General features: G+C 42.0%; 3 protein-coding genes across 8 annotated transcripts; all 3 read left to right on the plus strand.

Moving 5' to 3' along the window:
* The first annotated feature begins 7,764 nt into the window (after window positions 1-7,764).
* LOC116371839 (Fc receptor-like protein 5) lies at window positions 7,765-127,803 on the plus strand. The gene is made up of 8 exons (XM_031820906.1): window positions 7,765-7,855; window positions 8,276-8,320; window positions 109,991-110,251; window positions 111,820-112,080; window positions 121,362-121,637; window positions 122,720-122,962; window positions 124,919-125,044; window positions 127,332-127,803. Exons 1-8 carry the CDS (start codon window positions 7,831-7,833, stop codon window positions 127,352-127,354), a joined length of 1,260 nt encoding a protein of 419 aa, XP_031676766.1. The 5' UTR covers window positions 7,765-7,830; the 3' UTR covers window positions 127,355-127,803.
* Window positions 127,804-127,859: 56 nt separating this feature from the next.
* Window positions 127,860-233,274, plus strand: LOC116371838 (eukaryotic translation initiation factor 3 subunit A-like). Of its 6 annotated transcripts, XR_004209038.1 has the most exons (11): window positions 127,860-128,144; window positions 147,099-147,446; window positions 147,608-147,910; window positions 154,937-155,059; window positions 156,544-156,582; window positions 157,031-157,063; window positions 229,813-230,103; window positions 230,373-230,414; window positions 231,180-232,152; window positions 232,300-232,340; window positions 232,513-233,274. XR_004209038.1 is itself a non-coding variant. In XM_031820903.1 (9 exons), the coding sequence occupies exons 1-9, from the start codon at window positions 128,075-128,077 to the stop codon at window positions 231,809-231,811; spliced, it is 1,881 nt and encodes a 626-aa protein (XP_031676763.1). In that variant the 5' UTR covers window positions 127,860-128,074; the 3' UTR covers window positions 231,812-232,519. The 6 variants fall into 6 exon arrangements, 2 of the variants coding, with proteins under 2 accessions (XP_031676763.1, XP_031676764.1); XR_004209035.1 differs by having other exon boundaries at window positions 231,180-232,512; window positions 232,570-233,273; XR_004209037.1 differs by having other exon boundaries at window positions 231,180-232,512; window positions 232,651-233,273.
* Window positions 233,275-279,505: 46,231 nt separating this feature from the next.
* On the plus strand, window positions 279,506-285,505 carry LOC109886893 (RNA demethylase ALKBH5). The gene is made up of 7 exons (XM_020478447.2): window positions 279,506-280,318; window positions 280,603-280,773; window positions 281,393-281,534; window positions 281,825-282,041; window positions 282,117-282,197; window positions 282,293-282,415; window positions 282,659-285,505. The coding sequence occupies exons 1-7, from the start codon at window positions 280,103-280,105 to the stop codon at window positions 282,804-282,806; spliced, it is 1,098 nt and encodes a 365-aa protein (XP_020334036.2). The 5' UTR covers window positions 279,506-280,102; the 3' UTR covers window positions 282,807-285,505.
* The last annotated feature ends 2,853 nt before the right edge of the window (window positions 285,506-288,358 follow it).

Here is a 288,358-nt window from a genome sequence, read left to right on the forward strand (position 1 = left end):
ATATATAGTGTATCTAGAGGTCATGCTATATATAGTGTAGAGGTCATGCTATATATAGTGTAGAGGTCATGCTATATATAGTGCAGAGGTCATGCTATATATAGTGTATCTAGAGGTCATGCTATATATAGTGTAGAGGTCATGCTATATATAGTGTAGAGGTCATGCTATATATAGTGCAGAGGTCATGCTATATATAGTGCAGAGGTCATGCTATATATAGTGTAGAGGTCAAGCTATATATAGTGTATCTAGAGGTCATGCTATATATAGTGTAGAGGTCATGCTATATATAGTGTATCTAGAGGTCATGCTAAATATAGTGTAGAGGTCATGCTATATATAGTGTATCTAGAGGTCATGCTAAATATAGTGTAGAGGTCATGCTATATATAGTGTATCTAGAGGTCATGCTAAATATAGTGTAGAGGTCAAGCTATATATAGTGCAGAGGTCAAGCTATATATAGTCTATCTAGAGGTCATGCTATATATAGTGTAGAGGTCATGCTATATATAGTGCAGAGGTCATGCTATATATAGTGCAGAGGTCATGCTATATATAGTGTAGAGGTCATGCTATATATAGTGTAGAGGTCATGCTATATATAGTGTATCTAGAGGTCATGCTAAATATAGTGTAGAGGTCAAGCTATATATAGTGCAGAGGTCAAGCTATATATAGTCTATCTAGAGGTCATGCTATATATAGTGTAGAGGTCATGCTATATATAGTGCAGAGGTCATGCTATATATAGTGCAGAGGTCATGCTATATATAGTGTAGAGGTCATGCTATATATAGTGCAGAGGTCATGCTATATATAGTGCAGAGGTCATGCTATATATAGTGCAGAGGTCATGCTATATATAGTGCAGAGGTCATGCTATATATAGTGTAGAGGTCATGCTATATATAGTGTAGAGGTCATGCTATATATAGTGTAGAGGTCATGCTATATATAGTGCAGAGGTCATGCTATATATAGTGTAGAGGTCATGCTATATATAGTGTAGAGGTCATGCTATATATAGTGCAGAGGTCATGCTATATATAGTGCAGAGGTCATGCTATATATAGTGTAGAGGTCATGCTATATATAGTGCAGAGGTCATGCTATATATAGTGTAGAGGTCATGCTATATATAGTGTAGAGGTCATGCTATATATAGTGTAGAGGTCATGCTATATATAGTGCAGAGGTCATGCTATATATAGTGTATCTAGAGGTCATGCTATATATAGTGTAGAGGTCATGCTATATATAGTGCAGAGGTCATGCTATATATAGTGTAGAGGTCATGCTAAATATAGTGTAGAGGTCATGCTATATATAGTGTAGAGGTCATGCTATATATAGTGCAGAGGTCATGCTATATATAGTGCAGAGGTCATGCTATATATAGTGCAGAGGTCATGCTATATATAGTGTAGAGGTCATGCTATATATAGTGTAGAGGTCATGCTATATATAGTGCAGAGGTCATGCTATATATAGTGCAGAGGTCATGCTATATATAGTGTATCTAGAGGTCATGCTAAATATAGTGTAGAGGTCATGCTATATATAGTGTATCTAGAGGTCATGCTATATATAGTGCAGAGGTCATGCTATATAGTGCAGAGGTCATGCTATATATAGTTTAGAGGTCATGCTATATATAGTCTATCTAGAGGTCATGCTATATATAGTGCAGAGGTCATGCTATATATAGTGCAGAGGTCATGCTATATATAGTGTAGAGGTCATGCTATATATAGTGTAGAGGTCATGCTATATATAGTGCAGAGGTCATGCTATATATAGTGTAGAGGTCATGCTATATATAGTGTAGAGGTCATGCTATATATAGTGTATCTAGAGGTCATGCTAAATATAGTGTAGAGGTCATGCTATATATAGTGTATCTAGAGGTCATGCTATATATAGTGTAGAGGTCATGCTATATATAGTGTAGAGGTCATGCTATATATAGTGCAGAGGTCATGCTATATATAGTGCAGAGGTCATGCTATATATAGTGTATCTAGAGGTCATTCTATATATAGTGTAGAGGTCATGCTATATATAGTGTAGAGGTCATGCTATATATAGTGCAGAGGTCATGCTATATATAGTGTAGAGGTCATGCTATATATAGTGTAGAGGTCATGCTATATATAGTGTATCTAGAGGTCATGCTATATATAGTGTAGAGGTCATGCTATATATAGTGTATCTAGAGGTCATTCTATATATAGTGTAGAGGTCATGCTATATATAGTGTATCTAGAGGTCATGCTATATATAGTGCAGAGGTCATGCTATATATAGTGTAGAGGTCATGCTATATATAGTGTATCTAGAGGTCATGCTATATATAGTGTAGAGGTCATGCTATATATAGTGTATCTAGAGGTCATTCTATATATAGTGTAGAGGTCATGCTATATATAGTGTAGAGGTCATGCTATATATAGTGCAGAGGTCATGCTATATATAGTGTAGAGGTCATGCTAAATATAGTGTAGAGGTCATGCTATATATAGTGTATCTAGAGGTCATGCTATATATAGTGTAGAGGTCATGCTATATATAGTGTAGAGGTCATGCTAAATATAGTGTAGAGGTCATGCTATATATAGTGTATCTAGAGGTCATGCTATATATAGTGTATCTAGAGGTCATTCTATATATAGTGTAGAGGTCATGCTATATATATTGTAGAGGTCATGCTATATATAGTGTATCTAGAGGTCATGCTATATATAGTGTATCTAGAGGTCATTCTATATATAGTGTAGAGGTCATGCTATATATAGTCTATCTAGAGGTCATGCTATATATAGTGTAGAGGTCGTGCTATATATAGTGTAGAGGTCAAGCTATATATAGTGTAGAGGTCAAGCTATATATAGTGTAGATGTCATGCTATATATAGTGTATCTAGAGGTCATGCTATATATAGTGTAGAGGTCATGCTATATATATTTTAGAGGTCATGCTATATATATTTTAGAGGTCATGCTATATATAGTGTAGAGGTCATGCTATATATAGTGCAGAGGTCATGCTATATATAGTGTAGATGTCATGCTATATATAGTGTAGAGGTCATGCTATATACACTGTATCTAGAGGTCATGCTATATATAGTGTAGAGGTCATGCTATATATATTTTAGAGGTCATGCTATATATATTTTAGAGGTCATGCTATATATAGTGTAGAGGTCATGCTAAATATAGTGTAGAGGTCGTGCTATATATAGTTTAGAGGTCATGCTATATATAGTCTATCTAGAGGTCATGCTATATATAGTGTAGAGGTCATGCTATATATAGTGTAGAGGTCATGCTATATATAGTGTATCTAGAGGTCATGCTATATATAGTGTAGAGGTCAAGCTATATATAGTGTATCTAGAGGTCATGCTATATATAGTGTAGAGGTCATGCTATATATAGTGTAGAGGTCATGCTATATATAGTGTATCTAGAGGTCATGCTATATATAGTGTGTCTAGAGGTCATGCTATATATAGTGCAGAGGTCATGCTATATATAGTGTAGAGGTCATGCTATATATAGTGCAGAGGTCATGCTATATATAGTGTAGAGGTCGTGCTATATATAGTGTAGAGGTCAAGCTATATATAGTGTAGAGGTCAAGCTATATATAGTGTAGATGTCATGCTATATATAGTGTATCTAGAGGTCATGCTATATATAGTGTAGAGGTCATGCTATATATATTTTAGAGGTCATGCTATATATATTTTAGAGGTCATGCTATATATAGTGTAGAGGTCATGCTATATATAGTGCAGAGGTCATGCTATATATAGTGTAGATGTCATGCTATATATAGTGTAGAGGTCATGCTATATACACTGTATCTAGAGGTCATGCTATATATAGTGTAGAGGTCATGCTATATATATTTTAGAGGTCATGCTATATATATTTTAGAGGTCATGCTATATATAGTGTAGAGGTCATGCTAAATATAGTGTAGAGGTCGTGCTATATATAGTTTAGAGGTCATGCTATATATAGTCTATCTAGAGGTCATGCTATATATAGTGTAGAGGTCATGCTATATATAGTGTAGAGGTCATGCTATATATAGTGTATCTAGAGGTCATGCTATATATAGTGTAGAGGTCAAGCTATATATAGTGTATCTAGAGGTCATGCTATATATAGTGTAGAGGTCATGCTATATATAGTGTAGAGGTCATGCTATATATAGTGTATCTAGAGGTCATGCTATATATAGTGTGTCTAGAGGTCATGCTATATATAGTGTAGAGGTCATGCTATACAGTGCCTTGCGAAAGTATTCGGCCCCCTTGAACTTTGCGACCTTTTGCCACATTTCAGGCTTCAAACATAAAGATATAAAACTGTATTTTTTTGTGAAGAATCAACAACAAGTGGGACACAATCATGGAGTGGAACGACATTTATTGGATATTTCAAACTTTTTTAACAAATCAAAAACTGAAAAATTGGGCGTGCAAAATTATTCAGCCCCTTTACTTTCAGTGCAGCAAACTCTCTCCAGAAGTTCAGTGAGGATCTCTGAATGATCCAATGTTGACCTAAATGACTAATGATGATAAATACAATCCACCTGTGTGTAATCAAGTCTCAGTATAAATGCACCTGCACTGTGATAGTCTCAGAGGTCCATTAAAAGCGCAGAGAGCATCATGAAGAACAAGGAGCACACCAGGCAGGTCCGAGATACTGTTGTGAAGAAGTTTAAAGCCGGATTTGGATACAAAAAGATTTCCCAAGCTTTAAACATCCCAAGGAGCACTGTGCAAGCGATAATATTGAAATGGAAGGAGTATCAGACCACTGCAAATCTACCAAGACCTGGCCATCCCTCTAAACTTTCAGCTCATACAAGGAGAAGACTGATCAAAGATGCAGCCAAGAGGCCCATGATCACTCTGGATGAACTGCAGAGATCTACAGCTGAGGTGGGAGACTCTGTCCATAGGACAACAATCAGTCGTATATTGCACAAATCTGGCCTTTATGGAAGAGTGGCAAGAAGAAAGCCATTTCTTAAAGATATCCACAAAAAGTGTAGTTTAAAGTTTGCCACAAGCCACCTGGGAGACACACCAAACATGTGGAAGAAGGTGCTCTGGTCAGATGAAACCGAAATTGAACTTTTTGGCAACAATGCAAAACGTTATGTTTGGCGTAAAAGCAACACAGCTCATCACCCTGAACACACCATCCCCACTGTCAAACATGGTGGTGGCAGCATCATGGTTTGAGCCTGCTTTTCTTCAGTGGGGACAGGGAAGATGGTTAAAATTGATGGGAAGATGGATGGAGCCAAATACAGGACCATTCTGGAAGAAAACCTGATGGAGTCTGCAAAAGACCTGAGACTGGGACGGAGATTTGTCTTCCAACAAGACAATGATCCAAAACATAAAGCAAAATCTACAATGGAATGGTTAAAAAATAAACATATCCAGGTGTTAGAATGGCCAAGTCAAAGTCCAGACCTGAATCCAATCGAGAATCTGTGGAAAGAACTGAAAACTGCTGTTCACAAATGCTCTCCATCCAACCTCACTGAGATCGAGCTGTTTTACAAGGAGGAATGGGAAAACATTTCAGTCTCTCGATGTGCAAAACTGAGAGAAACATACCCCAAGCGACTTACAGCTGTAATCGCAGCAAAAGGTGGCGCTACAAAGTATTAACTTAAGGGGGTTGAATAATTTTGCACGCCCAATTTTTCAGTTTTTGATTTGTTAAAAAAGTTTGAAATATCCAATAAATGTCGTTCCACTTCATGATTGTGTCCCGAATACTTTCGCAAGGCACTGTACCTGCTGGAGCGTGTGCTACAGGTGGGAGATGCTATGGAGATCAGCGAGCTGAGATAAGGGGGGACTTTACCTAGCAGGGTCTTGTAGATGACATGGAGCCAGTGGGTTTGGCGACGAGTATGAAGCGAGGGCCAGCCAACGAGAGCGTACAGGTCGCAATGGTGGGTAGTATATGGGGCTTTGGTGACAAAACGGATTGCACTGAGATAGACTAAATCCAATTTGTTGAGTATGGTATTGGAGGCTATTTTGCAAATGACATCGCCAAAGTCGAGGATTGGTAGGATGGTCAGTTTTACAAGGGTATGTTTGGCAGCATGAATGAAGGATGCTTTGTTGCAAAATAGGAAGCCAATTCTAGATTTAACTTTGGATTGGAGATGTTTGATATGGGTCTGGAAGGAGAGTTTACAGTCTAACCAGACACCTAAGTATTTGTAGTTGTCCACGTATTCTAAGTCAGAGCCGTCCAGAGTAGTGATGTTGGACAGGCGGGCAGGTGCAGGTAGCGATCGGTTGAAGAGCATGCATTTAGTTTTACTTGTATTTAAGAGCAATTGGAGGCCACTGAAGGAGAGTTGTATGGCATTGAAGCTTGCCTGGAGGGTTGTTAACACAGTGTCCAAAGAAGGGCCAGAAGTATACAGAATGGTGTCGTCTGCGTAGAGGTGGATCAGAGACTCACCAGCAGCAAGAGAGACCTCATTGATGTATACAGAGAAGAGAGTCGGTCCAAGAATTGAACCCTGTGGCACCCCCATAGAGACTGCCAGAGGTCCGGACAGCAGACCCTCCGATTTGACACACTGAACTCTATCAAAGAAGTAGTTGGTGAACCAGGCGAGGCAATCATTTGAGAAACCAAGGCTGTCGAGTCTGCCGATGAGGATGTGGTGATTGACAGAGTCGAAAGCCTTGGCCAGATCAATGAATACGGCTGCACAGTAATGTTTCTTATCGATGGCGGTTAAGATATTGTTTAGGACCTTGAGCGTGGCTGAGGTGCACCCATGACCAGCTCTGAAACCAGATTGCATAGCAGAGAAGGTATGGTGAGTTTCGAAATGGTCGGTAATCTGTTTGTTGACTTGGCTTTCGAAGACCTTAGAAAGGCATGGTAGGATAGATATGGGTCTGTAGCAGTTTGGGTCAAGAGTGTCCCCCCTTTGAAGAGGGGGATGACCGCAGCTGCTTTCCAATCTTTGGGAATCTCAGACGACACGAAAGAGAGGTTGAACAGGCTAGTAATAGGGGTGGTAACAATTTCGGTAGATCATTTTAGAAAGAAAGGGTCCAGATTGTCTAGCCCAGCTGATTTGTAGGGGTCCAGATTTTGCAGCTCTTTCAGAACATCAGCTGACTGGATTTGGGAGAAGGAGAAATGGGGAAGGCTTTTGCGAGTTGCTGTGGGGGGTGCAGGGCTGTTGACCGGGGTAGGAGTAGCCAGGTGGAAAGCATGGCCAGCCATAGAAAAATGCTTATTGAAATTCTCAATTATGGTGGATTTATCAGTGGTGACAGTGTTTCCTATCTTCAGTGCAGTGGGCAGCTGGGAGGAGGTGTTCTTATTCTCCATGGACTTTACAGTGTCCCAGAAGCTTTTTGAGTTAGTGTTGCAGGAAGCAAATTTTTGCTTGAAAAAGCTAGGCTTGACTTTTCTAACTGCCTGTGTATAATGGTTTCTAGCTTCCCTGAACAGCTGCATATCACGGGGGCTGTTCGATGCTAATGCAGAACGCCATCAGTTGTGTTGTTACAAGGTAGGTGTTGTATACAGAAGATAGCCGTATAAGTCCATATTATGGCAAGAAAAACTCAAATAAGCATTCTTCTCTCTCTACCCCCCTTACATCACCACACGGTCTTTCACACCTCCCAGCCCTTCTCAGCAGAGAGGAAGTGGGCAGTGTGGAGAGAATAGGCTGGATAGACAGGATATAAGTCATTAAAGAGTTTAGAGAGAGGAAGTCATAGAATACATTGAGATGGAACACACCTGTCTTCTACTCTGTGAGTAACTATATGGTTTAATATCTCTATAGTTTAATATCTATATAGTTTAATATCTCTATAGTCTAATATCTCTATAGTTTAATATCTCTATAGTTTAATATCTCTATAGTTTAATATCTATATAGTTTAATATCTATATAGTTTAATATCTATATAGTTTAATATCTCTATAGTTTAATATCTATATGGTTTAATATCTATATAGTTTAATATCTCTATAGTTTAATATCTATATAGTTTAATATCTATATAGTTTAATATCTATATAGTTTAATATCTATATAGTTTAATATCTATATAGTTTAATATCTCTATAGTTTATTATCTCTATAGTCTAATATCTATATAGTTTAATATCTGTGGAACAGCTCAGTGTTTACATCATGTACCGTAGTGATAGTTTTCTCTGTGTTTCAGTGCTGTTCAGTACACTGGTATACTCCGGCCTCTGTCATAATGGAGGTACGTATCTATTTATTCATCATCTGCTCAATTTTCCTACTCCTCTTATTCTCCTCTTCTCTCTCTCTGTTTACTCCTGCTACTCCTCTCATATCAAGTCTCTCCCTCCTCTTCTCCTCCTCTTCTTCTCCTCTTCTTCTCTCTCTCTACTCCTGTTTCTCTTCTCATATCAAGTCTCTCCCTCCTCTTCTCCTCCTCTTCTTCTCTTCTCTCTCTACTCCTGTTTCTCTTCTCATATCAAGTCTCTCCCTCCTCTTCTCCTCCTCTTCTTCTCCTCTTCTTCTCTTCTTCTCTCTCTACTCCTGTTTCTCTTCTCATATCAAGTCTCTCCCTCCTCTTCTCCTCCTCTTCTTCTCCTCTTCTTATCTTCTCTCTCTCTACTCCTGTTTCTCTTCTCATATCAAGTCTCTCCCTCCTCTTCTTCTCCTCTTCTTCTCTTCTTCTCTCTCTCTACTCCTGTTTCTCTTCTCATATCAAGTCTCTCCCTCCTCTTCTCCTCCTCTTCTTCTCCTCTTCTTCTCTTCTTCTCTCTCTCTACTCCTGTTTCTCTTCTCATATCAAGTCTCTCCCTCCTCTTCTTCTCCTCTTGCTCTCCTCTTCTCTCTCTCTCTACTCCTGCTACTCCTCTCATATCAAGTCTCTCCCTCCTCTTCTTCTCCTCTTCTTCTCCTCTTCTTCTCTTCTCTCTCTCTACTCCTGCTACTCCTCTCATATCAAGTCTCTTCCTCCTCTTCTTCTCCTCTTCTTCTCCTCTTCTCTCTCTCTCTCTCTCTACTCCTGCTACTCCTCTCATATTAAGTCTGTAGTTGTGAGTCTCTGTCTGGTGTAGTGATCTTGTGTGTGTGTGTTGTGTGTGTTGTGTGTGTTGTGTTTCTGCAACCAGTCAGTGAGCAGTACATAGGTTACTGAGTAGCTTACGCGTGAGCAGGGCCAGAAGGAAGGTCTTGTGGTCAAGCAGGTAAAGCGTTTCTCTTCTCAGTTCCCTTCTCAGTTCTCTTCTCGCTAGACAAGACGACAACAAAAAACTGCACAGGAATACAATTGGGAGGTCTGTCTCCAACAACGTAGCAGACACAAGTTATTTGTTTCTCTCTGTGAGGTCGTTTTCCTGACAACCAAAGCTAGTTGTTTCTCTCTGTGAGGTCGTTTTCCTGACAACCAAAGCTAGTTGTTTCTCTCTGTGAGGTCACCTTCCTGACAACCAAAGCTAGTTGTTTCTCTCTGTGAGGTCACCTTCCTGACAACCAAAGCGTGTTGTTTCTCTCTGTGAGGTCACCTTCCTGACAACCAAAGCTAGTTGTTTCTCTCTGTGAGGTCACCTTCCTGACAACCAAAGCTAGTTGTTTCTCTCTGTGAGGTCACCTTCCTGACAACCAAAGCTTGTTGTTTCTCTCTGTGAGGTCACCTTCCTGACAACCAAAGCTAGTTGTTTCTCTCTGTGAGGTCACCTTCCTGACAACCAAAGCTTGTTGTTTCTCTCTGTGAGGTCATCTTCCTGACAACAAAAAGCTAGTTGTTTCTCTCTGTGAGGTCACCTTCCTGACAACCAAAGCTAGTTGTTTCTCTCTGTGAGGTCACCTTCCTGACAACCAAAGCTAGTTGTTTCTCTCTGTGAGGTCACCTTCCTGACAACCAAAGCTTGTTGTTTCTCTCTGTGAGGTCATCTTCCTGGCAACAAAAAGCTAGTTGTTTCTCTCTGTGAGGTCACCTTCCTGACAACCAAAGCGTGTTGTTTCTCTCTGTGAGGTCACCTTCCTGACAACCAAAGCTAGTTGTTTCTCTCTGTGAGGTCACCTTCCTGACAACCAAAGCTTGTTGTTTCTCTCTGTGAGGTCATCTTCCTGACAACAAAAAGCTAGTTGTTTCTCTCTGTGAGGTCACCTTCCTGACAACAAAAAGCTAGTTGTTTCTCTCTGTGAGGTCACCTTCCTGACGTTCTAATTGTTTGGAGCAGATTTAGATTGTGACTTTCTTTCTTTCTTTAATCTTAAATGTGATTTAAGACGGCGCCGGAGTGGATGGCTGCTGTTTTATGGGCTCCGTACTATTTTGTTAGTTTATTTCGCGTTGTTTGTAACTTATTTTATGCATAATGTTGTTGCTACCCGTCTCTTATGACCGAAAAGAGCTTCTGGAAATCAGAACAGCGATTAGTCATCTTGAACTAGACAAATCATTTTTCTTTAAATGTGTCAGACGAGATGGATTTACTCCAGACAAAACCTTTTCCTCTTCAGGTGACTGAAAAGATTTAGCATGGGTCCTCAGAGCCTCAAAAGGTTCTACAGCTGAACCATCGAGAGCATCCTGACGGGTTGCATCACTGACTGGTATGGCAACTGCTCGGCCTCCGACCGCAAGGCACTACAGAGGGGAATGCGTTCAACCAGGGACATCACTGGGGCTGAGCTGCCTGCCATCCAGGACCTCTATACCAGGCGGTGTCAGAGGAAGGCCCTTAAAATTGTCAAAGACTCCAGCCACACTAGTCATAGACTGTTCTCTCTGCTACCGCATGGCAAGCTGTACCAGAGTGCCAAGCATTCAGACTCCTGAACAGCTAATCGAATGGCTACCCAGACTATTCACATTGACTCTGTACCGGTACCCCCTGTATATAGTTTCCACATTGACTCTGTACTGCCACCCCCTGTATATAGCCTCCACATTGACTCTGTACTGGTACCCCCTGTATATAGTCTCCACATAGACTCTGTACTGGTACCCCCTGTATATAGCCTCCACATTGACTCTATACCGGTACCCCCTGTATATAGTCTCCCATAGACTCTGTACCGGTACCCCCTGTATATAGTCTCCACATTGACTCTGTACCGGTACCCCCTGTATATAGTCTACACATTGACTCTGTACCGTAATACCCTGTATATAGCCTCCACATTAACTCTGTACCGTAATACCCTGTATATAGCCTCCACATTGACTCTGTACTGGTACCCCCTGTATATAGTCTCCACATTGACTCTGTACTGGTACCCCCTGTATATAGTCTCCACATTGACTCTGTACCGGTATCCACTGTATATAACCTCCACATTGACTCTGTACCGGTACCCCCTGTATATAACCTCCACATTGACTCTGTACCGGTACCCCCTGTATATAGCCTCCACATTGACTCTGTACCGGTACCCCCTGTATATAGCCTCCACATTGACTCTGTACTGTAATACCCTGTATATAGCCTCCACATTGACTCTGTGCCGGTACCCCCTGTATATAGCCTCCACATTGACTCTGTACCGGTACCCCCTGTATATAGTCTCCACATTGACTCTGTACCGGTATCCACTGTATATAACCTCCACATTGACTCTGTACCGGTACCCCCTGTATATAGCCTCCACATTGACTCTGTACCGGTACCCCCTGTATATAACCTCCACATTGACTCTGTACCGGTACCCCCTGTATATAGCCTCCACATTGACTCTGTACCCGTACCCCCTGTATATAGCCTCCACATTGACTCTGTACCGTAATACCCTGTATAAAGCCTCCACATTGACTCTGTGCCGGTACCCCCTGTATATAGCCTCCACATTGACTCTGTACCGGTACCCCTGTATATAGTCTCCACATTGACTCTGTACCGGTATCCACTGTATATAACCTCCACATTGACTCTGTACCGGTACCCCCTGTATATAGCCTCCACATTGACTCTGTACCGGTACCCCCTGTATATAACCTCCACATTGACTCTGTACCGGTACCCCCTGTATATAGCCTCCACATTGACTCTGTACCGGTACCCCCTGTATATAGCCTCCACATTGACTCTGTACCGTAATACCCTGTATATAGCCTCCACATTGACTCTGTACCGTAATACCCTGTATAAAGCCTCCACATTGACTCTGTACCGGTACCCCCTGTATATAGCCTCCACATTGACTCTGTACCGGTACCCCCTGTATATAGCCTCCACATTGACTCTGTACCGGTACCCCCTGTATATAGCCTCCACATTGACTCTGTACCGTAATACCCTGTATATAGTCTCCACATTAACTCTGTACCGTAATACCCTGTATATAGCCTCCACATTGACTCTGTACCGTAATACCCTGTATATAGCCTCCACATTGACTCTGTACCGTAATACCCTGTATATAGTCTCCACATTGACTCTGTACCGTAATACCCTGTATATAGCCTCCACATTGACTCTGTACCGTAATACCCTGTATATAGTCTCCACATTGACTCTGTACCGTAATACCCTGTATAAAGCCTCCACATTGACTCTGTGCCGGTACCCCCTGTATATAGCCTCCACATTGACTCTGTACCGGTACCCCCTGTATAGTCTCCACATTGACTCTGTACCGGTATCCACTGTATATAACCTCCACATTGACTCTGTACCGGTACCCCCTGTATATAGCCTCCACATTGACTCTGTACCGGTACCCCCTGTATATAGCCTCCACATTGACTCTGTACCGATACCCTGTATATAGCCTCCACATTGACTCTGTACCGATACCCTCTGTATATAGCCTCCACATTGACTCTGTACCGGTACCCCCTGTAAATAGCCTCCACACTGACTCTGTACCGTAATACCCTGTATATAGCCTCCACATTGACTCTGTACCGTAATACCCTGTATATAGCCTCCACATTGACTCTGTACCGTAATACCCTGTATAAAGCCTCCACATTGACTCTGTACTGGTACCCCCTGTATATAGCCTCCACATTGACTCTGTACCGTAATACCCTGTATATAGCCTCCACATTGACTCTGTACCGTAATACCCTGTATATAGCCTCCACATTGACTCTGTACCGTAATACCCTGTATAAAGCCTCCACATTGACTCTGTACTGGTACCCCCTGTATAAAGCCTCCACATTGACTCTGTACCGTAATACCCTGTATATAGCCTCCACATTGACTCTGTACCGTAATACCCTGTATATAGCCTCCACATTGACTCTGTACCGTAATACCCTGTATATAGCCTCCACATTGACTCTGTACCGTAACACCCTGTATAAAGCCTCCACATTGACTCTGTACCGTAATACCCTGTATATAGCCTCCACACTGACTCTGTACCGTAATACCCTGTATATAGCCTCCACATTGACTCTGTACCGTAATACCCTGTATATGGCCTCCACATTGACTCTGTACCGTAACACCCTGTATATAGCCTCCACATTGACTCTGTACCGTAATACCCTGTATATAGCCTCCACATTGACTCTGTACCGTAACACCCTGTATAAAGCCTCCACATTGACTCTGTACCGTAATACCCTGTATATAGCCTCCACATTGACTCTGTACCGTAATACCCTGTATATAGCCTCCACATTGACTCTGTACCGTAACACCCTGTATATAGCCTCCACATTGACTCTGTACCGTAATACCCTGTATATAGCCTCCACATTGACTCTGTACCGTAATACCCTGTATATGGCCTCCACATTGACTCTGTACCGTAACACCCTGTATATAGCCTCCACATTGACTCTGTACCGTAATACCCTGTATATAGCCTCCACATTGACTCTGTACCGTAACACCCTGTATATAGCCTCCACATTGACTCTGTACCGTAACACCCTGTATAAAGCCTAGCTATTTTACTGCTTCTCTTTAATAATTTGTTATGTTTATTTATTATTTTAGGTATTTTCAACCAGTTATGCATTAGGGGGCGCTATTAAAAATGTTGGATGAAAAACGTTCCCGTTTTAAACAAGATATTTTGTCACGAAAAGATGCTCGACTATGCATATAATTGACAGCTTTGGAAAGAAAACACTCTGATGTTTCCAAAACTGCAAAGATATTGTCTGTGAGTGCCACAGAACTGATGTTACAGGCGAAACCCAACCAGGAAGTGTCGCATTTTTTGAAACGCCTCATGCCAATGACTCCTTATATGGCTGTGAATGAGCTACGAATGAGCTTACGTTTTCCACGCATTCTCCAAGGTGTCTACAGCATTGTGACGTCTTTTTAGGCATTTCCATTGAAGAATAGCCGTAAGGGACCATATATAGCAATCCCTCGATGGATATATTATCGAATATATATGTTAAAAACAACGTTTGCCGTGTTGTCGATATTATGGAGCAAATTTTGAAAAAAGTTTGGCTTATAATTGCAGCATTTTCCGGTCGATTTCTCAGCCAAGCATGATGAAGAAACGGGAGCTATTTCGCCTACAGAAATAATATTTTTGGAAAAAAGGAACATTTGCTATCTAGCTGGGAGTCTCCTGAGTGAAAACATCTGAAGTTCTTCAAAGGTAAATTATTTAATTTGGTTGCTTTTCTTATTTACGTGAAAATGTTGCCTGCTGCAAGCAGAGCCTAGCATAGCATTATGCCATGATAAACTTACACAAATGCTTGTCTAGCGTTGGCTGTAACGCATATAATAATAATGTAAATCTGAGACTATTCTCTCTGTGATGACACCTGGATGTGAGTCAGTGCTTTTTACAAGACCATTCTCTCTGTGATGTCACCTGGATGTGAGTCAGTGCTTTTTACAAGACCATTCTCTCTGTGATGTCACCTGGATGTGAGTCAGTGCTTTTTACAAGACCATTCTCTCTGTGATGTCACCTGGATGTGAGTCAGTGCTTTTTACAAGACTATTCTCTCTGTGATGACACCTGGATGTGAGTCAGTGCTTTTTACAAGACCATTCTCTCTGTGATGTCACCTGGATGTGAGTCAGCTAGTGCTTTTTACAAGACTATTCTCTCTGTGATGACACCTGGATGTGAGTCAGCTAGTGCTTTTTACAAGACTATTCTCTCTGTGATGACACCTGGATGTGAGTCAGTGCTTTTTACAAGACTATTCACTCTGTGATGTCACCTGGATATGAGTCAGCTAGTGCTTTTTAATAGACTATTCTCTCTGTGATGACACCTGGATGTGAGTCAGCTTTTAGACTATTCTCTCTGTGATGACACCTGGATGTGAGTCAGTGCTTTTTACAAGACTATTCTCTCTGTGATGACACCTGGATGTGAGTCAGCTAGTGCTTTTTACAAGACTATTCTCTCTGTGATGTCACCGGGATGTGAGTCAGTGCTTTTTACAGGACTATCTCTCTGTGATGACACCTGGATGTGAGTCAGCATTTAGACTATTCTCTCTGTGATGACACCTGGATGTGAGTCAGCTAGTGCTTTTTACAAGACTATTCTCTCTGTGATGTCACCTGGATGTGAGTCAGCTAGTGCTATTTACAAGACTATTCTCTCTGTGATGACACCTGGATGTGAGTCCTTGCTTTTTACAAGACTATTCTCTCTGTGATGACACCTGGATGTGAGTCAGCTAGTGCTATTTACAAGACTATTCTCTCTGTGATGTCACCTGGATGTGAGTCAGCTTTTAGACTATTCTCTCTGTGATGACACCTGGATGTGAGTCAGCTTTTAGACTATTCTCTCTGTGATGTCACCTGGATGTGAGTCAGCTAGTGCTTTTTATAATACTATTCTCTCTGTGATGTCACCTGGATGTGAGTCAGTGCTTTTTTCAAGACTATTCTCTCTGTGATGTCACCTGGATGTGAGTCAGTGCTTTTTACAAGACTATTCTCTCTGTGATGTCACCTGGATGTGAGTCAGTGCTTTTTACAGGACTATTCTCTCTGTGATGACACCTGGATGTGAGTCAGTGCTTTTTACAGGACTATTCTCTCTGTGATGACACCTGGATGTGAGTCAGCATTTAGACTATTCTCTCTGTGATGACACCTGGATGTGAGTCAGCTAGTGCTTTTTACAAGACTATTCTCTCTGTGATGTCACCTGGATGTGAGTCAGTGCTTTTTACAAGACTATTTTCTCTGTGATGACACCTGGATGTGAGTCAGTGCTTTTTACAAGACTATTCTCTCTGCGATGTCACCTGGATGTGAGTCAGTGCTTTTTGCAAGACTATTCTCTCTGTGATGACACCTGGATGTGAGTCAGCTTTTAGACTATTCTCTCTGTGATGACACCTGGATGTGAGTCAGCTAGTGCTTTTTATAATACTATTCTCTCTGTGATGTCACCTGGATGTGAGTCAGCTTTTAGACTATTCTCTCTGTGATGACACCTGGATGTGAGTCAGCTAGTGCTTTTTATAATACTATTCTCTCTGTGATGTCACCTGGATGTGAGTCAGTGCTTTTTTCAAGACTATTCTCTCTGTGATGTCACCTGGATGTGAGACAGCTAGTGCTTTTTACAAGACTATTCTCTCTGTGATGTCACCTGGATGTGAGTCAGCTAGTGCTTTTTACAAGACTATTCTCTCTGTGATGACACCTGGATGTGAGTCAGCTAGTGCTTTTTACAAGACTATTCTCTCTGTGATGTCACCTGGATGTGAGTCAGTGCTTTTTACAGGACTATTCTCTCTGTGATGACACCTGGATGTGAGTCAGCATTTAGACTATTCTCTCTGTGATGACACCTGGATGTGAGTCAGCTAGTGCTTTTTACAAGACTATTCTCTCTGTGATGTCACCTGGATGTGAGTCAGTGCTTTTTACAAGACTATTCTCTCTGTGATGTCACCTGGATGTGAGTCAGTGCTTTTTACAAGACTATTCTCTCTGTGATGTCACCTGGATGTGAGTCAGCTAGTGCTTTTTACAAGACTATTCTCTCTGTGATGTCACCTGGATGTGAGTCAGCTAGTGCTTTTCACGAGACTATTCTCTCTGTGATGACACCTGGATGTGAGTCAGCTAGTGCTTTTTACAGGACTATTCTCTCTGTGATGACACCTGGATGTGAGTCAGCTAGTGCTTTTTACAAGACTATTCTCTCTGTGATGACACCTGGATGTGAGTCAGCTTTTAGACTATTCTCTCTGTGATGTCACCTGGATGTGAGTCAGTGCTTTTTACAGGACTATTCTCTCTGTGATGACACCTGGATGTGAGTCAGCTAGTGCTTTTTACAAGACTATTCTCTCTGTGATGACACCTGGATGTGAGTCAGCATTTAGACTATTCTCTCTGTGATGACACCTGGATGTGAGTCAGCTAGTGCTTTTTACAAGACTATTCTCTCTGTGATGTCACCTGGATGTGAGTCAGTGCTTTTTACAAGACTATTCTCTCTGTGATGTCACCTGGATGTGAGTCAGTGCTTTTTACAAGACTATTCTCTCTGTGATGTCACCTGGATGTGAGTCAGCTAGTGCTTTTTACAAGACTATTCTCTCTGTGATGTCACCTGGATGTGAGTCAGCTAGTGCTTTTTACAAGACTATTCTCTCTGTGATGTCACCTGGATGTGAGTCAGCTAGTGCTTTTTACGAGACTATTCTCTCTGTGATGACACCTGGATGTGAGTCAGCTAGTGCTTTTTACAGGACTATTCCCTCTGTGATGACACCTGGATGTGAGTCAGCTAGTGCTTTTTACAAGACTATTCTCTCTGTGATGACACCTGGATGTGAGTCAGCTAGTGCTTTTTACAAGACTATTCTCTCCGTGATGTCACCGGGATGTGAGTCAGTGCTTTTTACAAGACCATTCTCTCTGTGATGTCACCTGGATGTGAGTCAGTGCTTTTTACAAGACTATTCTCTCTGTGATGACACCTGGATGTGAGTCAGTGCTTTTTACAAGACTATTCTCTCTGTGATGTCACCTGGATGTGAGTCAGCTAGTGCTTTTTACAAGACTATTCTCTCTGTGATGTCAGCTGGATGTGAGTCAGTGCTTTTTGCAAGACTATTCTCTCTGTGAATACACCTGGATGTGAGACAGCTTTTAGACTATTCTCTCTGTGATGTCACCTGGATGTGAGTCAGCTAGTGCTTTTTACAAGACTATTCTCTCTGTGATGACACCTGGATGTGAGTCAGCTTTTAGACTATTCTCTCTGTGATGTCACCTGGATGTGAGTCAGTGCTTTTTACAGGACTATTCTCTCTGTGATGACACCTGGATGTGAGTCAGCATTTAGACTATTCTCTCTGTGATGACACCTGGATGTGAGTCAGCTAGTGCTTTTTACAAGACTATTCTCTCTGTGATGTCACCTGGATGTGAGTCAGTGCTTTTTACAAGACTATTCTCTCTGTGATGTCACCTGGATGTGAGTCAGTGCTTTTTACAAGACTATTCTCTCTGTGATGTCACCTGGATGTGAGTCAGCTAGTGCTTTTTACAAGACTATTCTCTCTGTGATGTCACCTGGATGTGAGTCAGCTAGTGCTTTTTACGAGACTATTCTCTCTGTGATGACACCTGGATGTGAGTCAGCTAGTGCTTTTTACAAGACTATTCTCTCTGTGATGACACCTGGATGTGAGTCAGCTTTTAGACTATTCTCTCTGTGATGTCACCTGGATGTGAGTCAGTGCTTTTTACAGGACTATTCTCTCTGTGATGACACCTGGATGTGAGTCAGCTAGTGCTTTTTACAAGACTATTCTCTCTGTGATGACACCTGGATGTGAGTCAGCTTTTAGACTATTCTCTCTGTGATGTCACCTGGATGTGAGTCAGTGCTTTTTAAATGACTATTCTCTCTGTGATGACACCTGGATGTGAGTCAGCATTTAGACTATTCTCTCTGTGATGACACCTGGATGTGAGTCAGCATTTAGACTATTCTCTCTGTGATGACACCTGGATGTGAGTCAGCTAGTGCTTTTTACAAGACTATTCTCTCTGTGATGTCACCTGGATGTGAGTCAGTGCTTTTTACAAGACTATTCTCTCTGTGATGTCACCTGGATGTGAGTCAGTGCTTTTTACAAGACTATTCTCTCTGTGATGTCACCTGGATGTGAGTCAGCTAGTGCTTTTTACAAGACTATTCTCTCTGTGATGTCACCTGGATGTGAGTCAGCTAGTGCTTTTTACGAGACTATTCTCTCTGTGATGACACCTGGATGTGAGTCAGCTAGTGCTTTTTACAGGACTATTCTCTCTGTGATGACACCTGGATGTGAGTCAGCTAGTGCTTTTTACAAGACTATTCTCTCTGTGATGACACCTGGATGTGAGTCAGCTAGTGCTATTTACAAGACTATTCTCTCTGTGATGACACCTGGATGTGAGTCAGCTAGTGCTTTTTATAATACTATTCTCTCTGTGATGTCACCTGGATGTGAGTCAGCTAGTGCTTTTTATAATACTATTCTCTCTGTGATGTCACCTGGATGTGAGTCAGTGCTTTTTTCAAGACTATTCTCTCTGTGATGTCACCTGGATGTGAGACAGCTAGTGCTTTTTACAAGACTATTCTCTCTGTGATGACACCTGGATGTGAGTCAGTGCTTTTTACAAGACTATTCTCTCTGTGATGTCACCTGGATGTGAGTCAGCTAGTGCTTTTTACAAGACTATTCTCTCTGTGATGTCAGCTGGATGTGAGTCAGTGCTTTTTGCAAGACTATTCTCTCTGTGAATACACCTGGATGTGAGACAGCTTTTAGACTATTCTCTCTGTGATGTCACCTGGATGTGAGTCAGCTAGTGCTTTTTACAAGACTATTCTCTCTGTGATGACACCTGGATGTGAGTCAGCTTTTAGACTATTCTCTCTGTGATGTCACCTGGATGTGAGTCAGTGCTTTTTACAGGACTATTCTCTCTGTGATGACACCTGGATGTGAGTCAGCATTTAGACTATTCTCTCTGTGATGACACCTGGATGTGAGTCAGCTAGTGCTTTTTACAAGACTATTCTCTCTGTGATGTCACCTGGATGTGAGTCAGTGCTTTTTACAAGACTATTCTCTCTGTGATGTCACCTGGATGTGAGTCAGTGCTTTTTACAAGACTATTCTCTCTGTGATGTCACCTGGATGTGAGTCAGCTAGTGCTTTTTACAAGACTATTCTCTCTGTGATGTCACCTGGATGTGAGTCAGCTAGTGCTTTTTACGAGACTATTCTCTCTGTGATGACACCTGGATGTGAGTCAGCTAGTGCTTTTTACAGGACTATTCTCTCTGTGATGACACCTGGATGTGAGTCAGCTAGTGCTTTTTACAAGACTATTCTCTCTGTGATGACACCTGGATGTGAGTCAGCTTTTAGACTATTCTCTCTGTGATGTCACCTGGATGTGAGTCAGTGCTTTTTACAGGACTATTCTCTCTGTGATGACACCTGGATGTGAGTCAGCTAGTGCTTTTTACAAGACTATTCTCTCTGTGATGTCACCTGGATGTGAGTCAGCTAGTGCTATTTACAAGACTATTCTCTCTGTGATGACACCTGGATGTGAGTCCTTGCTTTTTACAAGACTATTCTCTCTGTGATGACACCTGGATGTGAGTCAGCTAGTGCTATTTACAAGACTATTCTCTCTGTGATGTCACCTGGATGTGAGTCAGCTTTTAGACTATTCTCTCTGTGATGACACCTGGATGTGAGTCAGCTTTTAGACTATTCTCTCTGTGATGTCACCTGGATGTGAGTCAGCTAGTGCTTTTTATAATACTATTCTCTCTGTGATGTCACCTGGATGTGAGTCAGTGCTTTTTTCAAGACTATTCTCTCTGTGATGTCACCTGGATGTGAGTCAGTGCTTTTTACAAGACTATTCTCTCTGTGATGTCACCTGGATGTGAGTCAGTGCTTTTTACAGGACTATTCTCTCTGTGATGACACCTGGATGTGAGTCAGTGCTTTTTACAGGACTATTCTCTCTGTGATGACACCTGGATGTGAGTCAGCATTTAGACTATTCTCTCTGTGATGACACCTGGATGTGAGTCAGCTAGTGCTTTTTACAAGACTATTCTCTCTGTGATGTCACCTGGATGTGAGTCAGTGCTTTTTACAAGACTATTTTCTCTGTGATGACACCTGGATGTGAGTCAGTGCTTTTTACAAGACTATTCTCTCTGCGATGTCACCTGGATGTGAGTCAGTGCTTTTTGCAAGACTATTCTCTCTGTGATGACACCTGGATGTGAGTCAGCTTTTAGACTATTCTCTCTGTGATGACACCTGGATGTGAGTCAGCTAGTGCTTTTTATAATACTATTCTCTCTGTGATGTCACCTGGATGTGAGTCAGCTTTTAGACTATTCTCTCTGTGATGACACCTGGATGTGAGTCAGCTAGTGCTTTTTATAATACTATTCTCTCTGTGATGTCACCTGGATGTGAGTCAGTGCTTTTTTCAAGACTATTCTCTCTGTGATGTCACCTGGATGTGAGACAGCTAGTGCTTTTTACAAGACTATTCTCTCTGTGATGTCACCTGGATGTGAGTCAGCTAGTGCTTTTTACAAGACTATTCTCTCTGTGATGACACCTGGATGTGAGTCAGCTAGTGCTTTTTACAAGACTATTCTCTCTGTGATGTCACCTGGATGTGAGTCAGTGCTTTTTACAGGACTATTCTCTCTGTGATGACACCTGGATGTGAGTCAGCATTTAGACTATTCTCTCTGTGATGACACCTGGATGTGAGTCAGCTAGTGCTTTTTACAAGACTATTCTCTCTGTGATGTCACCTGGATGTGAGTCAGTGCTTTTTACAAGACTATTCTCTCTGTGATGTCACCTGGATGTGAGTCAGTGCTTTTTACAAGACTATTCTCTCTGTGATGTCACCTGGATGTGAGTCAGCTAGTGCTTTTTACAAGACTATTCTCTCTGTGATGTCACCTGGATGTGAGTCAGCTAGTGCTTTTCACGAGACTATTCTCTCTGTGATGACACCTGGATGTGAGTCAGCTAGTGCTTTTTACAGGACTATTCTCTCTGTGATGACACCTGGATGTGAGTCAGCTAGTGCTTTTTACAAGACTATTCTCTCTGTGATGACACCTGGATGTGAGTCAGCTTTTAGACTATTCTCTCTGTGATGTCACCTGGATGTGAGTCAGTGCTTTTTACAGGACTATTCTCTCTGTGATGACACCTGGATGTGAGTCAGCTAGTGCTTTTTACAAGACTATTCTCTCTGTGATGACACCTGGATGTGAGTCAGCATTTAGACTATTCTCTCTGTGATGACACCTGGATGTGAGTCAGCTAGTGCTTTTTACAAGACTATTCTCTCTGTGATGTCACCTGGATGTGAGTCAGTGCTTTTTACAAGACTATTCTCTCTGTGATGTCACCTGGATGTGAGTCAGTGCTTTTTACAAGACTATTCTCTCTGTGATGTCACCTGGATGTGAGTCAGCTAGTGCTTTTTACAAGACTATTCTCTCTGTGATGTCACCTGGATGTGAGTCAGCTAGTGCTTTTTACAAGACTATTCTCTCTGTGATGTCACCTGGATGTGAGTCAGCTAGTGCTTTTTACGAGACTATTCTCTCTGTGATGACACCTGGATGTGAGTCAGCTAGTGCTTTTTACAGGACTATTCCCTCTGTGATGACACCTGGATGTGAGTCAGCTAGTGCTTTTTACAAGACTATTCTCTCCGTGATGTCACCGGGATGTGAGTCAGTGCTTTTTACAAGACCATTCTCTCTGTGATGTCACCTGGATGTGAGTCAGTGCTTTTTACAAGACTATTCTCTCTGTGATGACACCTGGATGTGAGTCAGTGCTTTTTACAAGACTATTCTCTCTGTGATGTCACCTGGATGTGAGTCAGCTAGTGCTTTTTACAAGACTATTCTCTCTGTGATGTCAGCTGGATGTGAGTCAGTGCTTTTTGCAAGACTATTCTCTCTGTGAATACACCTGGATGTGAGACAGCTTTTAGACTATTCTCTCTGTGATGTCACCTGGATGTGAGTCAGCTAGTGCTTTTTACAAGACTATTCTCTCTGTGATGACACCTGGATGTGAGTCAGCTTTTAGACTATTCTCTCTGTGATGTCACCTGGATGTGAGTCAGTGCTTTTTACAGGACTATTCTCTCTGTGATGACACCTGGATGTGAGTCAGCATTTAGACTATTCTCTCTGTGATGACACCTGGATGTGAGTCAGCTAGTGCTTTTTACAAGACTATTCTCTCTGTGATGTCACCTGGATGTGAGTCAGTGCTTTTTACAAGACTATTCTCTCTGTGATGTCACCTGGATGTGAGTCAGTGCTTTTTACAAGACTATTCTCTCTGTGATGTCACCTGGATGTGAGTCAGCTAGTGCTTTTTACAAGACTATTCTCTCTGTGATGTCACCTGGATGTGAGTCAGCTAGTGCTTTTTACGAGACTATTCTCTCTGTGATGACACCTGGATGTGAGTCAGCTAGTGCTTTTTACAAGACTATTCTCTCTGTGATGACACCTGGATGTGAGTCAGCTTTTAGACTATTCTCTCTGTGATGTCACCTGGATGTGAGTCAGTGCTTTTTACAGGACTATTCTCTCTGTGATGACACCTGGATGTGAGTCAGCTAGTGCTTTTTACAAGACTATTCTCTCTGTGATGACACCTGGATGTGAGTCAGCTTTTAGACTATTCTCTCTGTGATGTCACCTGGATGTGAGTCAGTGCTTTTTAAATGACTATTCTCTCTGTGATGACACCTGGATGTGAGTCAGCATTTAGACTATTCTCTCTGTGATGACACCTGGATGTGAGTCAGCATTTAGACTATTCTCTCTGTGATGACACCTGGATGTGAGTCAGCTAGTGCTTTTTACAAGACTATTCTCTCTGTGATGTCACCTGGATGTGAGTCAGTGCTTTTTACAAGACTATTCTCTCTGTGATGTCACCTGGATGTGAGTCAGTGCTTTTTACAAGACTATTCTCTCTGTGATGTCACCTGGATGTGAGTCAGCTAGTGCTTTTTACAAGACTATTCTCTCTGTGATGTCACCTGGATGTGAGTCAGCTAGTGCTTTTTACGAGACTATTCTCTCTGTGATGACACCTGGATGTGAGTCAGCTAGTGCTTTTTACAGGACTATTCTCTCTGTGATGACACCTGGATGTGAGTCAGCTAGTGCTTTTTACAAGACTATTCTCTCTGTGATGACACCTGGATGTGAGTCAGCTAGTGCTATTTACAAGACTATTCTCTCTGTGATGACACCTGGATGTGAGTCAGCTAGTGCTTTTTATAATACTATTCTCTCTGTGATGTCACCTGGATGTGAGTCAGCTAGTGCTTTTTATAATACTATTCTCTCTGTGATGTCACCTGGATGTGAGTCAGTGCTTTTTTCAAGACTATTCTCTCTGTGATGTCACCTGGATGTGAGACAGCTAGTGCTTTTTACAAGACTATTCTCTCTGTGATGACACCTGGATGTGAGTCAGTGCTTTTTACAAGACTATTCTCTCTGTGATGTCACCTGGATGTGAGTCAGCTAGTGCTTTTTACAAGACTATTCTCTCTGTGATGTCAGCTGGATGTGAGTCAGTGCTTTTTGCAAGACTATTCTCTCTGTGAATACACCTGGATGTGAGACAGCTTTTAGACTATTCTCTCTGTGATGTCACCTGGATGTGAGTCAGCTAGTGCTTTTTACAAGACTATTCTCTCTGTGATGACACCTGGATGTGAGTCAGCTTTTAGACTATTCTCTCTGTGATGTCACCTGGATGTGAGTCAGTGCTTTTTACAGGACTATTCTCTCTGTGATGACACCTGGATGTGAGTCAGCATTTAGACTATTCTCTCTGTGATGACACCTGGATGTGAGTCAGCTAGTGCTTTTTACAAGACTATTCTCTCTGTGATGTCACCTGGATGTGAGTCAGTGCTTTTTACAAGACTATTCTCTCTGTGATGTCACCTGGATGTGAGTCAGTGCTTTTTACAAGACTATTCTCTCTGTGATGTCACCTGGATGTGAGTCAGCTAGTGCTTTTTACAAGACTATTCTCTCTGTGATGTCACCTGGATGTGAGTCAGCTAGTGCTTTTTACGAGACTATTCTCTCTGTGATGACACCTGGATGTGAGTCAGCTAGTGCTTTTTACAGGACTATTCTCTCTGTGATGACACCTGGATGTGAGTCAGCTAGTGCTTTTTACAAGACTATTCTCTCTGTGATGACACCTGGATGTGAGTCAGCTTTTAGACTATTCTCTCTGTGATGTCACCTGGATGTGAGTCAGTGCTTTTTACAGGACTATTCTCTCTGTGATGACACCTGGATGTGAGTCAGCTAGTGCTTTTTACAAGACTATTCTCTCTGTGATGACACCTGGATGTGAGTCAGCTTTTAGACTATTCTCTCTGTGATGTCACCTGGATGTGAGTCAGTGCTTTTTAAATGACTATTCTCTCTGTGATGACACCTGGATGTGAGTCAGCATTTAGACTATTCTCTCTGTGATGACACCTGGATGTGAGTCAGCATTTAGACTATTCTCTCTGTGATGACACCTGGATGTGAGTCAGCTAGTGCTTTTTACAAGACTATTCTCTCTGTGATGTCACCTGGATGTGAGTCAGTGCTTTTTACAAGACTATTCTCTCTGTGATGTCACCTGGATGTGAGTCAGTGCTTTTTACAAGACTATTCTCTCTGTGATGTCACCTGGATGTGAGTCAGCTAGTGCTTTTTACAAGACTATTCTCTCTGTGATGTCACCTGGATGTGAGTCAGCTAGTGCTTTTTACGAGACTATTCTCTCTGTGATGACACCTGGATGTGAGTCAGCTAGTGCTTTTTACAGGACTATTCTCTCTGTGATGACACCTGGATGTGAGTCAGCTAGTGCTTTTTACAAGACTATTCTCTCTGTGATGACACCTGGATGTGAGTCAGCTTTTAGACTATTCTCTCTGTGATGTCACCTGGATGTGAGTCAGTGCTTTTTACAGGACTATTCTCTCTGTGATGTCACCTGGATGTGAGTCAGCTAGTGCTTTTTACAAGACTATTCTCTCTGTGATGTCACCTGGATTTGAGTCAGCTAGTGCTTTTTACAAGACTATTCTCTCTGTGATGACACCTGGATGTGAGTCAGCTAGTGCTTTTTACAAGACTATTCTCTCTGTGATGACACCTGGATGTGAGTCAGCTAGTGCTATTTACAAGACTATTCTCTCTGTGATGACACCTGGATGTGAGTCAGCTAGTGCTTTTTATAATACTATTCTCTCTGTGATGTCACCTGGATGTGAGTCAGCTAGTGCTTTTTATAATACTATTCTCTCTGTGATGTCACCTGGATGTGAGTCAGTGCTTTTTTCAAGACTATTCTCTCTGTGATGTCACCTGGATGTGAGACAGCTAGTGCTTTTTACAAGACTATTCTCTCTGTGATATCACCTGGATGTGAGTCAGCTAGTGCTTTCTACAAGACTATTCTCTCTGTGATGACACCTGGATGTGAGTCAGCTAGTTCTTTTTACAGGACTATTCTCTCTGTGATGACACCTGGATGTGAGTCAGCTAGTGCTTTTTACAAGACTATTCTCTCCGTGATGTCACCGGGATGTGAGTCAGTGCTTTTTACAAGACCATTCTCTCTGTGATGTCACCTGGATGTGAGTCAGTGCTTTTTACAAGACTATTCTCTCTGTGATGACACCTGGATGTGAGTCAGTGCTTTTTACAAGACTATTCTCTCTGTGATGTCACCTGGATGTGAGTCAGCTAGTGCTTTTTACAAGACTATTCTCTCTGTGATGTCAGCTGGATGTGAGTCAGTGCTTTTTGCAAGACTATTCTCTCTGTGATGACACCTGGATGTGAGACAGCTTTTAGACTATTCTCTCTGTGATGTCACCTGGATGTGAGTCAGCTAGTGCTTTTTACAAGACTATTCTCTCTGTGATGACACCTGGATGTGAGTCAGCTAGTGCTTTTTACAAGACTATTCTCTCTGTGATGACACCTGGATGTGAGTCAGCTTTTAGACTATTCTCTCTGTGATGTCACCTGGATGTGAGTCAGTGCTTTTTACAGGACTATTCTCTCTGTGATGACACCTGGATGTGAGTCAGCATTTAGACTATTCTCTCTGTGATGACACCTGGATGTGAGTCAGCTAGTGCTTTTTACAAGACTATTCTCTCTGTGATGTCACCTGGATGTGAGTCAGTGCTTTTTACAAGACTATTCTCTCTGTGATGTCACCTGGATGTGAGTCAGTGCTTTTTACAAGACTATTCTCTCTGTGATGTCACCTGGATGTGAGTCAGCTAGTGCTTTTTACAAGACTATTCTCTCTGTGATGTCACCTGGATGTGAGTCAGCTAGTGCTTTTTACGAGACTATTCTCTCTGTGATGACACCTGGATGTGAGTCAGCTAGTGCTTTTTACAGGACTATTCTCTCTGTGATGACACCTGGATGTGAGTCAGCTAGTGCTTTTTACAAGACTATTCTCTCTGTGATGACACCTGGATGTGAGTCAGCTTTTAGACTATTCTCTCTGTGATGACACCTGGATGTGAGTCAGCTAGTGCTTTTTACAGGACTATTCCCTCTGTGATGACACCTGGATGTGAGTCAGCTAGTGCTTTTTACAAGACTATTCTCTCCGTGATGTCACCGGGATGTGAGTCAGTGCTTTTTACAAGACCATTCTCTCTGTGATGTCACCTGGATGTGAGTCAGTGCTTTTTACAAGACTATTCTCTCTGTGATGACACCTGGATGTGAGTCAGTGCTTTTTACAAGACTATTCTCTCTGTGATGTCACCTGGATGTGAGTCAGCTAGTGCTTTTTACAAGACTATTCTCTCTGTGATGTCAGCTGGATGTGAGTCAGTGCTTTTTGCAAGACTATTCTCTCTGTGAATACACCTGGATGTGAGACAGCTTTTAGACTATTCTCTCTGTGATGTCACCTGGATGTGAGTCAGCTAGTGCTTTTTACAAGACTATTCTCTCTGTGATGACACCTGGATGTGAGTCAGCTTTTAGACTATTCTCTCTGTGATGTCACCTGGATGTGAGTCAGTGCTTTTTACAGGACTATTCTCTCTGTGATGACACCTGGATGTGAGTCAGCATTTAGACTATTCTCTCTGTGATGACACCTGGATGTGAGTCAGCTAGTGCTTTTTACAAGACTATTCTCTCTGTGATGTCACCTGGATGTGAGTCAGTGCTTTTTACAAGACTATTCTCTCTGTGATGTCACCTGGATGTGAGTCAGTGCTTTTTACAAGACTATTCTCTCTGTGATGTCACCTGGATGTGAGTCAGCTAGTGCTTTTTACAAGACTATTCTCTCTGTGATGTCACCTGGATGTGAGTCAGCTAGTGCTTTTTACGAGACTATTCTCTCTGTGATGACACCTGGATGTGAGTCAGCTAGTGCTTTTTACAAGACTATTCTCTCTGTGATGACACCTGGATGTGAGTCAGCTTTTAGACTATTCTCTCTGTGATGTCACCTGGATGTGAGTCAGTGCTTTTTACAGGACTATTCTCTCTGTGATGACACCTGGATGTGAGTCAGCTAGTGCTTTTTACAAGACTATTCTCTCTGTGATGACACCTGGATGTGAGTCAGCTTTTAGACTATTCTCTCTGTGATGTCACCTGGATGTGAGTCAGTGCTTTTTAAATGACTATTCTCTCTGTGATGACACCTGGATGTGAGTCAGCATTTAGACTATTCTCTCTGTGATGACACCTGGATGTGAGTCAGCATTTAGACTATTCTCTCTGTGATGACACCTGGATGTGAGTCAGCTAGTGCTTTTTACAAGACTATTCTCTCTGTGATGTCACCTGGATGTGAGTCAGTGCTTTTTACAAGACTATTCTCTCTGTGATGTCACCTGGATGTGAGTCAGTGCTTTTTACAAGACTATTCTCTCTGTGATGTCACCTGGATGTGAGTCAGCTAGTGCTTTTTACAAGACTATTCTCTCTGTGATGTCACCTGGATGTGAGTCAGCTAGTGCTTTTTACGAGACTATTCTCTCTGTGATGACACCTGGATGTGAGTCAGCTAGTGCTTTTTACAGGACTATTCTCTCTGTGATGACACCTGGATGTGAGTCAGCTAGTGCTTTTTACAAGACTATTCTCTCTGTGATGACACCTGGATGTGAGTCAGCTAGTGCTATTTACAAGACTATTCTCTCTGTGATGACACCTGGATGTGAGTCAGCTAGTGCTTTTTATAATACTATTCTCTCTGTGATGTCACCTGGATGTGAGTCAGCTAGTGCTTTTTATAATACTATTCTCTCTGTGATGTCACCTGGATGTGAGTCAGTGCTTTTTTCAAGACTATTCTCTCTGTGATGTCACCTGGATGTGAGACAGCTAGTGCTTTTTACAAGACTATTCTCTCTGTGATGACACCTGGATGTGAGTCAGTGCTTTTTACAAGACTATTCTCTCTGTGATGTCACCTGGATGTGAGTCAGCTAGTGCTTTTTACAAGACTATTCTCTCTGTGATGTCAGCTGGATGTGAGTCAGTGCTTTTTGCAAGACTATTCTCTCTGTGAATACACCTGGATGTGAGACAGCTTTTAGACTATTCTCTCTGTGATGTCACCTGGATGTGAGTCAGCTAGTGCTTTTTACAAGACTATTCTCTCTGTGATGACACCTGGATGTGAGTCAGCTTTTAGACTATTCTCTCTGTGATGTCACCTGGATGTGAGTCAGTGCTTTTTACAGGACTATTCTCTCTGTGATGACACCTGGATGTGAGTCAGCATTTAGACTATTCTCTCTGTGATGACACCTGGATGTGAGTCAGCTAGTGCTTTTTACAAGACTATTCTCTCTGTGATGTCACCTGGATGTGAGTCAGTGCTTTTTACAAGACTATTCTCTCTGTGATGTCACCTGGATGTGAGTCAGTGCTTTTTACAAGACTATTCTCTCTGTGATGTCACCTGGATGTGAGTCAGCTAGTGCTTTTTACAAGACTATTCTCTCTGTGATGTCACCTGGATGTGAGTCAGCTAGTGCTTTTTACGAGACTATTCTCTCTGTGATGACACCTGGATGTGAGTCAGCTAGTGCTTTTTACAGGACTATTCTCTCTGTGATGACACCTGGATGTGAGTCAGCTAGTGCTTTTTACAAGACTATTCTCTCTGTGATGACACCTGGATGTGAGTCAGCTTTTAGACTATTCTCTCTGTGATGTCACCTGGATGTGAGTCAGTGCTTTTTACAGGACTATTCTCTCTGTGATGACACCTGGATGTGAGTCAGCTAGTGCTTTTTACAAGACTATTCTCTCTGTGATGACACCTGGATGTGAGTCAGCTTTTAGACTATTCTCTCTGTGATGTCACCTGGATGTGAGTCAGTGCTTTTTAAATGACTATTCTCTCTGTGATGACACCTGGATGTGAGTCAGCATTTAGACTATTCTCTCTGTGATGACACCTGGATGTGAGTCAGCATTTAGACTATTCTCTCTGTGATGACACCTGGATGTGAGTCAGCTAGTGCTTTTTACAAGACTATTCTCTCTGTGATGTCACCTGGATGTGAGTCAGTGCTTTTTACAAGACTATTCTCTCTGTGATGTCACCTGGATGTGAGTCAGTGCTTTTTACAAGACTATTCTCTCTGTGATGTCACCTGGATGTGAGTCAGCTAGTGCTTTTTACAAGACTATTCTCTCTGTGATGTCACCTGGATGTGAGTCAGCTAGTGCTTTTTACGAGACTATTCTCTCTGTGATGACACCTGGATGTGAGTCAGCTAGTGCTTTTTACAGGACTATTCTCTCTGTGATGACACCTGGATGTGAGTCAGCTAGTGCTTTTTACAAGACTATTCTCTCTGTGATGACACCTGGATGTGAGTCAGCTTTTAGACTATTCTCTCTGTGATGTCACCTGGATGTGAGTCAGTGCTTTTTACAGGACTATTCTCTCTGTGATGTCACCTGGATGTGAGTCAGCTAGTGCTTTTTACAAGACTATTCTCTCTGTGATGTCACCTGGATTTGAGTCAGCTAGTGCTTTTTACAAGACTATTCTCTCTGTGATGACACCTGGATGTGAGTCAGCTAGTGCTTTTTACAAGACTATTCTCTCTGTGATGACACCTGGATGTGAGTCAGCTAGTGCTATTTACAAGACTATTCTCTCTGTGATGACACCTGGATGTGAGTCAGCTAGTGCTTTTTATAATACTATTCTCTCTGTGATGTCACCTGGATGTGAGTCAGCTAGTGCTTTTTATAATACTATTCTCTCTGTGATGTCACCTGGATGTGAGTCAGTGCTTTTTTCAAGACTATTCTCTCTGTGATGTCACCTGGATGTGAGACAGCTAGTGCTTTTTACAAGACTATTCTCTCTGTGATATCACCTGGATGTGAGTCAGCTAGTGCTTTCTACAAGACTATTCTCTCTGTGATGACACCTGGATGTGAGTCAGCTAGTTCTTTTTACAGGACTATTCTCTCTGTGATGACACCTGGATGTGAGTCAGCTAGTGCTTTTTACAAGACTATTCTCTCCGTGATGTCACCGGGATGTGAGTCAGTGCTTTTTACAAGACCATTCTCTCTGTGATGTCACCTGGATGTGAGTCAGTGCTTTTTACAAGACTATTCTCTCTGTGATGACACCTGGATGTGAGTCAGTGCTTTTTACAAGACTATTCTCTCTGTGATGTCACCTGGATGTGAGTCAGCTAGTGCTTTTTACAAGACTATTCTCTCTGTGATGTCAGCTGGATGTGAGTCAGTGCTTTTTGCAAGACTATTCTCTCTGTGATGACACCTGGATGTGAGACAGCTTTTAGACTATTCTCTCTGTGATGTCACCTGGATGTGAGTCAGCTAGTGCTTTTTACAAGACTATTCTCTCTGTGATGACACCTGGATGTGAGTCAGCTAGTGCTTTTTACAAGACTATTCTCTCTGTGATGACACCTGGATGTGAGTCAGCTTTTAGACTATTCTCTCTGTGATGTCACCTGGATGTGAGTCAGTGCTTTTTACAGGACTATTCTCTCTGTGATGACACCTGGATGTGAGTCAGCATTTAGACTATTCTCTCTGTGATGACACCTGGATGTGAGTCAGCTAGTGCTTTTTACAAGACTATTCTCTCTGTGATGTCACCTGGATGTGAGTCAGTGCTTTTTACAAGACTATTCTCTCTGTGATGTCACCTGGATGTGAGTCAGTGCTTTTTACAAGACTATTCTCTCTGTGATGTCACCTGGATGTGAGTCAGCTAGTGCTTTTTACAAGACTATTCTCTCTGTGATGTCACCTGGATGTGAGTCAGCTAGTGCTTTTTACGAGACTATTCTCTCTGTGATGACACCTGGATGTGAGTCAGCTAGTGCTTTTTACAGGACTATTCTCTCTGTGATGACACCTGGATGTGAGTCAGCTAGTGCTTTTTACAAGACTATTCTCTCTGTGATGACACCTGGATGTGAGTCAGCTTTTAGACTATTCTCTCTGTGATGTCACCTGGATGTGAGTCAGTGCTTTTTACAGGACTATTCTCTCTGTGATGACACCTGGATGTGAGTCAGCTAGTGCTTTTTACAAGACTATTCTCTCTGTGATGACACCTGGATGTGAGTCAGCTTTTAGACTATTCTCTCTGTGATGTCACCTGGATGTGAGTCAGTGCTTTTTAAATGACTATTCTCTCTGTGATGACACCTGGATGTGAGTCAGCATTTAGACTATTCTCTCTGTGATGACACCTGGATGTGAGTCAGCATTTAGACTATTCTCTCTGTGATGACACCTGGATGTGAGTCAGCTAGTGCTTTTTACAAGACTATTCTCTCTGTGATGTCACCTGGATGTGAGTCAGTGCTTTTTACAAGACTATTCTCTCTGTGATGTCACCTGGATGTGAGTCAGTGCTTTTTACAAGACTATTCTCTCTGTGATGTCACCTGGATGTGAGTCAGCTAGTGCTTTTTACAAGACTATTCTCTCTGTGATGTCACCTGGATGTGAGTCAGCTAGTGCTTTTTACGAGACTATTCTCTCTGTGATGACACCTGGATGTGAGTCAGCTAGTGCTTTTTACAGGACTATTCTCTCTGTGATGACACCTGGATGTGAGTCAGCTAGTGTTTTTTACAAGACTATTCTCTCTGTGATGACACCTGGATGTGAGTCAGCTTTTAGACTATTCTCTCTGTGATGTCACCTGGATGTGAGTCAGTGCTTTTTACAGGACTATTCTCTCTGTGATGTCACCTGGATGTGAGTCAGCTAGTGCTTTTTACAAGACTATTCTCTCTGTGATGTCACCTGGATTTGAGTCAGCTAGTGCTTTTTACAAGACTATTCTCTCTGTGATGACACCTGGATGTGAGTCAGCTAGTGCTTTTTACAAGACTATTCTCTCTGTGATGACACCTGGATGTGAGTCAGCTAGTGCTATTTACAAGACTATTCTCTCTGTGATGACACCTGGATGTGAGTCAGCTAGTGCTTTTTATAATACTATTCTCTCTGTGATGTCACCTGGATGTGAGTCAGCTAGTGCTTTTTATAATACTATTCTCTCTGTGATGTCACCTGGATGTGAGTCAGTGCTTTTTTCAAGACTATTCTCTCTGTGATGTCACCTGGATGTGAGACAGCTAGTGCTTTTTACAAGACTATTCTCTCTGTGATATCACCTGGATGTGAGTCAGCTAGTGCTTTTTACAAGACTATTCTCTCTTTAATGTCACCTGGATGTGAGTCAGTGCTTTTTACAAGACTATTCTCTCTGTGATGTCACCTGGATGTGAGTCAGCTAGTGCTTTTTACAAGACTATTCTCTCTGTGATGTCACCTGGATGTGAGTCAGCTAGTGCTTTTTACGAGACTATTCTCTCTGTGATGACACCTGGATGTGAGTCAGCTAGTGCTTTTTACAGGACTATTCTCTCTGTGATGACACCTGGATGTGAGTCAGCTAGTTCTTTTTACAGGACTATTCTCTCTGTGATGACACCTGGATGTGAGTCAGCTAGTGCTTTTTACAAGACTATTCTCTCCGTGATGTCACCGGGATGTGAGTCAGTGCTTTTTACAAGACCATTCTCTCTGTGATGTCACCTGGATGTGAGTCAGTGCTTTTTACAAGACTATTCTCTCTGTGATGACACCTGGATGTGAGTCAGTGCTTTTTACAAGACTATTCTCTCTGTGATGTCACCTGGATGTGAGTCAGCTAGTGCTTTTTACAAGACTATTCTCTCTGTGATGTCAGCTGGATGTGAGTCAGTGCTTTTTGCAAGACTATTCTCTCTGTGATGACACCTGGATGTGAGACAGCTTTTAGACTATTCTCTCTGTGATGTCACCTGGATGTGAGTCAGCTAGTGCTTTTTACAAGACTATTCTCTCTGTGATGACACCTGGATGTGAGTCAGCTAGTGCTTTTTACAAGACTATTCTCTCTGTGATGACACCTGGATGTGAGTCAGCTTTTAGACTATTCTCTCTGTGATGTCACCTGGATGTGAGTCAGTGCTTTTTACAGGACTATTCTCTCTGTGATGACACCTGGATGTGAGTCAGCTAGTGCTTTTTACAAGACTATTCTCTCTGTGATGACACCTGGATGTGAGTCAGCTTTTAGACTATTCTCTCTGTGATGTCACCTGGATGTGAGTCAGTGCTTTTTACAGGACTATTCTCTCTGTGATGTCACCTGGATGTGAGTCAGCTAGTGCTTTTTACAAGACTATTCTCTCTGTGATGTCACCTGGATTTGAGTCAGCTAGTGCTTTTTACAAGACTATTCTCTCTGTGATGACACCTGGATGTGAGTCAGCTAGTGCTTTTTACAAGACTATTCTCTCTGTGATGACACCTGGATGTGAGTCAGCTAGTGCTATTTACAAGACTATTCTCTCTGTGATGACACCTGGATGTGAGTCAGCTAGTGCTTTTTATAATACTATTCTCTCTGTGATGTCACCTGGATGTGAGTCAGCTAGTGCTTTTTATAATACTATTCTCTCTGTGATGTCACCTGGATGTGAGTCAGTGCTTTTTTCAAGACTATTCTCTCTGTGATGTCACCTGGATGTGAGACAGCTAGTGCTTTTTACAAGACTATTCTCTCTGTGATATCACCTGGATGTGAGTCAGCTAGTGCTTTTTACAAGACTATTCTCTCTTTAATGTCACCTGGATGTGAGTCAGTGCTTTTTACAAGACTATTCTCTCTGTGATGTCACCTGGATGTGAGTCAGCTAGTGCTTTTTACAAGACTATTCTCTCTGTGATGTCACCTGGATGTGAGTCAGCTAGTGCTTTTACGAGACTATTCTCTCTGTGATGACACCTGGATGTGAGTCAGCTAGTGCTTTTTACAGGACTATTCTCTCTGTGATGACACCTGGATGTGAGTCAGCTAGTGCTTTCTACAAGACTATTCTCTCTGTGATGACACCTGGATGTGAGTCAGCTAGTTCTTTTTACAGGACTATTCTCTCTGTGATGACACCTGGATGTGAGTCAGCTAGTGCTTTTTACAAGACTATTCTCTCCGTGATGTCACCGGGATGTGAGTCAGTGCTTTTTACAAGACCATTCTCTCTGTGATGTCACCTGGATGTGAGTCAGTGCTTTTTACAAGACTATTCTCTCTGTGATGACACCTGGATGTGAGTCAGTGCTTTTACAAGACTATTCTCTCTGTGATGTCACTTTTTACAAGACTATTCTCTCTGTGATGTCACCTGGATGTGAGTCAGCTAGTGCTTTTTACAAGACTATTCTCTCTGTGATGTCACCTGGATGTGAGTCAGCTAGTGCTTTTTACAAGACTATTCTCTCTGTGATGACACCTGGATGTGAGTCAGTGCTTTTTACAAGACTATTCTCTCTGTGATGACACCTGGATGTGAGTCAGCTAGTGCTTTTAAGACTATTCTCTCTGTGATGACACCTGGATGTGAGTCAGCTAGTGCTTTTTACAAGACTATTCTCTCTGTGATGACACCTGGATGTGAGTCAGTGCTTTTTACAAGACTATTCTCTCTGTGATGTCACCTGGATGTGAGTCAGCTAGTGCTTTTTACAAGACTATTCTCTCTGTGATGTCACCTGGATGTGAGTCAGCTAGTGCTTTTTACAAGACTATTCTCTCTGTGATGACACCTGGATGTGAGTCAGCTAGTGCTTTTTACAAGACTATTCTCTCTGTGATGTCACCTGGATGTGAGTCAGCTAGTGCTTTTTACAAGACTATTCTCTCTGTGATGTCACCTGGATGTGAGTCAGTGCTTTTTAGACTATTCTCTCTGTGATGTCACCTGGATGTGAGTCAGCTTTTTACAAGACTATTCTCTCTGTGATGACACCTGGATGTGAGTCAGCTAGTGCTTTTTACAAGACTATTCTCTCTGTGATGACACCTGGATGTGAGTCAGCTAGTGCTTTTTACAAGACTATTCTCTCTGTGATGACACCTGGATGTGAGTCAGCTAGTGCTTTTTACAAGACTATTCTCTCTGTGATGTCACCTGGATGTGAGTCAGTGCTTTTTACAAGACTATTCTCTCTGTGATGACACCTGGATGTGAGTCAGTGCTTTTTACAAGACTATTCTCTCTGTGATGGAACCTGGATGTGAGTCAGTTGCTTTTTACAAGACTATTCTCTCGTGATGTCACCTGGATGTGAGTCAGTGCTTCTTTACAAGACTATTCTTCTCTTGTGATGTTCACCTGGCATGTGAGTCAGCTAGTGCTTTTTACAAGACTATTCTCTCTGTGATGTCAGCTGGATGTGAGTCAGTGCTTTTTGCAAGACTATTCTCTCTGTGATGACACCTGGATGTGAGACAGCTTTTAGACTATTCTCTCTGTGATGTCACCTGGATGTGAGTCAGCTAGTGCTTTTTACAAGACTATTCTCTCTGTGATGACACCTGGATGTGAGTCAGCTAGTGCTTTTTACAAGACTATTCTCTCTGTGATGACACCTGGATGTGAGTCAGCTTTTAGACTATTCTCTCTGTGATGTCACCTGGATGTGAGTCAGTGCTTTTTACAGGACTATTCTCTCTGTGATGACACCTGGATGTGAGTTCAGCTAGTGCTTTTTACAAGACTATTCTCTCTGTGATGACACCTGGATGTGAGTCAGCTTTTAGACTATTCTCTCTGTGATGTCACCTGGATGTGAGTCAGTGCTTTTTAAATGACTATTCTCTCTGTGATGACACCTGGATGTGAGTCAGCATTTAGACTATTCTCTCTGTGATGACACCTGGATGTGAGTCAGCATTTAGACTATTCTCTCTGTGATGACACCTGGATGTGAGTCAGCTAGTGCTTTTTACAAGACTATTCTCTCTGTGATGTCACCTGGATGTGAGTCAGTGCTTTTTACAAGACTATTCTCTCTGTGATGTCACCTGGATGTGAGTCAGCTAGTGCTTTTTACGAGACTATTCTCTCTGTGATGACACCTGGATGTGAGTCAGCTAGTGCTTTTTACAGGACTATTCTCTCTGTGATGACACCTGGATGTGAGTCAGCTAGTGCTTTTACAGGACTATTCTCTCTGTGATGTCACCTGGATGTGAGTCAGCTAGTGCTTTTTACAAGACTATTCTCTCTGTGATGTCACCTGGATTTGAGTCAGCTAGTGCTTTTTACAAGACTATTCTCTCTGTGATGACACCTGGATGTGAGTCAGCTAGTGCTTTTTACAAGACTATTCTCTCTGTGATGACACCTGGATGTGAGTCAGCTAGTGCTATTTACAAGACTATTCTCTCTGATGACACCTGGATGTGAGTCAGCTAGTGCTTTTTATAATACTATTCTCTCTGTGATGTCACCTGGATGTGAGTCAGTGCTTTTTTCAAGACTATTCTCTCTGTGATGTCACCTGGATGTGAGACAGCTAGTGCTTTTTACAAGACTATTCTCTCTGTGATATCACCTGGATGTGAGTCAGCTAGTGCTTTTTACAAGACTATTCTCTCTTTAATGTCACCTGGATGTGAGTCAGTGCTTTTTACAAGACTATTCTCTCTGTGATGTCACCTGGATGTGAGTCAGCTAGTGCTTTTTACAAGACTATTCTCTCTGTGATGTCACCTGGATGTGAGTCAGCTAGTGCTTTTTACGAGACTATTCTCTCTGTGATGACACCTGGATGTGAGTCAGCTAGTGCTTTTTACAGGACTATTCTCTCTGTGATGACACCTGGATGTGAGTCAGCTAGTGCTTTCTACAAGACTATTCTCTCTGTGATGACACCTGGATGTGAGTCAGCTAGTGCTTTTTACAAGACTATTCTCTCCGTGATGTCACCGGGATGTGAGTCAGTGCTTTTACAAGACCATTCTCTCTGTGATGTCACCTGGATGTGAGTCAGTGCTTTTTACAAGACTATTCTCTCTGTGATGACACCTGGATGTGAGTCAGTGCTTTTTACAAGACTATTCTCTCTGTGATGTCACCTGGATGTGAGTCAGCTAGTGCTTTTTACAAGACTATTCTCTCTGTGATGTCAGCTGGATGTGAGTCAGTGCTTTTTGCAAGACTATTCTCTCTGTGAATACACCTGGATGTGAGACAGCTTTTAGACTATTCTCTCTGTGATGTCACCTGGATGTGAGTCAGCTAGTGCTTTTTACAAGACTATTCTCTCTGTGATGACACCTGGATGTGAGTCAGCTTTTAGACTATTCTCTCTGTGATGTCACCTGGATGTGAGTCAGTGCTTTTTACAGGACTATTCTCTCTGTGATGACACCTGGATGTGAGTCAGCATTTAGACTATTCTCTCTGTGATGACACCTGGATGTGAGTCAGCTAGTGCTTTTTACAAGACTATTCTCTCTGTGATGTCACCTGGATGTGAGTCAGTGCTTTTTACAAGACTATTCTCTCTGTGATGTCACCTGGATGTGAGTCAGTGCTTTTTACAAGACTATTCTCTCTGTGATGTCACCTGGATGTGAGTCAGCTAGTGCTTTTTACAAGACTATTCTCTCTGTGATGTCACCTGGATGTGAGTCAGCTAGTGCTTTTTACGAGACTATTCTCTCTGTGATGACACCTGGATGTGAGTCAGCTAGTGCTTTTTACAAGACTATTCTCTCTGTGATGACACCTGGATGTGAGTCAGCTTTTAGACTATTCTCTCTGTGATGTCACCTGGATGTGAGTCAGTGCTTTTTACAGGACTATTCTCTCTGTGATGACACCTGGATGTGAGTCAGCTAGTGCTTTTTACAAGACTATTCTCTCTGTGATGACACCTGGATGTGAGTCAGCTTTTAGACTATTCTCTCTGTGATGTCACCTGGATGTGAGTCAGTGCTTTTTAAATGACTATTCTCTCTGTGATGACACCTGGATGTGAGTCAGCATTTAGACTATTCTCTCTGTGATGACACCTGGATGTGAGTCAGCATTTAGACTATTCTCTCTGTGATGACACCTGGATGTGAGTCAGCTAGTGCTTTTTACAAGACTATTCTCTCTGTGATGTCACCTGGATGTGAGTCAGTGCTTTTTACAAGACTATTCTCTCTGTGATGTCACCTGGATGTGAGTCAGTGCTTTTTACAAGACTATTCTCTCTGTGATGTCACCTGGATGTGAGTCAGCTAGTGCTTTTTACAAGACTATTCTCTCTGTGATGTCACCTGGATGTGAGTCAGCTAGTGCTTTTTACGAGACTATTCTCTCTGTGATGACACCTGGATGTGAGTCAGCTAGTGCTTTTTACAGGACTATTCTCTCTGTGATGACACCTGGATGTGAGTCAGCTAGTGCTTTTTACAAGACTATTCTCTCTGTGATGACACCTGGATGTGAGTCAGCTTTTAGACTATTCTCTCTGTGATGTCACCTGGATGTGAGTCAGTGCTTTTTACAGGACTATTCTCTCTGTGATGACACCTGGATGTGAGTCAGCATTTAGGCTATTCTCTCTGTGATGACACCTGGATGTGAGTCAGCATTTCGACTATTCTCTCTGTGATGACACCTGGATGTGAGTCAGCTAGTGCTTTTTACAAGACTATTCTCTCTGTGATGTCACCTGGATGTGAGTCAGTGCTTTTTACAAGACTATTCTCTCTGTGATGTCACCTGGATGTGAGTCAGTGCTTTTTACAAGACTATTCTCTCTGTGATGTCACCTGGATGTGAGTCAGCTAGTGCTTTTTACAAGACTATTCTCTCTGTGATGTCACCTGGATGTGAGTCAGCTAGTGCTTTTTACGAGACTATTCTCTCTGTGATGACACCTGGATGTGAGTCAGCTAGTGCTTTTTACAGGACTATTCTCTCTGTGATGACACCTGGATGTGAGTCAGCTAGTGCTTTTTACAAGACTATTCTCTCTGTGATGACACCTGGATGTGAGTCAGCTTTTAGACTATTCTCTCTGTGATGTCACCTGGATGTGAGTCAGTGCTTTTTACAGGACTATTCTCTCTGTGATGTCACCTGGATGTGAGTCAGCTAGTGCTTTTTACAAGACTATTCTCTCTGTGATGTCACCTGGATTTGAGTCAGCTTAGTGCTTTTTACAAGACTATTCTCTCTGTGATGACACCTGGATGTGAGTCAGCTAGTGCTTTTACAAGACTATTCTCTCTGTGATGACACCTGGATGTGAGTCAGCTAGTGCTTTTTATAATACGATTCTCTCTGTGATGTCACCTGGATGTGAGTCAGCTAGTGCTTTTTATAATACTATTCTCTCTGTGATGTCACCTGGATGTGAGTCAGTGCTTTTTTCAAGACTATTCTCTCTGTGATGTCACCTGGATGTGAGACAGCTAGTGCTTTTTACAAGACTATTCTCTCTGTGATATCACCTGGATGTGAGTCAGCTAGTGCTTTTTACAAGACTATTCTCTCTTTAATGTCACCTGGATGTGAGTCAGTGCTTTTTACAAGACTATTCTCTCTGTGATGTCACCTGGATGTGAGTCAGCTAGTGCTTTTTACAAGACTATTCTCTCTGTGATGTCACCTGGATGTGAGTCAGCTAGTGCTTTTTACGAGACTATTCTCTCTGTGATGACACCTGGATGTGAGTCAGCTAGTGCTTTTTACAGGACTATTCTCTCTGTGATGACACCTGGATGTGAGTCAGCTAGTGCTTTCTACAAGACTATTCTCTCTGTGATGACACCTGGATGTGAGTCAGCTAGTTCTTTTTACAGGACTATTCTCTCTGTGATGACACCTGGATGTGAGTCAGCTAGTGCTTTTTACAAGACTATTCTCTCCGTGATGTCACCGGGATGTGAGTCAGTGCTTTTTACAAGACCATTCTCTCTGTGATGTCACCTGGATGTGAGTCAGTGCTTTTACAAGACTATTCTCTCTGTGATGACACCTGGATGTGAGTCAGTGCTTTTTACAAGACTATTCTCTCTGTGATGTCACCTGGATGTGAGTCAGCTAGTGCTTTTTACAAGACTATTCTCTCTGTGATGTCAGCTGGATGTGAGTCAGTGCTTTTTGCAAGACTATTCTCTCTGTGATGACACCTGGATGTGAGACAGCTTTTAGACTATTCTCTCTGTGATGTCACCTTGGATGTGAGTCAGCTAGTGCTTTTTACAAGACTATTCTCTCTGTGATGACACCTGGATGTGAGTCAGTGCTTTTTACAAGACTATTCTCTCTGTGATGTCACCTGGATGTGAGTCAGCTAGTGCTTTTTACAAGACTATTCTCTCTGTGATGACACCTGGATGTGAGTAAGCTAGTTCTTTTTACAGGACTATTCTCTCTGTGATGACACCTGGATGTGAGTCAGCTAGTGCTTTTTACAAGACTATTCTCTCCGTGATGTCACCGGGATGTGAGTCAGTGCTTTTTACAAGACCATTCTCTCTGTGATGTCACCTGGATGTGAGTCAGTGCTTTTTACAAGACTATTCTCTCTGTGATGACACCTGGATGTGAGTCAGTGCTTTTTACAAGACTATTCTCTCTGTGATGTCACCTGGATGTGAGTCAGCTAGTGCTTTTTACAAGACTATTCTCTCTGTGATGTCAGCTGGATGTGAGTCAGTGCTTTTTGCAAGACTATTCTCTCTGTGAATACACCTGGATGTGAGACAGCTTTTAGACTATTCTCTCTGTGATGTCACCTGGATGTGAGTCAGCTAGTGCTTTTTACAAGACTATTCTCTCTGTGATGACACCTGGATGTGAGTCAGCTTTTAGACTATTCTCTCTGGTGATGTCACCTGGATGTGAGTCAGTGCTTTTTACAGGACTATTCTCTCTGTGATGACACCTGGATGTGAGTCAGCATTTAGACTATTCTCTCTGTGATGACACCTGGATGTGAGTCAGCTAGTGCTTTTACAAGACTATTCTCTCTGTGATGTCACCTGGATGTGAGTCAGTGCTTTTACAAGACTATTCTCTCTGTGATGTCACCTGGATGTGAGTCAGTGCTTTTTACAAGACTATTCTCTCTGTGATGTCACCTGGATGTGAGTCAGCTAGTGCTTTTACAAGACTATTCTCTCTGTGATGTCACCTGGATGTGAGTCAGCTAGTGCTTTTTACGAGACTATTCTCTCTGTGATGACACCTGGATGTGAGTCAGCTAGTGCTTTTTACAAGACTATTCTCTCCTGTGATGACACCTGGATGTGAGTCAGCTTTTAGACTATTCTCTCTGTGATGTCACCTGGATGTGAGTCAGTGCTTTTTACAGGACTATTCTCTCTGTGATGACACCTGGATGTGAGTCAGCTAGTGCTTTTTACAAGACTATTCTCTCTGTGATGACACCTGGATGTGAGTCAGCTTTTAGACTATTCTCTCTGTGATGTCACCTGGATGTGAGTCAGTGCTTTTTAAAGACTATTCTCTCTGTGATGACACCTGGATGTGAGTCAGCTTTTAGACTATTCTCTCTGTGATGACACCTGGATGTGAGTCAGCTTTTAGACTATTCTCTCTGTGATGACACCTGGATGTGAGTCAGCTAGTGCTTTTTACAAGACTATTCTCTCTGTGATGTCACCTGGATGTGAGTCAGTGCTTTTTACAAGACTATTCTCTCTGTGATGTCACCTGGATGTGAGTCAGTGCTTTTTACAAGACTATTCTCTCTGTGATGTCACCTGGATGTGAGTCAGCTAGTGCTTTTTACAAGACTATTCTCTCTGTGATGTCACCTGGATGTGAGTCAGCTAGTGCTTTTTACGAGACTATTCTCTCTGGATGACACCTTGGATGTGAGTCAGCTAGTGCTTTTTACAGGACTATTCTCTCTGTGATGACACCTGGATGTGAGTCAGCTAGTGCTTTTACAAGACTATTCTCTCTGTGATGACACCTGGATGTGAGTCAGCTTTTAGACTATTCTCTCTGTGATGTCACCTGGATGTGAGTCAGTGCTTTTTACAGGACTATTCTCTCTGTGATGACACCTGGATGTGAGTCAGCATTTAGACTATTCTCTCTGTGATGACACCTGGATGTGAGTCAGCATTTAGACTATTCTCTCTGTGATGACACCTGGATGTGAGTCAGCTAGTGCTTTTTACAAGACTATTCTCTCTGTGATGTCACCTGGATGTGATCAGTGCTTTTACAAGACTATTCTCTCTGTGATGTCACCTGGATGTGAGTCAGTGGCTTTTTACAAGACTATTCTCTCTGTGATGTCACCTGGATGTGAGTCAGCTAGTGCTTTTACAAGACTATCTCTCTGTGATGTCACCTGGATGTGAGGTCAGCTAGTGCTTTTTACGAGACTATTCTCTCTGTGATGACACCTGGATGTGAGTCAGCTAGTGCTTTTACAGGACTATTCTCTCTGTGATGACACCTGGATGTGAGTCAGCTAGTGCTTTTTACAAGACTATTCTCTCTGTGATGACACCCTGGATGTGAGTCAGCTTTTAGACTATTCTCTCTGTGATGTCACCTGGATGTGAGTCAGTGCTTTTTACAGGACTATTCTCTATGTGATGTCACCTGAATGTGAGTCAGCTAGTGCTTTTTACAAGACTATTCTCTCTGTGATGTCACCTGATTTGAGTCAGCTAGTGCTTTTTACAAGACTATTCTCTCTGTGATGACACCTGGATGTGAGTCAGCTAGTGCTTTTTACAAGACTATTCTCTCTGTGATGACACCTGGATGTGAGTCAGCTAGTGCTATTTACAAGACTATTCTCTCTGTGATGACACCTGGATGTGAGTCAGCTAGTGCTTTTTACAAGACTATTCTCTCTGTGATGTCACCTGGATGTGAGTCAGCTAGTGCTTTTTACAAGACTATTCTCTCTGTGATGTCACCTGGATGTGAGTCAGTGCTTTTTACAAGACTATTCTCTCTGTGATGTCACCTGGATGTGAGTCAGCTAGTGCTTTTTACAAGACTATTCTCTCTGTGATGTCACCTGGATGTGAGTCAGCTAGTGCTTTTTACAAGACTATTCTCTCTGTGATGTCACCTGGATGTGAGTCAGTGCTTTTTACAAGACTATTCTCTCTGTGATGTCACCTGGATGTGAGTCAGCTAGTGCTTTTTACAAGACTATTCTCTCTGTGATGTCACCTGGATGTGAGTCAGCTAGTGCTTTTTACAAGACTATTCTCTCTGTGATGACACCTGGATGTGAGTCAGCTAGTGCTTTTTACAAGACTATTCTCTCTGTGATGACACCTGGATGTGAGTCAGCTAGTGCTTTTTACAAGACTATTCTCTCTGTGATGACACCTGGATGTGAGTCAGCTAGTTCTTTTACAGGACTATTCTCTCTGTGATGACACCTGGATGTGAGTCAGCTAGTGCTTTTTACAAGACTATTCTCTCTGTGATGTCACCTGGATGTGAGTCAGTGCTTTTTACAAGACTATTCTCTCTGTGATGTCACCTGGATGTGAGTCAGTGCTTTTTACAAGACTATTCTCTCTGTGATGACACCTGGATGTGAGTCAGTGCTTTTTACAAGACTATTCTCTCTGTGATGTCACCTGGATGTGAGTCAGCTAGTGCTTTTTACAAGACTATTCTCTCTGTGATGTCAGCTGGATGTGAGTCAGTGCTTTTTGCAAGACTATTCTCTCTGTGATGACACCTGGATGTGAGACAGCTTTTAGACTATTCTCTCTGTGATGTCACCTGGATGTGAGTCAGCTAGTGCTTTTTACAAGACTATTCTCTCTGTGATGACACCTGGATGTGAGTCAGTGCTTTTTACAAGACTATTCTCTCTGTGATGTCACCTGGATGTGAGTCAGCTAGTGCTTTTTACAAGACTATTCTCTCTGTGATGTCACCTGGATGTGAGTCAGCTAGTGCTTTTTACGAGACTATTCTCTCTGTGATGACACCTGGATGTGAGTCAGCTTTTAGACTATTCTCTCTGTGATGTCACCTGGATGTGAGTCAGTGCTTTTTACAAGACTATTCTCTCTGTGATGTCACCTGGATGTGAGTCAGCTAGTGCTTTTTACAAGACTATTCTCTCTGTGATGTCACCTGGATGTGAGTCAGCTAGTGCTTTTTACAGGACTATTCTCTCTGTGATGACACCTGGATGTGAGTCAGCTAGTGCTTTTTACAAGACTATTCTCTCTGTGATGACACCTGGATGTGAGTCAGCTAGTGCTTTTTACAAGACTATTCTCTCTGTGATGACACCTGGATGTGAGTCAGCTAGTGCTTTTTACAAGACTATTCTCTCTGTGATGACACCTGGATGTGAGTCAGCTAGTGCTTTTTACAAGACTATTCTCTCTGTGATGTCACCTGGATGTGAGTCAGTGCTTTTTACAAGACTATTCTCTCTGTGATGTCACCTGGATGTGAGTCAGCTAGTGCTTTTTACAAGACTATTCTCTCTGTGATGTCACCTGGATGTGAGTCAGCTAGTGCTTTTTACAAGACTATTCTCTCTGTGATGTCACCTGGATGTGAGTCAGTGCTTTTTACAAGACTATTCTCTCTGTGATGTCACCTGGATGTGAGTCAGCTAGTGCTTTTTACAAGACTATTCTCTCTGTGATGTCACCTGGATGTGAGTCAGCTAGTGCTTTTTACAAGACTATTCTCTCTGTGATGACACCTGGATGTGAGTCAGCTAGTGCTTTTTACAGACTATTCTCTCTGTGATGACACCTGGATGTGAGTCAGCTAGTGCTTTTTACAAGACTATTCTCTCTGTGATGACACCTGGATGTGAGTCAGCTAGTGCTTTTTACAAGACTATTCTCTCTGTGATGACACCTGGATGTGAGTCAGCTAGTGCTTTTTACAAGACTATTCTCTCTGTGATGTCACCTGGATGTGAGTCAGTGCTTTTTACAAGACTATTCTCTCTGTGATGTCACCTGGATGTGAGTCAGCAGTGCTTTTTACAAGACTATTCTCTCTGTGATCACCTGGATGTGAGTCAGCTAGTGCTTTTTACAAGACTATTCTCTCTGTGATGACACCTGGATGTGAGTCAGCTAGTGCTTTTTACAAGACTATTCTCTCTGTGATGACACCTGGATGTGAGTCAGCTAGTGAGTGGACCTGGATCAGCTAGTGCTTTTTACAGGACTATTCTCTCTGTGATGACACCTGGATGTGAGTCAGCTAGTGCTTTTTACAAGACTATTCTCTCTGTGATGTCACCTGGATGTGAGTCAGTGCTTTTTACAAGACTATTCTCTCTGTGATGTCACCTGGATGTGAGTCAGTGCTTTTTACAAGACTATTCTCTCTGTGATGACACCTGGATGTGAGTCAGTGCTTTTTACAAGACTATTCTCTCTGTGATGTCACCTGGATGTGAGTCAGCTAGTGCTTTTTACAAGACTATTCTCTCTGTGATGTCACCTGGATGTGAGTCAGTGCTTTTTACAAGACTATTCTCTCTGTGATGACACCTGGATGTGAGTCAGCTTTTAGACTATTCTCTCTGTGATGTCACCTGGATGTGAGTCAGCTAGTGCTTTTTACAAGACTATTCTCTCTGTGATGACACCTGGATGTGAGTCAGCTAGTGCTTTTTACAAGACTATTCTCTCTGTGATGACACCTGGATGTGAGTCAGCTTTTAGACTATTCTCTCTGTGATGTCACCTGGATGTGAGTCAGTGCTTTTTACAAGACTATTCTCTCTGTGATGACACCTGGATGTGAGTCAGCTAGTGCTTTTTACAAGACTATTCTCTCTGTGATGTCACCTGGATGTGAGTCAGTGCTTTTTACAAGACTATTCTCTCTGTGATGTCACCTGGATGTGAGTCAGTGCTTTTTACAAGACTATTCTCTCTGTGATGACACCTGGATGTGAGTCAGTGCTTTTTACAAGACTATTCTCTCTGTGATGTCACCTGGATGTGAGTCAGCTAGTGCTTTTTACAAGACTATTCTCTCTGTGATGTCACCTGGATGTGAGTCAGTGCTTTTTACAAGACTATTCTCTCTGTGATGACACCTGGATGTGAGTCAGCTTTTTAGACTATTCTCTCTGTGATGTCACCTGGATGTGAGTCAGCTAGTGCTTTTTACAAGACTATTCTCTCTGTGATGACACCTGGATGTGAGTCAGCTAGTGCTTTTTACAAGACTATTCTCTCTGTGATGACACCTGGATGTGAGTCAGCTTTTAGACTATTCTCTCTGTGATGTCACCTGGATGTGAGTCAGTGCTTTTTACAGGACTATTCTCTCTGTGATGACACCTGGATGTGAGTCAGCTAGTGCTTTTTACAAGACTATTCTCTCTGTGATGACACCTGGATGTGAGTCAGCTTTTAGACTATTCTCTCTGTGATGTCACCTGGATGTGAGTCAGCTAGTGCTTTTTACAAGACTATTCTCTCTGTGATGTCAGCTGGATGTGAGTCAGTGCTTTTTGCAAGACTATTCTCTCTGTGATGACACCTGGATGTGAGACAGCTTTTAGACTATTCTCTCTGTGATGTCACCTGGATGTGAGTCAGCTAGTGCTTTTTACAAGACTATTCTCTCTGTGATGACACCTGGATGTGAGTCAGCTAGTGCTTTTTACAAGACTATTCTCTCTGTGATGACACCTGGATGTGAGTCAGCTTTTAGACTATTCTCTCTGTGATGTCACCTGGATGTGAGTCAGTGCTTTTTACAAGACTATTCTCTCTGTGATGACACCTGGATGTGAGTCAGCTAGTGCTTTTTACAAGACTATTCTCTCTGTGATGTCACCTGGATGTGAGTCAGTGCTTTTTACAAGACTATTCTCTCTGTGATGTCACCTGGATGTGAGTCAGTGCTTTTTACAAGACTATTCTCTCTGTGATGACACCTGGATGTGAGTCAGTGCTTTTTACAAGACTATTCTCTCTGTGATGTCACCTGGATGTGAGTCAGCTAGTGCTTTTTACAAGACTATTCTCTCTGTGATGTCACCTGGATGTGAGTCAGTGCTTTTTACAAGACTATTCTCTCTGTGATGACACCTGGATGTGAGTCAGCTTTTAGACTATTCTCTCTGTGATGTCACCTGGATGTGAGTCAGCTAGTGCTTTTTACAAGACTATTCTCTCTGTGATGACACCTGGATGTGAGTCAGCTAGTGCTTTTTACAAGACTATTCTCTCTGTGATGACACCTGGATGTGAGTCAGCTTTTAGACTATTCTCTCTGTGATGTCACCTGGATGTGAGTCAGTGCTTTTTACAGGACTATTCTCTCTGTGATGACACCTGGATGTGAGTCAGCTAGTGCTTTTTACAAGACTATTCTCTCTGTGATGACACCTGGATGTGAGTCAGCTTTTAGACTATTCTCTCTGTGATGTCACCTGGATGTGAGTCAGTGCTTTTTAAAGACTATTCTCTCTGTGATGACACCTGGATGTGAGTCAGCTTTTAGACTATTCTCTCTGTGATGACACCTGGATGTGAGTCAGCTTTTAGACTATTCTCTCTGTGATGACACCTGGATGTGAGTCAGCTAGTGCTTTTTACAAGACTATTCTCTCTGTGATGTCACCTGGATGTGAGTCAGTGCTTTTTACAAGACTATTCTCTCTGTGATGTCACCTGGATGTGAGTCAGCTAGTGCTTTTTACGAGACTATTCTCTCTGTGATGACACCTGGATGTGAGTCAGCTAGTGCTTTTTACAGGACTATTCTCTCTGTGATGACACCTGGATGTGAGTCAGCTAGTGCTTTTTACAGGACTATTCTCTCTGTGATGTCACCTGGATGTGAGTCAGCTAGTGCTTTTTACAAGACTATTCTCTCTGTGATGTCACCTGGATTTGAGTCAGCTAGTGCTTTTTACAAGACTATTCTCTCTGTGATGACACCTGGATGTGAGTCAGCTAGTGCTTTTTACAAGACTATTCTCTCTGTGATGACACCTGGATGTGAGTCAGCTAGTGCTTTTTACAAGACTATTCTCTCTGTGATGACACCTGGATGTGAGTCAGCTAGTGCTATTTACAAGACTATTCTCTCTGTGATGACACCTGGATGTGAGTCAGCTAGTGCTTTTTACAATACTATTCTCTCTGTGATGTCACCTGGATGTGAGTCAGTGCTTTTTTCAAGACTATTCTCTCTGTGATGTCACCTGGATGTGAGTCAGCTAGTGCTTTTTACAAGACTATTCTCTCTGTGATGTCACCTGGATGTGAGTCAGCTAGTGCTTTTTACAAGACTATTCTCTCTTTAATGTCACCTGGATGTGAGTCAGTGCTTTTTACAAGACTATTCTCTCTGTGATGTCACCTGGATGTGAGTCAGCTAGTGCTTTTTACAAGACTATTCTCTCTGTGATGTCACCTGGATGTGAGTCAGCTAGTGCTTTTTACGAGACTATTCTCTCTGTGATGACACCTGGATGTGAGTCAGCTAGTGCTTTTTACAGGACTATTCTCTCTGTGATGACACCTGGATGTGAGTCAGCTAGTGCTTTCTACAAGACTATTCTCTCTGTGATGACACCTGGATGTGAGTAAGCTAGTTCTTTTTACAGGACTATTCTCTCTGTGATGACACCTGGATGTGAGTCAGTGCTTTTTACAAGACTATTCTCTCTGTGATGTCACCTGGATGTGAGTCAGCTAGTGCTTTTTACAAGACTATTCTCTCTGTGATGTCACCTGGATGTGAGTCAGCTAGTGCTTTTTACGAGACTATTCTCTCTGTGATGACACCTGGATGTGAGTCAGCTTTTAGACTATTCTCTCTGTGATGTCACCTGGATGTGAGTCAGTGCTTTTTACAGGACTATTCTCTCTGTGATGTCACCTGGATGTGAGTCAGCTAGTGCTTTTTACAAGACTATTCTCTCTGTGATGTCACCTGGATGTGAGTCAGCTAGTGCTTTTTACAAGACTATTCTCTCTGTGATGACACCTGGATGTGAGTCAGCTAGTGCTTTTTACAAGACTATTCTCTCTGTGATGTCACCTGGATGTGAGTCAGCTAGTGCTTTTTACAAGACTATTCTCTCTGTGATGTCACCTGGATGTGAGTCAGTGCTTTTTACAAGACTATTCTCTCTGTGATGTCACCTGGATGTGAGTCAGCTAGTGCTTTTTACAAGACTATTCTCTCTGTGATGTCACCTGGATGTGAGTCAGCTAGTGCTTTTTACAAGACTATTCTCTCTGTGATGTCACCTGGATGTGAGTCAGTGCTTTTTACAAGACTATTCTCTCTGTGATGTCACCTGGATGTGAGTCAGCTAGTGCTTTTTACAAGACTATTCTCTCTGTGATGTCACCTGGATGTGAGTCAGCTAGTGCTTTTTACAAGACTATTCTCTCTGTGATGACACCTGGATGTGAGTCAGCTAGTGCTTTTTACAGGACTATTCTCTCTGTGATGACACCTGGATGTGAGTCAGCTAGTGCTTTTTACAAGACTATTCTCTCTGTGATGACACCTGGATGTGAGTCAGCTAGTGCTTTTTACAAGACTATTCTCTCTGTGATGACACCTGGATGTGAGTCAGTTGCTTTTTACAAGGACAATTCTCTCTGTGATGTCACCTGAGATGTGGTCAGTGCTTTTTTAAGACTATTATCTCTTGTGCTGCTGTGATTGGACGGATGTGAGTCAGCTAGTGCTTTTTACAGAATATTCTCTCTGTGATGTCAACCTGGATGTGAGTCAGTGCTTTTTGCAAGACATTCTCTCTGTGATGACACCTGGATGTGGAGACAGCTTTTAGACTATTCTCTCTGTGATGTCACCTGGATGTGAGTCAGCTAGTGCTTTTTACAAGACTATTCTCTCTGTGATGACACCTGGATGTGAGTCAGCTAGTGCTTTTTACAAGACTATTCTCTCTGTGATGACACCTGGATGTGAGTCAGCTTTTAGACTATTCTCTCTGTGATGTCACCTGGATGTGAGTCAGTGCTTTTTACAGGACTATTCTCTCTGTGATGACACCTGGATGTGAGTCAGCTAGTGCTTTTTACAAGACTATTCTCTCTGTGATGTCACCGGGATGTGAGTCAGTGCTTTTTACAAGACCATTCTCTCTGTGATGTCACCTGGATGTGAGTCAGTGCTTTTTACAAGACTATTCTCTCTGTGATGACACCTGGATATGAGTCAGTGCTTTTTACAAGGACTATTCTCTCTGTGATGTCACCTGGATGTGAGTCAGCTAGTGCTTTTTACAAGACTATTCTCTCTGTGATGTCAGCTGGATGTGAGTCAGTGCTTTTTGCAAGACTATTCTCTCTGTGATGACACCTGGATGTGAGACAGCTTTTAGACTATTCTCTCTGTGATGTCACCTGGATGTGAGTCAGCTAGTGCTTTTTACAAGACTATTCTCTCTGTGATGACACCTGGATGTGAGTCAGCTAGTGCTTTTTACAAGACTATTCTCTCTGTGATGACACCTGGATGTGAGTCAGCTTTTAGACTATTCTCTCTGTGATGTCACCTGGATGTGAGTCAGTGCTTTTTACAGGACTATTCTCTCTGTGATGACACCTGGATGTGAGTCAGCTAGTGCTTTTTACAAGACTATTCTCTCTGTGATGACACCTGGATGTGAGTCAGCTTTTAGACTATTCTCTCTGTGATGTCACCTGGATGTGAGTCAGTGCTTTTTAAATGACTATTCTCTCTGTGATGACACCTGGATGTGAGTCAGCATTTAGACTATTCTCTTGTGATGACACCTGGATGTGAGTCAGCATTTAGACTATTCTCTCTGTGATGACACCTGGATGTGAGTCAGCTAGTGCTTTTTACAAGACTATTCTCTCTGTGATGTCACCTGGACGTGAGTCAGTGCTTTTACAAGACTATTCTCTCTGTGATGTCACCTGGATGTGAGTCAGCTAGTGCTTTTTACGAGACTATTCTCTCTGTGATGACACCTGGATGTGAGTCAGCTAGTGCTTTTTACAGGACTATTCTCTCTGTGATGACACCTGGATGTGAGTCAGCTAGTGCTTTTTACAGGACTATTCTCTCTGTGATGTCACCTGGATGTGAGTCAGCTAGTGCTTTTTACAAGACTATTCTCTCTGTGATGTCACCTGGATTTGAGTCAGCTAGTGCTTTTTACAAGACTATTCTCTCTGTGATGACACCTGGATGTGAGTCAGCTAGTGCTTTTTTACAAGACTATTCTCTCTGTGATGACACCTGGATGTGAGTCAGCTAGTGCTATTTACAAGACTATTCTCTCTGTGATGACACCTGGATGTGAGTCAGCTAGTGCTTTTTACAAGACTATTCTCTCTGTGATGTCACCTGGATGTGAGTCAGCTAGTGCTTTTTACAAGACTATTCTCTCTGTGATGTCACCTGGATGTGAGTCAGTGCTTTTTACAAGACTATTCTCTCTGTGATGTCACCTGGATGTGAGTCAGCTAGTGCTTTTTACAAGACTATTCTCTCTGTGATGTCACCTGGATGTGAGTCAGCTAGTGCTTTTTACAAGACTATTCTCTCTGTGATGTCACCTGGATGTGAGTCAGTGCTTTTTACAAGACTATTCTCTCTGTGATGTCACCTGGATGTGAGTCAGCTAGTGCTTTTTACAAGACTATTCTCTCTGTGATGTCACCTGGATGTGAGTCAGCTAGTGCTTTTTACAAGACTATTCTCTCTGTGATGACACCTGGATGTGAGTCAGCTAGTGCTTTTTACAGACTATTCTCTCTGTGATGACACCTGGATGTGAGTCAGCTAGTGCTTTTTACAAGACTATTCTCTCTGTGATGACACCTGGATGTGAGTCAGCTAGTGCTTTTTACAAGACTATTCTCTCTGTGATGACACCTGGATGTGAGTCAGCTAGTGCTTTTTACAAGACTATTCTCTCTGTGATGTCACCTGGATGTGAGTCAGTGCTTTTTACAAGACTATTCTCTCTGTGATGTCACCTGGATGTGAGTCAGTGCTTTTTACAAGACTATTCTCTCTGTGATGACACCTGGATGTGAGTCAGTGCTTTTTACAAGACTATTCTCTCTGTGATGTCACCTGGATGTGAGTCAGCTAGTGCTTTTTACAAGACTATTCTCTCTGTGATGTCACCTGGATGTGAGTCAGTGCTTTTTACAAGACTATTCTCTCTGTGATGACACCTGGATGTGAGTCAGCTTTTTAGACTATTCTCTCTGTGATGTCACCTGGATGTGAGTCAGCTAGTGCTTTTTACAAGACTATTCTCTCTGTGATGACACCTGGATGTGAGTCAGCTAGTGCTTTTTACAAGACTATTCTCTCTGTGATGACACCTGGATGTGAGTCAGCTTTTTAGACTATTCTCTCTGTGATGTCACCTGGATGTGAGTCAGTGCTTTTTACAAGACTATTCTCTCTGTGATGACACCTGGATGTGAGTCAGCTAGTGCTTTTTACAGGACTATTCTCTCTGTGATGTCACCTGGATGTGAGTCAGCTAGTGCTTTTTACAAGACTATTCTCTCTGTGATGTCACCTGGATGTGAGTCAGCTAGTGCTTTTTACAAGACTATTCTCTCTGTGATGACACCTGGATGTGAGTCAGCTAGTGCTTTTTACAAGACTATTCTCTCTGTGATGACACCTGGATGTGAGTCAGCTAGTGCTTTTTACAAGACTATTCTCTCTGTGATGACACCTGGATGTGAGTCAGCTAGTGCTTTTTACAAGACTATTCTCTCTGTGATGACACCTGGATGTGAGTCAGCTAGTGCTTTTTACAAGACTATCTCTCTGTGATGTCACCTGGATGTGAGTCAGTGCTTTTTACAAGACTATTCTCTCTGTGATGTCACCTGGATGTGAGTCAGCTAGTGCTTTTTACAAGACTATTCTCTCTGTGATGTCACCTGGATGTGAGTCAGCTAGTGCTTTTTACAAGACTATTCTCTCTGTGATGTCACCTGGATGTGAGTCAGTGCTTTTTACAAGACTATTCTCTCTGTGATGTCACCTGGATGTGAGTCAGCTAGTGCTTTTTACAAGACTATTCTCTCTGTGATGTCACCTGGATGTGAGTCAGCTAGTGCTTTTTACAAGACTATTCTCTCTGTGATGACACCTGGATGTGAGTCAGCTAGTGCTTTTTACAGGACTATTCTCTCTGTGATGACACCTGGATGTGAGTCAGCTAGTGCTTTTACAAGACTATTCTCTCTGTGATGACACCTGGATGTGAGTCAGCTAGTGCTTTTTACAAGACTATTCTCTCTGTGATGACACCTGGATGTGAGTCAGTGCTTTTTACAAGACTATTCTCTCTGTGATGTCACCTGGATGTGAGTCAGCTAGTGCTTTTTACAAGACTATTCTCTCTGTGATGTCACCTGGATGTGAGTCAGCTAGTGCTTTTTACAAGACTATTCTCTCTGTGATGACACCTGGATGTGAGTCAGTGCTTTTTACAAGACTATTCTCTCTGTGATGTCACCTGGATGTGAGTCAGTGCTTTTTACAAGACTATTCTCTCTGTGATGTCACCTGGATGTGAGTCAGCTAGTGCTTTTTACAAGACTATTCTCTCTGTGATGACACCTGGATGTGAGTCAGTGCTTTTTACAAGACTATTCTCTCTGTGATGTCACCTGGATGTGAGTCAGCTAGTGCTTTTTACAAGACTATTCTCTCTGTGATGACACCTGGATGTGAGTCAGCTAGTGCTTTTTACAAGACTATTCTCTCTGTGATGACACCTGGATGTGAGTCAGCTAGTGCTTTTAGACTATTCTCTCTGTGATGTCACCTGGATGTGAGTCAGCTAGTGCTTTTTACAAGACTATTCTCTCTGTGATGTCACCTGGATGTGAGTCAGTGCTTTTTCAAGACTATTCTCTCTGTGATGACACCTGGATGTGAGTCAGCTTTTAGACTATTCTCTCTGTGATGTCACCTGGATGTGAGTCAGCTAGTGCTTTTTACAAGACTATTCTCTCTGTGATGTCACCTGGATGTGAGTCAGTGCTTTTTACAAGACTATTCTCTCTGTGATGTCACCTGGATGTGAGTCAGTGCTTTTTACAAGACTATTCTCTCTGTGATGTCACCTGGATGTGAGTCAGCTAGTGCTTTTTACAAGACTATTCTCTCTGTGATGACACCTGGATGTGAGTCAGCTAGTGCTTTTTACAAGACTATTCTCTCTGTGATGACACCTGGATGTGAGTCAGCTAGTGCTTTTTACAGACTATTCTCTCTGTGATGACACCTGGATGTGAGTCAGCTAGTGCTTTTTACAAGACTATTCTCTCTGTGATGTCACCTGGATGTGAGTCAGTGCTTTTTACAAGACTATTCTCTCTGTGATGTCACCTGGATGTGAGTCAGTGCTTTTTACAAGACTATTCTCTCTGTGATGACACCTGGATGTGAGTCAGCTAGTGCTTTTTACAAGACTATTCTCTCTGTGATGTCACCTGGATGTGAGTCAGCTAGTGCTTTTTACAAGACTATTCTCTCTGTGATGTCACCTGGATGTGAGTCAGCTAGTGCTTTTTACAAGACTATTCTCTCTGTGATGTCACCTGGATGTGAGTCAGCTAGTGCTTTTTACAAGACTATTCTCTCTGTGATGACACCTGGATGTGAGTCAGCTAGTGCTTTTTACAAGACTATTCTCTCTGTGATGACACCTGGATGTGAGTCAGTGCTTTTTACAAGACTATTCTCTCTGTGATGTCACCTGGATGTGAGTCAGCTAGTGCTTTTTACAAGACTATTCTCTCTGTGATGTCACCTGGATGTGAGTCAGCTAGTGCTTTTTACAAGACTATTCTCTCTGTGATGACACCTGGATGTGAGTCAGCTAGTGCTTTTTACAAGACTATTCTCTCTGTGATGTCACCTGGATGTGAGTCAGCTAGTGCTTTTTACAAGACTATTCTCTCTGTGATGTCACTGGATGGATGTGAGTGCTTTTTACAAGACTATTCTCTCTGTGATGTCACCTGGATGTGAGTCAGTGCTTTTTACAAGACTATTCTCTCTGTGATGTCACCTGGATGTGAGTCAGCTAGTGCTTTTTACAAGACTATTCTCTCTGTGATGTCACCTGGATGTGAGTCAGTGCTTTTTACAAGACTATTCTCTCTGTGATGACACCTGGATGTGAGTCAGCTAGTGCTTTTTACAAGACTATTCTCTCTGTGATGTCACCTGGATGTGAGTCAGCTAGTGCTTTTTACAAGACTATTCTCTCTGTGATGACACCTGGATGTGAGTCAGCTAGTGCTTTTTACAAGACTATTCTCTCTGTGATGACACCTGGATGTGAGTCAGCTAGTGCTTTTTACAAGACTATTCTCTCTGTGATGACACCTGGATGTGAGTCAGCTTTTAGACTATTCTCTCTGTGATGTCACCTGGATGTGAGTCAGTGCTTTTTACAAGACTATTCTCTCTGTGATGACACCTGGATGTTGAGTCAGCATTTAGACTATTCTCTCTGTGATGACACCTGGATGTGAGTCAGCTAGTGCTTTTTACAAGACTATTCTCTCTGTGATGTCACCTGGATGTGAGTCAGTGCTTTTTAAGAAGACTATTCTCTCTGTGATGTCACCTGGATGTGAGTCAAGTGCTTTTTACAAGACTATTCTCTCTGTGATGTCACCTGGATGTGAGTCAGCTAGTGCTTTTTTACAAGACTATTCTCTCTGTGATGTCACTTGGATGTGAGTCAGCTAGTGCTTTTACGAGACTATTCTCTTGTGATGACACCTGGATGTGAGTCAGCTAGTGCTTTTACAGGACTATTCTCTCTGTGATGACACCTGGATGTGAGTCAGCTAGTGCTTTTTACAAGACTATTCTCTCTGTGATGACACCTGGATGTGAGTCAGTGCTTTTTACAGGACTATTCTCTCTGTGATGACACCTGGATGTGAGTCAGCTAGTGCTTTTTACAAGACTATTCTCTCTGTGATGTCACCTGGATTTGAGTCAGCTAGTGCTTTTTACAAGACTATTCTCTCTGTGATGTCACCTGGATGTGAGTCAGTGCTTTTTACAAGACTATTCTCTCTGTGATGTCACCTGGATGTGAGTCAGTGCTTTTTACAAGACTATTCTCTCTGTGATGTCACCTGGATGTGAGTCAGCTAGTGCTTTTACAAGACTATTCTCTCTGTGATGACACCTGGATGTGAGTCAGCTAGTGCTTTTTACAGGACTATTCTCTCTGTGATGACACCTGGATGTGAGTCAGCTAGTGCTTTTTACAAGACTATTCTCTCTGTGATGACACCTGGATGTGAGTCAGCCTTTAGACTATTCTCTCTGTGATGTCACCTGGATGTGAGTCAGTGCTTTTTACAGGACTATTCTCTCTGTGATGACACCTGGATGTGAGTCAGCTAGTGCTTTTTACAAGACTATTCTCTCTGTGATGACACCTGGATGTGAGTCAGCTTTTAGACTATTCTCTCTGTGATGTCACCTGGATGTGAGTCAGTGCTTTTTAATGACTATTCTCTCTGTGATGACACCTGGATGTGAGTCAGCATTTAGACTATTCTCTCTGTGATGACACCTGGATGTGAGTCAGCATTTAGACTATTCTCTCTGTGATGACACCTGGATGTGAGTCAGCTAGTGCTTTTTACAAGACTATTCTCTCTGTGATGTCACCTGGATGTGAGTCAGTGCTTTTAACAAGACTATTCTCTCTGTGATGTCACCTGGATGTGAGTCAGTGCTTTTTACAAGACTATTCTCTCTGTGATGTCACCTGGATGTGAGTCAGCTAGTGCTTTTTACAAGACTATTCTCTCTGTGATGTCACCTGGATGTGAGTCAGCTAGTGCTTTTTACGAGACTATTCTCTCTGTGATGACACCTGGATGTGAGTCAGCTAGTGCTTTTTACAGGACTATTCTCTCTGTGATGACACCTGGATGTGAGTCAGCTAGTGCTTTTTACAAGACTATTCTCTCTGTGATGACACCTGGATGTGAGTCAGCTTTTAGACTATTCTCTCTGTGATGTCACCTGGATGTGAGTCAGTGCTTTTTACAGGACTATTCTCTCTGTGATGACACCTGGATGTGAGTCAGCTAGTGCTTTTTACAAGACTATTCCTCTCTGTGATGTCACCTGGATGTGAGTCAGTGCTTTTTACAAGAATATTCTCTCTGTGATGTCACCTGGATGTGAGTCAGCTAGTGCTTTTTACAAGACTATTCTCTCTGTGATGTCACCTGGATTTGAGTCAGCTAGTGCTTTTTACGAGACTATTCTCGCTGTGATGACACCTGGATGTGAGTCAGCTAGTGCTTTTTACAAGACTATTCTCTCTGTGATGTCACCTGGATGTGAGTCAGTGCTTTTTACAAGACTATTCTCTCTGTGATGTCACCTGGATGTGAGTCAGTGCTTTTTACAAGACTATTCTCTCTGTGATGTCACCTGGATGTGAGTCAGCTAGTGCTTTTTACAAGACTATTCTCTCTGTGATGTCACCTGGATGTGAGTCAGCTAGTGCTTTTTACAAGACTATTCTCTCTGTGATGACACCTGGATGTGAGTCAGCTTTTAGACTATTCTCTCTGTGATGTCACCTGGATGTGAGTCAGTGCTTTTTACAGGACTATTCTCTCTGTGATGACACCTGGATGTGAGTCAGCATTTAGACTATTCTCTCTGTGATGACACCTGGATGTGAGTCAGCTAGTGCTTTTTACAAGACTATTCTCTCTGTGATGTCACCTGGATGTGAGTCAGTGCTTTTTACAAGACTATTCTCTCTGTGATGTCACCTGGATGTGAGTCAGTGCTTTTTACAAGACTATTCTCTCTGTGATGTCACCTGGATGTGAGTCAGCTAGTGCTTTTTACAAGACTATTCTCTCTGTGATGACACCTGGATGTGAGTCAGCTAGTGCTTTTTACAGGACTATTCTCTCTGTGATGACACCTGGATGTGAGTCAGCTAGTGCTTTTTACAAGACTATTCTCTCTGTGATGACACCTGGATGTGAGTCAGCCTTTAGACTATTCTCTCTGTGATGTCACCTGGATGTGAGTCAGTGCTTTTTACAGGACTATTCTCTCTGTGATGACACCTGGATGTGAGTCAGCTAGTGCTTTTACAAGACTATTCTCTCTGTGATGACACCTGGATGTGAGTCAGCTTTTAGACTATTCTCTCTGTGATGTCACCTGGATGTGAGTCAGTGCTTTTTAAATGACTATTCTCTCTGTGATGACACCTGGATGTGAGTCAGCATTTAGACTATTCTCTCTGTGATGACACCTGGATGTGAGTCAGCATTTAGACTATTCTCTCTGTGATGACACCTGGATGTGAGTCAGCTAGTGCTTTTTACAAGACTATTCTCTCTGTGATGTCACCTGGATGTGAGTCAGTGCTTTTAACAAGACTATTCTCTCTGTGATGTCACCTGGATGTGAGTCAGTGCTTTTTACAAGACTATTCTCTCTGTGATGTCACCTGGATGTGAGTCAGCTAGTGCTTTTTACAAGACTATTCTCTCTGTGATGTCACCTGGATGTGAGTCAGCTAGTGCTTTTTACGAGACTATTCTCTCTGTGATGACACCTGGATGTGAGTCAGCATTTAGACTATTCTCTCTGTGATGACACCTGGATGTGAGTCAGCATTTAGACTATTCTCTCTGTGATGACACCTGGATGTGAGTCAGTGCTTTTTACAAGACTATTCTCTCTGTGATGTCACCTGGATGTGAGTCAGCTAGTGCTTTTTACAAGACTATTCTCTCTGTGATGTCACCTGGATGTGAGTCAGCTAGTGCTTTTTACGAGACTATTCTCTCTGTGATGACACCTGGATGTGAGTCAGCTAGTGCTTTTTACAGGACTATTCTCTCTGTGATGACACCTGGATGTGAGTCAGCTAGTGCTTTTTACAAGACTATTCTCTCTGTGATGACACCTGGATGTGAGTCAGTGCTTTTTACAGGACTATTCTCTCTGTGATGACACCTGGATGTGAGTCAGCTAGTGCTTTTTACAAGACTATTCTCTCTGTGATGTCACCTGGATTTGAGTCAGCTAGTGCTTTTTACGAGACTATTCTCTCTGTGATGACACCTGGATGTGAGTCAGCTAGTGCTTTTTACAGGACTATTCCCTCTGTGATGACACCTGGATGTGAGTCAGCTAGTGCTTTTTACAAGACTATTCTCTCTGTGATGACACCTGGATGTGAGTCAGCTTTTAGACTATTCTCTCTGTGATGTCACCTGGATGTGAGTCAGTGCTTTTTACAGGACTATTCTCTCTGTGATGACACCTGGATGTGAGTCAGCATTTAGACTATTCTCTCTGTGATGACACCTGGATGTGAGTCAGCTAGTGCTTTTTACAAGACTATTCTCTCTGTGATGTCACCTGGATGTGAGTCAGTGCTTTTTACAAGACTATTCTCTCTGTGATGTCACCTGGATGTGAGTCAGTGCTTTTTACAAGACTATTCTCTCTGTGATGTCACCTGGATGTGAGTCAGCTAGTGCTTTTTACAAGACTATTCTCTCTGTGATGACACCTGGATGTGAGTCAGCTAGTGCTTTTTACAGGACTATTCTCTCTGTGATGACACCTGGATGTGAGTCAGCTAGTGCTTTTTACAAGACTATTCTCTCTGTGATGACACCTGGATGTGAGTCAGCCTTTAGACTATTCTCTCTGTGATGTCACCTGGATGTGAGTCAGTGCTTTTTACAGGACTATTCTCTCTGTGATGACACCTGGATGTGAGTCAGCTAGTGCTTTTTACAAGACTATTCTCTCTGTGATGACACCTGGATGTGAGTCAGTGCTTTTTACAAGACTATTCTCTCTGTGATGTCACCTGGATGTGAGTCAGTGCTTTTTACAAGACTATTCTCTCTGTGATGTCACCTGGATGTGAGTCAGCTAGTGCTTTTTACAAGACTATTCTCTCTGTGATGACACCTGGATGTGAGTCAGCTAGTGCTTTTTACAGGACTATTCTCTCTGTGATGACACCTGGATGTGAGTCAGCTAGTGCTTTTTACAAGACTATTCTCTCTGTGATGACACCTGGATGTGAGTCAGCCTTTAGACTATTCTCTCTGTGATGTCACCTGGATGTGAGTCAGTGCTTTTTACAGGACTATTCTCTCTGTGATGACACCTGGATGTGAGTCAGCTAGTGCTTTTTACAAGACTATTCTCTCTGTGATGACACCTGGATGTGAGTCAGCTTTTAGACTATTCTCTCTGTGATGTCACCTGGATGTGAGTCAGTGCTTTTTAAATGACTATTCTCTCTGTGATGACACCTGGATGTGAGTCAGCATTTAGACTATTCTCTCTGTGATGACACCTGGATGTGAGTCAGCATTTAGACTATTCTCTCTGTGATGACACCTGGATGTGAGTCAGCTAGTGCTTTTTACAAGACTATTCTCTCTGTGATGTCACCTGGATGTGAGTCAGTGCTTTTAACAAGACTATTCTCTCTGTGATGTCACCTGGATGTGAGTCAGTGCTTTTTACAAGACTATTCTCTCTGTGATGTCACCTGGATGTGAGTCAGCTAGTGCTTTTTACAAGACTATTCTCTCTGTGATGTCACCTGGATGTGAGTCAGCTAGTGCTTTTTACGAGACTATTCTCTCTGTGATGACACCTGGATGTGAGTCAGCTAGTGCTTTTTACAGGACTATTCTCTCTGTGATGACACCTGGATGTGAGTCAGCTAGTGCTTTTTACAAGACTATTCTCTCTGTGATGACACCTGGATGTGAGTCAGCTTTTAGACTATTCTCTCTGTGATGTCACCTGGATGTGAGTCAGTGCTTTTTACAGGACTATTCTCTCTGTGATGACACCTGGATGTGAGTCAGCTAGTGCTTTTACAAGACTATTCTCTCTGTGATGTCACCTGGATGTGAGTCAGTGCTTTTTACAAGAATATTCTCTCTGTGATGTCACCTGGATGTGAGTCAGCTAGTGCTTTTTACAAGACTATTCTCTCTGTGATGTCACCTGGATTTGAGTCAGCTAGTGCTTTTACGAGACTATTCTCGCTGTGATGACACCTGGATGTGAGTCAGCTAGTGCTTTTTACAAGACTATTCTCTCTGTGATGTCACCTGGATGTGAGTCAGTGCTTTTTACAAGACTATTCTCTCTGTGATGTCACCTGGATGTGAGTCAGTGCTTTTTACAAGACTATTCTCTCTGTGATGTCACCTGGATGTGAGTCAGCTAGTGCTTTTTACAAGACTATTCTCTCTGTGATGTCACCTGGATGTGAGTCAGCTAGTGCTTTTTACGAGACTATTCTCTCTGTGATGACACCTGGATGTGAGTCAGCTAGTGCTTTTCACAGGACTATTCTCTCTGTGATGACACCTGGATGTGAGTCAGCTAGTGCTTTTTACAAGACTATTCTCTCTGTGATGACACCTGGATGTGAGTCAGCTTTTAGACTATTCTCTCTGTGATGTCACCTGGATGTGAGTCAGTGCTTTTTACAGGACTATTCTCTCTGTGATGACACCTGGATGTGAGTCAGCTAGTGCTTTTTACAAGACTATTCTCTCTGTGATGTCACCTGGATGTGAGTCAGTGCTTTTTACAGGACTATTCTCTCTGTGATGACACCTGGATGTGAGTCAGCTAGTGCTTTTTACAAGACTATTCTCTCTGTGATGTCACCTGGATTTGAGTCAGCTAGTGCTTTTTACGAGACTATTCTCTCTGTGATGACACCTGGATGTGAGTCAGCTAGTGCTTTTTACAGGACTATTCCCTCTGTGATGACACCTGGATGTGAGTCAGCTAGTGCTTTTTACAAGACTATTCTCTCTGTGATGACACCTGGATGTGAGTCAGCTAGTGCTTTTTACAAGACTATTCTCTCTGTGATGACACCTGGATGTGAGTCAGCTAGTGCTATTTACAAGACTATTCTCTCTGTGATGACACCTGGATGTGAGTCAGCTAGTGCTTTTTATAATACTATTCTCTCTGTGATGTCACCTGGATGTGAGTCAGCTTTTAGACTATTCTCTCTGTGATGACACCTGGATGTGAGTCAGCTTTTAGACTATTCTCTCTGTGATGTCACCTGGATGTGAGTCAGTGCTTTTTATAATACTATTCTCTCTGTGATGTCACCTGGATGTGAGTCAGTGCTTTTTTCAAGACTATTCTCTCTGTGATGTCACCTGGATGTGAGACAGCTAGTGCTTTTTACAAGACTATTCTCTCTGTGATGTCACCTGGATGTGAGTCAGCTAGTGCTTTTTACAAGACTATTCTCTCTTTAATGTCACCTGGATGTGAGTCAGTGCTTTTTACAAGACTATTCTCTCTGTGATGTCACCTGGATGTGAGTCAGCTAGTGCTTTTTACAAGACTATTCTCTCTGTGATGTCACCTGGATGTGAGTCAGCTAGTGCTTTTTACGAGACTATTCTCTCTGTGATGACACCTGGATGTGAGTCAGCTAGTGCTTTTTACAGGACTATTCTCTCTGTGATGACACCTGGATGTGAGTCAGCTAGTGCTTTCTACAAGACTATTCTCTCTGTGATGACACCTGGATGTGAGTCAGCTAGTTCTTTTTACAGGACTATTCTCTCTGTGATGACACCTGGATGTGAGTCAGCTAGTGCTTTTTACAAGACTATTCTCTCCGTGATGTCACCGGGATGTGAGTCAGTGCTTTTTACAAGACCATTCTCTCTGTGATGTCACCTGGATGTGAGTCAGTGCTTTTTACAAGACTATTCTCTCTGTGATGACACCTGGATGTGAGTCAGCTTTTAGACTATTCTCTCTGTGATGTCACCTGGATGTGAGTCAGTGCTTTTTACAGGACTATTCTCTCTGTGATGACACCTGGATGTGAGTCAGCATTTAGACTATTCTCTCTGTGATGACACCTGGATGTGAGTCAGCTAGTGCTTTTTACAAGACTATTCTCTCTGTGATGTCACCTGGATGTGAGTCAGTGCTTTTTACAAGACTATTCTCTCTGTGATGTCACCTGGATGTGAGTCAGTGCTTTTTACAGGGACTATTCTCTCTGTGATGACACCTGGATGTGAGTCAGCTAGTGCTTTTTACAAGACTATTCTCTCTGTGATGACACCTGGATGTGAGTCAGCTTTTAGACTATTCTCTCTGTGATGTCACCTGGATGTGAGTCAGTGCTTTTTAAATGACTATTCTCTCTGTGATGACACCTGGATGTGAGTCAGCATTTAGACTATTCTCTCTGTGATGACACCTGGATGTGAGTCAGCATTTAGACTATTCTCTCTGTGATGACACCTGGATGTGAGTCAGCTAGTGCTTTTTACAAGACTATTCTCTCTGTGATGTCACCTGGATGTGAGTCAGTGCTTTTTACAAGACTATTCTCTCTGTGATGTCACCTGGATGTGAGTCAGCTAGTGCTTTTTACAAGACTATTCTCCTGTGATGTCACCTGGATGTGAGTCAGCTAGTGCTTTTTACGAGACTATTCTCTCTGTGATGACACCTGGATGTGAGTCAGCTAGTGCTTTTTACAGGACTATTCTCTCTGTGATGACACCTGGATGTGAGTCAGCTAGTGCTTTTTACAAGACAATTCTCTCTGTGATGACACCTGGATGTGAGTCAGCTTTTAGACTATTCTCTCTGTGATGTCACCTGGATGTGAGTCAGTGCTTTTTACAGGACTATTCTCTCTGTGATGACACCTGGATGTGAGTCAGCTAGTGCTTTTTACAAGACTATTCTCTCTGTGATGTCACCTGGATGTGAGTCAGTGCTTTTTACAAGACTATTCTCTCTGTGATGTCACCTGGATGTGAGTCAGTGCTTTTTACAAGACTATTCTCTCTGTGATGTCACCTGGATGTGAGTCAGCTAGTGCTTTTTACAAGACTATTCTCTCTGTGATGTCACCTGGATTTGAGTCAGCTAGTGCTTTTTACGAGACTATTCTCTCTGTGATGACACCTGGATGTGAGTCAGCTAGTGCTTTTTACAGGACTATTCCCTCTGTGATGACACCTGGATGTGAGTCAGCTAGTGCTTTTTACAAGACTATTCTCTCTGTGATGACACCTGGATGTGAGTCAGCTAGTGCTTTTTACAAGACTATTCTCTCTGTGATGACACCTGGATGTGAGTCAGCTAGTGCTATTTACAAGACTATTCTCTCTGTGATGACACCTGGATGTGAGTCAGCTAGTGCTTTTTATAATACTATTCTCTCTGTGATGTCACCTGGATGTGAGTCAGCTTTTAGACTATTCTCTCTGTGATGACACCTGGATGTGAGTCAGCTAGTGCTTTTTATAATACTATTCTCTCTGTGATGTCACCTGGATGTGAGTCAGTGCTTTTTTCAAGACTATTCTCTCTGTGATGTCACCTGGATGTGAGACAGCTAGTGCTTTTTACAAGACTATTCTCTCTGTGATGTCACCTGGATGTGAGTCAGCTAGTGCTTTTTACAAGACTATTCTCTCTGTGATGTCACCTGGATGTGAGTCAGCTAGTGCTTTTTACGAGACTATTCTCTCTGTGATGACACCTGGATGTGAGTCAGCTAGTGCTTTTTACAGGACTATTCTCTCTGTGATGACACCTGGATGTGAGTCAGCTAGTGCTTTCTACAAGACTATTCTCTCTGTGATGACACCTGGATGTGAGTCAGCTAGTTCTTTTTACAGGACTATTCTCTCTGTGATGACACCTGGATGTGAGTCAGCTAGTGCTTTTTACAAGACTATTCTCTCTGTGATGTCACCTGGATGTGAGTCAGCTAGTGCTTTTTACAAGACTATTCTCTCTGTGATGACACCTGGATGTGAGTCAGCTAGTGCTATTTACAAGACTATTCTCTCTGTGATGACACCTGGATGTGAGTCAGCTAGTGCTTTTTATAATACTATTCTCTCTGTGATGTCACCTGGATGTGAGTCAGCTTTTAGACTATTCTCTCTGTGATGACACCTGGATGTGAGTCAGCTAGTGCTTTTTATAATACTATTCTCTCTGTGATGTCACCTGGATGTGAGTCAGTGCTTTTTACAGGACTATTCTCTCTGTGATGACACCTGGATGTGAGTCAGCTAGTGCTTTTTACAAGACTATTCTCTCTGTGATGACACCTGGATGTGAGTCAGCTTTTAGACTATTCTCTCTGTGATGTCACCTGGATGTGAGTCAGTGCTTTTTAAATGACTATTCTCTCTGTGATGACACCTGGATGTGAGTCAGCATTTAGACTATTCTCTCTGTGATGACACCTGGATGTGAGTCAGCATTTAGACTATTCTCTCTGTGATGACACCTGGATGTGAGTCAGCTAGTGCTTTTTACAAGACTATTCTCTCTGTGATGTCACCTGGATGTGAGTCAGTGCTTTTTACAAGACTATTCTCTCTGTGATGTCACCTGGATGTGAGTCAGCTAGTGCTTTTTACAAGACTATTCTCCTGTGATGTCACCTGGATGTGAGTCAGCTAGTGCTTTTTACGAGACTATTCTCTCTGTGATGACACCTGGATGTGAGTCAGCTAGTGCTTTTTACAGGACTATTCTCTCTGTGATGACACCTGGATGTGAGTCAGCTAGTGCTTTTTACAAGACAATTCTCTCTGTGATGACACCTGGATGTGAGTCAGCTTTTAGACTATTCTCTCTGTGATGTCACCTGGATGTGAGTCAGTGCTTTTTACAGGACTATTCTCTCTGTGATGACACCTGGATGTGAGTCAGCTAGTGCTTTTTACAAGACTATTCTCTCTGTGATGTCACCTGGATGTGAGTCAGTGCTTTTTACAAGACTATTCTCTCTGTGATGTCACCTGGATGTGAGTCAGTGCTTTTTACAAGACTATTCTCTCTGTGATGTCACCTGGATGTGAGTCAGCTAGTGCTTTTTACAAGACTATTCTCTCTGTGATGTCACCTGGATTTGAGTCAGCTAGTGCTTTTTACGAGACTATTCTCTCTGTGATGACACCTGGATGTGAGTCAGCTAGTGCTTTTTACAGGACTATTCCCTCTGTGATGACACCTGGATGTGAGTCAGCTAGTGCTTTTTACAAGACTATTCTCTCTGTGATGACACCTGGATGTGAGTCAGCTAGTGCTTTTTACAAGACTATTCTCTCTGTGATGACACCTGGATGTGAGTCAGCTAGTGCTATTTACAAGACTATTCTCTCTGTGATGACACCTGGATGTGAGTCAGCTAGTGCTTTTTATAATACTATTCTCTCTGTGATGTCACCTGGATGTGAGTCAGCTTTTAGACTATTCTCTCTGTGATGACACCTGGATGTGAGTCAGCTAGTGCTTTTTATAATACTATTCTCTCTGTGATGTCACCTGGATGTGAGTCAGTGCTTTTTTCAAGACTATTCTCTCTGTGATGTCACCTGGATGTGAGACAGCTAGTGCTTTTTACAAGACTATTCTCTCTGTGATGTCACCTGGATGTGAGTCAGCTAGTGCTTTTTACAAGACTATTCTCTCTGTGATGTCACCTGGATGTGAGTCAGCTAGTGCTTTTTACGAGACTATTCTCTCTGTGATGACACCTGGATGTGAGTCAGCTAGTGCTTTTTACAGGACTATTCTCTCTGTGATGACACCTGGATGTGAGTCAGCTAGTGCTTTCTACAAGACTATTCTCTCTGTGATGACACCTGGATGTGAGTCAGCTAGTTCTTTTTACAGGACTATTCTCTCTGTGATGACACCTGGATGTGAGTCAGCTAGTGCTTTTTACAAGACTATTCTCTCTGTGATGTCACCTGGATGTGAGTCAGCTAGTGCTTTTTACAAGACTATTCTCTCTGTGATGACACCTGGATGTGAGTCAGCTAGTGCTATTTACAAGACTATTCTCTCTGTGATGACACCTGGATGTGAGTCAGCTAGTGCTTTTTATAATACTATTCTCTCTGTGATGTCACCTGGATGTGAGTCAGCTTTTAGACTATTCTCTCTGTGATGACACCTGGATGTGAGTCAGCTAGTGCTTTTTATAATACTATTCTCTCTGTGATGTCACCTGGATGTGAGTCAGTGCTTTTTTCAAGACTATTCTCTCTGTGATGTCACCTGGATGTGAGACAGCTAGTGCTTTTTACAAGACTATTCTCTCTGTGATGTCACCTGGATGTGAGTCAGCTAGTGCTTTTTACAAGACTATTCTCTCTTTAATGTCACCTGGATGTGAGTCAGTGCTTTTTACAAGACTATTCTCTCTGTGATGTCACCTGGATGTGAGTCAGCTAGTGCTTTTTACGAGACTATTCTCTCTGTGATGACACCTGGATGTGAGTCAGCTAGTGCTTTTTACAGGACTATTCTCTCTGTGATGACACCTGTATGTGAGTCAGCTAGTGCTTTCTACAAGACTATTCTCTCTGTGATGTCACCTGGATGTGAGTCAGTGCTTTTTACAGGACTATTCTCTCTGTGATGACACCTGGATGTGAGTCAGCTAGTGCTTTTTACAAGACTATTCTCTCTGTGATGACACCTGGATGTGAGTCAGCTTTTAGACTATTCTCTCTGTGATGTCACCTCGATGTGAGTCAGTGCTTTTTAAATGACTATTTTCTCTGTGATGACACCTGGATGTGAGTCAGCTAGTGCTTTTACAAGACTATTCTCTCTGTGATGTCACCTGGATGTGAGTCAGTGCTTTTTACAAGACTATTCTCTCTGTGATGTCACCTGGATGTGAGTCAGCTAGTGCTTTTTACAAGACTATTCTCTCTGTGATGTCACCTGGATGTGAGTCAGCTAGTGCTTTTTACGAGACTATTCTCTCTGTGATGACACCTGGATGTGAGTCAGCTAGTGCTTTTTACAGGACTATTCTCTCTGTGATGACACCTGGATGTGAGTCAGCTAGTGCTTTTTACAAGACAATTCTCTCTGTGATGACACCTGGATGTGAGTCAGCTTTTAGACTATTCTCTCTGTGATGTCACCTGGATGTGAGTCAGTGCTTTTTACAGGACTATTCTCTCTGTGATGACACCTGGATGTGAGTCAGCTAGTGCTTTTTACAAGACTATTCTCTCTGTGATGTCACCTGGATGTGAGTCAGTGCTTTTTACAAGACTATTCTCTCTGTGATGTCACCTGGATGTGAGTCAGTGCTTTTTACAAGACTATTCTCTCTGTGATGTCACCTGGATGTGAGTCAGCTAGTGCTTTTTACAAGACTATTCTCTCTGTGATGTCACCTGGATTTGAGTCAGCTAGTGCTTTTTACGAGACTATTCTCTCTGTGATGACACCTGGATGTGAGTCAGCTAGTGCTTTTTACAGGACTATTCCCTCTGTGATGACACCTGGATGTGAGTCAGCTAGTGCTTTTACAAGACTATTCTCTCTGTGATGACACCTGGATGTGAGTCAGCTAGTGCTTTTTACAAGACTATTCTCTCTGTGATGACACCTGGATGTGAGTCAGCTAGTGCTATTTACAAGACTATTCTCTCTGTGATGACACCTGGATGTGAGTCAGTGCTTTTTACAAGACTATTCTCTCTGTGATGTCACCTGGATGTGAGTCAGCTTTTAGACTATTCTCTCTGTGATGACACCTGGATGTGAGTCAGCTAGTGCTTTTTATAATACTATTCTCTCTGTGATGTCACCTGGATGTGAGTCAGCTTTTAGACTATTCTCTCTGTGATGACACCTGGATGTGAGTCAGCTAGTGCTTTTTATAATACTATTCTCTCTGTGATGTCACCTGGATGTGAGTCAGTGCTTTTTTCAAGACTATTCTCTCTGTGATGTCACCTGGATGTGAGACAGCTAGTGCTTTTTACAAGACTATTCTCTCTGTGATGTCACCTGGATGTGAGTCAGCTAGTGCTTTTTACAAGACTATTCTCTCTGTGATGTCACCTGGATGTGAGTCAGCTAGTGCTTTTTACGAGACTATTCTCTCTGTGATGACACCTGGATGTGAGTCAGCTAGTGCTTTTTACAGGACTATTCTCTCTGTGATGACACCTGGATGTGAGTCAGCTAGTGCTTTCTACAAGACTATTCTCTCTGTGATGACACCTGGATGTGAGTCAGCTAGTTCTTTTTACAGGACTATTCTCTCTGTGATGACACCTGGATGTGAGTCAGCTAGTGCTTTTTACAAGACTATTCTCTCTGTGATGTCACCTGGATGTGAGTCAGCTAGTGCTTTTTACAAGACTATTCTCTCTGTGATGACACCTGGATGTGAGTCAGCTAGTGCTATTTACAAGACTATTCTCTCTGTGATGACACCTGGATGTGAGTCAGCTAGTGCTTTTTATAATACTATTCTCTCTGTGATGTCACCTGGATGTGAGTCAGCTTTTAGACTATTCTCTCTGTGATGACACCTGGATGTGAGTCAGCTAGTGCTTTTTATAATACTATTCTCTCTGTGATGTCACCTGGATGTGAGTCAGTGCTTTTTTCAAGACTATTCTCTCTGTGATGTCACCTGGATGTGAGACAGCTAGTGCTTTTTACAAGACTATTCTCTCTGTGATGTCACCTGGATGTGAGTCAGCTAGTGCTTTTTACAAGACTATTCTCTCTTTAATGTCACCTGGATGTGAGTCAGTGCTTTTTACAAGACTATTCTCTCTGTGATGTCACCTGGATGTGAGTCAGCTAGTGCTTTTTACGAGACTATTCTCTCTGTGATGACACCTGGATGTGAGTCAGCTAGTGCTTTTTACAGGACTATTCTCTCTGTGATGACACCTGGATGTGAGTCAGCTAGTGCTTTCTACAAGACTATTCTCTCTGTGATGACACCTGGATGTGAGTCAGCTAGTTCTTTTTACAGGACTATTCTCTCTGTGATGACACCTGGATGTGAGTCAGCTAGTGCTTTTTACAAGACTATTCTCTCCGTGATGTCACCGGGATGTGAGTCAGTGCTTTTTACAAGACCATTCTCTCTGTGATGTCACCTGGATGTGAGTCAGTGCTTTTTACAAGACTATTCTCTCTGTGATGACACCTGGATGTGAGTCAATGCTTTTTACAAGACTATTCTCTCTGTGATGTCACCTGGATGTGAGTCAGCTAGTGCTTTTTACAAGACTATTCTCTCTGTGATGTCAGCTGGATGTGAGTCAGTGCTTTTTGCAAGACTATTCTCTCTGTGATGACACCTGGATGTGAGACAGCTTTTAGACTATTCTCTCTGTGATGTCACCTGGATGTGAGTCAGCTAGTTCTTTTTACAAGACTATTCTCTCTGTGATGACACCTGGATGTGAGTCAGCTAGTGCTTTTTACAAGACTATTCTCTCTGTGATGACACCTGGATGTGAGTCAGCTTTTAGACTATTCTCTCTGTGATGTCACCTGGATGTGAGTCAGTGCTTTTTACAGGACTATTCTCTCTGTGATGACACCTGGATGTGAGTCAGCATTTAGACTATTCTCTCTGTGATGACACCTGGATGTGAGTCAGCTAGTGCTTTTTACAAGACTATTCTCTCTGTGATGTCACCTGGATGTGAGTCAGTGCTTTTTACAAGACTATTCTCTCTGTGATGTCACCTGGATGTGAGTCAGTGCTTTTTACAAGACTATTCTCTCTGTGATGTCACCTGGATGTGAGTCAGCTAGTGCTTTTACAAGACTATTCTCTCTGTGATGTCACCTGGATGTGAGTCAGCTAGTGCTTTTTACGAGACTATTCTCTCTGTGATGACACCTGGATGTGAGTCAGCTAGTGCTTTTTACAGGACTATTCTCTCTGTGATGACACCTGGATGTGAGTCAGCTAGTGCTTTTTACAAGACTTCTCTCTGTGATGACACCTGGATGTGAGTCAGCTTTTAGACTATTCTCTCTGTGATGTCACCTGGATGTGAGTCAGTGCTTTTTACAGGACTATTCTCTCTGTGATGACACCTGGATGTGAGTCAGCTAGTGCTTTTTACAAGACTATTCTCTCTGTGATGACACCTGGATGTGAGTCAGCTTTTAGACTATTCTCTCTGTGATGTCACCTGGATGTGAGTCAGTGCTTTTTAAATGACTATTCTCTCTGTGATGACACCTGGATGTGAGTCAGCATTTAGACTATTCTCTCTGTGATGACACCTGGATGTGAGTCAGCATTTAGACTATTCTCTCTGTGATGACACCTGGATGTGAGTCAGCTAGTGCTTTTTACAAGACTATTCTCTCTGTGATGTCACCTGGATGTGAGTCACTGCTTTTTACAAGACTATTCTCTCTGTGATGTCACCTGGATGTGAGTCAGTGCTTTTTACAAGACTATTCTCTCTGTGATGTCACCTGGATGTGAGTCAGCTAGTGCTTTTTACAAGACTATTCTCTCTGTGATGTCACCTGGATGTGAGTCAGCTAGTGCTTTTTACGAGACTATTCTCTCTGTGATGACACCTGGATGTGAGTCAGCTAGTGCTTTTTACAGGACTATTCTCTCTGTGATGACACCTGGATGTGAGTCAGCTAGTGCTTTTTACAAGACTATTCTCTCTGTGATGACACCTGGATGTGAGTCAGCTTTTAGACTATTCTCTCTGTGATGTCACCTGGATGTGAGTCAGTGCTTTTTACAGGACTATTCTCTCTGTGATGACACCTGGATGTGAGTCAGCTAGTGCTTTTTACAAGACTATTCTCTCTGTGATGTCACCTGGATGTGAGTCAGTGCTTTTTACAAGACTATTCTCTCTGTGATGTCACCTGGATGTGAGTCAGTGCTTTTTACAAGACTATTCTCTCTGTGATGTCACCTGGATGTGAGTCAGCTAGTGCTTTTTACAAGACTATTCTCTCTGTGATGTCACCTGGATTTGAGTCAGCTAGTGCTTTTTACGAGACTATTCTCTCTGTGATGACACCTGGATGTGAGTCAGCTAGTGCTTTTTACAGGACTATTCCCTCTGTGATGACACCTGGATGTGAGTCAGCTAGTGCTTTTTACAAGACTATTCTCTCTGTGATGACACCTGGATGTGAGTCAGCTAGTGCTTTTTACAAGACTATTCTCTCCGTGATGACACCTGGATGTGAGTCAGCTTTTAGACTATTCTCTCTGTGATGACACCTGGATGTGAGTCAGCTAGTGCTTTTTATAATACTATTCTCTCTGTGATGTCACCTGGATGTGAGTCAGTGCTTTTTTCAAGACTATTCTCTCTGTGATGTCACCTGGATGTGAGACAGCTAGTGCTTTTACAAGACTATTCTCTCTGTGATGTCACCTGGATGTGAGTCAGCTAGTGCTTTTTACAAGACTATTCTCTCTTTAATGTCACCTGGATGTGAGTCAGTGCTTTTTACAAGACTATTCTCTCTGTGATGTCACCTGGATGTGAGTCAGCTAGTGCTTTTACAAGACTATTCTCTCTGTGATGTCACCTGGATGTGAGTCAGCTAGTGCTTTTTACGAGACTATTCTCTCTGTGATGACACCTGGATGTGAGTCAGCTAGTGCTTTTTACAGGACTATTCTCTCTGTGATGACACCTGGATGTGAGTCAGCTAGTGCTTTCTACAAGACTATTCTCTCTGTGATGACACCCTGGATGTGAGTCAGCTAGTTCTTTTTACAGGACTATTCTCTCTGTGATGACACCTGGATGTGAGTCAGCTAGTGCTTTTTACAAGACTATTCTCTCTGTGATGTCACCTGGATGTGAGTCAGCTAGTGCTTTTTACAAGACTATTCTCTCTGTGATGACACCTGGATGTGAGTCAGCTAGTGCTTTTTACAAGACTATTCTCTCTGTGATGTCACCGGGATGTGAGTCAGTGCTTTTTACAAGACCATTCTCTCAGTGATGTCACCTGGATGTGAGTCAGCTAGTGCTTTTTACAAGACTATTCTCTCTGTGATGACACCTGGATGTGAGTCAGCTAGTGCTATTTACAAGACTATTCTCTCTGTGATGACACCTGGATGTGAGTCCTTGCTTTTTACAAGACTATTCTCTCTGTGATGACACCTGGATGTGAGTCAGCTAGTGCTATTTACAAGACTATTCTCTCTGTGATGTCACCTGGATGTGATTCAGCTTTTAGACTATTCTCTCTGTGATGACACCTGGATGTGAGTCAGCTAGTGCTTTTTATAATACTATTCTCTCTGTGATGTCACCTGGATGTGAGTCAGCTTTTAGACTATTCTCTCTGTGATGTCACCTGGATGTGAGTCAGCTAGTGCTTTTTATAATACTATTCTCTCTGTGATGTCACCTGGATGTGAGTCAGTGCTTTTTTCAAGACTATTCTCTCTGTGATGACACCTGGATGTGAGTCAGTGCTATTTACAAGACTATTCTCTCTGTGATGACACCTGGATGTGAGTCAGCTTTTAGACTATTCTCTCTGTGATGTCACCTGGATGTGAGTCAGCTAGTGCTTTTTACAAGACTATTCTCTCTGTGATGTCACCTGGATGTGAGTCAGTGCTTTTACAGGACTATTCTCTCTGTGATGACACCTGGATGTGAGTCAGTGCTTTTTACAGGACTATTCTCTCTGTGATGACACCTGGATGTGAGTCAGCATTTAGACTATTCTCTCTGTGATGACACCTGGATGTGAGTCAGCTAGTGCTTTTACAAGACTATTCTCTCTGTGATGTCACCTGGATGTGAGTCAGTGCTTTTTGCAAGACTATTCTCTCTGTGATGACACCTGGATGTGAGTCAGCTTTTAGACTATTCTCTCTGTGATGACACCTGGATGTGAGTCAGCTAGTGCTTTTTATAATACTATTCTCTCTGTGATGTCACCTGGATGTGAGTCAGCTTTTAGACTATTCTCTCTGTGATGACACCTGGATGTGAGTCAGCTAGTGCTTTTTATAATACTATTCTCTCTGTGATGTCACCTGGATGTGAGTCAGTGCTTTTTCAAGACTATTCTCTCTGTGATGTCACCTGGATGTGAGACAGCTAGTGCTTTTTACAAGACTATTCTCTCTGTGATGTCACCTGGATGTGAGTCAGTGCTTTTTACAAGACTATTCTCTCTGTGATGACACCTGGATGTGAGTTAGTGCTTTTTACAAGACTATTCTCTCTGTGATGTCACCTGGATGTGAGTCAGCTAGTGCTTTTTACAAGACTATTCTCTCTGTGATGACACCTGGATGTGAGTCAGCTAGTGCTTTTTACAAGACTATTCTCTCTGTGATGACACCTGGATGTGAGTCAGCTTTTAGACTATTCTCTCTGTGATGTCACCTGGATGTGAGTCAGTGCTTTTTACAGGACTATTCTCTCTGTGATGACACCTGGATGTGAGTCAGCATTTAGACTATTCTCTCTGTGATGACACCTGGATGTGAGTCAGCTAGTGCTTTTTACAATACTATTCTCTCTGTGATGTCACCTGGATGTGAGTCAGTGCTTTTACAAGACTATTCTCTCTGTGATGTCACCTGGATGTGAGTCAGCTAGTGCTTTTTACAAGACTATTCTCTCTGTGATGTCACCTGGATGTGAGTCAGCTAGTGCTTTTTACGAGACTATTCTCTCTGTGATGACACCTGGATGTGAGTCAGCTAGTGCTTTTTACAGGACTATTCTCTCTGTGATGACACCTGGATGTGAGTCAGCTAGTGCTTTTTACAAGACTATTCTCTCTGTGATGACACCTGGATGTGAGTCATCTTTTAGACTATTCTCTCTGTGATGTCACCTGGATGTGAGTCAGTGCTTTTTACAGGACTATTCTCTCTGTGATGACACCTGGATGTGAGTCAGCTAGTGCTTTTTACAAGACTATTCTCTCTGTGATGACACCTGGATGTGAGTCAGCATTTAGACTATTCTCTCTGTGATGACACCTGGATGTGAGTCAGCTAGTGCTTTTACAAGACTATTCTCTCTGTGATGTCACCTGGATGTGAGTCAGTGCTTTTTTCAAGACTATTCTCTCTGTGATGTCACCTGGATGTGAGACAGCTAGTGCTTTTTACAAGACTATTCTCTCTGTGATGTCACCTGGATGTGAGTCAGCTAGTGCTTTTTACAAGACTATTCTCTCTTTAATGTCACCTGGATGTGAGTCAGTGCTTTTTACAAGACTATTCTCTCTGTGATGTCACCTGGATGTGAGTCAGCTAGTGCTTTTTACAAGACTATTCTCTCTGTGATGTCACCTGGATGTGAGTCAGCTAGTGCTTTTTACGAGACTATTCTCTCTGTGATGACACCTGGATGTGAGTCAGCTAGTGCTTTTACAGGACTATTCTCTCTGTGATGACACCTGGATGTGAGTCAGCTAGTGCTTTCTACAAGACTATTCTCTCTGTGATGACACCTGGATGTGAGTCAGCTAGTTCTTTTTACAGGACTATTCTCTCTGTGATGACACCTGGATGTGAGTCAGCTAGTGCTTTTTACAAGACTATTCTCTCTGTGATGTCACCTGGATGTGAGTCAGCTAGTGCTTTTTACAAGACTATTCTCTCTGTGATGTCACCGGGATGTGAGTCAGTGCTTTTTACAAGACCATTCTCTCAGTGATGTCACCTGGATGTGAGTCAGCTAGTGCTTTTTACAAGACTATTCTCTCTGTGATGTCACCTGGATGTGAGTCAGCTAGTGCTTTTTACGAGACTATTCTCTCTGTGATGACACCTGGATGTGAGTCAGCTAGTGCTTTTTACAGGACTATTCTCTCTGTGATGACACCTGGATGTGAGTCAGCTAGTGCTTTCTACAAGACTATTCTCTCTGTGATGACACCTGGATGTGAGTCAGCTAGTTCTTTTTACAGGACTATTCTCTCTGTGATGACACCTGGATGTGAGTCAGCTAGTGCTTTTTACAAGACTATTCTCTCTGTGATGTCACCTGGATGTGAGTCAGCTAGTGCTTTTACAAGACTATTCTCTCTGTGATGACACCTGGATGTGAGTCAGCTAGTGCTTTTACAAGACTATTCTCTCTGTGATGTCACCGGGATGTGAGTCAGTGCTTTTTACAAGACCATTCTCTCAGTGATGTCACCTGGATGTGAGTCAGCTAGTGCTTTTTACAAGACTATTCTCTCTGTGATGACACCTGGATGTGAGTCAGCTAGTGCTATTTACAAGACTATTCTCTCTGTGATGACACCTGGATGTGAGTCCTTGCTTTTACAAGACTATTCTCTCTGTGATGACACCTGGATGTGAGTCAGCTAGTGCTATTTACAAGACTATTCTCTCTGTGATGTCACCTGGATGTGAGTCAGCATTTTAGACTATTCTCTCTGTGATGACACCTGGATGTGAGTCAGCTAGTGCTTTTATAATACTATTCTCTCTGTGATGTCACCTGGATGTGAGTCAGGCTTTTTAAGACTATTCTCTCTGTGATGTCACCTGGATGTGAGCAGCTAGTGCTTTTTATAAGACTATTCTCTCTGTGATGTCACCTGGATGTGAGTCAGTAGTGCTTTTTTACAAGACTATTCTCTCTGTGAATGACACCTGGATGTGAGTCAGTGCTATTTACAAGACTATTCTCTCTGTGATGACACCTGGATGTGAGTCAGCTTTTAGACTATTCTCTCTGTGATGTCACCTGGATGTGAGTCAGCTAGTGCTTTTTACAAGACTATTCTCTCTGTGATGTCACCCTGGATGTGAGTCAGGTGCTTTTTACAGGACTATTCTCTCTGTGATGACACCTGGATGTGAGTCAGGTGCTTTTTACAGGACTATTCTCTCTGTGATGACACCTGGTTTCTTAGTCCTTTTTACAGGACTATTCTCTCTTGTGATGACCTGGATGTGGTCAGCTAGTGCTTTTACAAGACTTTCTCTCTGTGATGTCACCTGGATGTGAGTCAGCTAGTGCCTTTTTACAAGACTATTCTCTCTGTGATGTCACGGGACTGTGAGTCAGTGCTTTTTACAAGACCATTCTCTCAGTGATGTCACCTGGATGTGAGTCAGCTAGTGCTTTTTACAAGACTATTCTCTCTGTGATGTCACCTGGATGTGAGTCAGCTAGTGCTTTTACGAGACTATTCTCTCTGTGATGACACTGGATGTGAGTCAGCTCGTGCTTTGTTACAGGACTATTCTCTCTGTGATGACACCTGATGTGAGTCAGCCTAGTGCTTTCTACAAAGACTATTCTCTCTGTGATGACACTGGATGTGAGTCAGCTAGTTCTTTTTACAGGACTATTCTCTCTGTGATGGACACTGGATGTGAGTCAGCTAGTGCTTTTTACAAGACTATTCTCTCTGTGATGTCACCTGGATGTGAGTCAGCGTAGTGCTTTTTACAAGACTATTCTCTCTGTGATGACACCTGGATGTGGAGTCAGCTAGTGCTTTTACAAGACTATTCTCTCTGTGATGTCACCGGGATGTGAGTCAGTGCTTTTTACAAGACCATTCTCTCAGTGATGTCACCTGGATGTGAGTCAGCTAGTGCTTTTACAAGACTATTCTCTCTGTGATGACACCTGGATGTGAGTCAGCTAGTGCTATTTACAAGACTATTCTCTCTGTGATGACACCTGGATGTGAGTCCTGCTTTTTACAAGACTATTCTCTCTGTGATGACACCTGGATGTGAGTCAGCTAGTGCTATTTACAAGACTATTCTCTCTGTGATGTCACCTGATGTGATTCAGCTTTTAGACTATTCTCTCTGTGATGACACCTGGATGTGAGTCAGCTAGTGCTTTTTATAATACTATTCTCTCTGTGATGTCACCTGGATGTGAGTCAGCTTTTAGACTATTCTCTCTGTGATGTCACCTGGATGTGAGTCAGCTAGTGCTTTTTATAATACTATTCTCTCTGTGATGTCACCTGGATGTGAGTCAGTGCTTTTTTCAAGACTATTCTCTCTGTGATGACACCTGGATGTGAGTCAGTGCTATTTACAAGACTATTCTCTCTGTGATGACACCTGGATGTGAGTCAGCTTTTAGACTATTCTCTCTGTGATGTCACCTGGATGTGAGTCAGCTAGTGCTTTTTACAAGACTATTCTCTCTGTGATGTCACCTGGATGTGAGTCAGTGCTTTTTACAGGACTATTCTCTCTGTGATGACACCTGGATGTGAGTCAGTGCTTTTTACAGGACTATTCTCTCTGTGATGACACCTGGATGTGAGTCAGCATTTAGACTATTCTCTCTGTGATGACACCTGGATGTGAGTCAGCTAGTGCTTTTTACAAGACTATTCTCTCTGTGATGTCACCTGGATGTGAGTCAGTGCTTTTTGCAAGACTATTCTCTCTGTGATGACACCTGGATGTGAGTCAGCTTTTAGACTATTCTCTCTGTGATGACACCTGGATGTGAGTCAGCTAGTGCTTTTTATAATACTATTCTCTCTGTGATGTCACCTGGATGTGAGTCAGCTTTTAGACTATTCTCTCTGTGATGACACCTGGATGTGAGTCAGCTAGTGCTTTTTATAATACTATTCTCTCTGTGATGTCACCTGGATGTGAGTCAGTGCTTTTTTCAAGACTATTCTCTCTGTGATGTCACCTGGATGTGAGACAGCTAGTGCTTTTTACAAGACTATTCTCTCTGTGATGTCACCTGGATGTGAGTCAGTGCTTTTTACAAGACTATTCTCTCTGTGATGACACCTGGATGTGAGTTAGTGCTTTTTACAAGACTATTCTCTCTGTGATGTCACCTGGATGTGAGTCAGCTAGTGCTTTTTACAAGACTATTCTCTCTGTGATGACACCTGGATGTGAGTCAGCTAGTGCTTTTTACAAGACTATTCTCTCTGTGATGACACCTGGATGTGAGTCAGCTTTTAGACTATTCTCTCTGTGATGTCACCTGGATGTGAGTCAGTGCTTTTTACAGGACTATTCTCTCTGTGATGACACCTGGATGTGAGTCAGCATTAGACTATTCTCTCTGTGATGACACCTGGATGTGAGTCAGCTAGTGCTTTTTACAATACTATTCTCTCTGTGATGTCACCTGGATGTGAGTCAGTGCTTTTTACAAGGACTATTCTCTCTGTGATGTCACCTGGATGTGAGTCAGCTAGTGCTTTTTACAAGACTATTCTCTCTGTGATGTCACCTGGATGTGAGTCAGCTAGTGCTTTTTACGAGACTATTCTCTCTGTGATGACACCTGGATGTGAGTCAGCTAGTGCTTTTTACAGGACTATTCTCTCTGTGATGACACCTGGATGTGAGTCAGCTAGTGCTTTTTACAAGACTATTCTCTCTGTGATGACACCTGGATGTGAGTCATCTTTTAGACTATTCTCTCTGTGATGTCACCTGGATGTGAGTCAGTGCTTTTTACAGGACTATTCTCTCTGTGATGACACCTGGATGTGAGTCAGCTAGTGCTTTTTACAAGACTATTCTCTCTGTGATGACACCTGGATGTGAGTCAGCATTTAGACTATTCTCTCTGTGATGACACCTGGATGTGAGTCAGCTAGTGCTTTTTACAAGACTATTCTCTCTGTGATGTCACCTGGATGTGAGTCAGTGCTTTTTTCAAGACTATTCTCTCTGTGATGTCACCTGGATGTGAGACAGCTAGTGCTTTTTACAAGACTATTCTCTCTGTGATGTCACCTGGATGTGAGTCAGCTAGTGCTTTTTACAAGACTATTCTCTCTTTAATGTCACCTGGATGTGAGTCAGTGCTTTTTACAAGACTATTCTCTCTGTGATGTCACCTGGATGTGAGTCAGCTAGTGCTTTTTACAAGACTATTCTCTCTGTGATGTCACCTGGATGTGAGTCAGCTAGTGCTTTTTACGAGACTATTCTCTCTGTGATGACACCTGGATGTGAGTCAGCTAGTGCTTTTTACAGGACTATTCTCTCTGTGATGACACCTGGATGTGAGTCAGCTAGTGCTTTCTACAAGACTATTCTCTCTGTGATGACACCTGGATGTGAGTCAGCTAGTTCTTTTTACAGGACTATTCTCTCTGTGATGACACCTGGATGTGAGTCAGCTAGTGCTTTTTACAAGACTATTCTCTCTGTGATGTCACCTGGATGTGAGTCAGCTAGTGCTTTTTACAAGACTATTCTCTCTGTGATGTCACCGGGATGTGAGTCAGTGCTTTTTACAAGACCATTCTCTCAGTGATGTCACCTGGATGTGAGTCAGCTAGTGCTTTTTACAAGACTATTCTCTCTGTGATGACACCTGGATGTGAGTCAGCTAGTGCTATTTACAAGACTATTCTCTCTGTGATGACACCTGGATGTGAGTCCTTGCTTTTTACAAGACTATTCTCTCTGTGATGACACCTGGATGTGAGTCAGCTAGTGCTATTTACAAGACTATTCTCTCTGTGATGTCACCTGGATGTGATTCAGCTTTTAGACTATTCTCTCTGTGATGACACCTGGATGTGAGTCAGCTAGTGCTTTTTATAATACTATTCTCTCTGTGATGTCACCTGGATGTGAGTCAGCTTTTAGACTATTCTCTCTGTGATGTCACCTGGATGTGAGTCAGCTAGTGCTTTTTATAATACTATTCTCTCTGTGATGTCACCTGGATGTGAGTCAGTGCTTTTTTCAAGACTATTCTCTCTGTGATGACACCTGGATGTGAGTCAGTGCTATTTACAAGACTATTCTCTCTGTGATGACACCTGGATGTGAGTCAGCTTTTAGACTATTCTCTCTGTGATGTCACCTGGATGTGAGTCAGCTAGTGCTTTTTACAAGACTATTCTCTCTGTGATGTCACCTGGATGTGAGTCAGTGCTTTTTACAGGACTATTCTCTCTGTGATGACACCTGGATGTGAGTCAGTGCTTTTTACAGGACTATTCTCTCTGTGATGACACCTGGATGTGAGTCAGCATTTAGACTATTCTCTCTGTGATGACACCTGGATGTGAGTCAGCTAGTGCTTTTTACAAGACTATTCTCTCTGTGATGTCACCTGGATGTGAGTCAGTGCTTTTTGCAAGACTATTCTCTCTGTGATGACACCTGGATGTGAGTCAGCTTTTAGACTATTCTCTCTGTGATGACACCTGGATGTGAGTCAGCTAGTGCTTTTTATAATACTATTCTCTCTGTGATGTCACCTGGATGTGAGTCAGCTTTTAGACTATTCTCTCTGTGATGACACCTGGATGTGAGTCAGCTAGTGCTTTTTATAATACTATTCTCTCTGTGATGTCACCTGGATGTGAGTCAGTGCTTTTTTCAAGACTATTCTCTCTGTGATGTCACCTGGATGTGAGACAGCTAGTGCTTTTTACAAGACTATTCTCTCTGTGATGTCACCTGGATGTGAGTCAGTGCTTTTTACAAGACTATTCTCTCTGTGATGACACCTGGATGTGAGTTAGTGCTTTTTACAAGACTATTCTCTCTGTGATGTCACCTGGATGTGAGTCAGCTAGTGCTTTTTACAAGACTATTCTCTCTGTGATGACACCTGGATGTGAGTCAGCTAGTGCTTTTTACAAGACTATTCTCTCTGTGATGACACCTGGATGTGAGTCAGCTTTTAGACTATTCTCTCTGTGATGTCACCTGGATGTGAGTCAGTGCTTTTTACAGGACTATTCTCTCTGTGATGACACCTGGATGTGAGTCAGCATTTAGACTATTCTCTCTGTGATGACACCTGGATGTGAGTCAGCTAGTGCTTTTTACAATACTATTCTCTCTGTGATGTCACCTGGATGTGAGTCAGTGCTTTTTACAAGACTATTCTCTCTGTGATGTCACCTGGATGTGAGTCAGCTAGTGCTTTTTACAAGACTATTCTCTCTGTGATGTCACCTGGATGTGAGTCAGCTAGTGCTTTTTACGAGACTATTCTCTCTGTGATGACACCTGGATGTGAGTCAGCTAGTGCTTTTTACAGGACTATTCTCTCTGTGATGACACCTGGATGTGAGTCAGCTAGTGCTTTTTACAAGACTATTCTCTCTGTGATGACACCTGGATGTGAGTCATCTTTTAGACTATTCTCTCTGTGATGTCACCTGGATGTGAGTCAGTGCTTTTTACAGGACTATTCTCTCTGTGATGACACCTGGATGTGAGTCAGCTTTTGCTTTTTACAAGACTATTCTCTCTGTGATGTCACCTGGATGTGAGTCAGTGCTTTTTACAAGACTATTCTCTCTGTGATGTCACCTGGATGTGAGTCAGTGCTTTTTACAAGACTATTCTCTCTGTGATGTCACCTGGATGTGAGTCAGCTAGTGCTTTTTACAAGACTATTCTCTCTGTGATGTCACCTGGATGTGAGTCAGCTAGTGCTTTTTACAAGACTATTCTCTCTGTGATGTCACCTGGATGTGAGTCAGTGCTTTTTACAAGACTATTCTCTCTGTGATGTCACCTGGATGTGAGTCAGTGCTTTTTACAAGACTATTCTCTCTGTGATGTCACCTGGATGTGAGTCAGTGCTTTTTACAAGACTATTCTCTCTGTGATGTCACCTGGATGTGAGTCAGCTAGTGCTTTTACAAGACTATTCTCTCTGTGATGTCACCTGGATGTGAGTCAGCTAGTGCTTTTTACAGGACTATTCCCTCTGTGATGACACCTGGATGTGAGTCAGCTAGTGCTTTTTACAAGACTATTCTCTCTGTGATGACACCTGGATGTGAGTCAGCTAGTGCTTTTTACAAGACTATTCTCTCCGTGATGTCACCGGGATGTGAGTCAGTGCTTTTTACAAGACCATTCTCTCTGTGATGTCACCTGGATGTGAGTCAGTGCTTTTTACAAGACTATTATCTCTGTGATGACACCTGGATGTGAGTCAGTGCTTTTTACAAGACTATTCTCTCTGTGATGTCACCTGGATGTGAGTCAGCTAGTGCTTTTTACAAGACTATTCTCTCTGTGATGTCAGCTGGATGTGAGTCAGTGCTTTTTGCAAGACTATTCTCTCTGTGATGACACCTGGATGTGAGACAGCTTTTAGACTATTCTCTCTGTGATGTCACCTGGATGTGAGTCAGCTAGTGCTTTTTACAAGACTATTCTCTCTGTGATGACACCTGGATGTGAGTCAGCTAGTGCTTTTTACAAGACTATTCTCTCTGTGATGACACCTGGATGTGAGTCAGCTTTTAGACTATTCTCTCTGTGATGTCACCTGGATGTGAGTCAGTGCTTTTTACAGGATTATTCTCTCTGTGATGACACCTGGATGTGAGTCAGCATTTAGACTATTCTCTCTGTGATGACACCTGGATGTGAGTCAGCTAGTGCTTTTTACAAGACTATTCTCTCTGTGATGTCACCTGGATGTGAGTCAGTGCTTTTTACAAGACTATTCTCTCTGTGATGTCACCTGGATGTGAGTCAGTGCTTTTTACAAGACTATTCTCTCTGTGATGTCACCTGGATGTGAGTCAGCTAGTGCTTTTTACAAGACTATTCTCTCTGTGATGTCACCTGGATGTGAGTCAGCTAGTGCTTTTTACAAGACTATTCTCTCTGTGATGACACCTGGATGTGAGTCAGCTAGTGCTTTTTACGAGACTATTCTCTCTGTGATGACACCTGGATGTGAGTCAGCTAGTGCTTTTTACAGGACTATTCTCTCTGTGATGACACCTGGATGTGAGTCAGCTAGTGCTTTTTACAAGACTATTCTCTCTGTGATGACACCTGGATGTGAGTCAGCTTTTAGACTATTCTCTCTGTGATGTCACCTGGATGTGAGTCAGTGCTTTTTACAGGACTATTCTCTCTGTGATGACACCTGGATGTGAGTCAGCTAGTGCTTTTTACAAGACTATTCTCTCTGTGATGACACCTGGATGTGAGTCAGCTTTTAGACTATTCTCTCTGTGATGTCACCTGGATGTGAGTCAGTGCTTTTTAAATGACTATTCTCTCTGTGATGACACCTGGATGTGAGTCAGCATTTAGACTATTCTCTCTGTGATGACACCTGGATGTGAGTCAGCTAGTGCTTTTTACAAGACTATTCTCTCTGTGATGTCACCTGGATGTGAGTCAGTGCTTTTTACAAGACTATTCTCTCTGTGATGTCACCTGGATGTGAGTCAGTGCTTTTTACAAGACTATTCTCTCTGTGATGTCACCTGGATGTGAGTCAGCTAGTGCTTTTTACAAGACTATTCTCTCTGTGATGTCACCTGGATGTGAGTCAGCTAGTGCTTTTTACGAGACTATTCTCTCTGTGATGACACCTGGATGTGAGTCAGCTAGTGCTTTTTACAGGACTATTCTCTCTGTGATGACACCTGGATGTGAGTCAGCTAGTGCTTTTTACAAGACTATTCTCTCTGTGATGACACCTGGATGTGAGTCAGCTTTTAGACTATTCTCTCTGTGATGTCACCTGGATGTGAGTCAGTGCTTTTTACAGGACTATTCTCTCTGTGATGACACCTGGATGTGAGTCAGCTAGTGCTTTTTACAAGACTATTCTCTCTGTGATGTCACCTGGATGTGAGTCAGTGCTTTTTACAAGACTATTCTCTCTGTGATGTCACCTGGATGTGAGTCAGTGCTTTTTACAAGACTATTCTCTCTGTGATGTCACCTGGATGTGAGTCAGCTAGTGCTTTTTACAAGACTATTCTCTCTGTGATGTCACCTGGATGTGAGTCAGCTAGTGCTTTTTACGAGACTATTCTCCCTGTGATGACACCTGGATGTGAGTCAGCTAGTGCTTTTTACAGGACTATTCCCTCTGTGATGACACCTGGATGTGAGTCAGCTAGTGCTTTTTACAAGACTATTCTCTCTGTGATGACACCTGGATGTGAGTCAGCTAGTGCTTTTTACAAGACTATTCTCTCTGTGATGACACCTGGATGTGAGTCAGCTAGTGCTATTTACAAGACTATTCTCTCTGTGATGACACCTGGATGTGAGTCAGCTTTTAGACTATTCTCTCCGTGATGTCACCGGGATGTGAGTCAGTGCTTTTTACAAGACCATTCTCTCTGTGATGTCACCTGGATGTGAGTCAGCTAGTGCTATTTACAAGACTATTCTCTCTGTGATGACACCTGGATGTGAGTCAGCTAGTGCTATTTACAAGACTATTCTCTCTGTGATGTCACCTGGATGTGAGTCAGTGCTTTTTTCAAGACTATTCTCTCTGTGATGTCACCTGGATGTGAGACAGCTAGTGCTTTTTACAAGACTATTCTCTCTGTGATGTCACCTGGATGTGAGTCAGTGCTTTTTACAAGACTATTCTCTCTGTGATGACACCTGGATGTGAGTCAGTGCTTTTTACAAGACTATTCTCTCTGTGATGTCACCTGGATGTGAGTCAGCTAGTGCTTTTTACAAGACTATTCTCTCTGTGATGACACCTGGATGTGAGTCAGCTAGTGCTTTTTACAAGACTATTCTCTCTGTGATGACACCTGGATGTGAGTCAGCTTTTAGACTATTCTCTCTGTGATGTCACCTGGATGTGAGTCAGTGCTTTTTACAGGACTATTCTCTCTGTGATGACACCTGGATGTGAGTCAGCATTTAGACTATTCTCTCTGTGATGACACCTGGATGTGAGTCAGCTAGTGCTTTTTACAAGACTATTCTCTCTGTGATGTCACCTGGATGTGAGTCAGTGCTTTTTACAAGACTATTCTCTCTGTGATGTCACCTGGATGTGAGTCAGTGCTTTTTACAAGACTATTCTCTCTGTGATGTCACCTGGATGTGAGTCAGCTAGTGCTTTTTACAAGACTATTCTCTCTGTGATGTCACCTGGATGTGAGTCAGCTAGTGCTTTTTACGAGACTATTCTCTCTGTGATGACACCTGGATGTGAGTCAGCTAGTGCTTTTTACAGGACTATTCTCTCTGTGATGACACCTGGATGTGAGTCAGCTAGTGCTTTTTACAAGACTATTCTCTCTGTGATGACACCTGGATGTGAGTCAGCTTTTAGACTATTCTCTCTGTGATGTCACCTGGATGTGAGTCAGTGCTTTTTACAGGACTATTCTCTCTGTGATGACACCTGGATGTGAGTCAGCTAGTGCTTTTTACAAGACTATTCTCTCTGTGATGACACCTGGATGTGAGTCAGCTAGTGCTTTTTACAAGACTATTCTCTCTGTGATGTCACCTGGATGTGAGTCAGTGCTTTTTACAAGACTATTCTCTCTGTGATGTCACCTGGATGTGAGTCAGTGCTTTTTACAAGACTATTCTCTCTGTGATGCCACCTGGATGTGAGTCAGCTGGTGCTTTTTACAAGACTATTCTCTCTGTGTTGTCACCTGGATGTGAGTCAGCTAGTGCTTTTTACGAGACTATTCTCTCTGTGATGACACCTGGATGTGAGTCAGCTAGTGCTTTTTACAGGACTATTCCCTCTGTGATGACACCTGGATGTGAGTCAGCATTTAGACTATTCTCTCTGTGATGACACCTGGATGTGAGTCAGCTAGTGCTTTTTACAGGACTATTCTCTCTGTGATGACACCTGGATGTGAGTCAGCTAGTGCTTTTTACAAGACTATTCTCTCTGTGATGACACCTGGATGTGAGTCAGCTAGTGCTTTTTACAAGACTATTCTCTCTGTGATGTCACCTGGATGTGAGTCAGTGCTTTTTACAAGACTATTCTCTCTGTGATGTCACCTGGATGTGAGTCAGTGCTTTTTACAAGACTATTCTCTCTGTGATGTCACCTGGATGTGAGTCAGCTAGTGCTTTTTACAAGACTATTCTCTCTGTGATGTCACCTGGATGTGAGTCAGCTAGTGCTTTTTACGAGACTATTCTCTCTGTGATGACACCTGGATGTGAGTCAGCTAGTGCTTTTTACAGGACTATTCTCTCTGTGATGACACCTGGATGTGAGTCAGCTAGTGCTTTTTACAAGACTATTCTCTCTGTGATGACACCTGGATGTGAGTCAGCTTTTAGACTATTCTCTCTGTGATGTCACCTGGATGTGAGTCAGTGCTTTTTACAGGACTATTCTCTCTGTGATGACACCTGGATGTGAGTCAGCTAGTGCTTTTTACAAGACTATTCTCTCTGTGATGACACCTGGATGTGAGTCAGCTTTTAGACTATTCTCTCTGTGATGTCACCTGGATGTGAGTCAGTGCTTTTTAAATGACTATTCTCTCTGTGATGACACCTGGATGTGAGTCAGCATTTAGACTATTCTCTCTGTGATGACACCTGGATGTGAGTCAGCTAGTGCTTTTTACAAGACTATTCTCTCTGTGATGTCACCTGGATGTGAGTCAGTGCTTTTTACAAGACTATTCTCTCTGTGATGTCACCTGGATGTGAGTCAGTGCTTTTTACAAGACTATTCTCTCTGTGATGTCACCTGGATGTGAGTCAGCTAGTGCTTTTTACAAGACTATTCTCTCTGTGATGTCACCTGGATGTGAGTCAGCTAGTGCTTTTTACGAGACTATTCTCTCTGTGATGACACCTGGATGTGAGTCAGCTAGTGCTTTTTACAGGACTATTCTCTCTGTGATGACACCTGGATGTGAGTCAGCTAGTGCTTTTTACAAGACTATTCTCTCTGTGATGACACCTGGATGTGAGTCAGCTTTTAGACTATTCTCTCTGTGATGTCACCTGGATGTGAGTCAGTGCTTTTTACAGGACTATTCTCTCTGTGATGACACCTGGATGTGAGTCAGCTAGTGCTTTTTACAAGACTATTCTCTCTGTGATGTCACCTGGATGTGAGTCAGTGCTTTTTACAAGACTATTCTCTCTGTGATGTCACCTGGATGTGAGTCAGTGCTTTTTACAAGACTATTCTCTCTGTGATGTCACCTGGATGTGAGTCAGCTAGTGCTTTTTACAAGACTATTCTCTCTGTGATGTCACCTGGATGTGAGTCAGCTAGTGCTTTTTACGAGACTATTCTCCCTGTGATGACACCTGGATGTGAGTCAGCTAGTGCTTTTTACAGGACTATTCCCTCTGTGATGACACCTGGATGTGAGTCAGCTAGTGCTTTTTACAAGACTATTCTCTCTGTGATGACACCTGGATGTGAGTCAGCTAGTGCTTTTTACAAGACTATTCTCTCTGTGATGACACCTGGATGTGAGTCAGCTAGTGCTATTTACAAGACTATTCTCTCTGTGATGACACCTGGATGTGAGTCAGCTTTTAGACTATTCTCTCCGTGATGTCACCGGGATGTGAGTCAGTGCTTTTTACAAGACCATTCTCTCTGTGATGTCACCTGGATGTGAGTCAGCTAGTGCTATTTACAAGACTATTCTCTCTGTGATGACACCTGGATGTGAGTCAGCTAGTGCTATTTACAAGACTATTCTCTCTGTGATGTCACCTGGATGTGAGTCAGTGCTTTTTTCAAGACTATTCTCTCTGTGATGTCACCTGGATGTGAGACAGCTAGTGCTTTTTACAAGACTATTCTCTCTGTGATGTCACCTGGATGTGAGTCAGTGCTTTTTACAAGACTATTCTCTCTGTGATGACACCTGGATGTGAGTCAGTGCTTTTTACAAGACTATTCTCTCTGTGATGTCACCTGGATGTGAGTCAGCTAGTGCTTTTTACAAGACTATTCTCTCTGTGATGACACCTGGATGTGAGTCAGCTAGTGCTTTTTACAAGACTATTCTCTCTGTGATGACACCTGGATGTGAGTCAGCTTTTAGACTATTCTCTCTGTGATGTCACCTGGATGTGAGTCAGTGCTTTTTACAAGACTATTCTCTCTGTGATGTCACCTGGATGTGAGTCAGCTAGTGCTTTTTACAAGACTATTCTCTCTGTGATGTCACCTGGATGTGAGTCAGCTAGTGCTTTTTACAGGACTATTCCCTCTGTGATGACACCTGGATGTGAGTCAGCTAGTGCTTTTTACAAGACTATTCTCTCTGTGATGACACCTGGATGTGAGTCAGCTAGTGCTTTTTACAAGACTATTCTCTCCGTGATGTCACCGGGATGTGAGTCAGTGCTTTTTACAAGACCATTCTCTCTGTGATGTCACCTGGATGTGAGTCAGTGCTTTTTACAAGACTATTATCTCTGTGATGACACCTGGATGTGAGTCAGTGCTTTTTACAAGACTATTCTCTCTGTGATGTCACCTGGATGTGAGTCAGCTAGTGCTTTTTACAAGACTATTCTCTCTGTGATGTCAGCTGGATGTGAGTCAGTGCTTTTTGCAAGACTATTCTCTCTGTGATGACACCTGGATGTGAGACAGCTTTTAGACTATTCTCTCTGTGATGTCACCTGGATGTGAGTCAGCTAGTGCTTTTTACAAGACTATTCTCTCTGTGATGACACCTGGATGTGAGTCAGCTAGTGCTTTTTACAAGACTATTCTCTCTGTGATGACACCTGGATGTGAGTCAGCTTTTAGACTATTCTCTCTGTGATGTCACCTGGATGTGAGTCAGTGCTTTTTACAGGATTATTCTCTCTGTGATGACACCTGGATGTGAGTCAGCATTTAGACTATTCTCTCTGTGATGACACCTGGATGTGAGTCAGCTAGTGCTTTTTACAAGACTATTCTCTCTGTGATGTCACCTGGATGTGAGTCAGTGCTTTTTACAAGACTATTCTCTCTGTGATGTCACCTGGATGTGAGTCAGTGCTTTTTACAAGACTATTCTCTCTGTGATGTCACCTGGATGTGAGTCAGCTAGTGCTTTTTACAAGACTATTCTCTCTGTGATGTCACCTGGATGTGAGTCAGCTAGTGCTTTTTACAAGACTATTCTCTCTGTGATGACACCTGGATGTGAGTCAGCTAGTGCTTTTTACGAGACTATTCTCTCTGTGATGACACCTGGATGTGAGTCAGCTAGTGCTTTTTACAGGACTATTCTCTCTGTGATGACACCTGGATGTGAGTCAGCTAGTGCTTTTTACAAGACTATTCTCTCTGTGATGACACCTGGATGTGAGTCAGCTTTTAGACTATTCTCTCTGTGATGTCACCTGGATGTGAGTCAGTGCTTTTTACAGGACTATTCTCTCTGTGATGACACCTGGATGTGAGTCAGCTAGTGCTTTTTACAAGACTATTCTCTCTGTGATGACACCTGGATGTGAGTCAGCTTTTAGACTATTCTCTCTGTGATGTCACCTGGATGTGAGTCAGTGCTTTTTAAATGACTATTCTCTCTGTGATGACACCTGGATGTGAGTCAGCATTTAGACTATTCTCTCTGTGATGACACCTGGATGTGAGTCAGCTAGTGCTTTTTACAAGACTATTCTCTCTGTGATGTCACCTGGATGTGAGTCAGTGCTTTTTACAAGACTATTCTCTCTGTGATGTCACCTGGATGTGAGTCAGTGCTTTTTACAAGACTATTCTCTCTGTGATGTCACCTGGATGTGAGTCAGCTAGTGCTTTTTACAAGACTATTCTCTCTGTGATGTCACCTGGATGTGAGTCAGCTAGTGCTTTTTACGAGACTATTCTCTCTGTGATGACACCTGGATGTGAGTCAGCTAGTGCTTTTTACAGGACTATTCTCTCTGTGATGACACCTGGATGTGAGTCAGCTAGTGCTTTTTACAAGACTATTCTCTCTGTGATGACACCTGGATGTGAGTCAGCTTTTAGACTATTCTCTCTGTGATGTCACCTGGATGTGAGTCAGTGCTTTTTACAGGACTATTCTCTCTGTGATGACACCTGGATGTGAGTCAGCTAGTGCTTTTTACAAGACTATTCTCTCTGTGATGTCACCTGGATGTGAGTCAGTGCTTTTTACAAGACTATTCTCTCTGTGATGTCACCTGGATGTGAGTCAGTGCTTTTTACAAGACTATTCTCTCTGTGATGTCACCTGGATGTGAGTCAGCTAGTGCTTTTTACAAGACTATTCTCTCTGTGATGTCACCTGGATGTGAGTCAGCTAGTGCTTTTTACGAGACTATTCTCCCTGTGATGACACCTGGATGTGAGTCAGCTAGTGCTTTTTACAGGACTATTCCCTCTGTGATGACACCTGGATGTGAGTCAGCTAGTGCTTTTTACAAGACTATTCTCTCTGTGATGACACCTGGATGTGAGTCAGCTAGTGCTTTTTACAAGACTATTCTCTCTGTGATGACACCTGGATGTGAGTCAGCTAGTGCTATTTACAAGACTATTCTCTCTGTGATGACACCTGGATGTGAGTCAGCTTTTAGACTATTCTCTCCGTGATGTCACCGGGATGTGAGTCAGTGCTTTTTACAAGACCATTCTCTCTGTGATGTCACCTGGATGTGAGTCAGCTAGTGCTATTTACAAGACTATTCTCTCTGTGATGACACCTGGATGTGAGTCAGCTAGTGCTATTTACAAGACTATTCTCTCTGTGATGTCACCTGGATGTGAGTCAGTGCTTTTTTCAAGACTATTCTCTCTGTGATGTCACCTGGATGTGAGACAGCTAGTGCTTTTTACAAGACTATTCTCTCTGTGATGTCACCTGGATGTGAGTCAGTGCTTTTTACAAGACTATTCTCTCTGTGATGACACCTGGATGTGAGTCAGTGCTTTTTACAAGACTATTCTCTCTGTGATGTCACCTGGATGTGAGTCAGCTAGTGCTTTTTACAAGACTATTCTCTCTGTGATGACACCTGGATGTGAGTCAGCTAGTGCTTTTTACAAGACTATTCTCTCTGTGATGACACCTGGATGTGAGTCAGCTTTTAGACTATTCTCTCTGTGATGTCACCTGGATGTGAGTCAGTGCTTTTTACAGGACTATTCTCTCTGTGATGACACCTGGATGTGAGTCAGCATTTAGACTATTCTCTCTGTGATGACACCTGGATGTGAGTCAGCTAGTGCTTTTTACAAGACTATTCTCTCTGTGATGTCACCTGGATGTGAGTCAGTGCTTTTTACAAGACTATTCTCTCTGTGATGTCACCTGGATGTGAGTCAGTGCTTTTTACAAGACTATTCTCTCTGTGATGTCACCTGGATGTGAGTCAGCTAGTGCTTTTTACAAGACTATTCTCTCTGTGATGTCACCTGGATGTGAGTCAGCTAGTGCTTTTTACGAGACTATTCTCTCTGTGATGACACCTGGATGTGAGTCAGCTAGTGCTTTTTACAGGACTATTCTCTCTGTGATGACACCTGGATGTGAGTCAGCTAGTGCTTTTTACAAGACTATTCTCTCTGTGATGACACCTGGATGTGAGTCAGCTTTTAGACTATTCTCTCTGTGATGTCACCTGGATGTGAGTCAGTGCTTTTTACAGGACTATTCTCTCTGTGATGACACCTGGATGTGAGTCAGCTAGTGCTTTTTACAAGACTATTCTCTCTGTGATGACACCTGGATGTGAGTCAGCTTTTAGACTATTCTCTCTGTGATGTCACCTGGATGTGAGTCAGTGCTTTTTAAATGACTATTCTCTCTGTGATGACACCTGGATGTGTTTCAGCATTTAGACTATTCTCTCTGTGATGACACCTGGATGTGAGTCAGCTAGTGCTTTTTACAAGACTATTCTCTCTGTGATGTCACCTGGATGTGAGTCAGTGCTTTTTACAAGACTATTCTCTCTGTGATGTCACCTGGATGTGAGTCAGTGCTTTTTACAAGACTATTCTCTCTGTGATGTCACCTGGATGTGAGTCAGCTAGTGCTTTTTACAAGACTATTCTCTCTGTGATGTCACCTGGATGTGAGTCAGTGCTTTTTACAAGACTATTCTCTCTGTGATGTCACCTGGATGTGAGTCAGTGCTTTTTACAAGACTATTCTCTCTGTGATGTCACCTGGATGTGAGTCAGCTAGTGCTTTTTACAAGACTATTCTCTCTGTGATGTCACCTGGATGTGAGTCAGCTAGTGCTTTTTACGAGACTATTCTCTCTGTGATGACACCTGGATGTGAGTCAGCTAGTGCTTTTTACAAGACTATTCTCTCTGTGATGACACCTGGATGTGAGTCAGCTAGTGCTTTTTACAGGACTATTCTCTCTGTGATGACACCTGGATGTGAGTCAGCTAGTGCTTTTTACAAGACTATTCTCTCTGTGATGACACCTGGATGTGAGTCAGCTAGTGCTTTTTACAAGACTATTCTCTCTGTGATGTCACCTGGATGTGAGTCAGTGCTTTTTACAAGACTATTCTCTCTGTGATGTCACCTGGATGTGAGTCAGTGCTTTTTACAAGACTATTCTCTCTGTGATGCCACCTGGATGTGAGTCAGCTGGTGCTTTTTACAAGACTATTCTCTCTGTGTTGTCACCTGGATGTGAGTCAGCTAGTGCTTTTTACGAGACTATTCTCTCTGTGATGACACCTGGATGTGAGTCAGCTAGTGCTTTTTACAGGACTATTCCCTCTGTGATGACACCTGGATGTGAGTCAGCTAGTGCTTTTTACAAGACTATTCTCTCTGTGATGACACCTGGATGTGAGTCATCTTTTAGACTATTCTCTCTGTGATGTCACCTGGATGTGAGTCAGTGCTTTTTACAGGACTATTCTCTCTGTGATGACACCTGGATGTGAGTCAGCTAGTGCTTTTTACAAGACTATTCTCTCTGTGATGACACCTGGATGTGAGTCAGCATTTAGACTATTCTCTCTGTGATGACACCTGGATGTGAGTCAGCTAGTGCTTTTTACAAGACTATTCTCTCTGTGATGTCACCTGGATGTGAGTCAGTGCTTTTTACAAGACTATTCTCTCTGTGATGTCACCTGGATGTGAGTCAGTGCTTTTTACAAGACTATTCTCTCTGTGATGTCACCTGGATGTGAGTCAGCTAGTGCTTTTTACAAGACTATTCTCTCTGTGATGTCACCTGGATGTGAGTCAGCTAGTGCTTTTTACAGGACTATTCCCTCTGTGATGACACCTGGATGTGAGTCAGCTAGTGCTTTTTACAAGACTATTCTCTCTGTGATGACACCTGGATGTGAGTCAGCTAGTGCTTTTTACAAGACTATTCTCTCCGTGATGTCACCGGGATGTGAGTCAGTGCTTTTTACAAGACCATTCTCTCTGTGATGTCACCTGGATGTGAGTCAGTGCTTTTTACAAGACTATTATCTCTGTGATGACACCTGGATGTGAGTCAGTGCTTTTTACAAGACTATTCTCTCTGTGATGTCACCTGGATGTGAGTCAGCTAGTGCTTTTTACAAGACTATTCTCTCTGTGATGTCAGCTGGATGTGAGTCAGTGCTTTTTGCAAGACTATTCTCTCTGTGATGACACCTGGATGTGAGACAGCTTTTAGACTATTCTCTCTGTGATGTCACCTGGATGTGAGTCAGCTAGTGCTTTTTACAAGACTATTCTCTCTGTGATGACACCTGGATGTGAGTCAGCTAGTGCTTTTTACAAGACTATTCTCTCTGTGATGACACCTGGATGTGAGTCAGCTTTTAGACTATTCTCTCTGTGATGTCACCTGGATGTGAGTCAGTGCTTTTTACAGGATTATTCTCTCTGTGATGACACCTGGATGTGAGTCAGCATTTAGACTATTCTCTCTGTGATGACACCTGGATGTGAGTCAGCTAGTGCTTTTTACAAGACTATTCTCTCTGTGATGTCACCTGGATGTGAGTCAGTGCTTTTTACAAGACTATTCTCTCTGTGATGTCACCTGGATGTGAGTCAGTGCTTTTTACAAGACTATTCTCTCTGTGATGTCACCTGGATGTGAGTCAGCTAGTGCTTTTTACAAGACTATTCTCTCTGTGATGTCACCTGGATGTGAGTCAGCTAGTGCTTTTTACGAGACTATTCTCTCTGTGATGACACCTGGATGTGAGTCAGCTAGTGCTTTTTACAGGACTATTCTCTCTGTGATGACACCTGGATGTGAGTCAGCTAGTGCTTTTTACAAGACTATTCTCTCTGTGATGACACCTGGATGTGAGTCAGCTTTTAGACTATTCTCTCTGTGATGTCACCTGGATGTGAGTCAGTGCTTTTTACAGGACTATTCTCTCTGTGATGACACCTGGATGTGAGTCAGCTAGTGCTTTTTACAAGACTATTCTCTCTGTGATGACACCTGGATGTGAGTCAGCTTTTAGACTATTCTCTCTGTGATGTCACCTGGATGTGAGTCAGTGCTTTTTAAATGACTATTCTCTCTGTGATGACACCTGGATGTGTTTCAGCATTTAGACTATTCTCTCTGTGATGACACCTGGATGTGAGTCAGCTAGTGCTTTTTACAAGACTATTCTCTCTGTGATGTCACCTGGATGTGAGTCAGTGCTTTTTACAAGACTATTCTCTCTGTGATGTCACCTGGATGTGAGTCAGTGCTTTTTACAAGACTATTCTCTCTGTGATGTCACCTGGATGTGAGTCAGCTAGTGCTTTTTACAAGACTATTCTCTCTGTGATGTCACCTGGATGTGAGTCAGTGCTTTTTACAAGACTATTCTCTCTGTGATGTCACCTGGATGTGAGTCAGTGCTTTTTACAAGACTATTCTCTCTGTGATGTCACCTGGATGTGAGTCAGCTAGTGCTTTTTACAAGACTATTCTCTCTGTGATGTCACCTGGATGTGAGTCAGCTAGTGCTTTTTACGAGACTATTCTCTCTGTGATGACACCTGGATGTGAGTCAGCTAGTGCTTTTTACAGGACTATTCCCTCTGTGATGACACCTGGATGTGAGTCAGCTAGTGCTTTTTACAAGACTATTCTCTCTGTGATGACACCTGGATGTGAGTCAGCTAGTGCTTTTTACAAGACTATTCTCTCTGTGATGACACCTGGATGTGAGTCAGCTAGTGCTATTTACAAGACTATTCTCTCTGTGATGACACCTGGATGTGAGTCAGCTTTTAGACTATTCTCTCCGTGATGTCACCGGGATGTGAGTCAGTGCTTTTTACAAGACCATTCTCTCTGTGATGTCACCTGGATGTGAGTCAGCTAGTGCTATTTACAAGACTATTCTCTCTGTGATGACACCTGGATGTGAGTCAGCTAGTGCTATTTACAAGACTATTCTCTCTGTGATGTCACCTGGATGTGAGTCAGTGCTTTTTTCAAGACTATTCTCTCTGTGATGTCACCTGGATGTGAGACAGCTAGTGCTTTTTACAAGACTATTCTCTCTGTGATGTCACCTGGATGTGAGTCAGTGCTTTTTACAAGACTATTCTCTCTGTGATGACACCTGGATGTGAGTCAGTGCTTTTTACAAGACTATTCTCTCTGTGATGTCACCTGGATGTGAGTCAGCTAGTGCTTTTTACAAGACTATTCTCTCTGTGATGACACCTGGATGTGAGTCAGCTAGTGCTTTTTACAAGACTATTCTCTCTGTGATGACACCTGGATGTGAGTCAGCTTTTAGACTATTCTCTCTGTGATGTCACCTGGATGTGAGTCAGTGCTTTTTACAGGACTATTCTCTCTGTGATGACACCTGGATGTGAGTCAGCATTTAGACTATTCTCTCTGTGATGACACCTGGATGTGAGTCAGCTAGTGCTTTTTACAAGACTATTCTCTCTGTGATGTCACCTGGATGTGAGTCAGTGCTTTTTACAAGACTATTCTATCTGTGATGTCACCTGGATGTGAGTCAGTGCTTTTTACAAGACTATTCTCTCTGTGATGTCACCTGGATGTGAGTCAGCTAGTGCTTTTTACAAGACTATTCTCTCTGTGATGTCACCTGGATGTGAGTCAGCTAGTGCTTTTTACGAGACTATTCTCTCTGTGATGACACCTGGATGTGAGTCAGCTAGTGCTTTTTACAGGACTATTCTCTCTGTGATGACACCTGGATGTGAGTCAGCTAGTGCTTTTTACAAGACTATTCTCTCTGTGATGACACCTGGATGTGAGTCAGCTTTTAGACTATTCTCTCTGTGATGTCACCTGGATGTGAGTCAGTGCTTTTTACAGGACTATTCTCTCTGTGATGACACCTGGATGTGAGTCAGCTAGTGCTTTTTACAAGACTATTCTCTCTGTGATGACACCTGGATGTGAGTCAGCATTTAGACTATTCTCTCTGTGATGACACCTGGATGTGAGTCAGCTAGTGCTTTTTACAAGACTATTCTCTCTGTGATGTCACCTGGATGTGAGTCAGTGCTTTTTACAAGACTATTCTCTCTGTGATGTCACCTGGATGTGAGTCAGTGCTTTTTACAAGACTATTCTCTCTGTGATGTCACCTGGATGTGAGTCAGCTAGTGCTTTTTACAAGACTATTCTCTCTGTGATGTCACCTGGATGTGAGTCAGCTAGTGCTTTTTACGAGACTATTCTCTCTGTGATGACACCTGGATGTGAGTCAGCTAGTGCTTTTTACAGGACTATTCCCTCTGTGATGACACCTGGATGGGAGTCAGCTAGTGCTTTTTACAAGACTATTCTCTCTGTGATGACACCTGGATGTGAGTCAGCTAGTGCTTTTTACAAGACTATTCTCTCCGTGATGTCACCGGGATGTGAGTCAGTGCTTTTTACAAGACCATTCTCTCTGTGATGTCACCTGGATGTGAGTCAGTGCTTTTTACAAGACTATTCTCTCTGTGATGACACCTGGATGTGAGTCAGTGCTTTTTACAAGACTATTCTCTCTGTGATGTCACCTGGATGTGAGTCAGCTAGTGCTTTTTACAAGACTATTCTCTCTGTGATGTCAGCTGGATGTGAGTCAGTGCTTTTTGCAAGACTATTCTCTCTGTGATGACACCTGGATGTGAGACAGCTTTTAGACTATTCTCTCTGTGATGTCACCTGGATGTGAGTCAGCTAGTGCTTTTTACAAGACTATTCTCTCTGTGATGACACCTGGATGTGAGTCAGCTAGTGCTTTTTACAAGACTATTCTCTCTGTGATGACACCTGGATGTGAGTCAGCTTTTAGACTATTCTCTCTGTGATGTCACCTGGATGTGAGTCAGTGCTTTTTACAGGATTATTCTCTCTGTGATGACACCTGGATGTGAGTCAGCATTTAGACTATTCTCTCTGTGATGACACCTGGATGTGAGTCAGCTAGTGCTTTTTACAAGACTATTCTCTCTGTGATGTCACCTGGATGTGAGTCAGTGCTTTTTACAAGACTATTCTCTCTGTGATGTCACCTGGATGTGAGTCAGTGCTTTTTACAAGACTATTCTCTCTGTGATGTCACCTGGATGTGAGTCAGCTAGTGCTTTTTACAAGACTATTCTCTCTGTGATGTCACCTGGATGTGAGTCAGCTAGTGCTTTTTACGAGACTATTCTCTCTGTGATGACACCTGGATGTGAGTCAGCTAGTGCTTTTTACAGGACTATTCTCTCTGTGATGACACCTGGATGTGAGTCAGCTTTTAGACTATTCTCTCTGTGATGTCACCTGGATGTGAGTCAGTGCTTTTTACAGGACTATTCTCTCTGTGATGACACCTGGATGTGAGTCAGCTAGTGCTTTTTACAAGACTATTCTCTCTGTGATGACACCTGGATGTGAGTCAGCTTTTAGACTATTCTCTCTGTGATGTCACCTGGATGTGAGTCAGTGCTTTTTAAATGACTATTCTCTCTGTGATGACACCTGGATGTGAGTCAGCATTTAGACTATTCTCTCTGTGATGACACCTGGATGTGAGTCAGCTAGTGCTATTTACAAGACTATTCTCTCTGTGATGTCACCTGGATGTGAGTCAGTGCTTTTTACAAGACTATTCTCTCTGTGATGTCACCTGGATGTGAGTCAGCTAGTGCTTTTTACGAGACTATTCTCTCTGTGATGACACCTGGATGTGAGTCAGCTAGTGCTTTTTACAGGACTATTCTCTCTGTGATGACACCTGGATGTGAGTCAGCTAGTGCTTTTTACAAGACTATTCTCTCTGTGATGACACCTGGATGTGAGTCAGCTTTTAGACTATTCTCTCTGTGATGTCACCTGGATGTGAGTCAGTGCTTTTTACAGGACTATTCTCTCTGTGATGACACCTGGATGTGAGTCAGCTAGTGCTTTTTACAAGACTATTCTCTCTGTGATGTCACCTGGATGTGAATCAGTGCTTTTTACAAGACTATTCTCTCTGTGATGTCACCTGGATGTGAGTCAGTGCTTTTTACAAGACTATTCTCTCTGTGATGACACCTGGATGTGAGTCAGCTTTTAGACTATTCTCTCTGTGATGTCACCTGGATGTGAGTCAGTGCTTTTTACAGGACTATTCTCTCTGTGATGACACCTGGATGTGAGTCAGCTAGTGCTTTTTACAAGACTATTCTCTCTGTGATGACACCTGGATGTGAGTCAGCATTTAGACTATTCTCTCTGTGATGACACCTGGATGTGAGTCAGCTAGTGCTTTTTACAAGACTATTCTCTCTGTGATGTCACCTGGATGTGAGTCAGCTAGTGCTTTTTACAAGACTATTCTCTCTGTGATGACACCTGGATGTGAGTCAGCTAGTGCTTTTTACAGGACTATTCCCTCTGTGATGACACCTGGATGTGAGTCAGCTAGTGCTTTTTACAAGACTATTCTCTCTGTGATGACACCTGGATGTGAGTCAGCTATTGCTTTTTACAAGACTATTCTCTCCGTGATGTCACCGGGATGTGAGTCAGTGCTTTTTACAAGACCATTCTCTCTGTGATGTCACCTGGATGTGAATCAGTGCTTTTTACAAGACTATTCTCTCTGTGATGACACCTGGATGTGAGTCAGCTTTTAGACTATTCTCTCTGTGATGACACCTGGATGTGAGTCAGCTAGTGCTTTTTATAATACTATTCTCTCTGTGATGTCACCTGGATGTGAGTCAGCTTTTAGACTATTCTCTCTGTGATGACACCTGGATGTGAGTCAGCTAGTGCTTTTTATAATACTATTCTCTCTGTGATGTCACCTGGATGTGAGTCAGTGCTTTTTTCAAGACTATTCTCTCTGTGATGTCACCTGGATGTGAGACAGCTAGTGCTTTTTACAAGACTATTCTCTCTGTGATGTCACCTGGATGTGAGTCAGTGCTTTTTACAAGAGTATTCTCTCTGTGATGACACCTGGATGTGAGTCAGTGCTTTTTACAAGACTATTCTCTCTGTGATGTCACCTGGATGTGAGTCAGCTAGTGCTTTTTACAAGACTATTCTCTCTGTGATGACACCTGGATGTGAGTCAGCTAGTGCTTTTTAATAGACTATTCTCTCTGTGATGACACCTGGATGTGAGTCAGCTTTTAGACTATTCTCTCTGTGATGTCACCTGGATGTGAGTCAGTGCTTTTTACAGGACTATTCTCTCTGTGATGACACCTGGATGTGAGTCAGCATTTAGACTATTCTCTCTGTGATGACAGCTGGATGTGAGTCAGCTAGTGCTTTTTACAAGACTATTCTCTCTGTGATGTCACCTGGATGTGAGTCAGTGCTTTTTACAAGACTATTCTCTCTGTGATGTCACCTGGATGTGAGTCAGTGCTTTTTACAAGACTATTCTCTCTGTGATGTCACCTGGATGTGAGTCAGCTAGTGCTTTTTACAAGACTATTCTCTCTGTGATGTCACCTGGATGTGAGTCAGCTAGTGCTTTTTACGAGACTATTCTCTCTGTGATGACACCTGGATGTGAGTCAGCTAGTGCTTTTTACGAGACTATTCTCTCTGTGATGACACCTGGATGTGAGTCAGCTAGTGCTTTTTACAGGACTATTCTCTCTGTGATGACACCTGGATGTGAGTCAGCTTTTAGACTATTCTCTCTGTGATGTCACCTGGATGTGAGTCAGTGCTTTTTACAGGACTATTCTCTCTGTGATGACACCTGGATGTGAGTCAGCTAGTGCTTTTTACAAGACTATTCTCTCTGTGATGACACCTGGATGTGAGTCAGCATTTAGACTATTCTCTCTGTGATGACACCTGGATGTGAGTCAGCTAGTGCTTTTTACAAGACTATTCTCTCTGTGATGTCACCTGGATGTGAGTCAGTGCTTTTTACAAGACTATTCTCTCTGTGATGTCACCTGGATGTGAGTCAGTGCTTTTTACAAGACTATTCTCTCTGTGATGTCACCTGGATGTGAGTCAGCTAGTGCTTTTTACAAGACTATTCTCTCTGTGATGTCACCTGGATGTGAGTCAGCTAGTGCTTTTTACGAGACTATTCTCTCTGTGATGACACCTGGATGTGAGTCAGCTAGTGCTTTTTACGAGACTATTCTCTCTGTGATGACACCTGGATGTGAGTCAGCTAGTGCTTTTTACAGGACTATTCTCTCTGTGATGACACCTGGATGTGAGTCAGCTTTTAGACTATTCTCTCTGTGATGTCACCTGGATGTGAGTCAGTGCTTTTTACAGGACTATTCTCTCTGTGATGACACCTGGATGTGAGTCAGCTAGTGCTTTTTACAAGACTATTCTCTCTGTGATGACACCTGGATGTGAGTCAGCATTTAGACTATTCTCTCTGTGATGACACCTGGATGTGAGTCAGCTAGTGCTTTTTACAAGACTATTCTCTCTGTGATGTCACCTGGATGTGAGTCAGCTAGTGCTTTTTACAAGACTATTCTCTCTGTGATGACACCTGGATGTGAGTCAGCTAGTGCTTTTTACAGGACTATTCCCTCTGTGATGACACCTGGATGTGAGTCAGCTAGTGCTTTTTACAAGACTATTCTCTCTGTGATGACACCTGGATGTGAGTCAGCTAGTGCTTTTTACAAGACTATTCTCTCCGTGATGTCACCGGGATGTGAGTCAGTGCTTTTTACAAGACCATTCTCTCTGTGATGTCACCTGGATGTGAATCAGTGCTTTTTACAAGACTATTCTCTCTGTGATGACACCTGGATGTGAGTCAGCTTTTAGACTATTCTCTCTGTGATGACACCTGGATGTGAGTCAGCTAGTGCTTTTTATAATACTATTCTCTCTGTGATGTCACCTGGATGTGAGTCAGCTTTTAGACTATTCTCTCTGTGATGACACCTGGATGTGAGTCAGCTAGTGCTTTTTATAATACTATTCTCTCTGTGATGTCACCTGGATGTGAGTCAGTGCTTTTTTCAAGACTATTCTCTCTGTGATGTCACCTGGATGTGAGACAGCTAGTGCTTTTTACAAGACTATTCTCTCTGTGATGTCACCTGGATGTGAGTCAGTGCTTTTTACAAGACTATTCTCTCTGTGATGACACCTGGATGTGAGTCAGTGCTTTTTACAAGACTATTCTCTCTGTGATGTCACCTGGATGTGAGTCAGCTAGTGCTTTTTACAAGACTATTCTCTCTGTGATGACACCTGGATGTGAGTCAGCTAGTGCTTTTTAATAGACTATTCTCTCTGTGATGACACCTGGATGTGAGTCAGCTTTTAGACTATTCTCTCTGTGATGTCACCTGGATGTGAGTCAGTGCTTTTTACAGGACTATTCTCTCTGTGATGACACCTGGATGTGAGTCAGCATTTAGACTATTCTCTCTGTGATGACACCTGGATGTGAGTCAGCTAGTGCTTTTTACAAGACTATTCTCTCTGTGATGTCACCTGGATGTGAGTCAGTGCTTTTTACAAGACTATTCTCTCTGTGATGTCACCTGGATGTGAGTCAGTGCTTTTTACAAGACTATTCTCTCTGTGATGTCACCTGGATGTGAGTCAGCTAGTGCTTTTTACAAGACTATTCTCTCTGTGATGTCACCTGGATGTGAGTCAGCTAGTGCTTTTTACGAGACTATTCTCTCTGTGATGACACCTGGATGTGAGTCAGCTAGTGCTTTTTACAGGACTATTCTCTCTGTGATGACACCTGGATGTGAGTCAGCTTTTAGACTATTCTCTCTGTGATGTCACCTGGATGTGAGTCAGTGCTTTTTACAGGACTATTCTCTCTGTGATGACACCTGGATGTGAGTCAGCTAGTGCTTTTTACAAGACTATTCTCTCTGTGATGACACCTGGATGTGAGTCAGCATTTAGACTATTCTCTCTGTGATGACACCTGGATGTGAGTCAGCTAGTGCTTTTTACAAGACTATTCTCTCTGTGATGTCACCTGGATGTGAGTCAGTGCTTTTTACAAGACTATTCTCTCTGTGATGTCACCTGGATGTGAGTCAGTGCTTTTTACAAGACTATTCTCTCTGTGATGTCACCTGGATGTGAGTCAGCTAGTGCTTTTTACAAGACTATTCTCTCTGTGATGTCACCTGGATGTGAGTCAGCTAGTGCTTTTTACGAGACTATTCTCTCTGTGATGACACCTGGATGTGAGTCAGCTAGTGCTTTTTACAGGACTATTCCCTCTGTGATGACACCTGGATGTGAGTCAGCTAGTGCTTTTTACAAGACTATTCTCTCTGTGATGACACCTGGATGTGAGTCAGCTAGTGCTTTTTACAAGACTATTCTCTCCGTGATGTCACCGGGATGTGAGTCAGTGCTTTTTACAAGACCATTCTCTCTGTGATGTCACCTGGATGTGAATCAGTGCTTTTTACAAGACTATTCTCTCTGTGATGACACCTGGATGTGAGTCAGTGCTTTTTACAAGACTATTCTCTCTGTGATGTCACCTGGATGTGAGTCAGCTAGTGCTTTTTACAAGACTATTCTCTCTGTGATGACACCTGGATGTGAGTCAGCTAGTGCTTTTTACAAGACTATTCTCTCTGTGATGACACCTGGATGTGAGTCAGCTTTTAGACTATTCTCTCTGTGATGTCACCTGGATGTGAGTCAGTGCTTTTTACAGGACTATTCTCTCTGTGATGACACCTGGATGTGAGTCAGCATTTAGACTATTCTCTCTGTGATGACACCTGGATGTGAGTCAGCTAGTGCTTTTTACAAGACTATTCTCTCTGTGATGTCACCTGGATGTGAGTCAGTGCTTTTTACAAGACTATTCTCTCTGTGATGTCACCTGGATGTGAGTCAGTGCTTTTTACAAGACTATTCTCTCTGTGATGTCACCTGGATGTGAGTCAGCTAGTGCTTTTTACAAGACTATTCTCTCTGTGATGTCACCTGGATGTGAGTCAGCTAGTGCTTTTTACGAGACTATTCTCTCTGTGATGACACCTGGATGTGAGTCAGCTAGTGCTTTTTACAGGACTATTCTCTCTGTGATGACACCTGGATGTGAGTCAGCTAGTGCTTTTTACAAGACTATTCTCTCTGTGATGACACCTGGATGTGAGTCAGCTTTTAGACTATTCTCTCTGTGATGTCACCTGGATGTGAGTCAGTGCTTTTTACAGGACTATTCTCTCTGTGATGACACCTGGATGTGAGTCAGCTAGTGCTTTTTACAAGACTATTCTCTCTGTGATGACACCTGGATGTGAGTCAGCTTTTAGACTATTCTCTCTGTGATGTCACCTGGATGTGAGTCAGCTAGTGCTTTTTACAAGACTATTCTCTCTGTGATGACACCTGGATGTGAGTCAGCTAGTGCTTTTTACAAGACTATTCTCTCTGTGATGACACCTGAATGTGAGTCAGCTTTTAGACTATTCTCTCTGTGATGTCACCTGGATGTGAGTCAGTGCTTTTTACAGGATTATTCTCTCTGTGATGACACCTGGATGTGAGTCAGCATTTAGACTATTCTCTCTGTGATGACACCTGGATGTGAGTCAGCTAGTGCTTTTTACAAGACTATTCTCTCTGTGATGTCACCTGGATGTGAGTCAGTGCTTTTTACAAGACTATTCTCTCTGTGATGTCACCTGGATGTGAGTCAGTGCTTTTTACAAGACTATTCTCTCTGTGATGTCACCTGGATGTGAGTCAGCTAGTGCTTTTTACAAGACTATTCTCTCTGTGATGTCACCTGGATGTGAGTCAGCTAGTGCTTTTTACGAGACTATTCTCTCTGTGATGACACCTGGATGTGAGTCAGCTAGTGCTTTTTACAGGACTATTCTCTCTGTGATGACACCTGGATGTGAGTCAGCTAGTGCTTTTTACAAGACTATTCTCTCTGTGATGACACCTGGATGTGAGTCAGCTTTTAGACTATTCTCTCTGTGATGTCACCTGGATGTGAGTCAGTGCTTTTTACAGGACTATTCTCTCTGTGATGACACCTGGATGTGAGTCAGCTAGTGCTTTTTACAAGACTATTCTCTCTGTGATGTCACCTGGATGTGAGTCAGTGCTTTTTACAAGACTATTCTCTCTGTGATGTCACCTGGATGTGAGTCAGCTAGTGCTTTTTACAAGACTATTCTCTCTGTGATGTCACCTGGATGTGAGTCAGCTAGTGCTTTTTACGAGACTATTCTCTCTGTGATGTCACCTGGATGTGAGTCAGTGCTTTTTACAAGACTATTCTCTCTGTGATGTCACCTGGATGTGAGTCAGCTAGTGCTTTTTACAAGACTATTCTCTCTGTGATGTCACCTGGATGTGAGTCAGCTAGTGCTTTTTACGAGACTATTCTCTCTGTGATGACACCTGGATGTGAGTCAGCTAGTGCTTTTTACAGGACTATTCCCTCTGTGATGACACCTGGATGTGAGTCAGCTAGTGCTTTTTACAAGACTATTCTCTCTGTGATGACACCTGGATGTGAGTCAGCTAGTGCTTTTTACAAGACTATTCTCTCCGTGATGTCACCGGGATGTGAGTCAGTGCTTTTTACAAGACCATTCTCTCTGTGATGTCACCTGGATGTGAATCAGTGCTTTTTACAAGACTATTCTCTCTGTGATGACACCTGGATGTGAGTCAGCTTTTAGACTATTCTCTCTGTGATGTCACCTGGATGTGAGTCAGTGCTTTTTACAGGACTATTCTCTCTGTGATGACACCTGGATGTGAGTCAGCTAGTGCTTTTTACAAGACTATTCTCTCTGTGATGACACCTGGATGTGAGTCAGCTTTTAGACTATTCTCTCTGTGATGTCACCTGGATGTGAGTCAGTGCTTTTTAAATGACTATTCTCTCTGTGATGACACCTGGATGTGAGTCAGCATTTAGACTATTCTCTCTGTGATGACACCTGGATGTGAGTCAGCTAGTGCTTTTTACAAGACTATTCTCTCTGTGATGTCACCTGGATGTGAGTCAGTGCTTTTTACAAGACTATTCTCTCTGTGATGTCACCTGGATGTGAGTCAGTGCTTTTTACAAGACTATTCTCTCTGTGATGTCACCTGGATGTGAGTCAGCTAGTGCTTTTTACAAGACTATTCTCTCTGTGATGTCACCTGGATGTGAGTCAGCTAGTGCTTTTTACGAGACTATTCTCTCTGTGATGACACCTGGATGTGAGTCAGCTAGTGCTTTTTACAGGACTATTCTCTCTGTGATGACACCTGGATGTGAGTCAGCTAGTGCTTTTTACAAGACTATTCTCTCTGTGATGACACCTGGATGTGAGTCAGCTTTTAGACTATTCTCTCTGTGATGTCACCTGGATGTGAGTCAGTGCTTTTTACAGGACTATTCTCTCTGTGATGACACCTGGATGTGAGTCAGCTAGTGCTTTTTACAAGACTATTCTCTCTGTGATGTCACCTGGATGTGAGTCAGTGCTTTTTACAAGACTATTCTCTCTGTGATGTCACCTGGATGTGAGTCAGCTAGTGCTTTTTACAAGACTATTCTCTCTGTGATGTCACCTGGATGTGAGTCAGCTAGTGCTTTTTACGAGACTATTCTCTCTGTGATGACACCTGGATGTGAGTCAGCTAGTGCTTTTTACAGGACTATTCCCTCTGTGATGACACCTGGATGTGAGTCAGCTAGTGCTTTTTACAAGACTATTCTCTCTGTGATGACACCTGGATGTGAGTCAGCTAGTGCTTTTTACAAGACTATTCTCTCTGTGATGACACCTGGATGTGAGTCAGCTAGTGCTATTTACAAGACCATTCTCTCTGTGATGACACCTGGATGTGAGTCAGCTTTTAGACTATTCTCTCCGTGATGTCACCGGGATGTGAGTCAGTGCTTTTTACAAGACCATTCTCTCTGTGATGTCACCTGGATGTGAGTCAGCTAGTGCTATTTACAAGACTATTCTCTCTGTGATGACACCTGGATGTGAGTCAGCTTTTAGACTATTCTCTCTGTGATGACACCTGGATGTGAGTCAGCATTTAGACTATTCTCTCTGTGATGACACCTGGATGTGAGTCAGTGCTTTTTACAAGACTATTTTCTCTGTGATGACACCTGGATGTGAGTCAGCTAGTGCTTTTTATAATACTATTCTCTCTGTGATGTCACCTGGATGTGAGTCAGTGCTTTTTACGGGACTATTCTCTCTGTGATGACACCTGGATGTGAGTCAGTGCTTTTTACAGGACTATTCTCTCTGTGATGTCACCTGGATGTGAGTCAGTGCTTTTTACAAGACTATTCGCTCTGTGATGACACCTGGATGTGAGTCAGCTAGTGCTTTTTACAAGACTATTCTCTCTGTGATGACACCTGGATGTGAGTCAGTGCTTTTTACAAGACTATTCTCTCTGTGATGTCACCTGGATGTGAGTCAGCTAGTGCTTTTTACAAGACTATTCTCTCTGTGATGTCACCTGGATGTGAGTCAGTGCTTTTTACAAGACTATTCTCTCTGTGATGTCACCTGGATGTGAGTCAGCTCGTGCTTTTTACAAGACTCTTCTCTCTGTGATGTCACCTGCCTGCAGTCTCAGTCAGCCTCTTCAACAGCCAACAGTTTGAATGACTGAGTCATTGATTTGGTTTAGTTGGAAAGACTACTGTGTAACAGAAGTGGTTTGTTGAAACACGCCCACGTGATGACAAGTAACCTGGTCTGAGACATGAAGACTTGTATTGGGTACACGAGGCTTAAGCTCAGTGGGCTAAAACAGTCATTTGCGGTGCAGGATATCTGGGTTCAAACCAGGGTCTCATATTGAATCTGGTGTAGACTGGTAGAACTCATCAAAGGATTTCATATTGAATCTGGTGTAGACTGGTAGAACTAATCAAAGGATTTCATATTGAATCTGGTGTAGACTGGTAGAACTAATCAAATGGTCTCATATTGAATCTGGTGTAGACTGGTAGAACTAATCAAATGGTCTCATATTGAATCGGGTGTAGACTGGTAGAATAATCAAAGGATTTCATATTGAATCTGGTGTAGACCGGTATAACTAATCAAATGGTTTCATATTGAATCGGGTGTAGACTGGTAGAATAATCAAAGGATTTCATATTGAATCTGGTGTAGATTGGTAGAATCATCAAATGGTTTCATATTGAATCGGGTGTAGACTTGTAGGACTCATCAAATGGTTTCATATTGAATCTGGTGTAGACTGGTAGAACTAATCAAATGGTCTCATATTGAATCTGGTGTAGACTGGTAGAACTAATCAAAGAGTAACTTAGATGTGAGAGTGATACATCTCTCAGACTGACCCTTTCTCTCTCTTTCTGTCTCCCCTTCCTCTATCTCTCTGTCTCCCTGTCTCTCTGTCTCCCCCTCCTCTGTCTTTCTGTCTCTCTGTGTCCCACTCCTCTCTGTCCCCCCCCCCCTCTCTCTTCCTCCAGTATCTCTGAGCGTCCGTCCCAACAGATCTCAGTTCTTTGAATATGAGTCTTTAATTGTGAGCTGTGAGGTTCAAGGGAGCTCTGCTGGATGGACACTGAAGAGATACACATCGACTGGGAAGCTTTCAGCTTGTGGAACCGACTGGGGAAAACAACAAGTTTTTTCATGCATCGTGTCACTAATACTATCAGACAGTGGGGTGTACTGGTGTGAGTCTGGGTCTGGAGAACACAGCACTACTGTCAACATCACAGTACACGGTATGTCCACAAATCTACTAATATTATAGTGTTTAGTGTTTAATCTGGTTTCAGATAGCTGATGTTATGTTTATATATGATGATTATATATTATATACAGCTGGTGCTGTGATCCTGGAGAGCCCTGTTTATATATTATATACAGCTGGTGCTGTGATCCTGGAGAGACCTGTTTATATATGATGATTATATATTATATACAGCTGGTGCTGTGATCCTGGAGAGCCCTGTTTATATATTATATACAGCTGGTGCTGTGATCCTGGAGAGACCTGTTTATATATGATGATTATATATTATATACACCTGGAGCTGTGATCCTGGAGAGACCTGTTTATATATTATATACAGCTGGGGCTGTGATCCTGGAGAGACCTGTTAATATATGATGATTATATATTATATACAGCTGGGGCTGTGATCCTGGAGAGACCTGTTTATATATTATATACAGCTGGGGCTGTGATCCTGGAGAGGCCTGTTTATATATTATATACAGCTGGAGCTGTGATCCTGGAGAGACCTGTTAATATATGATGATTATATATTATATACAGCTGGGGCTGTGATCCTGGAGAGACCTGTTTATATATTATATACAGCTGGAGCTGTGATCCTGGAGAGACCTGTTTATATATGATGATTATATATTATATACAGCTGGAGCTGTGATCCTGGAGAGACCTGTTAATATATGATGATTATATATTATATACAGCTGGGGCTGTGATCCTGGAGAGACCTGTTTATATATTATATACAGCTGGAGCTGTGATCCTGGAGAGACCTGTTTATATATGATGATTATATATTATATACAGCTGGAGCTGTGATCCTGGAGAGACCTGTTTATATATGATGATTATATATTATATACAGCTGGAGCTGTGATCCTGGAGAGACCTGTTAATATATGATGATTATATATTATATACACCTGGAGCTGTGATCCTGGAGAGACCTGTTTATATATTATATACAGCTGGAGCTGTGATCCTGGAGAGACCTGTTAATATATGATGATTATATATTATATACAGCTGGGGCTGTGATCCTGGAGAGACCTGTTTATATATTATATACAGCTGGAGCTGTGATCCTGGAGAGACCTGTTAATATATGATGATTATATATTATATACACCTGGAGCTGTGATCCTGGAGAGACCTGTTTATATATTATATACAGCTGGAGCTGTGATCCTGGAGAGCCCTGTTTATATATGATGATTATATATTATATACAGCTGGAGCTGTGATCCTGGAGAGACCTGTTTATATATTATATACAGCTGGGGCTGTGATCCTGGAGAGACCTGTTTATATATTATATACAGCTGGGGCTGTGATCCTGGAGAGCCCTGTTTATATATGATGATTATATATTATATACACCTGGAGCTGTGATCCTGGAGAGCCCTGTTTATATATGATGATTATATATTATACACAGCTGGAGCTGTGATCCTGGAGAGCCCTGTTAATATATGATGATTATATATTATACACAGCTGGAGCTGTGATCCTGGAGAGCCCTGTTAATATATGATGATTATATATTATATACAGCTGGGGCTGTGATCCTGGAAAGCCCTGCCCTTCCTGTGACTGAGGGACATTCTGTGACTCTGCGCTGCCGATACAGAAAGGACAAGGAAATTAATGTAACACACTCAAACCACACAGCCGATTTCTACAAAGATGGATCCCTCATCAGGACTGAGACTACAGGAGAGATGACCATCCCTGCAGTATCCAAGTCAGATGAAGGACTCTACAAGTGTTCCAACTCTGAAGGAGAATCACTGGAGAGGCTGATGACTCTGACAGGTGAGGAAATAAAAAGAAATCACATTCCAAATAGTTCTATTTTGTTTTAGGAAATGCACATTTTAAGCCATTCAGAAATTCAGTGCTGTTCTGACACTGTGTACTCTCTGTTTCGGGCCAAATAGCATTCTAGTTTGTTCTGTATTGTTGTTAATTCCAATGTGTCAAGTAATTCTCTTTTTGTTTTCTCATGATTTGATTGGGTCTAATTGTGTTGCTGTCCTGGTGCTCTGTGGGGTGTGTTTGTGTTTGTGAACAGAGCCCCAGGACCAGCTTGCTTAGGGGACTCTTCTCCAGGTTCATCTCTCTGTAGGTGATGGCTTTGTTATGGAAGGTTTGGGAATCGCTTCCTTTTAGGTGGTTGTAGAATTTAACGGCTCTTTTCGGGATTTTGATAATTAGTGGGTATCGGCCTAATTCTGCTCTGCATGAATTATTTGGTGTTCTACGTTGTACACTGAGGATATTTTTGCAGAATTCTGCATGCAGAGTCTCAAATTTGGTGTTTGTCCCATTTTGTGAAGTCTTGGTTGGTGAGCGGACCCCAGACCTCACAACCAGAAAGGGCAATGGTTTCTAGAACTGATTCAAGTATTTTTAGCCAGATCTTAATTGGGATGTCAAATGTTATGTTCCTGTTGATGGCATAGAATGCCCTTCTTGCCTCTCAGATCGTTCACAGCTATGTGGAAGTTACCTGTGGCGCTGATGTTTAGGCCAAGGTATGTATAGTTTTTGTGTGCTCCAGGGCAACGGTGTCTAGATGGAATTTGTATTTGTGGTCTGGCTGACTGGACCTTTTTTTTAAACACAATTATTTTGGTCTTACTGAGATTTACTGTCAGGGCCCAGGTCTGACAGAATCTGTGCAGAATATCTAGGTGCTGCTGTAGGCCCTCCTTGGTTGGTGACAGAAGCACCAGATCATCATCAAACAGTCGACATTTGACTTCAGATTCTAGTAGGGTGAGGCCGGGTGCTGCCGACTTTTCTAGTGCCCGCGCCAATTCGTTGATATATGTCAGAGGGTGGGGCTTAAGCTGCATCCCTGTCTCACCCCACGGCCCTGTGGGAAGAAATGTGTGTGTTTTTTGCCTATTTTAACTGCACACTTGTTGTTTGTGTACATGGATTTTATAATGTCATATGTTTTTCCCCCAACACCACTTTCCATCAATTTGTACAGCAGACCCTCATGCCAAATTCAGTCGAAATATTTTTTTAATTCAACAAAGCATGAGAAGACTTTGCCTTTGTTTTGGTTTGTTTATTTGTCAGTTAGGGTGAGCAGGGTGAATACGTGGTCTGTTGTATGGTATTTTGGTAAAAAGTAAATTTGACATTTGCTCAGTACATTGTTTTCACTGAGGAAATGTACAAATCTGCTGTTAATGTGTCATGCCCTGTCCTTAAAGATCCTTTTTATTTCTCTATTTGGTTAGGTCAGGGTGTGATTTGGGTGGGCATTCTAGTTTTTCTATTTCTTTGTTTGGCCTAGTATGGTTCCCAATCAGAGGCAGCTGTCTATCATTGTCTCTGATTGGGGATCATACTTAGGCAGCCTTTTTCCCACCTTAGTTTGTGGGATCTTGTTTTTGTATAGTTGCCTTGTGCACTGCAATACTGCGCGTTTGTTATATTCTTTGTTGTTTTTGTTGTAAGTTTCACGATTAAATATAATGTGGAACTCTACGCACGCTGCGCCTTGGTCCAATCATTTCAACGAACGTGACAGAAGATCCCACCACCAAAGGACCAAGCAGCATGGCCAGGAGGAGCAGGGATCCTGGACCCGGGAGAAAAGGGAGTGGAGGACATAATGGACAATGGGAAGAGGTAATGGCAGGGGACAAGACCCTGCCATGGAAGTAGGTGGAGGCAGCGAAGGACGGTAAACTACGACTCCGGGGTTCGCAGCCACGACGCAAGCATGAGAGGCAGCCCCAAAAATGTATTGGGGAGGGTGGCACACGAGGGGTCGGTGGAGTCAAGGAGTGAACCAGAGCCAGTCTGGGAGAGGAAGGTGAACTTGGAGGGGAGTGAAGGGACTCAGAGACAGTTAATGAGTTGATGGGGAAATTGAAGGAGAGCGTGTCCTTAGTTTAATGCCACCTGAGTCAGCTCTCCGTACTCGTCCTGAGGAACCGTCTGGTGAAGACTGTGCCTGGCCCCACGGACCGGGTCTCCAGTACGTCTCCCCAGCCCTGCACATTCTGTGCCAGCTCTCCGTACTCGTCCTGAGGAACCGTCTGGTGAAGACTGTGCCTGGCCCCACGGACCGGGTCTCCAGTACGTCTCCCCAGCCCTGCACATTCTGTGCCAGCTCTCCGCACTCGCTTTGAGGAGCGTGTTATCGTTCCGGTACAATGTGTGCCGGTTCTACGCACCGTGTCTCCAGTGCGCCTCCACAGCCCGATACGTCCTGTGCCAGTTACCCACACTTTCCGTGCGAAGGTTGTCATCTGTCCAGGACACGTTGTGCCAGCTCTACACTCCAGGCCTCCTGTGCGTCTCCCCAGCCCGGTACGTCCTATGCCTGCTCCACGCACAAAGCTTCCAGTGATGATCTATGGCCCGAAGCCTCCAGTGATGATCCATGGCCCGGAGCCTCCAGTAATGATCTATGGCCCAGAGCCTCCAGTGATGATCCATGGCCCGTTGCCTCCAGTGATGATCCATGGCCCGGAGCCTCCAGTGATGATCCATGGCCCGAAGCCTCCAGTGATGATCCATGGCCCGTTGCCTCCAGTGATGATCCATGGCCCGTTGCCTCCAGTGATGATCCATGGCCCGGAGCCTCCAGTGATGATCCATGGCCCGGAGCCTCCAGTGATGATCCATGGTCTGGAGCCTCCAGTGATGATCCATGGCCCGAAGCCTCCAGTGATGATCCATGGCCCGTTGCCTCCAGTGATGATCCATGGCCCGGAGCCTCCAGTGATGATCCATGGCCCGAATCCTCCAGTGATGATCCATGGCCCGGAGCCTCCAGTGATGATCCATAGCCATGTAACCTATTAGTGCGTCTTGTTGAGCGTGCATCTGGTGAACGTCTGACGTCATTTCCGGTCACAACTTGCAGGCTTGTTTTCGAGTTGCTGTGCGTTTTGTTGCCAACCTGTTTTGCTACCTGACAACTTTACGGTTTTCACTTTTTAATTACCGTTCATATATTTATTTATTTTTTTCCTCAACTTTTTCACTCCGGACGCTTTATCTGGACACGATTCGTCAGGACCTCCAACAGCCGAAGCTAAGTAGTAACATTAACATGATGCCTTCTAATTGCAGCCGCTGTACTCGCCTTACGGCGAGGATAGCTGTGCTGCAAGCCCAGCTTCAGACGCAATCGTTAGGCAAGGGTAATTTCAGTGTAGGAAAGGATGAAACAGCGTCTGTGGCACCAGTAAGTACAGATAGTACTGTAAATCCCCTGGCACAGTCCCCGCAGCCGGACAACTTTCTCACGGTTTCTGGAAGGAAATGCTGTAGGAACGCTCAACCGGTGTCGCTCATTCAGCCGACAGAAACTTTCAACCGGTTTTCCCCATTAAGCAGCGGGTCGGAGTCAGAGGCCGATTCTTCTCTGGTCTCTACTCCTCCCGTTACGGGGTCTGAGACGCCGAAGCTTCCCACCATTAGCTCTGACAAATTGAAAACTCTAGTCATTGGCGACTCCATTACCCACAGTATTAGACTTAAAGCGAATCATCCAGCGATCATACACTGTTTACCCGGGGGCAGGGCTACCGACGTTAAGGCTAATCTGAAGATGGTGCTGGCTAAAGCTAAAACTGGCGAGTGTAGAGAGTATAGAGATATTGTTATCCACGTCGGCACCAACGATGTTAGGATGAAACAGTCAGAAATCACCAAGCGCAACATAGCTTCTGCGTGCATATCAGCTAGAAAGATGTGTCGGCATCGAGTAATTGTCTCTGGCCCCCTCCCAGTTAGGGGGAGTGATGAGCTCTACAGCAGAGTCTCACAACTCAATCGCTGGTTGAAAACTGTTTTCTGCCCCTCCCAAAAGTTAGAATTTGTAGATAATTGGCCCTCTTTCTGGGACTCACCCACAAACAGGACCAAGCCTGACCTGCTGAGGAGTGACGGACTCCATCCTAGCTGGAGGGGTGCTCTCATCTTATCTACCAACATAGACAGGGCTCTAACTCCTCTAGCTCCACAATGAAATAGGGTGCAGGCCAGGCAGCAGGCTGTTAGCCAGCCTGCCAGCATAGTGGAGTCTGCCATTAGCACAGTCAGTGTAGTCAGCTCAGCTATCACCATTGAGACCGTGTCTGTGCCTCGACCTAGGTTGGGCAAAACTAAACATGGCGGTGTTCGCCTTAGCAATCTCACTAGGATAAAGACCACCTCCATTCCTGTCATTACTGAAAGAGATCATGATACCTCACATCTCAAAATAGGGCTACTTAATGTTAGATCCCTTACTTCAAAGGCAATTATAGTCAATGAACTAATCACTGATCATAATCTTGATGCGATTGGCCTGACTGAAACATGGCTTAAGCCTGATGAATTTACTGTTTTAAATGAGGCCTCACCTCCTGGCTACACTAGTGGCCATATCCCCCGTGCATCCCGCAAAGGCGGAGGTGTTGCTAACATTTACGATAGCAAATTTCAATTTACAAAAAAAAAAATGACATTTTCGTCTTTTGAGCCTCTAGTCATGAAATCTATGCAGCCTACTCAATCACTTTTTATAGCTACTGTTTACAGGCCTCCTGGGCCATATACAGCGTTTCTCACTGAGTTCCCTGAATCCTTATCGGACCTTGTAGTCATAGCAGATAATATTCTAATCTTTGGTGACTTTAATATTCACATGGAAAAGTCCACAGACCCACTCCAAAAGGCTTTCGGAGCCATCATCGACTCAGTGGGTTTTGTCCAACATGTCTCTGGACCCACTCACTGTCACAGTCATACGCTGGACCTAGTTTTGTCCCATGGAATAAATGTTGAGGATCTTAATGTTTTTCCTCATAATCCTGGACTATCGGACCACCATTTTATTACGTTTGCAATTGCAACAAATAATCTGCTTAGACCCCAACCAAGGAACATCAAAAGTCGTGCTATAAATTCACAGACAACACAAAGATTCCTTGATGCCCTTCCAGACTCCCTCTGCCTACCCAAGGACGCCAGAGGACAAAAATCAGTTAACCACCTAACTGAGGATCTCAATCTAACCTTGCGCAATACCCTAGATGCAGTTGCACCCCTAAAAACTAAAAAAATGTCTCATAAGAAACTAGCTCCCTGGTACACAGAAAATACCCGAGCTCTGAAGCAAGCTTCCAGAAAATTGGAACGGAAATGGCGCCACACCAAACTGGAAGTCTTCCGACTAGCTTGGAAGGACGGTACAGTGCAGTACCGTAGAGCCCTTACTGCTGCTCGATCATCCTATTTTTCTAACTTAATTGAGGAAAATAAGAACAATCCGAAATTCCTTTTTAATACTGTCGCAAAGCTAACTAAAAAGCAGCATTCCCCAAGAGAGGATGACTTTCACTTTAGCAGTGATAAATTCATGAACTTCTTTGAGGAAAAGATTATGATTATTAGAAAGCAAATTACGGACTCCTCTTTAAACCTGCGTATTCCTCCAAACCTCAGTTGTCCTGAGTCTGCACAACTCTGCCAGGACCTAGGATCAAGAGAGACGCTCAAGTGTTTTAGTACTATATCTCTTGACACAATGATGAAAATAATCATGGCCTCTAAACCTTCAAGCTGCATACTGGACCCTATTCCAACTAAACTACTGAAAGAGCTGCTTCCTGTGCTTGGCCCTCCTATGTTGAACATAACAAACTCACTAAAAGTGGCAGTAATAAAGCCTCTCTTGAAAAAGCCAAACCTTGACCCAGAAAATATAAAAAACTATCGGCCTATATCGAATCTTCCATTCCTCTCAAAAATGTTAGAGAAGGCTGTTGCGCAGCAACTCACTGCCTTCCTGAAGACAAACAATGTATACGAAATGCTTCAGTCTGGTTTTAGACCCCATCATAGCACTGAGACGGCACTTGTGAAGGTGGTAAATGACATTTTAATGGCATCGGACCGAGGCTCTGCATCTGTCCTCGTGCTCCTAGACCTTAGTGCTGCTTTTGATACCATCGATCACCACATTCTTTTGGAGAGATTGGAAACCCAAATTGGTCTACACGGACATGTTCTGGCCTGGTTTAGATCTTATCTGTCGGAAAGATATCAGTTTGTCTCTGTGAATGGTTTGTCCTCTGACAAATCAACTGTAAAGTTCGGTGTTCCTCAGGTTCCGTTTTAGGACCACTATTGTTTTCACTATATATTTTACCTCTTGGGGATGTTATTCGAAAACATAATGTAAACTTTCACTGCTATGCGGATGACACACAGCTGTACATTTCAATGAAACATGGTGAAGCCCCAAAATTGCCCTCGCTAGAAGCATGTGTTTCAGACATAAGGAAGTGGATGGCTGCAAACTTTCTACTATTAAACTCGGACAAAACAGAGATGCTTGTTCTAGGTCCCAAGAAACAAAGAGATCTTCTGTTGAATCTGACAATTAATCTTAATGGTTGTACAGTCGTCTCAAATAAAACTGTGAAGGACCTCGGCGTTACTCTGGACCCTGATCTCTCTTTTGAAGAACATATCAAGACCATTTCGAGGACAGCTTTTTTCCATCTACGTAACATTGCAAAAATCAGAAACTTTCTGTCCAAAAATGATGCAGAAAAATTAATCCATGCTTTTGTCACTTCTAGGTTAGACTACTGCAATGCTCTATTTTCCGGCTACCCGGATAAAGCACTAAATAAACTTCAGTTAGTGCTAAATACTAGAATCCTGACTAGAACCAAAAAATTTGATCATATTACTCCAGTGCTAGCCTCTCTACACTGGCTGATTTCAAGGTTTTACTGCTAACCTACAAAGCATTACATGGGCTTGCTCCTACCTATCTCTCTGATTTGGTCCTGCCGTACATACCTACACGTACGCTACGGTCACAAGACGCAGGCCTCCTAATTGTCCCTAGAATTTCTAAGCAAACAGCTGGAGGCAGGGCTTTCTCCTATAGAGCTCCATTTTTATGGAACGGTCTGCCTACCCATGTCAGAGACGCAAACTCGGTCTCAACCTTTAAGTCTTTACTGAAGACTCATCTCTTCAGTGGGTCATATGATTGAGTGTAGTCTGGCCCAGGAGTGGGAAGGTGAACGGAAAGGCTCTGGAGCAACGAACCGCCCTTGCTGTCTCTGCCTGGCCGGTTCCCCTCTTTCCACTGGGATTCTCTGCCTCTAACCCTATTACAGGGGCTGAGTCACTGGCTTGCTGGGGCTCTCTCATGCCGTCCCTGGAGGGGGTGCGTCACCTGAGTGGGTTGATTCACTGTTGTGGTCATCCTGTCTGGGTTGGCGCCCCCCCTTGGGTTGTGCCGTGGCGGAGATCTTTGTGGGCTATACTCAGCCTTGTCTCAGGATGGTAAGTTGGTGGTTGAAGATATCCCTCTAGTGGTGTGGGGGCTGTGCTTTGGCAAAGTGGGTGGGGTTATATCCTTCCTGTTTGGCCCTGTCCGGGGGTGTCCTCGGATGGGGCCACAGTGTCTCCTGACCCCTCCTGTCTCAGCCTCCAGTATTTATGCTGCAGTAGTTTATGTGTCGGGGGGCTGGGGTCAGTTTGTTATATCTGGAGTACTTCTCCTGTCCTATTCGGTGTCCTGTGTGAATCTAAGTGTGCGTTCTCTAATTCTCTCCTTCTCTCTTTCTTTCTCTCTCTCGGAGGACCTGAGCCCTAGGACCATGCCCCAGGACTACCTGACATGATGACTCCTTGCTGTCCCCAGTCCACCTGGCCATGCTGCTGTTCCAGTTTCAACTGACCTGAGCCCTAGGACCATGCCCCAGGACTACCTGACATGATGACTCCTTGCTGTCCCCAGTCCACCTGGCCATGCTGCTGCTCCAGTTTCAACTTCCACCTGACTGTGCTGCTGCTCCAGTTTCAACTGTTCTGCCTTATTATTATTCGACCATGCTGGTCATTTATGAACATTTGAACATCTTGGCCATGTTCTGTTATAATCTCCACCCGGCACAGCCAGAAGAGGACTGGCCACCCCACATAGCCTGGTTCCTCTCTAGGTTTCTTCCTAGGTATTGGCCTTTCTAGGGAGTTTTTCCTAGCCACCGTGCTTCTACACCTGCATTGCTTGCTGTTTGGGGTTTTAGGCTGGGTTTCTGTACAGCACTTTGAGATATCAGCTGATGTACGAAGGGCTATATAAATAAATTTGATTTGATTTGATAGCCCGTTGCCTCCAGTGACGGTCGGCAGTCCAGAGCCTCCAGCGACGGTCGGCAGTCCAGAGCCTCCAGTGATGATCGGCAGTCCAGAGCCTCCAGTGACGGTCGGCAGTCCAGAGCCTCCAGTGACGGTCGGCAGTCCGAAGCTTCCGGCGACGATCCCCGCACCAGAGGCGCCACCAAAGTTAGCACAGCCATGTGCGGAGCGGGGTCTGCGTCCCGCACTGGAGCCGCCACTGAGGGTAGATTACCACCCAGACCCTCCCCTAAAGGTTCAGGTTTGCGGCCGGGAGTCTGTACTTTGGGGGGTGGTACTGTCACGCCCTGACCTTAGACATCCTTTTTATTCTCTATTTTGTTAGATCGGGGTGTGACTAGGGTGGGCAATCTATGTTTCGATTTCTTTGTTGGCCTAGTAGGGCAGATCTCAGAACCACAGGGTTCAGTGTAGCCTAGTGGTTAGAGCATTGGACTAGTAACCGAAAGGTTGCAAGTTCAAATCCCCGAGCTGACAAGGTACAAAATCTGTCGTTCTGCCCCTGAACAGGCAGTTAACCCACTGTTCCTAGGCCGTCATTGAAAATAAGAATATGTTCTTAACTGACTTGCTTAGTAAAATAAAAAATAAAATAAAAAATTGTATGGTTCCCAATCAGAGGCAGCTGTTTATCGTTGTCTCTGATTGGGGATCTTATTTAGGCAGCCCTTTTTCCCACCTTAGATTGTGGGAACTTGATTTTGTTAGTTACTGTGTAGCCTTCAGAACTTTCCGTTTGTTTTTGTATATTGTTGAATATTGGTGTTTATTTTTAAATAAACGAAGATGTTCACCTACCACACTGCACCTTGGTCCAATCCTTCTCTAAACGAACGTGACATAATGATAATGCAGAGGATTTTCCCAAGGTTTCCGTTGACACATCTCTGTCTGTCTCTTTCTCTCAGTTCTCTCTCCTCCAGACTCTCTGAGTGTCCGTCCCAACAGATCGCAGTTCTTTGAATATGAGTCTTTAATTGTGAGCTGTGAGGTTCAAGGGAGCTCTGCTGGATGGACACTGAAGAGATACACATCGACTGGGAAGCTTTCAGCTTGTGGAACCGACTGGGGAAAACAACAAGGTTTTTCATGCATCGTGTCACTAATACTATCAGACAGTGGGGTGTACTGGTGTGAGTCTGGGTCTGGAGAACACAGCACTACTCTCAACATCACAGTACACGGTATGTCCACAAATCTACTAATATTATAGTGTTTAGTGTTTATTAATCTTGTTTCAGATAGCTGATGTTATGTTTATATATGATGATTATATATTATATACAGCTGGAGCTGTGATCCTGGAGAGACCTGTTTATATATGATGATTATATATTATATACAGCTGGAGCTGTGATCCTGGAGAGACCTGTTTATATATGATGATTATATATTATATACAGCTGGAGCTGTGATCCTGGAGAGGCCTGTTTATATATTATATACAGCTGGAGCTGTGATCCTGGAGAGACCTGTTTATATATTATATACAGCTGGAGCTGTGATCCTGGAGAGCCCTGTTTATATATTATATACAGCTGGAGCTGTGATCCTGGAGAGACCTGTTTATATATTATATACAGCTGGAGCTGTGATCCTGGAGAGACCTGTTTATATATGATGATTATATATTATATACAGCTGGGGCTGTGATCCTGGAGAGACCTGTTTATATATGATGATTATATATTATATACAGCTGGGGCTGTGATCCTGGAGAGACCTGTTTATATATGATGATTATATATTATATACACCTGGAGCTGTGATCCTGGAGAGACCTGTTTATATATAATGATTATATATTATATACACCTGGAGCTGTGATCCTGGAGAGACCTGTTTATATATTATATACAGCTGGAGCTGTGATCCTGGAGAGCCCTGTTTATATATGATGATTATATATTATATACAGCTGGAGCTGTGATCCTGGAGAGACCTGTTTATATATGATGATTATATATTATATACAGCTGGGGCTGTGATCCTGGAGAGACCTGTTTATATATGATGATTATATATTATATACAGCTGGAGCTGTGATCCTGGAGAGCCCTGTTTATATATGATGATTATATATTATATACAGCTGGAGCTGTGATCCTGGAGAGACCTGTTTATATATGATGATTATATATTATATACAGCTGGGGCTGTGATCCTGGAGAGACCTGTTTATATATGATGATTATATATTATATACAGCTGGGGCTGTGATCCTGGAGAGACCTGTTTATATATGATGATTATATATTATATACAGCTGGAGCTGTGATCCTGGAGAGCCCTGCCCTTCCTGTGACTGTGGGAGATTCTGTGACTCTGCGCTGCAGATATCAGGGAACTCCCTCTGACCTCACAGCCGATTTCTACAAAGATGGATCCCTCGTCAGGACCGAGACTACGGGAGAGATGACCATCCCTGCAGTATCCAGGTCAGACGAAGGACTCTACAAGTGTTCCAACTCCGAAGGAGATTCACCGGAGAGACGGATGACTCTGACAGGTGTGAATTAAATCCCTCTTTGTACCATTAAGTTGAATACATCCATTAAACCTACGGTAAATACATCCATTAAGTTGAAACCTACGGTAAATACATCCATTAAGTTGAAACCTACGGTAAATGCATCCATTAAGTTGAAGCCTACGGTAAATACATCCATTAAGTTGAAACCTACGGTAAATACATCCATTAAACCTACGGTAAATACATCCATTATGTTGAAACCTACGGTAAATACATCCATTAAACCTACGGTAAATAGATCCATTGAGTTGAAACCTACGGTAAATACATCCATTAAACCTACGGTAAATACATCCATTAAGTTGAAGCCTACGGTAAATACATCCATTAAACCTACGGTAAATACATCCATTAAGTTGAAACCTACGGTAAATACATCCATTAAGTTGAAACCTACGGTAAATACAGCCATTAAACCTATGGTAAATAGATCCATTGAGTTGAAACCTACGGTAAATACATCCATTAAACCTACAGTAAATACATCCATTAAGTTGAAGCCTACGGTAAATATATCCATTAAACCTACGGTAAATACATCCATTAAGTTGAAACCTACGGTAAATACATCCATTAAACCTACGGTAAATACATCCATTAAGTTGAAACCTACGGTAAATACATCCATTAAGTTGAAACCTACGGTAAATACATCCATTAAACCTACGGTAAATACATCCATTAAACCTACGGTAAATACATCCATTAAACCTACGGTAAATACATCCATTAAACCTACGGTAAATACATCCATTAAACCTACGGTAAATACATCCATTAAACCTACAGTAAATACATCCATTAAACCTACGGTAAATACATCCATTATGTTGAAACCTACGGTAAATACATCCATTAAACCTATGGTAAATACATCCATTAAACCTACGGTAAAGACATCCATTAAGTTGAAACCTACGGTAAATACATCCATTAAGTTGAAACCTACGGTAAATACATCCATTAAACCTACGGTAAATACATCCATTAAGTTGAAACCTACGGTAAATACATCCATTAAACCTACGGTAAATACATCCATTAAACCTACGGTAAATACATCCATTAAACCTACGGTAAATACATCCATTAAACCTACGGTAAATACATCCATTAAACCTACGGTAAATACATCCATTAAACCTACGGTAAATACATCCATTAAACCTACGGTAAATACATCCATTAAACCTACGGTAAATACATCCATTAAACCTATGGTAAATACATCCATTAAACCTACGGTAAATACATCCATTAAGTTGAAACCTACGGTAAATACATCCATTAAACCTACGGTAAATACATCCATTAAACCTACGGTAAATACATCCATTAAACCTACGGTAAATACATCCATTAAACCTACGGTAAATACATCCATTAAACCTACGGTAAATATATCCATTAAACCTACGGTAAATACATCCATTAAACCTACAGTAAATACATCCATTAAACCTACGGTAAATACATCCATTAAACCTACGGTAAATACATCCATTAAACCTACGGTAAATACATCCATTAAACCTACGGTAAATACATCCATTAAACCTACGGTAAATACATCCATTAAACCTACGGTAAATACATCCATTAAGTTGAAACCTACGGTAAATACATCCATTAAGTTGAAACCTACGGTAAATACATCCATTAAACCTACGGTAAATACATCCATTAAACCTACGGTAAATACATCCATTAAACCTACGGTAAATACATCCATTAAACCTACGGTAAATACATCCATTAAACCTACGGTAAATACATCCATTAAACCTACGGTAAATACATCCATTAATTTGTATTTTGCCATGACAAATATATACATTTCAGGGGGAAAAAACACTTCATTTAAAATGTGTGTATTAGTGTGTATCAAAGACTGTCAACTTTCTCTTTGTCTTTTTTGTCTCCAACCCCAAGACCCCACTACAGTGCCAGTGTTGTCCATGTCTCTGCCCAGGCTGCTGAGTAGTCTACTGGTGGTTTGTCCCTACCTGCTGGTGACCGTCATACTGCTGGTGAAATGCAACAGACGTAGGGCTCAAGGTAAGAACCTGAGTTCATACATTGCACTGGCTCCAACAACCTGTTGTCCAAATACATTATAACAGGGTCACGACGCTGAACCATGTCTTAGTGTTGATTACTGTAGCTCTGATTGAACCATGTCTTAGTGTTGATTACTGTAGCTCTGATTGAACCATGTCTTAGTGTTGATTACTGTAGCTCTGATTGAACCATGTCTTAGTGTTGATTACTGTAGCTCTGATTGAACCATGTCTTAGTGTTGATTACTGTAGCTCTGATTGAACCATGTCTTAGTGTTGATTACTGTAGCTCTGATTGAACCATGTCTTAGTGTTGATTACTGTAGCTCTGATTGAACCATGTCTTAGTGTTGATTACTGTAGCTCTGATTGAACCATGTCTTAGTGTTGATTACTGTAGCTCTGATTGAACCATGTCTTAGTGTTGATTACTGTAGCTCTGATTGAACCATGTCTTAGTGTTGATTACTGTAGCTCTGATTGAACCATGTCTTAGTGTTGATTACTGTAGCTCTGATTGAACCATGAATTAAAGAGTTGACAACTAGCTCTGATTGAACCATGATTTAAAGAGTTGACAACTAGCTCTGATTGAACCATGATTTAAAGAGTTGATAAATGTATCTCTGATTGAACCATGTCTTAGTGTTGATTACTGTAGCTCTGATTGAACCATGTCTTAGTGTTGATAACTGTAGCTCTGATTGAACCATGTTGTAATGTGTTGATAACTGTAGCTCTGATTGAACCATGTCTTAGTGTTGATAACTGTAGCTCTGATTGAACCATGTTGTAATGTGTTGATAACTGTAGCTCTGATTGAACCATGAATTAAAGAGTTGACAACTAGCTCTGATTGAACCATGATTTAAAGAGTTGACAACTAGCTCTGATTGAACCATGATTTAAAGAGTTGATAAATGTATCTCTGATTGAACCATGTCTTAGTGTTGATAAATGTATCTCTGATTGAACCATGTCTTAGTGTTGATTACTGTAGCTCTGATTGAACCATGTCTTAGTGTTGATTACTGTAGCTCTGATTGAACCATGTCTTAGTGTTGATTACTGTAGCTCTGATTGAACCATGTCTTAGTGTTGATTACTGTAGCTCTGATTGAACCATGTCTTAGTGTTGATTACTGTAGCTCTGATTGAACCATGATTTAAAGAGTTGATAAATGTATCTCTGATTGAACCATGTCTTAGTGTTGATTACTGTAGCTCTGATTGAACCATGTCTTAGTGTTGATTACTGTAGCTCTGATTGAACCATGTCTTAGTGTTGATTACTGTAGCTCTGATTGAACCATGTCTTAGTGTTGATTACTGTAGCTCTGATTGAACCATGTCTTAGTGTTGATTACTGTAGCTCTGATTGAACCATGTCTTAGTGTTGATTACTGTAGCTCTGATTGAACCATGTCTTAGTGTTGATAACTGTATCTCTGATTGAACCATGTTGTAAAGTGTTGATAACTGTATCTCTGATTGAACCATGTCTTAGTGTTGATTACTGTAGCTCTGATTGAACCATGTTGTAAAGTGTTGATAACTGTAGCTCTGATTGAACCATGTCTTAGTGTTGATAACTGTATCTCTGATTGAACCATGTTGTAATGTGTTGATAACTGTAGCTCTGATTGAACCATGTTGTTAAGTGTTGATAACTGTAGCTCTGATTGAACCATGTTGTAAAGTGTTGATAACTGTATCTCTGATTGAACCATGTTGTAAAGTGTTGATAACTGTATCTCTGATTGAACCATGTTGTAAAGTGTTGATAACTGTATCTCTGATTGAACCATGTTGTAAAGTGTTGATAACTGTAGCTCTGATTGAACCATGTTGTAAAGTGTTGATAACTGTAGCTCTGATTGAACCATGTCTTAGTGTTGATTACTGTAGCTCTGATTGAACCATGTCTTAGTGTTGATTACTGTAGCTCTGATTGAACCATGTCTTAGTGTTGATAACTGTAGCTCTGATTGAACCATTGAACCAGTGTTGATTACTGTAGCTCTGATTGAACCATGTTGTAAAGTGTTGATTACTGTAGCTCTGATTGAACCATGTTGTAAAGTGTTGATTACTGTAGCTCTGATTGAACCATGTTGATTGACAGGTGACTAACCCTACTGATTCTATGTAAATACTGTATATCTCTAAGTAACTAAACACAGTAATTCTGTGTGATTAACAGGGGTTTAACCCTACTGATTCTATGTAATGTAATACTGTATATCTCTAAGTAACTAAACACAGTATTTCCGTGTGATTGACAGGTGAGCGTTTTGAAGAACAGTGAGGCTGAGAAACACCTGATCACCATGACAACAGAATGGAACACACAACATTCTAATTCTGGACCTGTTGTTTACACCCAAAACATTTCTTCTTCTCCTGGCCCATAATAGTGGCATTTAAAAAAAAATATATATATGATTTTTCTTATTTTAAGGTGTTTCAATATATGTTGTGTTGTATAATTCATTCAGCAGCAGTCCTTTTAAATGGGTAATCTGCAGATCAAAAATACAAACACCCAGCCACTGTTTTGGTAAACAGCTGTGTAACCTATACAACCGACGTGTGTTTTTGTTCCTGACATTGATATGACTACGACTATCTGAGAATTTGAATTTACAAGTAATATATTGCCTCGTGTTTTTTTATTTTTCAATTTAACATCTAGATACTATCTGACATTTTGTAACATAAATGAATTTCCTCATTCCTGTATGAATAAACATCAAAACCACTAGCTGGCTCTCTTTCTCCGTACTTCCACAACCAACTAAACTCACTGTGAAACAAAGTGAAAGGAACTTTTTGTTTCACTCTTCTACTTGCCGTTCTTGCTTGAACACGTTTGTGTCGCATTTAATTGTTATGTTTGTCCGAGATTATGTTCCTATGAGGCTTTTGGGCTTTTTTTCCCGGGTTTACTGACCGGAACTCAGTTTTATTTTCCTATTACAAACAGCTTTTAGCAACAATATATAAAAAACTATAAAAAACATGTGAAATGAAGACGTCAGCAGCTTGTTGTTTCGGGGGAATTATTCTGTGCATCGGGCTTTCATTGAGAGCAACAGGTAGGTTTAAACTTTAATTATAGTTTTTAATTCCGATACCATAGAAATTGTATTAAAACCAGCACTTGTTTTTATTAAACACTCCCGTTGATTTTCGGCCCCATCGTCAAAAAGACAGAACGACATGTTTTTGATTTCCTTACGCTCACAACGTAAGTAAATACTCTGTCCAGCGTCATGTCTGGAGACCATTCAAATGCGACAGGTGTCGTTGACAACAAACCTTGGTTACTTTCCAAACACTTAACAGACACACCCTCACTTCTGATGACGAGTTTACACTTGCAAGGGGAGGGAGGAAGGAGGAAGGAGAAGGCCTATTCTGTTTACAAATTTACGAAGAAGACTGAAAAGTAGTATTTTTTATGTATACAGTAACTAAGATGCTGTGTTACAGGTCTGCTCTGACTGTACACGTTTATTGCTCTATTTAGGTATTAACATATTTCCAAGTGAGAAAAGGTCTTAGGAACGTGTATTTGTAAAACATTTTTTTGGGTGATCAGTTTTCATATGCACTTAAAATATTAGGTACCCTTAAATCAAACACTCCCGTTGATTTTCGGCCCCATCGTCAAAAAGACAGAACGACATGTTTTTGATTTCCTTACGCTCACAACGTAAGTAAATACTCTGTCCAGCGTCATGTCTGGAGACCATTCAAATGCGATGTCGATGTCGTTGACAACAAACCTTGGTTACTTTCCAAACACTTAACAGACACACCCTCACTTCTGATGACGAGTTTACACTTGCAAGGGGAGGGAGGAAGGAGAAGGCCTATTCTGTTTACAAATTTACGAAGAAGACTGAAAAGTAGTATTTTTTATGTATACAGTAACTAAGATGCTGTGTTACAGGTCTGCTCTGACTGTACACGTTTATTGCTCTATTTAGGTATTAACATATTTCCAAGTGAGAAAAGGTCTTAGGAACGTGTATTTGTAAAACATTTTTTTGGGTGATCAGTTTTCATATGCACTTAAAATATTAGGTACCCTTAAATTTAAATTATTATTTTGTATTTTATTTCTCAGAATAGTTCCTGATTACACTAAAGAGCGTTTTTGGTCTCTCTTACGACAGAGAACCCTTGGTTTGGTCTTGAACATAATTTTCTGTTCAGTTGAATTTCAAAAGCCGGATAACGTCTAGCTCAGAGTTGATGGAATGAGCTATTTTCACTTTAAATTGACTTAAATGGTACAGATCTCGTTTCCTTACATTCACTGCTCCTACAGCTATTCCTTTTATATAATCTTTGTTGTTTTGTCTTTGTCTATAGTTTCTCTTAATGCTTGGGGGGGATACGAAACTATGTCACAAGCACAAGGCCTTATTTTTATTTGCTAAACAATTTCGAACAGATGTTTGCTTTTCTTTTTCAAGTCTCACTCAATTTCGTCTGAGGCCAACTTCTGGAGGTCACAGTGGGGCAACGATAGTTGTCTTTCCCATGGATCTGAACGCTCTGCTGGTGTTGAATGAAAAATACCTCTGGTGGTAATATTCTACACTCTGTGACCCCTCTGGTGGTAATATTCTACACTCTGTGACCCCTTTGGTGGTAATATTCTACACTCTGTGACCCCTTTGAACTGGGAGCTCTTTAAATTTGAGATCTTGCTAAAACCAGAAGAGCTGAGGAGGAACAGGTGACCATTAAGGTAACGCCCCGTTCTCAGAGGTCCCCAGCCAGCCTCTCGGGGGAGGAGAAGATGGAACTGATGGAGTTACAAAATCAACTGGATAATAGAGATGGATTCAAATCAACTGGATAATAGAGATGGATTATAATCAACTGGATAATAGAGATGGATTCAAATCAACTGGATAATAGAGATGGATTAAATCAACTGGATAATAGAGATGGATTAAATCAACTGGATAATAGAGGGAGATTAAAATCAACTGGATAATAGAGATGGATTAAATCAACTGGATAATAGAGATGGATTAAATCAACTGTATAATAGAGATGGATTAAATCAACTGGATAATAGAGGGAGATTAAATCAACTGGATAATAGAGGAAGATTATAATCTACTGGATAATAGAGATGGATTATAATCAACTGGATAATAGAGGTGGATTATAATCAACTGGATAATAGAGGGAGATTATAATCAACTGGATAATAGAGGGAGATTATAATCAACTGGATAATAGAGATGGATTAAATCAACTGGATAATAGAGGGAGATTAAAATCAACTGGATAATAGAGGGAGATTAAAATCAACTGGATAATAGAGATGGATTAAATCAACTGGATAATAGAGGGAGATTATAATCAACTGGATAATAGAGGGAGATTAAAATCAACTGGATAATAGAGATGGATTAAAATCAACTGGATAATAGAGGGAGATTATAATCAACTGGATAATAGAGATGGATTAAATCAACTGGATAATAGAGATGGATTAAAATCAACTGGATAATAGAGATGGATTAAATCAACTGGATAATAGAGATGGATTAAATCAACTGGATAATAGAGATGGATTATAATCAACTGGATAATAGAGATGGATTCAAATCAACTGGATAATAGAGATGGATTAAATCAACTGGATAATAGAGATGGATTATAATCAACTGGATAATAGAGATGGATTCAAATCAACTGGATAATAGAGATGGATTAAATCAACTGGATAATAGAGATGGATTAAATCAACTGGATAATAGAGGGAGATTAAAATCAACTGGATAATAGAGATGGATTAAATCAACTGGATAATAGAGGGAGAATAAATCAACTGGATAATAGAGGAAGATTATAATCAACTGGATAATAGAGATGGATTATAATCAACTGGATAATAGAGGTGGATTATAATCAACTGGATAAAAGAGGGAGATTATAATCAACTGGATAATAGAGATGGATTAAATCAACTGGATAATAGAGATGGATTAAATCAACTGGATAATAGAGGGAGATTAAAATCAACTGGACAATAGAGATGGATTAAATCAACTGGATAATAGAGATGGATTAAATCAACTGGATAATAGAGGGAGATTATAATCAACTGGATAATAGAGATGGGTTAAATCAACTGGATAATAGAGGGAGATTATAATCAACTGGATAATAGAGGGAGATTAAATCAACTGGATAATAGAGATGGATTAAAATCAACTGGATAATAGAGGGAGATTAAAATCGACTGGATAATAGAGATGGATTAAATCAACTGGATAATAGAGGGAGATTAAAATCAACTGGATCATAGAGGGAGATTATAATCAACTGGATAATAGAGATGGATTAAATCAACTGGATAATAGAGGGAGTTTAAAATCAACTGGATAATAGAGGGAGATTAAAATCAACTGGATAATAGAGATGGATTAAATCAACTTGATAATAGAGATGGATTAAATCAACTGGATAATAGAGATGGATTAAATCAACTGGATAATAGAGGGAGATAAAAATCAACTGGATAATAGAGATGGATTAAATCAACTGGATAATAGAGATGGATTAAATCAACTGGATAATAGAGATGGATTAAATCAACTGGATAATAGAGGGAGATTAAATCAACTGGATAATAGAGGAAGATTATAATCAACTGGATAATAGAGATGGGTTAAATCAACTGGATAATAGAGGGAGATTATAATCAACTGGATAATAGAGGGAGATTAAATCAACTGGATAATAGAGATGAATTAAATCAACTGGATAATAGAGGGAGATTATAATCAACTGGATAATAGAGATGGATTAAATCAACTGGATAATAGAGATGGATTAAAATCAACTGGATAATAGAGATGGATTAAATCAACTGGATAATAGAGATGGATTAAATCAACTGGATAATAGAGATGGATTAAATCAACTGGATAATAGAGGGAGATTAAAATCAACTGGATAATAGAGATGGATTAAATCAACTGGATAATAGAGATGGATTAAATCAACTGTATAATAGAGATGGATTAAATCAACTGGATAATAGAGGGAGATTAAATCAACTGGATAATAGAGGAAGATTATAATCTACTGGATAATAGAGATGGATTATAATCAACTGGATAATAGAGGTGGATTATAATCAACTGGATAATAGAGGGAGATTATAATCAACTGGATAATAGAGGGAGATTATAATCAACTGGATAATAGAGATGGATTAAATCAACTGGATAATAGAGGGAGATTAAAATCAACTGGATAATAGAGGGAGATTAAAATCAACTGGATAATAGAGATGGATTAAATCAACTGGATAATAGAGGGAGATTATAATCAACTGGATAATAGAGGGAGATTAAAATCAACTGGATAATAGAGATGGATTAAAATCAACTGGATAATAGAGGGAGATTATAATCAACTGGATAATAGAGATGGATTAAATCAACTGGATAATAGAGATGGATTAAAATCAACTGGATAATAGAGATGGATTAAATCAACTGGATAATAGAGATGGATTAAATCAACTGGATAATAGAGATGGATTATAATCAACTGGATAATAGAGATGGATTCAAATCAACTGGATAATAGAGATGGATTAAATCAACTGGATAATAGAGATGGATTATAATCAACTGGATAATAGAGATGGATTCAAATCAACTGGATAATAGAGATGGATTAAATCAACTGGATAATAGAGATGGATTAAATCAACTGGATAATAGAGGGAGATTAAAATCAACTGGATAATAGAGATGGATTAAATCAACTGGATAATAGAGGGAGAATAAATCAACTGGATAATAGAGGAAGATTATAATCAACTGGATAATAGAGATGGATTATAATCAACTGGATAATAGAGGTGGATTATAATCAACTGGATAAAAGACGGAGATTATAATCAACTGGATAATAGAGATGGATTAAATCAACTGGATAATAGAGATGGATTAAATCAACTGGATAATAGAGGGAGATTAAAATCAACTGGACAATAGAGATGGATTAAATCAACTGGATAATAGAGATGGATTAAATCAACTGGATAATAGAGGGAGATTATAATCAACTGGATAATAGAGATGGGTTAAATCAACTGGATAATAGAGGGAGATTATAATCAACTGGATAATAGAGGGAGATTAAATCAACTGGATAATAGAGATGGATTAAAATCAACTGGATAATAGAGGGAGATTAAAATCGACTGGATAATAGAGATGGATTAAATCAACTGGATAATAGAGGGAGATTAAAATCAACTGGATCATAGAGGGAGATTATAATCAACTGGATAATAGAGATGGATTAAATCAACTGGATAATAGAGGGAGTTTAAAATCAACTGGATAATAGAGGGAGATTAAAATCAACTGGATAATAGAGATGGATTAAATCAACTTGATAATAGAGATGGATTAAATCAACTGGATAATAGAGATGGATTAAATCAACTGGATAATAGAGGGAGATAAAAATCAACTGGATAATAGAGATGGATTAAATCAACTGGATAATAGAGATGGATTAAATCAACTGGATAATAGAGATGGATTAAATCAACTGGATAATAGAGGGAGATTAAATCAACTGGATAATAGAGGAAGATTATAATCAACTGGATAATAGAGATGGGTTAAATCAACTGGATAATAGAGGGAGATTATAATCAACTGGATAATAGAGGGAGATTAAATCAACTGGATAATAGAGATGAATTAAATCAACTGGATAATAGAGGGAGATTATAATCAACTGGATAATAGAGATGGATTAAATCAACTGGATAATAGAGATGGATTAAAATCAACTGGATAATAGAGATGGATTAAATCAACTGGATAATAGAGATGGATTCAAATCAACTGGATAATAGAGATGGATTAAATCAACTGGATAATAGAGATGGATTAAATCAACTGGATAATAGAGGGAGATTAAAATCAACTGGATAATAGAGGGAGATTATAATCAACTGGATAATAGAGATGGATTAAATCAACTGGATAATAGAGGGAGATTAAAATCAACTGGACAATAGAGATGGATTAAATCAACTGGATAATAGAGATGGATTAAATCAACTGGATAATAGAGGGAGATTAAAATCAACTGGATAATAGAGGGAGATTATAATCAACTGGATAATAGAGATGGGTTAAATCAACTGGATAATAGAGGGAGATTATAATCAACTGGATAATAGAGATGGATTAAATCAACTGGATAATAGAGATGGATTAAATCAACTGGATAATAGAGGGAGATTAAATCAACTGGATAATAGAGGAAGATTATAATCAACTGGATAATAGAGATGGATTATAATCAACTGGATAATAGAGGTGGATTATAATCAACTGGATAATAGAGGGAGATTATAATCAACTGGATAATAGAGATGGATTAAATCAACTGGATAATAGAGATGGATTAAATCAACTGGATAATAGAGGGAGATTAAAATCAACTGGATAATAGAGATGGATTAAATCAACTGGATAATAGAGATGGATTAAATCAACTGGATAATAGAGGGAGATTAAAATCAACTGGATAATAGAGGGAGATTATAATCAACTGGATAATAGAGATGGGTTAAATCAACTGGATAATAGAGGGAGATTATAATCAACTGGATAATAGAGGGAGATTAAATCAACTGGATAAAGAGATGGATTAAAATCAACTGGATAATAGAGGGAGATTAAAATCAACTGGATAATAGAGATGGATTAAATCAACTGGATAATAGAGGGAGATTAAAATCAACTGGATAATAGAGGGAGATTATAATCAACTGGATAATAGAGATGGATTAAATCAACTGGATAATAGAGGGAGATTAAAATCAACTGGATAATAGAGGGAGATTAAAATCAACTGGATAATAGAGATGGATTAAATCAACTTGATTATAGAGGGAGATTATAATCAACTGGATAATAGAGATGGATTAAATCAACTGGATAATAGAGATGGATTAAAATCAACTGGATAATAGAGATGGATTAAAATCAACTGGATAATAGAGATGGATTAAATCAACTGGATAATAGAGATGGATTAAATCAACTGGATAATAGAGATGGATTAAATCAACTGGATAATAGAGGGAGATTATAATCAACTGGATAATAGAGGGAGATTAAAATCAACTGGATAATAGAGGGAGATTATAATCAACTGGATAATAGAGATAGATTAAATCAACTGGATAATAGAGGGAGATTAAAATCAACTGGATAATAGAGATGGATTAAATCAACTGGATAATAGAGGGAGATTATAATCAACTGGATAATAGAGGGAGATTAAAATCAACTGGATAATAGAGATGGATTAAAATCAACTGGATAATAGAGATGGATTAAATCAACTGGATAATAGAGGGAGATTAAAATCAACTGGATAATAGAGATGGATTAGAACTTACATATTTATGCATAACCATTACCAAGGATCAGAAGTCTAGATGCTTAATACATTTTAACCCTCTTATTAAAAAAAACAGAAGAAGCTAAATCAATGGGGCTACAGAGGGACTTATCTTTAAAAGGTAGAGTCCTAATAACCAAGGCTATCTCTAGACTAACATATGCCCCTCTATCTTTATATCTTGATGGTAAAATAAGCAAGGAGATAGATCAGATGCTTTTCAACTGTCTGTGGAGAAACCCGTTCCATTATAGGAAAACTGTTGTAATGAACACTTATGGTGGGCTGAATACATTATAGGAAAACTGTTGTAATGAACACTTATGGTGGGCTGAATACATTATAGGAAAACTGTTGTAATGAACACTTATGGTGGGCTGAATACATTATAGGAAAACTGTTGTAATGAACACTTATGGTGGGCTGAATACATTATAGGAAAACTGTTGTAATGAACACTTATGGTGGGCTGAATACATTATAGGAAAACTGTTGTAATGAACACTTATGGTGGGCTGAATACATTATAGGAAAACTGTTGTAATGAACACTTATGGTGGGCTGAATACATTATAGGAAAACTGTTGTAATGAACACTTATGGTGGGCTGAATACATTATAGGAAAACTGTTGTAATGAACACTTATGGTGGGCTGAATACATTATAGGAAAACTGTTGTAATGAACACTTATGGTGGGCTGAATACATTATAGGAAAACTGTTGTAATGAACACTTATGGTGGGCTGAATACATTATAGGAAAACTGTTGTAATGAACACTTATGGTGGGCTGCATTGTAAATAATACTTTTAAGATCAAGTGGATAAAACAATTCCTCAGAAGACTTCTATGTGGAATTGTATTCCTCATCATGTCTTCTCTACTTTTGGGGGCCTTTCTTACATTATAATATTGACAAAGTCCCTGCTTTCCATCTGCAGGTTTTCTTGTCGTGGTCCTTAATTTATAAACACAGATTTCTCCACACAGATATTTTATATGAAGTAATCGGGACATATTGTATTAAAATACTTCTTTGTTTTCAGAATATTGGTTGTGAAATAATATCCTATTGGAGCCAACTGGTAAATGCAGCGGGTCTTTTACTCAGTTATAAGGAATTCTGATCACTTTACAAGGTCCCTGTAACACCTAAAGATGTTTTGTTTTAGATTCCTCCGGTGTTGCTGTATTATTCAGGAACCTGTCAAGACCCTCAGAGCTTCAGAGCTCCATTGACCCCTCAGAGCTTCCATTGACCCTGTTGACTCATCGGTAGGGTCATTGCCTCATGGGTCTCCCGGTCGCGGCCGGCCCAGGTACCCAGCATCTGTAGCAACGCAGTTTGCACTGCGATGCAGTGTCTTAGACCGCTGCGCCACCCGGGAGCCCCCATACACAAAGTTTTTAATGCTTATCAATTGCCTTGCACAAAGTATCAAAATACAAAATTACTACTTAAACCTGTTTTGTCTGAGATCCCGCTAACAGGATCGATATGACAACAGCCAGTGAAAGTGCAGGGCGCCAAATTCAAACAACAGAAATCTCATTAAATCTCATTCAAATTCCTCAAACATACAAGTATTTTACACCATTTTAAAGATTTTAAAGATACACTTCTTGTTAATCCCACCACAGTGTCTGATTTCAAAAAGGCTTTACGACGAAAGCAAACCATGCAATTATGTTAGGTGAGTGCCTAGTCACAGAAAAACACAGCCATTTTTCCAGCCAAAGTGAGGAGTCACAAAAAGCAGAAATAGAGATAAATGAATCACTAACCTTTGATGATCTTCATCAGATGACACTCATGGGACTTCATGTTACACAATACATGTATGTTTTGTTCGATAAAGTTCATATTTATATAAAAAAAATCTCTGTATTATGCGTTATGTTCAGTATTTCCAAAACATCCAGTGATTTTGCAGAACCACATCAATTTACAGAAATACTCATAACAAACATTGTTAAAAGATACAACTGTTATGCTGTAACAGCTTTCTTCCTGGGAAGGAAGAGTGGGAAGAGTGTTAAACATCTTTAATAAAGACGAATACCGAGAACACTACAAATATACAAAACAATAAATGTGAAAACTGAAACAGTCCTGTGTGGTGAAACAAACACAGACACGGAAATTATCACCCACAAACCCCAACACAAAACAAGCTACCTAAATATGGTTCCCAATCAGAGACAATGTCTAACACCTGCCTCTGATTGAGAACTATATCAGGCCCAAACACAGAAACAGACAAACTAGACACACAACATAGAATGCCCATCCAGCTCCCGTCCTGACCAACACTAAAACGAGGAAAACACACAAGAACTATGGTCAAAACGTGACATATGCATGAAACTTCAGATAAACTTCTACTTAATGCAACCGCTGTGTCAGATTTCAAAAAAGCTTTACCGAAAAACCTTACCAGGCAATATTCTGAGTACAGCACTCAGAGACCAAAACAGCCAAACAGATATCTGCCATGTTGTGTAGTCAACAGAAGTCAGTAATAGCATTATAAATATTCACTTACCTTTGATCTTCATCAGAATGCACTCCCAGGAATCCCAGTTCCACATAAATGTTTGATTTGTTCGATAAAGTCCATCATTTATGTCCAAACACCTCTTTTTTGTTCATTCATTGTATTTTAGCCCAGTAATCCAAATTCATGACGTGCGAGCAGACGAGCAGACGAAAAGTAAAAAAAGTTACATTACAGTCCGTAGAAACATGTCAAATGAAGTATAGAATCAATCTTTTGGATGTTTTTATCATAAATCTTCAATAATGTTCCAATTGGATAATTCCTTTGTCTGTAGAAATGCAATGGAAAGCAAGCTAACTTTCAAATGAACACGTGTGGTCAGCTAATGGCTGCCAGATCTCTGATTCAATCCCCTCTCATTCGCCCCCACTTCACAGTAGAAGCATCAAACAAGGTTCTAAAGACTGTTGACATATAGTGGAAGCCTTAGGAAGTGCAATATGACCCCATAGACACTATATTGGATAGGCAATGAGTTGAAAAACTACAAACCTCAGATTTCCCACAGGTTTTCGCCTGCCATATGAGTTCTGTTATACTCACAGACATCATTCAATCAGTTTTAGAAACGTCAGTGTGTTTTCTATCCAAATGTACTAATACTATGCATATCTTAGCTTCTGGGACTGAGTAGCAGGCAGTTTACTCTGGACACATCTGGGCACCTTATTCATCCAAGCTACTCAACACTGCCATCTGGGACAGAGTAGCAGGCAGTTTACTCTGGGCACCTTATTCATCCAAGCTACTCAATTCTGCCTCAGTCATAAGATGTTAAACAGTACTCTAAAATATTTTTATTTAAATGGTAATTTAATGTTTTGAGCACAGAAACAATGAGAAAATATGGATAAATAAATAATGAAATGTTAATTATGGAAAGCAGTCCATGCTTTCATCTGCCAGAGAGTCAATGCCCCAATTGGCCCGAGCACCAAGTAATACATTTAGGCCAGACCGGAATCGGTGCAATAAAATGCAAATGAATTACTGCAAATTTAAAAAATTTATTAAAAATCCTACAATATGATTTTCTGGATTTTTGTTTTAGATTCCGTCTCTCACAGTTGAAGTGTACAGACCTCTATATGCCTTGTAAGTAGGAAAACTTGCAAAATCGGCAGTGTATCAAATACTTGTTCTCCCCACTGTATGTGTATTTTAGCAAGCTAGCTTCATACTTTTCTCTTAGATGCTGAAAATACAGCCTTTTTGGTTACATTTGACACATCGCGGAGAGTTTAACACGTGACTACAGTTTGCATTGAATTGTGGGTCAAAGTTGTTCACTCGCTCCCTCGAGCTAAATCGAGGGTCAAGAGGGGTCCAACGTTTGTGAATTGGACCTCCACTTAAGATGGAAATCGAACTACATCCGGTTTCGACCAGACACAGACACACACAGACAGATACACACAGACACACACAGACACAGACACAGACACAGACACACACAGACACAGACACACACAGACACACACAGACACAGACACACACACAGACAGACACACACAGACACACACAGACATACACAGACACACCCTAAAAGGAAACATCAATCAGAGCCACCAGCGCAACTCAGACATATTTATCCTTTTCCAACTCAGACATATTTATCCTTTTCCAACTCAGACATATTTATCCTTTTCCAACTCAGACATATTTATCCTTTTCCAACTCAGACATATTTCTCCTTTCCTAAAAACATAGTCAACATTATTATTATCAAATGAATTGACCAGGAACGTTTGAATAGGGGGGAGAGAGACAGCTATACTATCACTAGAGACGTATGCCTTATTCCACAGGATGTGTCTTTCCAAACAGTTTTTTCTTTTAACTAAGGAAGCCTGGAGGTTTTTACTTCAACGTCTAGACGATAAAAGGCCACAATGATCATTTGTGCTTGGTTGCCAGATCCTTAAGATAGTATTCATACCCTTTGACTCATTCCACATCTTGTGTTACAGTTTGAATTTAGAATGGTGCCTGAAGGAAACGAGGGCTGTTTTATGGGCTCCTGACCAATCGTGACCCAGCACCGCTTTTCAGTCATATGTAGCAACATTTTAAATGGTGTTTTTACATTAGTTAAAATGAAAAGCAGAGACTCAGAGCTACAAAATTGTATTTCATACACTGCAGTTAAGGAACAATGGGGAAAGTCATTCTGCTTTGAATGTTGATAAACTTGTAACTCTACTTCTGAGAAAATGGCGCTTGAATGTTTTGGAGCACCTACTGGGGAGCTCTTCTTTGTCTACACTCATTCAGCAACGTTCACACCCTCTTAAGCCTTAGCCCCACCCATTCAGCAATGTTCACACCCTCTTAAGCCTTAGCCCCACCCATTCAGCTACGTTCACACCCTCTTAAGCCATTAGCCCCACCCATCTCTTTAAGGATTCACATGTGAGGCCATGTGCTAAACAGAGGGAGTAGTGTAGTAAACAACCAAAGATTAAGACTAAAAGTGGTGAAAGTAGTAGACTACAATAAGGAAAAACTCCAGGTTAAAACACACTTTATCTAGTCCTTGGTCAATATCCTGACTTTGGTGCAGGTCATGTTGTTCTTCACATTACCATCTCTGGTAAACACACACTATATCAAATCAAATACACGTTTATTTGTCACATGTGCAGGATACAGGAGGTGTAAACTGTACAGTGAAATGGTTACTGGCATAGTAGTAACAAAAAACAGAACGTGTCCATATATTAAAACAAGAACAACAATGCCAGTAGAGAAAGAGGAATACAAGAACAATATAAATAACCATATCAGTGATACTGGTGATAGATGAGGTAGTTACAGTTGAAGTCGGAAGTTTACATACACCTTAGCCAAATATTTTTAAATTCAGTTTTTGACACTGTGTGCTCGCGTTATAAGGGGACATCGGCAGACTTGATCCTCTGTCAATTAGTAGACGACGTGAGAAACATTTTCACAGAAATACTGAAAGTAACAAAAATGCAGTTTTCATGTTCTAGTATCAAAACAGACATACAGTCATTAAACCAAGTGGAAACCAGCCTGTTGCTGAAGCGGTTTGTGTTTTTCTTTTGGGCTCCTAATCCCCGACAAATCTTTTATTTCTGGGTGCCACATCCACGAGTGCATAAATTCTCGTGGACATTTTTTCGACTTCACAAATTTTCTCACGCCGAAACCAGATGAGATACATAGATAGTTAAATCGGAGCTTAAAAGCCTAAAATACATTATCAACGTCAGAGTAGACTGTTTTTTTTGTGACTTTACCCTTTTTTTGTGACTTTACCCTTTGCCAAAGTTTTAAAAAATTGATAAGGAGTGCAACGGCGAATTGAGTTAATGCGCACACGCACACGAAAATATGCAAATAAATGCTAGAACGAGCCAATAGGATCTCACTAGCACGATTTTTGGCTCTGCCTACCTCCTTGCTTGTTCTGCCCACAATTATAAATTTTCTCCCATTGGAAACAACAGGCTGTGGTCTATCTTCGTCAGGCTGTGGGTAACTGGCGCATGGAATCAGGCAGCAGGAGAGCAGAGATCAGTATAGTCAGGTCATTTATTCCACGAACATCACCAGGATAAAACAAATACTAAAGGTGCGTGAAATAACCGGTCACTCATAAATAACGGGCGTAGCAACAAACCCGGCAAACAATACCAGCCAACAACGACCTGAACGATATATACAAACAATACCAGCCAACAACGACCTGAACATTATAAACAAACAATACCAGCCAACAACGACCTGAACAATATATACAAACAATACCAGCCAACCAGTAACGACCTGGACATTATATACAAACAATACCAGCCAACCAGTAACGACCTGAACATTATATACAAACAATACCAGCCAACAAGTAACGACCTGAACGATATATACAAACAATACCAGCCAACAACGACCTGAACATTATAAACAAACAATACCAGCCAACAACGACCTGAACAATATATACAAACAATACCAGCCAACCAGTAACGACCTGAACATTATATACAAACAATACCAGCCAACAACGACCTGAACATTATATACAAACAATACCAGCCAACAAGTAACGACCTGAACATTATATACAAACAATACCAGCCAACAACGACCTGAACATTATATACAAACAATACCAGCCAACAAGTAACGACCTGAACATTATATACAAACAATACCAGCCAACAAGTAACGACCTGAACATTATATACAAACAATACCAGCCAACAACGACCTGAACATTATATACAAACAATACCAGCCAACAACGACCTGAACATTATATACAAACAATACCAGCCAACAACGACCTGAACATTATATACAAACAATACCAGCCAACCAGTAACGACCTGAACATTATATACAAACAATACCAGCCAACAAGTAACGACCTGAACATTATATACAAACAATACCAGCCAACAACGACCTGAACGATATATACAAACAATACCAGCCAACAAGTAACGACCTGAACATTATATACAAACAATACCAGCCAACAACGACCTGAACATTATATACAAACAATACCAGCCAACAAGTAACGACCTGAACATTATATACAAACAATACCAGCCAACCAGCAACGACCTGAACATTATATACAAACAATACCAGACAACAAGTAACGACCTGAACATTATATACAAACAATAACAGCCAACAACGACCTGAACAATATATACAAACAATACCAGCCAACCAGTAACGACCTGAACATTATATACAAACAATACCAGCCAACAACGACCTGAACGATATATACAAACAATACCAGCCAACCAACAACGACCTGAACATTATATACAAACAATACCAGCCAACAAGTAACGACCTGAACATTATATACAAACAATACCAGCCAACAACGACCTGAACATTATATACAAACAATACCAGGCAACAACGACCTGAACATTATATACAAACAATACCAGCCAAACAGTAACGACCTGAACATTATATACAAACAATACCAGCCAACAAGTAACGACCTGAACATTATATACAAACAATACCAGCCAACAACGACCTGAACATTATATACAAACAATACCAGCCAACAACGACCTGAACATTATATACAAACAATACCAGCCAACAAGTAACGACCTGAACATTATATACAAACAATACCAGCCAACCAGTAACGACCTGAACATTATATACAAACAATACCAGCCAACAAGTAACGACCTGAACAATATATACAAACAATACCAGCCAACAAGTAACGACCTGAACATTATATACAAACAATACCAGCCAACAAGTAACGACCTGAACATTATATACAAACAATACCAGCCAACAAGTAACGACCTGAACATTATATACAAACAATACCAGCCAACAAGTAACGACCTGAACATTATATACAAACAATACCAGCCAACAACGACCTGAACATTATATACAAACAATACCAGCCAACAACGACCTGAACAATATATACAAACAATACCAGCCAACAACGACCTGAACAATATATACAAACAATACCAGCCAACAACGACCTGAACATTATATACAAACAATACCAGCCAACAACGACCTGAACATTATATACAAACAATACCAGCCAACAAGTAACGACCTGAACAATATATACAAACAATACCAGCCAACAAGTAACGACCTGAACAATATATACAAACAATACCAGCCAACCAGTAACGACCTGGACATTATATACAAACAATACCAGCCAACAACGACCTGAACATTATATACAAACAATACCAGGCAACAACGACCTGAACATTATATACAAACAATACCAGCCAACAAGTAACGACCTGAACATTATATACAAACAATACCAGCCAACAACGACCTGAACATTATATACAAACAATACCAGCCAACAAGTAACGACCTGAACATTATATACAAACAATACCAGCCAACAAGTAACGACCTGAACATTATATACAAACAATACCAGCCAACAACGACCTGAACATTATATACAAACAATACCAGCCAACAACGACCTGAACAATATATACAAACAATACCAGCCAACAAGTAACGACCTGAACATTATATACAAACAATACCAGCCAACCAGTAACGACCTGAACATTATATACAAACAATACCAGCCAACAAGTAACGACCTGAACATTATATACAAACAATACCAGCCAACAACGACCTGAACGATATATACAAACAATACCAGCCAACAAGTAACGACCTGAACATTATATACAAACAATACCAGCCAACAACGACCTGAACATTATATACAAACAATACCAGCCAACAAGTAACGACCTGAACATTATATACAAACAATACCAGCCAACCAGCAACGACCTGAACATTATATACAAACAATACCAGACAACAAGTAACGACCTGAACATTATATACAAACAATAACAGCCAACAACGACCTGAACAATATATACAAACAATACCAGCCAACCAGTAACGACCTGAACATTATATACAAACAATACCAGCCAACAACGACCTGAACGATATATACAAACAATACCAGCCAACCAACAACGACCTGAACATTATATACAAACAATACCAGCCAACAAGTAACGACCTGAACATTATATACAAACAATACCAGCCAACAACGACCTGAACATTATATACAAACAATACCAGGCAACAACGACCTGAACATTATATACAAACAATACCAGCCAAACAGTAACGACCTGAACATTATATACAAACAATACCAGCCAACAAGTAACGACCTGAACATTATATACAAACAATACCAGCCAACAACGACCTGAACATTATATACAAACAATACCAGCCAACAACGACCTGAACATTATATACAAACAATACCAGCCAACAAGTAACGACCTGAACATTATATACAAACAATACCAGCCAACCAGTAACGACCTGAACATTATATACAAACAATACCAGCCAACAAGTAACGACCTGAACAATATATACAAACAATACCAGCCAACAAGTAACGACCTGAACATTATATACAAACAATACCAGCCAACAAGTAACGACCTGAACATTATATACAAACAATACCAGCCAACAAGTAACGACCTGAACATTATATACAAACAATACCAGCCAACAAGTAACGACCTGAACATTATATACAAACAATACCAGCCAACAACGACCTGAACATTATATACAAACAATACCAGCCAACAACGACCTGAACAATATATACAAACAATACCAGCCAACAACGACCTGAACAATATATACAAACAATACCAGCCAACAACGACCTGAACATTATATACAAACAATACCAGCCAACAAGTAACGACCTGAACAATATATACAAACAATACCAGCCAACAAGTAACGACCTGAACAATATATACAAACAATACCAGCCAACCAGTAACGACCTGGACATTATATACAAACAATACCAGCCAACAACGACCTGAACATTATATACAAACAATACCAGGCAACAACGACCTGAACATTATATACAAACAATACCAGCCAACAAGTAACGACCTGAACATTATATACAAACAATACCAGCCAACAACGACCTGAACATTATATACAAACAATACCAGCCAACAAGTAACGACCTGAACATTATATACAAACAATACCAGCCAACAAGTAACGACCTGAACATTATATACAAACAATACCAGCCAACAACGACCTGAACATTATATACAAACAATACCAGCCAACAACGACCTGAACAATATATACAAACAATACCAGCCAACAAGTAACGACCTGAACATTATATACAAACAATACCAGCCAACAACGACCTGAACATTATATACAAACAATAACCGCCAACAACGACCTGAACATTATATACAAACAATACCAGCCAACAATTAACGACCTGGACATTATATACAAACAATACCAGCCAACCAGTAACGACCTGGACTTATATACAAACAATACCAGCCAACAAGTAACGACCTGAACATTATATACAAACAATACCAGCCAACAACGACCTGAACATTATATACAAACAATACCAGCCAACAAGTAACGACCTGGACATTATATACAAACAATACCAGCCAACAAGTAACGACCTGAACATTATATACAAACAATACCAGCCAACAAGTAACGACCTGAACATTATATACAAACAATACCAGCCAACCAGTAACGACCTGAACAATATATACAAACAATACCAGCCAACAAGTAACGACCTGAACATTATATACAAACAATACCAGCCAACCACGACCTGAACATTATATACAAACAATACCAGCCAACAACGACCTGAACATTATATACAAACAATACCAGCCAACCAGTAACGACCTGAACATTATATACAAACAATACCAGCCAACAACGACCTGAACATTATATACAAACAATACCAGCCAACCAGTAACGACCTGGACATTATATACAAACAATAACCGCCAACAACGACCTGAACATTATATACAAACAATACCAGCCAACAACGACCTGGACATTATATACAAACAATACCAGCCAACAACGACCTGAACATTATATACAAACAATACCAGCCAACAACGACCTGAACATTATATACAAACAATACCAGCCAACAACGACCTGAACATTATATACAAACAATAACCGCCAACAACGACCTGAACATTATATACAAACAATACCAGCCAACCAGTAACGACCTGAACATTATATACAAACACGCACACCAACATGGGGGAAACAGAGGGTTAAATAATGAACATGTAATTGGGGAATAGAAACCAGGTGTGTAGAAAACAAAAGACAAAACAAATGGAAAATGAAAAGTGGATCGGCGATAAGCTAGAAAGCTGGTGACGTCGAACGCCGCCCGAACAAGGAGAGGGACTTCGGCGGAAGTCGTGACACTCTCGGGTTAGTTATAAAAACATTAGCTAACGTTAGCATGCTAGCGGTAGCTAAGACTCTTGTCAGTAGAGGGCGCACATAAGGAGAAAATTCAAGTATTTCATTCACCGTGTCATTTTGTTTTTTTCTCCAGGGTCGTCTCAGATTCAACTTGTCGGTTCAGCTGATCCAGTCGTTGCCTTGGCTGGTGACGACGTCATACTACCATGTTACCTGGAACCCAACGTCAGTGCTGTGGACATGATGGTGGAGTGGACAAGATCTGACCTGAAAACTCAAAGGGTCCATCTTTACCGTGAAGGTCGAGACTCCAACGGTGAACAGCTTCCGTCCTACAGGGGAAGAACAACACTGTTTAAAGAAGAACTGAAGAACAGCAATGTCTCCTTAAAACTGACCGGAGTTACTCTCTCTGATGCTGGAGACTACAAGTGCTTCATTCCAATACTGACTAGGGAAACAACCATTCCACTCATAGTTGGTAAATCATAAATACTGGAGTAGACAAGTGTTCAGAGGTTTCTGAGTACAATCATAGCTCTATAAGCTGAAAGGGGAAATGATTGTGTCTGTTTTTATCTTGTATCTGTGTAGGTGCTGTATCTCAGCCAGTGATCTCTGTTTTATCTTGTATCTGTGTAGGTGCTGTATCTCAGCCAGTGATCTCTATTAATGGAACCAAAGACTGGGGGGTGGTCCTGAAGTGTGACACCGGAGGCTGGTACCCACAGCCTGAGCTTGAGTGGTTGGACAGTCATGGAAACGTCCTCTCTGCTACTGAACCCACTGAGACAAGCAACTCAACAGAGACCGAGATTAACCCTGAGGGTCGCTACACCGTGAGACGATATGTCACCATCCGGAACACTGACAACAACAGGTTCACCTGTAGAGTTGTACAGCCGCAGATCAACCAGACAAGGGAGACACAGATTCATGTCCCAGGTGAGGTTTTCATTGGTTAATCCACGTACCTGAGACCTTTTCTTTAGATAGACTAGTGGAAAAGATCGGGTTTCCAATTGGATGACCTTGATGGTCTAAGCTGTTTTGAGTTGTATTATGTTATACATTATAATTTACTCCCTGTCATACAGTAGATTTATAGGTGTTATAATGTGTTATAATGGTTCTACCTGTCATACAGTAGATATATAGGTGTTATAATGGTTCTACCTGTCATACAGTAGATATATAGGTGTTATAATGTGTCATAATGGTTCTACCTGTCATACAGTAGATATATAGGTGTTATAATGTGTTATAATGGTTCTACCTGTCATACAGTAGATATATAGGTGTTATAATGGTTCTACCTGTCATACAGTAGATATATAGGTGTTATAATGTGTTATAATGGTTCTACCTGTCATACAGTAGATATACAGGTGTTATAATGGTTCCACCTGTCATACAGTAGATATATAGGTGTTATAATGGTTCTACCTGTCATACAGTAGATTTATAGGTGTTATAATGTGTTATAATGGTTCTACCTGTCATACAGTAGATATATAGGTGTTATAATGGTTCTACCTGTCATACAGTAGATATATAGGTGTTATAATGGTTCTACCTGTCATACAGTAGATATATACGTGTTATAATGTGTTATAATGGTTCTACCTGTCATACAGTAGATATATAGGTCTTATAATGGTTCTACCTGTCATACAGTAGATATATAGGTGTTATAATGGTTCTACCTGTCATACAGTAGATATATAGGAGTTATAATGGTTCTCCCTGTCATACAGTAGATATATAGGTATTGTAATGGTTCTACCTGTCATACAGTAGATATATAGGTGTTATAAATCAAATCAAATCAAATGTATTTATATAGCCCTTCGTACATCAGCTGATATCTCAAAGTGCTGTACAGAAACCCAGCCTAAAACCCCAAACAGCAAGCAATGCAGGTGTAGAAGCACGGTGGCTAGGAAAAACTCCCTAGAAAGGCCAATACCTAGGAAGAAACCTAGAGAGGAACCAGGCTATGTGGGGTGGCCAGTCCTCTTCTGGCTGTGCCGGCTGGAGATTATAACAGAACATGGCCAAGATGTTCAAATGTTCATAAATGACCAGCATGGTCGAATAATAATAAGGCAGAACAGTTGAAACTGGAGCAGCAGCACAGTCAGGTGGAAGTTGAAACTGGAGCAGCAGCATGGCCAGGTGGACTGGGGACAGCAAGGAGTCATCATGTCAGGTAGTCCTGGGGCATGGTCCTAGGGCTCAGGTCCTCCGAGAGAGAGAAAGAAAGAGAGAAGGAGAGAATTAGAGAACGCACACTTAGATTCACACAGGACACCGAATAGGACAGGAGAAGTACTCCAGATATAACAAACTGACCCCAGCCCCCCGACACATAAACTACTGCAGCATAAATACTGGAGGCTGAGACAGGAGGGGTCAGGAGACACTGTGGCCCCATCCGAGGACACCCCCGGACAGGGCCAAACAGGAAGGATATAACCCCACCCACTTTGCCAAAGCACAGCCCCCACACCACTAGAGGGATATCTTCAACCACCAACTTACCATCCTGAGACAAGGCTGAGTATAGCCCACAAAGATCTCCGCCACGGCACAACCCAAGGGGGGGGCGCCAACCCAGACAGGATGACCACAACAGTGAATCAACCCACTCAGGTGACGCACCCCCTCCAGGGACGGCATGAGAGAGCCCCAGCAAGCCAGTGACTCAGCCCCTGTAATAGGGTTAGAGGCAGAGAATCCCAGTGGAAAGAGGGGAACCGGCCAGGCAGAGACAGCAAGGGCGGTTCGTTGCTCCAGAGCCTTTCCGTTCACCTTCCCACTCCTGGGCCAGACTACACTCAATCATATGACCCACTGAAGAGATGAGTCTTCAGTAAAGACTTAAAGGTTGAGACCGAGTTTGCGTCTCTGACATGGGTAGGCAGACCGTTCCATAAAAATGGTGCTCTATAGGAGAAAGCCCTGCCTCCAGCTGTTTGCTTAGAAATTCTAGGGACAATTAGGAGGCCTGCGTCTTGTGACCGTAGCGTACGTGTAGGTATGTACGGCAGGACCAAATCAGAGAGATAGGTAGGAGCAAGCCCATGTAATGCTTTGTAGGTTAGCAGTAAAACCTTGAAATCTGCCCTTGCTTTGACAGGAAGCCAGTGTAGAGAGGCTAGCACTGGAGTAATATGATCAAATTTTTTGGTTCTAGTCAGGATTCTAGCAGCCGTATTTAGCACTAACTGAAGTTTATTTAGTGCTTTATCCGGGTAGCCGGAAAATAGAGCATTGCAGTAGTCTAACCTAGAAGTGACAAAAGCATGGATAAATTTTTCTGCATCATTTTTGGACAGAAAGTTATAATGGTTCTACCTGTCATACAGTAGATATATAGGTGTTATAATGGTTCTACCTGTCATACAGTAGATATATAGGTGTTATAATGGTTCTTCCTGTCATACAGTAGATATATAGGTGTTATAATGTGTTATAATGGTTCTACCTGTCATACAGTAGATATATAGGTGTTATAATGTGTTATATTGGTTCTACCTGTCATACAGTAGATATATAGGTGTTATAATGGTTCTACCTGTCATACAGTAGATATATAGGTGTTATAATGGTTCTACCTGTCATACAGTAGATATATAGGTGTTATAATGTGTTATAAGGGTTCTATCTGTCATACAGTAGATATATAGGTGTTATAATGGTTCTACCTGTCATACAGTAGATATATAGGTGTTATAATGGTTCTACCTGTCATACAGAAGATATATAGGTGTTATAATGGTTCTACCTGTCATACAGTAGATATATAGGTGTTATAATGTGTTATAATGGTTCTACCTGTCATACAGTAGATATATAGGTGTTATAATGTGTTATATTGGTTCTACCTGTCATACAGTAGATATATAGGTGTTATAATGGTTCTACCTGTCATACAGTAGATATATAGGTGTTATAATGGTTCTACCTGTCATACAGTAGATATATAGGTGTTATAATGTGTTATAAGGGTTCTATCTGTCATACAGTAGATATACAGGTGTTATAATGGTTCTACCTGTCATACAGTAGATATATAGGTGTTATAATGTGTTATAATGGTTCTACCTGTCATACAGTAGATATATAGGTGTTATAATGTGTTATAAGGGTTCTATCTGTCATACAGTAGATATATAGGTGTTATAATGGTTCTACCTGTCATACAGTAGATATATAGGTGTTATAATGTGTTATAATGGTTCTACCTGTCATACAGTAGATATATAGGTGTTATAATGGTTCTACCTGTCATACAGTAGATATATAGGTGTTATAATGTGTTATAATGGTTCTACCTGTCATACAGTAGATATATAGGTGTTATAATGTGTTATATTGGTTCTACCTGTCATACAGTAGATATATAGGTGTTATAATGGTTCTACCTGTCATCAGTAGATATATAGGTGTTATGGTTCTACCTGTCATACAGTAGATATATAGGTGTTATAATGTGTTATAAGGGTTCTATCTGTCATACAGTAGATATACAGGTGTTATAATGGTTCTACCTGTCATACAGTAGATATATAGGTGTTATAATGTGTTATAATGGTTCTACCGGTCATACAGTAGATATATAGGTGTTATAATGTGTTATAAGGGTTCTATCTGTCATACAGTAGATATACAGGTGTTATAATGGTTCTACCTGTCATACAGTAGATATATAGGTGTTATAATGTGTTATAAGGGTTCTATCTGTCATACAGTAGATATACAGGTGTTATAATGGTTCTACCTGTCATACAGTAGATATATAGGTGTTATAATGTGTTATAATGGTTCTACCTGTCATACAGTAGATATATAGGTGTTATAATGTGTTATATTGGTTCTACCTGTCATACAGTAGATATATAGGTGTTATAATGGTTCTACCTGTCATCAGTAGATATATAGGTGTTATGGTTCTACCTGTCATACAGTAGATATATAGGTGTTATAATGTGTTATAAGGGTTCTATCTGTCATACAGTAGATATACAGGTGTTATAATGGTTCTACCTGTCATACAGTAGATATATAGGTGTTATAATGTGTTATAATGGTTCTACCGGTCATACAGTAGATATATAGGTGTTATAATGTGTTATAAGGGTTCTATCTGTCATACAGTAGATATACAGGTGTTATAATGGTTCTACCTGTCATACAGTAGATATATAGGTGTTATAATGTGTTATAAGGGTTCTATCTGTCATACAGTAGATATACAGGTGTTATAATGGTTCTACCTGTCATACAGTAGATATATAGGTGTTATAATGTGTTATAATGGTTCTACCTGTCATACAGTAGATATATAGGTGTTATAATGTGTTATAAGGGTTCTATCTGTCATACAGTAGATATATAGGTGTTATAATGGTTCTACCTGTCATACAGTAGATATATAGGTGTTATAATGTGTTATAATGGTTCTACCTGTCATACAGTAGATATATAGGTGTTATAATGGTTCTACCTGTCATACAGTAGATATATAGGTGTTATAATGTGTTATAATGGATCTACCTGTCATACAGTAGATATATAGGTGTTATAATGGTTCTACCTGTCATACAGAAGATATATAGGTGTTGTAATGGTTCTACCTGTCATACAGTAGATATATAGGTGTTATAATGGTTCTACCTGTCATACAGTAGATATATAGGTGTTATAATGGTTCTACCTGTCATACAGGAGATATATAGGTGTTATAATGGTTCTACCTGTCATACAGTAGATATACAGGTGTTATAATGGTTCTACCTGTCATACAGGAGATATATAGGTGTTATAATGGTTCTACCTGTCATACAGTAGATATATAGGTGTTATAATGTGTTATAATGGTTCTACCTGTCATACAGTAGATATATAGGTGTTATAATGGATCTACCTGTCATACAGTAGATATATAGGTGTTATGTGTTATAACGGTTCTACCTGTCATACAGTAGATATATAGGTGTTATAATGGTTCTACCTTTCATACAGTAGATATATAGGTGTTATAATGTGTTATAATGGTTCTACCTGTCATACAGTAGATATATAGGTTTTGTAATGGTTCTACCTGTCATACAGTAGATATATAGGTGTTATAATGGTTCTACCTGTCATACAGTAGATATATAGGTGTTATAATGGTTCTACCTGTCATACAGTAGATATATAGGTGTTATAATGGTTCTACCTGTCATACAGTAGATATACAGGTGTTATAATGGTTCTACCTGTCATACAGGAGATATATAGGTGTTACAATGTGTTATAATGGTTCTACCTGTCATACAGTAGATATATAGGTGTTATAATGTGTTATAAGGGTTCTATCTGTCATACAGTAGATATACAGGTGTTATAATGGTTCTACCTGTCATACAGTAGATATATAGGTGTTATAATGTGTTATAATGGTTCTACCTGTCATACAGTAGATATACAGGTGTTATAATGGATCTACCTGTCATACAGTAGATATATAGGTGTTGTAATGGTTCTACCTGTCATACAGTAGATATACAGGTGTTATAATGGTTCTACCTGTCATACAGGAGATATATAGGTGTTATAATGGTTCTACCTGTCATACAGTAGATATACAGGTGTTATAATGGTTCTACCTGTCATACAGTAGATATACAGGTGTTATAATGGTTCTACCTGTCATACAGGAGATATGCATGTGTTATAATGGTTCTACCTGTCATACAGGAGATATGCATGTGTTATAATGGTTCTACCTGTCATACAGGAGATATGCATGTGTTATAATGGTTCTACCTGTCATACAGTAGATATATAGGTGTTATAATGTGTTATAAGGGTTCTATCTGTCATACAGTAGATATATAGGTGTTATAATGTGTTATAATGGTTCTACCTGTCATACAGTAGATATATAGGTGTTATAATGGTTCTATCTGTCATACAGTAGATATACAGGTGTTATAATGGTTCTACCTGTCATACAGGAGATATGCATGTGTTATAATGGTTCTACCTGTCATACAGTAGATATACAGGTGTTATAATGGTTCTACCTGTCATACAGTAGATATACAGGTGTTATAATGGTTCTACCTGTCATACAGGAGATATATAGGTGTTATAATGGTTCTACCTGTCATACAGTAGATATACAGGTGTTATAATGGTTCTACCTGTCATACAGGAAATATGCATGTGTTATAATGGTTCTACCTGTCATACAGGAGATATGCATGTGTTATAATGGTTCTACCTGTCATACAGTAGATATACAGGTGTTATAATGGTTCTACCTGTCATACAGTAGATATACAGGTGTTATAATGGTTCTACCTGTCATACAGGAGATATGCATGTGTTATAATGGTTCTACCTGTCATACAGGAGATATGCATGTGTTATAATGGTTCTACCTGTCATACAGGAGATATGCATGTGTTATAATGGTTCTACCTGTCATACAGTAGATATATAGGTGTTATAATGTGTTATAATGGTTCTACCTGTCATACAGTAGATATACAGGTGTTATAATGGTTCTACCTGTCATACATGAGATATGCATGTGTTATAATGGTTCTACCTGTCATACAGGAGATATGCATGTGTTATAATGGTTCTACCTGTCATACAGGAGATATGCATGTGTTATAATGGTTCTACCTGTCATACAGTAGATATATAGGTGTTATAATGTGTTATAATGGTTCTACCTGTCATACAGTAGATATACAGGTGTTATAATGGTTCTACCTGTCATACAGTAGATATACAGGTGTTATAATGGTTCTACCTGTCATACAGTAGATATATAGGTGTTATAATGGTTCTACCTGTCATACAGTAGATATACAGGTGTTATAATGGTTCTACCTGTCATACAGGGGATATGTGTTTTTATGTTGTGTAAAGTTTTAATGTTATAATGGTTCTTCTCTGTTTCAGACGATATGTTTCCTAGCGTGTGGTGGATTGTTGGTATAATAATACCAGCTGTAGCAGCCATTGTAGCTGTTGTTGTGCTGTTCTACTTTCGCAGAAAACAACGTCATAAACTCAAGAAAGAAGGTAGTTGTTTGTCTTGAACTCTGTGATTGTTACGATCAACTTCTTGGTTTTGTACCATTTTACTTGCTTGTTTCATTTGTCCTGCCATTTTAATTACTGATTTGTTACTATTTATCTGTCATTTTAAGTGTTAAGGTAAAAGGTACTAGGTACTAGTACTAGGTACTAGGTACTAGGTTAAGGTAAAAGGTACTAAGGTACTAAGGTTAAGGTACTGTTAAGGTACTGTTTCAAATAACATTTTATTTGTCACATGCTTCGTAAACAACAGGTGTAGACTAACACTGAAATGGTCCTTTTCCAACAATGCAGAGTTAAAGATAACATTTATTTTTGGCTTTGTTCTAGGTGCATTAAAAATAAAAGCAGATTTGCTCGTGGAGCTGCCCTTTAATAAATAATAACATCACCATAATCAACAACAGATCAAAAGGTCAAGGCCTACCTTCAAACTCAGTGCCTCTTTGCTTGACATTGTGGGAAAATCAAAAGAAATCAGCCAAGACCTCAGAAAAAAAATTGTAGACCTTCACAAATCTGGTTCATCCTTGGGAGCAATTTCCAAACGCCTAAAGGTACCACGTTCATCTGTACAAACAATAGTACGCAAGTATAAACACCATGGGATCACGCAGCCGTCATACCGCTCAGGAAGGAGACGCATTCTGTCTCATAGATTAACATATTTTTGTGCAAAAAGTGAAAATCAATCCCAGAACAGCAGCAAAGGGCCTTGTGAAGATGCTGGAGGAAACAGGTACAAAAGTATCTATATCCACAGTAAAACAAGTTCTATATCGACATAACCTGAAAGTCCGCTCAGCAAGGATGAAGCCATTGCTCCAAAACCGCCATAAAAAAAGCCAGACTACGGTTTGCAACTGTACATGGGGACAAAGATCGTACTTTTTGGAGAAATGTCCTATGGTCTGATGAAACAAAAACAGAACCGTTTGGCCATAATGACCATTGTTATGTTTGGAGGAAAAAGGGGGAGGCTTGCAAGCTGAGGAACACCATCCCAACCGTGAAGCACGGGGGTGGCAGCATCATGTTGTGGGGGTGCTTTGCTGCAGGAGGGGCTGGTGCACTTCACATAATTGATGGCATCATGAGGTTGGAAAATTATGTGGATACATTGAAGCAACATCTCAAGACATTAGTCAGGAAGTTGAAGCTTGGTCACAAATGGGTCATCCAAATGGACAATGACCCCAAGCATACTTCCAAAGTTGTGGCAAAATTGCTTAAGGACAACAAAGTCAAGGTATTGGAGTGGCCATCACAAAGCCTTGACGTCTGGCCCCATGACTTTGCGAATGTTAACCTGTTTAAAGGTCTTACTCACATCAGTTACAGAGAGCGTGATCGCACAGTCATCCGGAACAGCTGGTGCTCTCATGCTTGGTTCAGTGTTTTTATGAGTGTCGATACAGCATCTTATTTATTTGGTTTATTCATTTCTGTTTTCTTTGTATTTACAGTGAAAAAAAATCTAGATCTTCAGACTAAGCTGGATACAGGTAGGTGGGCAATGTGTGTGTCAGACCTGGATTTAAATACTATTTTAAATGTAGTCTACATTTACTTCATACTATTGAGGACATACTGTGTACTCATCATACTACATACTATTGAGGACATACTGTGTACTAATTATACTACATACTATTTAGGGCAGGGATGGGCAACTTTAATTAAGGTGGGGCCCCCCCAAAAAAGGAACTCAACATGATGGGCAGCAGTGACTCAAGGGTCTGCTTATCCAAATCCCTGATTTATAACAAACTGTTTCGTTAAAATGTAAGTTAGCAATAAATCACCTACTAGGCTCATCCACACTGAGACTGCGTCAAGTCATCTAATGCACAACATTCATTCATTTTGGACATCTCTGTGTGTGTGTGTGTGTGTGTGTGTGGAGTTCATGATGCTAACTCTTATATTAATTTGTTGTCTCTCAATCTACAGAGGAGCGCATTAGACAGCATGTAGAGGAGAAGGGTAAGTGTCTGGGGGGGTCTTAAAGGGATATGTGTTTTTTTTAAAGGGATATTTGGGGGGGTTTTAAAGGGATATCTGGGGGGGGTCTTAAAGGGATATCTGGGGGAGTCTTAAAGGGATATCTGGGGGGGGGGTCTTAAAGGGATATCTGGGGGATTCTTAAAGGGATATCTGGGGGAGTCTTAAAGGGATATCTGGGGGGGTCTTAAAGGGATATCTGGGGGGGTCTTAAAGGGATATCTGGGGATATCTGGGGGGGGGTCTTAAAGGGATATCTGGGGGAGTCTTAAAGGGACATCTGGGGGGGTCTTAAAGGGATATCTGGGGGGGTCTTAAAGGGATATCTGGGGGAGTCTTGAAGGGGTATCTGGGGGGGCCTTAAAGGGATATCTGGGGGGGTCTTAAAGGGATACTTTGGGTTAAATAAATAAAGAGAAACCAGAACAGTAGTCTAATGTTATAGAAGAGAGGACCAGAACAGTAGTCTAATGTTATAGAAGAGAGGACCAGAACAGTAGTCTAATGTTATAGAAGAGAGGACCAGAACAGTAGTCTAATGTTATAGAAGAGAGGACCAGAACAGTAGTCTAATGTTATAGAAGAGAGGACCAGAACAGTAGTCTAATGTTATAGAAGAGAGGACCAGAACAGTAGTCTAATGTTATAGAAGAGAGGACCAGAACAGTAGTCTAATGGTATAGAAGGGCCAGAACAATAGTCTAATGTTATAGAAGAGAGGACCAGAACAGTAGTCTAATGTTATAGAAGAGAGGACCAGAACAGTAGTCTAATGTTATAGAAGAGAGGACCAGAACAGTAGTCTAATGGTATAGAAGAGAGGACCAGAACAGTAGTCTAATGTTATAGAAGAGAGGCCCAGAACAGTAGTCTAATGTTATAGAAGGGCCAGAACAGTAGTCTAATGTTATAGAAGAGAGGGCCAGAACAGTAGTCTAATGTTATAGAAGAGAGGACCAGAACAGTAGTCTAATGTTATAGAAGGGCCAGAACAGTAGTCTAATGTTATAGAAGAGAGGACCAGAACAGTAGTCTAATGTTATAGAAGAGAGGACCAGAACAGTAGTCTAATGTTATAGAAGAGAGGATCAGAACAGTAGTCTAATGTTATAGAAGAGAGGACCAGAACAGTAGTCTAATATTATAGAAGAGAGGACCAGAACAGTAGTGTAATGTTATAGAAGAGAGGACCAGAACAGTAGTCTAATGTTATAGAAGAGAGGACCAGAACAGTAGTCTAATGGTATAGAAGAGAGGACCAGAACAGTAGTCTAATGTTATAGAAGAGAGGACCAGAACAGTAGTCTAATGTTATAGAAGGGCCAGAACAGTAGTCTAATGTTATAGAAGAGAGGGCCAGAACAGTAGTCTAATGTTATAGAAGAGAGGACCAGAACAGTAGTCTAATGTTATAGAAGGGCCAGAACAGTAGTCTAATGTTATAGAAGAGAGGACCAGAACAGTAGTCTAATGTTATAGAAGAGAGGACCAGAACAGTAGTCTAATGTTACAGAAGAGAGGATCAGAACAGTAGTCTAATGTTATAGAAGAGAGGACCAGAACAGTAGTCTAATATTATAGAAGAGAGGACCAGAACAGTAGTGTAATGTTATAGAAGAGAGGACCAGAACAGTAGTCTAATGGTATAGAAGAGAGGACCAGAACAGTAGTCTAATGTTATAGAAGAGAGGGCCAGAACAGTAGTCTAATGTTATAGAAGGGCCAGAACAGTAGTCTAATGTTATAGAAGGGCCAGACCAGTAGTCTAATGTTATAGAATAGAGGGCCAGAACAGTAGTCTAATGTTATAGAAGAGAGGACCAGAACAGTAGTCTAATGTTATAGAAGAGAGGACCAGAACAGTAGTCTAATGTTATAGAAGAGAGGACCAGAACAGTAGTCTAATGTTATAGAAGAGAGGGCCAGAACAGTAGTCTAATGTTATAGAATAGAGGGCCAGAACAGTAGTCTAATGTTATAGAAGGGCCAGAACAGTAGTCTAATGTTATAGAAGGGCCAGAACAGTAGTCTAATGTTATAGAAGAGAGGACCAGAACAGTAGTCTAATGTTATAGAAGAGAGGACCAGAACAGTAGTCTAATGTTATAGAAGAGAGGACCAGAACAGTAGTCTAATGTTATAGAAGAGAGGACCAGAACAGTAGTCTAATGTTATAGAAGAGAGGACCAGAACAGTAGTCTAATGTTATAGAAGAGAGGACCAGAACAGTAGTCTAATGTTATAGAAGAGAGGACCAGAACAGTAGTCTAATGGTATAGAAGGGCCAGAACAATAGTCTAATGTTATAGAAGAGAGGACCAGAACAGTAGTCTAATGTTATAGAAGAGAGGACCAGAACAGTAGTCTAATGTTATAGAAGAGAGGACCAGAACAGTAGTCTAATGTTATAGAAGAGAGGACCAGAACAGTAGTCTAATGTTATAGAAGAGAGGACCAGAACAGTAGTCTGGTAGAGAATAGAGGACCAGAACAGTAGTCTAATGTTATAGAAGAGAGGACCAGAACAGTATTCTAATGTTATAGAAGAGAGGACCAGAACAGTAGTCTAATGTTATAGAAGAGAGGACCAGAACAGTAGTCTAATGTTATAGAAGAGAGGACCAGAACAGTAGTCTAATGTTATAGAAGGGCCAGAACAGTAGTCTAATGTTATAGAAGAGAGGACCAGAACATTAGTCTAATGTTATAGAAGAGAGGACCAGAACAGTAGTCTAATGTTATAGAAGAGAGGACCAGAACAGTAGTCTAATGTTAAGGGCCAGAACAGTAGTCTGGTAGAGAATAGAGGACCATATAGCCTCATATAATATGACCTGTAGGTCTATAACCTCTCATATAATATGACCTGTAGGTCTATAACCTCTCATATAGCCTCATATAATATGACCTGTAGGTCTATAACCTCTCATATAATATGATCTGTAGGTCTATAACCTCTCATATAATATGACCTGTAGGTCTATAACCTCTCATATAATATGATCTGTAGGTCTATAACCTCTCATATAATATGATCTGTAGGTCTATAACCTCTCATATAATATGATCTGTAGGTCTATAACCTCTCATATAATATGATCTGTAGGTCTATAACCTCTCATATAGCCTCATATAATATGACCTGTAGGTCTATAACCTCTCATATAGCCTCATATAATATGATCTGTAGGTCTATAACCTCTCATATAATATGATCTGTAGGTCTATAACCTCTCATATAGCCTCATATAATATGATCTGTAGGTCTATAACCTCTCATATGGCCTCATATAATATGATCTGTAGGTCTTTAACCTCTCATATAGCCTCATATAATATGATCTGTAGGTCTATAACCTCTCATATAGCCTCATATAATATGACCTGTAGGTCTATAACCTCTCATATAATATGATCTGTAGGTCTATAACCTCTCATATAGCCTCATATAATATGATCTGTAGGTCTATAACCTCTCATATAATATGATCTGTAGGTCTATAACCTCTCATATAGCCTCATATAATATGACCTGTAGGTCTATAACCTCTCATATAGCCTCATATAATATGATCTGTAGGTCTATAACCTCTCATATAATATGATCTGTAGGTCTATAACCTCTCATATAGCCTCATATAATATGATCTGTAGGTCTATAACCTCTCATATAGCCTCATATAATATGACCTGTAGGTCTATAACCTCTCATATAATATGATCTGTAGGTCTATAACCTCTCATATAATATGATCTGTAGGTCTATAACCTCTCATATAATATGATCTGTAGGTCTATAACCTCTCATATAATATGATCTGTAGGTCTATAACCTCTCATATAGCCTCATATAATATGACCTGTAGGTCTATAACCTCTCATATAGCCTCATATAATATGATCTGTAGGTCTATAACCTCTCATATAGCCTCATATAATATGACCTGTAGGTCTATAACCTCTCATATAGCCTCATATAATATGATCTGTAGGTCTATAACCTCTCATATAATATGATCTGTAGGTCTATAACCTCTCATATAGCCTCATATAATATGATCTGTAGGTCTATAACCTCTCATATAGCCTCATATAATATGATCTGTAGGTCTATAACCTCTCATATAGCCTAATTTAATATGACCTGTAGGTCTATAACCTCTCATATAGCCTCATATAATATGACCTGTAGGTCTATAACCTCTCATATAATATGATCTGTAGGTCTATAACCTCTCATATAATATGATCTGTAGGTCTATAACCTCTCATATAGCCTCATTTAATATGATCTGTAGGTCTATAAGCTCTCATATAGCCTCATATAATATGATCTGTAGGTCTATAACCTCTCATATAGCCTCATATAATATGACCTGTAGGTCTATAACCTCTCATATAGCCTCATATATATGACCTGTAGGTCTATAACCTCTCATATAATATGATCTGTAGGTCTATAACCGCTCATATAATATGATCTGTAGGTCTATAACCTCTCATATAGCCTCATATAATATGACCTGTAGGTCTATAACCTCTCATATAGCCTCATATAATATGATCTGTAGGTCTATAACCTCTCATATAATATGATCTGTAGGTCTATAACCTCTCATATAATATGATCTGTAGGTCTATAACCTCTCATATAATATGATCTGTAGGTCTATAACCTCTCATATAATATGACCTGTAGGTCTATAACCTCTCATATAATATGACCTGTAGGTCTATAACCTCTCATATAGCCTCATATAATATGACCTGTAGGTCTATAACCTCTCATATAGCCTCATATAATATGATCTGTAGGTCTATAACCTCTCATATAGCCTCATATAATATGATCTGTAGGTCTATAACCTCTCATATAGCCTCATATAATATGACCTGTAGGTCTATAACCTCTCATATAATATGATCTGTAGGTCTATAACCTCTCATATAATATGATCTGTAGGTCTATAACCTCTCATATAATATGATCTGTAGGTCTATAACCTCTCATATAATATGATCTGTAGGTCTATAACCTCTCATATAGCCTCATATAATATGATCTGTAGGTCTATAACCTCTCATATAGCCTCATATAATATGATCTGTAGGTCTATAACCTCACATATAGCCTAATTTAATATGACCTGTAGGTCTATAACCTCTCATATAGCCTCATATAATATGACCTGTAGGTCTATAACCTCTCATATAGCCTCATATAATATGACCTGTAGGTCTATAACCTCTCATATAGCCTCATATAATATGACCTGTAGGTCTATAATCTCTTATAATATGATCTGTAGGTCTATAACCGCTCATATAATATGATCTGTAGGTCTATAACCTCTCATATAGCCTCATATAATATGACCTGTAGGTCTATAACCTCTCATATAGCCTCATATAATATGATCTGTAGGTCTATAACCTCTCATATAATATGATCTGTAGGTCTATAACCTCTCATATAATATGATCTGTAGGTCTATAACCTCTCATATAATATGATCTGTAGGTCTATAACCTCTCATATAATATGACCTGTAGGTCTATAACCTCTCATATAATATGACCTGTAGGTCTATAACCTCTCATATAGCCTCATATAATATGACCTGTAGGTCTATAACCTCTCATATAGCCTCATATAATATGATCTGTAGGTCTATAACCTCCCATATAGCCTCATATAATATGATCTGTAGGTCTATAACCTCTCATATAGCCTCATATAATATGACCTGTAGGTCTATAACCTCTCATATAATATGATCTGTAGGTCTATAACCTCTCATATAATATGATCTGTAGGTCTATAACCTCTCATATAATATGATCTGTAGGTCTATAACCTCTCATATAATATGATCTGTAGGTCTATAACCTCTCATATAGCCTCATATAATATGATCTGTAGGTCTATAACCTCTCATATAGCCTCATATAATATGACCTGTAGGTCTATAACCTCTCATATAGCCTCATATAATATGATCTGTAGGTCTATAACCTCTCATATAATATGATCTGTAGGTCTATAACCTCTCATATAGCCTCATATAATATGATCTGTAGGTCTATAACCTCTCATATAGCCTCATATAATATGATCTGTAGTTCTATAACCTCTCATATAGCCTCATATAATATGACCTGTAGGTCTATAACCTCTCATATAGCCTCATATAATATGACCTGTAGGTCTATAACCTCTCATAGAATATGATCTGTAGGTCTATAACCTCTCATATAATATGATCTGTAGGTCTATAACCTCTCATATAGCCTCATATAATATGATCTGTAGGTCTATAACCTCTCATATAGCCTCATATAATATGACCTGTAGGTCTATAACCTCTCATATAGCCTCATATAATATGAGCTGTAGGTCTATAACCTCTCATATAATATGATCTGTAGGTCTATAACCTCTCATATAGCCTCATATAATATGATCTGTAGGTCTATAACCTCTCATATAGCCTCATATAATATGATCTGTAGGTCTATAACCTCTCATATAGCCTCATATAATATGACCTGTAGGTCTATAACCTCTCATATAGCCTCATATAATATGACCTGTAGGTCTATAACCTCTCATATAATATGATCTGTAGGTCTATAACCTCTCATATAATATGATCTGTAGGTCTATAACCTCTCATATAGCCTCATTTAATATGATCTGTAGGTCTATAAGCTCTCATATAGCCTCATATAATATGATCTGTAGGTCTATAACCTCTCATATAGCCTCATATAATATGACCTGTAGGTCTATAACCTCTCATATAGCCTCATATAATATGACCTGTAGGTCTATAAACCTCTCATATAATATGATCTGTAGGTCTATAACCTCTCATATAATATGATCTGTAGGTCTATAACCTCTCATATAGCCTCATATAATATGACCTGTAGGTCTATAAACCTCTCATATAGCCTCATATATATGATCTGTAGGTCTATAACCTCTCATATAATATGATCTGTAGGTCTATAACCTCTCATATAATATGATCTGTAGGTCTATAACCTCTCATATAATATGATCTGTAGGTCTATAACCTCTCATATAATATGACCTGTAGGTCTATAACCTCTCATATAATATGACCTGTAGGTCTATAACCTCTCATATAGCCTCATATAATATGACCTGTAGGTCTATAACCTCTCATATAGCCTCATATATATGATCTGTAGGTCTATAACCTCTCATATAGCCTCATATAATATGATCTGTAGGTCTATAACCTCTCATATAGCCTCATATAATATGACCTGTAGGTCTATAACCTCTCATATAATATGATCTGTAGGTCTATAACCTCTCATATAATATGATCTGTAGGTCTATAACCTCTCATATAATATGATCTGTAGGTCTATAACCTCTCATATAATATGATCTGTAGGTCTATAACCTCTCATATAGCCTCATATAATATGATCTGTAGGTCTATAACCTCTCATATAGCCTCATATAATATGACCTGTAGGGTCTATAACCTCTCATATAGCCTCATATAATATGATCTGTAGGTCTATAACCTCTCATATAATATGATCTGTAGGTCTATAACCTCTCATATAGCCTCATATAATATGATCTGTAGGTCTATAACCTCTCATATAGCCTCATATAATATGATCTGTAGGTCTATAACCTCTCATATAGCCTCATATAATATGACCTGTAGGTCTATAACCTCTCATATAGCCTCATATAATATGACCTGTAGGTCTATAACCTCTCATATAGCCTCATAATAATATGATCTGTAGGTCTATAACCTCTCATATAGCCTCATATAATATGATCTGTAGGTCTATAACCTCTCATATAGCCTCATATAATATGACCTGTAGGTCTATAACCTCTCATATAATATGATCTGTAGGTCTATAACTCTCATATAATATGATCTGTAGGTCTATAACCTCTCATATAATATGATCTGTAGGTCTATAACCTCTCATATAATATGATCTGTAGGTCTATAACCTCTCATATAGCCTCATATAATATGATCTGTAGGTCTATAACCTCTCATATAGCCTCATATAATATGACCTGTAGGTCTATAACCTCTCATATAGCCTCATATAATATGATCTGTAGGTCTATAACCTCTCATATAATATGATCTGTAGGTCTATAACCTCTCATATAGCCTCATATAATATGATCTGTAGGTCTATAACCTCTCATATAGCCTCATATAATATGACCCGTAGGTCTATAACCTCTCATATAATATGATCTGTAGGTCTATAACCTCTCATATAATATGATCTGTAGGTCTATAACCTCTCATATAGCCTCATTTAATATGATCTGTAGGTCTATAAGCTCTCATATAGCCTCATATAATATGATCTGTAGGTCTATAACCTCTCATATAGCCTCATATAATATGACCTGTAGGTCTATAACCTCTCATATAGCCTCATATAATATGACCTGTAGGTCTATAACCTCTCATATAATATAGATCTGTAGGTCTATAACCTCTCATATACTATGATCTGTAGGTCTATAACCTCTCATATAGCCTCATATAATATGACCTGTAGGTCTATAACCTCTCATATAGCCTCATATAATATGATCTGTAGGTCTATAACCTCTCATATAATATGATCTGTAGGTCTATAACCTCTCATATAATATGATCTGTAGGTCTATAACCTCTCATATAATATGATCTGTAGGTCTATAACCTCTCATATAATATGACCTGTAGGTCTATAACCTCTCATATAATATGACCTGTAGGTCTATAACCTCTCATATAGCCTCATTAATATGACCTGTAGGTCTATAACCTCTCATATAGCCTCATATAATATGATCTGTAGGTCTATAACCTCTCATATAGCCTCATATAATATGATCTGTAGGTCTATAACCTCTCATATAGCCTCATATAATATGACCTGTAGGTCTATAACCTCTCATATAATATGATCTGTAGGTCTATAACCTCTCATATAATATGATCTGTAGGTCTATAACCTCTCATATAATATGATCTGTAGGTCTATAACCTCTCATATAATATGATCTGTAGGTCTATAACCTCTCATATAGCCTCATATAATATGGTCTGTAGGTCTATAACCTCTCATATAGCCTCATATAATATGACCTGTAGGTCTATAACCTCTATATAGCCTCATATAATATGATCTGTAGGTCTATAACCTCTCATATAATATGATCTGTAGGTCTATAACCTCTCATATAGCCTCATATAATATGATCTGTAGGTCTATAACCTCTCATATAGCCTCATATAATATGATCTGTAGGTCTATAACCTCTCATATAGCCTCATATAATATGACCTGTAGGTCTATAACCTCTCATATAGCCTCATATAATATGACCTGTAGGTCTATAACCTCTCATATAGCCTCATATAATATGATCTGTAGGTCTATAACCTCTCATATAGCCTCATATAATATGATCTGTAGGTCTATAACCTCTCATATAGCCTCATATAATATGACCTGTAGGTCTATAACCTCTCATATAATATGATCTGTAGGTCTATAACCTCTCATATAATATGATCTGTAGGTCTATAACCTCTCATATAATATGATCTGTAGGTCTATAACCTCTCATATAATATGATCTGTAGGTCTATAACCTCTCATATAGCCTCATATAATATGATCTGTAGGTCTATAACCTCTCATATAGCCTCATATAATATGACCTGTAGGTCTATAACCTCTCATATAGCCTCATATAATATGATCTGTAGGTCTATAACCTCTCATATAATATGATCTGTAGGTCTATAACCTCTCATATAGCCTCATATAATATGATCTGTAGGTCTATAACCTCTCATATAGCCTCATATAATATGATCTGTAGGTCTATAACCTCTCATATAGCCTCATATAATATGACCCGTAGGTCTATAACCTCTCATATAATATGATCTGTAGGTCTATAACCTCTCATATAATATGATCTGTAGGTCTATAACCTCTCATATAGCCTCATTTAATATGATCTGTAGGTCTATAAGCTCTCATATAGCCTCATATAATATGATCTGTAGGTCTATAACCTCTCATATAGCCTCATATAATATGACCTGTAGGTCTATAACCTCTCATATAGCCTCATATAATATGACCTGTAGGTCTATAACCTCTCATATAATATGATCTGTAGGTCTATAACCTCTCATATACTATGATCTGTAGGTCTATAACCTCTCATATAGCCTCATATAATATGACCTGTAGGTCTATAACCTCTCATATAGCCTCATATAATATGATCTGTAGGTCTATAACCTCTCATATAATATGATCTGTAGGTCTATAACCTCTCATATAATATGATCTGTAGGTCTATAACCTCTCATATAATATGATCTGTAGGTCTATAACCTCTCATATAATATGACCTGTAGGTCTATAACCTCTCATATAATATGACCTGTAGGTCTATAACCTCTCATATAGCCTCATATAATATGACCTGTAGGTCTATAACCTCTCATATAGCCTCATATAATATGATCTGTAGGTCTATAACCTCTCATATAGCCTCATATAATATGATCTGTAGGTCTATAACCTCTCATATAGCCTCATATAATATGACCTGTAGGTCTATAACCTCTCATATAATATGATCTGTAGGTCTATAACCTCTCATATAATATGATCTGTAGGTCTATAACCTCTCATATAATATGATCTGTAGGTCTATAACCTCTCATATAATATGATCTGTAGGTCTATAACCTCTCATATAGCCTCATATAATATGGTCTGTAGGTCTATAACCTCTCATATAGCCTCATATAATATGACCTGTAGGTCTATAACCTCTCATATAGCCTCATATAATATGATCTGTAGGTCTATAACCTCTCATATAATATGATCTGTAGGTCTATAACCTCTCATATAGCCTCATATAATATGATCTGTAGGTCTATAACCTCTCATATAGCCTCATATAATATGATCTGTAGGTCTATAACCTCTCATATAGCCTCATATAATATGACCTGTAGGTCTATAACCTCTCATATAGCCTCATATAATATGACCTGTAGGTCTATAACCTCTCATATAATATGATCTGTAGGTCTATAACCTCTCATATAATATGATCTGTAGGTCTATAACCTCTCATATAGCCTCATTTAATATGATCTGTAGGTCTATAAGCTCACATATAGCCTCATATAATATGATCTGTAGGTCTAAAACCTCTCATATAGCCTCATATAATATGACCTGTAGGTCTATAACCTCTCATATAGCCTCATATAATATGACCTGTAGGTCTATAACCTCTCATATAATATGATCTGTAGGTCTATAACCTCTCATATAATATGATCTGTAGGTCTATAACCTCTCATATAGCCTCATATAATATGGCCTGTAGGTCTATAACCTCTCATATAGCCTCATATAATATGATCTGTAGGTCTATAACCTCTCATATAATATGATCTGTAGGTCTATAACCTCTCATATAATATGATCTGTAGGTCTATAACCTCTCATATAATATGATCTGTAGGTCTATAACCTCTCATATAATATGACCTGTAGGTCTATAACCTCTCATATAATATGACCTGTAGGTCTATAACCTCTCATATAGCCTCATATAATATGACCTGTAGGTCTATAACCTCTCATATAGCCTCATATAATATGATCTGTAGGTCTATAACCTCTCATATAGCCTCATATAATATGATCTGTAGGTCTATAACCTCTCATATAGCCTCATATAATATGACCTGTAGGTCTATAACCTCTCATATAGCCTCATATAATATGATCTGTAGGTCTATAAACCTCTCATATAGCTCATATAATATGATCTGTAGGTCTATAACCTCTCATATAATATGATCTGTAGGTATATAACCTCTCATATAATATGATCTGTAGGTCTATAACCTCTCATATAGCCTCATATAATATGATCTGTAGGTCTATAACCTCTCATATAATATGATCTGTAGGTCTATAACCTCTCATATAGCCTCATATTTAATATGATCTGTAGGTCTATAACCTCTCATATAATATGATCTGTAGGTCTATAACCTTGCATATAGGCCTCATATAATATGATCTGTAGTCTATAACCTCTCATATAGCCTCATATAATATGATCTGTAGGTCTATAACCTCTCATATAGCCTGATATAATATGATCTGGTAGGTCTATAACCTCTCATCCTATAATGATTGATCTGTAGCGTCTATAAACCCTTCATATAGCCTTCATGAATAATATGACCTGTAGGGTCTATAACCTCTCATAAATAGCCCTCATATAATATGATCTTGTAGCGTCTATAACCTCTCATATAATATGATCTGTAGGTTATAACCTTCATATAATTATGATCTTGTAGGTCTATAAGCCCTCTTCATATGCCATATATGACCGATAGGTCTATAACCTCTGCATATAGCTCATTATAATATGATCTGTGTAGGTCTATAACCTCTCATATAATATGATCTGTAGGTCTTATAACCTTCTCATTATCTGTAGGTCTACCCATATAATATGATCTGTAGGTCTATAAACCTCTTCATATAATATGATCTGTAGGTCTATAACTCTATTAGCCTCATATAATATGATTCGTCTATACCTCTTAATATAGCCTCTCATATATATGACCTGTAGGTCTATAACCTCTCATATAGCCTCATATAATATGATCTGTAGGTCTATGAACCTCTTCATATAATATTTGATCTGTAGGTCTATAACCTCTCATATAGCCTCATATAATATGATCTGTAGGTCTATAACCTCTCATATAGCCTCATATAATATGATCTGTAGGTCTATAAACCTCTCATATAGCCTCATATAATATTGATCTGTAGGTCTATAACCTCTCATATAATATGATCTGTAGGTCTATAACCCTCTCATATAGCCTCATATAATATGACCTGTAGGTCTATAACCTCTCATATAGCCTCATATAATATGATCTGTAGGTCTATAACCTCTCATATAATATGATCTGTAGGTCTATAACCTCTCATATAATATGATCTGTAGGTCTATAACCTCTCATATAGCCTCATATAATATGATCTGTAGGTCTATAACCTTAATAAATATGATCTGTAGGGTCTATAACTCTCTCATAATATGATCTGTAGGTCTATAACCTCTCATATAGCCTCATTATATGATCTGTAGGTCTATAAGCTCTCATATAGCCTCATATAATATGGTCTGTAGGTCTATAACCTCTCATATAGGCCTCATATAATATGGTCCTGTAGGTCTATAACCTCTCATATAGCCTCATATAATATTACCTGTAGTCTATAGACCTCTCATATAGCCTCATATATATGACCTGTAGGTCTATAACCTCTCATATAATATGATTCTGTAGGTCTATAACCTCTCATATAATATGATCTGTAGGTCTATAACCTCTTCATATAGCCTCATATAATATGACCTGTAGGTCTATAAACCTCTCATATAGCCTCATATAATATGATCTGTAGGTCTATAACCTCTCATATAATATGATCTGTAGGTCTATAACCTCTCATATAATATGATCTGTAGGTCTATAACCTCTCATATAATATGATCTGTAGGTCTATAACCTCTCATAGAATATGACCTGTAGGTCTATAACCTCTCATATAATATGACCTGTAGGTCTATAACCTCTCATATAGCCTCATATAATATGACCTGTGGTCTATAACCTCTCATATAGCCTCATATAATATGATCTGTAGGTCTATAACCTCTCATATAGCCTCATATAATATGATCTGTAGGTCTATAACCTCTCATATAGCCTCATATAATATGACCTGTAGGTCTATAACCTCTCATATAATATGATCTGTAGGTCTATAACCTCTCATATAATATGATCTGTAGGTCTATAACCTCTCATATAATATGATCTGTAGGTCTATAACCTCTCATATAATATGATCTGTAGGTCTATAACCTCTCATATAGCCTCATATAATATGATCTGTAGGTCTATAACCTCTCATATAGCCTCATATAATATGACCTGTAGGTCTATAACCTCTCATATAGCCTCATATAATATGATCTGTAGGTCTATAACCTCTCATATAATATGATCTGTAGGTCTATAACCTCTCATATAGCCTCATATAATATGATCTGTAGGTCTATAACCTCTCATATAGCCTCATATAATATGATCTGTAGGTCTATAACCTCTCATATAGCCTCATATAATATGATCTGTAGGTCTATAACCTCTCATATAGCCTCATATAATATGACCTGTAGGTCTATAACCTCTCATATAGCCTCATATAATATGACTGTAGGTCTATAACCTCTCATATAATATGATCTGTAGGTCTATAACCTCTCATATAATATGATCTGTAGGTCTATAACCTCTCATATAGCCTCATTAATATGATCTGTAGGTCTATAAGCTCTCATATAGCCTCATATAATATGATCTGTAGGTCTATAACCTCTCATATAGCCTCATATAATATGACCTGTAGGTCTATAACCTCTCATATAGCCTCATATAATATGACCTGTAGGTCTATAACCTCTCATATAATATGATCTGTAGGTCTATAACCTCTCATATAATATGATCTGTAGGTCTATAACCTCTCATATAGCCTCATATAATATGACCTGTAGGTCTATAACCTCTCATATAGCCTCATATAATATGATCTGTAGGTCTATAACCTCTCATATAATATGATCTGTAGGTCTATAACCTCTCATATAATATGATCTGTAGGTCTATAACCTCTCATATAATATGATCTGTAGGTCTATAACCTCTCATATAATATGACCTGTAGGTCTATAACCTCTCATATAATATGACCTGTAGGTCTATAACCTCTCATATAGCCTCATATAATATGACCTGTAGGTCTATAACCTCTCATATAGCCTCATATAATATGATCTGTAGGTCTATAACCTCTCATATAGCCTCATATAATATGATCTGTAGGTCTATAACCTCTCATATAGCCTCATATAATATGACCTGTAGGTCTATAACCTCTCATATAATATGATCTGTAGGTCTATAACCTCTCATATAATATGATCTGTAGGTCTATAACCTCTCATATAATATGATCTGTAGGTCTATAACCTCTCATATAATATGATCTGTAGGTCTATAACCTCTCATATAGCCTCATATAATATGATCTGTAGGTCTATAACCTCTCATATAGCCTCATATAATATGACCTGTAGGTCTATAACCTCTCATATAGCCTCATATAATATGATCTGTAGGTCTATAACCTCTCATATAATATGATCTGTAGGTCTATAACCTCTCATATAGCCTCATATAATATGATCTGTAGGTCTATAACCTCTCATATAGCCTCATATAATATGATCTGTAGGTCTATAACCTCTCATATAGCCTCATATAATATGACCTGTAGGTCTATAACCTCTCATATAATATGATCTGTAGGTCTATAACCTCTCATATAATATGATCTGTAGGTCTATAACCTCTCATATAGCCTCATTAATATGATCTGTAGGTCTATAACCTCTCATATAGCCTCATATAATATGATCTGTAGGTCTATAACCTCTCATATAGCCTCATATAATATGACCTGTAGGTCTATAACCTCTCATATAGCCTCATATAATATGACCTGTAGGTCTATAACCTCTCATATAATATGATCTGTAGGTCTATAACCTCTCATATAATATGATCTGTAGGTCTATAACCTCTCATATAGCCTCATATAATATGACCTGTAGGTCTATAACCTCTCATATAGCCTCATATAATATGATCTGTAGGTCTATAACCTCTCATATAATATGATCTGTAGGTCTATAACCTCTCATATAATATGATCTGTAGGTCTATAACCTCTCATATAATATGATCTGTAGGTCTATAACCTCTCATATAATATGACCTGTAGGTCTATAACCTCTCATATAATATGACCTGTAGGTCTATAACCTCTCATATAGCCTCATATAATATGACCTGTAGGTCTATAACCTCTCATATAGCCTCATATAATATGATCTGTAGGTCTATAACCTCTCATATAGCCTCATATAATATGATCTGTAGGTCTATAACCTCTCATATAGCCTCATATAATATGACCTGTAGGTCTATAACCTCTCATATAATATGATCTGTAGGTCTATAACCTCTCATATAATATGATCTGTAGGTCTATAACCTCTCATATAATATGATCTGTAGGTCTATAACCTCTCATATAATATGATCTGTAGGTCTATAACCTCTCATATAGCCTCATATAATATGATCTGTAGGTCTATAACCTCTCATATAGCCTCATATAATATGACCTGTAGGTCTATAACCTCTCATATAGCCTCATATAATATGATCTGTAGGTCTATAACCTCTCATATAATATGATCTGTAGGTCTATAACCTCTCATATAGCCTCATATAATATGATCTGTAGGTCTATAACCTCTCATATAGCCTCATATAATATGATCTGTAGGTCTATAACCTCTCATATAGCCTCATATAATATGACCTGTAGGTCTATAACCTCTCATATAGCCTCATATAATATGACCTGTAGGTCTATAACCTCTCATATAATATGATCTGTAGGTCTATAACCTCTCATATAATATGATCTGTAGGTCTATAACCTCTCATATAATATGATCTGTAGGTCTATAACCTCTCATATAGCCTCATATAATATGATCTGTAGGTCTATAACCTCTCATATAGCCTCATATAATATGACCTGTAGGTCTATAACCTCTCATATAGCCTCATATAATATGATCTGTAGGTCTATAACCTCTCATATAATATGATCTGTAGGTCTATAACCTCTCATATAGCCTCATATAATATGATCTGTAGGTCTATAACCTCTCATATAGCCTCATATAATATGATCTGTAGGTCTATAACCTCTCATATAGCCTCATATAATATGACCTGTAGGTCTATAACCTCTCATATAGCCTCATATAATATGACCTGTAGGTCTATAACCTCTCATATAATATGATCTGTAGGTCTATAACCTCTCATATAATATGATCTGTAGGTCTATAACCTCTCATATAGCCTCATTAATATGATCTGTAGGTCTATAACCTCTCATATAGCCTCATATAATATGATCTGTAGGTCTATAACCTCTCATATAGCCTCATATAATATGACCTGTAGGTCTATAACCTCTCATATAGCCTCATATAATATGACCTGTAGGTCTATAACCTCTCATATAATATGATCTGTAGGTCTATAACCTCTCATATAATATGATCTGTAGGTCTATAACCTCTCATATAGCCTCATATAATATGACCTGTAGGTCTATAACCTCTCATATAGCCTCATATAATATGATCTGTAGGTCTATAACCTCTCATATAATATGATCTGTAGGTCTATAACCTCTCATATAATATGATCTGTAGGTCTATAACCTCTCATATAATATGATCTGTAGGTCTATAACCTCTCATATAATATGACCTGTAGGTCTATAACCTCTCATATAATATGACCTGTAGGTCTATAACCTCTCATATAGCCTCATATAATATGACCTGTAGGTCTATAACCTCTCATATAGCCTCATATAATATGATCTGTAGGTCTATAACCTCTCATATAGCCTCATATAATATGATCTGTAGGTCTATAACCTCTCATATAGCCTCATATAATATGACCTGTAGGTCTATAACCTCTCATATAATATGATCTGTAGGTCTATAACCTCTCATATAATATGATCTGTAGGTCTATAACCTCTCATATAATATGATCTGTAGGTCTATAACCTCTCATATAATATGATCTGTAGGTCTATAACCTCTCATATAGCCTCATATAATATGATCTGTAGGTCTATAACCTCTCATATAGCCTCATATAATATGACCTGTAGGTCTATAACCTCTCATATAGCCTCATATAATATGATCTGTAGGTCTATAACCTCTCATATAATATGATCTGTAGGTCTATAACCTCTCATATAGCCTCATATAATATGATCTGTAGGTCTATAACCTCTCATATAGCCTCATATAATATGATCTGTAGGTCTATAACCTCTCATATAGCCTCATATAATATGATCTGTAGGTCTATAACCTCTCATATAATATGATCTGTAGGTCTATAACCTCTCATATAATATGATCTGTAGGTCTATAACCTCTCATATAGCCTCATATAATATGATCTGTAGGTCTATAACCTCTCATATAGCCTCATATAATATGATCTGTAGGTCTATAACCTCTCATATAGCCTCATATAATATGACCTGTAGGTCTATAACCTCTCATATAGCCTCATATAATATGACCTGTAGGTCTATAACCTCTCATATAATATGATCTGTAGGTCTATAACCTCTCATATAATATGATCTGTAGGTCTATAACCTCTCATATAGCCTCATATAATATGACCTGTAGGTCTATAACCTCTCATATAGCCTCATATAATATGATCTGTAGGTCTATAACCTCTCATATAATATGATCTGTAGGTCTATAACCTCTCATATAATATGATCTGTAGGTCTATAACCTCTCATATAATATGATCTGTAGGTCTATAACCTCTCATATAATATGACCTGTAGGTCTATAACCTCTCATATAATATGACCTGTAGGTCTATAACCTCTCATATAGCCTCATATAATATGACCTGTAGGTCTATAACCTCTCATATAGCCTCATATAATATGATCTGTAGGTCTATAACCTCTCATATAGCCTCATATAATATGATCTGTAGGTCTATAACCTCTCATATAGCCTCATATAATATGACCTGTAGGTCTATAACCTCTCATATAATATGATCTGTAGGTCTATAACCTCTCATATAATATGATCTGTAGGTCTATAACCTCTCATATAATATGATCTGTAGGTCTATAACCTCTCATATAATATGATCTGTAGGTCTATAACCTCTCATATAGCCTCATATAATATGATCTGTAGGTCTATAACCTCTCATATAGCCTCATATAATATGACCTGTAGGTCTATAACCTCTCATATAGCCTCATATAATATGATCTGTAGGTCTATAACCTCTCATATAATATGATCTGTAGGTCTATAACCTCTCATATAGCCTCATATAATATGATCTGTAGGTCTATAACCTCTCATATAGCCTCATATAATATGATCTGTAGGTCTATAACCTCTCATATAGCCTCATATAATATGACCTGTAGGTCTATAACCTCTCATATAGCCTCATATAATATGACCTGTAGGTCTATAACCTCTCATATAATATGATCTGTAGGTCTATAACCTCTCATATAATATGATCTGTAGGTCTATAACCTCTCATATAGCCTCATTTAATATGATCTGTAGGTCTATAAGCTCTCATATAGCCTCATATAATATGATCTGTAGGTCTATAACCTCTCATATAATATGACCTGTAGGTCTATAACCTCTCATATAGCCTCATATAATATGACCTGTAGGTCTATAACCTCTCATATAATATGATCTGTAGGTCTATAACCTCTCATATAATATGATCTGTAGGTCTATAACCTCTCATATAGCCTCATATAATATGACCTGTAGGTCTATAACCTCTCATATAGCCTCATATAATATGATCTGTAGGTCTATAACCTCTCATATAATATGATCTGTAGGTCTATAACCTCTCATATAATATGATCTGTAGGTCTATAACCTCTCATATAATATGATCTGTAGGTCTATAACCTCTCATATAATATGACCTGTAGGTCTATAACCTCTCATATAATATGACCTGTAGGTCTATAACCTCTCATATAGCCTCATATAATATGACCTGTAGGTCTATAACCTCTCATATAGCCTCATATAATATGATCTGTAGGTCTATAACCTCTCATATAGCCTCATATAATATGATCTGTAGGTCTATAACCTCTCATATAGCCTCATATAATATGACCTGTAGGTCTATAACCTCTCATATAATATGATCTGTAGGTCTATAACCTCTCATATAATATGATCTGTAGGTCTATAACCTCTCATATAATATGATCTGTAGGTCTATAACCTCTCATATAATATGATCTGTAGGTCTATAACCTCTCATATAGCCTCATATAATATGATCTGTAGGTCTATAACCTCTCATATAGCCTCATATAATATGACCTGTAGGTCTATAACCTCTCATATAGCCTCATATAATATGATCTGTAGGTCTATAACCTCTCATATAATATGATCTGTAGGTCTATAACCTCTCATATAGCCTCATATAATATGATCTGTAGGTCTATAACCTCTCATATAGCCTCATATAATATGATCTGTAGGTCTATAACCTCTCATATAGCCTCATATAATATGACCTGTAGGTCTATAACCTCTCATATAGCCTCATATAATATGACCTGTAGGTCTATAACCTCTCATATAATATGATCTGTAGGTCTATAACCTCTCATATAATATGATCTGTAGGTCTATAACCTCTCATATAGCCTCATTTAATATGATCTGTAGGTCTATAAGCTCTCATATAGCCTCATATAATATGATCTGTAGGTCTATAACCTCTCATATAGCCTCATATAATATGACCTGTAGGTCTATAACCTCTCATATAGCCTCATATAATATGACCTGTAGGTCTATAACCTCTCATATAATATGATCTGTAGGTCTATAACCTCTCATATAATATGATCTGTAGGTCTATAACCTCTCATATAGCCTCATATAATATGACCTGTAGGTCTATAACCTCTCATATAGCCTCATATAATATGATCTGTAGGTCTATAACCTCTCATATAATATGATCTGTAGGTCTATAACCTCTCATATAATATGATCTGTAGGTCTATAACCTCTCATATAATATGATCTGTAGGTCTATAACCTCTCATATAATATGACCTGTAGGTCTATAACCTCTCATATAATATGACCTGTAGGTCTATAACCTCTCATATAGCCTCATATAATATGACCTGTAGGTCTATAACCTCTCATATAGCCTCATATAATATGATCTGTAGGTCTATAACCTCTCATATAGCCTCATATAATATGATCTGTAGGTCTATAACCTCTCATATAGCCTCATATAATATGACCTGTAGGTCTATAACCTCTCATATAGCCTCATATAATATGATCTGTAGGTCTATAACCTCTCATATAGCCTCATATAATATGATCTGTAGGTCTATAACCTCTCATATAATATGATCTGTAGGTCTATAACCTCTCATATAATATGATCTGTAGGTCTATAACCTCTCATATAGCCTCATATAATATGATCTGTAGGTCTATAACCTCTCATATAATATGATCTGTAGGTCTATAACCTCTCATATAGCCTCATATAATATGATCTGTAGGTCTATAACCTCTCATATAATATGATCTGTAGGTCTATAACCTCTCATATAGCCTCATATAATATGATCTGTAGGTCTATAACCTCTCATATAATATGATCTGTAGGTCTATAACCTCTCATATAGCCTCATATAATATGATCTGTAGGTCTATAACCTCTCATATAGCCTCATATAATATGATCTGTAGGTCTATAACCTCTCATATAGCCTCATATAATATGATCTGTAGGTCTATAACCTCTCATATAATATGATCTGTAGGTCTATAACCTCTCATATAGCCTCATATAATATGACCTGTAGGTCTATAACCTCTCATATAGCCTCATATAATATGATCTGTAGGTCTATAACCTCTCATATAATATGATCTGTAGGTCTATAACCTCTCATATAATATGATCTGTAGGTCTATAACCTCTCATATAATATGACCTGTAGGTCTATAACCTCTCATATAGCCTCATATAATATGATCTGTAGGTCTATAACCTCTCATATAATATGATCTGTAGGTCTATAACCTCTCATATAGCCTCATATAATATGATCTGTAGGTCTATAACCTCTCATATAATATGATCTGTAGGTCTATAACCTCTCATATAGCCTCATATAATATGATCTGTAGGTCTATAACCTCTCATATAATATGACCTGTAGGTCTATAACCTCTCATATAGCCTCATATAATATGATCTGTAGGTCTATAACCTCTCATATAATATGATCTGTAGGTCTATAACCTCTCATATAGCCTCATATAATATGATCTGTAGGTCTATAACCTCTCATATAGCCTCATATAATATGATCTGTAGGTCTATAACCTCTCATATAGCCTCATATAATATGATCTGTAGGTCTATAACCTCTCATATAATATGATCTGTAGGTCTATAACCTCTCATATAGCCTCATATAATATGACCTGTAGGTCTATAACCTCTCATATAGCCTCATATAATATGATCTGTAGGTCTATAACCTCTCATATAATATGATCTGTAGGTCTATAACCTCTCATATAATATGATCTGTAGGTCTATAACCTCTCATATAGCCTCATATAATATGATCTGTAGGTCTATAACCTCTCATATAATATGATCTGTAGGTCTATAACCTCTCATATAGCCTCATATAATATGATCTGTAGGTCTATAACCTCTCATATAGCCTCATATAATATGACCTGTAGGTCTATAACCTCTCATATAGCCTCATATAATATGATCTGTAGGTCTATAACCTCTCATATAGCCTCATATAATATGATCTGTAGGTCTATAACCTCTCATATAGCCTCATATAATATGACCTGTAGGTCTATAACCTCTCATATAGCCTCATATAATATGATCTGTAGGTCTATAACCTCTCATATAATATGATCTGTAGGTCTATAACCTCTCATATAATATGATCTGTAGGTCTATAACCTCTCATATAGCCTCATATAATATGATCTGTAGGTCTATAACCTCTCATATAATATGATCTGTAGGTCTATAACCTCTCATATAGCCTCATATAATATGACCTGTAGGTCTATAACCTCTCATATAGCCTCATATAATATGATCTGTAGGTCTATAACCTCTCATATAATATGACCTGTAGGTCTATAACCTCTCATATAGCCTCATATAATATGATCTGTAGGTCTATAACCTCTCATATAATATGATCTGTAGGTCTATAACCTCTCATATAATATGATCTGTAGGTCTATAACCTCTCATATAATATGACCTGTAGGTCTATAACCTCTCATATAGCCTCATATAATATGATCTGTAGGTCTATAACCTCTCATATAATATGATCTGTAGGTCTATAACCTCTCATATAATATGATCTGTAGGTCTATAACCTCTCATATAATATGATCTGTAGGTCTATAACCTCTCATATAGCCTCATATAATATGACCTGTAGGTCTATAACCTCTCATATAGCCTCATATAATATGACCTGTAGGTCTATAACCTCATATAATATGATCTGTAGGTCTATAACCTCTCATATAGCCTCATATAATATGACCTGTAGGTCTATAACCTCTCATATAGCCTCATATAATATGACCTGTAGGTCTATAACCTCTCATATAGCCTCATATAATATGACCTGTAGGTCTATAACCTCTCATATAGCCTCATATAATATGATCTGTAGGTCTATAACCTCTCATATAATATGATCTGTAGGTCTATAACCTCTCATATAGCCTCATATAATATGATCTGTAGGTCTATAACCTCTCATATAGCCTCATATAATATGACCTGTAGGTCTATAACCTCTCATATAGCCTCATATAATATGATCTGTAGGTCTATAACCTCTCATATAATATGATCTGTAGGTCTATAACCTCTCATATAATATGATCTGTAGGTCTATAACCTCTCATATAATATGACCTGTAGGTCTATAACCTCTCATATAGCCTCATATAATATGATCTGTAGGTCTATAACCTCTCATATAATATGATCTGTAGGTCTATAACCTCTCATATAATATGATCTGTAGGTCTATAACCTCTCATATAGCCTCATATAATATGATCTGTAGGTCTATAACCTCTCATATAATATGATCTGTAGGTCTATAACCTCTCATATAGCCTCATATAATATGATCTGTAGGTCTATAACCTCTCATATAATATGACCTGTAGGTCTATAACCTCTCATATAGCCTCATATAATATGATCTGTAGGTCTATAACCTCTCATATAATATGATCTGTAGGTCTATAACCTCTCATATAGCCTCATATAATATGATCTGTAGGTCTATAACCTCTCATATAGCCTCATATAATATGATCTGTAGGTCTATAACCTCTCATATAGCCTCATATAATATGATCTGTAGGTCTATAACCTCTCATATAATATGATCTGTAGGTCTATAACCTCTCATATAGCCTCATATAATATGACCTGTAGGTCTATAACCTCTCATATAGCCTCATATAATATGATCTGTAGGTCTATAACCTCTCATATAATATGATCTGTAGGTCTATAACCTCTCATATAATATGATCTGTAGGTCTATAACCTCTCATATAATATGATCTGTAGGTCTATAACCTCTCATATAATATGATCTGTAGGTCTATAACCTCTCATATAGCCTCATATAATATGACCTGTAGGTCTATAACCTCTCATATAGCCTCATATAATATGACCTGTAGGTCTATAACCTCTCATATAGCCTCATATAATATGATCTGTAGGTCTATAACCTCTCATATAGCCTCATATAATATGATCTGTAGGTCTATAACCTCTCATATAGCCTCATATAATATGACCTGTAGGTCTATAACCTCTCATATAGCCTCATATAATATGATCTGTAGGTCTATAACCTCTCATATAATATGATCTGTAGGTCTATAACCTCTCATATAGCCTCATATAATATGACCTGTAGGTCTATAACCTCTCATATAGCCTCATATAATATGATCTGTAGGTCTATAACCTCTCATATAATATGATCTGTAGGTCTATAACCTCTCATATAGCCTCATATAATATGATCTGTAGGTCTATAACCTCTCATATAATATGATCTGTAGGTCTATAACCTCTCATATAATATGATCTGTAGGTCTATAACCTCTCATATAATATGATCTGTAGGTCTATAACCTCTCATATAATATGATCTGTAGGTCTATAACCTCTCATATAATATGATCTGTAGGTCTATAACCTCTCATATAATATGATCTGTAGGTCTATAACCTCTCATATAGCCTCATATAATATGATCTGTAGGTCTATAACCTCTCATATAATATGACCTGTAGGTCTATAACCTCTCATATAGCCTCATATAATATGATCTGTAGGTCTATAACCTCTCATATAATATGACCTGTAGGTCTATAACCTCTCATATAATATGATCTGTAGGTCTATAACCTCTCATATAATATGATCTGTAGGTCTATAACCTCTCATATAATATGATCTGTAGGTCTATAACCTCTCATATAGCCTCATATAATATGATCTGTAGGTCTATAACCTCTCATATAGCCTCATATAATATGACCTGTAGGTCTATAACCTCTCATATAATATGATCTGTAGGTCTATAACCTCTCATATAATATGACCTGTAGGTCTATAACCTCTCATATAATATGATCTGTAGGTCTATAACCTCTCATATAGCCTCATATAATATGACCTGTAGGTCTATAACCTCTCATATAGCCTCATATAATATGACCTGTAGGTCTATAACCTCTCATATAATATGATCTGTAGGTCTATAACCTCTCATATAGCCTCATATAATATGATCTGTAGGTCTATAACCTCTCATATAATATGACCTGTAGGTCTATAACCTCTCATATAGCCTCATATAATATGATCTGTAGGTCTATAACCTCTCATATAGCCTCATATAATATGATCTGTAGGTCTATAACCTCTCATATAGCCTCATATAATATGACCTGTAGGTCTATAACCTCTCATATAGCCTCATATAATATGATCTGTAGGTCTATAACCTCTCATATAATATGATCTGTAGGTCTATAACCTCTCATATAATATGATCTGTAGGTCTATAACCTCTCATATAGCCTCATATAATATGATCTGTAGGTCTATAACCTCTCATATAATATGATCTGTAGGTCTATAACCTCTCATATAGCCTCATATAATATGACCTGTAGGTCTATAACCTCTCATATAGCCTCATATAATATGATCTGTAGGTCTATAACCTCTCATATAATATGACCTGTAGGTCTATAACCTCTCATATAGCCTCATATAATATGATCTGTAGGTCTATAACCTCTCATATAATATGATCTGTAGGTCTATAACCTCTCATATAATATGATCTGTAGGTCTATAACCTCTCATATAATATGACCTGTAGGTCTATAACCTCTCATATAGCCTCATATAATATGATCTGTAGGTCTATAACCTCTCATATAATATGATCTGTAGGTCTATAACCTCTCATATAATATGATCTGTAGGTCTATAACCTCTCATATAATATGATCTGTAGGTCTATAACCTCTCATATAGCCTCATATAATATGACCTGTAGGTCTATAACCTCTCATATAGCCTCATATAATATGACCTGTAGGTCTATAACCTCTCATATAGCCTCATATAATATGATCTGTAGGTCTATAACCTCTCATATAGCCTCATATAATATGACCTGTAGGTCTATAACCTCTCATATAGCCTCATATAATATGACCTGTAGGTCTATAACCTCTCATATAGCCTCATATAATATGACCTGTAGGTCTATAACCTCTCATATAGCCTCATATAATATGATCTGTAGGTCTATAACCTCTCATATAATATGATCTGTAGGTCTATAACCTCTCATATAGCCTCATATAATATGATCTGTAGGTCTATAACCTCTCATATAGCCTCATATAATATAACCTGTAGGTCTATAACCTCTCATATAGCCTCATATAATATGATCTGTAGGTCTATAACCTCTCATATAATATGATCTGTAGGTCTATAACCTCTCATATAATATGATCTGTAGGTCTATAACCTCTCATATAATATGACCTGTAGGTCTATAACCTCTCATATAGCCTCATATAATATGATCTGTAGGTCTATAACCTCTCATATAATATGATCTGTAGGTCTATAACCTCTCATATAATATGATCTGTAGGTCTATAACCTCTCATATAGCCTCATATAATATGATCTGTAGGTCTATAACCTCTCATATAATATGATCTGTAGGTCTATAACCTCTCATATAGCCTCATATAATATGATCTGTAGGTCTATAACCTCTCATATAATATGACCTGTAGGTCTATAACCTCTCATATAGCCTCATATAATATGATCTGTAGGTCTATAACCTCTCATATAATATGATCTGTAGGTCTATAACCTCTCATATAGCCTCATATAATATGATCTGTAGGTCTATAACCTCTCATATAGCCTCATATAATATGATCTGTAGGTCTATAACCTCTCATATAGCCTCATATAATATGATCTGTAGGTCTATAACCTCTCATATAATATGATCTGTAGGTCTATAACCTCTCATATAGCCTCATATAATATGACCTGTAGGTCTATAACCTCTCATATAGCCTCATATAATATGATCTGTAGGTCTATAACCTCTCATATAATATGATCTGTAGGTCTATAACCTCTCATATAATATGATCTGTAGGTCTATAACCTCTCATATAATATGATCTGTAGGTCTATAACCTCTCATATAATATGATCTGTAGGTCTATAACCTCTCATATAGCCTCATATAATATGACCTGTAGGTCTATAACCTCTCATATAGCCTCATATAATATGACCTGTAGGTCTATAACCTCTCATATAGCCTCATATAATATGATCTGTAGGTCTATAACCTCTCATATAGCCTCATATAATATGATCTGTAGGTCTATAACCTCTCATATAGCCTCATATAATATGACCTGTAGGTCTATAACCTCTCATATAGCCTCATATAATATGATCTGTAGGTCTATAACCTCTCATATAATATGATCTGTAGGTCTATAACCTCTCATATAGCCTCATATAATATGACCTGTAGGTCTATAACCTCTCATATAGCCTCATATAATATGATCTGTAGGTCTATAACCTCTCATATAATATGACCTGTAGGTCTATAACCTCTCATATAGCCTCATATAATATGATCTGTAGGTCTATAACCTCTCATATAATATGATCTGTAGGTCTATAACCTCTCATATAATATGATCTGTAGGTCTATAACCTCTCATATAATATGATCTGTAGGTCTATAACCTCTCATATAATATGATCTGTAGGTCTATAACCTCTCATATAATATGACCTGTAGGTCTATAACCTCTCATATAATATGATCTGTAGGTCTATAACCTCTCATATAGCCTCATATAATATGATCTGTAGGTCTATAACCTCTCATATAATATGACCTGTAGGTCTATAACCTCTCATATAGCCTCATATAATATGATCTGTAGGTCTATAACCTCTCATATAATATGACCTGTAGGTCTATAACCTCTCATATAATATGATCTGTAGGTCTATAACCTCTCATATAATATGATCTGTAGGTCTATAACCTCTCATATAATATGATCTGTAGGTCTATAACCTCTCATATAGCCTCATATAATATGATCTGTAGGTCTATAACCTCTCATATAGCCTCATATAATATGACCTGTAGGTCTATAACCTCTCATATAATATGATCTGTAGGTCTATAACCGCTCAAATAATATGACCTGTAGTCTATAACCTCTCATATAATATGATCTGTAGGTCTATAACCTCTCATATAGCCTCATATAATCTGACCTGTAGGTCTATAACCTCTCATATAGCCTCAATAATATGAACCTGTAGGTCTATAACCCTCTCATATAATATGATCTGTAGGTCTATAACCGCTCATATAGCCTCATATAATATGATCTGTAGGTCTATAACCTCTCATATAATATGACCTGTAGGTCTATAACCTCTCATATAGCCTCATATAATATGATCTGTAGGTCTATAAGCTCTCATATAGCCTCATATAATATGACCTTGTAGGTCTATAACCTCTCATATAGCCTCATATAATATGATCTGTAGGTCTATAACCTCTCATATAGCCTCATATAATATGACCTGTAGGTCTATAACCTCTCATATAATATGATCTTAGGTCTATAACCTCTCATATAATATGACCTGTAGGTCTATAACCTCTCATATAATATTATCTGTAGGTCTATAACCTCTCATATAGCCTCATATAAATGACCTGTAGGTCTATAACCTCTCATATAGCCTCATATAATATGACCTGTAGGTCTATAACCTCTCATATAATATGATCTGTAGGTCTATAACCTCTCATATAGCCTCATATAATATGATCTGTAGGTCTATAACCTCTCATATAATATGACCTGTAGGTCTATAACCTCTCATATAGCCTCATATAATATGATCTGTAGGTCTATAACCTCTCATATAGCCTCATATAATATGATCTGTAGGTCTATAACCTCTCATCTAGCATCATATAATATGACCTGTAGGTCTATAACCTCTCATATAGCCTCATATAATATGATCTGTAGGTCTATAACCTCTCATATAATATGATCTGTAGGTCTATAACCTCTCATATAATATGATCTGTAGGTCTATAACCTCTCATATAGCCTCATATAATATGATCTGTAGGTCTATAACCTCTCATATATATGATCTGTAGGTCTATAACCTCTCATATAGCCTCATATAATATGACCTGTAGGTCTATAACCCTCTCCATATAGCCTCATATAATATGATCTGTAGGTCTATAACCTCTCATATAATATGACCTGTAGGTCTATAACACTCTCATATAGCCTCATATAATATGATCTGTAGGTCTATAACCTCTCATATAATATGATCTGTAGGGTCTATAAACCTCTCATATAATATGATCTGTAGGTCTATACCTCTCATATAATATGACCTGTAGGTCTATAACCTCTCATATAGCCTCATATAATAATGATCTGTAGGTCTATAACCTCTCATATAATATGATCTGTAGGTCTATAACCTCTCATATAATATGATCTGTAGGTCTATAACCTCTCATATAATATGATGCTGTAGGTCTATAACCTCTCATATAGCCTCATAATATATGACCTGTAGGTCTATAACCTCTCATATAGCCTCATATAATATGACCTGTAGGTCTATAACCTCTCATATAGCCTCATATAATATGATCTGTAGGTCTATAACCTCTCATATAGCCTCATATAATATGACCTGTAGGTCTATAAACCTCTCATATAGCCTCATATAATATGACCTGTAGGTCTATAACCTCTCATATAGCCTCATATAATATGAACCTGTAGGTCTATAACCTCTCATATAGCCTCATATAATATGATCTGTAGGTCTATAACCTCTCATATAATATGATCTGTAGGTCTATAAGCTCTCATATAGCCTCATATAATATGATCTGTAGGTCTATAACCTCTCATATTAGCCTCATATAATATAACCTGTAGGTCTATAAAACCTCTCATATAGCCTCATATAATATGATCTGTAGGTCTATAACCTCTCATATAATATGATCTGTAGGTCTATAACCTCTCATATAATATGATCTGTAGGTCTATAACCTCTCAATAAATATGACCTGTAGGTCTATAACCGCTCATATAGCTCATATAATATGATCTGTAGGTCTATAACACTCTCATATAATATGATCTGCAGGTCTAATAAACCTCATCATATAATATGATCTGTAGGTCTATAACCTCTCATATAGCCTCATATAATATGATCTGTAGGTCTATAACCTCTCATATAATATGATCTGTAGTCTATAACCTCTCATATAGCCTCATATAATATGATCTGTAGGTCTATAACCTCTCATATAATATGACCTGTAGGTCTATAACCTCTCATATAGCCTCATATAATATGATCTGTAGGTCTATAACCTCTCATATAATATGATCTGTAGGTCTATAACCTCTCATATAGCCTCATATAATATGATCTGTAGGTCTATAACCTCTCATATAGCCTCATATAATATGATCTGTAGGTCTATAACCTCTCATATAGCCTCATATAATATGATCTGTAGGTCTATAAAACCTCTCATATAATATGATCTGTAGGTCTATAACCTCTCATATAGCCTCATATAATATGACCTGTAGGTCTATAACCTCTCATATAGCCTCATATAATATGATCTGTAGGTCTATAACCTCTCATATAATATGATCTGTAGGTCTATAACCTCTCATATAATATGATCTGTAGGTCTATAACCTCTCATATGATATGATCTGTAGGTCTATAACCTCTCATATAATATGATCTGTAGGTCTATAACCTCTCATATAGCCTCATAATAATATGACCTGTAGGTCTATAACCTCTCATATAGCCTCATATAATATGACCTGTAGGTCTATAACCTCTCATATAGCCTCATATAATATGATCTGTAGGTCTATAACCTCTCATATAGCCTCATATAATATGATCTGTAGGTCTATAACCTCTCATCTAGCATCATATAATATGACCTGTAGGTCTATAACCTCTCATATAGCCTCATATAATATGATCTGTAGGTCTATAACCTCTCATATAATATGATCTGTAAGGTCTATAACCTCTCATATAGCCTCATATAATATGACCTGTAGGTCTATAACCTCTCATATAGCCTCATATAATATGATCTGTAGGTCTATAACCTCTCATATAATATGACCTGTAGGTCTATAACCTCTCATATAGCCTCATATAATATGATCTGTAGGTCTATAACCTCTCATATAATATGATCTGTAGGTCTATAACCTCTCATATAATATGATCTGTAGGTCTATAACCTCTCATATAATATGATCTGTAGGTCTATAACCTCTCATATAATATGATCTGTAGGTCTATAACCTCTCATATAATATGACCTGTAGGTCTATAACCTCTCATATAATATGATCTGTAGGTCTATAACCTCTCATATAGCCTCATATAATATGATCTGTAGGTCTATAACCTCTCATATAATATGACCTGTAGGTCTATAACCTCTCATATAGCCTCATATAATATGATCTGTAGGTCTATAACCTCTCATATAATATGACCTGTAGGTCTATAACCTCTCATATAATATGATCTGTAGGTCTATAACCCTCTCATATAATATGATCTGTAGGTCTATAACCTCTCATATAATATGATCTGTAGGTCTATAACCTCTCATATAGCCTCATATAATATGATCTGTAGGTCTATAACCTCTCATATAGCCTCATATAATATGACCTGTAGGTCTATAACCTCTCATATAATATGATCTGTAGGTCTATAACCTCTCATATAATATGACCTGTTAGGTCTATAACCTCTCATATAATATGATCTGTAGGTCTATAACCTCTCATATAGCCTCATATAATATGACCTGTAGGTCTATAACCTCTCATATAGCCTCATATAATATGACCTGTAGGTCTATAACCTCTCATATAATATGATCTGTAGGTCTATAACCTCTCATATAGCCTCATATAATATGATCTGTAGGTCTATAACCTCTCATATAATATGACCTGTAGGTCTATAACCTCTCATATAGCCTCATATAATATGATCTGTAGGTCTATAACCTCTCATATAGCCTCATATAATATGACCTGTAGGTCTATAACCTCTCATATAGCCTCATATAATATGATCTGTAGGTCTATAACCTCTCATATAGCCTCATATAATATGATCTGTAGGTCTATAACCTCTCATATATATGATCTGTAGGTCTATAACCTCTCATATAATATGATCTGTAGGTCTATAACCTCTCATATAATATGATCTGTAGCTCTATAACCGTCTCATATAATATGACCTGTTGGTCTATAACCTCTCATATAATATGACCTATAGGTCTATAACCTCTCATATAATATGACCTGTAGGTCTATAACCTCTCATATAGCCTCATATAATATGACCTGTAGGTCTATAACCTCTCATATCGCCTCATATAATATGACCTGTAGGTCTATAACCTCTCATATAGCCTCATATAATATGATCTGTAGGTCTATAACCTCTCATATAGCCTCATATAATATGACCTGTAGGTCTATAACCTCTCATATAATATGATCTGTAGGTCTATAACCTCTCATATAGCCTCATATAATATGATCTGTAGGTCTATAACCTCTCATATAGCCTCATATAATATGACCTGTAGGTCTATAACCTCTCACATAGCCTCATATAATATGATCTGTAGGTCTATAACTTCTCATATAGCCTCATATAATATGACCTGTAGGTCTATAACCTCTCATATAATATGATCTGTAGGTCTATAACCTCTCATATAATATGATCTGTAGTCTATAACCTCTCATATAATATAATCTGTAGGTCTATAACCTCTCATATAATATGACCTGTAGGTCTATAACATCTCATATAGCCTCATATAATATGATCTGTAGGTCTATAACCTCTCATATAGCCTCATATAATATGATCTGTAGGTCTATAACCTCTCATATAGCCTCATATAATATGATCTGTAGGTCTATAACCTCTCATATAGCCTCATATAATATGACCTGTAGGTCTATAACCTCTCATATAATATGATCTGTAGGTCTATAACCTCTCATATAATATGATCTGTAGGTCTATAACCTCTCATATAATATGATCTGTAGGTCTATAACCTCTCATATAATATGATCTGTAGGTCTATAACCTCTCATATAGCCTCATATAATATGATCTGTAGGTCTATAACCTCTCATATAGCCTCATATAATATGACCTGTAGGTCTATAACCTCTCATATAGCCTCATATAATATGATCTGTAGGTCTATAACCTCTCATATAATATGATTTGTAGGTCTATAACCTCTCATATAGCCTCATATAATATGATCTGTAGGTCTATAACCTCTCATATAGCCTCATATAATATGATCTGTAGGTCTATAACCTCTCATATAGCCTCATATATATGACCTGTAGGTCTATAACCTCTCATATAGCCTCATATAATATGACCTGTAGGTCTATAACCTCTCATATAATATGATCTGTAGGTCTATAACCTCTCATATAATATGATCTGTAGGTCTATAACCTCTCATATAATATGACCTGTAGGTCTATAACCTCTCATATAGCCTCATATAATATGATCTGTAGGTCTATAACCTCTCATATAGCCTCATATAATATGACCTGTAGGTCTATAACCTCTCATATAGCCTCATATAATATGAGCTGTAGGTCTATAACCTCTCATATATATGATCTGTAGGTCTATAACCTCTCATATAGGCCTCATATAATATGATCTGTAGGTCTATAACCTCTCATATAGCCTCATATAATATGATCTGTAGGTCTATAACCTCTCATATAGCCTCATATAATATGACCTGTAGGTCTATAACCTCTCATATAGCCTCATATAATATGACCTGTAGGTCTATAACCTCTCATATAATATGATCTGTAGGTCTATAACCTCTCATATAATATGATCTGTAGGTCTATAACCTCTCATATAGCCTCATTTAATATGATCTGTAGGTCTATAAGCTCTCATATAGCCTCATATAATATGATCTGTAGGTCTATAACCTCTCATATAGCCTCATATAATATGACCTGTAGGTCTATAACCTCTCATATAGCCTCATATAATATGACCTGTAGGTCTATAACCTCTCATATAATATGATCTGTAGGTCTATAACCTCTCATATAATATGATCTGTAGGTCTATAACCTCTCATATAGCCTCATATAATATGACCTGTAGGTCTATAACCTCTCATATAGCCTCATATAATATGATCTGTAGGTCTATAACCTCTCATATAATATGATCTGTAGTCTATAACCTCTCATATAATATGATCTGTAGGTCTATAACCTCTCATATAATATGATCTGTAGGTCTATAACCTCTCATATAATATGACCTGTAGGTCTATAACCTCTCATATAATATTGACCTGTAGGTCTATAACCTCTCATATAGCCTCATATAATATGACCTGTAGGTCTATAACCTCTCATATAGCCTCATATAATATGATCTGTAGGTCTATAACCTCTCATATAGCCTCATATAATATGATCTGTAGGTCTATAACCTCTCATATAGCCTCATATAATATGACCTGTAGGTCTATAACCTCTCATATAATATGATCTGTAGGTCTATAACCTCTCATATAATATGATCTGTAGGTCTATAACCTCTCATATAATATGATCTGTAGGTCTATAACCTCTCATATAATATGATCTGTAGGTCTATAACCTCTCATATAGCCTCATATAATATGATCTGTAGGTCTATAACCTCTCATATAGCCTCATATAATATGACCTGTAGGTCTATAACCTCTCATATAGCCTCATATAATATGATCTGTAGGTCTATAACCTCTCATATAATATGATCTGTAGGTCTATAACCTCTCATATAGCCTCATATAATATGATCTGTAGGTCTATAACCTCTCATATAGCCTCATATAATATGATCTGTAGGTCTATAACCTCTCATATAGCCTCATATAATATGACCTGTAGGTCTATAACCTCTCATATAGCCTCATATAATATGACCTGTAGGTCTATAACCTCTCATATAATATGATCTGTAGGTCTATAACCTCTCATATAATATGATCTGTAGGTCTATAACCTCTCATATAATATGATCTGTAGGTCTATAACCTCTCATATAATATGATCTGTAGGTCTATAACCTCTCATATAGCCTCATATAATATGATCTGTAGGTCTATAACCTCTCATATAGGCCTCATATAATATGACCTGTAGGTCTATAACCTCTCATATAGCCTCATATAATATGATCTGTAGGTCTATAACCTCTCATATAATATGATCTGTAGGTCTATAACCTCTCATATAGCCTCATATAATATGATCTGTAGGTCTATAACCTCTCATATAGCCTCATATAATATGATCTGTAGGTCTATAACCTCTCATATAGCCTCATATAATATGACCTGTAGGTCTATAACCTCTCATATAGCCTCATATAATATGACCTGTAGGTCTATAACCTCTCATATAATATGATCTGTAGGTCTATAACCTCTCATATATATGATCTGTAGGTCTATAACCTCTCATATAATATGACCTGTAGGTCTATAACCTCTCATATAGCCTCATATAATATGATCTGTAGGTCTATAACCTCTCATATAGCCTCATATAATATGACCTGTAGGTCTATAACCTCTCATATAGCCTCATATAATATGAGCTGTAGGTCTATAACCTCTCATATAATATGATCTGTAGGTCTATAACCTCTCATATAGCCTCATATAATATGATCTGTAGGTCTATAACCTCTCATATAGCCTCATATAATATGATCTGTAGGTCTATAACCTCTCATATAGCCTCATATAATATGACCTGTAGGTCTATAACCTCTCATATAGCCTCATATAATATGACCTGTAGGTCTATAACCTCTCATATAATATGATCTGTAGGTCTATAACCTCTCATATAATATGATCTGTAGGTCTATAACCTCTCATATAGCCTCATTTAATATGATCTGTAGGTCTATAAGCTCTCATATAGCCTCATATAATATGATCTGTAGGTCTATAACCTCTCATATAGCCTCATATAATATGACCTGTAGGTCTATAACCTCTCATATAGCCTCATATAATATGACCTGTAGGTCTATAAACCTCTCATATAATATGATCTGTAGGTCTATAACCTCTCATATAATATGATCTGTAGGTCTATAACCTCTCATATAGCCTCATATAATATGACCTGTAGGTCTATAACCTCTCATATAGCCTCATATAATATGATCTGTAGGTCTATAACCTCTCATATAATATGATCTGTAGGTCTATAACCTCTCATATAATATGATCTGTAGGTCTATAACCTCTCATATAATATGATCTGTAGGTCTATAACCTCTCATATAATATGACCTGTAGGTCTATAACCTCTCATATAATATGACCTGTAGGTCTATAACCTCTCATATAGCCTCATATAATATGACCTGTAGGTCTATAACCTCTCATATAGCCTCATATAATATGATCTGTAGGTCTATAACCTCTCATATAGCCTCATATAATATGATCTGTAGGTCTATAACCTCTCATATAGCCTCATATAATATGACCTGTAGGTCTATAACCTCTCATATAATATGATCTGTAGGTCTATAACCTCTCATATAATATGATCTGTAGGTCTATAACCTCTCATATAATATGATCTGTAGGTCTATAACCTCTCATATAATATGATCTGTAGGTCTATAACCTCTCATATAGCCTCATATAATATGATCTGTAGGTCTATAAACCTCTCATATAGCCTCATATAATATGACCTGTAGGTCTATAACCTCTCATATAGCCTCATATAATATGATCTGTAGGTCTATAACCTCTCATATAATATGATCTGTAGGTCTATAACCTCTCATATAGCCTCATATAATATGATCTGTAGGTCTATAACCTCTCATATAGCCTCATATAATATGATCTGTAGGTCTATAACCTCTCATATAGCCTCATATAATATGACCTGTAGGTCTATAACCTCTCATATAGCCTCATATAATATGACCTGTAGGTCTATAACCTCTCATATAATATGATCTGTAGGTCTATAACCTCTCATATAATATGATCTGTAGGTCTATAACCTCTCATATAGCCTCATTTAATATGATCTGTAGGTCTATAAGCTCTCATATAGCCTCATATAATATGATCTGTAGGTCTATAACCTTCTCATATAGCCTCATATAATATGACCTGTAGGTCTATAACCTCTCATATAATATGATCTGTAGGTCTATAACCTCTCATATAATATGATCTGTAGGTCTATAACCTCTCATATAGCCTCATATAATATGACCTGTAGGTCTATAACCTCTCATATAGCCTCATATAATATGATCTGTAGGTCTATAACCTCTCATATAATATGATCTGTAGGTCTATAACCTCTCATATAATATGATCTGTAGGTCTATAACCTCTCATATAATATGATCTGTAGGTCTATAACCTCTCATATAATATGACCTGTAGGTCTATAACCTCTCATATAATATGACCTGTAGGTCTATAACCTCTCATATAGCCTCATATAATATGACCTGTAGGTCTATAACCTCTCATATAGCCTCATATAATATGATCTGTAGGTCTATAACCTCTCATATAGCCTCATATAATATGATCTGTAGGTCTATAACCTCTCATATAGCCTCATATAATATGACCTGTAGGTCTATAACCTCTCATATAATATGATCTGTAGGTCTATAACCTCTCATATAATATGATCTGTAGGTCTATAACCTCTCATATAATATGATCTGTAGGTCTATAACCTCTCATATAATATGATCTGTAGGTCTATAACCTCTCATATAATATGATCTGTAGGTCTATAACCTCTCATATAATATGATCTGTAGGTCTATAACCTCTCATATAATATGACCTGTAGGTCTATAACCTCTCATATAATATGACCTGTAGGTCTATAACCTCTCATATAGCCTCATATAATATGACCTGTAGGTCTATAACCTCTCATATAGCCTCATATAATATGATCTGTAGGTCTATAACCTCTCATATAGCCTCATATAATATGATCTGTAGGTCTATAACCTCTCATATAGCCTCATATAATATGACCTGTAGGTCTATAACCTCTCATATAATATGATCTGTAGGTCTATAACCTCTCATATAATATGATCTGTAGGTCTATAACCTCTCATATAATATGATCTGTAGGTCTATAACCTCTCATATAATATGATCTGTAGGTCTATAACCTCTCATATAGCCTCATATAATATGATCTGTAGGTCTATAACCTCTCATATAGCCTCATATAATATGACCTGTAGGTCTATAACCTCTCATATAGCCTCATATAATATGATCTGTAGGTCTATAACCTCTCATATAATATGATCTGTAGGTCTATAACCTCTCATATAGCCTCATATAATATGATCTGTAGGTCTATAACCTCTCATATAGCCTCATATAATATGATCTGTAGGTCTATAACCTCTCATATAGCCTCATATAATATGACCTGTAGGTCTATAACCTCTCATATAGCCTCATATAATATGACCTGTAGGTCTATAACCTCTCATATAATATGATCTGTAGGTCTATAACCTCTCATATAATATGATCTGTAGGTCTATAACCTCTCATATAGCCTCATTTAATATGATCTGTAGGTCTATAAGCTCTCATATAGCCTCATATAATATGATCTGTAGGTCTATAACCTCTCATATAGCCTCATATAATATGACCTGTAGGTCTATAACCTCTCATATAATATGATCTGTAGGTCTATAACCTCTCATATAATATGATCTGTAGGTCTATAACCTCTCATATAGCCTCATATAATATGACCTGTAGGTCTATAACCTCTCATATAGCCTCATATAATATGATCTGTAGGTCTATAACCTCTCATATAATATGATCTGTAGGTCTATAACCTCTCATATAATATGATCTGTAGGTCTATAACCTCTCATATAATATGATCTGTAGGTCTATAACCTCTCATATAATATGACCTGTAGGTCTATAACCTCTCATATAATATGACCTGTAGGTCTATAACCTCTCATATAGCCTCATATAATATGACCTGTAGGTCTATAACCTCTCATATAGCCTCATATAATATGATCTGTAGGTCTATAACCTCTCATATAGCCTCATATAATATGATCTGTAGGTCTATAACCTCTCATATAGCCTCATATAATATGACCTGTAGGTCTATAACCTCTCATATAATATGATCTGTAGGTCTATAACCTCTCATATAATATGATCTGTAGGTCTATAACCTCTCATATAATATGATCTGTAGGTCTATAACCTCTCATATAATATGATCTGTAGGTCTATAACCTCTCATATAGCCTCATATAATATGATCTGTAGGTCTATAACCTCTCATATAGCCTCATATAATATGACCTGTAGGTCTATAACCTCTCATATAGCCTCATATAATATGATCTGTAGGTCTATAACCTCTCATATAATATGATCTGTAGGTCTATAACCTCTCATATAGCCTCATATCTTCACAACTGGACTGCCGACGTTATCTACCCGAAGGGGTTATTCGGCTGGCTCCTCCGTCGCGACGTTACCTGAACGCCCATCTGCGGCCTGCTAACCGTTAGCTGTCTTACCGGCTGCTATCTGAATAGACAATCGGACAATTTATTTATTTTTATTTATTTATTTATTTTTATTATTATTATATTTTCTTCTTGGGCCTCTATAACTATATCTATTGTTTTTATTTTTGTTGTTGTTGTGTGATTTGGTTTGATCCCCTCTACCACACGGAACCCCACTAATCTACTGACGGAGCGCAGGAGGTGGCTAACAACAGACCTCCATCCTATGCTAGCTTGCTACCGATGCCCTGGCTAGCTGTCTAAATCACCAACCAACCTCTCCACTCACCAGACCCTTTTGATCACTCGACTAAGCATGCCTCTCCTTAATGTCAATATGTCTTGTCCATTTCTGTTCTGGTTAGTGTTTATTGGCTTATTTCACTGTAGAGCCTCTAGTCCTGCTCACTATACCTTATCCAACCTATTAGTTCCACCACCCACACATGCAATGACATCTCCTGGTTTCAACGATGTTTCTAGAGACAATATCTCTCTCTTCATCACTCAATACCTAGGTTTACCTCCACTGTATTCACATCCTACCATACATTTGTCTGTACATTATACCTTGATGCTATTTTATCGCCCCCAGAAACCTCCTTTTACTCTATGTTCCAGACGTTCTAGACGACCAATTCTCATAGCTTTTAGCCGTACCCTTATTCTACTCCTCCTATGTTCCTCTGGCGATGTAGAGGTGAATCCAGGCCCTGCAGTGCCTAGCTCCACTCCTATTCCCCAGGCGCTCTCTTTTGACGACTTCTGTAACCGTAACAGCCTTGGTTTCATGCATGTTAACATTAGAAGCCTCCTCCCTAAGTTTGTTCTATTCACTGCTTTAGCACACTCTGCCAACCCGGATGTTCTAGCTGTGTCTGAATCCTGGCTTAGGAAGACCACCAAAAACTCAGACATTTTAATTCCAAACTACAACATTTTCAGACAAGATAGAACTGCCAAAGGGGGCGGTGTTGCAATCTACTGCAAAGATAGCCTGCAGAGTTCTGTCCTACTATCCAGGTCTGTACCCAAACAATTTGAACTTCTACTTTTAAAAATCCACCTCTCTAAAAACAAGTCTCTCACCGTTGCCGCCTGCTATAGACCACCCTCTGCCCCCAGCTGTGCTCTGGACACCATATGTGAACTGATTGCCCCCCATCTATCTTCAGAGTTCGTGCTGCTAGGCGACCTAAACTGGAACATGCTTAACACCCCAGCCATCCTACAATCTAAACTTGATGCCCTCAATCTCACACAAATAATCAATGAACCTACCAGGTACCTCCCCAAAACCTTAAACACGGGCACCCTCATAGATATCATCCTAACCAACTTCCCCTCTAAATACACCTCTGCTGTCTTCAACCAAGATCTCAGCGATCACTGCCTCATTGCCTGCATCCGTAATGGGTCAGCGGTCAAACGACCTCCACTCATCACTGTAAAACGCTCCCTGAAACACTTCTGCGAGCAGGCCTTTCTAATCGACCTGGCCGGGGTATCCTGGAAGGATATTGATCTCATCCCGTCAGTAGAAGATGCCTGGATATTTTTTAAAAATGCCTTCCTAACCATCTTAAATAAACATGCCCCATTTAAGAAATTTAGAACCAGGAACAGATATAGCCCTTGGTTCTCCCCAGACCTGACTGCCCTTAACCAACACAAAAACATCCTATGGCGTTCTGCATTAGCATCGAACAGCCCCCGTGATATGCAGCTGTTCAGGGAAGCTAGAAATCATTATACACAGGCAGTTAGAAAAGCCAAGGCTAGCTTTTTCAAGCAGAAATTTGCTTCCTGCAACACTAACTCAAAAAAGTTCTGGGACACTGTAAAGTCCATGGAGAATAAGAACACCTCCTCCCAGCTGCCCACTGCACTGAAGATAGGAAACACTGTCACCACTGATAAATCCACCATAATTGAGAATTTCAATAAGCATTTTTCTACGGCTGGCCATGCTTTCCACCTGGCTACTCCTACCCCGGACAACAGCACTGCACCCCCAACAGCAACTCGCCCAAGCCTTCCCCATTTCTCCTTCTCCCAAATCCATTCAGCTGATGTTCTGAAAGAGCTGCAAAATCTGGACCCCTACAAATCAGCCGGGCTAGACAATCTGGACCCTTTCTTCCTAAAATTATCTGCCGAAATTGTTGCCACCCCTATTACTAGCCTGTTCAACCTCTCTTTCGTGTCGTCTGAGATTCCCAAAGATTGGAAAGCAGCTGCGGTCATCCCCCTCTTCAAAGGGGGGGACACTCTTGACCCAAACTGCTACAGACCTATATCTATCCTACCGTGCCTTTCTAAGGTCTTCGAAAGCCAAGTCAACAAACAGATTACCGACCATTTAGAATCTCACCATACCTTCTCTGCTATGCAATCCGGTTTCAGAGCTGGTCATGGGTGCACCTCAGCCACGCTCAAGGTCCTAAACGATATCTTAACCGCCATCGATAAGAAACATTACTGTGCAGCCGTATTCATTGATCTGGCCAAGGCTTTCGACTCTGTCAATCACCATATCCTCATCGGCAGACTCGACAGCCTTGGTTTCTCAAATGATTGCCTCGCCTGGTTCACCAACTACTTCTCTGATAGAGTTCAGTGTGTCAAATCGGAGGGTCTGCTGTCCGGACCTCTGGCAGTCTCTATGGGGGTGCCACAGGGTTCAATTCTTGGACCGACTCTCTTCTCTGTATACATCAATGAGGTCGCTCTTGCTGCTGGTGAGTCCCTGATCCACCTCTACGCAGACGACACCATTCTGTATACTTCCGGCCCTTCTTTGGACACTGTGTTAACAACCCTCCAGGCAAGCTTCAATGCCATACAACTCTCCTTCCGTGGCCTCCAATTGCTCTTAAATACAAGTAAAACTAAATGCATGCTCTTCAACCGATCGCTACCTGCACCTACCCGCCTGTCCAACATCACTACTCTGGACGGCTCTGACTTAGAATACGTGGACAACTACAAATACTTAGGTGTCTGGTTAGACTGTAAACTCTCCTTCCAGACCCATATCAAACATCTCCAATCCAAAGTTAAATCTAGAATTGGCTTCCTATTTCGCAACAAAGCATCCTTCACTCATGCTGCCAAACATACCCTTGTAAAACTGACCATCCTACCAATCCTCGACTTTGGCGATGTCATTTACAAAATAGCCTCCAATACCCTACTCAACAAATTGGATGCAGTCTATCACAGTGCAATCCGTTTTATCACCAAAGCCCCATATACTACCCACCATTGCGACCTGTACGCTCTCGTTGGCTGGCCCTCGCTTCATACTCGTCGCCAAACCCACTGGCTCCATGTCATCTACAAGACCCTGCTAGGTAAAGTCCCCCCTTATCTCAGCTCGCTGGTCACCATAGCATCTCCCACCTGTAGCACACGCTCCAGCAGGTATATCTCTCTAGTCACCCCCAAAACCAATTCTTTCTTTGGCCGCCTCTCCTTCCAGTTCTCTGCTGCCAATGACTGGAACGAACTACAAAAATCTCTGAAACTGGAAACACTTATCTCCCTCACTAGCTTTAAGCACCAACTGTCAGAGCAGCTCACAGATTACTGCACCTGTACATAGCCCACCTATAATTTAGCCCAAACAACTACCTCTTTCCCAACTGTATTTAATTTTAATTTATTTATTTATTTGCTCCTTTGCACCCCATTATTTTTTATTTCTACTTTGCACATTCTTCCATTGCAAAACTACCATTCCAGTATTTTACTTGCTATATTGTATTTAGTTTGCCATCATGGCCTTTTTTGCCTTTACCTCCCTTCTCACCTCACATTGTATATAGACTTGTTTATACTGCATTATTGACTGTATGTTTGTTTTTACTCCATGTGTAACTCTGTGTCGTTTTATCTGTCGAACTGCTTTGCTTTATCTTGGCCAGGTCGCAATTGTAAATGAGAACTTGTTCTCAACTTGCCTACCTGGTTAAATAAAGGTAAAATAAAAATAAAAAATAAAAAATATAATATGATCTGTAGGTCTATAACCTCTCATATAGCCTCATATAATATGATCTGTAGGTCTATAACCTCTCATATAGCCTCATATAATATGACCTGTAGGTCTATAACCTCTCATATAGCCTCATATAATATGACCTGTAGGTCTATAACCTCTCATATAATATGATCTGTAGGTCTATAACCTCTCATATAATATGATCTGTAGGTCTATAACCTCTCATATAGCCTCATTTAATATGATCTGTAGGTCTATAAGCTCTCATATAGCCTCATATAATATGATCTGTAGGTCTATAACCTCTCATATAGCCTCATATAATATGACCTGTAGGTCTATAACCTCTCATATAGCCTCATATAATATGACCTGTAGGTCTATAACCTCTCATATAATATGATCTGTAGGTCTATAACCTCTCATATACTATGATCTGTAGGTCTATAACCTCTCATATAGCCTCATATAATATGACCTGTAGGTCTATAACCTCTCATATAGCCTCATATAATATGATCTGTAGGTCTATAACCTCTCATATAATATGATCTGTAGGTCTATAACCTCTCATATAATATGATCTGTAGGTCTATAACCTCTCATATAATATGATCTGTAGGTCTATAACCTCTCATATAATATGACCTGTAGGTCTATAACCTCTCATATAATATGACCTGTAGGTCTATAACCTCTCATATAGCCTCATATAATATGACCTGTAGGTCTATAACCTCTCATATAGCCTCATATAATATGATCTGTAGGTCTATAACCTCTCATATAGCCTCATATAATATGATCTGTAGGTCTATAACCTCTCATATAGCCTCATATAATATGACCTGTAGGTCTATAACCTCTCATATAATATGATCTGTAGGTCTATAACCTCTCATATAATATGATCTGTAGGTCTATAACCTCTCATATAATATGATCTGTAGGTCTATAACCTCTCATATAATATGATCTGTAGGTCTATAACCTCTCATATAGCCTCATATAATATGATCTGTAGGTCTATAACCTCTCATATAGCCTCATATAATATGACCTGTAGGTCTATAACCTCTCATATAGCCTCATATAATATGATCTGTAGGTCTATAACCTCTCATATAATATGATCTGTAGGTCTATAACCTCTCATATAGCCTCATATAATATGATCTGTAGGTCTATAACCTCTCATATAGCCTCATATAATATGTTCTGTAGGTCTATAATCTCTCATATAGCCTCATATAATATGACCTGTAGGTCTATAACCTCTCATATAGCCTCATATAATATGACCTGTAGGTCTATAACCTCTCATATAGCCTCATATAATATGATCTGTAGGTCTATAACCTCTCATATAGCCTCATATAATATGACCTGTAGGTCTATAACCTCTCATATAGCCTCATATAATATGACCTGTAGGTCTATAACCTCTCATATAGCCTCATATAATATGACCTGTAGGTCTATAACCTCTCATATAATATGATCTGTAGGTCTATAACCTCTCATATAATATGATCTGTAGGTCTATAACCTCTCATATAGCCTCATTTAATATGATCTGTAGGTCTATAAGCTCTCATATAGCCTCATATTATATGATCTGTAGGTCTAAAACCTCTCATATAGCCTCATATAATATGACCTGTAGGTCTATAACCTCTCATATAGCCTCATATAATATGACCTGTAGGTCTATAACCTCTCATATAATATGATCTGTAGGTCTATAACCTCTCATATAATATGATCTGTAGGTCTATAACCTCTCATATAGCCTCATATAATATGACCTGTAGGTCTATAACCTCTCATATAGCCTCATATATGATCTGTAGGTCTATAACCTCTCATATAATATGATCTGTAGGTCTATAACCTCTCATATAATATGATCTGTAGGTCTATAACCTCTCATATAATATGATCTGTAGGTCTATAACCTCTCATATAATATGACCTGTAGGTCTATAACCTCTCATATAATATGACCTGTAGGTCTATAACCTCTCATATAGCCTCATATAATATGACCTGTAGGTCTATAACCTCTCATATAGCCTCATATAATATGATCTGTAGGTCTATAACCTCTCATATAGCCTCATATAATATGATCTGTAGGTCTATAACCTCTCATATAGCCTCATATAATATGACCTGTAGGTCTATAACCTCTCATATAGCCTCATATAATATGATCTGTAGGTCTATAACCTCTCATATAGCCTCATATAATATGATCTGTAGGTCTATAACCTCTCATATAATATGATCTGTAGGTCTATAACCTCTCATATAATATGATCTGTAGGTCTATAACCTCTCATATAGCCTCATATAATATGATCTGTAGGTCTATAACCTCTCATATAATATGATCTGTAGGTCTATAACCTCTCATATAGCCTCATATAATATGATCTGTAGGTCTATAACCTCTCATATAATATGATCTGTAGGTCTATAACCTCTCATATAGCCTCATATAATATGATCTGTAGGTCTATAACCTCTCATATAGCCTCATATAATATGATCTGTAGGTCTATAACCTCTCATATAGCCTGATATAATATGATCTGTAGGTCTATAACCTCTCATATAATATGATCTGTAGGTCTATAACCTCTCATATAGCCTCATATAATATGACCTGTAGGTCTATAACCTCTCATATAGCCTCATATAATATGATCTGTAGGTCTATAACCTCTCATATAATATGATCTGTAGGTCTATAACCTCTCATATAATATGATCTGTAGGTCTATAACCTCTCATATAATATGACCTGTAGGTCTATAACCTCTCATATAGCCTCATATAATATGATCTGTAGGTCTATAACCTCTCATATAATATGATCTGTAGGTCTATAACCTCTCATATAGCCCCATATAATATGATCTGTAGGTCTATAACCTCTCATATAATATGATCTGTAGGTCTATAACCTCTCATATAGCCTCATATAATATGATCTGTAGGTCTATAACCTCTCATATAATATGACCTGTAGGTCTATAACCTCTCATATAGCCTCATATAATATGATCTGTAGGTCTATAACCTCTCATATAATATGATCTGTAGGTCTATAACCTCTCATATAATATGATCTGTAGGTCTATAACCTCTCATATAATATGATCTGTAGGTCTATAACCTCTCATATAGCCTCATATAATATGACCTGTAGGTCTATAACCTCTCATATAGCCTCATATAATATGATCTGTAGGTCTATAACCTCTCATATAATATGATCTGTAGGTCGATAACCTCTCATATAATATGATCTGTAGGTCTATAACCTCTCATATAGCCTCATATAATATGATCTGTAGGTCTATAACCTCTCATATAATATGATCTGTAGGTCTATAACCTCTCATATAGCCTCATATAATATGACCTGTAGGTCTATAACCTCTCATATAGCCTCATATAATATGACCTGTAGGTCTATAACCTCTCATATAGCCTCATATAATATGACCTGTAGGTCTATAACCTCTCATATAATATGATCTGTAGGTCTATAACCTCTCATATAATATGATCTGTAGGTCTATAACCTCTCATATAGCCTCATTTAATATGATCTGTAGGTCTATAAGCTCTCATATAGCCTCATATTATATGATCTGTAGGTCTAAAACCTCTCATATAGCCTCATATAATATGACCTGTAGGTCTATAACCTCTCATATAGCCTCATATAATATGACCTGTAGGTCTATAACCTCTCATATAATATGATCTGTAGGTCTATAACCTCTCATATAATATGATCTGTAGGTCTATAACCTCTCATATAGCCTCATATAATATGGCCTGTAGGTCTATAACCTCTCATATAGCCTCATATAATATGATCTGTAGGTCTATAACCTCTCATATAATATGATCTGTAGGTCTATAACCTCTCATATAATATGATCTGTAGGTCTATAACCTCTCATATAATATGATCTGTAGGTCTATAACCTCTCATATAATATGACCTGTAGGTCTATAACCTCTCATATAATATGACCTGTAGGTCTATAACCTCTCATATAGCCTCATATAATATGACCTGTAGGTCTATAACCTCTCATATAGCCTCATATAATATGATCTGTAGGTCTATAACCTCTCATATAGCCTCATATAATATGATCTGTAGGTCTATAACCTCTCATATAGCCTCATATAATATGACCTGTAGGTCTATAACCTCTCATATAGCCTCATATAATATGATCTGTAGGTCTATAACCTCTCATATAGCCTCATATAATATGATCTGTAGGTCTATAACCTCTCATATAATATGATCTGTAGGTATATAACCTCTCATATAATATGATCTGTAGGTCTATAACCTCTCATATAGCCTCATATAATATGATCTGTAGGTCTATAACCTCTCATATAATATGATCTGTAGGTCTATAACCTCTCATATAGCCTCATATAATATGATCTGTAGGTCTATAACCTCTCATATAATATGATCTGTAGGTCTATAACCTCTCATATAGCCTCATATAATATGATCTGTAGGTCTATAACCTCTCATATAGCCTCATATAATATGATCTGTAGGTCTATAACCTCTCATATAGCCTGATATAATATGATCTGTAGGTCTATAACCTCTCATATAATATGATCTGTAGGTCTATAACCTCTCATATAGCCTCATATAATATGACCTGTAGGTCTATAACCTCTCATATAGCCTCATATAATATGATCTGTAGGTCTATAACCTCTCATATAATATGATCTGTAGGTCTATAACCTCTCATATAATATGATCTGTAGGTCTATAACCTCTCATATAATATGACCTGTAGGTCTATAACCTCTCATATAGCCTCATATAATATGATCTGTAGGTCTATAACCTCTCATATAATATGATCTGTAGGTCTATAACCTCTCATATAGCCCCATATAATATGATCTGTAGGTCTATAACCTCTCATATAATATGATCTGTAGGTCTATAACCTCTCATATAGCCTCATATAATATGATCTGTAGGTCTATAACCTCTCATATAATATGACCTGTAGGTCTATAACCTCTCATATAGCCTCATATAATATGATCTGTAGGTCTATAACCTCTCATATAATATGATCTGTAGGTCTATAACCTCTCATATAGCCTCATATAATATGATCTGTAGGTCTATAAACCTCTCATATAGCCTCATATAATATGATCTGTAGGTCTATAACCTCTCATATAGCCTCATATAATATGATCTGTAGGTCTATAACCTCTCATATAATATGATCTGTAGGTCTATAACCTCTCATATAGCCTCATATAATATGACCTGTAGGTCTATAACCTCTCATATAGCCTCATATAATATGATCTGTAGGTCTATAACCTCTCATATAATATGATCTGTAGGTCTATAACCTCTCATATAATATGATCTGTAGGTCTATAACCTCTCATATAGCCTCATATAATATGATCTGTAGGTCTATAACCTCTCATATAATATGATCTGTAGGTCTATAACCTCTCATATAGCCTCAATAATATGACCTGTAGGTCTATAACCTCTCATATAGCCTCATATAATATGACCTGTAGGTCTATAAACCTCTCATATAGCCTCATATAATATGATCGTAGGTCTATACCTCTCATATAGCCTCATATAATATGATCTGTAGGTCTATAACCTCTCATCTAGCATCATATAATATGACCTGTAGGTCTATAACCTCTCATATAATATGAATCTGTAGGTCTATAACCTCTCATATAGCCTCATATAATATGACCTGTAGGTCTATAACCTCTCATATAGCCTCATATAATATGATCTGTAGGTCTATAACCTCTCATATAGCCTCATATATATGACCTGTAGGTCTATAACCTCTCATATAGCCTCATATAATATGACCTGTAGGTCTATAACCTCTCATATAGCCTCATATAATATGACCTGTAGGTCTATAAACCTCTCATATAGCCTCAATAATATGATCTGTAGGTCTATAACCTCTCATATAGCCTCATATAATATGATCTGTAGGTCTATAACCTCTCATCTAGCATCATATAATATGACCTGTAGGTCTATAACCTCTCATATAATATGATCTGTAGGTCTATAACCTCTCATATAGCCTCATATAATATGACCTGTAGGTCTATAACCTCTCATATAGCCTCATATAATATGATCTGTAGGTCTATAACCTCTCATATAATATGAACCTGTAGGTCTATAACCTCTCATATAGCCTCATATAATATGATCTGTAGGTCTATAACCTCTCATATAATATGATCTGTAGGTCTATAACCTCTCATATAATATGATCTGTAGGTCTATAACCTCTCATATAATATGACCTGTAGGTCTATAACCTCTCATATAGCCTCATATAATATGATCTGTAGGTCTATAACCTCTCATATAATATGATCTGTAGGTCTATAACCTCTCATATAATATGATCTGTAGGTCTATAACCTCTCATATAATATGATCTGTAGGTCTATAACCTCTCATATAGCCTCATATAATATGACCTGTAGGTCTATAACCCTCTCATATAGCCTCATATAATATGACCTGTAGGTCTATAACCTCTCATATAGCCTCATATAATATGATCTGTAGGTCTATAACCTCTCATATAGCCTCATATAATATGACCTGTAGGTCTATAACCTCTCATATAGCCTCATATAATATGACCTGTAGGTCTATAACCTCTCATATAGCCTCATATAATATGACCTGTAGGTCTATAACCTCTCCTATAGCCTCATATAATATGATCTGTAGGTCTATAACCTCTCATATAATATGATCTGTAGGTCTATAACCTCTAATATAGCCTCATATAATATGACCTGTAGGTCTATAACCTCTCATATAGCCTCAATATAATATGATCTGTAGGTCTATAACCTCTCATATAATATGATCTGTAGGTCTATAACCTCTCATATAATATGATCTGTAGGTCTATAACCTCTCATATAATATGACCTGTAGGTCTATAACCTCTCATATAGCCTCATATAATATGATCTGTAGGTCTAGAACCTCTCATATAATATGATCTGCAGGTCTATAACCTCTCATATAATATGATCTGTAGGTCTATAACCTCTCATATAGCCTCATATAATATGATCTGTAGGTCTATAACCTCTCATATAATATGATCTGTAGGTCTATAACCTCTCATATAGCCTCATATAATATGATCTGTAGGTCTATAACCTCTCATATAATATGACCTGTTGGTCTATAACCTCTCATATAGCCTCATATAATATGATCTGTAGGTCTAAACCTCTCATATAATATGATCTGTAGGTCTATAACCTCTCATATAGCCTCATATAATATGATCTGTAGGTCTATAACCTCTCATATAGCCTCATATAATATGATCTGTAGGTCTATAACCTCTCATATAGCCTCATATAATATGATCTGTAGGTCTATAACCTCTCATATAATATGATCTGTAGGTCTATAACCTCTCATATAGCCTCATATAATATGACCTGTAGGTCTATAACCTCTCATATAGCCCTCATATAATATGATCTGTAGGTCTATAACCTCTCATATAGCCTCATATAATATGATCTGTAGGTCTATAACCTCTCATATAGCCTCATATAATATGACCTGTAGGTCTATAACCTCTCATATAGCCTCATATAATATGATCTGTAGGTCTATAACCTCTCATATAGCCTCATATAATATGATCTGTAGGTCTATAACCTCTCATATAGCCTCATATAATATGATCTGTAGGTCTATAACCTCTCATATAGCCTCATATAATATGATCTGTAGGTCTATAACCTCTCATATAATATGATCTGTAGGTCTATAACCTCTCATATAGCTCATATAATATGATCTGTAGGTCTATAACCTCTCATATAATATGATCTGTAGGTCTATAACCTCTCATATAGCCTCATATAATATGACCTGTAGGTCTATAATCTCTCATATAGCCTCATATAATATGACCTGTAGGTCTATAACCTCTCATATAGCCTCATATAATATGATCTGTAGGTCTATAACCTCTCATATAGCCTCATATAATATGATCTGTAGGTCTATAACCTCTCATCTAGCATCATATAATATGACCTGTAGGTCTATAACCTCTCATATAATATGATCTGTAGGTCTATAACCTCTCATATAGCCTCATATAATATGACCTGTAGGTCTATAACCTCTCATATAGCCTCATATAATATGATCTGTAGGTCTATAACCTCTCATATAATATGACCTGTAGGTCTATAACCTCTCATATAGCCTCATATAATATGATCTGTATGTCTATAACCTCTCATATAATATGATCTGTAGGTCTATACCTCTCATATAGCCTCATATAATATGACCTGTAGGTCTATAACCTCTCATATAGCCTCATATAATATGACCTGTAGGTCTATAACCTCTCATATAGCCTCATATAATATGATCTGTAGGTCTATAACCTCTCATATAGCCTCATATAATATGACCTGTAGGTCTATAACCTCTCATATAGCCTCATATAATATGACCTGTAGGTCTATAACCTCTCATATAGCCCTCATATAATATGACCTGTGGTCTATAACCTCTCATATAGCCTCATATAATATGATCTGTAGGTCTATAAACCTCTCATATAATATGATCTGTAGGTCTATAACCTCTCATATAGCCTCATATAATATGACCTGTAGGTCTATAACCTCTCATATAGCCTCATATAATATGATCTGTAGGTCTATAACCTCTCATATAATATGATCTGTAGGTCTATAACCTCTCATATAATATGATCTGTAGGTCTATAACCTCTCATATATATGACCTGTAGGTCTATAACCTCTCATATAGCCTCATATAATATGTCTGTAGGTCTATAACCTCTCATATAATATGATCCTGCAGGTCTATAACCTCTCATATAATATGAATCTGTAGGTCTATAACCTCTCATATAGCCTCATATAATATGATCTGTAGGTCTATAACCTATCTATAATATGATCTGTAGGTCTATAACCTCTCATATAGCCTCATATAATAGGATCTGTAGGTCTATAACCTCTCATATAATATGACCTGTTGGTCTATAACCTCTCATATAGCCTCATATAATATGATCTGTAGGTCTCTAATAACCTCTCATATAATTGATCTGTAGGTTCATATAACCTCTCTATAGCCTCATATAATATGATCTGTAGGTCTATAACCTCTCATATAGCCTCATATAATATGATCTGTAGGTCTATAACCTCTCATATAGCCTCATATAATATGATCTGTAGGTCTATAACCTCTCATATAATATGATCTGTAGGTCTATAACCTCTCATATAGCCTCATATAATATGACCTGTAGGTCTATAACCTCTCATATAGCCTCATATAATATGATCTGTAGGTCTATAACCTCTCATATAGCCTCATATAATATGATCTGTAGGTCTATAACCTCTCATATAGCCTCATATAATATGACCTGTAGGTCTATAACCTCTCATATAGCCTCATATAATATGATCTGTAGGTCTATAACCTCTCATATAGCCTCATATAATATGATCTGTAGGTCTATAACCTCTCATATAGCCTCATATAATATGATCTGTAGGTCTATAACCTCTCATATAGCCTCATATAATATGATCTGTAGGTCTATAACCTCTCATATAATATGATCTGTAGGTCTATAACCTCTCATATAGCCTCATATAATATGATCTGTAGGTCTATAACCTCTCATATAATATGATCTGTAGGTCTATAACCTCTCATATAGCCTCATATAATATGACCTGTAGGTCTATAACCTCTCATATAGCCTCATATAATATGACCTGTAGGTCTATAACCTCTCATATAGCCTCATATAATATGATCTGTAGGTCTATAACCTCTCATATAGCCTCATATAATATGATCTGTAGGTCTATAACCTCTCATCTAGCATCATATAATATGACCTGTAGGTCTATAACCTCTCATATAATATGATCTGTAGGTCTATAACCTCTCATATAGCCTCATATAATATGACCTGTAGGTCTATAACCTCTCATATAGCCTCATATAATATGATCTGTAGGTCTATAACCTCTCATATAGCCTCATATAATATGACCTGTAGGTCTATAACCTCTCATATAGCCTCATATAATATGATCTGTAGGTCTATAACCTCTCATATAGCCTCATATAATATGATCTGTAGGTCTATAACCTCTCATCTAGCATCATATAATATGACCTGTAGGTCTATAACCTCTCATATAATATGATCTGTAGGTCTATAACCTCTCATATAGCCTCATATAATATGACCTGTAGGTCTATAACCTCTCATATAGCCTCATATAATATGATCTGTAGGTCTATAACCTCTCATATAGCCTCATATAATATGACCTGTAGGTCTATAACCTCTCATATAGCCTCATATAATATGACCTGTAGGTCTATAACCTCTCATATAGCCTCATATAATATGACCTGTAGGTCTATAACCTCTCATATAGCCTCATATAATATGATCTGTAGGTCTATAACCTCTCATATAGCCTCATATAATATGATCTGTAGGTCTATAACCTCTCTTCTAGCATCATATAATATGACCTGTAGGTCTATAACCTCTCATATAATATGATCTGTAGGTCTATAACCTCTCATATAGCCTCATATAATATGACCTGTAGGTCTATAACCTCTCATATAGCCTCATATAATATGATCTGTAGGTCTATAACCTCTCATATAATATGACCTGTAGGTCTATAACCTCTCATATAGCCTCATATAATATGATCTGTAGGTCTATAACCTCTCATATAATATGATCTGTAGGTCTATAACCTCTCATATAATATGATCTGTAGGTCTATAACCTCTCATATAATATGATCTGTAGGTCTATAACCTCTCATATAATATGACCTGTAGGTCTATAACCTCTCATATAGCCTCATATAATATGATCTGTAGTCTATAACCTCTCATATAATATGATCTGTAGGTCTATAACCTCTCATATAATATGATCTGTAGGTCTATAACCTCTCATATAATATGATCTGTAGGTCTATAACCTCTCATATAGCCTCATATAATATGACCTGTAGGTCTATAACCTCTCATATAGCCTCATATAATATGACCTGTAGGTCTATAACCTCTCATATAGCCTCATATAATATGATCTGTAGGTCTATAACCTCTCATATAGCCTCATATAATATGACCTGTAGGTCTATAACCTCTCATATAGCCTCATATAATTTGACCTGTAGGTCTATAACCTCTCATATAGCCTCATATATATGACCTGTAGGTCTATAACCTCTCATATAGCCTCATATAATATGATCTGTAGGTCTATAACCTCTCATATAATATGATCTGTAGGTCTATAACCTCTCATATAGCCTCATATAATATGACCTGTAGGTCTATAACCTCTCATATAGCCTCATATAATATGATCTGTAGGTCTATAACCTCTCATATAATATGATCTGTAGGTCTATAACCTCTCATATAATATGATCTGTAGGTCTATAACCTCTCATATAAATATGACCTGTAGGTCTATAACCTCTCATATAGCCTCATATAATATGATCTGTAGGTCTATAACCTCTCATATAATATGATCTGCAGGTCTATAAACCTCTCATATAATATGATCTGTAGGTCTATAACCTCTCATATAGCCTCATATATATGATCTGTAGGTCTATAACCTCTCATATAATATGATCTGTAGGTCTATAACCTCTCATATAGCCTCATATAATATGATCTGTAGGTCTATAACCTCTCATATAGCCTCATATAATATGACCTGTAGGTCTATAACCTCTCATATAGCCTCATATAATATGATCTGTAGGTCTATAACCTCTCATATAGCCTCATATAATATGATCTGTAGGTCTATAACCTCTCATCTAGCATCATATAATATGACCTGTAGGTCTATAACCTCTCATATAATATGAATCTGTAGGTCTATAACCTCTCATATAGCCTCATATAATATGACCTGTAGGTCTATAACCTCTCATATAGCCTCATATAATATGATCTGTAGGTCTATAACCTCTCATATAGCCTCATATAATATGACCTGTAGGTCTATAACCTCTCATATAGCCTCATATAATATGACCTGTAGGTCTATAACCTCTCATATAGCCTCATATAATATGACCTGTAGGTCTATAACCTCTCATATAGCCTCATATAATATGATCTGTAGGTCTATAACCTCTCATATAGCCTCATATAATATGATCTGTAGGTCTATAACCTCTCATCTAGCATCATATAATATGACCTGTAGGTCTATACCTCTCATATAATATGATCTGTAGGTCTATAACCTCTCATATAGCCTCATATAATATGACCTGTAGGTCTATAACCTCTCATATAGCCTCATATAATATGATCTGTAGGTCTATAACCTCTCATATAATATGACCTGTAGGTCTATAACCTCTCATATAGCCTCATATAATATGATCTGTAGGTCTATAAACCTCTCATATAATATGATCTGTAGGTCTATAACCTCTCATATAATATGATCTGTAGGTCTATAACCTCTCATATAATATGATCTGTAGGTCTATAACCTCTCATATTATATGACCTGTAGGTCTATAACCTCTCATATAGCCCTCATATATAGGATCTGTAGGTCTATAACCTCTCATAGAATATGATCTGTAGTCTATAACCTCTCATATAATATGATCTGTAGGTCTATAACCTCTCATATAATATGATCTGTAGGTCTATAACCTCTCATATAGCCTCATATAATATGACCTGTAGGTCTATAACCTCTCATATAGCCTCATATAATATGACCTGTAGGTCTATAACCTCTCATATAGCCTCATATAATATGATCTGTAGGTCTATAACCCTCTCATATAGCCTCATATAATATGACCTGTAGGTTCTATAACCTCTCATATAGCCTCATATAATTTGACCTGTAAGGTCTATAACCTCTCATATAGCCTCATATAATATGACCTGTAGGTCTATAACCTCTCATATAGCCTCATATAATATGATCTGTAGGTCTATAACCTCTCATATAATATGATCTGTAGGTCTATAACCTCTCATATAATATACCTGTAGGTCTATAACCTCTCATATAGCCCTCATATAATTGATCTGTAGGTCTATAACCTCTCATATAATATGATCTGCAGGTCTATAACCTCTCATATAATATGATCTGTAGGTCTATAACCTCTCATATAGCCTCATATAATATGATCTGTAGGTCTATAACCTCTCATATAATATGATCTGTAGGTCTATAACCTCTCATATAGCCTCATATAATATGATCTGTAGGTCTATAACCTCTCATATAATATGACCTGTTGGTCTATAAACCTCTCATATAGCCTCATATAATATGATCTGTAGGTCTATAAACCTCTCATATAATATGATCTGTAGGTCGATAACCTCTCATATAGCTCATATAATATGATCGTAGGTCTATAACCTCTCATATAGCCTCATATAATATGATCTGTAGGTCTATAACCTCTCATATAGCCTCATATAATATGATCTGTAGTCTATAACCTCTCATATAATATGATCTGTAGGTCTATAACCTCTCATATAGCCTCATATAATATGACCGTAGGTCTATCACCTCTCATATAGCCTCATATAATATGATCTGTAGGTCTATAACCTCTCATATAGCCTCATATAATATGATCTGTAGGTCTATAACCTCTCATATAGCCTCATATAATATGACCTGTAGGTCTATAACCTCTCATATAGCCTCATATAATATGATCTGTAGGTCTATAACCTCTCATATAGCCTCATATAATATGATCTGTAGGTCTATAACCTCTCATATAGCCTCATATAATATGATCTGTAGGTCTATAACCTCTCATATAGCCTCATATAATATGATCTGTAGGTCTATAACCTCTCATATAATATGATCTGTAGGTCTATAACCTCTCATATAGCCTCATATAATATGATCTGTAGGTCTATAACCTCTCATATAATATGATCTGTAGGTCTATAACCTCTCATATAGCCTCATATAATATGACCTGTAGGTCTATAACCTCTCATATAGCCTCATATAATATGATCTGTAGGTCTATAACCTCTCATATAGCCTCATATAATATGATCTGTAGGTCTATAACCTCTCATATAGCCTCATATAATATGATCTGTAGGTCTATAACCTCTCATATAGCATCATATAATATGACCTGTAGGTCTATAACCTCTCATATAATATGATCTGTAGGTCTATAACCTCTCATATAGCCTCATATAATATGACCTGTAGGTCTATAACCTCTCATATAGCCTCATATAATATGATCTGTAGGTCTATAACCTCTCATATAGCCTCATATAATATGACCTGTAGGTCTATAACCTCTCATATAGCCTCATATAATATGATCTGTAGGTCTATAACCTCTCATATAGCCTCATATAATATGATCTGTAGGTCTATAACCTCTCATATAGCCTCATATAATATGACCTGTAGGTCTATAACCTCTCATATAATATGATCTGTAGGTCTATAACCTCTCATATAGCCTCATATAATATGACCTGTAGGTCTATAACCTCTCATATAGCCTCATATAATATGATCTGTAGGTCTATAACCTCTCATATAGCCTCATATAATATGACCTGTAGGTCTATAACCTCTCATATAGCCTCATATAATATGACCTGTAGGTCTATAACCTCTCATATAGCCTCATATAATATGACCTGTAGGTCTATAACCTCTCATATAGCCTCATATAATATGATCTGTAGGTCTATAACCTCTCATATAGCCTCATATAATATGATCTGTAGGTCTATAACCTCTCATATAGCCTCATATAATATGACCTGTAGGTCTATAACCTCTCATATAATATGATCTGTAGGTCTATAACCTCTCATATAGCCTCATATAATATGACCTGTAGGTCTATAACCTCTCATATAGCCTCATATAATATGATCTGTAGGTCTATAACCTCTCATATAATATGATCTGTAGGTCTATAACCTCTCATATAGCCTCATATAATATGATCTGTAGGTCTATAACCTCTCATATAATATGATCTGTAGGTCTATAACCTCTCATATAATATGATCTGTAGGTCTATAACCTCTCATATAATATGATCTGTAGGTCTATAACCTCTCATATAATATGACCTGTAGGTCTATAACCTCTCATATAGCCTCATATAATATGATCTGTAGGTCTATAACCTCTCATATAATATGATCTGTAGGTCTATAACCTCTCATATAATATGATCTGTAGGTCTATAACCTCTCATATAATATGATCTGTAGGTCTATAACCTCTCATATAGCCTCATATAATATGACCTGTAGGTCTATAACCTCTCATATAGCCTCATATAATATGACCTGTAGGTCTATAACCTCTCATATAGCCTCATATAATATGATCTGTAGGTCTATAACCTCTCATATAGCCTCATATAATATGACCTGTAGGTCTATAACCTCTCATATAGCCTCATATAATATGACCTGTAGGTCTATAACCTCTCATATAGCCTCATATAATATGACCTGTAGGTCTATAACCTCTCATATAGCCTCATATAATATGATCTGTAGGTCTATAACCTCTCATATAATATGATCTGTAGGTCTATAACCTCTCATATAGCCTCATATAATATGACCTGTAGGTCTATAACCTCTCATATAGCCTCATATAATATGATCTGTAGGTCTATAACCTCTCATATAATATGATCTGTAGGTCTATAACCTCTCATATAATATGATCTGTAGGTCTATAACCTCTCATATAATATGACCTGTAGGTCTATAACCTCTCATATAGCCTCATATAATATGATCTGTAGGTCTATAACCTCTCATATAATATGATCTGTAGGTCTATAACCTCTCATATAATATGATCTGTAGGTCTATAACCTCTCATATAGCCTCATATAATATGATCTGTAGGTCTATAACCTCTCATATAATATGATCTGTAGGTCTATAACCTCTCATATAGCCTCATATAATATGATCTGTAGGTCTATAACCTCTCATATAGCCTCATATAATATGACCTGTAGGTCTATAACCTCTCATATAGCCTCATATAATATGATCTGTAGGTCTATAACCTCTCATATAGCCTCATATAATATGATCTGTAGGTCTATAACCTCTCATATAGCATCATATAATATGACCTGTAGGTCTATAACCTCTCATATAATATGATCTGTAGGTCTATAACCTCTCATATAGCCTCATATAATATGACCTGTAGGTCTATAACCTCTCATATAGCCTCATATAATATGATCTGTAGGTCTATAACCTCTCATATAGCCTCATATAATATGACCTGTAGGTCTATAACCTCTCATATAGCCTCATATAATATGACCTGTAGGTCTATAACCTCTCATATAGCCTCATATAATATGACCTGTAGGTCTATAACCTCTCATATAGCCTCATATAATATGATCTGTAGGTCTATAACCTCTCATATAGCCTCATATAATATGATCTGTAGGTCTATAACCTCTCATATAGCCTCATATAATATGACCTGTAGGTCTATAACCTCTCATATAATATGATCTGTAGGTCTATAACCTCTCATATAGCCTCATATAATATGACCTGTAGGTCTATAACCTCTCATATAGCCTCATATAATATGATCTGTAGGTCTATAACCTCTCATATAATATGACCTGTAGGTCTATAACCTCTCATATAGCCTCATATAATATGATCTGTAGGTCTATAACCTCTCATATAATATGATCTGTAGGTCTATAACCTCTCATATAATATGATCTGTAGGTCTATAACCTCTCATATAATATGATCTGTAGGTCTATAACCTCTCTTATATATATGACCTGTAGGTCTATAACCTCTCATATAGCCTCATATAATATGATCTGTAGGTCTATAACCTCTCATATAATATGATCTGTAGGTCTATAACCTCTCATATAATATGATCTGTAGGTCTATAACCTCTCATATAATATGATCTGTAGGTCTATAACCTCTCATATAGCCTCATATAATATGACCTGTAGGTCTATAACCTCTCATATAGCCTCATATAATATGACCTGTAGGTCTATAACCTCTCATATAGGCCTCATTAATATGATCTGTAGGTCTATAACCTCTCATATAGCCTCATATAATATGACCTGTAGGTCCTATAACCTCTCATATAGCCTCATATAATTTGACCTGTAGGTCTATAACCTCTCATATAGCCTCATATAATATGACCTGTAGGTCTATAACCTCTCATATAGCCTCATATAATATGATCTGTAGGTCTATAACCTCTCATATAATATGATCTGTAGGTCTATAACCTCTCATATAGCCTCATATAATATGACCTGTAGGTCTATAACCTCTCATATAGCCTCATATAATATGATCTGTAGGTCTATAACCTCTCATATAATATGATCTGTAGGTCTATAACCTCTCATATAATATGATCTGTAGGTCTATAACCTCTCATATAATATGACCTGTAGGTCTATAACCTCTCATATAGCCTCATATAATATGATCTGTAGGTCTATAACCTCTCATATAATATGATCTGCAGGTCTATAACCTCTCATATAATATGATCTGTAGGTCTATAACCTCTCATATAGCCTCATATAATATGATCTGTAGGTCTATAACCTCTCATATAATATGATCTGTAGGTCTATAACCTCTCATATAGCCTCATATAATATGATCTGTAGGTCCGAATACCCTCTCATATAATATGACCTGTTGGTCTATAACCTCTCATATAGCCTCATATAATATGATCTGTAGGTCTATAACCTCTCATATAATATGATCTGTAGGTCTATAACCTCTCATATAGCCTCATATAATATGATCTGTAGGTCTATAACCTCTCATATAGCCTCATATAATATGATCTGTAGGTCTATAACCTCTCATATAGCCTCATATAATATGATCTGTAGGTCTATAACCTCTCATATAATATGATCTGTAGGTCTATAACCTCTCATATAGCCTCATATAATATGACCTGTAGGTCTATAACCTCTCATATAGCCTCATATAATATGATCTGTAGGTCTATAACCTCTCATATAGCCTCATATAATATGATCTGTAGGTCTATAACCTCTCATATAGCCTCATATAATATGATCTGTAGGTCTATAACCTCTCATAGCCTCATATAATATGATCTGTAGGTCTATAACCTCTCATATAGCCTCATATAATATGATCTGTAGGTCTATACCTCTATATAGCCTCATATAATATGATCTTAGGTCATATAACCTCTCATATAGCCTCATATAATATGATCTGTAGGTCTATAACCTCTCATATAATATGATCTGTAGGTCTATAACCTCTCATATAATATGATCTGTAGGTCTATAACCTCTCATATAGCCTCATATATATGACCTGTAGGTCTATAACCTCTCATATAGCCTCATATAATATGACCTGTAGTCTATAACCTCTCATATAGCCTCATATAATATGATCTGTAGGTCTATAACCTCTCATATAGCCTCATATAATATGATCTGTAGGTCTATAACCTCTCATCTAGCATCATATAAATATGACCTGTAGGTCTATAACCTCTCATATAATATGATCTGTAGGTCTATAACCTCTCATATAGCCTCATATAATATGACCTGTAGGTCTATAACCTCTCATATAGCCTCATATAATATGATCTGTAGGTCTATAACCTCTCATATAATATGACCTGTAGGTCTATAACCTCTCATATAGCCTCATATAATATGATCTGTAGGTCTATAACCTCTCATATAATATGATCTGTAGGTCTATAACCTCTCATATAATATGATCTGTAGGTCTATAACCTCTCATATAATATGAACCTGTAGGTCTATAACCTCTCATATAGCCTCATATAATATGAATCTGTAGGTCTATAACCTCTCATATAATATGATCTGTAGGTCTATAACCTCTCATATAATATGATCTGTAGGTCTAATAACCTCTCATATAATATGATCTGTAGGTCTATAACCTCTCATATAGCCTCATATAATATGACCTGTAGGTCTATAACCTCTCATATAGCCTCATATAATATGACCTGTAGGTCTATAACCTCTCATATAGCCTCATATAATATGATCTGTAGGGTCTATAACCTCTCATATAGCCTCATATAATATGACCTGTAGGTCTATAACCTCTCATATAGCCTCATATAATATGACCTGTAGTCTATAACCTCTCATATAGCCTCATATAATATGACCTGTAGGTCTATAACCTCTCATATAGCCTCATATAATATGATCTTAGGTCTATAACCTTCTCATATAATATGATCTGTAGGTCTATAACCTCTCATATAGCCTCATATAATATGCCCTGTAGGTCTATAACCTCTCATATAGCCTCATATAATATGATCTGTAGGTCTATAACCTCTCATATAATATGATCTGTAGATCTATAACCTCTCATATAATATGATCTGTAGGTCTATAACCTCTCATATAATATGACCTGTAGGTCTATAACCTCTCATATAGCCTCATATAATATGATCTGTAGGTCTATAACCTCTCATATAATATGATCTGCAGGTCTATAACCTCTTCATATAATATGATCTGTAGGTCTATAACCTCTCATATAGCCTCATATAATATGATCTGTAGGTCTATAACCTCTCATATAATATGATCTGTAGGTCTATAACCTCTCATATAGCCTCAATATAATATGATCTGTAGGTCTATAACCTCTCATATAATATGATCTGTAGGTCGATAAACCTCTCATATAGCCTCATATATATGATCTGTAGTCTATAACCTCTCATATAATATGATCTGTAGGTCTATAACCTCTCATATAGCCTCATATAATATGATCTGTAGTCTATAACCTCTCATATAGCCTCATTATAATATGATCTGTAGGTCTATAACCTCTCATATAGCCTCATATAATATGATCTGTAGGTCTATAACCGCTCATATAATATGATCTGTAGGTCTATAACCTCTCATATAGCCTCATATAATATGACCTGTAGGTCTATAACCTCTCATTAGCCTCATATATATGATCTGTGGTCTATAACCTCTCATATAGCCTCATATAATATGATCTGTAGGTCTATAACCTCTCATATAGCCTCATATAATATGACCTGTAGGTCTATAACCTCTCATATAGCCTCATATAATATGATCTGTAGGTCTATAACCTCTCATATAGCCTCATATAATATGATCTGTAGGTCTATAACCTCTCATATAGCCTCATATAATATGATCTGTAGGTCTATAACCTCTCATATAGCCTCATATAATATGACCTGTAGGTCATAACCTCTCATATATATGACCTGTAGGTCTATAACCTCTCATATAGCCTCATATAATATGATCTGTAGGTCTATAACCTCTCATATAATATGATCTGTAGGGTCTATAACCTCTCATATAATATGATCTGTAGGTCTATAACCTCTCATATAGCTCATATAATATGATCTGTAGGTCTATAACCTCTCATATAGCCTCATATAATATGACCTGTAGGTCTATAACCTCCCATATAGCCTATATAATATGATCTGTAGGGTCTATAACCTCTCATATAGCCTCATATAATATGATCTGTAGGTCTATAACCTCTCATATAATATGATCTGTAGGTCTATAACCTCTCATATAATATGATCTGTAGGTCTATAACCTCTCATATAGCCTCATATAATATGATCTGTAGGTCTATAACCTTCTCATATAGCCTCATATAATATGATCTGTAGGTCTATAACCTCTCATATAGCCTCATATAATATGATCTGTAGGTCTATAACCATCTCATATAATATGACCTGTAGGTCTATAACCTCTCATATAGCCTCATATATATGACCTGTAGGTCTATAACCTCTCATATAATATGATCTGTAGGTCTATAACCTCTCATATAGCCTCATATAATATGATCTGTAGGTCTATAACCTCTCATATAGCCTCATATAATATGATCTGTAGGTCTATAACCTCTCATATAGCCTCATAATATGACCTGTAGGTCTATAACCTCTCATATAGCCTCATATAATATGATCTGTAGGTCTATAACCTCTCATATAGCCTCATATAATGATCTTGTAGGTCTATAACCTCTCATATAGCCCTCATATAATATGATCTGTAGGTCTATAACCTCTCATATATATGATCTGTAGGTCTATAACCTCTCATATAGCCCTCATATAATATGACCTGTAGGTCTATAACCTCTCATATAGCCTCATATAATATGATATGTAGGTCTATAACCTCTCATAATAGCCTCATATAATATGATCTGTAGGTCTATAACCTCTCATATAATATGACCTGTAGGTCTATAACCTCTCATATAATATGATCTGTAGGTCTATAAACCTCTCATATAATATGATCTGTAGGTCTATAACCTCTCATATAGCCTCATATAATATGAGCTGTAGGTCTATAACCTCTCAATATAGCCTCATATATATGACCTGTAGGTCTATAACCTCCTCTCATATAAGCCCTCATATAATATGATCTGTAGGTCTTATAACCTCTCATATAATATGATCTGTAGGTCTATAACCTCTCATATAATATGACCTGTAGGTCTATAACCTCTCATATAATATGCATCTGTAGGTCTATAACCTCTCATATAGCCTCATATAATATGATCTGTAGGTCTATAACCTCTCATATAATATGACCTGTAGGTCTATAACCTCTCATATAGCCTCATATAATATGATCTGTAGGTCTATAACTCTCATATAATATGACCTGTAGGTCTATAACCTCTCATATAGCCTCATATAATATGACCTGTAGGTCTATAACCTCTCATATAATATGATCTGTAGGTCTATAAACCTCTCATATAGCCTCATATAATATGATCTGTAGGTCTATAACCTCTCATATAGCCTCATATAATATGACCTGTAGGTCTATAACCTCTCATATAATATGATCTGTAGGTCTATAACCTCTTCATATAATATGACCTGTAGGTCTATAACCTCTCATATAATATGATCTGTAGGTCTATAACCTCTCATATAGCCTCATATAATATGACCTGTAGGTCTATAACCTCTCATATAATATGATCTGTAGGTCTATAACCTCTCATATAGCCTCATATAATATGATCTGTAGGTCTATAACCTCTCATATATATGACCTGTAGGTCTATAACCTCTCATATAGCCTCATATAATATGATCTGTAGGTCTATAACCTCTCATATAGCCTCATATAATATGACCTGTAGGTCTATAACCTCTCATATAATATGACCTGTAGGTCTATAACCTCTCATATAGCCTCATATAATATGATCTGTAGGTCTATAACCTCTCATATAGCCTCATATAATATGATCTGTAGGTCTATAAACCTCTCATATAGCCTCATATAATATGATCTGTAGGTCTATAACCTCTCATATAATATGATCTGTAGGTCTATAACCTCTCATATAATATGATCTGTAGGTCTATAACCTCTCATATAATATGATCTGTAGGTCTATAACTCTCATATAATATGATCTGTAGGTCTATAACCTCTCATATAGCCTCATATAATATGATCTGTAGGTCTATAACCTCTCATATAATATGACCTGTAGGTCTATAACCTCTCATATAGCCTCATATAATATGATATGTAGGTCATAACCTCTCATATAATATGACCTGTAGGTCTATAACCTCTCATATAGCCTCATATAATATGATCGTAGGTCTATAACCTCTCATATAATATGACCTGTGTAGGTCTATAACCTCTCATATATATGATCTGTAGGTCTATAACTCTCATATAATATGATCTGTAGGTCTATAACCTCTCATATAATATGATCTGTAGGTCTATAACCTCTCATATAGCCTCATATAATATGATCTGTAGGCTATAACCTATCATATAGCCTCATATATATGACCTGTAGGTCATAACCTCTCATATAGCCTCATATAATATGATCTGTAGGTCTATAACCTCTCAATAATATGACCTGTAGGTCTATAACCTCTCATATAGCCTCATATAATCTGATCTGTAGGTCTATAACCTCTCATATAGCCTCATATAATATGATCTGTAGGTCTATAACCTCTCATATAATATGACCTGTAGGTCTATAACCTCTCATATAATATGACCTGTAGGTCTATAACCTCTCATATAGCCTCATATAATATGACCTGTAGGTCTATAACATCTCATATAATATTATCTGTAGGTCTATAACCTCTCATATAATATGACTATAGGTCTATAACCTCTCATATAGCCTCATATAATATGACCTGTAGGTCTATAACCTCTCATATAGCCTCATATAATATGATCTGTAGGTCTATAACCTCTCATATAGCCCTCATATAATATGACATGTAGGTCTATAACCTCTCATATAGCCTCATATAATATGATCTGTAGGTCTATAACCTCTCATATAGCCTCATATAATATGATCTGTAGGTCTATAACCTCTCATATAGCCTCATATAATATGATCTGTAGGTCTATAACCTCTCATATAATATGATCTGTAGGTCTATAACCTCTCATATAGCCTCATATAATATGACCTGTAGGTCTATAACCTCTCATATAGCCTCATATAATATGATCTGTAGGTCTATAACCTCTCATATAGCCTCATATAATATGATCTGTAGGTCTATAACCTCTCATATAATATGACCTGTAGGTCTATAACCTCTCATATAATATGATCTGTAGGTCTATAACCTCTCATATAATATGATCTGTAGGTCTATAACCTCTCATATAGCCTCATATAATATGATCTGTAGGTCTATAACCTCTCATATAGCCTCATATAATATGACCTGTAGGTCTATAACCTCTCATATAGCCTCATATAATATGATCTGTAGGTCTATAACCTCTCATATAATATGATCTGTAGGTCTATAACCTCTCATATAATATGATCTGTAGGTCTATAACCTCTCATATAATATGACCTGTAGGTCTATAACCTCTCATATAATATGATCTGTAGGTCTATAACCTCTCATATAGCCTCATATAATATGATCTGTAGGTCTATAACCTCTCATATAATATGACCTGTAGGTCTATAACCTCTCATATAGCCTCATATAATATGATCTGTAGGTCTATAACCTCTCATATAATATGACCTGTAGGTCTATAACCTCTCATATAGCCTCATATAATATGACCTGTAGGTCTATAACCTCTCATATAATATGATCTGTAGGTCTATAACCTCTCATATAGCCTCATATAATATGATCTGTAGGTCTATAACCTCTCATATAGCCTCATATAATATGACCTGTAGGTCTATAACCTCTCATATAATATGATCTGTAGGTCTATAACCTCTCATATAATATGACCTGTAGGTCTATAACCTCTCATATAATATGATCTGTAGGTCTATAACCTCTCATATAGCCTCATATAATATGACCTGTAGGTCTATAACCTCTCATATAATATGATCTGTAGGTCTATAACCTCTCATATAGCCTCATATAATATGATCTGTAGGTCTATAACCTCTCATATAATATGACCTGTAGGTCTATAACCTCTCATATAGCCTCATATAATATGATCTGTAGGTCTATAACCTCTCATATAGCCTCATATAATATGACCTGTAGGTCTATAACCTCTCATATAGCCTCATATAATATGATCTGTAGGTCTATAACCTCTCATATAATATGATCTGTAGGTCTATAACCTCTCAATAGCCTCATATAATATGATCTGTAGGTCTATAACCTCTCATATAGCCTCATATAATATGACCTGTAGGTCTATAACCTCTCATATAGCCTCATATAATATGATCTGTAGGTCTATAACCTCTCATATAATATGACCTGTAGGTCTATAACCTCTCATATAGCCTCATATAATATGATCTGTAGGTCTATAACCTCTCATATAGCCTCATATAATATGATCTGTAGGTCTATAACCTCTCATATAATATGACCTGTAGGTCTATAACCTCTCATATAATATGACCTGTAGGTCTATAACCTCTCATATAGCCTCATATAATATGACCTGTAGGTCTATAACATCTCATATAATATTATCTGTAGGTCTATAACCTCTCATATAATATGACCTATAGGTCTATAACCTCTCATATAGCCTCATATAATATGACCTGTAGGTCTATAACCTCTCATATAGCCTCATATAATATGATCTGTAGGTCTATAACCTCTCATATAGCCTCATATAATATGACCTGTAGGTCTATAACCTCTCATATAGCCTCATATAATATGATCTGTAGGTCTATAACCTCTCATATAGCCTCATATAATATGATCTGTAGGTCTATAACCTCTCATATAGCCTCATATAATATGATCTGTAGGTCTATAACCTCTCATATAATATGATCTGTAGGTCTATAACCTCTCATATAGCCTCATATAATATGACCTGTAGGTCTATAACCTCTCATATAGCCTCATATAATATGATCTGTAGGTCTATAACCTCTCATATAGCCTCATATAATATGATCTGTAGGTCTATAACCTCTCATATAATATGACCTGTAGGTCTATAACCTCTCATATAATATGATCTGTAGGTCTATAACCTCTCATATAATATGATCTGTAGGTCTATAACCTCTCATATAGCCTCATATAATATGATCTGTAGGTCTATAACCTCTCATATAGCCTCATATAATATGACCTGTAGGTCTATAACCTCTCATATAGCCTCATATAATATGATCTGTAGGTCTATAACCTCTCATATAATATGATCTGTAGGTCTATAACCTCTCATATAATATGATCTGTAGGTCTATAACCTCTCATATAATATGACCTGTAGGTCTATAACCTCTCATATAATATGATCTGTAGGTCTATAACCTCTCATATAGCCTCATAATATGATCTGTAGGTCTATAACCTCTCATATAATATGACCTGTAGGTCTATAACCTCTCATATAGCCTCATATAATATGATCTGTAGGTCTATAACCTCTCATATAATATGACCTGTAGGTCTATAACCTCTCATATAGCCTCATATAATATGACCTGTAGGTCTATAACCTCTCATATATATGATCTGTAGGTCTATAACCTCTCATATAGCCTCATATAATATGATCTGTAGGTCTATAACCTCTCATATAGCCTCATATAATATGACCTGTAGGTCTATAACCTCTCATATAATATGATCTGTAGGTCTATAACCTCTCATATAATATGACCTGTAGGTCTATAACCTCTCATATAATATGATCTGTAGGTCTATAACCTCTCATATAGCCTCATATAATATGACCTGTAGGTCTATAACCTCTCATATAATATGATCTGTAGGTCTATAACCTCTCATATAGCCTCATATAATATGATCTGTAGGTCTATAACCTCTCATATAATATGACCTGTAGGTCTATAACCTCTCATATAGCCTCATATAATATGATCTGTAGGTCTATAACCTCTCATATAGCCTCATATAATATGACCTGTAGGTCTATAACCTCTCATATAGCCTCATATAATATGATCTGTAGGTCTATAACCTCTCATATAGCCTCATATAATATGATCTGTAGGTCTATAACCTCTCATATAGCCTCATATAATATGATCTGTAGGTCTATAACCTCTCATATAATATGATCTGTAGGTCTATAACCTCTCATATAATATGATCTGTAGGTCTATAACCTCTCATATAATATGATCTGTAGGTCTATAACCTCTCATATAATATGATCTGTAGGTCTATAACCTCTCATATAATATGATCTGTAGGTCTATAACCTCTCATATAGCCTCATATAATATGATCTGTAGGTCTATAACCTCTCATATAATATGACCTGTAGGTCTATAACCTCTCATATAGCCTCATATAATATGATCTGTAGGTCTATAACCTCTCATATAATATGACCTGTAGGTCTATAACCTCTCATATAGCCTCATATAATATGATCTGTAGGTCTATAACCTCTCATATAATATGACCTGTAGGTCTATAACCTCTCATATAATATGATCTGTAGGTCTATAACCTCTCATATAATATGATCTGTAGGTCTATAACCTCTCATATAATATGATCTGTAGGTCTATAACCTCTCATATAGCCTCATATAATATGATCTGTAGGTCTATAACCTCTCATATAGCCTCATATAATATGACCTGTAGGTCTATAACCTCTCATATAGCCTCATATAATATGATCTGTAGGTCTATAACCTCTCATATAATATGACCTGTAGGTCTATAACCTCTCATATAGCCTCATATAATATGATCTGTAGGTCTATAACCTCTCATATAGCCTCATATAATATGATCTGTAGGTCTATAACCTCTCATATAATATGACCTGTAGGTCTATAACCTCTCATATAATATGACCTGTAGGTCTATAACCTCTCATATAGCCTCATATAATATGACCTGTAGGTCTATAACATCTCATATAATATTATCTGTAGGTCTATAACCTCTCATATAATATGACCTATAGGTCTATAACCTCTCATATAGCCTCATATAATATGACCTGTAGGTCTATAACCTCTCATATAGCCTCATATAATATGATCTGTAGGTCTATAACCTCTCATATAGCCTCATATAATATGACCTGTAGGTCTATAACCTCTCATATAGCCTCATATAATATGATCTGTAGGTCTATAACCTCTCATATAATATGATCTGTAGGTCTATAACCTCTCATATAATATGAACTATGGTTGTATAACCTTAATATTAATTCCTGCAGAGTTAATCTTTTATTTTATATTAAAATGATACACCGTATGTAGCAACACTTGGACTTGGGGAAAAGGAGTGGAGAATTTTTTTCTGAAAATACAGAGATATAATCTGACGTAATCTCCTTGTTTCGGTCTAAATGTAATATATTCTTCTCTTTTCTAACCAGTGGTCGGGTTTTTGGATGCGCGCAGGCCGAAGCTCGTTGACAATGTTACCAAGGTGATGCCATTAGCAGACGCTCTGAGGCCCATGATCCAACAACAGGATTACTCTGATATCTGTGCTGCTGGGACCAACGTGGAGAAGATGAGGGTTCTGTTCACGGCCGTAGATTCAGGCGGGGAAAAGGTGAAATCAGCTTTTTACAAGAGTCTGATGAAAGAAGAACCTGATTTAGTCCTAGACATACTGAAAGAAGAACCTGATCGAGTCATAAACCTACTGGGTGAAGAGCTGGGTAAGCACCTGTCTACCTATGTTGGATACAGTATCACTGGAGAAAAAAAATATTGTTTTTATGTTATAGTTTTCAAATTCAGTTCAACGTTTCTACAAACTACCATCTTTACTAGTTGAGCAGCTAAAACCAGGTTTGAGCCGATGTGAGATAAATCCATTCATTATTAACATTATATTCACTGTGTCAATCCAAGGTGTTATTAATTTAGAGAGGAAACAGATTTAGTTGGAGATCTTGGTATTCTCTAATTTACTCTGGTCTTTTAGATATATATCCAAAAACAGATGTTGTTGATGATGATCCACCTGGTAAGTATCTGCCTGTCTTCCTTACTGCCTGCCTGTCTTCCTTACTGCCTGCCTGTCTGTCTGCCTGCCTGTCTTCCTTACTGCCTGCCTGTCTTCCTTACTGCCTGCCTGCCTGCCTGTCTTCCTTACTGCCTGCCTGCCTGTCTTCCTTACTGCCTGCCTGCCTGCCTTCCTTCCTTACTGCCTGTCTATCTGTCTCTGCCTGCCTGCCTGCCTGCCTGTCTGTCTGTCCTGTGTAGCTCAGTTGGAGCATGGCCAGGGTTGTGGGTCCCCATTCCCCCGGGGGACCAGTACGAAAAATGTATTAAAATCTATGCACTCACTGCTGTAAATCGCTCTGGATAAGAGAGTCTGCTGGATTACTAGCATGTCAAATGCCTGTTTCCGTCCGTCCGTCCGTCCGTCCGTCCGTCTCTGCCTGTCTGCCTGTCTGCCTGTCTCTGTGTGTCTCTCCGTCCCACATTCCTGTAACATACAGTAATGTCACATATCAACAACTCTCCGAGATAGGAAAATATTACCAGTTGATGTCACCCACCCAAGAAATATGTTGTTTGCCACACAGAATGATTTAAATTATTATATATAAGACCTCAGGCTTTATGAGTCTAATGTGTAATTACTGGTCAGGTTATTAATGTTGTTGTCCTCAGGGAGAGAAGACCTCAGGCTTTATGAGTCTAATGTGTAATTACTGATCAGGTTATTCTGTGTGAATGTTGTTGTTTCCTTCTGAATCATCCTTTCTATATTTTATTTCAACAGATGAGTCTGGGAGTAACAGAGTTGAAATGATAGAGATGCAACCTTTACTGGGTCCTGGATCAGAGACGGAGAGAGGAGGAAGACAGGCTGTTGATGCTCTAGAAGACCAGGAGAGAGAGGAGGGAAGACAGGCTGTTGATGCTCTAGAAGATCAGGAGAGAGAGGAGGGAAGACAGGCTGTTGATGCTCTAGAAGACCAGGAGAGAGAGGAGGGAAGACAGGCTGTTGATGCTCTAGAAGATCAGGAGAGAGAGGAGGGAAGACAGGCTGTTGATGCTCTAGAAGATCAGAAGAGAGAGGAGGAAAGACAGGCTGTTGATGCTCTAGAAGATCAGGAGAGAGAGGAGGGAAGACAGGCTGTTGATGCTCTAGAAGATCAGGAGAGAGAGGAGGGAAGACAGGCTGTTGATGCTCTAGAAGATCAGGAGAGAGAGGAGGAAAGACAGGCTGTTGATGCTCTAGAAGACCAGGAGAGAGAGGAGGGAAGACAGGCTGTTGACGCTCTAGAAGACCAGGAGAGAGGAGGAGGAAGACAGGCTGTTTATGCTCTAGAAGACCAGGAGAGAGAGGAGGGAAGACAGGATGTTGATGCTCTAGAAGATCAGGAGAGAGGAGGGAAGACAGGATGTTGATGCTCTAGAAGATCAGGAGAGAGAGGAGGGAAGACAGGCTGTTGATGCTCTAGTAGACCAGGAGAGAGAGGAGGGAAGACAGGCTGTTGATGCTCTAGAAGACCAGGAGAGAGAGGAGGAAGACAGGCTGTTGATGCTCTAGAAGACCAGGAGAGAGAGGAGGGAAGACAGGCTGTTGATGCTCTAGAAGATCAGGAGAGAGGAGGGAAGACAGGCTGTTGATGCTCTAGAAGATCATGCTCTATAGTATAGCAGGAAGAGACACGGGGGCATTATGAAACGTTATAGTATAGCAGGAAGAGACACGGGGGCATTATGAAACGTTATAGTATAGCAGGAAGGTCGATAGAGACACGGGGGCATTATGAAACGTTATAGTATAGCAGGAAGGTAGATAGAGACACGGGGGCATTATGAAACGTTATAGTATAGCAGGAAGAGACACGGGGGCATTATGAAACATTATAGTATAGCAGGAAGGTAGATAGAGACACGGGGGCATTATGAAACGTTATAGTATAGCAGGAAGGTAGATAGAGACACGGGGACATTATGAAACGTTATAGTATAGCAGGAAGAGACACGGGGGCATTATGAAACGTTATAGTATAGCAGGAAGAGACACGGGGGCATTATGAAACGTTATAGTATAGCAGGAAGAGACACGGGGGCATTATGAAACGTTATAGTATAGCAGGAAGGTCGATAGAGACACGGGGGCATTATGAAACGTTATAGTATAGCAGGAAGGTAGATAGAGACACGGGGGCATTATGAAACGTTATAGTATAGCAGGAAGAGACACGGGGCATTATGAAACGTTATAGTATAGCAGGAAGGTAGATAGGGACACGGGGGCATTAAATGTTTGGAGGCTGCATCCAGGCTGTAAAGCAGGAAGGTAGAAAGAGACATCTTGGCAAATCCAGTCCCACTACTTTGTTTCCATTTCAATCAGGGACCGATTTAGACCTATCACAACAACGTGGGTTAATTATCAGGTTGAACAGAAATCCAGCCGGACTCATTTGTATTTATTTTTATTTAACCTTTATTTAACCTGGGTTAGAGTTGAATACTACAGCAGTAGTCTATATATATATAGCGTGTCAGTGATTGGACACCAAGTTGATTGACAAACTGATTAGTTAAGACTCTGGAATCCGTTTTCAGTACAGTAATGTACAATGTTTAGTTTGTCAGACTGTTTACTGGGCCATGTTTGTATCATGTGGATGTTGTTTAGTTTGTCAGACTGTTTATATCATGTGGATGTTGTTTAGTTTGTCAGACTGTCTACTGGATCATGTTTGTATCATGTGGATGTTGTTTAGTTTGTCAGACTGTTTACTGGACCATGTTTGTATCATGTGGATGTTGTTTAGTTTGTTAATGAATACACTTGAATAAAAATGCTATACATATTTCAGGATTAAAAAAACTTGTGCTAAATGACTGTATTGTAAAAGGGACAATATCACCACTAAATTACTGTGTTGTAAAGGGACAATTTCAGCACTAAATTACTGTATTGGTAAATACAGGGACCAGAGCATAGTAAAGGGACCAGAGGGACCAGAGCATGGTAAAGGGACCAGAGCATAGTAAAGGGACCAGAGGGACCAGAGCATGGTAAAGGGACCAGAGCATGGTAAAGGGACCAGAGGGACCGGAGCATGGTAAAGGGACCAGAGGGACCGGAGCATGGTAAAGGGACCAGAGCATGGTAAAGGGACCAGAGGGACCGGAGCATGGTAAAGGGACCAGAGCATGGTAAAGGGACCGGAGCATGGTAAAGGGACCAGAGCATGGTAAAGGGACCAGAGCATGGTAAAGGGGCCAGAGCATGGTAAAGGGACCGGAGGGACCAGAGCATGGTAAAGGGGCCAGAGCATGGTAAAGGGGCCAGAGCATGGTAAAGGGACCGGAGGGAACAGAGCATGGTAAAGGGGCCAGAGCATGGTAAAGGGACCAGAGCATGGTAAAGGGACCAGAGCATGGTAAAGTGACCAGAGCATGGTAAAGGGACCAGAGCATGGTAAAGGGACCAGAGCATGGTAAAGGGACCAGAGGGACCAGAGCATGGTAAAGGGACCAGAGCATGGTAAAGGGACCAGAGGGACCAGAGCATGGTAAAGGGACCAGAGCATGGTAAAGGGACCAGAGGGACCAGAGCATGGTAAAGGGACCAGAGCATGGAAAAGGGACCAGAGCATGGTAAAGGGACCAGAGCATGGTAAAGGGACCAGAGCATGGTAAAGGGACCAGAGCATGGTAAAGGGACCAGAGCATGGTAAAGGGACCAGAGGGACCAGAGCATGGTAAAGGGACCAGAGCATAGTAAAGGGACCAAAGGGACCAGAGCATGGTAAAGGGACCAGGGCATGGTAAAGGGACCAGAACATGGTTAAGGGACCAGAGCATGGTAAAGGGACCAGAGGGACCAGAGCATGGTAAAGGGACCAGAGCATGGTAAAGGGACCAGAGGGACCAGAGCATGGTAAAGGGACCAGAGCATGGAAAAGGGACCAGAGCATGGTAAAGGGACCAGAGCATGGTAAAGGGACCAGAGCATGGTAAAGGGACCAGAGGGACCAGAGCATGGTAAAGGGACCAGAGCATAGTAAAGGGACCAGAGGGACCAGAGCATGGTAAAGGGACCAGAGCATGGTAAAGGGACCAGAGGGACCAGAGCATGGTAAAGGGACCAGAGGGACCAGAGCATGGTAAAGGGACCAGAGCATGGTAAAGGGACCAGAGCATGGTAAAGGGACCAGAGCATGGTAAAGGGACCAGAGGGACCAGAGCATGGTAAAGGGACCAGAACATGGTAAAGGGACCAGAGCATGGTAAAGGGACCAGAGCATGGTAAAGGGACCAGAGGGACCAGAGCATGGTAAAGGGACCAGAGGGACCAGAGCATGGTAAAGGGACCAGAGCATGGTAAAGGGACCAGAGGGACCAGAGCATGGTAAGGGACCAGAGCAAGGTAAAGGGACCAGAGAGACCAGAGCATGGTAAAGGGGCCAGAGGGACCAGAGCATGGTAAAGGGACCAGAGGGACTGGAGCATGGTAAAGGGACCAGAGCATGGTAAAGGGACCAGAGCATGGTAAAGGGACAAGAGCATGGTAAAGGGACCAGAGCATGGAAAAGGGACCAGAGCATGGTAAAGGGACCAGAGCATGGTAAAGGGACCAGAGCATGGTAAAGGGACCAGGGCATGGTAAAGGGACCAGAGCATGGTAAAGGGACCAGAGGGACCAGAGCATGGTAAAGGGACCAGAGGGACCAGAGCATGGTAAAGGGACCAGAGGGACCAGAGCATGGTAAAGGGACCAGAGCACGGTAAAGGGACCAGAGCATGGAAAAGGGACCAGAGCATGGTAAAGGGACCAGAGCATGGTAAGGTACCAGAGCATGGTAAAGGGACCAGAGCATGGTAAAGGGACCAGAGGGACCAGAGCATGGTAAAGGGACCAGAGCATAGTAAAGGGACCAGAGGGACCAGAGCATGGTAAAGGTACCAGAGCATGGTAAAGGGACCAGAGGGACCAGAGCATGGTAAAGGGACCAGAGCATGATAAAGGGACCAGAGCATGGTAAAGGGACCAGAGGGACCAGAGCATGGTAAAGGTACCAGAGCATGGTAAAGGGACCGGAGCATGGAAAAGGGACCAGAGCATGGTAAAGGGACCAGAGCATGGTAAAGGGACCAGAGCATGGTAAAGGGACCAGAGCATGGTAAAGGGACCAGAGGGACCAGAGCATGGTAAAGGGACCAGAGCATAGTAAAGGGACCAGAGGGACCAGAGCATGGTAAAGGGACCAGAGCATAGTAAAGGGACCAGAGGGACCAGAGCATGGTAAAGGTACCAGAGCATGGTAAAGGGACCAGAGCATGGTAAAGGGACCAGAGCATGGTAAAGGACCAGAGCATGGTAAAGGGACCAGAGCATGGTAAAGGGACCAGAGGGACCAGAGCATGGTAAAGGGACCAGAGGGACCAGAGCATGGTAAAGGTACCAGAGCATGATAAAGGGACCAGAGCATGGTAAAGGACCAGAGGGACCAGAGCATGGTAAAGGTACCAGAGCATGGTAAAGGGACCAGAGCATGGTAAAGGGGCCAGAGCATGGTAAAGGGACCGGAGGCACCAGAGCATGGTAAAGGGACCAGAGCATGATAAAGGGACCAGAGCATGGTAAAGGGACCAGAGGGACCAGAGCATGGTAAAGGTACCAGAGCATGGTAAAGGGACCAGAGCATGGAAAAGGGACCAGAGCATGGTAAAGGGACCAGAGCATGGTAAAGGGACCAGAGCATGGTAAAGGGACCCAGAGCATGGTAAAGGGACCAGAGGGACCAGAGCATGGTAAAGGGACCAGAGCATGGTAAAGGGACCAGAGCATGGTAAAGGGACCAGAGCATGGTAAAGGGACCAGAGGGACCAGAGCATGGTAAAGGGACCAGAGCATAGTAAAGGGACCAGAGGGACCAGAGCATGGTAAAGGGACCAGAGCATGGTAAAGGGACCAGAGCATGGTAAAGGGACCAGAGCATGGTAAAGGGGCCGAGCATGGTAAAGGGACCGGAGGGACCAGAGCATGGTAAAAGGGCCCAGAGCATGGTAAAGGGGCCAGAGCATGGTAAAGGGACCAGAGCATGGTAAAGGGACCAGAGCATGGTAAAGGGACCAGAGCATGGTAAAGGGACCAGAGGGACCAGAGCATGGTAAAGGGACCAGAGGGACCAGAGCATGGTAAAGGGACCAGAGGAACGGAGCATGGTAAAGGGACCAGAGCATGGTAAAGGGACCAGGGCATGGTAAAGGGACCAGAACATGGTAAAGGGACCAGAGGGACAGAGCATGGTAAAGGACCAGAGCATGGTAAAGGGACCAGAGGGACCAGAGCATGGTAAAGGGGCCAGAGCATGGTAAAGGGACCAGAGGGACCAGAGCATGGTAAAGGGACCAGAGCATGGTTAAGGGGCCAGAGCATGGTAAAGGGACCAGAGGGACCAGAGCATGGTAAAGGGACCAGAGGGACCAGAGCATGGTAAAGGGGCCAGAGGGACCAGAGCATGGTAAAGGACCAGAGGGACCGGAGCATGTTAAAGGGACCAGAGCATGGTAAGGGACAGAGCATGGTAAAGGGAACAGAGCATGTAAAGGGACCAGAGGGACCAGAGCATGGTAAAGGGCCAGAGCATGGTAAAGGGCCAGAGCATGAGTATAGGGACCGGAGGGACCAGAGCATGGTAAAGGGACCAGAGCATGGTATATGGGACCGGAGGGACCAGAGCATGGTAAAGGACCAGAGCATGGTAAAGGGACCAGAGGGACAGAGCATGGTAAAGGGCGCCAGAGCATGGTAAAGGGGACCGGACGGGAAACAAGAGCAATGGTAAAGGGGCCAGAGCATTGCGTAAGGGACCAGAGCATGGTTAAAAGGGACCAGAGCATGGGTAATAGGGACCAGAGCATGGTAAAGGGACCAGAGCATGGTAAAGGGACCAGAGGGACCAGAGCATGGTAAAGGGACCAGAGCATGGTAAAGGGACCAGAGCATGGTAAAGGGGCCAGAGCATGGTAAAGGGACCAGAGCATGGTAAAGGGACCAGAGCATGGTAAAGGGACCAGAGGGACCAGAGCATGGTAAAGGGACCAGAGCATGGTAAAGGGACCAGAGCATGGTAAAGGGGCCAGAGCATGGTAAAGGGACCAGAGCATGGTAAAGGGACCAGGGCATGGTAAAGGGGCCAGAGCATGGTAAAGGGACCAGAGGGACCAGAGCATGGTAAAGGGACCAGACCATGGTAAAGGGGCCAGAGCATGGTAAAGGGACCGGAGGGAACAGAGCATGGTAAAGGGGCCAGAGCATGGTAAAGGGACCAGAGCATGGTAAAGGGACCAGAGCATGGTAAAGGGACCAGAGCATGGTAAAGGGACCAGAGGGACCAGAGCATGGTAAAGGGACCAGAGCATGGTAAAGGGACCAGAGCATGGTAAAGGGGCCAGGGCATGGTAAAGGGACCAGAACATGGTAAAGGGACCAGAGGGACCAGAGCATGGTAAAGGGACCAGAGCATGGTAAAGGGACCAGAGCATGGTAAAGGGACCGGAGGGAACAGAGCATGGTAAAGGGGCCAGAGCATGGTAAAGGGACCAGAGCATGGTAAAGGGACCAGAGCATGGTAAAGGGACCAGAGGGACCAGAGCATGGTAAAGGGACCAGAGCATGGTAAAGGGACCAGAGCATGGTAAAGGGGCCAGGGCATGGTAAAGGGACCAGAACATGGTAAAGGGACCAGAGGGACCAGAGCATGGTAAAGGGACCAGAGCATGGTAAAGGGACCAGAGCATGGTAAAGGGACCAGAGCATGGTAAAGGGACCAGAGCATGGTAAAGGGACCAGAGGGACCAGAGCATGGTAAAGGGACCAGAGCATGGTAAAGGGACCAGAGCATGGTAAAGGGACCAGAGCATGGTAAAGGGCCAGAGCATGGTAAAGGGACCAGAGCATGGTAAAGGGACCAGAGCATGGTAAAGGGACCAGAGCATGGTAAAGGGACCAGAGCATGGTAAAGGGACCAGAGCATGGTAAAGGGACCAGAGGGACCAGAGCATGGTAAAGGGACCAGAGCATGGTAAAGGGACCAGAGGATGGTAAAGGGACCAGAGCATGGTAAAGGGACCAGAGCATGGTAAAGGGACCAGAGCATGGTAAAGGGACCAGAGCATGGTAAAGGGACCAGAGCATGGTAAAGGGACCAGAGGGACCAGAGCATGGTAAAGGGACCAGAGGGACCAGAGCATGGTAAAGGGGCCAGAGCATGGTAAAGGGACCGGAGGGACCAGAGCATGGTAAAGGGACCAGAGCATGGAAAAGGGACCAGAGCATGGTAAAGGTACCAGAGCATGGTAAAGGGACCGGAGGGACCAGAGCATGGTAAAGGGACCAGAGCATGGAAAAGGGACCAGAGCATGGTAAAGGTACCAGAGCATGGTAAAGGGACAAGAGCATGGTAAAGGGACCAGAGGGACCAGAGCATGGTAAAGGGACCAGAGCACGGTAAAGGGACCAGAGCATGGAAAAGGGACCAGAGCATGGTAAAGGGACCAGAGCATGGTAAAGGTACCAGAGCATGGTAAAGGGACCAGAGCATGGTAAAGGGACCAGAGGGACCAGAGCATGGTAAAGGGACCAGAGCATAGTAAAGGGACCAGAGGGACCAGAGCATGGTAAAGGTACCAGAGCATGGTAAAGGGACCAGAGGGACCAGAGCATGGTAAAGGGACCAGAGCATGATAAAGGGACCAGAGCATGGTAAAGGGACCAGAGGGACCAGAGCATGGTAAAGGTACCAGAGCATGGTAAAGGGACCGGAGCATGGAAAGGGACCAGAGCATGGTAAAGGGACCAGAGCATGGTAAAGGGACCAGAGCATGGTAAAGGGACCAGAGCATGGTAAAGGGACCAGAGGGACCAGAGCATGGTAAAGGGACCAGAGCATAGTAAAGGGACCAGAGGGACCAGAGCATGGTAAAGGGACCAGAGCATAGTAAAGGGACCAGAGGGACCAGAGCATGGTAAAGGTACCAGAGCATGGTAAAGGGACCAGAGCATGGTAAAGGGACCAGAGCATGGTAAAGGGACCAGAGCATGGTAAAGGGACCAGAGCATGGTAAAGGGACCAGAGGGACCAGAGCATGGTAAAGGGACCAGAGGGACCAGAGCATGGTAAAGGTACCAGAGCATGATAAAGGGACCAGAGCATGGTAAAGGGACCAGAGGGACCAGAGCATGGTAAAGGTACCAGAGCATGGTAAAGGGACCAGAGCATGGTAAAGGGGCCAGAGCATGGTAAAGGGACCGGAGGCACCAGAGCATGGTAAAGGGACCAGAGCATGATAAAGGGACCAGAGCATGGTAAAGGGACCAGAGGGACCAGAGCATGGTAAAGGTACCAGAGCATGGTAAAGGGACCAGAGCATGGAAAAGGGACCAGAGCATGGTAAAGGGACCAGAGCATGGTAAAGGGACCAGAGCATGGTAAAGGGACCAGAGCATGGTAAAGGGACCAGAGGGACCAGAGCATGGTAAAGGGACCAGAGCATGGTAAAGGGACCAGAGCATGGTAAAGGGACCAGAGCATGGTAAAGGGACCAGAGGGACCAGAGCATGGTAAAGGGACCAGAGCATGGTAAAGGGACCAGAGGGACCAGAGCATGGTAAAGGGACCAGAGCATGGTAAAGGGACCAGAGCATGGTAAAGGGACCAGAGCATGGTAAAGGGACCAGAGCATGGTAAAGGGACCAGAGCATGGTAAAGGGACCAGAGGGACCAGAGCATGGTAAAGGGACCAGAGGGACCAGAGCATGGTAAAGGTACCAGAGCATGGTAAAGGGGCCAGAGCATGGTAAAGGGACCGGAGGCACCAGAGCATGGTAAAGGGACCAGAGCATGGTAAAGGGACCAGAGCATGGTAAAGGGACCGGAGGGACCAGAGCATGGTAAAAGGGCCAGAGCATGGTAAAGGGGCCAGAGCATGGTAAAGGGACCAGAGCATGGTAAAGGGACCAGAGCATGGTAAAGGGACCAGAGCATGGTAAAGGGACCAGAGGGACCAGAGCATGGTAAAGGGACCAGAGGGACCAGAGCATGGTAAAGGGACCAGAGGGAACGGAGCATGGTAAAGGGACCAGAGCATGGTAAAGGGACCAGGGCATGGTAAAGGGACCAGAACATGGTAAAGGGACCAGAGGGACCAGAGCATGGTAAAGGGACCAGAGCATGGTAAAGGGACCAGAGGGACCAGAGCATGGTAAAGGGGCCAGAGCATGGTAAAGGGACCAGAGGGACCAGAGCATGGTAAAGGGACCAGAGCATGGTAAAGGGGCCAGAGCATGGTAAAGGGACCAGAGGGACCAGAGCATGGTAAAGGGACCAGAGGGACCAGAGCATGGTAAAGGGGCCAGAGGGACCAGAGCATGGTAAAGGGACCAGAGGGACCGGAGCATGGTAAAGGGACCAGAGCATGGTAAAGGGACCAGAGCATGGTAAAGGGAACAGAGCATGGTAAAGGGACCAGAGGGACCAGAGCATGGTAAAGGGACCAGAGCATGGTAAAGGGGCCAGAGCATGGTATAGGGACCGGAGGGACCAGAGCATGGTAAAGGGACCAGAGCATGGTAAAGGGGCCAGAGCATGGTAAAGGGACCGGAGGGAACAGAGCATGGTAAAGGGGCCAGAGCATGGTAAAGGGACCAGAGCATGGTAAAGGGACCAGAGCATGGTAAAGGGACCAGAGCATGGTAAAGGGACCAGAGCATGGTAAAGGGACCAGAGGGACCAGAGCATGGTAAAGGGACCAGAGCATGGTAAAGGGACCAGAGCATGGTAAAGGGACCAGAGCATGGTAAAGGGACCAGAGCATGGTAAAGGGACCAGAGCATGGTAAAGGGGCCAGAGCATGGTAAAGGGACCAGAGGGACCAGAGCATGGTAAAGGGACCAGAGGGACCAGAGCATGGTAAAGGGACCAGAGCATGGTAAAGGGGCCAGAGCATGGTAAAGGGACCGGAGGGACAGAGCATGGTAAAGGGACCAGAGCATGGTAAAGGGACCAGAGCATGGTAAAGGGACCAGAGCATGGTAAAGGGACCAGAGCATGGTAAAGGGACCAGAGGGACCAGAGCATGGTAAAGGGACCAGAGCATGGTAAAGGGACCAGAGCATGGTAAGGGGCCAGGGCATGGTAAAGGGACCAGAGCATGGTAAAGGGACCAGAGGGACCAGAGCATGGTAAAGGGACCAGAGCATGGTAAAGGGACCAGAGCATGGTAAAGGGACCGGAGGGAACAGAGCATGGTAAAGGGGCCAGAGCATGGTAAAGGGACCAGAGCATGGTAAAGGGACCAGAGCATGGTAAAGGGACCAGAGGGACCAGAGCATGGTAAAGGGACCAGAGCATGGTAAAGGGACCAGAGCATGGTAAAGGGACCAGAGCATGGTAAAGGGACCAGAGCATGGTAAAGGGACCAGAGGGACCAGAGCATGGTAAAGGGACCAGAGCATGGTAAAGGGACCAGAGCATGGTAAAGGGACCAGAGCATGGTAAAGGGACCAGAGCATGGTAAAGGGACCAGAGGGACCAGAGCATGGTAAAGGGACCAGAGCATGGTAAAGGGACCAGAGCATGGTAAAGGGACCAGAGCATGGTAAAGGGGCCAGAGCATGGTAAAGGGACCAGAGCATGGTAAAGGGACCAGAGCATGGTAAAGGGACCAGAGCATGGTAAAGGGACCAGAGCATGGTAAAGGGACCAGAGCATGGTAAAGGGACCAGAGGGACCAGAGCATGGTAAAGGGACCAGAGCATGGTAAAGGGACCAGAGGATGGTAAAGGGACCAGAGCATGGTAAAGGGACCAGAGCATGGTAAAGGGACCAGAGCATGGTAAAGGGACCAGAGCATGGTAAAGGGACCAGAGGGACCAGAGCATGGTAAAGGGACCAGAGGGACCAGAGCATGGTAAAGGGGCCAGAGCATGGTAAAGGGACCGGAGGGACCAGAGCATGGTAAAGGGACCAGAGCATGGAAAAGGGACCAGAGCATGGTAAAGGTACCAGAGCATGGTAAAGGGACAAGAGCATGGTAAAGGGACCAGAGCATGGTAAAGGGACCGGAGGGAACAGAGCATGGTAAAGGGGCCAGAGCATGGTAAAGGGACCAGAGCATGGTAAAGGGACCAGAGCATGGTAAAGGGACCAGAGCATGGTAAAGGGACCAGAGGGACCAGAGCATGGTAAAGGGACCAGAGCATGGTAAAGGGGCCAGAGCATGGTAAAGGGACCAGAGCATGGTAAAGGGACCAGAGGGACCAGAGCATGGTAAAGGGACCAGAGCATGGTAAAGGGACCAGAGCATGGTAAAGGGACCAGAGCATGGTAAAGGGACCAGAGCATGGTAAAGGGACCAGAGGGACCAGAGCATGGTAAAGGGACCAGAGCATGGTAAAGGGACCAGAGCATGGTAAAGGGACCAGAGCATGGTAAAGGGGCCAGAGCATGGTAAAGGGACCAGAGCATGGTAAAGGGACCAGAGCATGGTAAAGGGACCAGAGCATGGTAAAGGGACCAGAGCATGGTAAAGGGACCAGAGCATGGTAAAGGGACCAGAGGGACCAGAGCATGGTAAAGGGACCAGAGGGACCAGAGCATGGTAAAGGGGCCAGAGCATGGTAAAGGGACCGGAGGGACCAGAGCATGGTAAAGGGACCAGAGCATGGTAAAGGGACCAGAGCATGGAAAGGGACCAGAGCATGGTAAAGGGACCAGAGCATGGTAAAGGGACAAGAGCATGGTAAAGGGACCAGAGCATGGTAAAGGGACCAGAGCATGGGAAAGGGACCAGAGGGACCAGAGCATGCTAAAGGGGCCAGAGCATGGTAAAGGGACCAGAGCATGGTAAAGGGACCAGAGGGACCAGAGCATGGTAAAGGGACCAGAGGGACCAGAGCATGGTAAAGGGACCAGAGCATGGTAAAGGGACCAGAGGGACCAGAGCATGGTAAAGGGACCAGAGGGACCAGAGCATGGTAAAGGGGCCAGAGCATGGTAAAGGGACCGGAGGGACCAGAGCATGGTAAAGGGACCAGAGCATGGAAAAGGGACCAGAGCATGGTAAAGGGACCAGAGCATGGTAAAGGGACCAGAGCATGGTAAAGGGACCAGAGCATGGTAAAGGGACCGGAGGGAACAGAGCATGGTAAAGGGGCCAGAGCATGGTAAAGGGACCAGAGCATGGTAAAGGGACCAGAGCATGGTAAAGGGACCAGAGCATGGTAAAGGGACCAGAGGGACCAGAGCATGGTAAAGGGACCAGAGCATGGTAAAGGGGCCAGAGCATGGTAAAGGGACCAGAACATGGTAAAGGGACCAGAGGGACCAGAGCATGGTAAAGGGACCAGAGCATGGTAAAGGGACCAGAGCATGGTAAAGGGACCAGAGCATGGTAAAGGGACCAGAGGGACCAGAGCATGGTAAAGGGACCAGAGCATGGTAAAGGGACCAGAGCATGGTAAAGGGACCAGAGCATGGTAAAGGGGCCAGAGCATGGTAAAGGGACCAGAGCATGGTAAAGGGACCAGAGCATGGTAAAGGGACCAGAGCATGGTAAAGGGACCAGAGCATGGTAAAGGGACCAGAGGGACCAGAGCATGGTAAAGGGACCAGAGCATGGTAAAGGGACCAGAGCATGGTAAAGGGACCAGAGCATGGTAAAGGGACCAGAGCATGGTAAAGGGACCAGAGCATGGTAAAGGGACCAGAGCATGGTAAAGGGACCAGAGGGACCAGAGCATGGTAAAGGGGCCAGAGCATGGTAAAGGGACCGGAGGGACCAGAGCATGGTAAAGGGACCAGAGCATGGTAAAGGGACCATAGGGACCAGAGCATGGAAAAGGGACCAGAGCATGGTAAAGGGACCAGAGCATGGTAAAGGGACCAGAGCATGGAAAAGGGACCAGAGCATGGTAAAGGGACCAGAGGGACCAGAGCATGGTAAAGGGACCAGAGCATGGTAAAGGGACCAGAGGGACCAGAGCATGGTAAAGGGACCAGAGCATGGTAAAGGGACCAGAGAGACCAGAGCATGGTAAAGGGAACAGAGGGACCAGAGCATGGTAAAGGTACCAGAGCATGGTAAAGGGACAAGAGCATGGTAAAGGGACCAGAGCATGGAAAAGGGACCAGAGCATGGTAAAGGGACCAGAGCATGGTAAAGGGACCAGAGCATGGTAAAGGGACCAGAGCATGGTAAAGGGAACAGAGGGACCAGAGCATGGTAAAGGGACCAGAGCATGGTAAAGGGACCAGAGCATGGTAAAGGGACCAGAGCATGGTAAAGGGACCAGAGCATGGTAAAGGGACCAGAGCATGGTAAAGGGACCAGAGCATGGTAAAGGGACCAGAGCATGGTAAAGGGACCAGAGCATGGTAAAGGGACCAGAGGGACCAGAGCATGGTAAAGGGACCAGAGGGACCAGAGCATGGTAAAGGGACCAGAGCATGGTAAAGGGACCAGAGGGACCAGAGCATGGTAAAGGGACCAGAGCATGGTAAAGGGACCAGAGGGACCAGAGCATGGTAAAGGGACCAGAGCATGGTAAAGGGACCAGAGCATGGTAAAGGGACCAGAGCATGGTAAAGGGACCAGAGCATGGTAAAGGGACCAGAGCATGGTAAAGGGACCAGAGCATGGTAAAGGGACCAGAGGGACCAGAGCATGGTAAAGGGACCAGAGCATGGTAAAGGGACCAGAGGGACCAGAGCATGGTAAAGGGACCAGAGCATGGTAAAGGGACCAGAGGGACCAGAGCATGGTAAAGGGACCAGAGCATGGTAAAGGGACCAGAGGGACCAGAGCATGGTAAAGGGACCAGAGCATGGTAAAGGGACCAGAGCATGGTAAAGGGACCAGAGGGACCAGAGCATGGTAAAGGGACCAGAGCATGGTAAAGGGACCAGAGCATGGAAAAGGGACCAGAGCATGGTAAAGGGACCAGAGCATGGTAAAGGGACCAGAGCATGGTAAAGGGACCAGAGCATGGTAAAGGGACCAGAGGGACCAGAGCATGGTAAAGGGACCAGAGCATGGTAAAGGGACCAGAGGGACCAGAGCATGGTAAAGGGACCAGAGCATGGTAAAGGGACCAGAGCATGGTAAAGGGACCAGAGGGACCAGAGCATGGTAAAGGTACCAGAGCATGGTAAAGGGACCAGAGCATGGTAAAGGGACCAGAGCATGGTAAAGGGACCAGAGCATGGTAAAGGGACCAGAGGGACCAGAGCATGGTAAAGGGACCAGAGCATGGTAAAGGGACCAGAGCATGGTAAAGGGACCAGAGCATGGTAAAGGGACCAGAGGGACCAGAGCATGGTAAAGGGACCAGAGCATGGTAAAGGGACCAGAGGGACCAGAGCATGGTAAAGGGACCAGAGCATGGTAAAGGGACCAGAGCATGGTAAAGGGACCAGAGCATGGTAAAGGGACCAGAGCATGGTAAAGGGACCAGAGCATGGTAAAGGGACCAGAGGGACCAGAGCATGGTAAAGGGACCAGAGGGACCAGAGCATGGTAAAGGTACCAGAGCATGGTAAAGGGACCAGAGGGACCAGAGCATGGTAAAGGGACCAGAGGGACCAGAGCATGGTAAAGGGACCAGAGCATGGTAAAGGGACCAGAGGGACCAGAGCATGGTAAAGGGACCAGAGGGACCAGAGCATGGTAAAGGGACCAGAGCATGGTAAAGGGACCAGAGCATGGTAAAGGGACCGGAGGCACCAGAGCATGGTAAAGGGACCAGAGCATGGTAAAGGGCCAGAGCATGGTAAAGGGACCGGAGGGACCAGAGCATGGTAAAGGGACCAGAGCATGGTAAAGGGGCCAGAGCATGGTAAAGGGACCGGAGGGACCAGAGCATGGTAAAGGGCCAGAGCATGGTAAAGGGACCAGAGCATGGTAAAGGGACCAGAGCATGGTAAAGGGACCAGAGCATGGTAAAGGGACCAGAGCATGGTAAAGGGACCAGAGCATGGTAAAGGGACCAGAGGGACCAGAGCATGGTAAAGGGACCAGAGGGACCAGAGCATGGTAAAGGGACCAGAGGGAACAGAGCATGGTAAAGGGACCAGAGCATGGTAAAGGGACCAGAGCATGGTAAAGGGACCAGAGCATGGTAAAGGGACCAGAGGGACCAGAGCATGGTAAAGGGACCAGAGCATGGTAAAGGGACCAGAGGGACCAGAGCATGGTAAAGGGGCCAGAGCATGGTAAAGGGACCAGAGGGACCAGAGCATGGTAAAGGGACCAGAGCATGGTAAAGGGCCAGAGCATGGTAAAGGGACCAGAGGGACCAGAGCATGGTAAAGGGACCAGAGGGACCAGAGCATGGTAAAGGGACCAGAGGGACCAGAGCATGGTAAAGGGACCAGAGGGACCAGAGCATGGTAAAGGGACCAGAGCATGGTAAAGGGACCAGAGCATGGTAAAGGGACCAGAGCATGGTAAAGGGACCAGAGCATGGTAAAGGGACCAGAGGGACCAGAGCATGGTAAAGGGACCAGAGCATGGTAAAGGGACCAGAGCATGGTAAAGGGACCAGAGGGACCAGAGCATGGTAAAGGGACCAGAGCATGGTAAAGGGGCCAGAGCATGGTAAAGGGACCAGAGGGACCAGAGCATGGTAAAGGGACCAGAGCATGGTAAAGGGACCAGAGCATGGTAAAGGGACCAGAGCATGGTAAAGGGACCAGAGCATGGTAAAGGGACCAGAGCATGGTAAAGGGACCAGAGCATGGTAAAGGGACCAGAGCATGGTAAAGGGACCAGAGGGACCAGAGCATGGTAAAGGGACCAGAGGGACCAGAGCATGGTAAAGGGGCCAGAGCATGGTAAAGGGACCGGAGGGACCAGAGCATGGTAAAGGGACCAGAGCATGGTAAAGGGACCAGAGCATGGTAAAGGGACCAGAGGGACCAGAGCATGGTAAAGGGACCAGAGGGACCAGAGCATGGTAAAGGGACCAGAGCATGGTAAAGGGACCAGAGGGACCAGAGCATGGTAAAGGGACCAGAGCATGGTAAAGGGACCAGAGCATGGTAAAGGGACCAGAGCATGGTAAAGGGACCAGAGCATGGTAAAGGGACCAGAGCATGGTAAAGGGACCAGAGCATGGTAAAGGGACCAGAGCATGGTAAAGGGACCAGAGCATGGTAAAGGGACCAGAGCATGGTAAAGGGACCAGAGCATGGTAAAGGGACCAGAGGGACCAGAGCATGGTAAAGGGACCAGAGGGACCAGAGCATGGTAAAGGGACCAGAGCATGGTAAAGGGACCGGAGGGACCAGAGCATGGTAAAGGGACCAGAGCATGGTAAAGGGACCAGAGCATGGTAAAGGGACCAGAGGGACCAGAGCATGGTAAAGGGACCAGAGCATGGTAAAGGGACCAGAGCATGGTAAAGGGACCAGAGGGACCAGAGCATGGTAAAGGGACCAGAGGGACCAGAGCATGGTAAAGGGACCAGAGCATGGTAAAGGGACCAGAGGGACCAGAGCATGGTAAAGGGACCAGAGCATGGTAAAGGGACCAGAGCATGGTAAAGGGACCAGAGCATGGTAAAGGGACCAGAGCATGGTAAAGGGACCAGAGCATGGTAAAGGGACCAGAGGGACCAGAGCATGGTAAAGGGACCAGAGCATGGTAAAGGGACCAGAGCATGGTAAAGGGACCAGAGCATGGTAAAGGGACCAGAGCATGGTAAAGGGACCAGAGGGACCAGAGCATGGTAAAGGGACCAGAGCATGGTAAAGGGACCAGAGCATGGTAAAGGGACCAGAGCATGGTAAAGGGACCAGAGCATGGTAAAGGGACCAGAGGGACCAGAGCATGGTAAAGGGACCAGAGCATGGTAAAGGGACCAGAGCATGGTAAAGGGACCAGAGCATGGTAAAGGGACCAGAGGGACCAGAGCATGGTAAAGGGACCAGAGCATGGTAAAGGGACCAGAGCATGGTAAAGGGACCAGAGCATGGTAAAGGGACCAGAGCATGGTAAAGGGACCAGAGCATGGTAAAGGGACCAGAGCATGGTAAAGGGACCAGAGCATGGTAAAGGGACCAGAGCATGGTAAAGGGACCAGAGCATGGTAAAGGGACCAGAGGGACCAGAGCATGGTAAAGGGACCAGAGCATGGTAAAGGGACCAGAGCATGGTAAAGGGACCAGAGCATGGTAAAGGGACCAGAGCATGGTAAAGGGACCAGAGCATGGTAAAGGGACCAGAGCATGGTAAAGGGACCAGAGCATGGTAAAGGGACCAGAGGGACCAGAGCATGGTAAAGGGACCAGAGGGACCAGAGCATGGTAAAGGGGCCAGAGCATGGTAAAGGGACCGGAGGGACCAGAGCATGGTAAAGGGACCAGAGCATGGTAAAGGGACCAGAGGGACCAGAGCATGGTAAAGGGACCAGAGCATGGTAAAGGGACCAGAGCATGGTAAAGGGACCAGAGCATGGTAAAGGGACCAGAGCATGGTAAAGGGACCAGAGCATGGTAAAGGGACCAGAGGGACCAGAGCATGGTAAAGGGACCAGAGCATGGTAAAGGGACCAGAGCATGGTAAAGGGACCAGAGGGACCAGAGCATGGTAAAGGGACCAGAGGGACCAGAGCATGGTAAAGGGACCAGAGCATGGTAAAGGGACCAGAGCATGGTAAAGGGACCAGAGCATGGTAAAGGGACCAGAGCATGGTAAAGGGACCAGAGGGACCAGAGCATGGTAAAGGGACCAGAGCATGGTAAAGGGACCAGAGCATGGTAAAGGGACCAGAGGGACCAGAGCATGGTAAAGGGACCAGAGGGACCAGAGCATGGTAAAGGGACCAGAGCATGGTAAAGGGACCAGAGCATGGTAAAGGGACCAGAGGGACCAGAGCATGGTAAAGGGACCAGAGCATGGTAAAGGGACCAGAGGGACCAGAGCATGGTAAAGGGACCAGAGCATGGTAAAGGGACCAGAGGGACCAGAGCATGGTAAAGGGACCAGAGCATGGTAAAGGGACCAGAGGGACCAGAGCATGGTAAAGGGACCAGAGCATGGTAAAGGGACCAGAGCATGGTAAAGGGACCAGAGCATGGTAAAGGGACCAGAGCATGGTAAAGGGACCAGAGCATGGTAAAGGGACCAGAGGGACCAGAGCATGGTAAAGGGACCAGAGCATGGTAAAGGGACCAGAGCATGGTAAAGGGACCAGAGCATGGTAAAGGGACCAGAGGGACCAGAGCATGGTAAAGGGACCAGAGCATGGTAAAGGGACCAGAGCATGGTAAAGGGACCAGAGCATGGTAAAGGGACCAGAGCATGGTAAAGGGACCAGAGCATGGTAAAGGGACCAGAGCATGGTAAAGGGACCAGAGCATGGTAAAGGGACCAGAGCATGGTAAAGGGACCAGAGCATGGTAAAGGGACCAGAGCATGGTAAAGGGACCAGAGGGACCAGAGCATGGTAAAGGGACCAGAGCATGGTAAAGGGACCAGAGCATGGTAAAGGGACCAGAGCATGGTAAAGGGACCAGAGCATGGTAAAGGGACCAGAGCATGGTAAAGGGACCAGAGCATGGTAAAGGGACCAGAGCATGGTAAAGGGACCAGAGGGACCAGAGCATGGTAAAGGGACCAGAGGGACCAGAGCATGGTAAAGGGACCAGAGCATGGTAAAGGGACCGGAGGGACCAGAGCATGGTAAAGGGACCAGAGCATGGTAAAGGGACCAGAGCATGGTAAAGGGACCAGAGCATGGTAAAGGGACCGGAGGGACCAGAGCATGGTAAAGGGACCAGAGCATGGTAAAGGGACCAGAGCATGGTAAAGGGACCAGAGCATGGTAAAGGGACCAGAGCATGGTAAAGGGACCAGAGCATGGTAAAGGGACCAGAGGGACCAGAGCATGGTAAAGGGACCAGAGCATGGTAAAGGGACCAGAGCATGGTAAAGGGACCAGAGCATGGTAAAGGGACCAGAGCATGGTAAAGGGACCAGAGCATGGTAAAGGGACCAGAGGGACCAGAGCATGGTAAAGGGACCAGAGCATGGTAAAGGGACCAGAGCATGGTAAAGGGACCAGAGCATGGTAAAGGGACCAGAGCATGGTAAAGGGACCAGAGGGACCAGAGCATGGTAAAGGGACCAGAGCATGGTAAAGGGACCAGAGCATGGTAAAGGGACCAGAGGGACCAGAGCATGGTAAAGGGACCAGAGCATGGTAAAGGGACCAGAGCATGGTAAAGGGACCAGAGCATGGTAAAGGGACCAGAGCATGGTAAAGGGACCAGAGGGACCAGAGCATGGTAAAGGGACCAGAGCATGGTAAAGGGACCAGAGCATGGTAAAGGGACCAGAGCATGGTAAAGGGACCAGAGCATGGTAAAGGGACCAGAGCATGGTAAAGGGACCAGAGCATGGTAAAGGGACCAGAGCATGGTAAAGGGACCAGAGCATGGTAAAGGGACCAGAGCATGGTAAAGGGACCAGAGCATGGTAAAGGGACCAGAGCATGGTAAAGGGACCAGAGCATGGTAAAGGGACCAGAGCATGGTAAAGGGACCAGAGCATGGTAAAGGGACCAGAGGGACCAGAGCATGGTAAAGGGACCAGAGCATGGTAAAGGGACCGGAGGGACCAGAGCATGGTAAAGGGACCAGAGCATGGTAAAGGGACCAGAGGGACCAGAGCATGGTAAAGGGACCAGAGCATGGTAAAGGGACCAGAGCATGGTAAAGGGACCAGAGCATGGTAAAGGGACCAGAGCATGGTAAAGGGACCAGAGCATGGTAAAGGGACCAGAGGGACCAGAGCATGGTAAAGGGCCAGAGCATGGTAAAGGGACCAGAGCATGGTAAAGGGACCAGAGGGACCAGAGCATGGTAAAGGGACCAGAGGGACCAGAGCATGGTAAAGGGACCAGAGCATGGTAAAGGGACCAGAGGGACCAGAGCATGGTAAAGGGACCAGAGGGACCAGAGCATGGTAAAGGGACCAGAGCATGGTAAAGGGACCGGAGGGACCAGAGCATGGTAAAGGGACCAGAGCATGGTAAAGGGACCAGAGCATGGTAAAGGGACCAGAGCATGGTAAAGGGACAAGAGCATGGTAAAGGGACCAGAGCATGGTAAAGGGACCGGAGGGAACAGAGCATGGTAAAGGGACCAGAGCATGGTAAAGGGACCAGAGCATGGTAAAGGGACCAGAGCATGGTAAAGGGACCAGAGCATGGTAAAGGGACCAGAGCATGGTAAAGGGACCAGAGCATGGTAAAGGGACCAGAGGGACCAGAGCATGGTAAAGGGACCAGAGCATGGTAAAGGGACCAGAGCATGGTAAAGGGACCAGAGCATGGTAAAGGGACCAGAGCATGGTAAAGGGACCAGAGGGACCAGAGCATGGTAAAGGGACCAGAGCATGGTAAAGGGACCAGAGCATGGTAAAGGGACCAGAGCATGGTAAAGGGACCAGAGGGACCAGAGCATGGTAAAGGGACCAGAGCATGGTAAAGGGACCAGAGCATGGTAAAGGGACCAGAGCATGGTAAAGGGGCCAGAGCATGGTAAAGGGACCAGAGCATGGTAAAGGGACCAGAGCATGGTAAAGGGACCAGAGCATGGTAAAGGGACCAGAGCATGGTAAAGGGACCAGAGGGACCAGAGCATGGTAAAGGGACCAGAGCATGGTAAAGGGACCAGAGCATGGTAAAGGGACCAGAGCATGGTAAAGGGACCAGAGCATGGTAAAGGGACCAGAGCATGGTAAAGGGACCAGAGCATGGTAAAGGGACCAGAGCATGGTAAAGGGACCAGAGGGACCAGAGCATGGTAAAGGGGCCAGAGCATGGTAAAGGGACCGGAGGGACCAGAGCATGGTAAAGGGACCAGAGCATGGTAAAGGGACCAGAGGGACCAGAGCATGGTAAAGGGACCAGAGCATGGTAAAGGGACCAGAGCATGGTAAAGGGACCAGAGCATGGTAAAGGGACCAGAGCATGGTAAAGGGACCAGAGGGACCAGAGCATGGTAAAGGGACCAGAGCATGGTAAAGGGACCAGAGGGACCAGAGCATGGTAAAGGGACCAGAGCATGGTAAAGGGACCAGAGAGACCAGAGCATGGTAAAGGGAACAGAGGGACCAGAGCATGGTAAAGGGACCAGAGCATGGTAAAGGGACCAGAGCATGGTAAAGGGACCAGAGCATGGTAAAGGGACCAGAGCATGGTAAAGGGACCAGAGCATGGTAAAGGGACCAGAGCATGGTAAAGGGACCAGAGCATGGTAAAGGGACCAGAGGGACCAGAGCATGGTAAAGGGACCAGAGCATGGTAAAGGGACCAGAGCATGGTAAAGGGACCAGAGCATGGTAAAGGGACCAGAGCATGGTAAAGGGACCAGAGCATGGTAAAGGGACCAGAGCATGGTAAAGGGACCAGAGCATGGTAAAGGGACCAGAGCATGGTAAAGGGACCAGAGGGACCAGAGCATGGTAAAGGGACCAGAGGGACCAGAGCATGGTAAAGGGACCAGAGCATGGTAAAGGGACCAGAGGGACCAGAGCATGGTAAAGGGACCAGAGCATGGTAAAGGGACCAGAGGGACCAGAGCATGGTAAAGGGACCAGAGCATGGTAAAGGGACCAGAGCATGGTAAAGGGACCAGAGCATGGTAAAGGGACCAGAGCATGGTAAAGGGACCAGAGCATGGTAAAGGGACCAGAGGGACCAGAGCATGGTAAAGGGACCAGAGCATGGTAAAGGGACCAGAGGGACCAGAGCATGGTAAAGGGACCAGAGCATGGTAAAGGGACCAGAGGGACCAGAGCATGGTAAAGGGACCAGAGCATGGTAAAGGGACCAGAGGGACCAGAGCATGGTAAAGGGACCAGAGCATGGTAAAGGGACCAGAGCATGGTAAAGGGACCAGAGGGACCAGAGCATGGTAAAGGGACCAGAGCATGGTAAAGGGACCAGAGCATGGAAAGGGACCAGAGCATGGTAAAGGGACCAGAGCATGGTAAAGGGACCAGAGCATGGTAAAGGGACCAGAGCATGGTAAAGGGACCAGAGGGACCAGAGCATGGTAAAGGGACCAGAGCATGGTAAAGGGACCAGAGGGACCAGAGCATGGTAAAGGGACCAGAGCATGGTAAAGGGACCAGAGCATGGTAAAGGGACCAGAGGGACCAGAGCATGGTAAAGGGACCAGAGCATGGTAAAGGGACCAGAGCATGGTAAAGGGACCAGAGCATGGTAAAGGGACCAGAGCATGGTAAAGGGACCAGAGGGACCAGAGCATGGTAAAGGGACCAGAGCATGGTAAAGGGACCAGAGCATGGTAAAGGGACCAGAGCATGGTAAAGGGACCAGAGGGACCAGAGCATGGTAAAGGGACCAGAGCATGGTAAAGGGACCAGAGGGACCAGAGCATGGTAAAGGGACCAGAGCATGGTAAAGGGACCAGAGGGACCAGAGCATGGTAAAGGGACCAGAGCATGGTAAAGGGACCAGAGGGACCAGAGCATGGTAAAGGGACCAGAGCATGGTAAAGGGACCAGAGGGACCAGAGCATGGTAAAGGGACCAGAGCATGGTAAAGGGACCAGAGGGACCAGAGCATGGTAAAGGGACCAGAGCATGGTAAAGGGACCAGAGCATGGTAAAGGGACCAGAGGGACCAGAGCATGGTAAAGGGACCAGAGCATGGTAAAGGGACCAGAGCATGGTAAAGGGACCAGAGCATGGTAAAGGGACCAGAGGGACCAGAGCATGGTAAAGGGACCAGAGCATGGTAAAGGGACCAGAGGGACCAGAGCATGGTAAAGGGACCAGAGCATGGTAAAGGGACCAGAGCATGGTAAAGGGACCAGAGGGACCAGAGCATGGTAAAGGGACCAGAGCATGGTAAAGGGACCAGAGCATGGTAAAGGGACCAGAGCATGGTAAAGGGACCAGAGCATGGTAAAGGGACCAGAGGGACCAGAGCATGGTAAAGGGACCAGAGCATGGTAAAGGGACCAGAGCATGGTAAAGGGACCAGAGCATGGTAAAGGGACCAGAGGGACCAGAGCATGGTAAAGGGACCAGAGCATGGTAAAGGGACCAGAGCATGGTAAAGGGACCAGAGCATGGTAAAGGGACCAGAGGGACCAGAGCATGGTAAAGGGACCAGAGCATGGTAAAGGGACCAGAGGGACCAGAGCATGGTAAAGGGACCAGAGGGACCAGAGCATGGTAAAGGTACCAGAGCATGGTAAAGGGACCAGAGGGACCAGAGCATGGTAAAGGGACCAGAGGGACCAGAGCATGGTAAAGGCACCAGAGCATGGTAAAGGGACCAGAGAATGGTAAAGGGGCCAGAGCATGGTAAAGGGACCGGAGAGGACCAGAGCATGGTAAAGGGACCAGAGCATGGTAAAGGGACCAGAGCATGGTAAAGGGACCAGAGCATGGTAAAGGGACCAGAGCATGGTAAAGGGACCAGAGCATGGTAAAGGGACCAGAGCATGGTAAAGGGACCAGAGCATGGTAAAGGGACCAGAGGGACCAGAGCATGGTAAAGGGACCAGAGGGAACGGAGCATGGTAAAGGGACCAGAGCATGGTAAAGGGACCAGAGGGACCAGAGGGACCAGAGCATGGTAAAGGGACCAGAGGGAACGGAGCATGGTAAAGGGACCAGAGCATGGTAAAGGGACCAGAGCATGGTAAAGGGACCAGAGCATGGTAAAGGGACCAGAGGGACCAGAGCATGGTAAAGGGACCAGAGCATGGTAAAGGGACCAGAGGGACCAGAGCATGGTAAAGGGACCAGAGGGACCAGAGCATGGTAAAGGGACCAGAGCATGGTAAAGGGACCAGAGGGACCAGAGCATGGTAAAGGGACCAGAGGGACCAGAGCATGGTAAAGGGACCAGAGCATGGTAAAGGGACCAGAGAATGGTAAAGGGGCCAGAGCATGGTAAAGGGACCGGAGGGACCAGAGCATGGTAAAGGGGCCAGAGCATGGTAAAGGGGCCAGAGCATGGTAAAGGGACCAGAGCATGGTAAAGGGACCAGAGCATGGTAAAGGGACCAGAGCATGGTAAAGGGACCAGAGCATGGTAAAGGGACCAGAGCATGGTAAAGGGACCAGAGGGACCAGAGCATGGTAAAGGGACCAGAGGGAACGGAGCATGGTAAAGGGACCAGAGCATGGTAAAGGGACCAGAGGGACCAGAGGGACCAGAGCATGGTAAAGGGACCAGAGGGAACGGAGCATGGTAAAGGGACCAGAGCATGGTAAAGGGACCAGAGCATGGTAAAGGGACCAGAGCATGGTAAAGGGACCAGAGGGACCAGAGCATGGTAAAGGGACCAGAGCATGGTAAAGGGACCAGAGGGACCAGAGCATGGTAAAGGGACCAGAGCATGGTAAAGGGACCAGAGGGACCAGAGCATGGTAAAGGGACCAGAGCATGGTAAAGGGACCAGAGCATGGTAAAGGGACCAGAGGGACCAGAGCATGGTAAAGGGACCAGAGGGACCAGAGCATGGTAAAGGGACCAGAGGGACCAGAGCATGGTAAAGGGACCAGAGCATGGTAAAGGGACCAGAGGGACCAGAGCATGGTAAAGGGACCAGAGCATGGTAAAGGGACCAGAGCATGGTAAAGGGACCAGAGCATGGTAAAGGGACCAGAGGGACCAGAGCATGGTAAAGGGACCAGAGCATAGTAAAGGGACCAGAGGGACCAGAGCATGGTAAAGGTACCAGAGCATGGTAAAGGGACCAGAGGGACCAGAGCATGGTAAAGGGACCAGAGCATGGTAAAGGGACCAGAGGGACCAGAGCATGGTAAAGGTACCAGAGCATGGTAAAGGGACCAGAGGGACCAGAGCATGGTAAAGGGACCAGAGCATGGTAAAGGGACCAGAGCATGGTAAAGGGACCAGAGGGACCAGAGCATGGTAAAGGGACCAGAGCATGGTAAAGGGACCAGAGCATGGTAAAGGGACCAGAGCATGGTAAAGGGACCAGAGCATGGTAAAGGGACCAGAGCATGGTAAAGGGACCAGAGCATGGTAAAGGGACCAGAGGGACCAGAGCATGGTAAAGGGACCAGAGCATGGTAAAGGGACCAGAGGGACCAGAGCATGGTAAAGGGACCAGAGCATGGTAAAGGGACCAGAGCATGGTAAAGGGACCAGAGGGACCAGAGCATGGTAAAGGGACCAGAGCATGGTAAAGGGACCAGAGCATGGTAAAGGGACCAGAGCATGGTAAAGGGACCAGAGCATGGTAAAGGGACCAGAGGGACCAGAGCATGGTAAAGGGACCAGAGCATGGTAAAGGGACCAGAGGGACCAGAGCATGGTAAAGGGACCAGAGCATGGTAAAGGGACCAGAGGGACCAGAGCATGGTAAAGGGACCAGAGCATGGTAAAGGGACCAGAGCATGGTAAAGGGACCAGAGCATGGTAAAGGGACCAGAGCATGGTAAAGGGACCAGAGCATGGTAAAGGGACCAGAGGGACCAGAGCATGGTAAAGGGACCAGAGGGACCAGAGCATGGTAAAGGGACCAGAGGGAACGGAGCATGGTAAAGGGACCAGAGCATGGTAAAGGGACCAGAGCATGGTAAAGGGACCAGAGGGACCAGAGCATGGTAAAGGGACCAGAGCATGGTAAAGGGACCAGAGGGACCAGAGCATGGTAAAGGGACCAGAGCATGGTAAAGGGACCAGAGGGACCAGAGCATGGTAAAGGGACCAGAGCATGGTAAAGGGACCAGAGCATGGTAAAGGGACCAGAGGGACCAGAGCATGGTAAAGGGACCAGAGGGACCAGAGCATGGTAAAGGGCCAGAGGGACCAGAGCATGGTAAAGGGACCAGAGGGACCAGAGCATGGTAAAGGGACCAGAGCATGGTAAAGGGACCAGAGCATGGTAAAGGGACCAGAGCATGGTAAAGGGACCAGAGCATGGTAAAGGGACCAGAGGGACCAGAGCATGGTAAAGGGACCAGAGCATGGTAAAGGGGCCAGAGCATGGTAAAGGGACCGGAGGGACCAGAGCATGGTAAAGGGACCAGAGCATGGTAAAGGGACCAGAGCATGGTAAAGGGACCGGAGGGACCAGAGCATGGTAAAGGGACCAGAGCATGGTAAAGGGACCAGAGCATGGTAAAGGGACCAGAGCATGGTAAAGGGACCAGAGCATGGTAAAGGGACCAGAGCATGGTAAAGGGACCAGAGCATGGTAAAGGGACCAGAGCATGGTAAAGGGACCAGAGGGACCAGAGCATGGTAAAGGGACCAGAGGGACCAGAGCATGGTAAAGGGACCAGAGCATGGTAAAGGGACCGGAGGGACCAGAGCATGGTAAAGGGACCAGAGCATGGAAAAGGGACCAGAGCATGGTAAAGGGACCAGAGGGACCAGAGCATGGTAAAGGGACCAGAGGGACCAGAGCATGGTAAAGGGACCAGAGCATGGTAAAGGGACCGGAGGGACCAGAGCATGGTAAAGGGACCAGAGCATGGTAAAGGGACCAGAGCATGGTAAAGGGACCAGAGCATGGTAAAGGGACCAGAGCATGGTAAAGGGACCAGAGCATGGTAAAGGGACCGGAGGGACCAGAGCATGGTAAAGGGACCAGAGCATGGTAAAGGGACCAGAGCATGGTAAAGGGACCAGAGCATGGTAAAGGGACCAGAGCATGGTAAAGGGACCAGAGGGACCAGAGCATGGTAAAGGGACCAGAGCATGGTAAAGGGACCAGAGCATGGTAAAGGGACCAGAGCATGGTAAAGGGACCAGAGCATGGTAAAGGGACCAGAGGGACCAGAGCATGGTAAAGGGACCAGAGCATGGTAAAGGGACCAGAGCATGGTAAAGGGACCAGAGCATGGTAAAGGGACCAGAGGGACCAGAGCATGGTAAAGGGACCAGAGCATGGTAAAGGGACCAGAGCATGGTAAAGGGACCAGAGCATGGTAAAGGGACCAGAGCATGGTAAAGGGACCAGAGGGACCAGAGCATGGTAAAGGGACCAGAGCATGGTAAAGGGACCAGAGCATGGTAAAGGGACCAGAGCATGGTAAAGGGACCAGAGCATGGTAAAGGGACCAGAGCATGGTAAAGGGACCAGAGCATGGTAAAGGGACCAGAGCATGGTAAAGGGACCAGAGCATGGTAAAGGGACCAGAGCATGGTAAAGGGACCAGAGGGACCAGAGCATGGTAAAGGGACCAGAGCATGGTAAAGGGACCAGAGCATGGTAAAGGGACCAGAGCATGGTAAAGGGACCAGAGCATGGTAAAGGGACCAGAGCATGGTAAAGGGACCAGAGCATGGTAAAGGGACCAGAGCATGGTAAAGGGACCAGAGGGACCAGAGCATGGTAAAGGGACCAGAGGGACCAGAGCATGGTAAAGGGACCAGAGCATGGTAAAGGGACCGGAGGGACCAGAGCATGGTAAAGGGACCAGAGCATGGTAAAGGGACCAGAGGGACCAGAGCATGGAAAAGGGACCAGAGCATGGTAAAGGGACCAGAGCATGGTAAAGGGACCAGAGCATGGTAAAGGGACCAGAGCATGGTAAAGGGACCAGAGCATGGTAAAGGGACCAGAGGGACCAGAGCATGGTAAAGGGACCAGAGCATGGTAAAGGGACCAGAGCATGGTAAAGGGACCAGAGGGACCAGAGCATGGTAAAGGGACCAGAGGGACCAGAGCATGGTAAAGGGACCAGAGCATGGTAAAGGGACCAGAGCATGGTAAAGGGACCAGAGCATGGTAAAGGGACCAGAGCATGGTAAAGGGACCAGAGGGACCAGAGCATGGTAAAGGGACCAGAGCATGGTAAAGGGACCGGAGGGACCAGAGCATGGTAAAGGGACCAGAGCATGGTAAAGGGACCAGAGGGACCAGAGCATGGTAAAGGGACCAGAGCATGGTAAAGGGACCAGAGGACCAGAGCATGGTAAAGGGACCAGAGCATGGTAAAGGGACCAGAGCATGGTAAAGGGACCAGAGCATGGTAAAGGGACCAGAGCATGGTAAAGGGACCAGAAGGACCAGAGCATGGTAAAGGGACCAGAGCATGGTAAAGGGACCAGAGCATGGTAAAGGGACCAGAAGGACCAGAGCATGGTAAAGGGACCAGAGGGACCAGAGCATGGTAAAGGGACCAGAGCATGGTAAAGGGACCAGAGCATGGTAAAGGGACCAGAAGGACCAGAGCATGGTAAAGGGACCAGAGGGACCAGAGCATGGTAAAGGGACCAGAGCATGGTAAAGGGACCAGAGCATGGTAAAGGGACCAGAGCATGGTAAAGGGACCAGAGCATGGTAAAGGGACCAGAGGGACCAGAGCATGGTAAAGGGACCAGAGCATGGTAAAGGGACCAGAGGGACCAGAGCATGGTAAAGGGACCAGAGCATGGTAAAGGGACCAGAGGGACCAGAGCATGGTAAAGGGACCAGAGCATGGTAAAGGGACCAGAGCATGGTAAAGGGACCAGAGCATGGTAAAGGGACCAGAGGGACCAGAGCATGGTAAAGGGACCAGAGCATGGTAAAGGGACCAGAGCATGGTAAAGGGACCAGAGCATGGTAAAGGGACCAGAGCATGGTAAAGGGACCAGAGCATGGTAAAGGGACCAGAGCATGGTAAAGGGACCAGAGCATGGTAAAGGGACCAGAGCATGGTAAAGGGACCAGAGCATGGTAAAGGGACCAGAGCATGGTAAAGGGACCAGAGCATGGTAAAGGGACCAGAGGGACCAGAGCATGGTAAAGGGACCAGAGCATGGTAAAGGGACCAGAGCATGGTAAAGGGACCAGAGCATGGTAAAGGGACCAGAGCATGGTAAAGGGACCAGAGGGACCAGAGCATGGTAAAGGGACCAGAGGGACCAGAGCATGGTAAAGGGACCAGAGGGACCAGAGCATGGTAAAGGGACCAGAGCATGGTAAAGGGACCAGAGCATGGTAAAGGGACCAGAGCATGGTAAAGGGACCAGAGCATGGTAAAGGGACCAGAGCATGGTAAAGGGACCAGAGCATGGTAAAGGGACCGAGGGACCAGAGCATGGTAAAGGGACCAGAGCATGGTAAAGGGACCAGAGCATGGTAAAGGGACCGGAGGGACCAGAGCATGGTAAAGGGCCAGAGCATGGTAAAGGGACCAGAGCATGGTAAAGGGACCAGAGCATGGTAAAGGGACCAGAGCATGGTAAAGGGACCAGAGCATGGTAAAGGGACCAGAGCATGGTAAAGGGACCAGAGCATGGTAAAGGGACCAGAGGGACCAGAGCATGGTAAAGGGACCAGAGCATGGTAAAGGGACCAGAGCATGGTAAAGGGACCAGAGCATGGTAAAGGGACCAGAGCATGGTAAAGGGACCAGAGGGACCAGAGCATGGTAAAGGGACCAGAGCATGGTAAAGGGACCAGAGCATGGTAAAGGGACCAGAGGGACCAGAGCATGGTAAAGGGACCAGAGCATGGTAAAGGGACCAGAGCATGGTAAAGGGACCAGAGCATGGTAAAGGGACCAGAGCATGGTAAAGGGACCAGAGGGACCAGAGCATGGTAAAGGGACCAGAGGGACCAGAGCATGGTAAAGGGACCAGAGCATGGTAAAGGGACCGGAGGGACCAGAGCATGGTAAAGGGACCAGAGCATGGTAAAGGGACCAGAGCATGGTAAAGGGACCAGAGCATGGTAAAGGGACCAGAGCATGGTAAAGGGACCAGAGCATGGTAAAGGGACCGGAGGGACCAGAGCATGGTAAAGGGACCAGAGCATGGTAAAGGGACCAGAGCATGGTAAAGGGACCAGAGCATGGTAAAGGGACCAGAGCATGGTAAAGGGACCAGAGGGACCAGAGCATGGTAAAGGGACCAGAGCATGGTAAAGGGACCAGAGCATGGTAAAGGGACCAGAGCATGGTAAAGGGACCAGAGCATGGTAAAGGGACCAGAGGGACCAGAGCATGGTAAAGGGACCAGAGCATGGTAAAGGGACCAGAGCATGGTAAAGGGACCAGAGCATGGTAAAGGGACCAGAGCATGGTAAAGGGACCAGAGCATGGTAAAGGGACCAGAGCATGGTAAAGGGACCAGAGCATGGTAAAGGGACCAGAGGGACCAGAGCATGGTAAAGGGACCAGAGGGACCAGAGCATGGTAAAGGGACCAGAGCATGGTAAAGGGACCAGAGGGACCAGAGCATGGTAAAGGGACCAGAGCATGGTAAAGGGACCAGAGGGACCAGAGCATGGTAAAGGGACCAGAGCATGGTAAAGGGACCAGAGCATGGTAAAGGGACAAGAGCATGGTAAAGGGACCAGAGCATGGTAAAGGGACCAGAGCATGGTAAAGGGACCAGAGGGACCAGAGCATGGTAAAGGGACCAGAGCATGGTAAAGGGACCAGAGCATGGTAAAGGGACCAGAGCATGGTAAAGGGACCAGAGGGACCAGAGCATGGTAAAGGGACCAGAGCATGGTAAAGGGACCAGAGCATGGTAAAGGGACCAGAGCATGGTAAAGGGGCCAGAGCATGGTAAAGGGACCAGAGCATGGTAAAGGGACCAGAGCATGGTAAAGGGACCAGAGCATGGTAAAGGGACCAGAGCATGGTAAAGGGACCAGAGCATGGTAAAGGGACCAGAGGGACCAGAGCATGGTAAAGGGACCAGAGGGACCAGAGCATGGTAAAGGGACCAGAGCATGGTAAAGGGACCAGAGCATGGTAAAGGGACCAGAGCATGGTAAAGGGACCAGAGCATGGTAAAGGGACCAGAGCATGGTAAAGGGACCAGAGCATGGTAAAGGGACCAGAGCATGGTAAAGGGACCAGAGCATGGTAAAGGGACCAGAGCATGGTAAAGGGACCAGAGCATGGTAAAGGGACCAGAGCATGGTAAAGGGACCAGAGCATGGTAAAGGGACCAGAGGGACCAGAGCATGGTAAAGGGACCAGAGCATGGTAAAGGGACCAGAGCATGGTAAAGGGACCAGAGCATGGTAAAGGGACCAGAGCATGGTAAAGGGACCAGAGCATGGTAAAGGGACCAGAGGGACCAGAGCATGGTAAAGGGGCCAGAGCATGGTAAAGGGACCGGAGGGACCAGAGCATGGTAAAGGGACCAGAGCATGGTAAAGGGACCAGAGGGACCAGAGCATGGAAAGGGACCAGAGCATGGTAAAGGGACCAGAGAGACCAGAGCATGGTAAAGGTACCAGAGCATGGTAAAGGGACCAGAGCATGGTAAAGGGACCAGAGCATGGTAAAGGGACCAGAGCATGGTAAAGGGACCAGAGGGACCAGAGCATGGTAAAGGGGCCAGAGGGACCAGAGCATGGTAAAGGGACCAGAGGGTATGGAGCATGGTAAAGGGACCAGAGCATGGTAAAGGGACCAGAGCATGGTAAAGGGACCAGAGCATGGTAAAGGGACCAGAGCATGGTAAAGGGACCAGAGCATGGTAAAGGGACCAGAGGGACCAGAGCATGGTAAAGGGACCAGAGCATGGTAAAGGGACCAGAGCATGGTAAAGGGACCAGAGCATGGTAAAGGGACCAGAGCATGGTAAAGGGACCAGAGCATGGTAAAGGGACCAGAGCATGGTAAAGGGACCAGAGCATGGTAAAGGGACCAGAGGGACCAGAGCATGGTAAAGGGACCAGAGGGACCAGAGCATGGTAAAGGGACCAGAGCATGGTAAAGGGACCAGAGGGACCAGAGCATGGTAAAGGGACCAGAGCATGGTAAAGGGACCAGAGCATGGTAAAGGGACCAGAGCATGGTAAAGGGACCAGAGCATGGTAAAGGGACCAGAGCATGGTAAAGGGACCAGAGGGAACAGAGCATGGTAAAGGGGCCAGAGCATGGTAAAGGGACCAGAGCATGGTAAAGGGACCAGAGCATGGTAAAGGGACCAGAGCATGGTAAAGGGACCAGAGGGACCAGAGCATGGTAAAGGGACCAGAGCATGGTAAAGGGACCAGAGCATGGTAAAGGGACCAGAGCATGGTAAAGGGACCAGAGCATGGTAAAGGGACCAGAGGGACCAGAGCATGGTAAAGGGACCAGAGCATGGTAAAGGGACCAGAGCATGGTAAAGGGACCAGAGCATGGTAAAGGGACCAGAGCATGGTAAAGGGACCAGAGCATGGTAAAGGGACCAGAGCATGGTAAAGGGACCAGAGCATGGTAAAGGGACCAGAGGGACCAGAGCATGGTAAAGGGACCAGAGCATGGTAAAGGGACCGGAGGGACCAGAGCATGGTAAAGGGACCAGAGCATGGTAAAGGGACCAGAGGGACCAGAGCATGGTAAAGGGACCAGAGCATGGTAAAGGGACCAGAGCATGGTAAAGGGACCAGAGCATGGTAAAGGGACCAGAGCATGGTAAAGGGACCAGAGCATGGTAAAGGGACCAGAGGGACCAGAGCATGGTAAAGGGACCAGAGCATGGTAAAGGGACCAGAGCATGGTAAAGGGACCAGAGCATGGTAAAGGGACCAGAGCATGGTAAAGGGACCAGAGGGACCAGAGCATGGTAAAGGGACCAGAGCATGGTAAAGGGACCAGAGCATGGTAAAGGGACCAGAGCATGGTAAAGGGACCAGAGCATGGTAAAGGGACCAGAGCATGGTAAAGGGACCAGAGCATGGTAAAGGGACCAGAGCATGGTAAAGGGACCAGAGCATGGTAAAGGGACCAGAGCATGGTAAAGGGACCAGAGGGACCAGAGCATGGTAAAGGGACCAGAGGGACCAGAGCATGGTAAAGGGACCAGAGCATGGTAAAGGGACCAGAGCATGGTAAAGGGACCAGAGCATGGTAAAGGGACCAGAGCATGGTAAAGGGACCAGAGCATGGTAAAGGGACCAGAGCATGGTAAAGGGACCAGAGCATGGTAAAGGGACCAGAGCATGGTAAAGGGACCAGAGCATGGTAAAGGGACCAGAGCATGGTAAAGGGACCAGAGCATGGTAAAGGGACCAGAGGGACCAGAGCATGGTAAAGGGACCAGAGCATGGTAAAGGGACAGAGCATGGTAAAGGGACCAGAGCATGGTAAAGGGACCAGAGCATGGTAAAGGGACCAGAGCATGGTAAAGGGACCAGAGGGACCAGAGCATGGTAAAGGGACCAGAGCATGGTAAAGGGACCGGAGGGACCAGAGCATGGTAAAGGGACCAGAGCATGGTAAAGGGACCAGAGGGACCAGAGCATGGAAAAGGGACCAGAGCATGGTAAAGGGACCAGAGGGACCAGAGCATGGTAAAGGGACCAGAGCATGGTAAAGGGACCAGAGCATGGTAAAGGGACCAGAGCATGGTAAAGGGACCAGAGCATGGTAAAGGGACCAGAGGGACCAGAGCATGGTAAAGGGGCCAGAGGGACCAGAGCATGGTAAAGGGACCAGAGGGTATGGAGCATGGTAAAGGGACCAGAGCATGGTAAAGGGACCAGAGCATGGTAAAGGGACCAGAGCATGGTAAAGGGACCAGAGGGACCAGAGCATGGTAAAAGGACCAGAGCATGGTAAAGGGGCCAGAGCATGGTAAAGGGACCGGAGGGACCAGAGCATGGTAAAGGGACCAGAGCATGGTAAAGGGACCAGAGGGACCAGAGCATGGTAAAGGACCAGAGCATGGTAAAGGGACCAGAGCATGGTAAAGGGACCGGAGGGACCAGAGCATGGTAAAGGGACCAGAGCATGGTAAAGGGACCAGAGCATGGTAAAGGGACCGGAGGGACCAGAGCATGGTAAAGGGACCAGAGGGACCAGAGCATGGTAAAGGGACCAGAGGGAACGGAGCATGGTAAAGGGACCAGAGGGACGGAGCATGGTAAAGGGACCAGAGCATGGTAAAGGGACCAGAGCATGGTAAAGGGACCAGAGCATGGTAAAGGGACCAGAGCATGGTAAAGGGACCAGAGGGACCAGAGCATGGTAAAGGGACCAGAGCATGGTAAAGGGACCAGAGCATGGTAAAGGGACCAGAGCATGGTAAAGGGACCAGAGCATGGTAAAGGGACCAGAGCATGGTAAAGGGACCAGAGCATGGTAAAGGGACCAGAGCATGGTAAAGGGACCAGAGGGACCAGAGCATGGTAAAGGGACCAGAGCATGGTAAAGGGACCAGAGCATGGTAAAGGGACCAGAGCATGGTAAAGGGACCAGAGCATGGTAAAGGGACCAGAGCATGGTAAAGGGACCAGAGCATGGTAAAGGGACCAGAGCATGGTAAAGGGACCAGAGCATGGTAAAGGGACCAGAGCATGGTAAAGGGACCAGAGCATGGTAAAGGGACCAGAGCATGGTAAAGGGACCAGAGCATGGTAAAGGGACCAGAGCATGGTAAAGGGACCAGAGCATGGTAAAGGGACCAGAGCATGGTAAAGGGACCAGAGCATGGTAAAGGGACCAGAGCATGGTAAAGGGACCAGAGCATGGTAAAGGGACCAGAGCATGGTAAAGGGACCAGAGGGACCAGAGCATGGTAAAGGGACCAGAGCATGGTAAAGGGACCAGAGGGACCAGAGCATGGTAAAGGGACCAGAGCATGGTAAAGGGACCAGAGCATGGTAAAGGGACCAGAGCATGGTAAAGGGACCAGAGCATGGTAAAGGGACCAGAGCATGGTAAAGGGACCAGAGCATGGTAAAGGGACCAGAGCATGGTAAAGGGACCAGAGCATGGTAAAGGGACCAGAGGGACCAGAGCATGGTAAAGGGACCAGAGCATGGTAAAGGGACCAGAGGGACCAGAGCATGGTAAAGGGACCAGAGCATGGTAAAGGGACCAGAGCATGGTAAAGGACCAGAGGGACCAGAGCATGGTAAAGGGACCAGAGGGACCAGAGCATGGTAAAGGGACCAGAGCATGGTAAAGGGACCAGAGCATGGTAAAGGGACCAGAGGGACCAGAGCATGGTAAAGGGACCAGAGGGACCAGAGCATGGTAAAGGGACCAGAGGGACCAGAGCATGGTAAAGGGACCAGAGGGACCAGAGCATGGTAAAGGGACCAGAGCATGGTAAAGGGACCAGAGCATGGTAAAGGGACCAGAGGGACCAGAGCATGGTAAAGGGACCAGAGCATGGTAAAGGGACCAGAGGGACCAGAGCATGGTAAAGGGACCAGAGCATGGTAAAGGGACCAGAGCATGGTAAAGGGACCAGAGCATGGTAAAGGGACCAGAGGGACCAGAGCATGGTAAAGGGACCAGAGGGACCAGAGCATGGTAAAGGGACCAGAGGGACCAGAGCATGGTAAAGGGACCAGAGGGACCAGAGCATGGTAAAGGGACCAGAGCATGGTAAAGGGACCAGAGCATGGTAAAGGGACCAGAGGGACCAGAGCATGGTAAAGGGACCAGAGCATGGTAAAGGGACCAGAGGGACCAGAGCATGGTAAAGGGACCAGAGCATGGTAAAGGGACCAGAGCATGGTAAAGGGACCAGAGCATGGTAAAGGGACCAGAGGGACCAGAGCATGGTAAAGGGACCAGAGCATGGTAAAGGGACCAGAGCATGGTAAAGGGACCAGAGCATGGTAAAGGGACCAGAGGGACCAGAGCATGGTAAAGGGACCAGAGGGACCAGAGCATGGTAAAGGGACCAGAGCATGGTAAAGGGACCAGAGCATGGTAAAGGGACCAGAGCATGGTAAAGGGACCAGAGCATGGTAAAGGGACCAGAGCATGGTAAAGGGACCAGAGCATGGTAAAGGGGCCAGAGCATGGTAAAGGGACCAGAGCATGGTAAAGGGACCAGAGCATGGTAAAGGGACCAGAGCATGGTAAAGGGACCAGAGCATGGTAAAGGGACCAGAGCATGGTAAAGGGACCAGAGGGACCAGAGCATGGTAAAGGGACCAGAGCATGGTAAAGGGACCAGAGCATGGTAAAGGGACCAGAGCATGGTAAAGGGACCAGAGCATGGTAAAGGGACCAGAGCATGGTAAAGGGACCAGAGGGACCAGAGCATGGTAAAGGGGCCAGAGCATGGTAAAGGGACCGAGGGACCAGAGCATGGTAAAGGGACCAGAGCATGGTAAAGGGACCAGAGGGACCAGAGCATGGAAAGGGACCAGAGCATGGTAAAGGGACCAGAGAGACCAGAGCATGGTGAAGGTACCAGAGCATGGTAAAGGGACAAGAGCATGGTAAAGGGACCAGAGCATGGTAAAGGGACCAGAGGGACCAGAGCATGGTAAAGGGACCAGAGGGACCAGAGCATGGTAAAGGGACCAGAGGGTATGGAGCATGGTAAAGGGACCAGAGCATGGTAAAGGGACCAGAGCATGGTAAAGGGACCAGAGCATGGTAAAGGGACCAGAGGGACCAGAGCATGGTAAAAGGACCAGAGCATGGTAAAGGGCCAGAGCATGGTAAAGGGACCGGAGGGACCAGAGCATGGTAAAGGGACCAGAGCATGGTAAAGGGGCCAGAGCATGGTAAAGGGGCCAGAGCATGGTAAAGGGACCAGAGGGACCAGAGCATGGTAAAGGGACCAGAGGGACCAGAGCATGGTAAAGGGACCAGAGCATGGTAAAGGGACCAGAGCATGGTAAAGGGACCAGAGCATGGTAAAGGGACCAGAGGGACCAGAGCATGGTAAAGGGACCAGAGCATGGTAAAGGGACCAGAGCATGGTAAAGGGACCAGAGCATGGTAAAGGGACCAGAGCATGGTAAAGGGACCAGAGCATGGTAAAGGGACCAGAGCATGGTAAAGGGACCAGAGCATGGTAAAGGGACCAGAGCATGGTAAAGGGACCAGAGCATGGTAAAGGGACCAGAGGGACCAGAGCATGGTAAAGGGACCAGAGGGACCAGAGCATGGTAAAGGGACCAGAGCATGGTAAAGGGACCAGAGCATGGTAAAGGGACCAGAGCATGGTAAAGGGACCAGAGCATGGTAAAGGGACCAGAGCATGGTAAAGGGACCAGAGCATGGTAAAGGGGCCAGAGCATGGTAAAGGGACCAGAGCATGGTAAAGGGACCAGAGCATGGTAAAGGGACCAGAGCATGGTAAAGGGACCAGAGCATGGTAAAGGGACCAGAGCATGGTAAAGGGACCAGAGGGACCAGAGCATGGTAAAGGGACCAGAGCATGGTAAAGGGACCAGAGCATGGTAAAGGGACCAGAGCATGGTAAAGGGACCAGAGCATGGTAAAGGGACCAGAGCATGGTAAAGGGACCAGAGGGACCAGAGCATGGTAAAGGGCCAGAGCATGGTAAAGGGACCGGAGGGACCAGAGCATGGTAAAGGGACCAGAGCATGGTAAAGGGACCAGAGGGACCAGAGCATGGTAAAGGGACCAGAGCATGGTAAAGGGACCAGAGAGACCAGAGCATGGTAAAGGGACCAGAGCATGGTAAAGGGACCAGAGCATGGTAAAGGGACCAGAGCATGGTAAAGGGACCAGAGCATGGTAAAGGGACCAGAGGGACCAGAGCATGGTAAAGGGGCCAGAGGGACCAGAGCATGGTAAAGGGACCAGAGGGTATGGAGCATGGTAAAGGGACCAGAGCATGGTAAAGGGACCAGAGCATGGTAAAGGGACCAGAGCATGGTAAAGGGACCAGAGCATGGTAAAGGGACCAGAGCATGGTAAAGGGACCAGAGGGACCAGAGCATGGTAAAGGGACCAGAGCATGGTAAAGGGACCAGAGCATGGTAAAGGGACCAGAGCATGGTAAAGGGACCAGAGCATGGTAAAGGGACCAGAGCATGGTAAAGGGACCAGAGCATGGTAAAGGGACCAGAGGGACCAGAGCATGGTAAAGGGACCAGAGGGACCAGAGCATGGTAAAGGGGCCAGAGCATGGTAAAGGGACCGGAGGGACCAGAGCATGGTAAAGGGACCAGAGCATGGAAAAGGGACCAGAGCATGGTAAAGGGACCAGAGCATGGTAAAGGGACCAGAGCATGGTAAAGGGACCAGAGCATGGTAAAGGGACCAGAGGGAACAGAGCATGGTAAAGGGACCAGAGCATGGTAAAGGGACCAGAGCATGGTAAAGGGACCAGAGCATGGTAAAGGGACCAGAGCATGGTAAAGGGACCAGAGGGACCAGAGCATGGTAAAGGGACCAGAGCATGGTAAAGGGACCAGAGCATGGTAAAGGGACCAGAGCATGGTAAAGGGACCAGAGCATGGTAAAGGGACCAGAGGGACCAGAGCATGGTAAAGGGACCAGAGCATGGTAAAGGGACCAGAGCATGGTAAAGGGACCAGAGCATGGTAAAGGGACCAGAGCATGGTAAAGGGACCAGAGCATGGTAAAGGGACCAGAGCATGGTAAAGGGACCAGAGCATGGTAAAGGGACCAGAGGGACCAGAGCATGGTAAAGGGGCCAGAGCATGGTAAAGGGACCGGAGGGACCAGAGCATGGTAAAGGGACCAGAGCATGGTAAAGGGACCAGAGGGACCAGAGCATGGTAAAGGGACCAGAGCATGGTAAAGGGACCAGAGCATGGTAAAGGGACCAGAGCATGGTAAAGGGACCAGAGCATGGTAAAGGGACCAGAGCATGGTAAAGGGACCAGAGGGACCAGAGCATGGTAAAGGGACCAGAGCATGGTAAAGGGGCCAGAGCATGGTAAAGGGACCAGAGCATGGTAAAGGGACCAGAGCATGGTAAAGGGACCAGAGGGACCAGAGCATGGTAAAGGGACCAGAGCATGGTAAAGGGACCAGAGCATGGTAAAGGGACCAGAGCATGGTAAAGGGGCCAGAGCATGGTAAAGGGACCAGAGCATGGTAAAGGGACCAGAGCATGGTAAAGGGACCAGAGCATGGTAAAGGGACCAGAGCATGGTAAAGGGACCAGAGCATGGTAAAGGGACCAGAGGGACCAGAGCATGGTAAAGGGACCAGAGGGACCAGAGCTTGGTAAAGGGACCAGAGCATGGTAAAGGGACCAGAGCATGGTAAAGGGACCAGAGCATGGTAAAGGGACCAGAGCATGGTAAAGGGACCAGAGCATGGTAAAGGGGCCAGAGCATGGTAAAGGGACCAGAGCATGGTAAAGGGACCAGAGCATGGTAAAGGGACCAGAGCATGGTAAAGGGACCAGAGCATGGTAAAGGGACCAGAGCATGGTAAAGGGACCAGAGGGACCAGAGCATGGTAAAGGGACCAGAGCATGGTAAAGGGACCAGAGCATGGTAAAGGGACCAGAGCATGGTAAAGGGACCAGAGCATGGTAAAGGGACCAGAGCATGGTAAAGGGACCAGAGGGACCAGAGCATGGTAAAGGGGCCAGAGCATGGTAAAGGGACCGGGGGGACCAGAGCATGGTAAAGGGACCAGAGCATGGTAAAGGGACCAGAGGGACCAGAGCATGGAAAAGGGACCAGAGCATGGTAAAGGGACCAGAGAGACCAGAGCATGGTAAAGGGACCAGAGCATGGTAAAGGGACCAGAGCATGGTAAAGGGACCAGAGCATGGTAAAGGGACCAGAGCATGGTAAAGGGACCAGAGGGACCAGAGCATGGTAAAGGGGCCAGAGGGACCAGAGCATGGTAAAGGGACCAGAGGGTATGGAGCATGGTAAAGGGACCAGAGCATGGTAAAGGGACCAGAGCATGGTAAAGGGACCAGAGCATGGTAAAGGGACCAGAGGGACCAGAGCATGGTAAAGGGACCAGAGCATGGTAAAGGGGCCAGAGCATGGTAAAGGGACCGGAGGGACCAGAGCATGGTAAAGGGACCAGAGCATGGTAAAGGGGCCAGAGCATGGTAAAGGGACCGGAGGGACCAGAGCATGGTAAAGGGGCCAGAGGGACCAGAGCATGGTAAAGGGACCAGAGGGAACGGAGCATGGTAAAGGGACCAGAGGGAACGGAGCATGGTAAAGGGACCAGAGCATGGTAAAGGGACCAGAGCATGGTAAAGGGACCAGAGCATGGTAAAGGGACCAGAGCATGGTAAAGGGACCAGAGGGACCAGAGCATGGTAAAGGGACCAGAGCATGGTAAAGGGACCAGAGCATGGTAAAGGGACCAGAGCATGGTAAAGGGACCAGAGGGACCAGAGCATGGTAAAGGGGCCAGAGGGACCAGAGCATGGTAAAGGGACCAGAGGGTATGGAGCATGGTAAAGGGACCAGAGCATGGTAAAGGGACCAGAGCATGGTAAAGGGACCAGAGCATGGTAAAGGGACCAGAGGGACCAGAGCATGGTAAAAGGACCAGAGCATGGTAAAGGGACCAGAGCATGGTAAAGGGACCAGAGGGACCAGAGCATGGTAAAGGGACCAGAGCATGGTAAAGGGGCCAGAGCATGGTAAAGGGACCGGAGGCACCAGAGCATGGTAAAGGGGCCAGAGGGACCAGAGCATGGTAAAGGGACCAGAGGGAACGGAGCATGGTAAAGGGACCAGAGGGAACGGAGCATGGTAAAGGGACCAGAGCATGGTAAAGGGACCAGAGCATGGTAAAGGGACCAGAGCATGGTAAAGGGACCAGAGCATGGTAAAGGGACCAGAGGGACCAGAGCATGGTAAAGGGACCAGAGCATGGTAAAGGGACCAGAGCATGGTAAAGGGACCAGAGCATGGTAAAGGGACCAGAGCATGGTAAAGGGACCAGAGCATGGTAAAGGGACCAGAGCATGGTAAAGGGACCAGAGCATGGTAAAGGGACCAGAGGGACCAGAGCATGGTAAAGGGACCAGAGCATGGTAAAGGGACCAGAGCATGGTAAAGGGACCAGAGCATGGTAAAGGGACCAGAGCATGGTAAAGGGACCAGAGCATGGTAAAGGGACCAGAGCATGGTAAAGGGACCAGAGCATGGTAAAGGGACCAGAGCATGGTAAAGGGACCAGAGCATGGTAAAGGGACCAGAGCATGGTAAAGGGCCAGAGCATGGTAAAGGGACCAGAGCATGGTAAAGGGACCAGGGCATGGTAAAGGGACCAGAGCATGGTAAAGGGACCAGAGCATGGTAAAGGGACCAGAGCATGGTAAAGGGACCAGAGCATGGTAAAGGGACCAGAGCATGGTAAAGGGACCAGAGCATGGTAAAGGGACCAGAGGGACCAGAGCATGGTAAAGGGACCAGAGCATGGTAAAGGGACCAGAGGGACCAGAGCATGGTAAAGGGACCAGAGCATGGTAAAGGGACCAGGGCATGGTAAAGGGACCAGAGCATGGTAAAGGGACCAGAGCATGGTAAAGGGACCAGAGCATGGTAAAGGGACCAGAGCATGGTAAAGGGACCAGAGCATGGTAAAGGGACCAGAGCATGGTAAAGGGACCAGAGGGACCAGAGCATGGTAAAGGGACCAGAGCATGGTAAAGGGACCAGAGGGACCAGAGCATGGTAAAGGGACCAGAGCATGGTAAAGGGACCAGAGCATGGTAAAGGTACCAGAGGGACCAGAGCATGGTAAAGGGACCAGAGGGACCAGAGCATGGTAAAGGGACCAGAGCATGGTAAAGGGACCAGAGCATGGTAAAGGGACCAGAGGGACCAGAGCATGGTAAAGGGACCAGAGGGACCAGAGCATGGTAAAGGGACCAGAGGGACCAGAGCATGGTAAAGGGACCAGAGGGACCAGAGCATGGTAAAGGGACCAGAGCATGGTAAAGGGACCAGAGCATGGTAAAGGGGCCAGAGCATGGTAAAGGGACCAGAGCATGGTAAAGGGACCAGGGCATGGTAAAGGGACCAGAACATGGTAAAGGGACCAGAGCATGGTAAAGGGACCAGAGCATGGTAAAGGGACCAGAGCATGGTAAAGGGACCAGAAAATGGTAAAGGGACCAGAGCATGGTAAAGGGACCAGAGGGACCAGAGCATGGTAAAGGGACCAGAGCATGGTAAAGGGACCAGAGGGACCAGAGCATGGTAAAGGGACAAGAGCATGGTAAAGGGACCAGGGCATGGTAAAGGGACCAGAACATGGTAAAGGGACCAGAGCATGGTAAAGGGACCAGAGCATGGTAAAGGGACCAGAGCATGGTAAAGGGACCAGAAAATGGTAAAGGGACCAGAGCATGGTAAAGGGACCAGAGGGACCAGAGCATGGTAAAGGGACCAGAGCATGGTAAAGGGACCAGAGGGACCAGAGCATGGTAAAGGGACAAGAGCATGGTAAAGGGACCAGAGCATGGTAAAGGTACCAGAGGGACCAGAGCATGGTAAAGGGACCAGAGGGACCAGAGCATGGTAAAGGGACCAGAGCATGGTAAAGGGACCAGAGCATGGTAAAGGGACCAGAGGGACCAGAGCATGGTAAAGGGACCAGAGGGACCAGAGCATGGTAAAGGGACCAGAGGGACCAGAGCATGGTAAAGGGACCAGAGGGACCAGAGCATGGTAAAGGGACCAGAGCATGGTAAAGGGACCAGAGCATGGTAAAGGGACCAGAGGGACCAGAGCATGGTAAAGGGACCAGAGCATGGTAAAGGGACCAGAGGGACCAGAGCATGGTAAAGGGACCAGAGCATGGTAAAGGGACCAGAGCATGGTAAAGGGACCAGAGCATGGTAAAGGGACCAGAGGGACCAGAGCATGGTAAAGGGACCAGAGGGACCAGAGCATGTAAAGGGACAGAGGGACCAGAGCATGGTAAAGGGGACCAGAGGGACCAGAGCATGGTAAAGGGACCAGAGCATGGTAAAGGGACCAGAGCATGGTAAGGGACCGAGGGACCAGAGCATGGTAAAGGGACCAGAGCATGGTAAAGGGACCAGAGGGACCAGGAGCATGGTTAACGGGACCAGAGCATGGTAAAGGGACCAGAGCATGGTAAGGGCCAGAGCATGGTAAAGGGGACCAGAGGGACCAGAGGCATGGTAAGGGACCGAGCATGGTTAAAGGGACCAGGAGCATGGTAAAGGGACCAGAGCATGGTAAAGGGACCAGAGGGACCAGAGCATGGTAAAGGGACCAGAGGGACCAGAGCTTGGTAAAGGGACCAGAGGCATGGTAAAGGACCAGTGATGTAAAGGGACCAGAGCATGGTAAAGGGACCAGAGCATGGTAAAGGGACCAGAGCATGGTAAAGGGACCGAGCATGGTAAAGGGGCCAGAGCATGGTTAAAGGGACCAGAGCATGGTAAAGGGACCAGGGCATGGTAAAGGGACCAGAACATGGTAAAGGACCAGAGCATGGTAAAGGGACCAGAGCATGGTAAAGGGACCAGAGGGACCAGGAGCATGGTAAAGGGACCAGAGATGGTAAAGGGACAAGAGCATGGTAAAGGGACCAGAGCATGGTAAGGGACCAGAGCATGGTAAAGGGACCAGAGCATGGTAAAGGGACCAGAGGGACCAGAGCATGGTAAAGGGCCAGAGCATGGTTAAAGGACCGGAGGGACCAGAGCATGGTAAAGGGACCAGAGCATGGTAAAGGGACCAGAGGGACCAGAGCATGGAAAGGGACCAGAGCATGGTAAAGGGACCAGAGAGACCCAGAGCATGGTGAAGGTACCAGAGCATGGTAAAGGGACAAGAGCATGGTAAAGGGACCAGAGCATGGTAAAGGGACCAGAGGGACCAGAGCATGTAAAGGGGCCAGAGGGACCAGAGCATGGTAAAGGACCAGAGGGTATGGAGCATGGTAAAGGGACAGAGCATGGTAAAGGGACCAGAGCATGGTAAAGGGACCAGAGCATGGTAAGGGACCAGAGGGACCAGAGCATGGTAAAAGGACCAGAGGCATGGTAAAGGGGCCAGAGCATGGTAAAGGGACCGGAGGGACCAGAGCATGGTAAGGGACCAGAGCATGGTAAAGGGGCCAGAGCATGGTAAAGGGACCGGAGGCACCAGAGCATGGTAAAGGGACCAGAGCAAGGTAAGGGGCCAGAGGGACCAGAGCATGGTAAAGGGACCAGAGGGAACGGAGCATGGTAAAGGGACCCAGAGGCAACGGAGCATGGTAAAGGGACCAGAGCATGGTAAAGGGCGAACCAGAGCATGGTAAAGGGACCAGAGCATGGTAAAGGGTACCAGAGGGACCAGACCATGGTAAAGGGACCAGAGCATGGTAAAGGGACAAGAGCATGGTAAAGGGACCAGAGCATGGTAAAGGGACCAGGGCATGGTAAAGGGACCAGAGGGACCAGAGCATGGTAAAGGGACCAGAGGGACCAGAGCATGGTAAAGGGACCAGAGCATGGTTAAGGGACCAGAGCATGGTAAGGGACCAGAGCATGGTAAAGGTACCAGAGGGACCAGAGCATGGTAAAGGGACCAGAGGGACCAGAGCATGGTAAAGGGACCAGAGCATGGTAAAGGGACCAGAGCATGGTAAAGGGACCAGAGGGACCAGAGCATGGTAAAGGGACCAGAGGGACCAGAGCATGGTAAAGGGACCAGAGGGACCAGAGCATGGTAAAGGGACCAGAGCATGGTAAAGGGACCAGAGCATGGTAAAGGGACCAGAGCATGGTAAAGGGACCAGAGCATGGTAAAGGGACCAGAGCATGGTAAAGGGACCAGGGCATGGTAAAGGGACCAGAACATGGTAAAGGGACCAGAGCATGGTAAAGGGACCAGAGCATGGTAAAGGGACCAGAGCATGGTAAAGGGACCAGAGCATGGTAAAGGGACCAGAGCACGATAAAGGGACCAGAGCATGGTAAAGGGACCAGAGGGACCAGAGCATGGTAAAGGGACCAGAGCATGGTAAAGGGACCAGAGGGACCAGAGCATGGTAAAGGGACCAGAGCATGGTAAAGGGACAAGAGCATGGTAAAGGGACCAGAGCATGGTAAAGGGACCAGAGCATGGTAAAGGGACCAGAGGGACCAGAGCATGGTAAAGGGACCAGAGGGACCAGAGCATGGTAAAGGGACCAGAGCATGGTAAAGGGACCAGAGCATGGTAAAGGGACCAGAGCATGGTAAAGGGACCAGAGCATGGTAAAGGGACCAGAGCATGGTAAAGGGACCAGATCATGGTAAAGGGACCAGAGCATGGTAAAGGGACCAGAGCATGGTAAAGGGACCAGAGCATGGTAAAGGGACCAGAGCATGGTAAAGGTACCAGAAGGACCAGAGCATGGTAAAGGGACCAGAGGGACCAGAGCATGGTAAAGGGACCAGAGCATGGTAAAGGGACCAGAGCATGGTAAAGGGACCAGAGGGACCAGAGCATGGTAAAGGGACCAGAGCATGGTGAAGGGACCAGAGCATGGTAAAGGGACCAGAGCATGGTAAAGGGACCAGAGCATGGTAAAGGGACCAGAGCATGGTAAAGGGGCCAGAGCATGGTAAAGGGACCAGAGCATGGTAAAGGGACCAGAGGGACCAGAGCATGGTAAAGGGACCAGAACATGGTAAAGGGACCAGAGCATGGTAAAGGGACCAGAGCATGGTAAAGGGACCAGAGCATGGTAAAGGGACCAGAGGGACCAGAGCATGGTAAAGGGACCAGAGCATGGTAAAGGGACAAGAGCATGGTAAAGGGACCAGAGCATGGTAAAGGGACCAGAGCATGGTAAAGGGACCAGAGCATGGTAAAGGGACCAGAGCATGGTAAAGGGACCAGAGGATGGTAAAGGGGCCAGAGCATGGTAAAGGGACCGGAGGGACCAGAGCATGGTAAAGGGACCAGAGCATGGTAAAGGGACCGGAGGGACCAGAGCATGGTAAAGGGACCAGAGCATGGTAAAGGGACCAGAGGGACCAGAGCATGGAAAAGGGACCAGAGCATGGTAAAGGGACCAGAGAGACCAGAGCATGGTAAAGGTACCAGAGCATGGTAAAGGGACAAGAGCATAGTAAAGGGACCAGAGCATGGTAAAGGGACCGGAGGGACCAGAGCATGGTAAAGGGACCAGAGCATGGTAAAGGGACCAGAGGGACCAGAGCATGGAAAAGGGACCAGAGCATGGTAAAGGGACCAGAGAGACCAGAGCATGGTAAAGGTACCAGAGCATGGTAAAGGGACAAGAGCATAGTAAAGGGACCAGAGCATGGTAAAGGGACCAGAGCATGGTAAAGGGACCAGAGGGACCAGAGCATGGAAAAGGGACCAGAGCATGGTAAAGGGACCAGAGAGACCAGAGCATGGTAAAGGTACCAGAGCATGGTAAAGGGACAAGAGCATAGTAAAGGGACCAGAGCATGGTAAAGGGACCGGAGGCACCAGAGCATGGTAAAGGGACCAGAGCATGGTAAAGGGGCCAGAGGGACCAGAGCATGGTAAAGGGACCAGAGGGAACGGAGCATGGTAAAGGGACCAGAGCATGGTAAAGGGACCAGAGCATGGTAAAGGGACCAGAGGGACCAGAGCATGGTAAAGGGACCAGAGGGACCAGGGCATGGTAAAGGGACCAGAACATGGTAAAGGGACCAGAGCATGGTAAAGGGACCAGAGCATGGTAAAGCGACCAGAGAGGACCAGAGCATGGTAAAGGGACCAGAGCATGGAAAAGGGACCAGAGCATGGTAAAGGGACCAGAGCATGGTAAAGGGACCAGAGCATGGTAAAGGGACCAGAGCATGGTAAAGGGACCAGAGGGACCAGAGCATGGTAAAGGGACCAGAGCATGGTAAAGGGACCAGAGGGACCAGAGCATGGTAAAGGGACCAGAGCATGGTAAAGGGACCAGAGCATGGTAAAGGGACCAGAGCATGGTAAAGGGACCAGAGGGACCAGAGCATGGTAAAGGGACCAGAGCATGGTAAAGGGACCAGAGCATGGTAAAGGGACCAGAGCATGGTAAAGGGACCAGAGGGACCAGAGCATGGTAAAGGGACCAGAGGGACCAGAGCATGGTAAAGGGACCAGAGCATGGTAAATCACCATTGGGGATGATTGCTTGATTCACCATGATTGTAATTTGTTGAATGGAGTTTACCTGTTAGAGAGTCAACTTGTTAATTGGTGAATGGATGAGTTTACCTGTCAGAGAGAGAGTCAACTTGTTAATAGGTGAATGGATGAGTTTACTCCTCTCCTCGATGGGGATCAGAAGGTGGATAATGTTGTGTGTGTTAACTGTAGAGGGGGTGATGTTGCTGGGTATCTGAAGATGGATAATGTTGTGTGTGTTAACTGTAGAGGGGGTGATGTTGCTGGGTATCTGAAGGTGGATAATGTTGTGTGTGTTAACTGTAGAGGGGGTGATGTTGCTGGGTATCTGAAGGTGGATAATGGTGTGTGTGTTAACTGTAGAGGGGGTGATGTTGCTGGGGATCTGAAGGTGGATAATGTTGTGTGTGTTAACTGTAGAGGGGGTGATGTTGCTGGGGATCAGAAAGTCTCCGGTGTCAGACAGGCAGGTTAAAATGGCCAGAGTCAGAGTCGTGCAGGTGTTGTAAGCTGAGGCAGTGAAGAAAGTCGAGGAGGATGGGTCACAGGGCGAGGGGGATCCTAAGAGGATCCCTGTGAGTAGTAAAATTTGTTCCAGCGCATTAGGGATCGGCCAACACTTGATTTATACTTCAGTAAAGGTTGGCTTCTTAGCATTCATAACAATGGTTATAAAACTGTACCACATAAACGGAATGTAAAAACAACAGGAAGAAATAGATGCTGTGGTGGCAACTGCAGAGATGTATTATGGGGTATATGAAATGTTGACTTTAGAAGAGTTAGTGTGTTGGGGGGGGGTCCCGTCCTATCAGACCGTTGGCATGGTGAAACGAGCAGATAGGGCTCAAAGTGTGTGAGAATGGGGTAAGTGGATTTTTAAAAATGAGTGTAGACGGTGATGTCAAGGGGCTCTATTTAATTCATTTCTTAGAGGAACAAGACTAATGAAGATAATTGAATGTAGATATTTTTTGTCTTCACCTCCCTTATCTCGCCTCACTTGCTCACATCGTATATAGACTTATTTTTCTACTGTATTATTGACTGTTTGTTTTGTTTGACTCCATGTGTAACTCTGTGTTGTTGTTTTGTGTCGAACTGCTTTGCTTTATCGTGGTCAGGGTCACAGTTGTAAATGAGAACTTGTTCTGGTTAAATAAAGGTGAAATAAAAATAAATAAACTAAAAGACCGACCACGTCGGTGAACTGCCCTCTCACTCCAGTCCGGTAGGTGGCGGTGTATAAACACACACCTAACAGTTGGATGCGATCCGCCAAGAAGAAAGTCCCCGAGTCTGTAGTTGGTTCAACCCCCGGGTCAGAGGAATGAGAAATGCGTGGTGCTCATAACTAGAGGTGTTGTTTTGTTTTTTAACGAGTTTTACTTATATAATAGCGATTTCAAAATAAAATAAAAAGCTTCCGTTAAAAATCATATGGACAAGACAAGACCGTTAGAACATAATTATTTTATTTTTTTGACCGATTTTGCCTCGTCACTTGAAATACCGTTTTAGTACTTCCGATTGTTGCTGAACGGGTTGCTAACCAGTTAGCCATGCTAACTATCTAGCCTGTATTCACATGAAAATAGTCAAATAACAGGACAGGAATAACGCAACGACTAAACTAATAGACGCAGATTCATTCCGTGTCATTTAAATCGTAAAAATAGTATATATTTACTACTTGAATCGTCGACTTTTCTTGTTTGGAAAACAACCCGTTTTAAGTGAGCTAAGTTGTTAGCCACATCACAACATAACTACGGTGAGGACGGTCACCGGGAGCCTCCCGGTCCCCGCGTCTACAGACGGACAATTATGGAAGTGAAATAACTATAATATAACCAACTCCTACATTTTATATTGTTCATTACATATAAAATAAAACATGTCAGCCAGTGGTTTCTCCGACCTGCGGGAAAAGCTGAAGTCCATGACTCCTCACCGGGACAATTACAAAAACAGAGTTACCGATAAGGACAACGGTTACAAAAATAGGAAAGTTAAAGTTACCGACGGAGGTAGTAGTAACGGGAACGGCCGGAAGCGGAAGCACCGAGATTCCTCCGAGGATGAGGTCGAGCCTGTGGAATCCCGTGAGCAGGTATGATGACCCTGGACCTGCTGTTGACACTGAACTTCTCTGAGATTAATCCAATTTAAAGTATGAATCAATATTTCTGTCTTTTCCCCCCTCTTTCTCTCTCCCTCCATCTCTCTCTCCCTCCATCTCTCTCTCCCTCCATCTCTCTCTCCCTTCATCTCTCTCTCCCTTCATCTCTCTCTCCCTTCATCTCTCTCTCCCTTCATCTCTCTCTCCCTCCATCTCTCTCTCCCTTCATCTCTCTCTCCCTTCATCTCTCTCTCCCTCCATCTCTCTCCCTCCAGGAGGCGAGGCGTGTCCAGAGTGGCATTGTTCAGGTAGAGGTCTTCTCTAAAGAGGACTGTGATGTCATTGAGGGCAAGATAAATGAGGTGGTTGCTAACGGAGAAGCGGGGCTTTACCGGGAACACACCGTAGATCGGGCACCACTACGGAACAAATATTTTTTTGGAGAGGTGAGGTCAAGCACCTGTTGTTCCTCTCTCGGTCTCTAAACCCCTCTCTTCCTCTCTGTCTCTAAACCCCTCTCTTCCTCCCTCTCGTTGTCTCTAAACCCCTCTCTTCCTCTCTGTCTCTAAACCCCTCTCTTCCTCCCTCTCGTTGTCTCTAAACCCCTCTCTTCCTCTCTGTCTCTAAACCCCTCTCTTCCTCTCTGTCTCTAAACCCCTCTCTTCCTCTCTGTCTCTAAACCCCTCTCTTCCTCTCTGTCTCTAAACCCCTCTCTTCCTCTCTGTCTCTAAACCCCTCTCTTCCTCCCTCTCGTTGTCTCTAAACCCCTCTCTTCCTCTCTGTCTCTAAACCCCTCTCTTCCTCCCTCTCGTTGTCTCTAAACCCTCTCTTCCTCTCTGTCTCTAAACCCCTCTCTTCCTCTCTGTCTCTAAACCCCTCTCTTCCTCTCTGTCTCTAAACCCCTCTCTTCCTCTCTGTCTCTAAACCCCTCTCTTCCTCTCTGTCTCTAAACCCCTCTCTTCCTCTCTGTCTCTAAACCCCTCTCTTCCTCTCTGTCTCTAAACCCCTCACTCCCTCTCGTTGTCTCTAAACCCCTCTCTTCCTCTCTCTCACCTCGTCTTCCAGGGCTATACATACGGGGCCCAGCTAGAGAAGAGAGGACCTGGTCAGGAGAGATTGTACCCTAAAGGAGAGGTGGACGACATCCCGACCTGGGTTCACGACCTCGTCATCACTAAACTGGTCGCCAGCGGGGTCGTACCTGAAGGTAATAACTTTTAACCTCTAACATCCTGCTCGTTACCCCAGCCCACTTCCTGTCTCAGATTTTACCTTAACGTGCTCCAGCCCACTTCCTGTCTCAGATTTTACCTTAATGTGCTCCAGCCCACTTCCTGTCTCAGATTTGACCTTAATGTGCTCCAGCCCACTTCCTGTCTCAGAATTGACCTTAACGTGCTCCAGCCCACTTCCTGTCTCAGATTTGACCTTAACGTGATCCAGCCCACTTCCTGTCTCCAGGAAAAGCCTGTTGTTGATGTTGTTGTTGTCCTGTAGGTTTTGTGAACTCAGCGGTGATCAACGACTACCAACCAGGCGGCTGCATCGTGTCACATGTCGACCCGCTCCACATCTTCGCCCGGCCAATCGTATCCGTGTCCTTCTTCTCAGACTCGGCCCTCTGCTTCGGCTGCCGCTTCCAGTTTAAACCAATCAGAGTGTCTGAGCCCGTCCTGGAGCTTCCTGTCAGGAGAGGAAGTGTTACTGTCCTCAGGTAGGCGAGGGAGGTGGAGAGAGAGAGAGTGTGAGAGGGAGAGGTGTGATGTCATAGTGTTCTCTCTCCTCTCAGTGGCTACGCGGCTGATGACATCACCCACTGTATCCGCCCCCAGGACATCAAGGAGAGACGAGCCGTCATCATCCTCAGGAAGTATGTCTGTCACCATGACAACCAAGCGTTAGCAGGTTGACTGTGGCGTCAGGCTATTGCACTAACTCTCTCTCTGTGTGTGTGTGCGTGCGCAGGACGAGACCAGATGCTCCCCGTGTAGACCAGAGCCCCTCCCCTAACCCCTCCCCCCCTGAGAGACACGCCCCTCTGAAGGCCAAACGCTCTCACCGCAGAGCTGACCCAGACGCTGCACACAGGTACTCACACACTGGGAGACATACACTCACACACCGGACCAGAGCCCCTCACCTAACTCCTCCTACCTGAGATACAGGACCAGAGCCCCTCCCCTAACTCCTTCTACCTGAGATACAGGACTAGAGCCCCTCCCCTAACTCCTCCTACCTGAGATACAGGACTAGAGCCCCTCCCCTAACTCCTCCTACCTGAGATACAGGACTAGAGCCCCTCCCCCCTAACTCTTCTTCTCTCTCTGTCAGACCGAGGGTTCTGGAGATGGATAAGGAGGAGAATCGTCACTCCTCCTCTTCGTCCCGCCTTCATCGCCGTAGCAACAGCTCCGAGAACTACTGGAGGCGGAGCCAAGACGGCGATGTGTCACGCAAGGTCAAGATGCGGCGTCACTGAACACCGGACTGGATGGGCTCAGAGAGAGAGAGAGAGAGAGAGAGTGTGTGTGTGAGTGAGGGCGTTGGATCGTCAGTCTGTTAAACCCCCCCTGCATGCTCGGATGAATGGAACACGCCACGAGGCTGTCAGCCAATCAGAGACTGGCCTGAGGACAGGAGGCGGGGTTACAGTAAGACTGTGGGAAGTTCTGTTGTTGCTACGCTGCCAACCCCCCCTGTTGCTACGCTGCCCCCCCCCTCCCCTCCCCATGTCCTAGTAAACAGTGTTTCTATAGGAACTAACTCCTCCGTGGTTCATTGGACAGAGACCCTATGGGGGAGATGAAAGGCGTTTGTGTTGGGGATATAAAATAAGGTCTGATGACGTTTAGTTCTATGAGACATCTGCTAATTGTGAATTTTGCAGCATTTTATTTAATTTGGAAAATCACATACAGGCTTCATCATTCATAAATGTCCTGTTGACTGACTGATATTATCAGAGAACCACAACGTAAAGACTTCATCATTAAGGTGATGTTAACTGACTGATATTATTATGCTAGTATAAGACCTTATTTTTCAGCGTTTATCCCCAAACCCCCTCCGTTCATTTCCCCAGTAGGAATGGCTGAACGAACCAGTAGGAATGGCTGAACGAACCAGTAGGAATGGCTGAACGAACCAGTAGGAATGGCTGAACGAACCAGTAGGAATGGCTGAACGAACCAGTAGGAATGGCTGAACGAACCAGTAGGAATGGCTGAACGAACCAGTAGGAATGGCTGAACGAACCAGTAGGAATGGCTGAACGAACCAGAGGAAAGTCATTTCCAGGTTTTTAGGTCTACAAGCTGGCCAGATCTTTCCCCATAGGGTTTGTCCGTTAGTATCTGTTCCTGGGTCAGTGATCTACCCTGTCACCCTGAACCATTATAGGGAGGTAGTATCTGTTCCTGGGTCAGTGATCTACCCTGTCACCCTGAACCATTATAGGGAGGTAGTATCTGTTCCTGGGTCAGTGAGCTACCCTGTCAACCTGAACCATTATAGGGAGGTAGTATCTGGGGGGGGGGACGACACCTACAGTAGTAACGCCTTGGACCAGAGCTACATCTAGTTTCTCTAAACCCCTCCCCCCCGTCCTGCATGTTACGTTGTTTACTACAGGACCTGTTGTTACAGTCACCTCTTTTACTTCATCTTTACCTTGACTTTCCCCATTGGTTGATTGTTAGTTATTTTATTGTTAGTTTGGCTGACGGGCGAGGGTAGGGGGCGGGGGGGCTCGTTCTCTTGTGGACAGATGCACCTAACATAAATGGCATCAGTAGCTGTCTGTCCACAGACTGTTGGATTCGCGAGCAGCTTTTATTTCCGCTGTGCTGATCAATTAGACAAATCACCAATTCTCAGGTGCTGATTTGGCCCGTAGACTTAATGAAATGTTTCAGAGGGGTGGAGAGGAGTCACGGCAGTACGTTTTTCAAACCCCCTCCTCCCTCCAGAACTTTAATTTGAGCATCTGACATCATTAAACACACAGGATTTAACTAAAGGGTGTAACCGTGGTTACAGCTGAACACCTGACCAGGGGCCACGTTCAGTCGCCGAACGTTGTGAAACGTTGTGAAACGTGAGCGGCTAGAAATGTCACGGATAGAGCCGACCACGGTTCCTTATTCTACGTCTGTCAGAGAGGCGTGTTTCTTCTACATAGCATATTTCTACCTGAACGTTTTTCCACACGTTATGTCCCGCTGTAAGCGTGGTAACCATGTCAACCCCCCCCCCTTCACCGGTCCGACCGGCCAATCAAACTTTCTGTTGCATATTCTAGAAAACATATATCTATGCTATATCCCTTTTTATTGTTCAGATCAAACGGCATCCTGTTCCCTAGGTAACACTACTACTGGCCAGAGGGTCAGCCACCATCCTGTTCCCTAGGTAACACTACTACTGGCCAGAGGGTCAGCCACCATCCTGTTCCCTAGGTAACACTACTACTGGCCAGAGGGTCAGCCACCATCCTGTTCCCTAGGTAACACTACTACTGGCCAGAGGGTCAGCCACCATCCTGTTCCCTAGGTAACACTACTACTGGCCAGAGGGTCAGCCACCATCCTGTTCCCTAGGTAACACTACTACTGGCCAGAGGGTCAGCCACCTCATCAGAACCTAATATTTAACAAATTACACAACAAACACCTAAAACATAGTGGGTAAAGTAGTGCACTATAATAGGGAACAGGGAGCCGTTCGGGAGTGGGCCTCTTAGTGTCTGTTGAGATGCCATGATGATGATGATGATGATGACATGTATGTAACATGGTTTGTAATAAGATGTACAGTTTAAAGACCTTTATGAACGGAAGAGCCGACTGACTGGCTGGTTTACTGCCTGTTACACAGAGGAACCATGGACTGTATAACATGTCCTATTGGTACACTGTTCCCTGTGCTGTGCACTTTGCTAGACCGGGGGGGGGGGGGCAGCAATGGGTCCTGGTCAAACCTAGTTCACTACAGGAACTAGGGGGTTTGTTCAGTGAAGCCCTGTTGTAAACCTGCTGTTCGACTGACAGGGTTTATGTATAAAGAACTGTGGACTGATACATAATAGTAATGATCTGTTTAGGTTTTAGTTTAAACTGTAAAAAAAGAACTGTTCCACAAAAATGCTTCCGTTTTAAAATAATATCTTCCTAAACTGTTTCTCTTCTTATTGGACTGAGTGGTTGTAAAGTTCTACTCCTGGGAGAGGTGGACTGGACCAGAGGGACAGGACCAGAGGGACAGGACCAGAGTTAGTGGTTGTAAAGTTCTACTCCTGGGAGAGGTGGACTGGACCAGAGGGACAGGACCAGAGTGGGACAGGACCAGAGTGGGACAGGACCAGAGTTAGTGGTTGTAAAGTTCTACTCCTGGGAGAGGTGGACTGGACCAGAGGGACAGGACCAGAGTGGGACAGGACCAGAGTTAGTGGTTGTAAAGTTCTACTCCTGGGAGAGGTGGACTGGACCAGAGGGACAGGACCAGAGTGGGACAGGACCAGAGTTAGTGGTTGTAAAGTTCTACTCCTGGGAGAGGTGGACTGGACCAGAGGGACAGGACCAGAGTGGGACAGGACCAGAGTTAGTGGTTGTAAAGTTCTACTCCTGGGAGAGGTGGACTGGACCAGAGGGACAGGACCAGAGGGACAGGACCAGAGTGGGACAGGACCAGAGTTAGTGGTTGTAAAGTTCTACTCCTGGGAGAGGTGGACTGGACCAGAGGGACAGGACCAGAGTGGGACAGGACCAGAGTTAGTGGTTGTAAAGTTCTACTCCTGGGAGAGGTGGACTGGACCAGAGTGGGACAGGACCAGAGTTAGTGGTTGTAAAGTTCTACTCCTGGGAGAGGTGGACTGGACCAGAGGGACAGGACCAGAGTGGGACAGGACCAGAGTTAGTGGTTGTAAAGTTCTACTCCTGGGAGAGGTGGACTGGACCAGAGGGACAGGACCAGAGTGGGACAGGACCAGAGTTAGTGGTTGTAAAGTTCTACTCCTGGGAGAGGTGGACTGGACCAGAGGGACAGGACCAGAGTGGGACAGGACCAGAGTTAGTGGTTGTAAAGTTCTACTCCTGGGAGAGGTGGACTGGACCAGAGGGACAGGACCAGAGTGGGACAGGACCAGAGTTAGTGGTTGTAAAGTTCTACTCCTGGGAGAGGTGGACAGGACCAGAGGGACAGGACCAGAGGGACAGGACCAGAGTGGGACAGGACCAGAGTTAGTGGTTGTAAAGTTCTACTCCTGGGAGAGGTGGACTGGACCAGAGGGGGACAGGACCAGAGTGGGACAGGACCAGAGTTAGTGGTTGTAAAGTTCTACTCCTGGGAGAGGTGGACTGGACCAGAGTGGGACAGGACCAGAGTTAGTGGTTGTAAAGTTCTACTCCTGGGAGAGGTGGACTGGACCAGAGGGACAGGACCAGAGTGGGACAGGACCAGAGTTAGTGGTTGTAAAGTTCTACTCCTGGGAGAGGTGGACTGGACCAGAGGGACAGGACCAGAGTGGGACAGGACCAGAGTTAGTGGTTGTAAAGTTCTACTCCTGGGAGAGGTGGACTGGACCAGAGGGACAGGACCAGAGTGGGACAGGACCAGAGTTAGTGGTTGTAAAGTTCTACTCCTGGGAGAGGTGGACTGGACCAGAGGGACAGGACCAGAGTGGGACAGGACCAGAGTTAGTGGTTGTAAAGTTCTACTCCTGGGAGAGGTGGACTGGACCAGAGGGACAGGACCAGAGTGGGACAGGACCAGAGTTAGTGGTTGTAAAGTTCTACTCCTGGGAGAGGTGGACTGGACCAGAGGGACAGGACCAGAGTGGGACAGGACCAGAGTTAGTGGTTGTAAAGTTCTACTCCTGGGAGAGGTGGACTGGACCAGAGGGACAGGACCAGAGGGACAGGACCAGAGTGGGACAGGACCAGAGTTAGTGGTTGTAAAGTTCTACTCCTGGGAGAGGTGGACTGGACCAGAGGGACAGGACCAGAGTGGGACAGGACCAGAGTTAGTGGTTGTAAAGTTCTACTCCTGGGAGAGGTGGACTGGACCAGAGGGACAGGACCAGAGTGGGACAGGACCAGAGTTAGTGGTTGTAAAGTTCTACTCCGGGGAGAGGTGGACTGGACCAGAGGGACAGGACCAGAGTGGGACAGGACCAGAGTTAGTGGTTGTAAAGTTCTACTCCTGGGAGAGGTGGACTGGACCAGAGGGACAGGACCAGAGTTAGTGGTTGTAAAGTTCTACTCCTGGGAGAGGTGGACTGGACCAGAGGGACAGGACCAGAGTTAGTGGTTGTAAAGTTCTACTCCTGGGAGAGGTGGACTGGACCAGAGGGACAGGACCAGAGTGGGACAGGACCAGAGTTAGTGGTTGTAAAGTTCTACTCCTCCTGGGAGAGTGGGACAGGACCAGAGTGGGACAGGACCAGAGTTAGTGGTTGTAAAGTTCTACTCCTGGGAGAGTGGGACAGGACCAGAGTGGGACAGGACCAGAGTTAGTGGTTGTAAAGTTCTACTCCTGGGAGAGGTGGACTGGACCAGAGGGACAGGACCAGAGTGGGACAGGACCAGAGTTAGTGGTTGTAAAGTTCTACTCCTGGGAGAGGTGGACTGGACCAGAGGGACAGGACCAGAGTTAGTGGTTGTAAAGTTCTACTCCTCCTGGGAGAGTGGGACAGGACCAGAGTGGGACAGGACCAGAGTTAGTGGTTGTAAAGTTCTACTCCTCCTGGGAGAGTGGGACAGGACCAGAGTTAGTGGTTGTAAAGTTCTACTCCTGGGAGAGTGGGACAGGACCAGAGTGGGACAGGACCAGAGTTAGTGGTTGTAAAGTTCTACTCCTCCTGGGAGAGTGGGACAGGACCAGAGTTAGTGGTTGTAAAGTTCTACTCCTGGGAGAATTGGACAGGCTCAACTAGACAGGTCTAGGTCCAGAGAGTGACGGTCCCAGAGAGTGAGACAGGTCCCAGAGAGTGAGACAGGCCCCGAGAGTGACAGTCCCAGAGAGTGAGACAGGTCC

This window comes from Oncorhynchus kisutch, unplaced genomic scaffold (assembly GCF_002021735.2).
Source record: "Oncorhynchus kisutch isolate 150728-3 unplaced genomic scaffold, Okis_V2 scaffold3733, whole genome shotgun sequence".
In the NCBI taxonomy this organism is placed as follows: domain Eukaryota; kingdom Metazoa; phylum Chordata; class Actinopteri; order Salmoniformes; family Salmonidae; genus Oncorhynchus; species Oncorhynchus kisutch.

Excerpts from the sequence above, each read along its gene's own strand:
- LOC116371839 (XM_031820906.1), top strand. The coding sequence starts at position 7,831 with ATGGAACACACCTGTCTTCTACTCT. Across the intron at positions 122,963-124,918 it reads GAGACGGATGACTCTGACAG|ACCCCACTACAGTGCCAGTG; the intron begins GTGTGAATTAAA and ends TCCAACCCCAAG. Across the intron at positions 125,045-127,331 it reads CAACAGACGTAGGGCTCAAG|GTGAGCGTTTTGAAGAACAG; the intron begins GTAAGAACCTGA and ends TGTGATTGACAG.
- LOC116371838 (XM_031820903.1), top strand. The coding sequence starts at position 128,075 with ATGAAGACGTCAGCAGCTTGTTGTTTCGGGGGAATTATTCTGTGCATC. Across the intron at positions 147,911-154,936 it reads GACACAGATTCATGTCCCAG|ACGATATGTTTCCTAGCGTG; the intron begins GTGAGGTTTTCA and ends TCTCTGTTTCAG. Across the intron at positions 157,064-229,812 it reads ACAGCATGTAGAGGAGAAGG|TGGTCGGGTTTTTGGATGCG; the intron begins GTAAGTGTCTGG and ends TTTTCTAACCAG.
- LOC109886893 (XM_020478447.2), top strand. The coding sequence starts at position 280,103 with ATGTCAGCCAGTGGTTTCTCCGACCTGCGGGAAAAGCTGAAGTCCATG. Across the intron at positions 282,198-282,292 it reads GCCGTCATCATCCTCAGGAA|GACGAGACCAGATGCTCCCC; the intron begins GTATGTCTGTCA and ends GTGCGTGCGCAG. Across the intron at positions 282,416-282,658 it reads GACCCAGACGCTGCACACAG|ACCGAGGGTTCTGGAGATGG; the intron begins GTACTCACACAC and ends TCTCTCTGTCAG.